At 34.7% G+C, this 288,358-nt stretch overlaps 1 pseudogene; it reads left to right on the top strand.

The window, feature by feature from the left end:
- Window positions 1-116,540: 116,540 nt before the first annotated feature.
- LOC122107815 lies at window positions 116,541-116,656 on the top strand (annotated as a pseudogene).
- Window positions 116,657-288,358: the final 171,702 nt, after the last annotated feature.

Here is a 288,358-nt window from a genome sequence, read left to right as displayed (position 1 = left end):
TCATGAGGGTTTTGTTTCTTAAGTCTTTAAAGTGTTTATAAGATATAATTAATTTACTTAAAAAGATGCAATGTTTAAATTACATATTACTGAGTACTTGGCTCAAGGGATAGGGCATTTGCCTGTCAATCTCCAATACTGCTAATATGTAAACAAATGAAGTAAAGGCCACACATACTTGCAACACTCTTTTTTTTAAAACTAATGGTGATATCTCTACACATTCTTTTGATTTTTTTATTGTAAAAATAGTGTACAGAGGGGTTACAATTACATGAATAAGGTAATGAGTACATTTCCTATGGAGCATTCCTCTGTTTTTCCTCTACCATCCCTTCCCTCCTCAACTTCCCTACAACTCCCTCCCCCCTTCCAGTTGTAAAGTTCATTTTCAACATTGTGTCTTGTACATCTCATTGTTACAATGGGTCAGCCTGTATCCTTATAACAGCATTTTGTTTTATCCCTTCCCCTCCCCAAATTAGAAAAATGTATATACAAGATGCAGGGAACCAACATCAAATACAGTGAAAACAGGGGTTATACTGGGGGAAGAACATGCAAGAGAAGCAAAAAAAATCAGGTAGTACATTTTAGATACATTAAAAACTATAGTAAGAAAGAAAAAACAAAGGAGGAGGTAGCAATGCTTAATGGGAAATGTACTCATTTTCCTCACTCATGTAACTGTAACTCCTCTGTACATTATTTTTATAATAAAAAACATAAAAAATTAGTTCTTTCTGATTTTACACTTGGCTCTTATTTGCAAAATTTGGAGGTAATTTGAGATAAAGGTAGGGAAGGAATTTGAGCTAGATGAAACTGAGTCATTAATTGATAACATGGAACTAATGAAGCCAAACAGAATCCTTATTCATTAATATTAATAATAAAATTTCCTGCCTTAACAACTCATTGCCTACCTAGACACACCTATGCAGTATAAAGGGTATAGTCTTTAGCGTGATTAGAAAATCAAAAGAGGTAAATTGTATTTAATAATAAATGCATCAATATACAAAAATAGCCAATTTCATGATTATGGGTAGATAGGAGAGTAAAGTATAAAAATTATAACATATTGTAGAAGAGAAAAATAAGAAAAAGAGGAAAACCTTAATAAATGGGTGATGAGTTATACAGCTATGCAAAAAAACAGAATTCCTTGTGAAAGGGGAAGTAGCATTTAAGTAGGATAAAATATTCATTAGAATAAAACATGTCTCCCCTCTGCCACGATGTTTTATGACAAGTGCAGAGGTTGGGAAGTTAGTTTTACTTTATGTGTCTCCAAAGAACAGAATCGATGACTGGAGTTACAGTGGAGTAGGTTTAGCTCATTTGGATGGAGTGCTGCATAAGTCAATACTGTCAAAAGGAACTGAATGGATACACACAACAGAGTGTTTTCTGATGCTGGAAGAGTTTTGCCTGCTCAAAGAAGAATTCTCCACTGGAAACACACTGGAACTAAAGATCTTTCCATCTTTTGTTTCTCCATTTCTTAATCTACTCTACAAATAATTTTCTTATTAAATATTTCTTTGTCCTCAATGTTTTATATCAAATCTCTGATCTTAGGCTAGCTATCTTTCTGTAAAACCTTTATAGAGAATCATAAAACAAAGTGCTGCATATCATTAACCTAGGAACATTAACAATATCTTTGGTGAATAATAAAACAGGCTTGATTACCCATTTCAGCACAGATTGTATGATTTCACACTTTAGTGGTCAAATAGTGAATTAAAACAAAGCTATAAGCAAAAGAGAAGCTCTTACAAAAGAAAGATTTTAAGTGTTTATAACAGAAAGCAATTTAGCTACAAGACATAGTCTTCTAAGCCAGTTGATAAGAATTTCTTAGTTTTAAAGTGCTTCTGATCTATTTTCTATTATGCTTTTAAACAGGTTGGGTTTTCTCATTAATACCTTATGGGCTATTCAGTAAACTTCTTGTCACCTAGTATTTATATACCATTCAGGAGTACTTTCTTTTCCTTTTTATTTTTTTAAAATTGCTTTTATTGCAGACTATGGGCTGGCCTGGAACTTTCCATACAGTCCAGGTTGGTCTCAGACTCAAAATCTTCCACTTTTAAACCCTTTGGAGTTTATATTACTGGTACAGTACTACCAAATCCAGGTAAGGAGTACTTTTATTTCAATTTTCATGTAAAAAACACTAAACACATGTTTAATCATAAGAAAAAGATAAAAAATCATGATATACAATTATTATTAACCAGTACTATATTTATAGCCATTTAGTTAGAAAAACATTTATCCTATAAGATTCAAGTAATGAGTCCTACAATATATAAAATAAGTTGAGTTAAATAAACCATTTAGTCTAGCCCTTTGCTCCTAGACATGAGTGGGCAATTTGTTAGTGATGAGTCCCACACATTTCAAGAGAAAATGTTTAAATCGTTGTGTTTGGCTAAGCCACAATAGTTATTGCAGTGTTCCCGTTTGGGTTCATAATGAAGAAAAGGTATGTATTTTTTCTTATTGACTTCTAAAGAATTTCTTATGGAATTCAGGATTTGTGGACAATTACATTATTATAAACATCACCTGAGATGCTTTTCATTTATTTAAAGAGATGTGTTTATTTTTCTTACATTCAGGACATTTTACAGGTTTCAGAAATGTCAAGTTATTACTATCTTTGAATTTTTTAATCAAGTGTCACACTGTGCCCTGAAAAATTAGGTCAAGTCGCTTTTTTGATACAACTCACCCTGACATCTGACTCAATGGGAATTCCCTTCCTTGTTAGTCACAAAATTTCCAAGAGGTGAAAATCAAGTGGTTGATGCAAATTGCCAGTAGAAGCAAGGCAAGTTTCCTCAATGCACATAAAGAATTTTCTTCATTTACTCACGGTGTTCACCCAGAGCCAGAAGCAAAGTTATTTATCTGATCAGACTACCTCCTGCCCAGGCTTACAAATCCCTAAGGAAGAGCTAAGGTACAAACTGTATTGCTGGAGTTCAAAATCACAGAGGGACCTCTACACATCCCTCAATATTATGGTCAGATATGTGTTTATATTTCCATGACTGTTTTGGAATATTAGAAATACTAGCCACATGATACCGTAGGCCTATTTAGCCAGACAAGACAATCAAGAGGTAGGTTTTCAGATTATCTAACAAATTCATATTTTAGTTTCCTTTCCCAAGTAACTTACTACATAGTTGTTATTATCACACTCATGTTAATTGATCGTATTTTCATATTTATATAGCTGTTAGATCCCATTGAATGTCTAAGGCAAGATAGTTTTCTTTTTGTTTTTCTTTTCATAATACCAGTACCCATCAAGGTGTCCAGCACATAAATATTATTGATTTAACTTTTTTGCTAGATAAAGCACAAAAGAAGGCATTTATCTTCATCTTGATTATTGTAAGATTTTCATTATATTTTAATGTATAGTATTTTACTACTGTATACTTCTGTCTTGAAATGACCAATAAATGAAATGTTTTATGTGTAATATTACTGATAAGCCATCTTGTTATCATAACTCTTTGCTCTCATATTTTCAAATAACTTGTAAATCCAATTTTTCTTAATTGTTCACAGCTTTTATTTTTCCTTTACTATTCATATACTATATTGCCCTATTCTCTGTGTATAGTCTCAATAACATTTCCAGAAAATCTTCTTTGACTTATTCAAAGAAGTTACTTAAGGTGGAGTCTCCAATTCTTTTATTGTTTTTTTTTCTCTTTTTAGTCTAAACTTAAATACCAAGATTTAGATATTATGCTTCATATCTCCCATCAGTATTTAAATTCCGCTGTCTGAAATAACTGAGTGATCTTTACTTCTGTTTATATTTTCTCACTCTTCCACATTTAATATCCTATGACCTTTTTCCTCTTATACCAAAATGCAAGCAGTTGTTTCTCCCTTGTAGTCTACAAAGTCTCATAATCCGGCTATTAGAAGATAAGAACCTTTGTGATAAATAGTTACATTATGATTTAAATAATCACTTTGTATGTTCACAGGGCCATCTTGGGAAACAGGTGGCTTGTCTTTGTGGTGTGTGCCAAGGATAACTGGCTTTTTACAAGGCTACTCAGGGCTTCAGTGGAAAGATGCCAGGAAACAACATGGAGACTACCTTGCCTTTCATAACTAACCTTTGAAATTCAGAAACTTTTCTTCAGCTCTCTCTTGCTTATAACTAAGTAACAAGGCTACCCAGATTGAAGACAGCAGGACATTGATCCACTTCTTCATAGAGAACCTGAGAGGTACAATTATAGAAAAACATGTGACATGACAAATCTATTTTGGCCATCAATAAAAAGGCAATCTCCCATAGTCTTTTCACTGGCAACAATTCTCTTCTTTTCCTTAAGACCAGTAAAGTGACAACATATTAAAATATAAGCCAAAAGACTGTCTAATGTTCAGATAATCATGACCTACACCTTTTACATGCAGGAGAGCCTCCTCTGATCAAGTTTTTCTTGTCATTTAGAAAGAAAAGATGCCAAGAAAATTGAACAACAGCAATGGAAAACAATCTTACATAACCCATTTTACTTAACTGGGAATTCCGTAGCAGCCTAGCACAGCCCTGATGGCTTTCCTGTGAAAACTGAGTTTTGATATTTAATGATTCCAGAGGCCAGAAAACTAAGATGAAGTTGCTGTTGGTGTTGGTTTCTGACAGGTGCCTTCTTCCTGACAGTCACTGCCCTCTATGACATTTTTCTTGTGGGCACTCACTTCCTGGTGTATTTTCCCCTCCTTGTAAGGTCCTCAATCCTACTTGATTAACAATTTCTACTTCTATTTAAACTTAATTACTTGCAGAAGGTCTTTGTCTTCATACAGTCACACTGAGGTTAGGATGTCAATATTTAAAATGAGGGAGGGACACAAGTCAAGCATAACACATTGCTATTCAAAATGAGAATTGGAAACAAAAACCATGTGTTGGCCTATAGAGATTCTGATAACCAATCAAGATTTTGTTCCAAATTCTATTATTTGCTCCATGTTTCCATGCTGTCTGGGGGCTTTCAGTTCCATATATGTTTAGCACAAAATTCATAATTTTCTGGCTTCATTATTACACCTAGTTCTATTAATGCTCTCATGAAAGTGGACTAACTGTCCTTTTTAACTTCAGTTTGAGTAATTTTATATCTCTTACATAATATCCAAATAATGTCAAGGGGGAGGAAATTCCCAACTAGGCAGTAGATTCAGAGGATTGCCAAAACTCACTCAACAGAGATGGTTTAAATGGGTACTTTAAAAATAGTTTAAGGAGACTTAATAATGTATTAGACTGAGTAGAATTCCAAATACAAATGATTTTTAAAGTCAGTATATGGACAAGCAAAAACTTTTTAAAATATAGAATTTTTATTATCTTTCTTATTGTAAGAATAAAGTAGCCATAAAAATAATTTTATAAGGAAAGCATCTCAGAAAATGAAAAGAGGAACAAAATGTTAAAAAAAGTAAAATACTGTCTTTTATGCATTTTTATTACTTTTTGAAGCCAGTTTGCTGATAATTTTTATTATGATTCCTTCTCATTTTGGTTTACATTTACTGAACAAATGTCACATTTTATTAAAATATAAAAACTTGAAACTTTGTAAAAATTGTGATAAAATATTACATTATATGCATGCACAGAAAGTTAATTTAGACTTTTTAGAGTTGCTTCAATGTTCCCTGAAATGCCAGACCTATTAATTCAGTTGAAACCTACAAGCAGATATTAAATGCTTTGTCACTTTTACTTGAGTTAATGAACATAAAGATCATTTTTCTCTCATAACAAGAATCAGCTACCTTATACTATAAATAAAGATGTTAAGAATAATTTAATTGGAAAACCAACAAATCATTTCTCCAAGCCACCAAAACCAATAAATCTTAAGTATCATTGAAACAAAAACTAATTATATTCAAACTTAATATGTGTGTCAGTGTATCGGGTTTGCTGGTTTTCCAAGTCTAGGTATTTTCTTTTGACCAAAAATTTTATATGACAACATACCACCCAGTTTATATAGAACTAATAAAAAATATTTTAGAGAGAAACAAAAATAGATAGCACTCCAAATGTGAAATAACACATTTTCCAAACACTTTATGAAATGTGTCCCATAAAATAAATGTTTAATAAACCTGAGTCACTAAATTTCCACGAAATACACATATTCAAAAGTATACTTCTGATCTAGTCAGCTCAATGAACTTTGCATGTTGAGAATTAGGTTTTAACTAGCTTTTCACTACTATTTGTAAGTAAGGCTAACATTGAGTGCTAAATGTTCTTCAGACCAATTCTACTTCTCTGGTTTGATCATTATCACTGTCCTTGCAGTAGTTCTGAAAAATATTCTCATTCTTTAAAAAAAACAGCCTATAACCTCATAATAATTGATATGAATATTCTTAGGTGCTTTTTTATTATAAGTTTGAATTAACTTCTTTCTAATTTGCCATAAAAATCCTAGTATATAGAAGGATATGTGTGAGAGAGAGGGAGAGTATGTGCATTACACATTAGGTGCTAGATGACATATATATATATATAGAGAGAGAGAGAGTGAGTGATTGATATACTACAGACAAAATAGATGATAAAGAGAAAGATAGACTCTAGTCATCAGTGGATCTCCTGTTACAGAACGAATTCCAGGAGTTTTAGTTATACTTTACATACACATACATACACACGTATGTACATGTATATATCATACACCATATAGTTTTTTTGCCATTCATTGTTAAACTTTACTGAATTATCCAAATAAGGCAGAAAATGTCATCCTGAGTCTTTTTGTAAATATTTTTTACAGTAAAGATATTGTACAGAGGGGTTACAGTTACATGAGTAAGGTAATGAGTATGTTTCCTATTGAGCATTGTTACCCCTTACAATCCCTTCCCTCCAGACCTCCCCAACTCCCGCCACCCAAGTTGTATAGTTGGTTTTCAACATTGTGTCTTGTAGGTCTCAATGGATCAACCTGTATCCTTGTTTCAGCATTTTGTTATTTCTCTCCCCCCCCCCCAAAATTAGAAAAATGTATATACAAGATGAAGGGTACCTGAATCAACAGGGGTTATACCACGGGGGGAAGAACATACAAAGAAAAAAAAATCACATAGTACATTAAAAACAACAGCAACAAAGAAAAACCTCTTGTGTTCATACCACGTGAGACACAATACCACTTCTGGTTTTACTGCTTATGTGGTACTGAGGAATCAAACCCAGGGTCTCATACATGCAAGGCAAGCACTCTACCACTGAGCCACCTTCCCAGCCTGTAGAACTCTGAAGAATTTGTAAGACAAAATACCCCCAGAGCTAGTTACAAACCTATGTGTCTAAGAGGCTCAGCTCTGAACACTGGTTGTTTGAGTCCAGCCTATAAAAAAAAAATCTATGAGATTCCATCTCAAAAATAATTAGTAAAAACCATGACTGGAGGCATGGCTTAAATGATAGAGTACAGATAAGCTAACTGAGTGAAAGACCCTGAGTAAAGGCCTAGGTACCACCAATAAAATAAATAAATAAATAGGGCTGGAAAGGTTACTCAGTGGTAGAGTGCTTGCCTTACATGCATGAGGCTCTGGGATCCATTCCTCAGCACCACATAAGCAGAAAAAGTTGGAAGTGGTGCTATGTCTCAACTGGTAGAGCGCTAGCCTTGAGCTGAAGAGCTGAGGGACAGCGCCCAGACCCCGAGTTCAGGCCCCATGACTGACAAAAATAAATAATTAGTGAACTAATTAATTAAAATTGTATTAAAAACATGAAAATTAGATAAAATATGATTAATAATGTATAGAAAATTTCTCAGATAGATAAATGCTTCTTTGCTATAAATTTACTCAGTGATTCTATGAACCATAGATACATGTCAGAAGCTTTTCTACACCAAGTAAAAATAAATGCAGTATGCATTTTCCAGGTTGTACTGACATTTCAATGTAAATTGAGAATATTTTGTTCTGAGTATGGCTTAAAGTAATTTTTATCCTACAGAAGTACAAGTCTGCCCCAAAGAGAAAGGGATTGTAGTTTAAGATAACATGAGTAAATTGATGCATTATGGGAATTCTGCACATCATTTATACATGTCCAAATGTAATAGCACAAAATGCATCACCATAAATCATTTCTCTCTCTTATTTAAAGTATAGTAAGGTCACCTCCAAAGTTAAGATAATATTAGCTATTTTATTTATTACAAGACAGAAAATAAAACCGGCAATCTCTTACAAGACTACAAGTACATTTTTCCTTTGGATTTTGTTTCTTCTCTCTCTTTTATGATATTTTGATGTTGGTTTTACCAGAGAAGCAAAACACATGATAATGTGAATCATAAATTTTCTGAGCTAAATGGAGTCCATTAAGTGAAACACTGAATGCAATACTGTTAGATAAGAAATGGCAGGTTGCCATAAATTAAGCAAGAGCCATTCTGGAGAGTTTAGAGTTTTAAGATTCTCAGTAGCTCATTTATCAACAGCTACAAAAATATCTTGTTTACAAAGTAGCATCTTAAACAAAGAATGTGAAAAATCTTTACTATTTGGCAATGTATCAGACCATATTCTAATCAGATAACTATCCTAGGATGGCTGACACTTTGATTACCCAATGGTCAGGAAATATGAATTCTCTTATTTATTTCACATTACTTTAATCTATTTAGAAGTCATTCCGAACAGTTTGGATTATTGTAAGAAGCTCAAAGAAAGTTGTGGTTGTTTCCTTTTGTTTTGTTGAGCCAGCTTTGGAAATGAGCACCCATTTTTCACATTTAGAATGATAACAAGGCATGCAAAGAGATAATAGTTACAGAGACAGAACACTGGCCTTGACTTTCATGCACCACACATGAAATTTCCATCATGGAAGTGTGTGCATCAAGAATGAGAGTGACTATGTACACTTAAAAATCTCACTTTCATGAATCATGGTCTGAGACAGGCAAGATAATTAGAGCAAAAGGAAAAAGAAAATAAATTACAGGTTTGTGTATTAGCTAAATAAAGACACGTGCAACTTTTCTTCCCATTACATGAAATATATTTCTGCCATATCACTCTGTTTTTAAAACTAATGAAGTTTTACATAACAATGCCTCTTATTTCCATTATATGACAATTATCATTGACTCAGAACACTGCAGGTTTCTATTGTAGGGTACCTACCAGCTACAGGGGTCTATATTGTAGGGTACCTATTGCACAAGTTTTGGTATTAGATACCATTCATGAGTATAAGCTCTCATGAGTAACATGTATTTCAAGTTACATTATAAGACACAGCAGACCATAGAATCAGGAGATAATCTTACTAACAAGGAATATCTTGTAGGAATTGTTTTGTTAACCCATCAATAGGTCTTTGGCCAAATAGCAGATAACTTGAACTCGAGTTAATATTCTCAAAACATTTATCACAATTTATTTCTACTAAAATAGAAAGTGTCAGGCGATGTGTCATGTCTGTGATTCTAGCTACTAGGGAGAAGGGTTGACATAGGAAGATGAAGTTCAAGATCACCTAAGGAAAAGTTAGTGAGACCTATAATCTCATCAAAACAACTGTAACCCCAGCTGCGAGAGAGGAACAAATAGGAGAATTATGGTCTGAGTTTAGCCTAGTCAAAAAGGATGAGATCCTATTAAAAAATATGACTAAAGAAGAAGGACCAGAGTTATCGTTCAATACATAGGGAGATTGGATTTGCCTAAATAGCATGAAGCCGTGATATTAAAATTCAGTAGTGTAGAAGTAAAAACACAGGGCAAGTAATGGCAAGGAAGGGAAGGGAAAAAATCGTGTCAGTCACACTGAGACTAAAGGAGGATACTCTTAAGACAGGAACAGAAATGCACAATTTCTCTGTACATCTGATCATACAAAGTATTTATCAAAATTAACTCCAGAGAATGGAAACAAGAGTTTTTTTTGTTTCTTTTCTGCTTTTTATTTTCTTTTCATTTTGTCTTGTTTTTCTATATGTCTTTGGGAGTGTAAGAGAAGACAATGGAAATGGAGGGACAAAGGGTAAACAAAAGCAGCAGTGGTACTCACTAGACAGTATTTTGAAAATGAACTATACATATTGTGGGTGGGATGTGAGGGAAAAACTGGGAGAGAGCAAGGGAAGGGGTGACAGTGTCCACAAAGGAAAGTTATCTTTTGCTTGACTTATGTCACTCTGACCCCTTCTGTTTGAGGCATTTTCAAATAAAAATAATAACAACAAAAGAAAAAATAGTGCCAACAGCTGTATGTATCTCCATCATAAGATTGTAAAAGAATCATCAATATTCTGCCCTATCATAATTGATCTGCTTCAACAAACAGATGTAGGGAATTAGCACGAGTTGACTCAGGAGTTCTGAAGACATTAGAAAGAGGCATCGGGCCCCAGTCAGGAAGGAGATAATGTTGCCAAATATTGTGGTAATTGACTGAAGCTTAAATTGTTGAAGAAAAACTTAAAAGTGTTATATAATATATGTTTCATAATGTATCGTTGGGAATAATGCAGTATAAATAATTAACTGAATATTTCATAAGTAAACTAAAGTCTTTTCATGGACGCTATTTTAGAAGTACTAGTTGAAGAGATATGTGAGCGTTCTATACTCCGTGTGTGTGTGTGTGTGTGTGTGTGTGTGTGTGTGTGTGTGTGTGTGTGTGTGTGTCCTAGGGCTTAAACTCAGGTCCTGGGTACTATCACAATATACCACTTGAGCCACAACTTCACTTCCAGCTTTTTGGCAGTTTGTTGGAGAGTTTCACAGACTTTCCACCTCAAGCTAGCTTTGATCAATGATTCTCAGATCTCGGCCTACTGACATCTAGATGGAATTACAGGCATGAGCCACCAGCACCTGGCAGAGAGTTCTGTACTATATTTACAACTTTTTAGAGTTTTAAAAATGAGTTAAAAATTAAAACAATATTTTTCCCTTCCCCTCCACAAATTATACCAACATCAAATACGGTGACAACAGGGGTTATACCGTGGAGGAGGGACATACAAAGCAACAAAGAAATCATCTTATAAATATGTTAGAAACAATCACAAGAAAGAAAAAGCATTTGAGTCCTTATCTTGGGGTTCATTTCACCTAACATTAACTTAGCTGACTGTTTCTGCTTGTCTCAGACATATACTAGTTATTGCAAATAAAGGATACCAGTGGACCCATTGCAACAATGAGATGTACAAGACGTTATGTCCAAAAACGAACTTACAACTTTGGAGACAGGAGGTGGTGGTGGTTGGGGGGAGATGGGAAGGGATAGGAAGGGGAAACAAAAGAGGAGGCAACAATGCTTGATAAGAAATGTACTCATTACCCTCCCATGTAATTGTAACCCTTCTTTACAGTATTTTCACAATAAATAAATAAGTAAAATAATGTAACAAGGACATAGGTTCAAAAGCATGATCAAACACAAAAATATAATGTGAATATTACCTAATTATCAATATTAATTCTATATTTTTAGCATCATATAAATGTGTCATTGTTTAACTCTCACATCACCTTAATACTAAAACTTGACAGACTCAGAGAATAACAGCTCCTTGGGACATTAGTATGGAAAAAAGAAACCCAAAATATGTTATGCAGCATGTGTTAGGATTCGTTTCTATGGAGAAATTGTAAGTAAACTTAGACACTCTGTTTGGCAGTTCTCCCAAACTAAGCGCATAAAATAAAATAATAACCAATCCTGATAAACCAAAGAGCAGATGGACTGTTTACTTGTTTTCCTGATGACTGAAAAGCAGATGTGATTATTACATGACAGCAGTGTCATACCTGCGGGAGAAGGAAGAAAAACTTCAGTGTCACTCATTAGCAAGTAGAAGTGAATCCCTTGTTCAGAAGAAATGACAAAATCATACCTATACAGATCACTCAAGGAAGAAAAAATTTCCTCTGCAGAGGCTCTTTGTCCTTTATTCCTACTGCTGCCTCTGCAGGAGACTCTGCCCAGTTTCTATCCGTTTTCGTACAAAAGACTAAAAATGTAGTTTTCACTTATACATTTCTGAATTATCCTCATTTTCATTGTGTTTTCCTTCCTCCATGAGAATGGCAGATACTTAAATAACAAATACTTATAATAACAAAATAAAATAAATGAAAATGCAAATTTCAATACTAGAAATACAGAAATAAAGCATGATCTTTTGGTATGCTCTATAAATTATTTTTTTCTTGTGCAATACTCTGGGATGAAGACATGTAAAACAAACAGGTGGTGGACATAGAATTTTGTGGTGATGAATTCTAATTTATATTTGGCTTAATTACTTAAGGGCTCACATGTTTACATGGGAATTTGTATACCATTTAAAACATATTAAAATTTAAAAATAGCAAGTAAAATTTGGTAAAAAGAAAATCTTTGTTTATTCAATATAACTTTTTGCCAATGTGTTTACAAACTTCATGATTAAGCCTTTGCAAGGTATAAATCACTCCTTGACTTCTGATCTTATTTTTTTTTCCTGTCACAATGAATTTTCTAAATAAGGTGTAATGTTTATAGTACTAGAATATATGAGTCAATAAATAGCTCCAGAAAGTGATGGAGTGCCAAAACAAAAGAGAGATGTTTGATAACCACGAAATCATGTGTTTGTGGTACATGTCAATTTAACGGACATGACTCTCCTTAGGGAAAACTTTCACACAATAAAGAAACCAACAAAATAGTGTAATCAATTTCAAAGCCCTATTACTATTTTTAATTGCTTTGATATTTCTTGGCAAGTAGGTAAATCATATTATAACTCAACATAACATAATACATTACAACTCATACACTAGAGAATTGATTTGTGTACCATGTAACCTTATAAAAACTTAATTTAAACAAATGTACAGTGACATTATTTTATAAAACTCTATCGGCATTCTTTTCCACTGCTATTTTCACATTTTGAAATTTTAACTATGAGAAATTTTTAATAGAAGATTCCTTACTTGAATTTTTCAAAAAAATCAATTATGTGATATCTTTACACACTCCTTTGTACAACTAATATTATTTTAATTTAAAAATAAAATAAAAATAAATCATACATAAATAAATCTATGTATATATTTGTATATGTTTGGCTTTATTTTGTAATAATGCATATTTTCATTCTTTTTGCACACATTAATTACTGGGTATCATAAGTAGGTTACACCTTCTCTGCAGTAAAGTTAAATAGGGCTAAACTTACTTTTTTCAGGAATATCATGTTTTAGGTAAAATGTAGATGCTTCTTGTATCAGCCTTAAAAACAAGCTGGAAAAAGAAAGCAATACTTATATCTCTTCACTTTATTGCTAAGTATCCAATGTAAAGTATAAAATGTAAATAAACACAACTTTTATCAGAAAGCCATTTTTTTCCTTGCTAGGAATGTGATGCATTATTCCCATGTAAAATGCAAACAGAAATGTTCAATACAAAAACAATAACATCAAAATCAACAACAAAATCACAATACCTCAAAGCAATATTGTGAGCCGAAGTTCTATTTCGAATATTTGGTGTTGCTCAATCTATAAAAGAAAACTATTGTATCTTGAAGTTCCTGGTGAGAACACTAAGATATACATTTAGTTCCTTTTCCAGCAGAAAGAGTGCAATCTCTACCCAATCAAAACTTATATTACAATGTCTAAACTGTTATACTGTATTTTTTTTTAAATTTTATTTTATTTTATTTGTGAACATACTGTACAGAGGGGTTACAATTACATGGGCAGGATAATGCGTACATTTCTTACCAAGCACTGTAGCCTCCTCCTTTATTTACCCTTCACATCCCTTCCCATCCTCCCCCCTCCCCCCCATCCCAATCCTTTTCTTCCCCCCCCCCCCCCCCCCCCCCCGCACATGGACATGACAACTTGTACTTCTCATTGTTGCAACAGGTCCACCACCTGTATCCTTAAACAACTTGTTTTTCCCCATCTCCTCCACAAGTTATACTGACATCAAATATAGTGAAGGCAGGGGTTATACTGTGGGGGAGGGACATACAAAGCAACAAAGAAATAATCTTATAAATGCGTTAGAAACACATGCATGAAAGAAAAAAACATTAAAATATATGTATCTAAGGGTTCCTTTTCCTAACATCACATTATCTGACCTTTTCCGCTTGACTCATACATATACTAGATATTGCAAATAAGGGAAATCATGGGACCTATGTTTCTTTGGGCCTGGCTTACTTCACTTAATATAATTTTTTCCAAGTTTTTCCATTTCCTAACAAATGGGGCAATGTCATTCTTTCTTATGGAGGCATAGAATTCCATTGTGTATATATACCACATTTTCTTGATCCATTCATCTACTGAGGGGCATCTGGGTTGGTTCCATATCTTAGCTATGGTAAATGATGCTGCAATAAACATAGTTGTGCTGGTAGCTTTAGTGTGGTCTTGTTTGTAAACATTTGGGTAAATGCCCAAAAGTGGGATTGCTGGGTCATAGGGGAGCTCTATGTGAAGTCTTTTGAGGAACCTCCATACTGCTTTCCAAAGTGGTTGAACAAGTTTACATTCCCACCAACAATGAAGTAAGGTTCCTTTCTGTCCACATCCCCTCCAGCATCTGTTGTTGTTAGAGTTCTTGATTTTTGCCATTCTAACTGGAGTGAGGTGGTATCTCAATGTTGTTTTGATTTGCATTTCTTTTATGGCTGGAGAGGTGGAGCATTTCTTCATGTGTCTATTGGCCATCCTTCTTTCTTCTTCAGAGAAGTTTCTCTTTAAGTCTTTCGCCCACTTATTTATTGGGCAGTTGTTTCTTTGAGGATTTATTGTTGGAGGATTTAATTTTTTGAGTTCCAAGTATATTTTAGATATGAGACCCTTGTCCGTTGTATGGCTAGTAAAGATCTTCTCCCAATCCGTGGGCTTTCTATTGATCTTGCTAGCTATGTCCTTTGCCATGCAGAAGCTCTGCAACTTTATGCAATCCCATTTGTCCAACCTTTTTTTGATTTGTTGTGTTTCCAGGTCTCTATTCAGAAAATTTCGGCCTGAGCCAAGGAGACCTAGGTTTTTTCCTATTCCATCCTGTAATGTTTTCAGAGTGTCTGCTTTGACTTCGAGGTCTTTGATCCATTTGGAGTTGATTCTGGTGCAGGGTGTTATACTGTATTGACAATAAGTTTGCCTTTGTTTGCCTGTGTTTAGATTTCCTGTTTTTAGAAACCTGACTTAATCTAATTCGAAAGTGAAGGGAAATATCTGCATTGGGGTGGCACTATCTCATCCTATCCTCATTCTAGTCTAGCTCATTCTCCCACTACCACATCATCTCAGTGCTTGGAAGGAGAAAAATCTTAATTAAACTATTTGATGATCCCTGCATACCAAAGTTAAAATTTCAAATATTATAAGCTGTCAAATATCAATAGAATATGATCACATACCCTTTTTGGAAAAAAATAACTATAAATATTAATTCACCTAAGAAGTCACATGTTGATGTCATTTCAATGTGAATTCAAATTCCGTGTAATTTATTATCATTACTAATATTATGTAGTTTCATAAGTCAGGATATAAGTACAATGCTTCTTGGTTAAAAATCTCTTTGTCCTTCATCCTTATAGTGTCCTGTTTTTACTACCTCTGTTTCTGTCTCTCAACATATTCAAAATTATAATTGAATATATATATATATAATGATGATGATGATGATGATGATGATGATGTATATGTTTGTGTGTATGTGCCAGTCCTAGAGCTTGAATTGGAGGCCTAAGTGCCTTTCTTGTTTTTTATTGTTTGTTTTTTTTTTTTTTTTTACAAATTGTTTAAATAGGGATACAGGTGAACTCATTGCAACAATGAGATGTACAAGACATTATGTCAAAAAACAAACTTTACAACTTTGGCACGGATGGGAGGTGAGGTGGAGGCGGGGGGAGATGGGAAGGGATGGGAAGGGGAAATAAAGGAGGAGGCAACAATGCTTGATCAAGGCTTGTGCTTTACCACTTGAGCCATAGCCTCACTTCTGGCTTTGTCCTGGTTAAGTGGAGATAATAATCTCACAGACTTTCCTGCCTGGGTGGGCTCTGATTTGTAATCCTCAAATCTCAGCCTCCTCAGTACCTGTATGAGCCACTGGCACCTGGCTTGAATCATATTATTAGAAAAATATTTTCTTTTCCTTCTTTCACAGAATTCCACATAGTTCAATATGAAACTTTCATTTTTGTCTTCTAATGAAAAGTGTCATCTTCCTTTTTATTCTACTTTCCTTTTTTTCTCAAGTCACTACTCGCTCTGATAGCAAATGACAGAGAGACAAAGTAGAAAGACTGAAATAGCTCTATCTCTTGAGTTTTTGACCTTTATTGACCAGTCGTCTGTGAGTAGGTAGATTGTTAAGCTCATATTTTTAAAATATATCCTCCAGTCTAGAAGAAGACTACAGTGTGATGTATTGTATAAAAGGTAAACCAGAAAGCCAATATGACTTAGTGGTAGTGCTTGCCTAACATGGGTTCAATTCCTAATACCACATAAACAGAAAAAGTCAGAAGTGGTGCTGTGACTCAGTAGTAGAGCAAAAAGTAGCTCAGGGACAGTGCCCAGACCCTGAGTTCAAGCCTCAGGACTGGCCAAAACAAAAAGATAAACCAATGGAAAATGTATTCACTATTCATACTCAAAGAGAATCTTCTTCAGTCAGAATTTCAGTAGCTCAGGGACAATGCCCAGACCCTGAGTTCAAGCCTCAGGACTGGCCAAAACAAAAAGATAAACCAATGGAAAATGTATTCACTATTCATACTCAAAGAAAATCTTCTTCAATCAGAATTTCATACTAAGTATAGATAACCAGTTTGTATTTTTCAGAGACATAAACTTACATTTCAGAAATAACAATATACCACAAATATTTAAACTTTCCTTTTGCAGAAATGTCTTTTTCTTTTCTTAACATTTTGCTTAAGTCTAAAAGGAACTTTTTTGGGTAGTTTTTTAATAGGTGAATTCAATCAAGCAATATTATCTAAGCATGTTCTGAGCTCTTTTTATACTACTTCTTAGGTTTATGGGTCACCAGAAACTGTGCAATTCATTAGATTTGTCCAAACAAAGTTGTCTATTAACAAAAATGGAAATGAAACAAAATAACTTTAGAATATAACTTGTATTTGGACAGCTTTACTTAAAGGAGCTTCCTCTACAACCTGTGAAAAAACATTCATGTCCCAATACAGGCTCTGTACTATGACCCTTATTACAACAGCCATTACCAAGGATCTCCATTAAACCACAAGCACATTGAAGCTCCAGGGAGTCATAATAAAAAGCTACCCAGTAGATAAGTAAAAGAGTGACACAGCTGGGAAGATGGCTCAGTGGTAGAGCGCTTGCCTTGCATGCATGAGGCCCTGGGTTCAATTCCTCAGTACCACATAAGCAAAAAGAAAAAAAGCCGGAAGTGACGCTGTGGCTCAAGTGGTAGAGCGCTCGCCTTGAGCTGAAGAGCTGAGGGGCAGTGCCCAAGCCCAGAGTTCAGGCCCCACGACTGGACCCCAAAGAAAAACTAAAAGAGTAACACTTCAGCAAGTTTCCCTGACACCTATGATTTTTTAATTCCTGACATAATATTTAAAAGAAGCAGCACAATTCCACATTTGATTCCAATGAAAATAGTTACATAAATGGTAGATAGGTAGTTAGACACATAAATAGTAAACCTACAATGTTTCTCATAGATTAGCCACATTATAAGTAATGTTTTGATAAACTCAGTTGCCAGAGTTGACTCTTTGGAGGCTATGTAAGGAGAGATAGATCCCAAGAAATAAAGACAATAACCAATGACTTCTCTTGCTATGAGTTTTACTAAAGCAGGAAAGCAGACTGTGAATGAGAAATAAAGAACACCATTAAAAAACAAACCTTAATGCAATATATTGGAGCCTATTTATTCCAATGCAAGGAAAAGATTGTGAGCTTCTCAGAAGATAGGATTTTAGAATGAAATAAAACCAGATTGAAGGGCTGGGAAGGTGGCTAAGTGGTAGAGTGCTTGCCTTGCATGCATGAGGCCCTGGGTTTGATTTCTCAGCACCACATAAGCAGAAAAGGCCAGAAGTGGCGCTATGGCTCAAGTGGTAGAGTGCTACCCTTGAGCTGAATTGCTCAGGGACAGTGCCCAGGCTCATAGTTCAGGCCCCACAACCCGCAAACAACCAACAAACAAAACAGATCGATGACTTAGACTTCAAAGAACCAAATTTTCATCCATTAAAATGAGGTATTCATTTATGCTCTCAAGTTTATAAGAATTTATAATCACGTAGTCATGTCCCTTGGGGTGAAACTGTTTTTATCATCTATTGTAATATAGGTGATGGGAGAAAACCATATATAGAGATTTCAGAGTTCAGTGAACATTCGTCATCACCACAAAAAAAAATAAAAAAAAATACTGAAGGCTCTCACAGATGATGGAATTGCCAAGCAGTGTGGAACTAGCAGCTGATACGGGAAACCATGAATTTCAGATAACCTTAGCATTTTCACAGTGTGATTTTTCTTCAGTAGGACTCAGAAGTGTGAATAGGAGAATGATTGGGGCAGTGGTTGTGGGGTTATTACTGCATGGTTGCAAAGTGACCAAGGCAGTGAGCAGGAACAGATCAGAACTCACTGAGGATTACTGGTGAAGGAAAAAGAGAAAGAAAAGACCTAGTTTGAAGAGTTAATAAAATAATAATCAAATTATAACAATAGGAATAGTGTGTTTAGCACGGACTAGGTTAAAAATTAAGAAGAGATCACTGCATACCACAAAATACAGGAAGTACTATCTCTGCTAAATCCTTGTATCAAGCTTACCTGCTAAATTCACACTGATGCACTTTTTAGTCCATTTTATACAGTTAACTGAAAGAAGAGAACTAAGAAAACAACCAAAGATCATTTAAATAACAAGTAGTCAAAATCAGCAAAAGAAGTTGGAAAGTAAAATACCTCTAAAATCTATAGTAAACTAAGAATTAATGAACAAGAGGATGAAAACATAGGTTAATCGTCAGGTTTTATATCAGACTCTAAAACTTCAAACTCAGAGCAATTCATTTTGATTTATAAGATGAATGCACATACTAATGGGTATATAGGTAAAACAGAAAACCTTAATAGATTAGGATGTAATAATTACTGCTTAAATCCTAAAATTAAAGGATATATATATATATACATATATATACTGAAATATATGTATATAGAGAGAGAGAGAGAGAGAAAAGAGAATTGTTCTTTTAAAGTATGTCTCCTTTTCGTTCTCCTTTAAGAATATGGTTTTCTTTTTTTAAAAAAAAATTATTGTAAAGGTTATGTACAGAGGGTTTACAATTACATGAGTCAATTAATGAGTATATTTCCTTTTGAACAGTCCCATCCTCTCCCTCATTCTCTTCCAGGTTTTCCCCTTCTGAATTCCCTACCCCCAAAGTTGTATAGTTCATTTCCAATTCACTGCTGAATTGGATCACCCTTTGTCCCACCATTTCTGTTTACCTTTCCTCTCCCCAAATCAGATTAACTTTATACAAGACAAACTGCAGAAATCAAAAACAGCCACAGAAGGGAATACACCAAAAAAAGGAAAGAAGAAAAGGAAAGGAAAGGGAAACACAAACATTGTATTTTTTTAAAAAAACTCTTGCATCCATTTCTTGGAGTTCATTCCAATAAATATCATTTTATATGATCTTATGCACATGATCCCTTGTGATCCTCTCCAAAGAATATCCTTCTTTGTTCTCACTGTGTGAATGTTTAGGTTGCTGTTTAATTAATCATGTCTAGGTATAATGATAAAATTAACCCACAAAATCAGTAGCTTTTCCGTATGTTAGTAATTGGAAGAGTGATGCTGAAATCAGGAAAGTAACTCCTTTTGTAATAGCCTCAAAAACAAATTAAAATACCCATGAATTAACCAAAGATAGAAAGGACTTCTATGATGAAAAGTTTATAAACCTGGAAAAGGAAATTAAAGCAGACTTAAGAAAGTGGAAAAATCTTCCATGTTTCTAGATTGGAAGAATTAACATCATGAAAAATGGCAATACTGCCTAAAGCGATCTAAAAATTTAAAGCAATACTCACCAAAATCTTAACAACATTCTTCAAAGATAAAGAAGAACCAATCCAAAAATTTATATGGAATAGTAGAAGGTCACGAATAGTGAAAACAATCTTAGCAGGAAGAACAGTGCTCCAGGAGTATCAATACCAAACTCCAAGCTTCAAATCTATTATAAAACTGAAGTAATAAAAGCTGCTTGACGCTGGCTCAAGAATAGGCCTGAGGACTAATGGAATAGAAAGAATAGAAGACCCAGAAATTAACCCAGAGACATATAGCCACCTAATAGTTAATTAGGGAGTCGAAAACACAGGCTGGAAGAAAGACAGCCTCTTCAATAAATTGTCCTGGCAGAATTGGCTATACATGTACAGAAAACTGGTTAGGTCCTTATATATCAGCCTGCACCAGAACCAACACCAAAATGGATCAAAGACCTCAGTGTAGGACCAGATACCCTAAAAATATTACAGGAAGGGATTAACTTCATAAGTAAAGGTCCAGAATCACAACAAATCAAAGAAAGACCAAAATGGGATTGCATCAAGCTGAATATATCTTGATTTAACTCAATCTAGATATCTCAGGAGCTTGCATAATTTCTTTTTTCGAAAGAGTCTCACTATGTAGCTTTACTAGCTTCAAACTTCTAATCCTCCAGATTCTACTTTTTGATTATTACAGGCATACACCTCCATGCCAGACAATTTTTTCCTAAAAAGATACCAAAATGATAAATTATACTAGCAATAATCTGTGGATAAATCCATAACAGAATCTAGTTTGAACTTTTCCTTATAGTTCTCTGAATAATAAATTTAATACTATGAATACCATCTATATTTATCTTCATAATAAGAAGTACATGTGCAACATTCTAATTCAGGTGTTAATAACATAATGAAGTTAATACTGGAAATATCAAGAAGTTGTATGTCAGAATGGGAGAAAGCTTATTGGATCTTTAAGTTCTTTGGACAATAGCTGGAATTTACATGTATGGAGAAGATGAGTCATGTTAAAGGTCTTTAAATTCAAGAGATTGTAAAGAGGTGAGTTCTAGGAATCAGGAAATGCAGTGATTGGTAAATAATACAGACAAGCTTGTGACCAATAGGAGTAATTTCAGAGCAATTTACATTCAAGCTTTTACATGATGTTAGCACATTGAGTAACCCCACAGAAGCAAAAGGAGCCAAAATGTTGGTAAGGCAAGATTAGTAAAATTACTACTTCTTCAAAGGAGTAAAAAATAATGAGGCAATATTTTTAAATGATTAGTGAAAGTAGCGTTATGAAATGATATGAAGATGATCTGAAATGTTTAATTGTCATGTGAGACAGAGAAAGTCCTAGTAATTTGTACATAGCTTGTCCCCAAGAATGTTGGTTGTCCAATCAAAGAGAAAAGAGGATGAACAGAATAAAGGAATTTATGTTTCGAAGAAGTCAAGTATGATAGAAATAAAAAATGCTCATAATTATCTGTCCAATGATTTTAGTTTTACAAAAAATGATACATTTGTGTGTTTTTTCTCATCAGAATCAAAATTGGCTCTGAATGTTGCTGGATGATATATTTTCCAAGTATTCTGATCCTTTGGGAAATGAAGTCAGAATTCTAGATCTGTCACATGGAGATTTGAAAGACTCTCAACACTGGCACAAAGGACAAATAACTTAAGCTCTCTGACATTTTTCCATTCAATCTTAAAAATTCAATGTAGTCTGTGATTAAACACGACACTAACGATCAAATCTGTACTATATAATTGTGCAGATACTTTATCTAAACTCAATGAACAATACAAATTTGGAGGCTGCAATCTGTGTCAATTTATAACAAAAGACATTTGTTAAACACAAACCAACAATAGCTTCATTACTACTAGATGCTACACACTTGAATTATCATTTCATTAATAAGTTATTATGTCATTGATATTTCCAAGAATCACAGTAAAGGATTATATTTAATCATATAATCTATGCCTCATTGAACACAGAGATCTTCAGACAATAAAAGACGGGTATAATTATTGGATACAGATTTATCCCCAAGTCAATATATATATATATATACATATATATATATATATGATTTATCATCTAGGTCACTGTTGGGCCCCAGATTTACCTATATTATGTGGATAATTTTACTATATATTTCCTATTTAGTATTAAAATATAAGGGTAAATGCAACCTCTATAATAGTATTTAGTACATAGTAGATATAGCATTACTAATATTATTTTAATACTTATGAGCATGGTTAGATGAGCATCAGTGAAATAGTCACATGAAGCCCTCCTCAAGAACTAGATTTACATTTTCATTTACATATTTACATGTTCATGAGTGCTTCAGCAAAAACTTTATCATTGAAAAAATTAATCAGAACTCAGACTACTGTGAACAGTGTTCAGAATGCACTAAAAGAAAATTCTAGTAGTGTTCCATTTTGGCCTCATCCCTGCCAGTATCTGTTATTTGTTTTCTTGATAATGGCCATTCTAACTGGGGTGAGGTGAAATCTCAATGTGGTTTTGATTTGCATTTTTTTTGGGGGGGGGGGGTCCGGTTGTGGTGTCTGAACTCTGGGTCTGGGCGCTGTCCCTCAGCTCTTCAGCTCAAGGCTAGCACTCTACCACTTGAGCCACAGCGCCACTTCCAGCTTTTTTCTTTTTGCTTATGTGGTGCTGAGGAATCGAACCCAGGGCCTCATGTATGCAAGGCAAGCGCTCTACCACTGAGCTACCACCCTCCCAGCCCATTGATTTGCATTTTTTTTATGGCCAGCAACACTGAGCATTTCTTCATGTGTCTATTGGCCATTCTTATTTCCTCTCCAGAGCAGTCTCTTTTTAATTGTTTAGCCTACTTATTAATGGGGTGGCTGTTTCTCTGGGGATTTGTTATTGGGGGGTTAATTTTTTGAGCTCTAAGTATATTTTTGATATGAGACCCTTGTCTGTTGTATAGCTAGTGAAGATCTTCTCCCAATCTGTGGGCTTTCGATTTATTTTGCTAGCTATGTCCTTTGCCATGCAGAAGCTCTGCAGTTTAATGTGATCCCATTTATTCAGACTTTCTTGTGTTTCTGGATCTTTATTTAGGAAGTTTCCACCTGTGGCGAGGAGCCCTAGTGTAGCCCCTATCCCTTCCTATAATATTTTCAGGGCCTCGGCTTTTACCTGGAGGTCTTTGATCCATTTGGAGTTGATTTTGGTTCAGGTTTATATATATAAGGATAACTTCAATTTTCTACATGTGTGCAACCAATTCTGACAACATCATTTGTTGAAGAGGTTGCCTGTCTTCCATCTGATAATTTTGGCTCCTTTATCGAAGATTAGGTGCCCATAGACCTGTGGGATCATGTCCAGGGCTTTAATTCTATTCCATTGGTCCTCTTGCCTGTTCATGGTGCCAGTACCAAGCGGTTTTTATAATTACAGCTTTATAATAGTGCTTGAAGTTTATTATTGATATTCCTCCAGCACTGTTCTTCCTGCTAAGGATTGTTTTTGCTATTCGGGGCCTTCTATTGTTCCATATGAATTTTTGGATTGCTTCTTCTATATCACTAAAGAATGTTGTTAGGTATTTAAAAGATAATTTCTAGCCGGGCACTGGTGGCTCACGCCTGTAATCCTAGCTACTCAGGAGGCTGAGATCTGAGGATCCCCGTTCAAAGCCAGCCCGGGCAGGAGAGACCGTGAGACTCCTATCTCCAATAAACCACCAGAAAACCGGAAGTGGCGCTGTAGCTCAAGTGGTAGGTAGAGCGCTCGCCTTGAGCTGAAGAGCTGAGGGACAGCGCCCAGGCCCAGAGTTCAAGCCCCACGACCGACAAAAAAAAAAAAAGTATCAATAAAAAGATAATTTCTTTTCAAGTCCCACGATCTACCAAAAAAAAAAAAAAGTTGATTTCTTTGTTGCTTTGTATGTCCCTCCCCAGTGGCATAACCTGTTTTCATTGTATTTAATGTCGGTATAATTTGTGGAGGATAAGGGAAAAACAAATTGTTTAAATAGGGTTACAGGTGGACCCACTGCAACAATGAGATATACAAGACGTCATGTCGAAAAACAAACTTTACAACTTCGGCGGGGTGGGGGGCAGTGGGGAATTGGGGGGGGAGATGGGAGGGCAGGGATGGTAAGGGTAAACAAAGGAGGAGGCAACAATGATTGATAAGAAATGTACTCATTATCTTGCTCATGTAATTGTAACCCCTCTGCACGGTATCGTCACAATAAAAAAATTAATAAAACAATGTTGTTGGGATATTGATAGGTATTGCATTGAATTTGTAGATAGCTTTGGGCAGTATTGACATTTTCATGTTAACTCTCCCAAACCAGGAGCATGGAAAGGTTTTTTCACTTCTTTAAATCTGCTTTAATTTCTTTTTTAAGTGTTTAAAGTTTCCATCATAGAGGTCCTTGACTTCTTTGGTTGAGTTTCTTCCTAGGTATTTTAATTTTTTAGAGGCTATTACAAAAGGAGTTGCTTTTTTATTTCAGCCTCGCTCTCCTTACTTTTGGCATACAGAAAAGCTACTGATTTTTGTGGGTAAATTTTAAAACTTTTGGATCAGCTCAAGTAATATGGGGGAGGAGTCACTGGGGTTCTTTAAATACAGGATCATGTCATCTGCAAGGAGGGAAAGTTTTACTTCTTTCCCTATTTGGATCCCTTTTATGTTTGCCTCTTGCTTTATTGCTTTGGCTAGGAATTCCAATACAGTATTGAAGAGGAGTGGAGAGAGTGGACATCCTCGTCTCATTCCTGATTTTATAGGTAATGATTTTAACCTTTCATCTGGCTATAGGTTTGTCATATATTACCTTTATCATATTGAGGAATGTTCCATGGATTCCTAGTTTCTCCGGAGCTTTCATCCTAAAAGGGTATTGGATCTTGTCAAATGCTTTTTCTGCATCTATTGAGATGATCATGCAGTTTACCTGCTCCTATTGATGTATTGAATTACATTAATTGACTTGCGTATATCGAGCCAGCTTTGCATCCTTGGAAAAGACTCTTGTTTGGTCAGAGTGTATGACTTTTTTGATTAGATGTTGTAGTAGATTGGCCATAATTTTATTGAGGAGTTTTGCATCAATATTCATTAAAGAAATGGGTCTATAGTTCTCTTTCTTTGATGGGGCCCTATGAGGTTTTGGGATGAGAGGTATGCTGGCCTCATAGAATGAATTTGGTAGTGATCTTTTGCTTTCAATTTCATTGAAGAGTTTGAGGAGTATTGGAGTGAGTTCTCCTTTGAAAGCTTTATTGAATTCAGCTGAGAATCTATCTGGTCCTGGGATTTTCTTGGGTGGTAGGTCTTTTATTGCCATTTCTATTGCAATACTTGATATGGGTCTGTTTAGTTGGTTTAGATGTTCTTGGTTTAGTTTGGATATATCAATCTTTGCTAGAAATTCATCCATTTCTTCTGTATTGTCAAATATGCTAGCATAAGGTTTAGAAAAATATTCTGTTATAATGTTCTGAATTTTGCTTGTTTGGGTTGTGATGTTCCCATTCTCATCTCTGATTTTATTTGAGTGTGCTCTCTTATATATTTGTTTTTTTTTTAATGTCAGATTTGCTAGGGGCCTGTCAATTTTGGTAATTTTTTTTCAAGAACCAACTCCTTGTTTGTTGATCCTTGCAATAATTTTTTGTCTCTCGTTCATTTAATTCTGATTTAATTTTGATTATTTATTTCTATCTACTGGATTGGGATTTGATTTGTTGCTCTCTTTCAAGGAGCTCCAGATGCAGCATTAGATTGTTCATTTCAGATTTCTCTAATTTGTTGATGTAGGACCTGAGAGCTATAAATTTTCCTCTGAAAACTGCAGTTGCTGTGTCCCAGAGGAGCTAGAAATTTGTATGTTCATTTTTATTTGATATCATGAATATTTGAATTTCCTTTCTAATCTCTTCCATGACCCACTGGTGAGTCAACAATGTGTTGTTCAGTCTCCATGTGTTACAGAATTTTCTTTGATGGCTTCTGGCACTGAGCTCTAATCTTATTCCATTGCAGTCTGAAAGGATCCAGGGAATAATTTCAATATTTCTTAGTTTGTATAGATTTACTTTGCGACATAAAATGTGGTAAGAATGTAAGCTGGTTCAACCAAGACAGTATGGAGGTTCCTCAAAAGACTAAACATAGAACTCCCCTATGATCCAGCAATCTCACTCCTGGGCATTTATCCAAATGATCTCAAACTCTAGGCTTCACTGAAGCTACCAGCACAACTATGTTCGTTTGAGCATTATTTACCATAGCTAAGATATGGAACCAACACAAATGCCCCTCAGTAGATGAATGGATCAAGAAAATGCAATATATATATGCAATATATATAATATAATATGTAATGGAATTATATACCTTCCTCAGAAAGAATGATATTGCCCCAGTCATAAGGAAATGGAAAGACCTGGAAAAAAATCATATAAAGTAAGCCAGACTCAAAGAAACATAGACTCTATGGTTTCCTTCATTTGTAATAATTAATATAAGCCTAAATTAGTCCTGACAAAGAATTATAATAGCTCAAGAGCTATGAACATATGACCACACAAAATGATGATAATTGAAATGAACTCCAAGACATGGAAACAACAGGTCTTTTTTTTTTTTTTTTTTTTTAGTTGTCGACCCTGGTGTTGCCAATGTACCGTATCTAGTTTCTTTCTTCTTATTTTATTTCATTTTTCTTTTTCCATTGGTTTATCTCTGGCAGTCTCTGTCTTTGATTCTGGTGCCCTCCATCATGTATACGCATTTATCTGATTTGGGGAAGGGAAGGGAAATAACAAAATGCTGAAAGAAGTACAAAAGATGACCTATTGCAGTAATAATATTCACAGACACTATGTTGGAAATGTACAACTTTGGGGTGCAGGGAGGAGTGAGGGGAGTGAAGGGATAGTGGAAGAACAACAATGGAGTGTTGTAACAATGTAACAATGTTCAATTAAAAAGTGAACCTTCCCCGTGTAAATGTAACCCCTCTCTACAGCATCTTTACAATGAAATAAAATTAAGTAAAAAAGAACAAGAAAGAAGGATCAAGATACTCTACACACATAAATTGTAACTCCTTGTACAACCATTTGCAAATAAAAATAAGTTTTAATTCTTTTAAGAAAAAAAATTAGGTGTTGTTAAATTTGATAATACCAAAGCATCTTTTTCTCTGCTACTAATGTTGCACATGTCTTTAGACTTTGTCACCTAAAAAGAGTATAAGAGCATTATTGCAACAATGAGATGTACAAATCACTATGTTGCAAAACAAACTTTACAACTTTGGCAGGGTGGGGACGAGGGCGTGGTAGAGGGGGAGGGGGGAAGGGATGGGAAGGGGAAACAAAGGAGGAGGCAACAATGCTTGATAAGAAATGGACCCATTGCAACAATGAGAAGTACAAGTCGTTATGTCGAAAACGAACTTTACAACTTTGATGTGGGGGCGGAGGGAGGATGGGAAGGGATGGGAAGGGGAAACAAAAGAGGAGGCTACAGTGCTTGATAAGAAATGTACTCATTATCTTGCCCATGTAATTGTAACCCCTCTGTACAGTATTTGCACAATAAAAAAATAAGAAAAAAAAATTATTGTTATTAAGAGATATAATTTTAAAAATTGATATGGGCATTTCCCCTTATATTGCAGTAAATTTTTGTAATAAATGATTAAAACTCAATAAAGGAAAATTAGAGCTAGACAAAAGATTTTTTCAGTGTAGGTGATAGAATCATCATTATAGAGGGGCATAAAGTCAAATAACATGATATGTGTTTAAAAGCAGCTGCTTGATTAATAATTCAACACAAACCATGTAATTGCCACCTCAGGCAATTTCATAAAAGGTGAAAATTTAAAAACTGAATTATACTTGTACTATATACTACTAGAATATTGGAAATTCTTGATAAAAATATTAATGTCTGCCTCTAATCCTAGCTACTCAGGAGGCTAAGATCTGAGGATAGGAGTTCAAAGCCAGCCCTGACAGGAAAATCTATGAGATTCTTATCTCCAATTAACCACCAGAAAATGGGAAGTAGTGCTGTGGCTTAAGTAGTAGAGCACTTACCTTGATCTGAAGAGCTGAGGGACAAAGCCCAAGCCAAGAGTTCAAGCCCCATGACTGAAAAAAAAAAAATAATAAAAATTAATGTCTTAGAATAATGAGAGGGATGTTAGTGTATTTGCATAACTGTTATGAGCCCAGTGGTTCCTTGATATTCTTAGAAGTAATAAAAAGACTACCTGTGCTCAAGGAGGAGAAGATGCTCCTGAGATTACAACAAGGTTATATCCCAATAAATCCACTGTAAATTGAAAATATCCCAGTTGCAAATGCATTTAACTCATTTAACCTTCTGAAATCATAGCTTAGCAACACAAAGCATTGGGGAATATCAGTTGTTTGCTTTTATGAACACATGTCTGCCTTGGATCAGTGGCTTATTTCTTGTACCTAGCATTGCTAGCTAAATAATATAAAAAGTCACCATTTGAGCTACAGTTCCTACTGAATATATATATATATGTATATATATAATCAGTTTTGCACCATGGTAAAGTCAAAATACACTGTCAAACTATCATATGTCAGACTCTAGTTGTATTTATTTTTATTTTATTATTTTCTCACATATTTTTCCTCCATATCTCTTTTGGGATATAACACACAAGAACTATTGAATATATTATCAAATACATATGTAATTTAATACCAACTAAGAGCAAAAGATTTTTCTGAGAGAAATTTTTCTGAAAAAGTTAAAGTATTAGAAAAATACTGACTACTCATTTTCAGGCAATTTTCTTACCTTAATATTTTGAATAATATGTTAAAATATATATACCAAATATATATTTATTTATTTATAGTTATATATATACACACATGCCAAAATCTTTTCAAATTGGTGATATAGCAGTGAATCAAAATTTTCATAATGACTTCTATTATGAAAAAAATCTAAAGTGAATTAATATCATTATTAGAGGATAATTTTAGCATTTTAAAGTTCTCTCTTCTATATGGGGATACAGACAGATATATGACAGGTGGACAGTTACAACCTCCACTTAAATATAGAGCATTCATAGTATAATATAAAATCTACCATATAAGCAACATCTTAGACTGCATGATCATTTGATAATTTATGATTAGTCATGCACTTTGCATCCTAACGTCCATCAAGCCAAGAGACATTTCTAAAAGAAAAATAGTAATTTATCATGAAGAGATTATATTGTATTCTAAGACCTGAAAATTCTTCCAGTGCTTCTATAATCATATGTGCAATAGGAGCCTTAAGACAACATGACCTAAAATACAGACCATATGAATAATCTGAATGATACTTGGTTAAAGGATGAAAGTTATCAATTCTTACAAAGTAGTCAAGAGCAAGGGAAAGTTAATCAAGGATTCTACCTGAAGCAATCAAGATAGGTTAGTACAAAGGTCCCAGAATTATAAATACCAAGGCATATTATATTTTGCATTCAAAAATCTATGAAAAACAGAGCAAACATTATGTCACTCTGTGGCACATCTTACCTTGTTTTTTATCAATACATTTAAGGTAATTGAGTTTTTTCTCTGCAAGTTCTGTTAGCATTCTTTCCTGATTCTACAACTGAGTCATCTGTCATTCTAATCACCTTCAAGAAGTAATTACAGTTAAATAAGGGCAAATGATTAGCTCTCAATGCAATCTGACTGTAGAAAGGAAGGGAGAAATGTAGAAGCAGAGAGACATGAAGGGTGTGTGCAGAGTAAAAACAACATGTGAGGGCATGGCAAGAAAGCAGCCATATGCAAGTCTTAAAGTATACAGAGGGATACTTCTATCCATGCCTGGATATTGCACTTTTAGCCTTTCAAAATGTGAAGAAATTAAATTAGTATTGTTTGAGTCTCTCTGCTGAAACATTTCCTTATGACACCCTAGGAAATCAACACTGATTTTGTTACTGGCAAGTATGATGTTACTGTAGTAAATAACAAGGTGTGGCAGGTTTGTAGAACTGGGAAATGGGTAAAGGTTGGGAAAGTTTTGAGATGGATACTGAATAAAAGGCTTAGATTTGCTTAAAGCAAATATATATATATATATATATATATATATATATATATATATATATATATCTCAATATGGATCTCAAAGATGAGATCTGCTCTGGAGAGAAATAATGTACTTTCAGAAATTGATGAAAAGTGACCCTCTAAGAAAGTTGCAATGAATGTGGATGAAATATGTTCTCTTGTGTAGTGGAAAGTAGTTTTACATAGTAGTTATACATAGTTGAAACTAGCTCTAGTTTATAAATATGTAAGTAAAGGTTTTGAGTGGCATGAAAAGATTTTGAGTGTACACTAATATATTAATATATGTGTATTAGTGATAAATAAAAGCTTTGAGTGAACACTGATATATTAACTGAAATACTGGAGACTCAGGATGAACTCAAACAGTGTAATTTCTTACAAAGCCTAAATCAAAGATCGACAAAATAAACAGCAGAATGAATGTCGAAAGGCCTGAGTAGGATTTCCAATAGAGGGAAAGATAAATGAAGAGAGAAAGTGGGGAGATAATGCATTCTAAAATGTAGAGCACATTTTACAAAATTAAGCAAACTGACGGAAAGATTGGGTTGGTAGGAATGGCTGAGAATAGTGGAAGGCATGCTATTGGTCAAGACACAGTGTATTCATAAATGGCTTTGTTGAATGGCAACTCTTTTCACAACTACTTAACGATAAGAAAACTATTCAAAAAATAAAACAGTCATTTCAATAGGATCTTAGGAAAGGAAATGGGTTTACACTGCTAGATGCATTGTCAACTTGGATGAAAGTGGACAGATATAAGACAAAATGAAGCAAGACTATCAAAATTGTGGAATTCTTTATGGTGGAACAATATAGGTAGTCACTTATGACTATGCATACTAACTCAAGAAAATGGAAGAATGACCTTAATATTGACATGGATCTGATCAAGGCTGTCAATTTTATCTGGAAATCAGAGGATATCTGCTCTTGGGCTGAAGTATTATGCTCACGTTCAGTTGAATATGGTTGTCCCTGACCAGTTCTACAAAATTTCTCAGAGGCCTAAGGAAAAACAAAGCAAAGACAATTACTCTATCCTCAAAATGTTCTATATTTTGTCCTGAGAGATATTGGATTTACCTTGGGCATACTCCTTTCTTTTTGCTTTCTTTTTTTTTTTTATTTTGTCTTTCGTGGGGCTTGAACTCTAGGCCTGGGTGGGGTCCCTGAGCTCTTCAGCTCAAGGCAAGTGCTCTACCACTTGAGCCATAGCACCACTTCCAGTTTTCTGGTGGTTAAATGGACATAAGGGTCTCACGGACTTTCCTGCCTGGGCTGGCTTTGTACCATGATCCTCAGATCTCAGTGTCTTGAGTAACTAGGATTTCAGGTGTGAGCCACTCCTTTCTCTTTTCTGAATTTTCCCTTTGGAAACAGATGACTTGTCTTCCCACACAGAATTTTTCCTTGAATCGCAACCACATTTGATTTAGATTAGATTTGGGACCCAGAATGGATATGAGAATCAGTTAAGACTTTTGAACTATTAGGGTGGTATGAATTTAATTTGTATGCCAGAAGGAGTGGGGTTGGGATGGGGAGACAGGTTGCGAAGTCATGTGTTAAGGGATCAATTCTGCCCTCTCCCTGAATTAATATATAGTAGCCCTGAGTCCTAGTTTTTCCACAATCTAACTGTACACTGGGATACAGCATTCAAATAACTTCTGATCTTAAATTAACCCTGTTTGACTGATGCCCTTATAGTAGGAAATTCACAACCATAAAGAGACATCAGGGATGTATGCACACAGCAGAAACATCATGTGGACATTTGTATGTCAAGAAGAGGGAGTTTCACAAGAAATCATCTACCAGTACTTTCATTTGGGACTTACTCTACAGAATTATGAGAAAATAATTTCATTCATTAAGGAACTCAGTATTTTGTCATTGAATTCCCATCAAACTAATATAGGTAGAAATTTATTAAAAGTATATCATTTATGAAAATTTATTTTACTTTCCTCCACAGATTTTATTACATTGGTTTTCAAAACCACAACTCTGGTTAAATCTGATGTCTATCCATTCTACACTTGTAGCACATGTCTAAGAAGCTCTACAAGGAACATAAATCATACAAAACCACATTGACTCAACTAGCTTTAAAACTAAAACCACAGATGTCAAGTGGGTCCTTCACTGCATTGCAAATTATACAAACTTCCCTAATACTTTGATTCTTTCACTTTATTAAGAAGTCAGCTCATGTATTCTCTTCTTATGTCTGGAGTTCCAACACTTAAATATCCTTACTCAGAGAATGAAGCATTCTTTATTCGCATAAAATGCTTTAAATAATAAAAATCAATTTCCACTATTTTCCATTTATTGCATTTACTTCTTATTGATTAGGTGGTAAATTCTTGGGGAAAATGGGAGTACAGTGTTAAATAAATATTATCTCACTTCGTGTATTTCTATATTTGACTCAGATTGCTGAATACACACCAATACACATAAAGAAAATTACTTGTGAAATGTTCGCTACATGTCCCATAAGTTTATTAATTTTAGAGATTTTTCAATATATGCACTCAATTATCAATACCAAATATTACATAGGCAAAAAATATCTTATTTTTAATATATTTGATATGTAAGATTATCTTGTCTTAAACACATTATTTAGGTTCCAGGAAAACTGAAGAACAACCATTTCGAGACAACACATTGCAAAATGCACATTTCTAAGATTCAGCCCAAACTTGAAGCATTAAAATGTCAAATTAAAACACAATATAACCATGAAAATTCTTGAAACTAAAAGGTATTCAAATAATGCACAATAATATAGTTGAAATGTGTGTCAAATACGTATTCATTTCCTTATTGTCAAATGATGATTGCTTTGTTCTTGAGAGTGTCATAGCATCATTTAGGATGATTGTTAGTAGGTATAGGACATACTTACCACCATTCTTGGTACTAGTTGAGAATATTGCAGAAGTGTGACTTATCTATAGTCTGATCACCTTGATGGTGAGCTTTACTTACCAGATAACTTCAGATTTGTGATACTCTAAGATGTATTAATATGAATTTAATCAATAGAAATGAATTAAAGGGTCATAATAGTTAAACTGAAGTATGTTGATGGAAAATCATCAATATTTATTTTCAGTATTCTTTTCGATCCTGTAAGCATATAAAAACAAACAAAATCTATAACTTCAAACACATACATCAGCTGGGAATATAAAATGCATAAACATTATGGACAGAGATAGTTAAGGCTAATACCAGAGCCTTCATTTTACACACCTATTTTAATCAGCATAGCAAAATCCCAATAGCAGATTCATTTACACAACTTTTGCTATAGTTTATAGATGATATTTTAGATATTAATTATCTGAATTACTATTATGGTAGATATAATATGCCAAAATTCTTAAGGGCAATAAAAAAGCAACCAAAAATGTAAAACTAGCTGGGCGCCGTTGGCTCACGCTTGTAATCCTAGCTACTCAGGAGGCTAAGGTCCTGCCCAGGCAGGAAAGTCCGTGAAACTCTTATCTCCAATAAACACTCAGAAAACCGGAAGTGGCGCTGTAGTTCAAGTGGTAGAGCACTTGCCATGAGCTGAAGAGCTGAGGAAGAGTGCTCAGGCCCAGAGTTCAAGCCTCATAACCATAAAAAAAAATTTTAAGTAAAGATTAGTGATATTTTTCTGATGATGTAAAGTTAGGAAAAAGGATTTGAGATAGTCATGCAAGTATAAGTAGAGTTTCAAACTTTAACACATGTTCAATCCAAACTAAGAAGAGCAATTCAACCATTATGATTTGTGCTAAAATGATCTCAAATGATAAGGCAGAAATAAAACTTAAGAGATTTAAGATAAGTATAGATATGAGCCAGCTAGATGTTGTAAAGAAACAAGAGAATAAAATACATGAAATATATTTGATGTGATGTATACCTGATCTCATTAAATACTGTTTCCATTTTTTCTTTTCTAATATCGTAAATCTAAGTAGGTAATATAGAGCTTTATATCGGATCCCAAAGTGTTTCCTTTAAACAAAACAAACAAAATTAGTTCTTCAACTTAAAAAAAAGCAAGCTATCTATTTTAGTACTACAGGAATCCTGCCATTTTAATAGGACAAGAGACAAGTGGATTTATTCTCAATCCGTTAAGCTTCTACTTCAGGAGACGAAAATGTGCTAAAAAAGGTTCTGATCCAATTTTAGAAAATATTTCAAATCCACCAAGATTCTTCATTCTACACATCTCTGGAACATGATTAGTCTGAGAATATCTGTACTTTCACAGAGCTGCCTGCTTCGATGTTCAGACATGAATGCATAAGAGAAAGGAGGAAACAATTGAAAAGGAAAACCAAGCAACAAAATAATTTCTAGTGTTAGTTACATAGTTGAAAATTCAACATTTGTCAGTGAATTTTCATTTGCTTATGATGTAATGTGTTTGTAAAAATGGATTCAGAATTCTTATCCAGATTTTTATTATTATTTGTCAAAAATGGTTGCTTTACACTTTGGAAAGCACTACGGAAGTTCCTCTAAAGACACCACATAGAGCTCCCCTATGACCAAGCAATCCCACTTTTGGGCATTTATCCAAATCATCACAAACAGAACCATACTAAAGCTACCAGCATAACTATGTTTATTGCAGCATTATTCACTATAGCTAAGATATGGAACCAACCCAGATGCCCCTCAGTAGATGAATGGATCAAGAAAATGTGGTATATATACACAATGGAATTCTATGCCTCCATCAGAAAGAATAACATTGCCCCATTTGTTAGGAAATGGAAAGACTTGGAAAAAATTCTATTAAGTGAAGTAAGCCAGGCCCAAAGTAATATAGATTCCATGGCTTCCCTTATTGCAATAACTAGTATATGTCTGGGACAAGCAGAAAAGCTCAAAAGCTATGTACATATGACCAGATAAGATGATGTTAAGAAGAATGAAACCCAAGATAGGGACACAAGTGGTTTTTTTTTTTCTTGCTATTGTTTCTAAGGTATTTATAATGTACCATGTGATTTTTTGTTTCTTTGTATGTTCCTACCCCACGGTATAACCCCTGTTCTCACTATACTTGATGTCAGTACCCTGAATCTTTTTTTTTTGGTCCGGTCGTGGGGCCTGAACTCTGGGCCAGGGCGCTGCCCCTCAGCTCTTCAGCTCAAGGCTAGCACTCTACCACTTGAGCCATAGCGCCACTCCGGCTTTTTTCTTTTTGCTTATGTGGTGTGAGGAATCGAACCCAGGGCCTCAGGCATGCAAGGCAATCGCTCTACCACTGAGCCATCTTCCCAGCCCAGTGCCCTGAATCTTGTATATACACTTCTCTAATTTGGGGAGGGGAAGGGAAAAACCAAAATGCTTAAATAGGGATACAGGTTGACCCATTGTAACAATGAGATGCACAGGACACTATTTTGAAAAATGAATTTAACAATTTAGGCGGGGCGGGGGAAGGGGTGGTGAGGGGTGAGTGGAGTTGTGGAGTTGGGAGGGAAGGGATGGTAGGAGAAAAACAAAGGAGGCAGTAACAATGCTTGATAGGAAATGTACTCATTACCTTGCTCATGTAACTGTAACTCTTCCGTACAGTATTTTTACAATAAAAAACGTATTTTAAAAAATATAAAAGAACTATTTTTAACGCAAAGTGTATTATTGATTTCTATTGTAAGTCCCCTTGTTGCAAACATTTCCTATAATAGAAGATATTAGAAAGAGCATAAAATACTAACTCCATTCTTCTCAAATAAATATATATATATTTTGTTTCAAATAAATATATTTTTACATAAGGCATAAGTTTATAACCTGAAGACCAATATAAAAATTCTACAATGAGCTTTTCTAAGTCATCTATAAGGACATTTTATAAAACAGGCATATTGTTTACAAAAGAAATGTATAATTCAAATAATAATTCTATTTCTTAAAAATTTGAAAATTTTCTTTTGAATTTTTTCTATTCTTTGTATTATATAAGTTCAATAAGAGACAATTAGTTTTGAAGTATTTAACTTTATTCTTGCTATATAGAGACTTCTTAGATTTGAGATTGTATGGTCTCTGTGAAATAATACTTGGGATCCATATAGCAAACCCAACAAGAATGAAAACTTGGTTATAAAAAAGAAGAAAAGCAAAGTTAATGTACTTGAGAAAATCGCAGGTACTACCACATCTTTCTACATTGTACTTCTTTGTGGGAAGGCTCAGGCTAGTTCTGAATCATTCTGGAATCGGATCTCATTCTGAGATTATTAAAAGCTTCCATTATTGAAAACTGAATTTTTTACCCTTAAATTTCAAAAGTGAAGAAGTAATCCATAATTGCCAGCATATTTGGAGATACAATTACATGGGAGGTAAAAGGATGTAAGGAGAAAGCCTTAATCATGGTCTGTAGAGAAGTATCAATGTTTGTCCATTTTATCTACAGTTATAAACCAGATATTCCTCTTCAAGTTCTTTTACTGTATACCACAAAATTGACACTTACAAGAATGTTGAACAGTGTCTGTTCTGGCTTATACATTTAAATTTGTTATGTGTGTGCATCTGTATGTGTGCATCTGTATGATGCATATAAACATTCCTAATAATTTATATTACCATATTATTTCTATAACCTCTCAATGGCAATTAGCTAGTGACTCTCTCCTAAAGTTTCCAATGATAGGCTGTGGGCCACTTTTCAATCACAGTTCATATAGAATTTCCTAGAGGTGGAATCTCTTTATCATTCTCAAATAATTTTTCCTTCTTTTTTTTCAAACACTGCACTTAAAATCCGTATCACAAACTAAAGAATCCTCCATTCTAACCTATACATCACTGTTTCTGTGCTTACTTTTAATGGTCCCTGCTTCCAATACTGTTTGTTTCCTCTGTGATTTCACTATAAGCAAACATGAACAACCCTTAAACCTTTCTGTTTCAAGATGTTGCCTTTTATATTATCTCAACTACTCTATTCTACATTCATGACCAAGAATGTTATTATTTAATAACTTTATTTATATTTCAGTTTCATGTATTTCACATTGCCAAGTGCCAGATTATGCCCTCTTCAGTGCACAATCCTATGTTAAAGCCCTAACTCCCAGTCTGATTGTAATTTGAGATTGGACTTTTAGAGGAAATTAAGGACAAATAAAGTCATATGTGTAGACTCTATTCTGCTGTAACTATCATATTTTTGAGGTGAGATTAAGATACAAGAGCGTACACAAAAGAAAAACCCTGTAAAGACAGAGGGAGAAGAGGGGTATCTGTGAACTAAAGTAAGAGTTTTTTGGAATGAAACCAACACTGCTAACAATTTGACTTTGAACTTTTCATCAGCTGAATTATAAGTGGTTTAACCATTCATCCTTTAGGTCTTCATTTTGCAAACCTCAAAAACTAAATACACATGTCTTCATCCATTTCAACCATGTATATGTTAGATGTATTGATCATATAGTCTCTTACTTCCTGGCTTCTCCTTAACATCTTAACTTCCATGTTTCATCATTTTAAATTTTCAGTGAAAGATCACACACACCTTGGAATATGTCTACCTTACACGCACATTTGATATATTACCACAGAAATGATCTTATGTTAAACCTGAAAAGTATTAAGACGATATCTTTTGTCTTTTTCTTACTTCATTTCACTTACTGGCATAGCCAATAATCTTGTTAAATCAATTCTCTACATCTAGATAACGGTTTCAGAGAGAAAAATTATAAACAGGGAGCCCCTTCACATATGAATTCAAAGAAACATAGATCCCTTGGTTTCCCTTATTTGCAATAACTAGTATATGTCTGAGACAAGCAGAAAAGGTCAGCTAAATTAATGTTAGGTGAAATAAACCCCAAGATAAGTATAAAAATATTTTTCTTTCTTGTGATTATTTCTAACGTATTTATAAGATGATTTCTTTGTTGCTTTGTATGTCCCTCCCCCACGGTTTAACCCCTGCTTTCACTGTATTTGATGTTGGTATAATTTGTGGAGGGGAAGGGAAAAAACAAATCGTTTAAATAGGGATACAGGTGGACTCATAGCAACAATGAGATGTACAAGTCCTTATGTCGAAAAATGAACTTTATAATTTTGGCGGGGGCGGGGGTGGGTGTGGGGGGGTGGAGAATGGGAAGGGATGGGAAGGGGAAACAAAGGAGGAGGCAACAATGCTTGATAAGAAATGCACTCATTATCTTGCCCATGTAATTGTAACCCCTCTGTATGGTATTTTCACAATAAAAGGAAAAAAGAAAAAAATTACTGATGTTGATTGCTATGATCTATTTTATTCAACTTTCTAGACCGTGAAATCAGCAAATATTTTTCATCAGAGACGAAACTGTGTGCATTTTAATACTGTGGACCATTTGATCTCAGTCACAAGTGGTTCGTTCAGCCCTAGACAAACGTGGAAAAACGAACTTTACAACTTTGGCAGAGGCGGGGGCGGGAGCTGGCGGGGAGTGGGGGGGGGGGGGAGACAGGAGGGATAGGAAGGGATGGGAAGGAGAAACAAAGGAGGCAACAATGCTTGATAAGAAATGTGCTCATTACCTTGCTCAGGTAAGTACTTGTAATCCCTCTGTAGGGTATTTTTAGGATTAAAAAAAAAAAAAAGAATGAGTGAGCAAGGCTATGTGCCAATAGAACTTCATTTGCAAAAATAAGAACAATCTGCAATTTACTCATAGATTACAGTTTGCAGATTGTTAACGAGATAATCTTGCAAAATCTTTCCTCAAGCAAAACCTTCTAGCCTATTCTGATTCTTAGATGATGATCCTAATTCTTAATCAAATTAGAAAATTTAAAGGACTTTGGAAAAGAATTTCAATTATCTATCTCCTCAGTATTCAGATGTTGGGCATTATCTTGTGCTAGCTCCCTCCTGCTGCTCTAAATTATTTTTCCAAGTTCCTATCAGAGATCTAAAATCAATACTTTCACTGTTCAGTGGGCCTCAGATTCATTTAAATTATTGAACAACATGGCTCAAGTAATCTTTATTTTTCCAAACTTACTGATTTTTTTTCTTATTCTACTGAATCAGTCTTATCAACAGCAAAACACATGAAACAACATACATTAAAAATTAAAATACACTTTTATTAAAGCCCACAATACCAATGAGGTAAACCCATATACTTCTGGCTCTGTTTTCTATACCGTGTCAAAGCTCCACTTCTGGCTTTTTGTGAGTTAATGGGAAAGGCAACTCTTACAGACTTCCTTCCATGGCTGGCTTCAGGTTGTAATATTCATGTCTCAGCCTCCTAGGTAGCTAGAATGACAGCCTTGAGCCACAGGCACCTGGCTTTTTTCCTCTCTTACTCTTATTACTTATTACTCTCTATCACTCTTTCAGCTGGTCATAATATCTGCTCCATCTATATCTTTTCTCATTTCAGCTAATGATAATTCCTTTTGTCAGTTTGGTCAAACCAAACCTTTTTTACATTACTCTTACTTCCTCACTTTTTTCTCTCATACTACAAATAATCTTTTTCAAAGTTCTGTTGATTCTACCTTTATAATATACACAGAATTTAGTTATTTCCGTTGAATAACCCTGCTGCAAACCAACAGAGAGTCTCTCTTGGTTTAATTGTAAAAGCTTTCTCACCAGTCTGATTTTGACCCTTGACCCTCCACAGCCTATGCTTAACTTTTGAGCCCAAGTAATTATTTTAAAATATTATTCACATTTTACAGTTACCATTCCATCAAGGGCTCCAATTTCTACAAGACCAGAACTCCAGGAACTTAAGAGTCTGCAATGCCCCGTTTACCAGCTCTTATTCTCCTTGCTAACAATACCTTCAACTTCATTTCTATTCTCTGAAAGAGCACTTGTTACACAGGCTTTCTTCAGTTCCTAGATAGTAATCATGTGTCAGTGTCAGGGTCTTTGCACTGGCTTTCTGATCTCCATGGAAATAATTTCCTCAGTGTATGTGTCTCTCTTGTCTCTTAACCTCTTTCAAGCTTTAGTCTTTTGACCTCTTTTTCTTCTTGCAACCTACTCCAATTCCTTAGTTAACATTTCCATGCTTTCCTTCTCACTAAACCATGACTCTTCCCTTTGTGCTGTATTTTAGGTTTTCTTTTATCAGCGTTCATCACCTTTTAACTTACCACATAACTGAAATACTTATTCTATAGTCAGTGGCTCTCCAACTATAAATGTGAAAGGAGTACATGGAAAACAATCTTTTTTTGGTTTACGTTAAAGATTCAATGAAATAGCTATGTAAAAATAGAGCAATAAATAAAGGAATAACAAACAGAATGCCTGTCCATATAAGAACCTGACACTTTAAATCCTCTCAAAACATTAATGAAACGGGTTTGAAGAAGAATTTTACAACATCACAATACGGTAACTTGATCATAATCAACAGTATTACTGCAACACATTGTTATTACTTAAACAGACCTTAGAAGCTTTAAAAACATTTTGATTTCTTCACCATATGCCATGGGGCTAATACAACAATTTTGACGTTATAAGGAGATTCTCTTTCATAAAGTTTCACATAAATAAAATTATTCTAGTTACTTATTGTATAGACAGTATTTTCATCTACCTAGAAGTTTAATAAAACATCAATTACATGTATTTATCTAATAATCTATTCCTCCTGTCACTATGGTTTCTCAGTCTGCAACTGCATCACCCACTCCTTCACAATAAAGTTTCCAAACCTTACATATGCTTTAATTACATATATACCTACCTTTGTAGACATACATTAAATCAAATGATTACAGAGGCAGAAAAATTTGCTGCATTGACCTAAAAAGAATTCTACAGACCATCACACACAAAGGAAACTACTTAATTACCTTTATAAATCATCATTCATTGTTTTAGGAAGCATTGGGAGAGAGGAAAGAATAGTGTCTGCTCTTTCAAGTATGAAGAGGCACAGACTGCTGCTCACTTGTTATACAATATCAGATATGTTTATTATTAGTATAATTAATAAATGCATTTTTATGTAGTAGGTGATTTCAGTCCACTAGTGTACAGGAAGCAAACACAAAGCTTAAGGAATGCATACAAGATGATGTAACTAGGAAATAGTGAATGTACAATTCAAGTCACAACTGTATAATCTCAGAAATGCATTGTTAACCTTTGAATTATGATATTAAATATTCACATCAGTAAGCTATGCCAATATTTAAATATAAAAAGCAGCAGTGTGTTTTTAAATCCTTTTTCAGTAGATCTAGATAATATCTAACCTCATTAAGTTCATTCCCTTTGGAGGTGTTCTTCAGCTGTTGAAGGAAGTCTTGCTTTTACCTTTATTTTCTTAGCTATATTGATTTTGGCATTCAGGTCATGTTACTGCTCAGGATATAAATTGTATGCCTGTAAAAATTTCCATTTTGTTAATGTCTTTTATGTGGCAAATTTCTCTTGTTTCTTATTATGGTCTATGACTGTAATGATTGGGTAATGATATCCAATATTCTGAATCATTTTATGTACATACACCATATGCATGCAAATTCAATTTGCCTAATACTTTGCTCTTTAATTTGCATTTTCATAGAACCAGTTGAGTATTATGAGGTAAAATTATATTGACTGGTTCCAATATCTTAGAAAGTTAAATTATCATTATATGAGAAATGATTGAAGGCATTAATTATAAATGAATCGTGAAAAATATTCTCAAGGCACACATCTTGAGTTATAATGTGATAATAGCTACATGTCCTAAAGATTTATTTTACAATTGTGGTACATACCCAATGCTTTGATTACAAAATTAAGCTGAGTGATTTCAAGAGGAAAACATTCTTTCTGTTTTACTGTAAATACCAGTCAGAATATTTATGTAATTCTAAGCTATTACTAATTAAATGAAATGACAGAATTATAAAATAACATAAAAATTCAGATATACCAAACACAGGGTGACCTAAGTACATCAAAATATCTTATTCAAAAATATTTGTATATTTACTTTTATGAATGTTTTCAATGAAAAAAGACATATAGGATTCTAAACTGGGTTGTTAAAATATATGCATGTCCAATGATGAAACCTTCTGCACTGTAGTTTTTGAAACTAAAGGGCTAGTATCAAGAGATATGGCCAAAGTATTCTTGAGTAATATAAATACATTGGTGCTAAAATAAAGTCCAACTAAATTCCAACTGGAGCTTGAGTTCAGGAATTCAGCATCTTTAAAAATTCTTCTAATATTCTCTACTTTGTCACCTTTCTCCTATGTCTCTTCCTTTGTTTGATTTATCTCTCTTTTCCAAGTATGGGGATCCAATGTATATTTCATGTGGTTAACTTATGTGTATGTGGTAGCTTGTATATACATGTATTTGGATAATTCATATGAGAAAATATCCAGTGGAATTTTGGTTTACTCAATTTAAAGTATCTTGATTGTGCCTGCAACCTAAAAAATACGCAGTATTTATACATATATATACATGTATGTATATATGTATTTATTTTTATTAAATTGACATCTTCCTAACCTTTACAAGGGGGCTTGGATCCATATTGTTCAAAAGTCCATGTATGTTTCTAGTTATGGGACATTTCAGGAGATATAGGAATTAGTTATTCACCTATTTACCTCATCTATTTCTATAAAAATAGTTACTCACAAGATTAACTTTAAAATTATCCTTTAAAACTGTGACATCTTGTAACACAATGATTGTTTATTAGAAATGAATCACTGTACCCTGAAAAATATGTTGATATATTCCACCTGCTTAATATATAATTCCCCCCAAATGTTGTACACTTTCTTATGTGTAACTACCTTTCCTTACAATGCTGCCTGCTCAGCTCCAGCATCCCAATTTTGAAAACCCTTTTCCATTGCTCTCTCTTTCTGTATCCTTCTCTGTGCAGATTTCACACGGCTCGTCCTTCACTCTTTACATATCTGTTTAAATGTCAGTTCATCAGGAACACTGTATGTAAGTGCTTAGGCTTGATAGAACAACCACTTCATTGACTTCTTGAAACTTCTCACAACCTGAAATTGAATTAATTTAGTTATTTGTATCACCTACTAGAATGTAAGTCCTGTAAAGTCAATGGTCCTTATAAAATCAAGTATCTCCAATCTTCAGAATGCCAACTTTTCTGTAGGAGTAGGCACATGGGAAACCATTAAGGCAAATTATTTGGTTGCCAGTGCATATACTAAAGTTACATTACCAGAAAATAAACCACATACTATTAAGGTTTTATTTACGTATTAAATAAAAGAGTATTAAAAGAGTGGAGTTCTGAAACTCTATTTGATAAATAAAAATTACAGAATGGGCTAGATTGTTTGAAGTTCCAGTTGAACTTCATATATGTTGTTATTTAGATATAAATAAAAAGAAAATTCAGAGGTGTAAAATAATACAAAAATTCTTTTAACTTGCACTTGAAACAATATAGTTAAAACAGCTTCTGAAGGATGCCTGTACATTATTGGCCTCTGATTTTGTAATAGCATCCGAATATAATTTAAAAATTAAATTGTAATGTTGAAGTTCTGTTGCTTCATTTCGACACAGTGTTTGAATTGTTTTTCTTCCCTACTCAAACTGAATCATTATGAGTACATTTCATTTATACTGTCGATTCAGTCACTGATATTTATCTTTTGTTTTTAAAGGTTACACTATTTCCCTCTGAATGATGTCTATAATTCACCAAATATCACAAAACAAGTAAAATATAGAATTCTTGTTTCATTGGCTACTTTTGAAGTCAAGGAAAAATAATTTTAAGATAAGAATCCATCATTTAAAATTGGTATCTTAAATAGAAGTCAGTACCATCCTTATTCTTGGCTAATATTGGATAAATTATTATTGGGATTTCAAACAACTGGGGGTATATTTACTCAAAAGATAAATTTATATCTAGCACCTACAGTCCACTTGTCATTAGTGAATCAATCATCAAGATGGTTGCTTCTACCTTTTTAAAGGTGAATCAGATAAAATGATACATACAAATGGACACAATGTTGAGATTACTTGAATTTTTTACCAACAAATTATTTCAATTGCCCTCAGGTTCCTGAATGTTTTGGCAGATTACATCAGTAATAAAGGAAGAAAGGCAATGGTAAAAGAATGGTGTGATACACCTTTGAATTGCAGAGACAAGAGAATAATATTGGTTCAAGGCCAGCCTGGACAAAAATCAGTGAAATCCCTGTCTCATAAACAAGTAGGTGTTGTGATACAAGTCTATCAATCCAGCTCTTTGGTAAGAGAAGTAGGAAGATTTGAGGCCAGCTAAGACCTTATTTGTAAAACTGAAGCAAAAGAACTGTGGGCATGGCTCAAATGGTAGAGTTCTAGTAAGCAAGATGGTATGAGTTCAATCCCCAACACCACAGAGAAACAAGTGTTTATCTTAATATGTCATTTTCTTTTTTCAGATCTGGAAGTAATTCTTTCAGTTTATTATTTTCTCTTATTCCTACACTATTTTTTTTGCTACACCATTCTGTTGCTACTGGCTATATCCTTGATATTTTGAAGGTCATAAGTCTATTTGGTTATTGTTGTTTGGAATTTTCTTATTTTTTTCTCTCATTAGTAGCTATCTTTGTTTTTATGTAAGTAAAAGGATGCAAAATTACTGTATTGTCACCACTAATGCTACTTCACAGAATCCAGGAACTGCATTTTAAGTAGTCAATATTCAACCAATTTTATATAGACAAAAATGTCTTTAAGGTATGGAAATATTATACATTAAATTTCCTTTTCTTCATAGTGCTTCTGATGTGATTATAAGTATTTCTGATATGTTTAGATTAGTTTCTCCCTTGTAGTTTCCATAATTCTTTCCTTTTATTCCGTTCCTTTTATTTCCTTTCATTTTAACTACACATGGTGTAGTCTATTCTGTTCATGTCTATTTTAAGTTCTAAATGCCTCCTGTTTGTGGCTGTACATAGCTTTCCCTAGATGTTGGACACTTTCTTTGAATAGGTTTTCTATACTTTTAGTTTTCATCTTCATCTTCCACCCCATGGATGCTTAGGTTTGTTCTCTTGATCATGTTCCAGAATTCCTGAGGTTTGTGATCATCCTTGTTTATTTTTTCTTCTCTGCTCACTGAGTGTAATATTTCCTTGATGTTATCTTCAATGCCTTCGAATCTTTCTTTTCAATCTGTATACTGATACTGCTTCTGCCATGTTTTTTGATTATGGAGCATGAACACTGTTTCTAGCTTTTAGTTCAGAAGCTTAATTTACTTTTAGTGCTTCTTGTTCATGTTGCTGATTTTCTTTTCCAAATCTTAGATTGATTTATATCCCTCATTCATCTGTTGGAACTTTCTTCTGACATTTCATCTACTGAATTTTCCTTGGACTCAGATAATGAGGTGCTCTGAGCTTTCACATTGCTTTTTTATATTCTATTTATCTTTCTATGTCATAATTTTTGTATCTGCTAGTTTAATATCTTTGTCCCAAAACTATCTGAATAGTGAAACTAGACATCCATAACAGAATCAACATTTTAAAAAACTAAACCTAGTAAATTAAATGTAGTAAGTAACAACTATGAACAGCAACTATTTCCAACACCAGTGCTAGAAACTAAACACAAACCAAGAATATATGGGATATCTAGAAGTGAAGCATTCTGTAGGTACTAATAATTCAGTAACCAAAGAAGAGAAATGTAAGAGAAAAGTAGATATACATTAATGTAAAAGTGTATGTCATGAAGACATCTGAAGTTATTTGGAGAGAGTATATAGTAAAATTTTCACAGAGAAAAATTATGTAGTTAGGAATGGAGACAAATATATACCAATAAAAATGGCTCCTCCTGGCTTGATAGCTCATGCCTGAATCCTAGACAATTAAGACAGAGGAAAGAAGAATCACAGTTCAAAACTATTATGAGTAGAAAGTTAGTGGCAACCACATCTCAAACAAAATAAGCCAGTCAATGGAGGGTTGCTTTGTGACGTCAGCTACCTAAAAGCTATAGGCTAAAAAAAATAGCAGTTATGGGTTAGTTCAAGGCCAAAAAATGCAAAGCCTTGAATGAAAGTAAATAAAAACTAAACGGGCCAGGGAAAAAGTTCAAGTGGTAGAGCACCTTCAGCCTAATGGAAGACCTTGAGTTAAAATTCCAACACTATATACAAACAAAACAAATATCTGTCAAAAAGAAAAGCAGGAAAAAGAAGAGGAAGAGGAGGAGGAGGGGGAGAAGGAGGGAGCAAGAAAAAATTCTTCCCATCTCCTATTGTGAATAGAATTTTACAAAAGAAGAAAATATCAAATGTATTTTTGTTTTTAGGTGCTTTTCTCTTGATTCTAAATGTGGTCAACTAAGATAAAAACACTTATGAGAAATGAATTTTTATTCAAATAAGCTATCATTTTGCTACTGTAAGATTAACCTCCTCTGTGACAGGTATTTTGTTCTTATGGGATATGAATATATTTTCTGTAAATGTATGAATTTAGTAACTCAATCAATCATTGATCATATGTAATAATTGAGTGCTTTGGTATACACATTCTTGCGGGCTTCTGCAGTTAATAATTATCTCTGGGAATGTAAAAATAACCTTTCTCAGATAAACTATTTAAAAGTGGTGAATAGTTCTGTCCAATTTTGCCCAGGTGACCCCAAATATGATGGGGAAAAAAATAATTGCTATTCTCTTTGCTAATGGATATAACAAAGCTAAGAAATAAAGTGAAATGATTACCTCATCACTTTTTTCTAAACAAAAATCATCCTGTTAAACAAGTTCAACTGTTTTTCTCTTAATTTACAAACTAGGTCTAGTTCTGTAAGGGGTAGGTACCTAGGATGCAGTATTATGAATTTCTATATGATTAGGTTTTGGCTATTCTATAGCAGCTTGTTGCTATCCAAAGTATCTTTGTTCAAATAAATCATTTCATTCTGACTTCAGAACCTTTGTTGTTCATCTTCAAGGATGTGTTTTCATGATCATATATTGACAATAAAATTTCAATTCAAGAACAGTCTCAAAGAATTCTGTCTAAAATCGTTAAGCCATCCTTTGTAGTTGAGTACCAGCAATCAGGTTTTGCTTCTTATTGCTGTGTATTCCCAACACAATGAAAGTTCTATGAAGTTCAACATCAATTCTTTTTAACAACTGTGATTGGTACCAGAATGACAGTTGTCTCATTGAGTTAAGTGTATATTTTCCTGTATGATTAAACAACATTGAGGGGGGAAGACACAATACATCAAGCAAATATTTTCATATGCTATTTTCATATTAATTTATATGCAATTTTTAATTAAGAGGATTGCATCTCCCTCTCCAAATGCCTATGGGTTGCCTAATCCTTAGGATTGTATTTTATTCTATTCTATTAGTTTTCTAAGCCCTGATCTCATTGTTATCTCCTCAAAGTTCTAAATAATTAATTTTTAGTATACAAGATTTATATTGCTAGGATTTTTATGTTGAACCCATTACAGAATGTTGACATCTGTTATTGAAATTATGTATAAAACATATCAGTGAGATTGAAACAAGATTTTTTTTGTAATGTATGTCATAGTAAGCATAGTCAACAGATGATATTTTTAATATATTGCAAGTGGGAAAATAATGTGTTCTTACATATTTTTAATAGAATCAGCACAACGCATGTTTTTGAGAACATCAAAGCAGATGGTTACACCCTTTGAGGCTTTGTAAGTTCAGGAGTAGATACAGTTGGTCAATAGCTATGAGTCCTGACCCTCCTCAACTCCTCAACCATACTCTCATACAACATCAAATTTCATTTTTTTAACTGAAGTAATATCAACATAGAACTTCTTCATGTATGATATTTAGATGGCATTATATATATATATATATATATACACATATATATATACACACACACACAGATATGTGATACACACACATATATCCATAGATAGGTCTAAATATTGCTCTCTATATCTCTATATCTCTGTGTGTATATGTATGCGTGTGTATATATATATATATATGTAAATATATATATATATATATATATATATATATATATAGGGGGTGGTGTGTGTGTGTATGAACACTGAAGTGTTGTTGATAATCCTCTTCCCCTTCATCACATCAAATGAATAGTATTCTTAATTGTCAGTATAGTTCCAATTGTGTATTTTAATTTCCAGTGTCTTCCAATTTAATTTAGGACAAAATTCGCATTCTGAAACTTACAGAGATTCCAAATTGAAGGAAACTAAAGCATGCAAACAAATAAAATGATAACTTCCTTAAGACTCCAAATCATGTCTAAAGAACTGGTATTGGATGTCTTTAAGAACACTGAAGATACAAAGCAAAAAAAAACTGAGTTCAAAAATAATTTCAGCATTTTGTTATTTCCCTTCCCCTCAGGTTGACCCATTTTAACAATGAGATGTTGACAAACTTTACAACTTCGGGATGGGATGGGGGCGGAGGAGGGGGGATGATAGGAGAAAAGCAAAGGAGAAGGTAACAATGCTAGACAGGAAATTGTGTTCATTACCATACTCATGTAACCTCTCTGCACAGTATTTTTACAATAATAAAACATACAAAAATTATTTCAAACTCTTACTAGGGATGATTTAAAAACAGTGGTGTATTGGCATAATCACTGGGATAGGACACAGGGGCAGTTTTACTCCTTGGGAGGACTCTAATTTATTATTCTTTTGATATTAGACAAGTTGGGTTATTTTCTACACCACAATTTTTCAAGTGAAAAAAATGAGAGCTTTTCTCTGGGAAATTTCTAGCTTCTCTTTCTCATGATGCAGCAGCAACAATGCATTATCCTAGAGATCAATCTTTAGAATTAAGGTATTGATGGGACAATCACCTTAATGAATCTATGAGCTAATGACCTTTAGGCCACTACTAAAATCCAGTATCCCTGTCAGATGGGAAACCTGGCCACGTATGGCAAGCATAATGTGAAAAAAAAAGATAATAACACATTGTAGGTATGAGCAAACACAATGAGGTAAACAAAAGCAAATTTCCATACTTTCCTTGAGAAATTCTAATATTGTTGTTAATAGAAATTTCTGACCTTTATGAAAATCACAGGATGAATTTTTTCTTGTTTTTATATGTGCATGTGTGTGCTAGTATGGCATTGGTTTTTATATCCAACACATATTTGATGAAATTAAAAGATGTAAAGAATTCCATGCAAATATGCATAGACAAGAACATGTTGATGAAGCTATACTCTTTAAAACATGTAAACCAGGCACAAAAGACACTTCTTCTTCTCTGCATTGCTTGAAAAACCTTTGTTTTAATATCAAGGATTGCTTGCAGCTGCTTATTTTCTTTCATAATTTTGAGACTTTCCAAGATCAGCAATAACTTTCCTAACCTTGATCAATGACCATAATTGTGATTCTATATACCGAGAGGATTCTCAATAAGTAGTTGATTATAATGATAAATTTTAGAGTTTAGATTATAACTTAGATTTATTTTCTTTCTCTTTATGTAAGTTGCTAAACATAAATTCAATATCTCAAGTTGCATACATACCAATGATTCATTCTATATTCAGTATTTTTGCCACGTGTCTCACTCTTATATTAGATCTTCTTTTCAAACTCTTTTATTTCAATTCCCTTCCACTTTTCACTCTTTCACTGTCTTGCTTAAAAATAATGAATCCTTTCAGTTCATTTGATATAAGTAGAGTCATTCAATTTTACTTATGTATAAATAATAAAGTATAGAATTAGGGTTCTAGTTGTTCGGTCTGGGGAAATCATATGTGTGTATTTGCATATTCTGGAGTAGATTTAACTCTATTTTCTACGTTGGATGTTGGTTGACATATTAAATGATGAGTAAAGGCAAAGTCAAGACCTTACTGTTTCAGAAAATCAAAGAATAGAAATAGCTTGAAAATACTCATACTTCTGTTAGCATTAGCAAACAGGAAGCAAACATGGAGTCCATTATCAATTTTAGGAATTTTAATTTCAAGAATTATTGGGTAAAGTGGTGGGCCAGTGGCTCACACCTGTAATCCTAGCTACTCAGGAGGCTGAGATCTGAGGATCAAGGTTCAAAGCCAGCCAAGGCAGGAAAAGTCTGTGAGACTCTTATCTCCAAAAAACAACTCAGAAACCGGAAGTGGCGCTGTGGCTCAAGTGGTAGAGCGCTAGCCTTGAGCTGAAGAACTGAGTGACAGCACCCAGGCCCAGAGTTCAACCCCATGACTGACAAAAAAAAAACATAATAATAATAATGGGGTAAACTAAGAATATTTTAAGTCAAGCAAGGGGTGGGTTGAGAGGGAGAGGGATGGGTGAATAGATCAGCATGTATTATATTCATAATCATTTTGTTGAATGGCAACTCCTTTGTATGACTACTTAAAGACAATGAAGTATTTTTCAATTTAAAAGGTTTAGAAAGGTTCTGTGGAGAGAATATTGCACTTCCAGTCATTCAATATCTTTGCCAAATACTGCTGCTGTTGAACAGACTGACACTTCTTAAATTGTCATATGTAAATCCTTTGCTGAATGACTCAAAATGTATTAAACTTACAATTTTAATACATTTATATGACAAGTGGTACACCTGGGATGAACTGTGACCTTTTGGTAAGAAGCTGACATCTCTTTGTAATACATTCTTATACCCACATGGCTTAAGACATGTCATTGTAAAAGGGATTTAACAGTTCTGAAAATGCTGCTAACATATTCATAAAATAATGTGTGAACCATTATTTCACTTACCCTCCCTCCAAAAAATGGTTATTTGATTTTCATTTGATATTGGGATGATATTCAATGATGTGCAACTTGTATATATGACAAACTATAAGAATGTATGTGTATGTGTTGTATGCCTTTTGTAATCCTGCTCTTTAAACCTATTGAGTTTATGTGAAAACTTATACTAGAATTGATACAATTTTGTTCCTTCTTTTCCCTTTTGTTTTAGTTTCACAGAAACATAGCTTTATTCAATCAAGATAAAAGAATACTGGCAGCTGGTGAAGTAAATTTTCTCTCAGTTCTCATCAGTAAGCAAGGGAACATTGGTGGCAGGCCCTACACTTAAAATACTTTAAAAAAATAATTAAAAATCAATTAGTTCATAGTACAAATTTATAAATTTGTATACATATATATACAAATATGCATTTATATTATTTTGCTTTCAGAAATGTTAAACTATTTTACTATAATAAAAGAAAAATTCATCCCCAACCGAGAAACAAAAGAAACAATAAACAGAGTGTGTATTTTTACCCACAATCACTGTTAAAATCATGGTTCTTTTCAAATTTTGCATGTAAATTATCCTACAGAATTCTTTTTTTACTTTCATTTAAAATAGGTATATTTGAGATCTTGTAAGTCCTAGATGATGAATTTCCACAATATAATTTGAAATGTTTTCATTGTTTAATTCTTTAAGTTTTCTGACAAAATTTAAAATTAAGGGAAAGAGTACATGAATAATATAGAATGCATCTTTACCCATATTTATAATTGCTTAAATCTAACTCTGTTTTTTTCTCTCTCTATCTCCCACATCCTTCCCTCCCTCCCTCCCTTCCCATCCCAATCTACTCTGAAATTTCTTTAAAATGCAGCTTCAACGTGAAACAAAGAGCCTAATTGACACAGGCATGAAATATTTGATATATTCTGTTTACAATTAAAACACATCATGGGAAGTAAGGTTCAGATGCTGTAGAAATCCTTAACCTGTCACCAGATTGACCATGGGAGTCTCAATACCCCATACAGCTCAGTCATCCTACCTCCAGCTTTCATCCATTATTGGAGGCACCCAGGGGTGGAGCAGGATTGCTGGTCTATTCGTTGAGTTCTGCCCTTTAATTACTGTTTTTCCTCAGCATGGCTTTCTAGAGACTCATTACTAAATGAATCCGTTGCTATCCATGACCCATTAGAACTAAAAATACTCTAATTTTTTACTTAGTTCACAGGAAGATGCAGAAAGGTATGAAGGAGATAGGTAGTAGATGGCTAAGGTGATACTAATTGATTAGAATTTTAATTTTTACTGTTGTTTAGACAATTTGAGTTAAGAAGATTAAATTAGGAATAATTTTGAAGAAGACTACATGTTCTTTTAGTGAATGAGAAAAAAATTGAATATAAATGTTCTCATACCTGTAATCCTAACTACTCAGAAAGCTGAAATATGGAGATTCCAGTTCAAAACTAGTCCAGGCAACTCTATGAGACTTTTATCTCTAGTTAAGTACCTAATGCCAGCAATGGATCTGTCACTCAAAGTAGCAGAGCACTAGCCTTGACCACAAAGCTCAGGGATAGCACCCAGGCTCTGAGTTCAAGCCACAGGACTTGGGGGGGAAAAAGCCAATAGTTTTGTATTTATGGATCTTATTGTTTTTTGAGGAGAAATGTGAGAATATTAACATATTAAAATATTTACATTATGATTCTATAAGTCTTGCAAAATAGTGGCATGAGATGGTGAGCCTATTTGTAACAGATACTGTCCCTACTCATTGCATAGAGAGATTATTTTAAGAAAGAGTAACTATAGCCAGAATTTGAAGTATAAACAGAATCTAACAGTAAGGAAGGAACATTTTAAAATTGTCACCTGTGCAAAAGACATTGTTATAGAGAGATGCTTACTGTCTTTAAAATGTATTGAAAAGAAGGTCCTGCTGCTGGAGCTAGATGTGTTTTAAGATCTAAGAAAAAGCCCGAAGTGGTGCTGTGCTCAAGTGGTAGAGCGCTAGCCTTGAACACAAATTGGTTCAGGGACAACCCCCAGATTCAGTTTAAACTTCAGGACTGACAAGAAAAAAATATAAGGAATGAGGAAATCAGTTAAGATTATTGTCATTCATCAGTCATTCATGATCCATTCATTTACCTATTACTTATTCAAAGAATGTAAAATGAACACTAAGTAGGTATTAGTTAACCTTTAGAGTGCTAGACAGAAGCTGAGAATAAAACAAAACTTCTTTGAGTAAAAGAGACTCAAGCAGTGCTGAGTACTTGGCAAAAATTTGAAACCATATCTGACCTTTCTGCTTGACTCAGACATATACTAGATATTACAAATAAGGGAAACCATGGGAACTATGTTTCTTTGGGCCTGGCTTACTTCACTTAATATAATTTTTTCCAAGTCTTTCCATTTCCTAACAAATGGGGCAATGTCATTCTTTCTGCTGGAGGCATAGAATTCCATTGTGTATATGTCCCACATTTTGTTGATCAAGCAGAAAAGGTCAGATAAGGTGATGTTAGAGAAATAAAGCCTAAGATATGTATTCAAATGTTTTTTTTAATTTCGTACTATTGTTTCTAAACATTTCTAAGATTATTTCTTTGTTGCTTTGTATGTCCCTCCCCCACAGTATAGCCCCTGCTTTCACTGTATTTGATGTCGGTATAATTTGTGGAGGGGAAGGGGAAAAACACATTATTTAAATAGGGATACAGGTGGACCCATTGCAACAATGAGATGTACAAGTCGTTATGTCAAAAACGAACTTCACAACTTTGGGTGGGGGCGAGGGAGGATGGGAAGGGATGGGAAGGGTAAACAAAGGAGGAGGCTACAATGCTTGATAAGAAATGTACTCATTATCTTGCTTATGTAATTGTAACCCCTCTGTAAAAAATTGAAACCAGTCGAAATGATGGGTAAAGCAGATTTTATGGCTGAAACTCAATGGTAAAGAAACCATTTGGGGGGATGGTATGATACTTAAGTGAGGGGAAAAAAATATGCATGATGTTAATGAGGAGAACATTCCACAGAGAACAGGCTAAGTAACTTCAGGAAAGCAATATGTTTATGATACAAAGAACGAAAGTAAAGACGAAGGTGGCTGGACTGTAATGGACAACAGACATGGATTTGACATAACACTGCGGACAGAGTGTGAGCCTCTCACATAGAGAATGACACACCAACATCAAGAACGTCACTGTGTTCTCAGAATGACATTCAGCCCTTGAATAGTGTGTGCTGATGATACACACGGGTGGTGACAAACATTTCAGTGTTTATCACATCTTGATCACTGTCACCCCTCTCATTCTCTCCCATTTCGCACAACCCCACACTTCCCCTCAATGTTCCTAGTTCCATTTTCACATTCATACCCACCTTCAATATTATGACTCCATTTTCCCATCCTTGTACTCTGTCCTTAAAGAATTAGCTTGGTTTGGGGATACAGAATGAATTCTGTGGGTACAAATCAAACGAAAGGGGGATGGTTATAAAAACACAAAATCAGTTGAAGAGGAAATAATGATTATTTTGGCGATAGCTGAAATCAATACGAGGAGATGGCAGGTGCCTGGAAAGCCTGCTGACGCATCAACTTGAAGCTAAGGAGAAGCCACGTGTGGTCCCAAACATTTGTCTAATACTAAGGTATAGGCGGCAGCACGCTTGACTGAAAGGAAGATTGACAACTGTGGGAGGGCAGTAATGATACTGAGTTCGTTTTGTATTATAAAGTTTTAACTGCCCTCTAGATACCCAGGAGAAGTTGTCAAGAGAACAATTTGGTGAGCAGATATGAAATCCCAGGACTGAGAATGTGAACGTTTTCAGGTCCTGGATCACTCTTGCCTGAATTTAGGCTTAGTACAATATTAAAACGCCTTTAAGACTTTAAACTGATCCACTTATGGTCCACTAGGACACTGTTCTTGTAGTATTCCTCAGACCAGTTGTCTTCCATATGGAGTGGAAGAGTTTAGACACTATAATTCTTACTCTTTAATGACCAATCGGAGACCACAGTGAACCTGATTCTTCTACAGACACTAATCTAAATAAGGCTCAAAATATCTCAACTCTCAGCACCTTTCATACTTTTGGCCTGTCTCTTCCTTTGTTGTATTTATCCTATAAATTTGGAGTCTACTCAATATATATTCCTATCTTACCTACATATTTAGTAGATGCAACATGAATATGAGTGCTACTTGACTGATTCATTGTAAATTCCTTACCATAGATAATGTTTACTAGTAACTTCATCCCACTCCCCTACCTGCATTTACTTCTTCATCCCAGACATCTGTTTCATAGTTCTAATATCTCCTCAGCATTCATTATCATCTGTTGGTCTTCATTCTAATGTCTGTGACCTTGGCTTCTATTTCATGAAAAAGAAATCGAGGGGCTGGGAAGGTGGCTCAGTGGTAGAGTGCTTGCCTTGCATGCCTGAGGCCCTGGGTTCGATTCTTCAGCACCACATAAGCAAAAAAAAAAAAAGCCGGAAGTGGCGCTGTGGCTCAAGTGGTAGAGCGCTAGCCTTGAGCTGAAGAGCTGAGAGACAGAGCCCAGAGCACAGAGTTCAGGCCCCACGACCAGACCTCCTCCCCCCCCCCCCAAAAAAAAAGAAATCGAGGTCATCTAAGAATTTTACCTGATTTTCAGTGTTCCTATTGTCCTATGTATGAAAACAACACTGAGCTCTGTCAGATTACTCTATAAAGCCAAGTTTACTGCAGGTGCCAACATTTTATTAGCATATATTAATTCCACAAAATAATAGGTTCTATTATTTTCGTCCATGAGCACAATGTAATTACACTTTGTTCCTCCCTCTTTGCTCTCCTGAATTCATGCCCTTCCTTTTTTTTTTCAATGTTAATTTTATTGTCAAGGTGATGTACAGAGGAATAAGAGATACATAAGTAAGGTAGTGAGTACATTTATTCTCTAACTTGTTACCCTTCCCTCATTTTTCTCTCTCTTTCTCTCCCCCCTCAATCACGTTGTACAGATCTTGTCTTGTGAGTGTTGCTGTTGCATAGGTTCCCCCTTGGTCCTTTGTTTCCCCATTTTATTGTTCTGTTTCCTTTCCCTAGTTCTGATAAAGGTATGTATAATACCCAGTATACCAAAATCAAATACTGTGACAACAGGGAATAAACCATAGGAGGGAAAAAATACAAAGGAAAAAGAAATCATGTAGTACATTAAGAACAACAACAACAAAGAAAAAAACCTCTTGTGTTCAAGTTTAGAGTTCATTTCAATTAGCATCACCTTTTATGGTCATATGTACGTAGATATTGAGCTATTGCCCTCATCTGCTAAGATTATCCTAGATGTATACCAATTATTATAAATAAAAGAAACCAAGAGACTTATATTTCTTTGGCTTATTTCACTTAATATGATTTTTTTTCCAAGTCCTTCCATTTCCTTACAAATAGGGCAGTGCCATTCTTTCATAAACATAGTTGTGCTGGTAGCTTTAGTATGGTCTTGTTTGTGATCATTTGAGTAAATGCCCAAAAGTGGGATTGGGGGTCATAGGGGAGCTCTATGTGGAGTTTTCTGAGGAACCCCCATACTACTTTCTAAAGTGGTTGAACAAGTTTACACTCCCACCAACAATGCTGTAGGGTTCGCTTCTGGCCACATCCCCTCCAGCATCTGTTGTTATTCGATTTCTTGATTATAGCCATTCTAACTGGAATGAGGTGGAAACTCAATGTTGCTTTGATTTGCATTTTTTATGGACAGACATATTGAGCATTACTTTATGTTTCTACTGGCCATTCTTATTTCCTCTTCAGAGAAGTCTCTATTTAAGTCTTTAGCCCAGTTATTGATGGGGCAGTTGTTCTTTGAAGATTTGTTTTTAGGGGATCCTAAGAATATTTTAGATATGAGACCCTTGTCCATTGTATGGCTAGTGAAGATCTTCTCCCAATCTGTGAGCTTTCTACTGATCTTGCTAGCTATGTCCTTTGCCATGCAGAAATTTTGTAGTTTAATACAATCCCATTTGTGGAAACTTTCTTTGATTTGTTGTGTTTCTGGGTCTTTATTAAGAAAATTTGTCCTGTGCCAAGAAGCCCTAGAATTTCTCCTATTCCTTCTTGTAATGTTTTCAGAGTATCTGCTTTTACCTCAAAGCCTTTGATCCATTTGGAATTGATTATGGTTCAGGATGATACATAAAGATCTACCTATAGTTTTCTACAGGTGTTTAACCAATTTTGCCAGTACCATTAACTGAAAAGGCTGTCTTTCTTCCATCCTACTTTTTGGCTCCCTTATTGAAGATCAGATGACCATAAGTCTGTGGGTTCATTTCTGGGTACTCAGTTTATTATTATTACTATTATTATTATATTTTATTATTGTGAAAATACCATATAGAGGGGTTACAATTACATGGGCAAAATAGTGAGTACATTTCTTATCAAGCGTTGTTGCCTCCTCCTTTGTTTCCTCATACCATCCCTTCCCCTCTCCACCCCCCCACCTGCACACTCCCCCCACCCCCTCACCCCCATCCCGCCAAAGTTGTGAAGTTCATTTTTCAACATAAGGTCTTGTATATCTCATTGTTGTAATGGGTCCACCTGTATCACTATTTAAACAGTTTGTTTTTTCCCTTTCCCTCCACAAATTATACCAACATCATTGATCCTCAGTCTGTTCTTGTGCCAGTACCAAGCTGTTTTGATTACTACAGCTTTGTAATAAAATTTGAAGTTTGATAATGATATTCCTCCAGAACAGCTCTTTCTGGCTTGTTTTTGAAATTCGGGATCTTTTATTGTTCTATATGAATTTTTGGACTGCTTCCTCTATTTTATTAAAGAATGAGGTTGGGTTATTGATGGGTCTTGCATTGAATTTGTAAATAGCCATTGACAATACTGCCATTTTCACGATGTTAATCCTCCCACTCCAGGAGCATGATGCTCATCCTTCTTTCCCCCTATTGTACCCCAGATCCCCCCCTGTATTTTCATGTAGTTCTCATTTTAAAATCAACACATAAGAGAAAACTTGTGATAACTGTATTTCTAAGCCAGGCTTATTTAACTTAATGTGATGATTCCTACTTCATTCACTTTTCCAAAAATGCATAGCCTCATTCTTCTTTATGACTGAATAAAACTCCGTTGTGTCTATAATCCATATTTCCATTATTCATTCATCTATGGTTGGGTACTAGGCTGATAATAAATTTCATTTTACCTGAAACTATGTCATGAACTATGAATCATAGATTCTTTGTGGTGCAGATGTTATATTAATTCCTTCTTTTTCAAAATGTACATATACCTTACTGTGTAAACCATTAACAAAGCAAGCTCTCTTTCTGGTTTAATTCTTTCTAAAATATTACTTATACAAAGACTGTGATGATTAATTTAAAAATTGCCTTATAACTTTCTACCTTTGTTCCTATTACTTGAATTGGGTGAAAATTTACTGTTACAGAACCTAGGGAAAACAGTGAAATTGGTGGTATCTTCAAGATTTTTCTCATGTTTTATGAATACATTTTTGAAAGGTATCAAAATTAATTTACAGCACAGGGGATGTATATACAGAAGCTGCACTTTTTCATTTCTAATGATAATTTAGCCAAAGGAGGTGTCAGGACAATTATTGGGAAATGAATAGAAGAAGGTAAAATGTGAAAGAATGTTTTCAGGATTCAGATGAAGAAAGTTTATAATTTCTGTTAAATATTGAAGCAGAGTACTATCACAAGGTCTCTGGCTTTTTTTAAATTGTGATAATACCATACAGAGGAGTTACAATTACATAGGCAAGATAACGAGTACATTTCTTATCAAGCATTGTTGCCTACTCTTTGTTTCCCCTTCCCATACTCCTCCCCTCCCCCCACCGGATCCTCCCCTCACCCTCCACCAAAGTTGTTAAGTTCGTTTTTCGACATAACGACTTGTACATCTCATTGTTGCAATAGGTCCACCTGTATCCCTAGTTAAATGATTTGTTTTTTTCCCTTCCCATCCACAAATTATACCAACATCATAAACGGTGAAAGTATGGGTTATACTGTGGAGGAAGGACATACAAAGCAACAGAGAAATCATCTGATAAATATGATAGAAACTATTGCATGAAAGGAAAAAAAAAACATTTGAATACTTATCTTGGGGTTCATTCCCCTAACATCAACTTATCTGACCTTTTCTGCTTGACTCAGACATGCACTAGTTATTGCAAATAAGGGAAACCATGGGACCTATGTTTCTTTAGGCCTGGCTTACTTCATTTAATATAATTTTTTCCAAGTCTTTCCATTTCCTAACAAATGGGACAATGTCATTCTTTCTGATGGAGACATAGAATTCCATTGTGTATATATACCACATTTTCTTGATCCATTCATCTACTGAGGGGCATCTGCGTTGGTTCCATATCTTAGCTATGGTAAATAATGCTGTAATAAACATAGTCGTGCTGATAGCTTTAGTATTGTCTTGTTTGTGATCATTAGGGCAAATACCCAAAAGTGGGATTGCTGGGTCATAGGGGAGCTCTATGTGTAGTCTTTTGAGGAACCTCCATACTACTTTCCAAAGTGGTTGAACAAGAACCTTCCGCATTGTTGGTGGAAGTGTAAACTTGTTCAACCACTTTGGAAGGTCTCTGACTTTCATAAGCTAACACATTGAGAACATTGAGCTCTAGGGTTTATTACTCAGAATATATGCCTTTAAATGAATGTTTTTTTCCAGCAATATCATGGCAAATATGAAAACACTATTGATGTGCAATGACAAAACACTCATCAGACAAAAGAACAAAATTGTCCAAGTGAAATTGTCCAAGCAGCAAAGGAAAGAGGAACAGAAAAAGTTTCTTTACAGAGGGTGTACAAGTGCATTATAAAACCCAGTTCTATCCATGACAAACACACCATGACAAACTCCCCATAGGATTCTTATACTGTAATACTGTGAAGACCTACAACCATGTTTTGGTCAAAAGAAAGAAATACTCCTATAAATTATTGAGTGAAAAAGGGGAATTTTAGGAAACAATGTGTGCCACAGTATATTTTAATTATAACATTGCTATGACACTTCTACTTTTGGTATTTGAGGAGCATCTTTAGTTTTCTTAAGAAGGAAATGTTTTATAACCTAATTAATATTCCTACCAATAAATTTTAAGATACCAATTTCTTAATGTATCTGCCCCTAATTAGTTTATTCTATTGTGGGGTTTGTGGGTATTTTTTCTTTTCTTTTCTTTTCTTTTTTTCCAAGTCCCAGGGCTTGAACTCAGGACCTGGTCACTGTCCCTGAGCCTCTTTGTGCACAAGGCTAGCACTCTACCAGTTGAGTCATAGTACCACTTCCAGCTTTTTCTGAGTACTTTGTTGGAGATAAGGGTCTCATGGACTTTCTGGCTCTGGCTGGCTTCAAACTGAAATCCTCAGATGTCAGCCTGCTGAGATTGCAGGCATGAGCTACCATCACCTGGCTGGCATTTCTTTTTTGGTGGGTGATGTTGAGCAGTTTCTACATCTTCTTATGAAAAATATTTATTTTTTCCTTTGGTTCTTTCAGATTATTTGTATTTATTGAGTTCTTAGAATTTCTTACGTATTTTGCATATCTGACATCTCTTATTAGTGGCCCATTCTACAAGTTACTTATTTGCTCTGTTTTTCCAGGAATCACCATTATTTGGTGTTTATCAAAGGAAATTAACTCTTACATATAAATACATAATGGAATATTATTCAGGCATAAAAATGAAGTCCTGTGATTTGTGATCTCTCTCTTATGACTGTTACCTATATACAGATACACAAATAGATGCACACATGCACACAAAATATTGGAAAATTACATTTCAAAAAATTCTCAGTCACTCATTTTGATTATTTTTGCAAATTTCACTTTAGTGTGATATTTATTAATATTCTTTATATTTTTATTAAAGCTATGTATATGTATCTATGTACATATATGTATATATACATGTGTACATATATTTATATAGACATACATAATTTCAACCTTAAATAAGAAGAGTTATACCCTCTCAGTTGAAGCAATTTGGATGAAATTGGAGATACTGATGTCAACTGAAATAATCCAGGCATAAAAAGGCAATTATTATATGGTACTCAATCCTATGTGGAATGTAAAAACATTGTCCTTTTAAAAGTTCAGAGCACAATAGGGGCTATGAAAGGCCAGGAGGATGGAGAAGTGTATGCATGGTAGGGTGACCAGTGGATAGATACGAAGGCACAGGTATATAGAATGAAGAGGTTTCATGTGCTGTTGTGATACAGATGACTAGAGATAACAATGAGTTACTACTGCACATTGAAAAGATTTAGAAGAAAAGGCTCTCAAAAGTGTAAATAAGTAAAGGATAAATTAGGTATCCAATCTGTATTATTTGATTTCAGTATTACACAGTGTAAAGCATGCATTCACATATTGCATTGGACTCCACTTATGTGCACAGTTTATATCTTTTATTTATCAATTACAAAAAAAAATAGGCTGGGCACAGGTGGCTCAAGACTATAATACTAGCTACTCAGGAGGTTGGGATTTGAGGATTAACATCTAGCCCATGTAGGAAAGTCTATGAGACTCTGATCTCCAATAAATTACCTAAAGGCCAGAAGTGACACTGTGGCTCAACTGGTAAAGAACTAGCCTTCAACACAAAGAGTCCTGAGTCCAAACCCCAGTGGAATTACGTTTATAAACTTGTCCTTGATCAAGTTTCCTCTGGTTAGTGGCCTTTAAATGGGAAGTGACGAGGGATAAACCAACCTGACATTAAAGTGACTGTGTCTGTAATTGCCAGTTCCTGATTTAATGTCATCAGACACAAGGTGATTTGAAACTTACCTAGGAGTGATGGCAACTCGCTAAAAGCAGAGGTATACATATTTTTCATGTCTTTTTCGTCCCTTAAGTCCTGGTCTTTGGTTAAAGCAATGCTGTGGAGACAATCAGTGTGTTAATATCAAGAGCAGATAAACCACCTGGTTTAGGCAGAAAAGTTTATTGCGGGGGTGGGGGGGGGCAGGTGGAGAGATGGGAGAAGGGGAGGAAGTAATCAGCCGGCCCCCAAGCTGTGGGGTGCATACAGATGATAAAGTAGAACAGGGCTTAATGGAGGGAGAGGGAGTCAGAGTGGCTCAGAGTCTGGGAACCTCCCAGGGTACCCAGGATGTGACCTCATCGAAAAGGTGGGGGTCACCTAGGTGACACAAGGGCTGGGCTAGGGGTCTGACCTGCAAGGTCCTGCATGGAAAAGGAAGTGGGAGGGGGAGGTCTATGTGCAGACTCCCATAGATAAAGCAGCCCTATTCCAGGGCAGACCTAGTAGACAGTTAAGTATTCTGAAATAATCCATGGGCAAAAAATTTAGGTTGTAGCAGAAAAATAAAGTACAATAGAGCTGGAACTTGGTTAGCAAGCACAAGGTCTCAAATTCAAACCCCAGGGCAAAAAAAAAAGACTAAAATAATAGAAATCCAAAAATCAAAATAAGATTCCGATTTATAAATTCTAATTCTAAACTTTATTTTATAATATACCAAACCCATAATATTGAGAAACCTAGAAATCATTATCATATTAAATTATGTTACCTTAGATCATGTGTTTCATTGTAAGTCAATGTAATAAAGAGCCTTCATTATATAATGGTGATGATTTTTTTCAATTATTACAATTAAATCTTGAAGCTTTATAATTTTATGTCTCCCATGACTGCCAGCTGACCCATACTTCAATTGCATACCAACTTTGTACAAGAAAACCTTTTGTTTTGAACTCTGGATGAGAAGCCAGGCCAGGCACAGCTCCCGCAGGACCTGGAGGAGTTCTGGACAGCACAGGGAGACATAGAAAGCCATGTTGCTCCTTTCTGGCCAGGTCTCACAACTTACTCTTCTATTCTTTACCTGATATCCTAACTGCTTAAAGCCAGCAAAAGTCTGCTTTTGGACTTTCCCAGCCTCTTGAGCGCATTTGCCTTTTAAATTCTTTATCTTATTGCTTTCCAGCAGCTGGACCTGTCAACCTGTCAGAGATTCAAATTTGGACAGAATTCTTCCTTCAGCTACAATTATTTGAGCTCCATTGAACAACCTCCAACAGCCTTAAAGTATCTGTCTTCCAAGGGGAGGGAAGTGCCTTCAGCTATACTAAGCAGACTCTTATGAGTCTTATGTCTCAAATCTTATGATATTTTATTATTTTCAAGTAATTATTACCAAATATTGTTTTCCATACTCTGACACTTCAAAATCTGTTACTGTTCTACTTTTAATATTCAACCCTCACATCAGTCAAAATTGATATGGTCTAAATTATCCCTCACATCTACATTTTCATACTTGTCTTAATATTCTTATACAACAGGGTTTTTATCTTGAAAATGCTGAAATAATTGTATTGTCAAAGCTCATAGAATTCAGAAAATTTATAGACCATGATAATGACAATTTGTCTTGTAAAGGTTAAAATGTGTTTGTGACTTTAACTAAGTATCACTATTACACAATACTGTGAAATATATGAAATTTATGCAATTAATCTCAATTTTAAAAAAGAAAATGCATGAAGACATTTATTCTATATCTTTTATTAATTATCTCTAAATAATTCTGACTAATTCACTCAGTTCACTCAGATTATGAGACGTGATTTATGATTTATTTATCTAGGTCTACAAAGGCTTTTAAGCCTAAAACTTTGTTTTGTAAAATTTTCCTATCTTTAGCTCTCTGATGTATGTTCAATCACTATATACCACATGCTATCCAATTTTTATCATAATTATCAAGTAGGACCTCAAACTTTGCTACACATTACAGCCACACTGTAAATACACCCACTTTTGTGTACATGTGCGTGTGTGTGTGTGTGTGTGTGTGTGTGCGTGCACTACTTCCAGAGATTTTAATTCAACTAGTTTGGGTGAGGAAATGCATAGGAAATTAAACATTCCTGGATCCATATAATTCTAGTGTTGAATCCAGGAGAAAGAACATTGTGTTTGATCATGTCAGAAATCGATAAAATTTGATACTATAACTTAAAATAATGCTGTGAATGGAGTTGAATTAAGTTTAATCATCAGTGCAGAAGGTACTAAAATGAGAAGAATAGCCCACACAAAGATGCTGAACTGTACTTAATATTAACAAATATCAGTAAACCTAGAGATTAAAATATGTGTGAAAATTACAATGAAACAGAATGATGACAGAGTTACTGTAGTCTGTCTTTCTGCACCAGCTCTTCATTCCTCCTGAAAGATAATTCATGGGTTAGAAAACTCAGAACTTGTGTCTGATCCACCACTTAACAATATCTATGAAATATTCAACTATGTTTAACAAAAAGGATATATATTTATGAACATAGGAAACTAGAAATACCTTTATCTATACAGCAAAAATGGTAAACACTAGACTTATTAGAATATTTGGTGGTCCAGAATAGAATAAGTACAGCATTTTTTTCAACACAGTGAATAGATGCTGAGACCCTAGTAAGATCTTATTATGGCTCTGGTTTGGAAGCCCTGAAGTATGCAATGTGAAAGGCAGCATTCTGTATGTATAAAGGGGCTGGGAAGGTAGCTCAGTGGCAGAGTGCTTGCCTTGCATGCATGAGGCCCTGGGTTTGATTCTTCAGCACCACATAAGCAGAAAAAAAAACTGGAAGTGGTGCTATGGCTTAAGTGGTAGAGCGCTAGCCTTGAGCTGAAGAGCTAATGGACAGGGCCCAGACCCAGAGTTCAGGCCTCACAACCGACAAAAAAAAAAAAAGACAAGTCATCAAGAAAATTACTACAATAGGCAGAAAGCCTCCAGGGCATGAGAATTTGTGAAAGCAAATAACTAAGCATCCTATTCATAGAAAGCATCCTATTTCCCCAATAAAGTCAGCTCTCAGAAACAAGTATGGGACTAGATGTGTATCTTACGTATTGGAGTGCTATCTGTGAGTGAAAAAGTCAAGAGAAAGCACAGGCCTTGAGTAAAAGCAAAAGAAGGGAAGGAAGGAAGGAAGGAAGGAAGGAAGGAAGGAAGGAAGGAAGGAAGGAAGGAAGGAAGGAAGGAAGGAAGGAAGGAAGGAAAGAAAGAAAGAAAGAAAGAAAGAAGGAAAGAAAGAAAGAAAGAGAAAGAGAAAGAGAAAGAGAAAGAGAGAAAAAAGAGAAAGAAAAAGAAAGAAAGAGGGAAAGAAGGAAAAAAGAGAGAGAAAGAGAGAAAGAGAAGGAGAGAGGAGAGAAAAAGAAAGAAAGAGAAAGAAAGAAAGAACAAATGAATGAAAGAAAGAAAAAGGGAAAGAGAGAGGAAGAGAGAAAGAAAGAGAGAGAGAAAGGAAAGAGAGAAAGAAAGAAGGAAGGAAAGAAGGGAGGGAGGGAGAGAATATGGTAATGAAAGGAAAGGAAAAGGTAAGAAAGCTATTTCAGCACTCAAGAAAGATGCACTTCAAGATTCCAGTCCAAACTCTGCTCCTTACAAACAGTGACTTTAACAGTTAACATTTTAAAACTAAAAGTTGCACTTGGCTCTCATATATAAATTAGAATAGCTATAAAAATATTTGGGATATAATGTGTGGAATAAGAAAAAGAGTAAAACAATTGTCTTCATTTGTTAGAACATATAACTGCAGTCAAAAGAAGCATGAAGTCATAGAACAAGCAAGAGGGTTTCACAGATATTTCAATGATGTATGCCTTAGTTCCAGAATGGATTAAAAAGTCAGATATAATATGTAGAAATGCATGGTATCTCAAATACAAATATCAGAAAGCTAAAGAAAAATACTTGAATTAGGATTGCTTAATCGAAATGGAAAAAAAAACTACACTTCAGATTTAAATTCTTGGATTACAACTATTGATTTTCCAGGACATTAGCCACAATTCAGTTCCATATCATTCTAAATAATTTTGTACTTGTTTTTGGCATTTCCTTTTTTTCAACATGTTTGTAGGAATCACCATGTTTTTATGAACCACTGATTTACATATAGCAACTACATAATTTCATGTCTTTGCTTATCACTTATTAATGCTTGAGATAGGACAAAAAATTAAATTCAATAAATCTTATCAATTTTATCTATTTTTACGTTTAAGTGCATTATCAAAGTATTTATGATAAATCCTTAAGAGAACATCTAAAAAGAGAAAGCAATAGAATGTAGGTAATACATTCTATTATTATGCCAATATTTACTTCCTGATCCTCCAATCACAGAACAGCGATGATCATGGTTTTGTACTGAAAAATAATGATAAATGAAAAATGTCAGGTTATAATAAACTTGTGAAGTCTGACTTTCTTAGTTGCACTACTAATGATCCTGAGAAGGTTCCAGAAAATCCACAGAGTGAAAAGTTTTTTAAAAAATATATAAAGTGGAGTGTCCGGGAAGATGGCGGAGGAGAAGCTGGAATCTGAACAAGCTCTTGCATAGAAAACAGTTTCAGAGTTCCAGTGAACAGTCCCAAGCCAGAGAATCACACCAAGTGTGCCATCACAGGACAGAGAGTTAGTCAAGAGAGGGGAAGCCAAGCACACACATCTGAGCAGCTGCCGCTGCGGCGGCAGGGTCGCAGCGGCGACCACCGCCGCGGAGGCTTACCTGAGGCGCAGTCCGGGACAAAGGAGCCAGACGCAGCGGACGAGCGGATTCTACTCAACACCAGCAAGAACCGACAAGGAGCGGACAACTTCATCCTGCACTTTGCAGACCAGAGACGACCCGGGATCCAAGACTCCGCGTGAGTAGAAGCCCCGCTTCCTCACTCCTCCTCTGGGAGCAGAGGAGGGAAGGCCACCCCTCCCCCCCCCAGCACCGGTGATCTCCATCTTGGATACCGACAAAGCTCGGAGGAGCGGCTAGCTCCAGCTCAGGCCTTGGAATAGAGCTAGTCATTTGGCAGTTCACGGGAACTTGGCGGCGAGGTGACCTCACAGACTCAGTTCCATCCAGGGAGGAGTCGCCCAGCTCAGGCACCAGCCATTGGAGTGGCTCTCCTCGCTGGGTGGCCAGAGCCAGAGGCTGCCCCTCCCTCTAGCAGCCACCACAATCAATTGAAAAACAGAAACCCTGAGAATGGCTCCAGGCTGGGTGCTGTGAGCTTTTTTTCACAAAATAGCCCCAGGGAAAAGCTACTGTTCCTTGAAAGACCTCAACTCTACCCAGAACCTAGCCTCATCACTGCATCCCCCTCTTTTGTGATTCTCAAAGCAGATCACCCTCCCAGTAAACTAACCTGGGAGGGGGATCTCAAAATCTTGGGTAAAGCAGAGCATTTTTCTGCCTGTTCCAACAAACTGACTTAAGAAACCAATCAAGCCACAGGACCTCAAGCTGACCAGAGACTCCAACCAGACTCTGGTTACAGACAAAAGGGAGATACAGGACTCTTCCCACCCCTCCCAAAAAAAAAAAAAAAAAAAAAATCAAAGAACTTTTTTTTTTCTTCTTCTTCTTCTTTTCTTTTTTTCTTTTTCTTGTTTTGTTTTTTTTTTCGTTTTTTGTTACCTTATATATATATAAAAAAAATTTTTTTTTTTTTGCTTTTCTAAAACTTTTATTAATCTTTAATTTTTGCCTCTTCTGAAAAAATAATTGTTTTCCATTAATTTTTTTTTCTCCTCTTATAATTTTTATTTTAGGAATACGTGAATGTGTGTTTTCTTTTCTTTTCTTGTCTTCTTTCTCTTTTTCATTCATTCTTAATTATCTTTTTGCTTTTGTTTTTTTTTTCCAGCTCTACTGAACTTCTGATCTTTTCTTCTCACTTTCCTATCCTTTCCAACTTTTCCTCTTTGTTCACCTTTATGTGACTTAACTCTTGTCCTGCACATCCTCAGATAAACCCGTAGTTAACCAGTAGACCCTATCCCCCATTGTGTACACACTTAATCCACAAACTTATTACTCAATTCAAAACCTCTGAGACTTAAATTCATTAATAACAGTACTACCTCTTTATACCTATATAATATTTTAAGCATTTTTTAAAAGTTTTTCTCATCTCCTCTATGTCCCCCCCTTTCTCTCAACATATTCATATCCCTCTATAAATAGATGGTCTTTTAATCTCTAAAATAACATTAATTTTTACGTCTCTATTTTTTTTCTGGTCTCTTTTCATTCCCCTTTCCCTTTCTTCCCTTTTCTCTCTCTCTCTACTTACATCCTACCCAACCTATTTCCTGCATTGTGATTAGGACATAGTTAACTCTCCCTGTGCCTTCCCACACCAATCTATTCCTATTTTTTACCCACATCTCTCCCTAACCCTAATAATTTCTGGTTTTCCAAATTCTTCTCTGCGGTTCAAAGTCCTTTAACATATAGTTGTTTGATGTCGAATAGATGTATCTGTTGAACTAGATTGTATCTGTAGACTATTGACTGTACAAATGCAAACTTTGGTTGATGGTTGCCTTAAGATAGTGTTCTAGCACAAAACTGGTGCTATCTTCATCTCAAATGGGCAGAGTAAGCCGGAAAAACACAAGAAAAATGGCAAATTCGGGTATCTCAATTCCCAATCCTGATAATCAGGGGTTAGAACAGATAATGAATAATCCAGAGGAGAGTTCCCAAACAGCTCTACAAACACTGCTGGCAAACATGATAAATGAAAAGTTTGACAACGTACAAAGGACTCTGTATGAGCGTGATAGGGAGAGAGAGGAGGCATCCCAGAAGTTTATACAGGAATATCATAAGCGTGAGGAAGCTACTCAAAAACTGATACAGGATTTGCGTGAACAACTTGAGAATACTCAAAGAGAAAGGGAGGAATGGCGTGAGCAGGCTGAGAACACTCAAAGAGATCTGCAGGAATCCCGCGAACGGGAGGAAGCTAATCAAAGAGTAATACAGGAATTGAGAGACCAGGTAGAGAACACACAAAGATCACTAAAGGCATTCATGGAATCCATTAACAAAGAGATGAAGGAAGTCAGGGAGACCACAAAGGGAATGCTGAATGGAACCCAACAGAAGGAATGGGAGCCCAAAGAAACCATAACCAATCAACTAAGTGATTTGAGGACAAACACTGAACACCAAATTAAGGAAGTAAAGAAATTCATACAAGACCTAAAACAGAGCTTCAACAAAGAACTTGAAGCCATCAAAGCTGACCAACTAGAAGGAAAAGAGATAAAAAAACAAAGTAGAGAGTCTTGACAGCAGGTTAGAACATGCAGAAGATCGAATCTCAGGGATTGAAGACAGCCTAGATATTATAGAGAAAGAACATACAACCATCCAAGACAAGTCCAAGAAATATGATAGATCTATCCAACACCTGGAAGACACCATCAGAAGGCCTAATCTAAGGATAATGGGTGTAGAGGAGCACCTAGAAACAGAAGTTAATGGTCTAGGAAATCTGTTTAACAGGATCCTAGCAGAGAACTTCCCAAACATGCAAAAAGATAGGCCTGTCCAGATACAAGAAGCCTTTAGAACCCCAAATAGACCAGACCAGAATAGGACATCCCACCGTCACATAATAATCCACACAGGATCAACTCAGAACAAGGAAAAGATCCTTAAAGCTGTCAGAGAGAAAAGGGTAATCACTTATAAAGGGAAACCAATTAGAATCACCTCAGATTTCTCAGCAGAGACAATCAAAGCAAGAAGAGCCTGGAATGATGTATGCCATGCCCTAAAAACAAACAACTATCAACCAAGAATACTGTACCCAGCTAAACTCTCCTTCATAACTGAAGGCCAAATAAAAACCTTCCATAGCAAAGAAAAATTGAAACAATACATCTCCACCAAACCAGCCCTACAAAAGATTCTTAAAGATGTCCTACACATAGAAAACCAACAAGACCGCAATAAAGGCCAAGAAACTGCACCCAAACTGAGAATCCAAGAACCATAGGAAGAACCCAGTTTTCGGAGCCCCCAAGAAGGTAGATAACATGGCAGGAACTCCCAAATACCTCTCAGTCCTATCTCTTAATGTTAACGGACTGAACTCTCCAATTAAGCGACATAGACTGTCTAGTTGGATTAAAAAACAAGACCCTTCTATCTGCTGCCTGCAGGAGTCACATCTTGCCCGTAAAAACAAACACATTTTCAATGTTAAAGGCTGGAACAAAATCTACCAAGCAAACGGACCGCATAAACAGGCGGGAGTTGCAATCCTAATATCAGATAAAATAGACTTCAAATTAAAATTCGTGAAAAGAGATAAAGAAGGTCGCTACATACTAATTAAAGGATCTCTCCTTCAGGAGGATATTACAATTCTAAATATCTATTCGCCAAACAATGGAGCACCCAAATTTATCAAAGAAACACTACTTTCCCTCAAATCCCATATAGATCCAAAGACATTAATCGTTGGGGATTTTAACACACCACTCTCCCCACTAGATAGATCAACTCGGCAAAAACTCAACAGAGAAACCGCAGATCTAAACAGCTGCATAGATCAACTAGACTTAACAGACATTTACCGAACATTTCACCCAGCAGCATCAGATTACACGTTTTTCTCAGCAGCACATGGAACGTTTTCTAAAATAGACCACATTTTAGGCCACAAAGCAAACTTGTCTAAATTCAGAAACATTGAAGTTATACCTTGCATTCTCTCTGACCACAAGGGAATAAAGTTAGAACTCAACACCAAAAGCCACCAAAGAAAGTCCGGTATCACATGGAGGCTGAACAACACACTGCTGAATCATGAGTGGGTCATGGAAGAGATTAGAAAGGAAATTCAAATGTTCATGCTATTCAACAAAAATGACCACACAAAATACCAGCTCCTCTGGGACACAGCAAAGGCAGTACTCAGAGGCAAGTTTATAGCTCTGAGCTCCTACATCAACAAATTGGAAAGATCTGAAACTAACAATTTAATGACACATCTAAACCTCCTTGAAAAAGAGCAGCAAGATAAACCCCAATCCAGTAGACGGAAAGAAATAATCAAAATTAAATCAGAATTAAATGAATTAGAATCCAAAAAAACTATAGAAAGAATCAACAAAACAAAGAGTTGGTTCTTCGAAAAACTCAACAAAATTGACAGACCCTTAGCAAATCTTATCAGAAAAAGAAGAGAACACACCCAAATTAATAAACTCAGAGATGAGAAAGGAAACATCACCACGGAAACAAGCAAGATTCAGAACATTATAAGGGAATACTTCTCAAAACTTTATGCTAATAAGTTTGAGAACTTGACAGAAATGGACCTCTTCCTAGCAAATATTGACATGCCAAAACTAAACCAAGATGAGGTAAACTATCTTAACAGGCCCATATCAAGCATTGAAATAGAAACAGCAATAAGAGACCTCCCAGCTAAGAAAAGTCCAGGACCAGATGGTTTTACAGCGGAATTTTACAAGGCCTTCAAAGCAGAGCTCACACCAATTCTCCTCCAACTCTTCAATGAAATTGAAAGAGAAAGCTCACTACCGAACACATTCTATGAAGCCATCATAACCCTCATCCCAAAACCAGGCAGGGACTCATCAAAGAAAGAGAACTATAGACCCATTTCTTTGATGAACATTGATGCAAAACTTCTCAACAAAATTTTGGCCAACCGACTTCAACAATTCATCCAAAAAATCATACACCACGATCAAACAGGATTCATTTCAGGGATGCAAAGCTGGTTCAATATACGCAAATCAATTAATATTATTCATCACATCAACAGGAGCAAGAATAAGAACCACATGGTTATCTCAATAGACGCAGAAAAAGCATTCGACAAGATCCAACACCCCTTTATGATGAAGGTTTTGGAAAAATTAGGAATCCATGGAACATTCCTCAATACAATAAAGGCTGTATATGACAAACCTACAGCCAGCATTATACTCAATGGTGAAAAACTAAAGCCATTTCCTCTTAACTCAGGAACAAGACAAGGATGCCCACTCTCTCCACTTCTCTTCAATCTAGTATTAGAATGCCTAGCTACAGCAATAAGACAAGATGCAGACATAAAGGGGATCCAAATAGGGAAAGAAGAAATAAAACTCTCCCTCTTTGCAGATGACATGATCTTGTATTTAAAGAATCCCATAGACTCCACTCCCAAATTACTCAAGCTGATTCAAAACTTTGGCAAAGTAGCAGGTTATAAAATTAACCCCCAAAAATCAATGGCTTTTCTGTATGCCAACAATGAGAAAAGTGTGGCTGAAATTAGGAAAGCAACTCCATTTGTAATAGCCCCACAAAAAATAAAATACCTAGGAATTAACTTAACTAAAGAAGTGAAGGACCTCTATGATGAAAACTTTAAAATCTTGAAAAAGGAAATCAACACAGAACTTAAAAAATGGCAAAACCTCCCATGCTCCTGGATTGGAAAGATTAACATCGTGAAAATGGCAATACTCCCCAAGGCTATCTACAAATTCAACGCAATACCTATCAAAATTCCACCCTCATTCTTCAAGGAAATAGAAGAGGCAATCCAAAAATTCATATGGAACAATAAAAGACCCCGAATAGCAAAAACGCTCCTCAACGGAAAGAACACTGCTGGAGGAATATCAGTACCAAATTTCAAACTCTACTATAAAGCCATAGTAATCAAAACAGCTTGGTATTGGCATAAGAACAGACCTCAGGACCAATGGAATAGAATTGAAAACCCAGAAATGAACCTACAGACCTATAGCCATCTAATCTTCGATAAGGGAGCTAAAACAATAGAATGGAAGACAGACAGCCTCTTCAGTAAATGGTGCTGGCAAAACTGGTTAACTACATGTAGAAAACTAAAGCTAGATCCTTATATATCACCCTGCACCAGAATCAACTCCAAATGGATCAAAGACCTTGAACTCAAAGCAGACACTCTGAAAACATTACAGGATGGAATAGGAGAAACCCTGGGTCTCCTTGGCACAGGCCGAAATTTTCTGAATAAAGACCCGGAAACACAACAAATCAAAGAAAGGCTGGACAAATGGGATTGTATAAGGTTGCAGAGCTTCTGCAGGGCAAATGACATAGCTAGCAAGATCAATAGAAAGCCCACGGACTGGGAGAAGATCTTTACTAGCCATACAACGGACAAGGGTCTCATATCTAAAATATACTTGGAACTCAAAAAATTAAACCACCCAACGACAAATCCTCAAAGAAACAACTGCCCAATAAGTAAGTGGGCGAAAGACTTAAAGAGAAGCTTCTCTGAAGAAGAAAGAAGGATGGCCAATAGACACATGAAGAAATGTTCAACATCCCTAGCCATAAAAGAAATGCAAATCAAAACAACATTGAGATATCACCTCACTCCAGTTAGAACAGCAAAAATCAAGAACTCTAACAACAACAGATGCTGGAGGGGATGTGGACAGAAAGGAACCTTACTTCATTGTTGGTGGGAATGTAAACTTGTTCAACCACTTTGGAAAGCAGTATGGAGGTTCCTCAAAAGACTCCACATAGAGCTCCCCAATGACCCAGCAATCCCACTTTTGGGCATTTACCCAAATGATCACAAACAAGGCCACACTAAAGCTACCAGCACAACTATGTTTATTGCAGCATTATTTACCATAGCTAAGACATGGAACCAACCCAGATGCCCCTCAGTAGATGAATGGATCAAGAAGATGTGGTATATATACACAATGGAATTCTATGCCTCCATCAGAAAGAATGACATTTCCGCATTTGTTAGGAAATGGAAAGGCTTGGAAAAAATTATATTAAGTGAAGTAAGCCAGGCCCAAAGAAACATAGGTCCCATGGTTTCCCTTATTTGCAATATCTAGTATAGGTATGAGTCAAGCGGAAAAAGTCAAATAATGTGATGTTAGGAAAACGAAACCTCAAATATGTATTTTAATGTTTTTGTTTCTTTCATGCATGTGTTTCTAACGCATTTATAATATTATCTCTTTGTTGCTTTGTATGTCCCTCCCCCACAGTGTAACCCCCGCTTTCACTATATTTGATGTCAGTATAACATGTGGAGGAGATGGGGACAAACAAGTCGTTTAAGGATTCAGGTGGACCTGTTGCAACAATGAGAAGTACAAAATGTCATGTCAAAACCAGCTTTACAATGTCGGGGTGGGGGAGGGGGGGGTATGATTGGGTGGGAGGGAGGGGGGAGGCTGGGAAGGGAGGTGAAGGGTAAACAAAGGAGGAGGCTGCAATGCTTGGTAAGAAATGTATGCATTATCCTGCCCATGTAATTGTAACCCCTCTGTACAGTATGTTCTCAAATAAAATTAAATTAAATTAAAAAAAAAAAAAAAAAATATATATATATAAAGTAAGCCGGGCGCTGGTGGCTCACGCCTGTAATCCTAGCTACTCAGGAGGCTGAGATCTGAGGATCGCGGTTCAAAGCCAGCCCGGGCAGGAGAGACCATGAGACTCCTATCTCCAATAAACCACCAGAAAACCGGAAGTGGCGCTGTAGCTCAAGTGGTAGAGCGCTCGCCTTGAGCTGAAGAGCTGAGGGACCGCGCCCAGGCCCAGAGTTCAAGCCCCACGACCGACAAAAAAAAAAAAAAAAAAATATATATATATATATATATATATATATATATATATATAAAGTAGATCCTGCCCAATATTTTGATAGAGTTTGTCTTCAGGATCCCAAACACAACATGATCACTAATAAGATACCATTTCAAACTAATAACTACCTAGTAACTGCCAGCCAAAACAATAAAAGTTTCTGAAGTTACAAGAATACTAGCTATAGAAATATAAGTGGTATCATTAATCCTATTCATAAACAGACAGAAAGCAAAACACACAAGGATCAAATATTTGATATAACAAGTATAATGTACTTCAGACATATAAAAAGGAAACAAAATAAATAAATGATAAACTAATACAGGAAATTACTAAGTCAAAGCCTTCTCTTTATAAAACTTTTCTATCTCTCCCTATGCAACATATTCTCTTACATTAGTGGGATATTTTGACATATATTCAAGCCAGGAAATATTCCAAAGTGGCTAAGAGTCACAAGTTGTGTCCCAAGAATATATGGTATAAAAGTTTTTCATCAGTTAAGCCAGTCTTACCAATGTATTGCCAAGCTAGAATATCACATGCATGTTAATAATTGTTAATAGAAGTATGTTAAGTCATCTGAAGATGTAAATAATCAACATATGTCAAATATTATACCCTATTGAAAAATCCTATTGGGGAATAGTCTGTCATACTCCATTGACTTAGATAGTGTCCTTAGAATTTTAACCAACCATATGATATGAAAATGAAACTTTAGGGCCTTTATTTAGTGGGATGTTGCTTATTTTATATGTTTACTAATTCCACAAAGAGTAGGTCATTGATCATATTATGAACACTAAAACGAAATAATAAATTTGAAATGAAGTATAATTAATTATATTCTAGCTCATTTTATGAGACACAACTAAGGCTCATAAATATGCTGATTTTCCTTCCTGGAACATAGCACCACCTCTTGTATCTGAATCCTAACCGTTTTGTGTTTTTTTTCAAATAGTAATCTAAATATCAATGGCCCTATGATATTCATCACTGTAAATACCACAGATTCTTATTATAGAGTTTGATAACACCCTCTATGTTTCTTTATGTACCATTCATTATCATCACAGTGTAATTATTTAGTAATTTGAGTTCATGTGTCTAATGCCTGTTCTCTCCAGGTAACACTGGTTCCAAGGATGCAGAAATTTGATCTTTCATGTTCACTGGTATTTTCTCAGAGAAAATAGGCTTCGCACAAAATACACACTCAGTCATGTTTACTGAAACATTTAACAATTCACAATATTGTCAAAGCACATATATTTCTTATAAGGCGATACTACAGATATGAAAAGAATCTGAGAGCTAGATCAAGATAGCAACTGCACTCTCATGAAAGATTGTGTTAAAAGTTAAGGTTCAGTTAAAAGTTTCATTAAAAATTCACGTGCAGAATGTCCACATTAGATTTTTTTAATTGTAATAAAAGTTGACCATGGTTTCTAAAAGTACATTAGTTGTAACTGCATGTGAAAAGCTGACCTTTATCCCTGTAAGTAATAATAATGAAGGGGATTTGTGATCATGTCCAACACCTCTTCAACTTTTCATTTGGCAGCTTTATTTAATTATTAGGTTTTATGAACTCTAACAAAATGAAGTAATTAATCTTTATAACATCTGCTGCAGATAGTTAGATAGCTTCATATGATAAAGGAAACATGAACATATATTAGTTAAATGAAATTGTAGTATCAGCACCTTAACATTTCTGATAACCTATTAAACCCACAAAGCTAATTATATTTAGTTTTCAGTTTTGTTCAAATAAGTGAATAATTTACATATTTAACTTTGATTTATTGTTATTATCTTAGTAGTTTTCTGATAGATTTAAAATCTATGTTAAATATATCTATTATTTATTTATCTTAAAATAACAAGCATATTTGACATCATTAATTAACTTTTCATTGATTTTTTAAATATTTTTAAAGTCTTATTCCTACATAAAATGCAAAAATGTATGAAAACATATATACTCAATATATCTTACAAAAAATTATTTTTATCACACATTAAGAGAACCTATGTGTGAGTCTTAATTTTATTTTATATATGCCAATATCCAAATTGTTATGCTTGGGTCAAGATTAATGGAAAATCACCTGCAGTGTTACAATTCTTAGTCTGTACTTTGATTCTTGATTTCCTTTTTAAAGAATAAAAGCATTTATTAAATTTCTCCTTGTACATGTCTGCCCTTTTTAAAAATTCTTTAAAACTTTGATTTCATTCTTTCATCCAATTCAGTTCTCTGAGCTTTGAACTATTAATGTTTATTCACAAATCCATTTGTTGCTATAAATTGTTTAAAAAATTCAACTGACAGGACAGATACATCACAATTTCCAAATAACACCATTAGTCACCTCTCTCCAGATAATCAGGGCAAAGGCACAATGTCAGCCGTTATGAATATATAGAAAGAAAAACTAAATTATCATGCATAAGCTTGTCTCTAAGAATATTGTGTAGGCTTTTGGTAAATGGCATGACAAAATGTGAATATAAATTGCAATCCTCCTCTCATCTTGAGAGTAGTTACTTCATCAGAAAAGCACATGTCTTAAACTATCTTGAGTGTCTGTTGGGTTTAACCACCACATCTCACCCCTGATTGTATTCAAGGATACTTGCTTGACACCCATCTATTCAAAGATTTTTTTACCTTTGGGTTTCAAATAATTCACATTATACATACACCTCGAGAGTATCTACTTTTCTCAGTATTAGGAAGATAAAGATAACAGGAATACCAAATCTATTAGGCTAACTAGGTGTTCCCTGCAAAATCCTTGAATTGAAATGCTATCTCCCACTTGTGAGGGTACTTACTATTCTGTAAGGCTTTGGAGAAGATACTAATATTACTGAGGTAGAATTAGTGACTTTATGAGAACTGTCTTGCCACCTATTCAGTCATGTGAGGATTCAATTCCAAAGTGGCAAGCTGCAACCCAGAAGAGAGCCACCAGAATCCAGACAGCCACATTGTCATCTTACCTGAGATGTCTCCACCTTCAAACTGCTGGACATAAATTTCTGCTATTTGTGTGCCACTCTCAGTTAATTTTGATAGCAGTCTCAACAAAGACATGTGCATTTTTCTTCCCAAGCCTTAGAAATATTTCATAGTAACTTTCCAATATCTTTCATATAGATAGATAGATAGATAGATAGATAGATAGATAGATAGATAGATAGATAGATAGATAGATATAGACATATATCTTCAGCTCAAGTTAAGCTCTCTACCTGTTCTCTACCTCCACCAGTTTTCTAGTGGTTAATTGGAGATAAGAGTCTCATGGACTTTCCTACCCTGGCTGCATTTAAACTGCAATCTTCCAATCTCAACCTCCTGAGTAACTAGGATTACAGGCATGAGCCACCCATGAACACATTAATAATTATATTTCCTAAAAAAGAACATTTTGGTACTTTAGTTTGCAGAATACTTAGGTAATTTACATATTAAAAAAATCACTTTCCCATGACTCCAACTGTATGTTTAAGCAAGGACTTCACCCATAGTTTCTTTTCTGAGAAGTTTCTTCTCAGGCAATGTTAGGTGCTTCAGATTGTGTAGTTGCTTCAATTTCTGTAAGTCTTAGCTGGGATCATTGATGTCTTTCAGATAGGCTTTTGGCCATCAACCCCAAAGACTCACTTCCAGGTTTTCTTTTTTTTGTAGGTTATGGGGTTTGAACTCTGGGCCTGGGCACTGTCCCTCAGCTCTTTAGCTCAAGGTCAGCCCTCTACTTGAGCCACAGCACCACTTCCCATTTTTCTGGTGGTTTATTGGAGATGAGTCTCACAGAGTTTCCTGGGCTGGCTTTGAACCGTGATCCTCAGATCTCAGCCTCCTAGTACCTAGGATTACAGGCATGTGCCACCGATACCTGGCTAGGTTTGCATTTTAAAGTTAATTTATTAGGATCAAAATTAAGCTTTCTATGTAAAAATATGTTGTGATATGGTAAAAAGATATAGTAAATAATGGTATAGTGTAATAAACAATGGGTTTTATTTAATAATCTACTTAATCATTTAACATGTACCTACTTACTCACTTTATTAATTAATATAGGCTCCTTTATCCACAGTCATCCTTTGCTAATTGCATGTAGGTTACAAAAATGATTTGCAATATAGAGTATTTTTTTCTTTCATAGACTTTCTTCAAGTTTTAGTTCATTGGTGGAAAATAATTTTGTAGCTAATATTAGTTTAAGATATTTACTTTCTGAGTCATTGAAAATAACTCCTTTAAGCAAAAACTATTTTTGAAAATAAAGCAGGTTACAAGATTGAATAACAATGCCATACTTGAACAAATTTAACATTAACAAGATGAGTACATATTTAACTCTACTTAGGCATTAGAAAACACCAAAAATATTTAAAACATACTGAACTCCCTATTTTCAAATGTTTATTTATATAACAATTATAATTATCTTCCTTAAAAAGTTATTACTCAATTTTTTATAGTAAAGATATTGTACAGAGGGGCTACATTTACATAAGTAAAGTAATGAGTACATTTCCTATTGAGCATTGTTATTCCTCCTTTGTTTTTCCCCTACTATCCCTTCCCTCCCCACCTCCCCAACTCCTTCCTCCCTCCCAAGTTGTAAAGTTCATTTTCAACATAATGTCTTGTACATCTTATTGTTACAATGGGCCAACCTGTATCCTTGTTTCAGCATTTTATTTCCCTTCCTCACCCCAAATTAGAAAATTGTGTATACAAGGTACAGAGCACCATAATCAAATACAGTGACAACAGGGGTTATACCATAGGGGGAAGAACATACAAAAGAAACAAAACACACACACACACACACACACACACACACACACACACACACACACACACACACATAGTACATTAAAAACAACAATGAAGAAAAAATTTCACTTTGCTGTTGGTTCTTAAAATATCATAACATTGTTTGAGATATTATAGTATTATTAAAATTATGTAAATTCATTTCTACTCTTTCACTAAAATTTAATAAATATAGGTTTGACTTAACCAAGTATTTTTGCCTTCATGTGTTCGCTGCTATTTAGTTCATCTTTCTTTGACCTCTTTTCTTTATTTGACTTTCTGTATGGCACTATCTAGTCTCAGTTTTTATTTCCTCCTACTGATATTGCTGAATTTTCTCCCTATTATTGACTCATAATGTATAATGTTAATATCTGACCAATCAGGAAAATGTTTTTTGATTATTTCAGATACTATCCAAATGTTGCACAGACTGTAGAGAATGACAAGTTGTCACCACATTTATTGTGGGCTAGACCTTCCAGACTGTGGATAAAGACCCTGCAATGGCCTGATTTTAGCATTCTCATCCCTTAAGGCCCTGGACTGTAAGAAAACTCTTCTAATAGAAGATATCTGGTGGCGTTCTTATTATCCAAGACAGACATAACAACCTTCATACCTAAAATTTATTCAACAAAAGAGAATAAACTAGTTAACAGAGTAATTTGGGAGAAAGTGAGAAGAAATACCAGTAATTTTTTTTAATGCTATTATGAATACTACTCAGGCTAGAAAATGGTTTCTTTTTAATAAATCACTTCTCCTTTTCTATTTAAAGTATGACACTAAGTGGTTTAAGGTAGTGAGTGAGTCATAGGTCTTCAAAAAACATTCACAAGAAGTTCATGTTGATGCCTGTGGATGGTTTTTGTCTCAAATTTTCAGTTATCAGGAGTTATGAGGACATTTAAAGCCTCAATGTCAAACAATTTAATTACCCATCAGCCAGAGAAAACATAAAATCAATGAGCAAATATAGCATGTAGTCAATGTCAGCATTAATTGATACCAGGAATTCATTGATAAAAACATACAAACAAAGCAGTCTGACCCAGACAACCATCATACCATGTCAAATGACCCAGGACTTAGTACTAGAGCTTATAATACTAGTTAGATTGAAAGGAGAAAATGACCCTTAGAGGGCAAAAGCACTCCCATACAAAGACGGCATCTGGGCTTTCAAAGCCTTTGTTATCCTATAGAAAATCTTTCTTGGCTCTGTTGACATATTTCTTATATCAAAATCTAGCACACATACCACACACACACACACACACACACACACACACACACACACACACACAAACTAAAACATAAAGTCACTTAAACAGGAAACTGAAGACAGCTGTGATTATATTGCAAAAGTAACATTATTAAGAATTTAAATCTGAATACTCAGCTTGCTTGTTAAGCAGATTTCTAGATATTAAAGGTATTGAGCACTCTTGACTTTTAAGAGTAAGGTAAGAAAGGATTAAAGATGGGGATGGCACCTGGTTTTCTTAGTCATGTTTTAAACTTTTTTGATTTCAACTCGAGAATCAAGTGCATGAGGTTTAGGGTTATCATTGAATCTAAAGAGTGATTTCCAGGAACTCCTGTCATATTCAGTGTGACAATGTTGCCCTGGTGTCATCCTTAGAAATGCAGAGTAGAGCAAAGTTTGGCTCCTCCTATACAGGATTCTAGAAGACAGAGAAACAGCACCAAGTAAAATGGTGCCCATGCATAGAATAGACAATGATAAGACATTGGTCCATGACTGAATTTTTCCAGACTAACTGACCTTGAGTGAAGATAATTTCCACCTTGTTAACAAGTGGAAAATTTAGCTATAAAACTATAAAAAAAAGACAATAGAGATTGAAACAAGTGTAAACTGACATAGATGAACATGCTCAATAACTACCCTCTTCTAATTCCACTTTTCTGCAGCACAATAAATGTACTTTTTCTCTAATTTTCTATATTTGTTTCTGTTAACACAAGTCTTATACATAATCTGTTTCTATAGAATTTCTACTTTGCATAAGAGCTCTTCATTCTCTCCAAGTAATATACTAATTAATATAATATAGACAGAATAGTTTTACTCATTTAAAAAGTTTCAGATAAAATATTACTTTTATTAAAATCAATATATTTTGTCCTATAAACATGGTTCTCTGTTTTTTTAAACAGATACTGTTTGTATAGTGATATATTTTGTCTTCTTCAAGAATTGAAGATTTAAATAGTGTGCAAAGTAGTTATTCTGAAAAATAGTTATCAATTAAACCAAATTAGATTAAATGCAAAATTTCAAACGATTATTTCTATGATTCTTTCTCTGCAAACATTTACTCTTTTTTGAGAGTTTCCGCAGTTCCCACTCTACGATACCCAGATAAAGCACATCTATTTCCTGGGTATAGCCACCGGTGTTTTAAATATATTTGTAGGTAGAATCTATGTCCCCAGGCTCTGTGCTCAGCCTTTCTGACTTTCTTGCTTATCTCCCAGGGAACATTTGTGGGTTCTGGCTGAGTCTACAGACAGAAAGAGGACATGGCTTTCTTTTTCAAATAATGCTTGAGATGAACTTTACCATTCTTGTATCAGTATGTAATCCATTTAAACATTGTTTTAAAATCAAGATACACAATGTTATCTAGGATCATACTGTTTAAGACCCGTGTACAATGGCCTAATCATTCTCTCCCTCTGGAAAGTCTCTTTGGGAGATGAGTACATCAAGCTTTATTTTAGCAAAGCTGACACCTTGTTCTGGAGAAAGTCAGTTACTGAACCTCAAAGCAAAATGAATGCATCTTCTGGAAGAGCTCTATGAAACTTCCATTTGTGTGGCAACAAATTAAGGATAAATCACTAATATCTCAAGGTTACTTTGATGTCTGTTTCCTGGAGTTCATAGCCTCTCAGAATGCTTGCAAGGAGTCTCTTATATTTCAAGGTCAGACAAAGGAAGCCTGGTTGCAACTCACCATCCTCTAATAGCAACATTGTGGCATCGAATTCATTGGCAAGAAATTTAAGGGTTCTTCTCTGTCTTCTGAAAATTCTCAGGCAAACAAGGGTAATTATAAACTTTCAAGGGTTCTTCTCTGTCTTCTGAAAACTCTCAGGCAAACTAGAACGTAATTATAAACTTTCAATAAAAGAGGATTGGTTAATTTTATCTTCAAGCTGTAATCCAAAGGAAATTTCTACTCTTTGTAACAGCTAAAAGGACTTTTGAAAAGATGTAAAGTCTTCTATATTACTTAGTTTGTCTGAATTTAGGGTTTGTTTTCTGTCTTCCAAATCCAAAATTCACCAAAGGATAATCAGGAATAGAATTTACAATATTTTCAAGGTTTATTATTGTCCATTACAAGCTAAGATAAAATTGAAATATATACATAATATATTCTATATACTTAATCTGTATACATATTTAGAATATACAAAGTAAATTTAGTATGTGCTACTGGAATTTTAGCATCACTGGGAAGTGTGGTGGTTTTTCTGCTTTATGTGTGAAAGTGAATTTAGAACTTCCATTAATACAGCATCTAAAGAATACAATTTTCCTAGCATCCTTTTTTCTCAGTACTAGCTCTGAATTTCAGCCCAGTGTCAACTCAGTCAGTCTATGGCAAAGTCAATATAAATGATATAACTACAAAAGTAATTATCTCCCATAAGATACTCCAGAGATTAAAAAAAAATTAGTGCAAGTGTTTTCAGCTTCCAGTTCTGAGGATACAAGGCTTTCAGTTTGATTTAACTTAGTATATTTTAATTAACAGCTATAAATAAAAGTGAGCTATTAGCAAAGTTTAAAACAGGTAACACAGAAAACCAGATTTGTGACTTCAGTTATTCTTAAATCTTGTACAACATTTGAATACCCACAGAAAGCAAAAAGGTGTTTCAGTTTTAGTACTGAGCCTCACACTGAACTAAGATAGTATTCTAACAATGCGTGTTTACCAGTAAGTTTATGAAGCCGCAATAATTTCTATTGAGGATAATTGTTCAAGAACTACCATTCAATATATGCACAGTAATTAAAGTCACATTACCTTATTTCCATAGTTCTTCTGGGTCTTATTTAATATGGAAAAAGAAAATTGTTGTGATTCCACTCAAGCAAACACTGAAATCCTTACACCCAAAGCGACAGTAGTAGCAGTTGGAAGTGAAGGATGCAAGGACAGCATCCTCATGAACAGGATCAGGCTTCTTACAAAGCAAGCTCTAAAGCCAGGCGCCAGTGGAGTCATGGCTGCCTTTAACCTTGGTTGTCAGATCTCAGCCTCCTGAGTAGCTAGGATTACAGGTATGAGCCATCAGTACCTAGTTAGAAATGATCTTTTATTCTTTATCATCTATCCTCTCCACAGTATTTTTGGAGAGCAGCCAAAATAAAGACATATTATTTTGCATAGAAATTGGTTCTTATTACTGGAAATAAACAGAAACAGGCTTGTTATCTGAGGGTCTGGGATGAGAAGTATGGTAAAGAATGATGGAAGATGCATTATAATCATAAACTTATTGTTGAGTGATAACTGCTTTGTAAAACTACATAATAATAAAAGTAAAAATATAATTGGAAAAATGTACATATAAGTTGCTTGTTTCATTTAGTGGATCTGTTAAGTTGGCAGTACTTTTGCATAAATCAATTATCTAAAACTTCTACAATAGTTATTGTTAGAAAATGAATGCTCTAAGATTTAGAGTGTTGAAAGATTACTTTAATGAGCTTTTACCAGCCAAATATCACTAAATGAAAACTTTAAAATAATTAGTTTAAAGAATCCAAACACATTTCAAAGCAGTAAGATATTCCAAATCTCTGAAGTAGACAGTAGAGATATTATTGATCAGTGACCGTAAGTACAGAGATACACATCACTTCATTGGGTTCAAATTGAAGTTACACACTCTGGGGTCATATACATTAACAAAGACAAAGGCAGGAGGGTGAGGAATGACTGAAAGGATGTAGTGCTACTAATATGAGGAGATTAATGTTGAAAAGATCATTAGCAGTTTCTGCCTCTGTGGTAAATGGTGGAGATGGGATGCCACTCAAAAAGCAGAGGAAAAACCAGACAAATTACATTTCATAAAGAGGGAGAAGAGAAGAAAAAAATAGGCAGATCATCCCATAGAAATGTAATCATACCTGAGGCAAAAGCATGACCCCTTAAATAGCAAAAACAAGTATAGTCTTACTTTTGCCATTGGCTATTACAAAAACATACATACATAACACACACAATGTATTTATGAAATGCTAAAACACTTTATTTTTCTCTCTGTAATCTCAGTTTAGACAATTTTTACAAAAGTAAAAAGCATAGGAACAAACAAAGTAAACAAGAAAGACTACTCTTGAGAATTAAGCTATTGTTGTCTCATTTTCCCTGACCTCTAATGAGGGAACTTTTCAGGTTGTCCTACATACTGGAATTGTACAAAGCTCCATTGATAACTGAAAGTTATTGTCCCAATATCACATGACCTTTTGCTCCTGAGAAGTGTTTGTGCCTCGGTTGTTTATTTGTGTGCCTTCTGTTCATTGTAAGGATGGCCTGAGTAAACTAAGGTGTATATACTTAAGGTGTATGTACTTCAGTATGTACTGCCAAGCATTTCACAAGGAATTTTTAACATGCCTATCAATCAGTTCAGGAAATTCATTTTTTTTATATTTTTATTTGTTATTTATTTTTTGCAGGTCCTGGGGCTTAAACTCGGGGTCTGGGTGGTATCCCTGAGTTTTTGGCTCACGGCTAAGGCTCTACCACATGAATGATAGCTCTATTTTCAGCTTTTTGGAAGTGAATGGGCAGTAAGAGTCTCACAGACTTTACCTCTGGGCTTCGAACGGCTATGCTCAGATCTCAGCCTCCTAAGTAGCTAGGATAAGGAAGTATGAGCCACCAGTAGCTTGCATGTTTGTTTTACTTTTAAGAGTTTATGTTTCTAGGTGAAAAGTTCAGACAACAATGAAAGTAATAGCACATTTTAGTCACAATATCAGGGAAATTTCTCTTTCTTACTCTGTGGCATTTTAATTTTCGAGCTCTATAGAGGTGCTATTAAAATAGAATTATAATTCTTGGATCTGGTGACAACAGTTATAAATTGTCGGGTCATTATTAACAAAGGCAGTCTGAATGGATCATGTCAGAAGCAATAGACTAATGTGGAGAAGACCATAAAAATTCTGTTTACTGGTCTTTTATCCAAGCACATTTAAATAGTGATGAACATGTTTAGTAGGGCAATTATATTTTGAATTCATTATGTACTATCCTAACAAGGCAGATTATAAAAACAAAATGAGCTTGGGGCTGGTAGCTCATACCTATAATCCTTATTCCTCAGGAGGCTGAGATCTGAGGATGATGGTTCAAAGACAACCCTGGCAGAATCATCCAGGAGTTTCTCATCATCTATTAATTACCAACAAAACCAAAAGTGGAGCTGTCGCTCACCTGGTAGAGTGCTGCCCTTGAGCAGAACAGCTTAGGGACAGTGGCTAGAGTCTGAGTTCAAACTCAGGATCAGCCCCAAAACAAAAACACAAACAAAAACCAGAATTGATATAAACATGACAATGCATAATGTTCTTTTAAAAATCATTAAAAAAGAAAAGTTATATAGAAAGAATTCCAGATGAGAACCTGACACAATTATGCGTACATCTGTAATTAACTAAGAAATAATTTTAAAAATTATTCTCGAAAGGATTAATAGGGTTCTCAAACAAAAAATAATCAAACAAAAATAATAGGGATGGTGAGTGTTTAGAAAAAATATATCTCAGTTGTATTTAATTATTTCATTTAATGAAGTGGTCATGATTTTTTATAAGAAGATATAGTATACCAAAATTATTTTAAAATAAAGTAAAAGCATTATTTACATATTCTTAAAATAAAAAATATATGTCAAAGAAATGCCTAAACAGAATATTTGTCAGTTTAATTGAGGTTACTAGAGCAATAAAATTGTTAAATACCATAGGATTTGGATGTTTGATAACTTAAGTTCTGAAGTTATTTTTGGATTAGAGGAACTTTTTAAATTGTGGATAGTATTACAGTAATTACTATTCTTTATAAGCATTCTCAGATTATGATATTGACACAAGTTGATCCAAAGCTAAAATTGAACTTCAGCTTGGTCAACAATGCCATCATAATACTTTGCTTCCTGTACACTATAAAGGTCACTTTGGGAGATTTTTTTGCTCTGCCACTTCAGATTCTTCTAAATACAACTGTTATTCTACATACAACTTTTTCCTGAAGATTTCTTTATAGAAATTAAGTAATTACACAAATTTTATATAAGGTGTAAATATGACTTTTTAATATGAAAAAATATGACAAGATAAACATTGATTTTAAAAAAATCTAAGGTTTTGCTAATTCATTTGTTCACTCAACAAATAAATTTTGAAAACCATTAAATACCAAGTAGAATGTTCAGTCCTAAGGATATAAGTATTAACAAGGTAGAAATAGTTATGACAATTTGTTGGGCTAATGATAATATGTGTAGTTCAAAGGATGGAATAATAGAAACTCAGAGGGGAAATATGATGAGTATATGAATGAACCTCCCATAGGAAAAAAAATAAAACTTCTTCTAGGACCTACAGGACCTTAAATGAATGGAATATAATATATTTTTTAAACATAACTATTTCTATGAGAATTATGAATATACATGATATATGTGTATATAATATATGATATGCATATATATGCATGAAAGAGAATATCAATGATTTGTGTTATTAGGAACCAGTGGATAACAGTTAATTATGTGTTAAATTTATATTGGGTTAACAAGAAATCATTTCCTCATTAATAGAGCTGAGGAGAGATAAATGATAACAGACTGTGGACTTTGGAATAACAAAGCAGAAAATCTACATGTCCGCGAGTGCTATATTCTTTAAAAAAAGAAAAACCCTGGATTTTTATCTGGATTTTTAAAGGAGGTTTAAGCCAGTCATCTTACCCATTCTCAACTTTCCATCTATTCCTTTTGAAATATCTGTTTGATTGAGAATGTGGAAATAATTCATGAAACCATATGTTTGTTCTCTTTTCTACCTTACTTTTCACAATGTTTCTCCTATTCTTTCAAGAAAATGGTATTATTTTAACACCCTGAGGACTTAGATCCATGCACATAGAATCATTCATATTATTTGATTTTTTTTGTGTTTCCAAAAGTATAACATCTTAAAAATCTTCCTGGGTAGAGAAAGACTGCCTTCTAGAAGTAACCTATTAATGATAGAGAGCTAAGAACTCCGCTAATTCCTTCATACTTCCTGCAATATTTCCCTGCATTCATTCTCCCAGTGACAGGTAACAAACAGCTAGGAATTAGTCTCATAGCCCAGGACCTACCAAAATTATTCAAAGTATTTTCTCATTACCCTATTCTGCTTTACCTTCTCACAAAAGCCCCTATGAAGTCTATGAGCTAACTCCCTATCTGCCCCCTGACTGTTGCTAGTGTTTTCCCACACACAACTCTGGAGGAAGCAGAACCTTCTAAGTTCTTTTTGAATTTGTGAACATATAAACTTCTTTCTCCTAAGTCTCCATATGAACATGGTGAAATCAGGCATCTTGTGACCACAGGAATACCTTCTGAGATCTGCATTATTAAGCACTTTCATCATGATGTGAAGATCACAAATGTAAGTGGTATAACCTCACCACACCAAGTGGTCTCTCATTACAGTAGATAGTAGATAAGGAAAGCTGATGAAAGTCTATCTTGACATAGTAGTTTACAGTAAATATTTGCTGTTCAGAAAGTATTGATTGTAAAATAATGATAAAAACATGTATACTTTAAATATGCAAAATAATGGCATAGTGATAAAATCAATATTAAGTATTATGTGTTGTACACAATTGTATGTATTATACTTTTATTCCTCTGGAAACAAAATGGGGTTTTGCAAAACATTAGCACTATAAATAGATGACTAGTACATTGCCCTATGAAGTGTTGACAGCTGTGACATCACTAAGTGATAGGAATTTGTGAACTTCATCATAATATTATGAAATGCTGCTATAAGTGTGAGCCATCAGTGATTAGAACATCATTTAGCACACATGAATGTATATGTTAAGATTGTGAAATTCCATTTGCATATACTTTATATTAAAACATTTCCATTCATATACTAAAATGAAGTCTGATTCTAGTTTTCTTTAGTTAGTAATATTTTCATTTTAAGATATCTAAAACTACTGCATTTTGTACTGAATAATTCACTACATGTCTGAAATATGCAATTTATCTGTCATCATAATTTTTATGCCTTATTTTGATCTGCATTATTGAGATATCATTTTGATTAAATGAGAGCCAACTTTTTTAGATATAGAATTCAATGTTATTTGATGTATGTTATAATTCAATATAATTCAATGTTGTTTGGTGTATTTCATCATAGTCATAACAACATTCCTGATGAGGCAATTTTTGATAGTCTACAAGTTTGGCGGGGACATTTTCCCCTTCCTAAGAAAATTTGGTCTCTGTCAATCACTGACCTGCTTAGTCACCAGAGCCTTGCCTTTTTCTCACATTATGCTTATTTTTAGTTTTTCAGTTACATAGAGGTTACTGTATGAGTAACCTCATCATACACACAAGAAGATGATCAATTTGATTTCTGAAAACAAAATGCATGTGGCAAATAAGTTCTTGAAAAGGTGTTTACTATTGTCAGTCATTTGAGAACAAAAACAAACTGAAATCAATGGCAAATAAAACATGTCCTTCTTTTCTTTTCCTTGGAGTTCATTTCACAGAATATTATTCCATATGGTCATCTGCACATAGCTATTGAGCCTTTGTCTACCACTCCTCTATATACCTGCTTGATACATGAATGACTAGAGTCATATATAATTTTTCATGTCCCAGTTTGTGCGCATATATATATATATATTTATGTATTTATTTTAGTCATTCAGTGTTTTTAATTGTAGACTCATAAGCATATTCTAGTTACCACAAATGAAGGAAACTATGCAACCTATGTTTCTTTGTCTCTGGCTTACTTCTCTTTTTTTTCTTAATATAAGTTTTTCTAAGTCTTTTCATTTCCTTATGAATAGAACAATATCTTTCTTTTTGGTGGAAAAGTAAAATTCCATTGTGTATATATACGTCCTTTTCTTGGTCCATTTGTCCATCAAAGGATATCTAGGTTGATTCCATATCTTGGCTATGGTAAGCAATGCTTACCATGGTTGTGCTGCTAGCTTTAGTGTGGCCTAGTTTGTGGTCCATTAGATAAATGCTCTGACGTGTGATGCTGGGTCAAGGGGAAGCTCAATATTTAATAGTTTTTCTTTTCCTTTGTCTTGTTTGTTAGTATGTTCATATTTGGGAAAGTGAGTGAGGACCCATAAGGAGGGAACAAGGATGAACAAATATAAGAGTTATACTCACTAGACACCATGTGGAAAATGAACTTGATATCTTGTGGGTGGGGGTGGGAGAGAAAAACTGGGAGAGAGCATCAGAGCATCATGGTTCAAAAAGAATTGTACTCATTACAAATTATCTGATTTATGCAGTTATGACCTGTGTATAGACACTACAATAATAATAAACATCTGAAATCACAAAGTGTTACATAATAAACATTAGAACAGGAAAAAAAATTAAAGACTAAAGCATATTGTGCTGGAGAGGATTTTGTATTTGTTTCAGGAATGTAAAAGCTCACAGACTTTTTGCAAAACACTTTAGTGTTTTTTTAGTAAGTCAAACATACAACTACACTATGACCCAGAAACCTCTGTCTTAGTTTTTTACTCAGGAGAAATGAAATTATCTGCCTACAGATGTCATAGAAACTTAATTCACAGCAGCCAATACAGGACGATGGATGAATTGTTCAACAACTAGTACTGTGTTAAAATAAATGGAGATATACTCAAGTTTTACAGTTGTTTAATTTATATTTCACAGTTTCATTTAATTTTACTCATGATGAGGGATAAGTTACAGAAGATAGAACCTTTGTTCTATCTTCCAGAGAGACAGAAAAAGAGGGAGAGTCAAATAAAATGAAAGCAAATGGATAAAAGCATTTTTCCAAGAAACAAAAACCAAGACAAACAACAACAAAAAAGCCATGTTTATGAGGAAGATTAACTTTCAAAGTTACTGAAGGGTAAGTTTTAAACACAAATTGATTTCAAATGAATCTAGATAGGAAAGCAGAAGCTGAACAATAACAGGATGTAAACATCATGATTCAGCTGATGGATTTTTCAGTAGTTTTCATCAAGAATATTATTAAGTTAATACCTTCTTTATCTGCATCCTTATTCAAAATCCAAATGAAATTTGCAGTTCAGGATCATTCCATTCGTAGAGAATTTTATATCACAATGCATGTTAATTATAGAATATACAACTTTGTATTTTACTTACCTATTAAATGCTTATAGGTGTTAATTTATTGCTTTCTTTAATTAGAATCTTCTGCATCCAGCATGAAACTTCCTTCTAAAATAATTATACTTTCAAACCAGCAAGGTTTATACCATTTGCATTCTATTATATAAACTGTAGTGAACAATTATGGATATTTCTATAATTAATACATGACTCGGATTTCTAAATTTTAAATAAAGACCTAGTATTCTCATTTTCATATTCTTCTTACTTAGCATATATAATGTATAGATTGTTTATACCTATAAGTATACATATATGTGTGCATGTATTTTCTATAAATGTGGTTACTTCATAAAATTATAGAAACAAGAGATTTTACCTCAAGAAGAAAGCAACATATTCAAATGCCGAATATGCTCTCTTTACTTTTCTTTGCTTTTATTTATTTTTTTTTAGTTTATCTATTTTTATCATTAAGGAGATGCACAGAGGAGTTACTGTTACATACATCAAGTAATGAGTACATTTATTTTTTAACAAAGTCATCATTTTTCTCATTTTCTCCCAGTTTTTCCCCTCCTGACTCTCTCCTCCAAAAGTTGTATAGGTCATTTTCAACATAGTGGCTCATGAGTATCACTGCTGAATTAATTCACCTTTTGTTGCACCATTTCTCTGCTTCCCCTTCACCTCCTCAAAACAGATAAACTTACATTTAAGACAAAAGCTACAGAAACCACAAACAGCAACAAAAGAGGAAAAAACAACAAACAAAAACAAAAATAAGAAAAAGTACAAAAAAAATGAAAAAATTCTTGATCTTGGAATTAATTTCAATAAACATCATTTTTTAATGTTTTCATTATAAACATGCTCTACAGAGGGGTTACAATTACATGAGCAAGGTAATGAGTACTTTTCCTATTGAGCATTGTTACCTCCTCCTTTGGTTTTCCCCTCCCTTCCCCCCTACCTCCCCAACCTGGCCCATCTCCCGCAAGTTGTAAAGTTCGTTTTCTACATGTCTTGTACTTCTCATTGTTACAATGGGTCAACATGTATCCTTGTTTCAGCATTTTGTTATTTCCCTTCCCCTCCCCAAATTAGAAAAATGTATATACAAGATGCTGGGACCCACGTCAAATACAGTAAAAACAGGGGTTATACCATGGGAGAAGAACATACAAGAGAAACAACAACAAAAAAAAAACACATGGTATATTTTAGATACATTAAAAACAATAGCAAGAAAGAAAAAACAAGTCGTCCCTTGGGTTTCATTTCACTTATGATCATATGCACATAGCTATTGAGCCTTTGTGATCCTCTCCTATGAATACCCTTTGGTCTCACTGTTTGAATGTTTAGATTTTTGTTTAATTCATTGTGTCAAAGTGTGAATTTTTTTTTGTCTTTTACTACCCATTAGGTTTATTGTAGATTTATAGGTACATTCTACATTACTACAAGTGAGGTGACACCAAGGAACCTATGCTTCTTTGGGTCTGGTCCCTTTACTTTTTTTAAATTTTATTTTATTGTAAAGATGCTGTACAGAGGGGTTACAGCTATTTAAGTAAGGCAATGAGTACATTACTTGTCGATCATTGTTACCCCTTCCCTGGTTAATGTCCCACTATCCCTTCTTTCCCCCACCTCTTCCACTCCTCCTGTGCAACACCCCCTTCCTACCCAAGTTGTAAAGTTCGATTCCAATATATTGTCCTGTGGGTATCATTGTTGCAATGGGTCATCCTGTGTCCTTGTTTCGCCATTTTGTTATTCCTTCCGCTCCCCAGATTAGATAAATGTATATACAAGTTGCAGGGTACCAAAATCAAAAGTGACAAAAGGGGATTTACTTTTTTTTTATTATCTTTAAGTAGTTGTACAAAGTAGTTCCCATTCTACAAAACAGTATATGAGTACAAAGTGTCTGACAACATTGTCACCCATCTCTCTTAACCCATCCCTTCTCTCACTTTTTTTCTTTGAAATTAAGTGATTACATAAATTTCACATATTTCACAGTTGTGGAATAGTGATAGTTAGAGTCACAAACACACTTTAACTTTCACAAGGGAAATTGTCATTATCATGGTCTATACAGTTTGTGAATTCTATGAGCTTTGGCATTACAAGTTATTTTTTTCCACATCAGGTGATGTTTACATTTCTTTCCTTTTGCTTAGTGTGGGCTGTTCCCACTTATTCTGTTCCTCCTCCTGGCTTCCCTCTGTTGCGTGCATATATCTACCATATGTATGGTCCAGAACATGGAATTGTTTAGCAATGATATGACAAAAATAGTGGCTGTCTTTTGTTTCTTGAGTCCTGTTTACTATAACTTCTTGTATTTTGGCTTTAGCATCCACATTTCAGGGAGACCATGTACCATTTGTCTCTTTGTTCTTGGCTTAATTCACACCAAATAATCTGCTCTAGTTCCATCCATTTCCTGGCAAATGCCATTATTTTGTCCTTTCTAATGGCTGAATAATAGTCCATTGTATATAGGTACCACAATTTTTGGATCCACTCATCAGTAGTGTGACATCTGGGTTGTTTCCAAATCTTGGTTATTGTGAACAGTGCTACAATAAACATGGAGGTGCATGTGTCTTTGTATACTGGTTCTTATTGCTCAGTGTAGATGCCTAAGAGTTGTATAGCTAGGTCATAGGGGAGGTCTATATTTAGCTTTCTGAGATATCTCCAGGCTGTTTTCCAAAGTGGTTGTATTAGTATACATTCCCACAAGCAATGCAGTATGGTTTTTCTTTCTCTGCATCCCCTCTAACGTTTGTCGTTGGCTGACTTTAGTATATGGACCATTCTGACTGGGATAAGTTAGTATCTCGGTATTGTCTTTATTTGTACTTCCTTTACAACCAGGGATGGTAAACATTTAGTCGTGTGTTTCTTTGCCATTTTTATCTCTTCTTCTGAGAAGTCTCTCTTTAGTTCCATTGCCCATTTTGTGACTGGTTTGTTAGATTTGTGGGGGGTTAGTTTCTTGAATTCCCTGGATGGATATTAGACCCTTGTCTGATATTTTGCTGGTAATTTTTTTTCCCAATTAGTTGACTGTCTTTCTAGTTTGCTTGCTATTTCTTTGTCTGTGCAGAAACTTTTTATTTTAAGGTAGTCCCATTCGTCCAGTCTCTCTCCAATTTGTTGTGACCCTTGGACTCTGTTCAGGAACTTCCTGCCTATGCCTATAAGTTCAAGTGTCTCTCCTACTCTGTTCTGTAGTAGTTTCAGAGTTTCAAGTTTGATGCTGTCTGTAATCCATTTTGAGTTGATGTTAGTGCATGGTGATAGGCTAGGGTCTGATATTTTGCTGGTAAATATTTTTTTTTTCCTAATTAGTTGGCTGTCTTTCTAGTTTGCTTGCTATTTCTTTGTCTATGCAGAAACTTTTTATTTTAAGGTAGTCCCATTTGCCCAGTCTCTCTCCAATTTGTTGTGACCCTGGGACTCTGTTCAGGAAGTTCCTGCCTGCGCTTATAAGTTTAAGTGTCTCTCTTACTCTGTTCTGTAGTAGTTTCAGAGTTTCAAGTTTGATGCTGTCTTTAATCCATTTTGAGTTGATGTTAGTGCATGGTGATAGGCTAGGGTCCACTTTCATTTTTCTGCATGTGGCCACCCAGTTTTCCCAGCACCAGTAGTTGAAGAGGTTATGATTCTTCCACTGTATGTCTTTGGCTCCTTTGTCAAATATCAACCGACTGTACGTATGCCACTTTATATCTGGGTCCTCTAATCTGTTCCATTGGTCTTCAGGTATCATTTTGTACCAGTGCCAAGCTGTCTTTTTATTATGGCTCTATAATAGAGCTTGAAATTAGGTATCGCGATCCCTCCTGCATTGTTTCTTTTGCCTAGAATTGTTTTGGCTATTCTAGGTGTTTTGTTGTTCCATATGAACTTTTGGACTGTTTTCTCTATTTCAGTAAAATACGTCATTAAGATTTTAATGGGAATTGCATTGAACGTGTATATCAATTTTGGCAGTATAGCCATTTTCACTATGTTAATTCTGCCCATAGAGGAATATGAGAGGTCTTTCATTTCCTGGTGTCCTCTATGATTCTTTTTTTTAGGCTTTTATAGATTTCATGAAATAGATCTTTTACATCTTTTGTAAGGTTAATTCCTAGATACTTTATTTTTTTGAGGTTATTATGAATGGGGTTATTTCCTTGATTTCCCTTTCTGCTTGTACATTGCTGCTGTACAGAAAGTTGACTGACTTTTGTGGGTTAATTTTGTGTCCTGCTACATTGCAAAGTTGTTTATAAGCGCTAAGATTTGGGGGATGAGGCCTTTGGGATCGTTAAGTTATAAAATCATGTCCTCTGCAAAAAGAGATAGTTTAACTTCTTCCTCCCCTATGTGGATCCCTTTAATGTCTTTTTCCTGCCTTATTGCTCTGGCTACGGATTCCAGAACTATGTTGAATAGGAGTGGAGAGAGTGAGCATCCTTGCCTTGTTCCTGTTTTTAGAGGAATTGGTTGTAGTTTTTCCCCATTAAGTATGATATTGGCTGTTGGCTGTCATATAAAGCTTTTATTGTTTTAAAGAATGCTCCTTCTACTCCAATTTTTTCCAGAGCTTTTAACATGAAAGAATGTTGTATTTTATCAAAAGCCTTTTCTGCATCAATGGAGATAATCATGTGGTTCTTGACCTTGGATCTGTTGATGTGGTGGATTACATTCATTGATTTACATATGTCAAACCATCCCTGCATTTCTGGGATGAAGCATACTTAGTCATAATGTATGATTTTTTTATATATATTTCTGGATTCTGTTGGCTAGAATTTTATTGAGGAGCTCTGCATCTGTGTTCATCAAAGAGATTGGTCTGTAATTCTCTTTTTTGTTGGATCTTTGACTGATTTGGGGATCAGTTTGATATTGGCCTCATAGAATGAGTTTGGGATTACTCCCTCTGCTTCAATCTCTCTGAAGAGCTTGAGGAGTATAGGTATTGGTTCCTCTTTAAAGGTCTTATTGAATAAGTGAAACTATGGGAACTATGTTTCTTTGGGTTCATTTAATATGGTATATATATCACATTTTCTTGATTCATTCACCTACTGAGGGACATCTAGGTTGATTCCATATCTAAACTATGGTAAATAATGCTGTGATGAACATAATTGTGCTGGTAGCTTTAGTGTGGCCTTGTTTGTCGTCATTTGGGTAAATTTTGGCCTTGTTTTTTTATGTACTTGTGATATACACCGCAATTTGGGTTACAGAAGTTTTACATCATTGTTCTTTGAGCATATGGGGGTTATATTTTTATTAGTTTGAAAGCTGTTTCATTTACATATTTCTATCTTATTTTTTATTTTTAATATATATTTTTATTGTAAAGATACTGTCAAGAGGGGTTATAGTTACATGAGTAAGGTAATGAATACATTTCCTATCAAGAATTGTTACCCCTCCTTTTTGCCCTTATCATCCCTTCCTGCCCTACCTCCCCAACTCCTCCCTACCCCCCTCCCAATGTTGTAAAATTCATTTTCAACAGTGTCTTATACATCTCATTGTTACAATGAGTCAACTTGTATCCTTATTTCAGCTTTTTGTTATTTCACTTCCCCTCCTCAAATTAGAATAATGTATATACAAGATGCAGAGCACTGGAATCAAATACAGTGAAAACAGGGGCTATACCATGGGGACAGAACATACATGAGAAAAGTATATCTATTACAAAAGCTATTGAAAGCCAGGTGCTGAGCTTACACTTATAATCCTAGCTACTTGGGAAGCTGAAATTGTTGGGATCATGGTTCCAGGCAGGAAAGTTTGCCTGACACTATCTCAATGAAGAGCTGATGCAATGTCAAATGCACATGTCTTATACTGAATACCTGGAAGTCTAACCTAAATGAATCACACCCGGTAGGGCAGGAAAATAGACCTTATCTCAAAATTCACTGAAACTAAATAAAGGAAGGCATAGCTCAGTAGAGAGCCTGCCTAAATGGGAGTTTTAAGCATTTCAGTCCCAGTACCATGAAAATACACACACACACACACACACACACACACACACACACACACACACACACACACACTTTATTCTTAAATTTTAAGTGATAGAAACTTGTATCCAAATTCTTAAAAAAGAAGATAAAATATAAACTTAAGAGGAAATTAATTTATTGTTTTATATGTACCCTCATGTTGAAGCATCTTTGGAAAAGGAAGATGTAGAGCATAGGGATCACATCCTATAAAAGAGTGATTTGTACCAGACAGCCTTTTGTAATTCACAATTTTGCTAGATCCAGCATTGAACAAGGAAACATATAATGAGTTGCTAATTTTATGGTTCAGACAAAAGTAACAAAAGGATCTTAAGCAGAAGAAAATCAATGTGAATCAAGCTATTAGGAGAAAATTAGCTTTTTTACATAAACACCATTCAGCATTGTCTTAAAAGTTAAGAGAAAGGTCAGGATGAACAAACTTGTTTGATTTCTTATGAAAAGGAAAATTCTACAGAAAATATATGTATCATCAAACTATGGAAAGAATAATTACATTTTCCATATATATTCTATAATGGTTTATATCTTTCTTATTGTTTTAAAATGAATGAAAATCATAGGTTAAGAATATATTTCCAAGATTACAGGAACATTTTCTAGACATTTTTTATTATTTTAATTAGTAAGCTAAAGAAAAATATTCAATCTGCAAATCACTGTGTTTTCTAGAGAAAAAAATTAGCTGATGGAATCTGTAGAAAAAGATTAATTTATGATGCAATTATAAAATATTTTATAGGTTATTCAGTAATGATACAATTAATTTTGTGTGTGTGTGCCAGTCCTGGGTCTTGAATTCAGGACTGAAGTGCTGTCCCTGCGTTCTTTTTGATCAAGGCTAATGCTCTACCACTTAAGCCACAGTTCCACTTCTGGCTTTTTAGGGAATTTAGTGGAGATAAGAGTTTCACAATTGTTTATTGCCTTGACTGGCTTCAAACCAAGATCCTCAGATACAGCCTCCTGAGTAGCTAGGAAAACAGGCAAGAGCCTCAGGAAATGCTATTAATTTTTAACTTGGATTGAATTCATCTCTGAAGTATATTTAAACAATGAAATAATAAAAAATAATTAGTACATTATAATATACATGTAAACAATATAAAATATAACATACAAAAGTTTATATAAAATAATTATATTCAGCTATTATTACTTACAATGTCACACAGTCATTCAAACAATGTAATAAAAAATCTGCCGGGAGCTGGTGGCTCACACCTGTAATCCTACCTACTCCAGAGGCTGAGATCTGAGGTTCGCGGTTCAAAGCCAGCCTGGGCAGGAAAGTCCATGAGACTCTTATCTCCAATAAACCACTAGAAAACCGGAAATGGTGCTGTGGCTCAAGCAGTAGAGTGCTCGCCTTGAGCTGAAGAGACCAGGAACAGCGACCAAGCCCAGAGTTCAAGCCCCACGACTGACTGAAAAAGAAAAAAATCTGAAATCTATATTGGTTTGTAATTTTTTAATATTTTATGGAAAAATGTATGACAAGATCACTTGACTTGTCATATTTTCACTTCCCTACATTCAATTTTCCTTTCTATAAAGAGATTACTATTGAGCATTTTCTACATTTGCATTTTAAAAAGTGACTTTATAATTTCATACCCTATGATCTATCAAATACCCTATTAAATTTATTCTAATTAAAACTCTTTCAAAGGGTTTTTATTCATTCATTTTAATAGTATGAATCTTAAGTTTAATAATTATAGGACTAAATTAATATTTTATAAATTAAAATGCTTATATATTTAAAAACTAAGCAGAGTCACTGAAATTTAATGTTAAATGAAAATAAAAGAAATTTATTTAATTATTGACTGTTAGAAAATGAAATGTATTAATTTTTCACAAATATATCCCAAGTATATTGCTCTGAGTATATGATAACTCTATGAGTCGAAGACCTTCAGAATTTACATTCTGTCTGGAAAGGAAAACAGAAAAGATAGAAGTAATTAAGATGGATCTTTTTCTACAATGTCCCAGTCTTTTCAAATTTTAGAAAGAAAGATTAGGAGTATATGAAGCTACTAAACATTTTAAACTCAAGTAATATTAATGCAGTATGCAATGAGATAACATTAAAGCAAATCCTTCATGGGAACAGGCTTGTGATTTTCTAGGCATAGCATTTATGATAGACACAGTAAATACAGTAACACTACTTGACAGGTCTCTTTGAGAAACTACAACATCAGTATAAACAGAGTAGAAGGTGAAAGAAATCAGTTGAATGAGATGAGTTCTAGACACAACAGAAGAACAAATCTTAAGTTTTGGGGGGGAGGGTAAGATGGGTTTTATTCCAAGTAAAACAGAAAATGAATGTGAAAGTTGGATGGAGCTCAAAGAGGGAGTATGATCCTCTGGAAGCATCACCTGGCTGCTCTTGTAGACAAGAAAGCACAACATAATCAGAGACATTTATGATGTAACACCAATAATCCAGGTAAAACATGACGAAGGTCTTAACTAGAAAGCTAGCTTAGAGATGAGAGGCTGCCCTACTCCTAACATAACTTTGGTTACAGTATCAAGATTTCCTAAGTTCTTTGATGAAGGCAGAAGACAAATAGGTATGACTTTTTCAACAGCTGGAAAAAAATCATCCTCAGTCAAGTTGGAAAATGTATACAATAATTTGGAGGAGAATAAACTTTATTTTTAGGCATTTGGAATTTGAGATATGAATTAAGTATTGAAGTAGAGATGTTACATAGATCAAGAGCGATATGAACACTAGAGATAAAGATAGAGTTATTGCCATGTTTGTTTTATTCAAAAAAATCAATAACTAGTATACCTCTAGGATAATCTTACTAGACAAGCAGAAAAGGTCAAAAACTATGTACATATGACCATATAAGATGATGCTAAATGAAATGAAACCCAAGATAGGGACACAAGAGGTTTTATGTGTTGCTGTTGTTTTTAATTTACTATGTGATTTTTTTGTTTCTTTTGTATGCTCTTCCCCCATGGTATAACCCCTGTTTTCACCATGTTTGATTCCGGTGCCTTACATCTTATATATATGTTTTACTAATTTGAGGAGGAGAAGGGAAATAACAAAATGCTGAAACAAATAACAAAATGCTGAAACAAATAACAAAATGCTGTTTTCAAAGACAAGTAACCAATATGAGGGTTATTAGTGATCTTAATAAAAGCTATCTTGAAATTTTATACAGCTTCTAAAATCACAAATGGTATGTTTATTGCAATTTTTAGTTTGAAAGGTATGTGGAGTTTTTTCTTCCCTACATCATCAGAATTGGTTGCATATGAAACCACTCAAAGTGTCGTGAAGAAAAGTGATATGCAGGTTTAGTTCATGTTTCTGTAAACAGGAGCTTCACTTCTAATTCTGCAGTCAGCTCCAGTGACAGCTGGGGTTGGCTAACTAGAAGAGGTGTTGGCTTATGGTTGGCCTCTTTTCATCACATATTCTCTGATCGTACAGAAGAATGCCATGTCCCAAGAAAACAGGAGAAAGTTCCATGAGGCCTAAGTTCAGTATTCATATATACCAGGATGAAGATTAGATCCAGCCACCACCATGTCTTACTTTTTATTTTTGTTTTTCCATTCAAGCATATAAACAGCCATAAGAAAAACTCTTCTTTCTAAACACCCAAAGATAATATTAATGTAACTGCATTAGTTATCCTGTTAATCTTTATTGAGTTTTGCACTGAAATTTCATTTCTAAAAATGAGGGTAGGTTGGATATTTTACACTATATATTTCAAAAGGTATACATGTCCACTTGGGAGAGTGGACATGGGGCTTTTGGCAGATGGTACAAAATGTGGAAAAGACTAGAGATGAGAGTTTAAGGCACTGGAGTGAGGTAACAAGAAACTACTAGGAGATGAAATGAACTACTAGTTTATTAGACTGACAAGCCCTTCAAATTATATGGAGAATCGTTGGATGCCTTTAAGATTTATAATTGGGAACTTTGTTGTAATCAACAGTTACTTTACTCTCATTATCTGTAGCCTGACTGCTTGGGAAATTCTTGAGAAATTTAGAAACACCCTTGCAAAGGCCGATTTCCTGGAAAACTAGTTTAAATGTTTTATGGTGGGATGTATTTGTCAGTTGTTTTTGTTTCAAGACCGTGTAGATAATCTTAAAATGTAATCCTAGTTGAGTACCAATGTCCACAGACAGATGAAATAATATTATTATTTCCTGTTTAAAAATAAGTAAATACTAATAAGTTACAAAAAGTATTTATGTAAATTTTTCCTGTTAATTTACTTATAATATGATTTAATCCCCCTATAAACAATGTTTTAAAACTCTTGAGCAAATATAAGCAAATAAAACTAATTCAAGGGATGCTTTGGTAGATTAATGTATCAAAGGAAAGAAACAAAACTCATCCTGTTCTAAAGCCCCTTCTACAAAACATAAATGTTCAACAACATTGGCTGAGGGTGCTGATAAATGCATATTAAGCCGGATGCTGCTGGCTCACGCCTGTAATCCCAGCTACTTAGGAGGCTGAGATCTGAGAATTGTAGTTCAAAGCCAGCCCAGGCAAGAAAATCCATGAGACTCTTATTTTCAATAAACCACCAGAAAACTGTAAGTGGTGCTGTGGCTCAAGTGGTAGAGTGCTAGCCTTGAGCTAAAGAGCTCAAGGACAGTGCCCAGGCCCAGAGTTCCAGCCCCATGACAGCCAAAAGTAAAAAAAGAAGTGTATATTAATTTACATTCTAGGTTTTTAATAAGGAGAACATTTAAATGGCTACCATCACTTCAAAGTTTTACACATAACTAGAATACAAGTCTTCCAGCACTTTACTTTCAGAAACTGGATATCAAATATAAAGACCACTCATGTGCTAAGAGACCCTTTTTTTTTCTGGTAATGGGTTTGAACTCAGGCCTCAAACTTTCTCAGATTGTACTCTCCCACTTGAGCTATAACTTTTTCTTTCTTTCCTTCTTTTTTTAAAAATCTTTTTGCTGATTATTTTTCCAGATGGGGTCTCATTTACCTTTCTGCCCTGGCTGGCCTTGAACAGACATTCTCTGCATAGATTATAGGTCTAAATTAAGGGTGATTTGGATGGTAATGATCCTTTTTTAACCAAGAATGGTAAGCAACCTGTTGGGATTTTCTCTTCAGAAACCCTTCCATATGGAACACCTTCATGAAAGAAAGATGTATTGCCAAGAAAGTTTCCATATTTTTTATTTTTATGATAAAACTTTTAAATAGTTGTTCAATAGTTGTTTCAATTCAACAACTTGGTTTATGAGAACCACGCATTTTGATCAAGGGAATCTATTCAAAGATCCACCATGTACCTAAATCAGACTAAGTTCTAAACAAACTTCCCTGCCACAGATAATTGTATAAAAATCATCTGATCTCTTCTGCCAGCATATGCTATAACATTTTCAAAGAATCAAACAATAGCACAGCAATCCTGAACTTGATTACAGTTTAGGTATAATTTTTTAGGCTTCTCAAGTACTTTGTGTCTTTGGTTACATCACTGAAATAGAATATAAGATCCTTGTGGTCAGGGACTGCACTTCATTTCAACATTTCCCTTAAGGATTTGGCTGTATAAATGTTCCATACCTACTTATTTAATTAGAAAGTGTGTATAATTATATTGTTTGTTGGAATCCTCTACATTAATAATAAAAAGGATGATTTAACACTTTTAAAAGGTAATATTTGCAATTATTTTAAATTAACATGCAAATATATAAATACAAAGAGTTGACTTGCTCCAATAGAACATAATGACAAATGACAACAATCATGCTGGAATTCAACATCAACAACAAATAATTAAACATTGAATGAACCTGACAGAAGACCTTTAAAATGTTGCCAAACTCTATTTGGATAAACTGAATGTTTACAACAAACCTAATGATTTCATCAGTCTTAATTATAATTGTGGTTCAGTAAAAGACTCACATCCACTAAAAGTAATGAAGAATGTGTCAAATGTTTGAAGAGAAACAATTAACCACTGCCCAAATGGTTATTGTTTTGCAAATAATCAGAAGCTAGGGAAAATGATGGTAATTGCAAGAGAAAGTCTATTGTCTCTGAAATGACACAGTGATTCCCTTAAACAGCAGCCCAGCATGAAGAACTACGATTTATTCATTTTTGTCTCTTTGATAAAATTTTATGTAATGGCTATTTTTAATTTTCTTCTGCCTTCTGATTTTATAAAATTTTGAAATGTGATATATGAAAATAATAAGTAGTACAAAAATAAGCACACTATTTAGAAGAATTTGGAGATTTTGCTCCCAACACTTTTATATTGAAATTAATAGAAAAGGGTATCAAACATTATGAAATTTTCCTCTTCAATACTGACCATAGATTTTTTACCTGTCTTCAATGTGGAGTGAAAGTATAATTGTATAATTACTATAATTGTATAATTACTAGATTGTAATATTTATGTAAACTTGAAGTCATTGTGTGCATCCTTTTTTGCATCTGACATTAATAGCATTTCCTATAAATATTTCCATCATTTGATATAAGGTAAACATTGCATAGAAATGCCAATATTTTTTCACTTTTACTTCAATTCTGACTGCTTTGTAGTAGCAATGAGACCATAAAAATTTGTATACATTACTTTAAATTTTTTCTTCAAGTATAATTTTCTGGGAAAATATTCCTAAAGGAGAACAAATGTAGCTTTAAAGTATATGAATAGTTTTGTTGGCTGTCTCCTTTATTACCCAATTCAACTCTAGAAAGAAAGGCATGCTAAATTTAAAGTGTCAGAAGGGACATATAACTTACATCTACCTAAACAAGCAATCTGCTACTCTTACATTTTAACAATTTATTTCATTTTGTAGCATAACAGGAATAGAGTTGCTGTCCAAAATTACTTTCAATTACATCTTGTCAATTTACATTGAGACAGTACTTTCTTCTATTGAATAGCATGTGTTATTATTTATGTGATAAATAATAAAAATTATGGATAATAATTAGATTTAGATTGCTACAAAAATTTTTACTAAAGTTATATCATTTTATATGTATTTGTGTAGCTACTCAGGAGGTCTGAGAAAACCTAAGGGAGTTTTCTTACTGTCTACTGTGGGCTAGCCTACTTGGTGACATTGAGCTCACTAAGATGTAGAAAATCCTAAAGTAGTTGTCAAACTGAAGCCCACATTGCTACTACTCTTGCTCTATTGATTGCATTGACAACAGCAGTCTCTGTGTCAGATTGACTCATTCCATATTCTCCGCTGTCATACTAACACAAAAGTTCATCCACTACTCCTGGTAGAGAGAGATGTGTTGGACATGAAGTTTCCTGCTCTACAACCCTTTAGAGATAGAGTAACCAACTCTATCATTTTCCTACATAATTCCACATTACCCACAAGAGTCAAGTGAGTGAGTCCACAAAGGCGTAGTCAAGCTTGAGCAAGTCCTGTCCTATCAGAGATGACTTCTTGCCCACCAAAAGCTACTGGTGAGTTGTTCGTGGTGATGGCTGGCTAGTTGTTCATCCTCTTCCCAAAGGTCTCTCAGTCCAGTAGCATTGCTCCTTCTACTGCTTCTGGACTTCCTTGAACAATTGAATATTCACAACTGTTTGATTTAGAGCACCTCGAAGAGGAACATGAGTTTGCTCATCCCATTAACACAGAGCTTTCTGTGAAACAAGACACCTGAAAGGTACAGCTGATTTTGCCCCCACGTAAATGCCAACATCAATAAAAGAATCTGAAGTTTCCAATGCATGAAGGCCGAACAATATCCAACTGCATTCAACTCAACCAGATCAGCAGGAACTATCAGAATAATGATCTGGTGGAAGGAAAGAGGTGCTCATCTCTAAGCATAGAATTTTTAATTTCCATTTCTACTGTTCTACAGAACTCTACTGCATAAAAATAACCTCAATGTTGTATCTTTTTCTGTATACTTTTCTGTATTTTTGTCTGCATTGCTGTTTTTCAGCAACATAATCTTAGTAAATATGTAATGTATCTTGGTATGGCTTTCTTTATATTCATTGTTTTTTGAGTGTCACTAAGTTTCATGGATTGGTGGCTTAAAGTTTACCTTAAATTTAGAAATATTTTATCTTCAAATACATTTCCTCAATTTAACATCTATTCTAGTCATTTCATGTATTACAAAAGGTGCCTGAGTTGTTTCTTTTCTAATCTTTATTCTCTCTGTCTCCATATTTGTTTGTATAATTTACATTAAATACTTTCCTGATCTTTACTTATACTGTCTTTCATTTTCTATTAAACTCATGTAATGTGCTTTTTATTTCATGTTGGTTTCTAACTATCCTTCCCATACAAATTTCTTTATATTTTCCATTTTCATTCTTATGCTTCATTTTCCTTTCATCATCAAACACATTTTGAATAACTATTTTGTTTTTTGAATTAAATTAATAAAAATTTTCATTGAATTTTTTTCTTAGGAATCACATTTTTGTGCATGTCTATATGTCTAGTACTTTTAGATTTGTTTCTGAACATCAAATGTATTGCATTTTTGACACTCTACATTTTGTTGTCTTCCTGTAATCATTATAGGCAATGTTTTGTCAGGAATTGAAATAATTACTTATTATATTTATTTAATAAAGACACTCTTATTAAAATTTCATAGATCACGCAGAGAGCATTCATTAATCTAGGACTACTAACTAAGGTTTAAGAGCAAATTTGAAGTGTCTCCAGAAAGAAGAAATTGTTTGATAACTTCACTCTACTCTGCTAAATAGAAACCCACAAATGTCTCAGCTTGATGGGAGTTCCAGAGGTATTTTAGCTTACAGCTTCTCAGTAATTGCCTTTTTCTCTACTATGTTTTTGCTTGTTTTTTTGCACTTTCAATTCACATATTTTCAGAGTATTGTTTACTCAAAGACTCAATTTAACAATATGCTTATTTACACAGTTCTTTATTTGCATAATTCCCTCTTCTCAGCCATTCTCCAGGATTCCAGTGGTTTTCACCACACACTTTTCCAATCTTAAATTCCTATAATGAGTTTTAATTTTCTGCTTCTATTACTCTTCCTGGACCAATCTGGAAATTTTCTGGCAGAAAAAAACAGGAAGATTAAACTTGCAGTTTTGAGCTCACTGGTGCCTCTGGTGGGCCACTAGGGGCAGCACACCCGGCGGCTGTGGTAGGCATAGCTGTGTAATGACCCTCTAGGGTTGGTGAACATTGGAAGGGGAAGAGAGACGTTCTGAGGTCCTAGGAGTCTTCCTCTGTGATGGAGTTCGTCTGGCCTCTGGAAGTGGGTTTTGTGTGCTCGAGGACACAGCTCTGATGGTCTTCAGATTCTCTAGGCATCAGAGGGGACAGAACCTCAGGAGTGACAGCTCTCCTATTCTCCTGTCACAGGCCAGCCAATGTTGCTTGAAAAAGTGAAGAGGGTTCTCAGTTGGGCAGCAACTCTTAGGGGTCTTTGTGAGGAGGATCCAGTAGGAATGTAGTCCACAGGCCTGAGGGAAGTAGGAGACTATTGTGGCCAGCTTTTCCAACAACTTGCTGGGCAAATCACTTATCTTTCCCAAATCTCTGTCGCCTTACCTGTGAGATGTGTAAAATAACGTTTGCCTATTCTGGGGTTGCTAGGAAAAACTCAATAAGGCTCTGTGTATATAAGAGGAAAGGGCACCCCAGGACGAAGAGAGTTGGATGTTGTCATTTTGTGTTCTATTTTATGTCCTTTTATGTTCTCTTAGGTGAGGTAAAATCCTGGGGAAGGGTAGGGAGGATTGCAGTATTGAATTCCTTTAGTCTTTTCCTGTTGGATATCTGCAAACATTTTACATTAGTTTTGCAGTTACCACCTAATATTGGAAGCAGACTTTTCTCCACTGTGTATTTTCTTTCATTTTTTCTTTAAATTCCTTCTGTACATATTTTCAAAGTTTACTTTCAGTTACACAATTTTATTTTTTCAGTGCCATTCCCAGAGCTTGAACTCAAGGCATGGTCACTGTCCCTGAGCCTTTTTACTCAAAACTAGCACTCTACTTCTTAAGCTTTCTCTGCCTAGTTCACTAGGATAAAAGTGTCAATCGACTTTGCTGCTGGGGATGGTTTGAACAGCATTCCTCAGACTTCATTCTCCTGAGTAGCTAGGATTACAGACTTGAGCCAAAAGCACCCTGTGTATACAAATGCTTTAATCCCTGATGGACAATAAATTTTGTAGAGAATTCAAGAGAAAACAGTATGCATGGGTAAATTGTCTGTATCACTTATGCTATTTGCATATTTATGACACCTTAACATCTTTGCTCCACTGCTAACTGGTCCATATTATACTTCGAGTATGATTATTGAGTAATTCTATTATCTACAGAACAGCTACAGTTCTCCATGTATGATGATATCCTTCACAAATGGAACATAGGGGAATTATTTTCCAGATACACCCTAAGTTAAAATCAAGTTTGGGGATTTATTGATCAAAATATGGGAATTATGTGTAATTTGTTGGAAGGCCAACTCAAGAGGACGACTTCTCTAAGGAATTCAATAGCTTCTGCATAATTCAACACAAAGGAACCTTCTTTGTTCAGGCTTCAATGTATATAGGGAATTCTGATTTACTTTTGGAATACCACTTACCACAAATTTCATGTACTTTGTGAGCTTAATATGCCGAGAGATCTTGTGAGAATATACATAAATTCTCAAAATTTTGTTATTGTCCAGCTTGCAGTTCTTTCCATTCTATTGTTTGTGTTAGGTTCTTGTTTTCACTGATGTTTCTTACCTATAGCAGGCTAACAAAGTATTCAGAGTCTTTTAGAATATTTTAAAAATACATTTTACCCACTGCCTTAGTGATTTTTAAAGAAAATCTCACAGCATTAATAATTCTAGCCAATTAAAACATAGAAGAACTACCTCATTCCTTACAAACATATTTAGAAAGTGTAACTTAAAAGGGGGCTGAAAAATCAGATTTCAACCCCTTAGGAAATAGGGTAGATTCTTCTTTATGGTATAGACAGACAAAAATATATTAGAAATTTTTATCTAAGTTACCAGTAAAATTTAGAGTGTGTCATCAATTAGGAAACATGAACAATTTAAACTGTGGAATGATCACAGGAAGAAAAATCCAATTATTATGCTCAAAAAATTAATGAAGATATTTAAGAGAAAAGAGCTGCATAAAACAAAAATCTTTTGATGAAAACCATATTTAGATAATGAGAGAAAAAAGAAAAAAATGAGACAAAGAGAAAATATTCAAATATTCAGTTAAGGACAAAAATAAGGTCTTAAAGAGAAAGCATATTGATGAAGAAAACCCAAAGTAATTTTTATATATTATGGGTATTTTGACCTTGAAAAAATATATTTATTAGAAATCTTTCAAAATTAAATTATAACTATAAATAATCTGAAGGGATTGTTTTCAAGTATAAAAACCCAAACATATGGGAAAAATTAAACTTATTAATAATAAAGGCAAAAATCTAGTTGTTCACAAATGACTCTAAACTTACAGATAATACTAGTAAACAGCAGAAAGTTTTAGAATGTCAAGAAATGTTAAAATATGAAGTTATAAAATTTGCACAAAATTTCTATATATAAAATATATTACAAATATGTGTGTACATATGCATGTATTCAAATTCTATATATTTGAAATATATTTTGTTTTTATAATTTTGAACATATATTCTTTCTATTTACATATGTATAATTTTGAACATATATTCTTTCTATTTACATATGTATAATTTTGAACATATATTCTTTCTATTTACATGTGCACATACATATACAAAGTATTCAAAGTCTTTTAGAATATTTTTAAAAATACATTTTACTCACTGCCTTAGTGATTTTTAAAGAAAATATACATTACATATATGTGTAATTATTTTATATGATGTATATCTATATTATATATAAAGTATTTACACTTTGAAACCATATAACCATATTAAAATCAATACAGCAAAATACATAATTATCTTTTTTGTTAAATTCCCTGAAAGCCAAATCATTGACTTAAAAAATAATCCAAGCTTTTCACATAATTAAAATCTAAAGTATTTTGGAATGAAATCTCAAAATGTCAAAAAAAATAATAATATAGAACAGGTAGAACTTATTACCAGGTGCTCGTACCTCTAATCCTTGCTGAGACTGAGAATCATGGTGTGAAGGCAGCCTGGGCAGGAAAGTACATGAGTCTCTTATCTCTAATAAAAAAAAAAAAAACTCAGATAAACCTGGAAGTAGTGCTGTGGCTCAAGTGGTAGAATGCTAGCCTTGAGCACAAAGAGGCTCAGGAGCTGTACCCAGGCCCTGAGTTCAAGTTCCAGGATTGGCAAAAAAGGGGGGGGGGGATAGAACTGATAAATACTACATTTAGAATCTCAGTTTAGATTAAAAAATATTTGATGTCTGTAATTCAAAATGAAAGAACGTCACATTTATTTGTAAAAATATATTTAAAGAAAAAAGAAATAACTCACATTATGGGAGTTTTTTTAGTGTATTTTAAGATTAACTTTGTAGAATCTATAAAAATAGAAATAGCTAACAGAAAATGTAATTTCATAGTCTATGGCAAAACTTACCAGGATTAGTCTCTAAATATTACTGCTATTTGTCTTTCTTTTTTCTTACAATTCTAACAATAGATTATATAACAAAATACTTAAAGAAATTCCCACATAAGTATAAACTGCAAATATGCTTTAAAGTAATAGAAAATTGTAGCTACAATAAACAACATTAAATGTGTATATGCTAGAGGGAAACAAATTTTCCTTTGGAAGGCTGCTTTACTTCATACTGTAAAATAACTACAAAATTAAAAATAATCCAAATAGAAACTATTTGAAAGGAAGGCTTCAAGTAAGATGACAAGCAAAGCAATGCTGAAAAGAAAACTGATGTGGTAAAACTAGTATCTCACATAATAAAGGATAAAAGAATGTGAATGTACTGGTGTGGGAAAAAATGATTATTGATGGAAAGATGCAAATCCATGAATGCCTGCAATGAGCATGAACCTTTTGCAGACAAATTGCACTTCATGAAAAATGTATAAAGTAAAATCCATTAGAAGTAAAAAGAGAAATTGATAAAAAACGCAATTGTCATCAGAGTTTAGCATACCATTACAGATCCACAGCACTTTACCTAATTCTAATGCGTGAGCATATAATTTTAGAACAATATAATAAACAATGTTCAAATAATTTAAGATGTTTTATTCTCCACAAAATCCTGCTGAGGGAAGTGTGTTTTGCACCTGCCACACTGACCATGGAGAAAGCACAAAGTAGAAGTTTGCATTGCGACTCCTACAGCCCCATCTCATTACTACCTATAGCCCTCACAAAGTCCCTTCTCCACACCATGACCTGCCATCTACTGCTTTCATACTGAAACTTTATTCTTGAATATTTGTTCCACTTGCTCTTAATGATAAGATATGAAAAGCCATGTTCATATTCTTCTACATGCTAGTAGCCTTAAGTGCTCAGTGAAATCAGTCAATATTCTTCAGATCACCCCTCATTTGTGAACCTACATAGACAGTGCTGTGCCCTGACTATCAGCATAGGCACTAAAATCAAATTCTTTATAAGAGCATGAATGCATGATAAACACACACACATACACATACACACATACACATACACACATACCCCTACTCATTAAGAGTGATTCCCTGAGAATATTGTGAAAATTACTCATTATGTTAATTTTCTCATGTTTAGAATTATGAAATTAAGTATAAATTAATTTTATACTTCTATAAGTTATCTCATACTTAGTGTGATTTAAGAAATATGCATCACACCATAAATGTGTGTGCATAATATTATGTTTGTTAGTGAATACATTTTAATAAAATGAGATTTGAAGGTCTATTTTGTATCAGTTACACTACCCTTGTTTCTTTTCCCATGAATATAAAGGAACTAAACCTTATCAAGGTTATTTAAATATTTAACAAAATGTATTCCTTATTTAATTAAATAGGTATTTTCCAGTAATTATCCTTTTCTTTGATGAAAATATACATGGTTTTTCTATGTCTAAATTTTTGCTACCCTCCAGTCTCCTTATACTTTCTTATATTTTTGCTTTCTATTTATGCTATCTTTAAATAGTTGAACAAAGAAGTTGCCATTTAACAAAGCAGTTTATAAAAACTATGTGTGTGTGTATATATATATATGCTAGAACATGATAAAATATATAGCACTCTAGACATTCCCCCACTGAGTCCAAAGGAAAATGTGCATGAGTGGTTGACAAAGCCTCAATAGCTATGTATATATGAGCATATAAAATAATATATTAAGAAATCAACTCAAAGAAAAGGAAACAAGGGATATTTTTTAGTTTCAAGTGTTGCTAACTTTGTTTCCTTTCCTTTTTGTCTTGTTTGTTAGTTTGTATTTGGGAGGATAAGGGGGGCACAGAAAAGGTGGAACAAGTGGTGAACGAATACAATGGTGTTATTCACTAGATACTATGTGGCAAATAAACTGTTTAACTTATAGGTGGAGACCATAGAGAGAAACAGAGAGAAAGGGAAGCAGTTCTTTTTTTTTTTGGGGGGGGGGGGTCCGGTCATGGGGTCTGAACTCTGGGCCTGGGCACTGTCCCTCAGCTCTTCAGCTCAAGGCTAGCACTCTACCACTTGAGCCACAGCACCACTTCCGGCTTTTTTCTTTTTGCTTATGTGGTGCTGAGGAATCGAACCCAGGGCCTCACGCATGCAAGGCAAGCGCTCTACCACTGAGCCACCTTCCCAGCCCACTGAGCCACCTTCCCAGCCCAGGGAGGCAATTCTTGACTGCATTTTTCCTGGTGTCTCTTCATTCCTATACCCTTTTCCCCTTCATCCCACCCCAACCCTTTCAAGTATCTGCTTTCTGGCATTCATTTTGTTGAATTTCAACTTTATCTTTCTAAGGAATTACACTACTTAGTTCTCCCTTGGATCTACCATATTTAAGTTAATATACTTGTATAAATTTGCATACCACCCAACATATTTACTATGGGTTTATAAGCTAATCCTAGCTTTCATATACATTTTTTTGTCTCTCTGAGCTTGACTTCACTTAACATAATTTTTCCAGATCTTTCCATTTATTTACAAATGATACAATGTCATTCTTTCTAATGAACAAAAACTTATAGTATGTGTGTGTATGTATAACCGTTTTGTAAAATCCATTTGTCCATTGAGATGCCTCTGTGCTGATTCCATAGCTTGGTTTTTGTGAATAATGCTGCAATAAACATGATTGTGCTGGTGGCTTTCTTCTATCCTGATATGCCTGTAGTGACCTAGTTGTATCAAAACCATTTGCTAAAGGGACTACATGACTCAACACCCAGTTGAAAATTAACTATAAATATTTTGAGCTTACTTCTAATCACTCCATTTTATAACATTGTTCACACTATGTGTTGAGCTATGTACTGGTCTCATACCATTTGAATTACTGTGATTTGTGCTGTTTTGAACTCAAAAACATGAGTCCTTTGAGTTTATATCATTAGTAAACCATTAGTGACAAGTTTTCATGGATTTTGTTTAAAAAGTTTTTATTTGACCTCAAGATAATATATTGATATATATTGTTTATGTATAGGGACTATATTGATATATATTGTTTGTGTACAAGGTCTGTTTAAGTGGATGATCTTTTAAAATTCAGGATGATATGAAATTTCTGAAGTTCTGAAAATCCAAAAGCAAATCAAACCTGAAGAATATATTTAGTTAGAGAGTTGGTTTTGCTTAAAGAGATTTGAAAATCACATATAATTTTAATTGAATAAGGATTTAAGAAAGTAAATTACTACAGATTGCTTTCTAGTAATTCCATTAGTATTACTGAAGATTGTTTGTTCATTTGTTTTTGTCAGTAATGGAGCTTGAACTCAGGGCCTGGGTGCTGCCTCTGAGTTTTTTCACTCAAGGTTAATGCTCTTTCACTTTGAGCCACAGTGCTACTTCTGGTTTTCTAGTAATAAATTGGAAATAAGGGTCTCATGGCTTTTCCTGCCCAGTCTGCCTTTGAACTTATATCCTCAGATCTCAATGTCCTGATTACAGGATTACAGTCATGAGCTACCAGCACCTGGCTAGAAGGAATAATTTTATAGTGAAAAAGCACAGTGTCTGACAACCAACTCTTCTACAAGAGAATTCATCTAGATTTCTCCATCAGAGCAGTACTAGAAGTCAGCCCCATTGCCCTGAGCACATGGGAAAATGTGTGACTACTGAGCCACAGAGAAACATGTATCTCATAAAGTGGAGTCAAAGAGTAACCACAGAATGTTCAGTCTTGAAAACAGCTATGCAGTAATTTCTGAGATTCAGAAAAAAGATGATTCTAAAGAAAGATATTATACTCAGCCAAATGGTCACTTAATTGACTATGCATGCATGCATTAGGTAGAGTATAAATTTAATTATGGTAATTTATCTTTAAGGGCCATTACTTTGGATTTTTAAACCCATTAATAAGATAGATAACCTTCGTAAAAATCAAAGAAAAGATTGATAAAGATTCATAAAATGTAAGTAAATATAATGTTAAAAAATAATCTTATATTAAAATATGCCTATAGATTTGGAGAAGTGGAAAAACTGTGTCAAAATCTAAAACAAAATTAAAAAAATAAAACCTTAATCCAAACCTGCATAGAATAGTTATAATTGACTAATATCCATAAAATAAATTTAAGACATGTTTAAAGCTCTATCCAACCAAAAGTTCATGATATTAAATTATGAGTATACTAGATTTAGAAAGTTAATTCTTTATCTCCTTTTTTTCTAAGAAATGATTTTTAGGAAATATTATTGACTGGATTAAATTTGCCTGAAAGAGTGAAATTTTCTCTCTGAACAAGTTTATCTGTCAAAGTATACTCTAAGAATATACACATGTTAAAAGAGAAAAGAAACTTGGTTCTACAATGTACCAGTTCCAATAAAGATATAAAATCCAAATAAATGAGTGAAAATGAAAGGCATATATTAAATGAATGGCTTTATAAGTAATATACCTACCAGGAAAAGAATGTTTATATTAAGTTGAACTTCAGAAAAATGTAATTTTTAAATTTAATATGCAATATTTGAAGTTAAATATTAAATATGTAAAATAATATTTCACACATAAAATTAGATAAACTAATTGTGCTCATGAATATATTTGCAGCCAGATACCACTGGCTGACATTTATAATCCCAGCCACTTAGGAGGCTAAGATCTGAGGATATCAGTTGGAAGCCAGCCAAGGCAGGTAAGACATTTATCTCCAATTAACTACCAAAAGGCCAGAAATGAAGTTCTGACTCCAAATCGTAGGGTGCTAATCTTGAGCTAAAAAGCACAGGAACAGCACCCAAGCCTTGAGTTCAAGTCCTAGGATTGGCAGAAACACACACACACACACACACACACACACACACACACACAGAAACTCACAAAAAGAAACAATAGAATGGTGACTCTAGGAGGAAGAAAAACAGGAATTGCACAGTTGGTATAAATTTTAGTTTTATAATACAAAAGCTTCTATGAATGTACCACATAGCATAGAACTTACAGCTAATATTATATTGTGTACTTACAAATTTATTGGGAGGGTAAATCTTATGTTATCCTACAACAAAACACAGAGTGAAATTTATAATGGGATACAATAAAAATTTTGGAGATAATGAATATATCCACTGCCATGACTGAAGTGATAGTTTCATGTATGTATTCATATCCTAAACTCATCAATGTGTACACATTAAATATATATTTGTTGACACAGAGTCTCACTAACATTTTGACAGGGCTGATCTTACATTAAGACACTGTGATCCTGGAATATAGGCCTAAGCCATTTCACTAGACTCTTGAGTTTTGTGTTCTTTCACTTCCAGAAAGCTGGTTCTATAAATGTAGTATGCATTGATTCAATTTGACTTGATTTCTTTTGAGGCAATTTGTATCTCTTCTTCTAAAATTTTATATCAAAATATTAAATTGTATATATGGATTTAATAAAGATGAACTGTAAAAATAGGTTCAATTACTCTTACTAATTATTAAGTGATTGTAGAAATAGCTACAAATTTGTTCAAAAATGTAATTTTCCAAAGTCTTAGTATTTAAAAGCTAAAAAGATGTTATGGTCAGCAGACACTAAATGTTATTAAATGTATATCTTGATACTGGGAGAAAGGGAAGGAAGAGATGAGTTTGTCCAAAAAGAATTGTGCTCCTTACCTGACTTATGAAATGGTGACCCTCAGTACAACATCTTAATAATAATAAAATTATATCTAAAGATAAGTAAATAAAATAAAGTGCACACATTGAGAGTCAACAAACTTGAGTTAAAATATGTCTGTTTACCAATATGAATGGGAAAATTATTTATACCAAAGATCTGGGACACACACAATATACTAAATTATTGTTAGCATAACACTTTTATAAAAATAAAAATGTTTCTAAGACCAAAGAGTAGTAAATAAAGAAGTCATTAGCTAGAAATTTAATAATAATGAAATATGTATATTGTCCCTATTTCTACAAACCGAAGTCTATCAGTGGGACAGTGATTAATAATTGACACCTACTGTTGTACAATTAGTAAAGTTATGCATATGAAAAAGGTCTAAAATCATGAAATTAGACATTCTGGGATAAACTTCTCCTGTGAAATTTACCAATGAACTGTAGGAATCTACAAGAAGCTAGATGTTACCATAATCACAGTGCTGGAAATATAATGTTTACTGATGAAATATTTTCTGTGAATAAATCCATCAGTTAAAGAAATATTGTGCAGACCCTAATCTCATTTGTGTAAAGACACAGATGTTCATATGGGTGTATCTCATGGAATTGGCCCAGAAGCTGACCAAGGGCTGGGTGGGGACTCATGGATCAAAATCCCAAGAAAGATGGTTTTCATAGTAAGGCAACTTCAGGAACTCATTGTCTAATGAACGTAACATACAAGTGCTGATAAAATATGACATTCATAAGCTGCATGAAAAGACATAAATATGCATGCAACTATTGTACCAATGTAATAGTACTAGATAAAATAAATAACTTGTAAGTAATATGTTATCTGATTTTTAAAGAGTAATTACACTGAAATCTAAGAATTATTGTACTTACAGGGTTAGACAATGGATACCAGGATATTAAATGAAGTACATCAAGATTAGATATAAGTAGCACTTCTGTGTGTGTATTATTTGTAACAAAGCCTTCCAGAGAGGTGAAAGTAGTAAATCCTCTTTTGCAACACATTGTCGAGTATGGGTTTTGATACAAGTAAGAAGGAATATGATTCCTACAATAGTTTGAATGATGGTAATACTGTTAACGCATACAGGTTGGCTCTGAAAATGAAGTTGATAAAAAAGCCAGAAAAGATTAGATATTAAAAAAGATTAGATATAAAAATGAAATAAAAGAAAATATGATTATCTAAAAATCTTAAATGATAATTTTTCAATGCATGAACTGTTCAAAAAACAAAGAAATCAAAAACCTAAACAAACCTGAATAGAGTAGCCTCTTATATATTCCACTTAGCCACAAGAATAAGATGATGTAAACTGGAAAAATCAAACCTAATTTTTAAACAACAAAATATGATAAATTCCAAAATTCAAATTGAGTAATCATGAGAGTTTACAAAGTCATGTAAATAAAAGGTTTCCATGTTTTCATTTTGAAATGTAGAGGCTGTGTTATATAATATACTAATATTTTTTAAAGGTGAAAGACCAAATCAGTATTAACCCACCTGCATCTTCCCTTTCCAATTAACTTATAATATTATGTTAATATCAACTTCACTGTTGATTTCAAAGTCATAAATACAATTCCTATATCTGGCCTTCTCATTAATACACAGACCTGGCAAAGAATCTCATACTGAAATGTTTTTTTAAGATAAATTTAATCTCAAATTTTAAATTGTCATATAATCATATTACATGATTTTCACCTCTCTAGCATGATGTCATAGTTTCTTTGCAGTCTCAGTAGACTTTAAAACCAAATTAGTCTTTTAGATGTTAAAAACAAATTCTTCCTCACAGTGTTGTTTTTTGAGAACAAAAATGCTCATGCAATACTCACCTGTAGATCTCTACATCAGTTCTTTCTGTTTGGTAAATAAAGGTAAATGTTTGATCCTAATGTTAGTTCACCTATTGATCAAATGGCAATGCCTTATGATTTTTGTTTTCATAATTTGTTTGAGAATAATGAAGACATATAAAATAATTATCTTATCAAAGTTCTTATGGCATATGGCTTTTCATGCTAAAATTAATTTTTTTTTGGGTCCAGTTGTGGGGCCTGAACTTTGGGCCTGGGCACTGTTCCTCAGCTCTTCAGCTCAAGGCTAGTGCTCTACCACTTGAGCCACAGCGCCACTTCCTGCTTTTTTTTTCTTTTTGCTTATGTGGTGCTGAGGAATCGAACCCAGGGCCTCATGCATTGCAAGGCAAGCACTCTACCACTGAGTCACCTTCCCAGCCCTAAAATTAATTTTTATATAAATTGAATCTGTAAAAAGAATATTTGGCTTCATCTGTCATTTTCTTATTATTTCTTTGGCATTTATTCCATAGAAAATTTATTTGAACAAGTACTCTTAGAACACACATGCATACTAGTGTATAATGTTTGTGTCTCCACTGACATGAATATTCACATGTTGTCAAGGGTATGTATATTCCAAAACCAAAGGGAATTTTTCACTGTATTAAAATATATATTTCTATATTGCCTACTAATTACTTCAAAGAAGTCTATAGAGGTTCCAGTGGGATTTTTATCTTCCTGGTTTGAATTATTTTAGAAATGATAGACTGAGCATAGATTTACATGATCAAATGATAAATAATGCACATTTTTATTTTCAGAATTTTAGTGTGCCTCCATCTTCTCTCATCTTCTGTGGGCTCAAAATCAGAAGAATATGTACAGGTGTCTATTGCATCAGCCAACACTCTGCTTAGGAATCAAAGAAGTAGACTGTAATGAGGGAAGTCAAAGTCTTTCTTCTGCTAATGAGATAGGAACTAGTCTCTGGAATTTTCCATTATTTCCTTACATAGAAATTGAGGAACCAGGATTTGTGTCCCTGTCAGATTTTTTCTTTTATTTCAGTCGTGGGGCTTGGACTCTGGGCTTGTGTGCTATCCCTGCGCTCTTCAGCGCAAGGCAAGCGCTTTGCCACTTGAGCCACAGCTCCACTTCCGGTTTTCTGGTGGTTTATTGGAGATAAGTGTGTCACGGACTTTTCTGCCCCGGCTGGCTTTGAACCATGATCCTCAGCTCTCAGCCTCCTAAGCAGCTAGGATTACAGGCGTGAGCCACCAGCGCCCGGCTTCTGTCAGGGATTATTACAAAAATAAAGGAATTAAATATTTAAGGAAAATCTATAAACTTCAAAGTTCTGCAGAATGAACAGATCCAATATTCACTAGTAATGAATAAGAAAAATAGTTAATGTATTGCCAGGTTGGACCACTATGATAATACTCAACATAGGCTGAGATCTTTGTGTAAGTGAATCCAAATTTTATTCTATCTTCCTCCCTTTTAAATCAATTCAGCAGCCTATGCTATTTTACAAACTATATTCTTCACACTACTGAACTTTTTAAAAATTCCACACATAAAAATACACAAGCTTTCCAAATCTCACATAGAAATTAAATTTATACTGCAAATCTGAGACCTATTACTCAGTATTTATTGAGATAGGCATGTGATTTAAAACTAAGATGAGAAAGAAAATGCAATCATTACCCTTCTATTTGGCATGTCTGTGAAAAGCTATTTTGACCTATTTCATTAGACCTTTTCATTATGCTATTTACTATGCTAATTGAAACCCTGTAAAGTTGAAGGTATAGAAAACATTCGTAAGTAGATAACCTATTCCAGAATAAATCCATTAGGGCAGTGCATTTTAGAACTTCTATTTATGATAAAGTACAGAATTACTCATGAAAACTCAGAAAGCAAGGACAAATGATAACAACTTAAAGAAAAGCAAACAGGAGTGAAAGTATGTCTTCTTTATCCATTCAATTAGTTTGATAACAAATAAGTGATCAAGTCAAGATCTCTCTTCAGAAAGCCCTTATCAGCCATCTTTCATGCCTGGATACTGCAGCCTCGTCCTGGATGTCAGAAAAATGGAGCCAAAGACAAAGCTTTTCATTTCAGTACTTAAATTGTGACTCAAACACACATACTTCTTTTAGAAACTAATTTGAAAGTAAATATTATTGAATTTTTATCAATAAGTCAAAATTTTAAGAATTAAACCATACTATTACTGTTACTAACTTATACCATTGGTCTAAGACAGCAGCTTACTAAAGTGAAGATTTTATGTGTACAAGTTATGCTGACAAGTCTATTTCTCTTTCAAAAGTTACATTTCATGGTAATGGGTTTTTAAATAGGAGAGTAATGTTTTTGACAAGCATGAAATTTCTGGAAATGTTCTCCCCTTCATTGGAACAAAATGATTTAATATAAGTCTCTAGGTCATGATATATGTAAGTCTTCAGAAAAAAAAAAAAAAAGGAGAAAGTTTTGTAACTGATCTTTAGATGAGGTAAGTGTTTAGGTGAACTTAATGGGAGTTTGTTTGTATGTCTCTATCTGCCCTGGAACTTGAACTCAGGGCCTGGGCTAAGTCCCTGAGTTTTTTGTTTGTTTTTTTTTGTTTTGTTTTGTTTAATGTGTGTGTGTGTGCATGTGTGTGTGATTTTGGCTCAGGGCTACCATTCTACTACTTGAACCACAACTCTACTAACAGCTTCTATTTTTTGGTAGTAAATTGGAGATGAGACTCACATGGGCTATGCTGCCTTGGGTTGATTTCAGATTTTAGCCTCCTGAGTAACTAAGGATACAGACATGAGCCACCTGCACCTGAGTTATCAAGAGGACTTTTGTGTATTCACTAGGAGTAAAATTTTTGTAATTTTATCTCTTAACTTTAGTGTGTTTTAATATTTGTACCAAGCAGTACTGATTTCAAAAATCTTACATACACTCTAATAATATGTGCATAAAATATCATATATATACTCATTCTTTCATAAGCAGCACCACATGATAACAAAATATGAAATCATATAGATATTTTTGCCTTTGGAAAGTGACCAAATAAGTAATTTACATGGAATAGTTGCCAGAAGAATTTAAGGACACTACATCACTAACATTTCATACTGAGAGTAGATAAATACTGGTTGGAAATATTATTGCTGTTGGTGTTTTAATAAACAGTAGACAACAGATTTTAAGGCTTATTTTGAATTACAGGAATATCATACTTATATAAATGTATCAATATTTTAAATATATGGTTTTGCATCTTGCCACCCCATCAGAGTGAATTAAAAGTAATTATTCACAGCTAATCTTCTGCCAAATAGAAAAAAAATCAGCACACATACACACACACACATTTCAGCAGCTGCCTCTGATACTAAAAAGCAACATTCTAAATTTTGGATCTAAGACAATGCCAAACATTTCTATTTCTCTGAATTTTTCTTAAATACTATGCATCTTATCAAATTTAATGTTCAAGTAGACTTCTAAATCCAAGAGTAGATAACAAGACTTGTGATCTTGTTATCTTCAGTAATTTATTTTCATTGCTTAATACTCATGAATTTTAAGTACTTTACATTGGAATTAGTCCATATAACAAATGTATATTTTATTTTTTTCCAAGTAATCATCTGAATGAATCCTGTTTTGTGACTTTCCTGCCATTCTGTTAAAAATGGACAACTGTGAGACTCAACTAATGAGACAAAGGGACTGACTGGAATTGCAGACACAGCTATAGGTAGAAATTTGGCATAGTAGTGCTCCTCAAAAACGAAGCCCTAGGTTTCCTCTTTGGGAATAAATTGAACGGTATATTTAGCCTTGTGCAGTCTCCTGCTGTCTTCCTATTGTGCTGACATTCCTTCTAAATTTTTTACCCGTTCCCCATGCAAGTATGAAAGCAGAATGGAAATAAATGTATTCTTACCAAGTCTCCAAAGAAAAATTACCTTGCACACCTAAACTTTCTTTTCTTTATCACTAGATACTGGATTTAAGTTAGCCAATATGATAGCTCCTTTTAATATTCATGCTTTTTTTTGAAAAAAAAAATGGATGATGCATTTTCCTCCATTGAATACTAGCATTCATCCCAATATTTCCCATTTTTTGTTCTGAGCACATGAAAGGCTTCTCTTTATTAAAAGCTCATGATCTTTTTGACATCACATCAGTAATTACAAGTTCTCCTTTCTCTTCTCCTTTTATGTCTGCCGTGTTCACTGCCTTGGTCTTCTTTCTCTTCCCCACAGCTAACTTCAAGAGCATTCTGATGGACTCCCAGTTCTTCTATACAGGGCTGTCTGGGCATTGCATATATTTTGTGTGTGTGTGTGGCGGGGGTGATACTGTTATTCATTTTTTCAATTTTGAGGTTAGAAAACCAAAATCTAGAAATTGAATTAATTTGCCCTTGAGATACTTGTGGCACTAAGGACTTGAAATTATATTATTGTGAAGGCAAGGTCGAAATCCTCACTACATTAATATAACACATAGTTCTTTGAACACTTAGTTCTTTGCTGTAAACTCCATTGTCTCCCATAATCTATACTCTGTTCCTAATTTTCCCAGTAGTGAGTTCAGCATTAGGTCTCACCATTATTTTCTTCATCAAGTCAAAAATTAGTAGGAAGCCACCACTTCTGTTTTGATCAAATGTCCTAACCAAAAAAGGATTTCATTTTCTAGTTATTCCATCTCATTTTTGTATTATGAATTATTGAAAGTCTCCCCTTGGCCAATATCAACTTTTTTCTCAAGATCTTTTTATATTGAATGGCAAATTTTATGACATATCTGAACCTTTGAGGCGTGCAACTGTCAACAGTATTAAAAATGCCCTCACATCCAGTTCAACATACAATATTGCAAAATCTAAACTATGCACAAACACATCCAAAACAGGAATTCATATTATTGCATAGTTCTTTGAGCATGAATTAAGTCAAACATTTTCTTTGGAAAAGCATTAGCAACCAAAGAGCTCCACTTTGGACAATGACATCTAGGACACTCAGCAGCATTTAAAATTAATAGATGGCATAAATTAAGAACTCGGCAGGATCTTTCTAATCCAAGTAATAATTTAGTTACTTCCTTTTTAGAATAGTATACAGAAAAGTTCTAATTTTATAATTTTTGATGTTCATAAAATCTAATTACTAACATATGTCACGGATACAGCATGAAGCTGAAGTAAAAGATAAATTTGCTGGAAGTCAATAGAATATGAAAACAAAAAGCAGAAGCCAAAAAAGATTTTCATTTATTTGAACACTTCACAGAATCAACACATATTTTAATTACCCAGAATCTCTGGAAAATAGCAGATCTTTCAAATATAAGGAAATTTCTTCAAAGACAATTCATATACATCTCTGCCACATATTTATATGCTTAAAAATGTAGATACAAACTTAATCTTCATTGAAAGTTTTACTTAAAGAAATTCTATCACTTTTCTGGTGTCTCAATGAGAAGAAGCAAGAGCAGAAATTGTGCAGGGCTGACTGTCTAAGGAAAGCTACCCTAAATTGATATGTCAGTGATGAATGCTTTCACAAATGATCACAGACTGGAGGTTGACTCACAATTTCCTTTAGCATCCTCAGTCACTTTAATATAGTTTCCTTATCGGGCTTGCAAGTCAAATATGCAGATTTCCAAAAGAAATCTTCCAGAAATATAAATCTATAATCACAATGACAACTGAAGTTGAGTACTCATTGTGTATTGGATATGGCCATGATGGGTACTGTGGAAGGATTCCTGAAAACCAAAATTCATCTGCTTTCCATGTCTACAAAATTGCAGTCTGTAGCCATAGGTAGTCCTTCTTAGCACTCTTCATTATTAAAATTTTATTTTAGTCTAACAGATCAAACTGAAACCAAGAAAAAACAAAGAAAACCAACATTTTTCATGTATGAATGAGCATATTTAATTGTTTTCATCATTTTATTCAATGAGATTTCATTCAATGACAATATTGTCATTAAGAACTTCTACAAAGATTAATCTTAGATATTAACTCCTTAGAATAAATTTTTAGTGAAAGTATTTGAAAATATCACAAATGTTCCTTTTTAATTTGTAGGCCTGTAACCATAGTAGTAGTTACATCATATATTATGGAAAGTAGCAAATACATAACATCAGTGATGAGCATGCTTTCACTGAACAGTGTTCATGCCATATACACAGGGAGGTTTTAGTGGTGGGCATTCAGGCTAGAAATGGAGACTGCTTCTGTGGACAGTCTGAAAACTAATCATGTGGCTCTACTTTATCCAAAAGACTCTTCAGTGACATTGCATTGTTGAAAACAAATGGCATTGCTAAAGCATTGCTTTTTATTATCTTAACAGGTTAAAATTCTTTACTCAGACAAACACACATGGAATACAACAAAAATTTAGCCATCATTCCAATGTAAAATTTGACTTCACTTGTGCATTCTTTATTCTTGCATAGCACAAAAGTCTAGAAAGAGGTAAGTCTCTGGCTGATTCAATCAGATGTCTATCACTGCTGGGATGTAAAGCAACTCTGCACTGTTTCTGGTTTCTCCTGTTTGTAAGATGGATCTCAGAATTCCTGGCACAGCCTCTTCAAGCTAAGAAGAGTAGGGGATTCCTTTCAACCTTTCTCAGATCAATTCCAGCCATAATTCCCTAGTGTGTCATTAGCAAGAATTGGATAGATGTCCAATTCTAGATTAATTGCTAATGAAGAAGAAAAAGATGTGCACCATTGATTTACAGGCAAAAAAAGTTTGTGTAAGATTCACTTTCTTTTAGAAGATGCTCAACTTTGTTAAAAAAAAAATCAGGTTATATTAGCAAGAAGACAGGATGATATCTGTCATAAAAGCACACTAGAGCTAGCTAGTTTGTCCTATTAAAAGTTCATGCTGTTTAAAATAGTTTTCTTTCAAATTTCTTTAGTATCTTGTCTACTTTTATATGAACTTTGCATCTTTTTGTGACTATTTTTAAGAGATTCATTTATTTTCATTTTTATAAAATTATAATGACTATATTACTTAGAGTTATACTCTCTGAATTTCAAAGTGCTGAGACATTCAGGGAAAAGTTTACCCAATATGGCAAGCTGGTATGTATGTATAGAAGAAAAGCCCACAGCTAAATCAGGAGTCAGAAGGAAAACGTAATTGAGATCCTACTCAGTGATGAATAGTTTCAAGCTCATTATAGTACATTACTAACTCTCATAAACAGATTAGAAAACCCCGAGAACTTAAACAAAATTCCAATCTCTTATCAGAAAGTGACTTTAGCAGGTCAGTGAAGGGTCACCCTTGTACTGAAAGTCATTGGGTGACTCTTAAGATCTTCCAGCAGAAGATGTCTATAGCTCCAGGTAGGAGCTGCTCCTGGCTACTGACACTGACCAAGGTTTCTCCCTGGCTTAACATATAAAATAATACCCAGCATAGAAGGATGAAGGATGATGCTTTGAGAAACATGGCGTACAAATACAGATTAACCTTGGATCTAGGATAGAGGCTTCCAAATGGATTGGGAAGGGCAGAGTCTCATAAATGCTCTCTTGAAAGGCCTCATGAAAAAAAAAGTAGTTGTACCTAAATCATATTAAAACAATTCAGTTTCCACAAAACAAGAGGGCAGATGAACTGCTTCTTTGGGAAGCTGATAGTGTGCTGATAGTTAACTGAGAGCATATACAAATAGATTAATGTATATTAATTATATTCACCAAAGTTCTTTTAAAATGAAATAATAAGGCAAGTTACAAATTTAGGCTTTTGAACATTGCTTTTTGTAAGTTTCAGCTCAATAAGTTTACCATAACAGTAAAAAAGAAGACACTACCCTCAAGTGCCAATCTAACTTTAAGCTTGAGAAAATCTTTAATAATATAATGAATCAACTTCCGGTAGACAATGCCATTTTCCCCCAGGTCATAGGAGCACTGACTAATCTGGTGCTCTATCTCTCTATTTTAAGTGGAAAGTAAAGTTATACTATTGGTAAGGTTTTGTGCTCTATATTTAAAATAATAAATGTATCATTACAAGTTTCTCAGTTTATAAAAAAGAGAAGGTAAAGCAAAAAAAGAAAATAATGGATTCATCACAAGGTTTCATAGTTGGTTCAAAATTGAGTTGAGATCCAAAAACTCATGTGGATATTCTTAGAAAAAGTATGAAGGATAGAAAATATACACAAAATTTTTGTTAATGTGGAATAAATAATACTGTGTGACCAAAATACTGTTTCATAAATTGTTTCATTAATGGTTGATAGTTCATATGTAAACCTTAATATTTCATTTTTCTTATTGTTCATTAAACTGTAGGGGGAAAAATCACATTGTCCTTGCATCAAAGAATCCATAGTGCACACTGGTGGTTTACACATGTAACCCTAGATACTCAGGAGGCCGAGATCTGAGTATCTGAATGTTTCCATTCAAAAACTAACCTGGCTTGTAGAGCTGTTGTGCCCACTGGCTGTGGGCACAAAAGCTCAGGGAAAGCACCCAGGCCCTGGGTTCAAGCCCAGGACCAGCAAAAATAAAAGTAAATAAAACATACATGAATCCAATTCGTTTTTATAGATTCATGCACATGATATTTAATTCAAAAGATAATTTCTATTAGAAAATTCCATTACTTAGATTATCAATGAGGTGTTAATTGTCTAGGTCTATGGTACATTGCAATTTTTCACACCTACGGAAATATGTCAGCTTTTGAAAATCTCACTTTTATAAGTTTTTTGTGTTTAACCAAACAATTCTTTGAATCAAAAGTATTAATAGGTTTCTCAAGACTCCACTTAGAGCTCCTCTATGATCCAGAAATCCCACTTTTGGGCATTTATGATCACAAACAAGACCATACTAAAGCTACCAGCACAACTGTGTTTATTGCAGCATTATTTACCATAGCTAAGATATGGAACCAACCCAGATGCCCCTCGGTACATGAATAGATCAAGAAAATGTTGTATACATACACAATGGAATTTATGCCGCCATCAGAAAGAATGACATTGCCCCATTGTTAGAAAATGGAAAGACTTGGAAAAAAATTATATTAAGTGAAGTAAGACAGGCCCAAAGAAACATTGGTCCCATGGTTTCCCTTATTTGCAATAACCAGTGTATGTCTGAGTCAACAGAAAAGGTCAGATAAGTTGATGTTAGGGAAATGAACTCCAAGATATGTACTCAAATTTTTTTTGTTTCATGCAATTGTTTCTAACACATTTATAAGATGATTTCTTTGTTGCTTTGTATGTCCCTCCCCCACGGTATAACCTCTATTTCCACTGTATTTGATGTTGGTATAATTTGTGGAGGGGAAGGAAAAAAAATTGTTTAAATAGGGATACAGGTGGACCCATTGCAACAATGAGATGTACAAGACGTTATGTCGAAAAACGAACTTTACAACTTTGGTGGAGGGGAGTAGGGGGGGACAGTGGGGCGGGAAGTGGGGGTGGGAAAGGATGGGAAGGGGAAACAAAGGAGGAGGCAACAATGTTCGATAAGAAATGTATTTATTACCTTGCCCATGTAATTGTAACCCCTCTGTACAATATTTTCACAATTAAAAAAGAAGTATTAATAATATATTTGAGTGAAACAAGCTTTTGCTAGAATGTTTTCTTACTATCTATCTTCTCAACTTTTTCATTAACTTATAATCATGCTTAAGAGATTTTCAGATTGACTTACATTATAGAATAAATGACATGTACAAAAAAATGATAAGGAGATACACATATTTTTAGTTCACAGTGATGTTTATGAAAATAATACTCATGTATAAGGTGAAGAAGTAATTTATAGGAGCTCTATGTCTCAGTGAAAAAGAATAGCCATTCCTATTGGAGGAATTCATAGGGTAGAGTAACAATTCAGAGGAGGTCACAAAGGGTGATCCTATGTGCATGCATTGGAATACCACACTGTACCCTATTAATTTGAACAATTGATCATGTGATTCAAACATAAAATAGAATGCAAAAATACATAAACTTAGACTTCAAGAAAAAAACTGAGAGATGAACCTATAATGAATAGAGCTTCTGAGTGAGAATGGATTACATTTATCTGCTTTATGCTAATGCGTCCTTCAATGCAAGAGAAAAAACTAGTAGTGGTACCTTTCATATTTATGACATTTTTCCTGGTAAGTTTGAGGAAAGATACTTTCTTAATTAATATTATAAAATTCACCAATTCTACAAGTATATTCACATGCAAAAGAGAATTCAAACAAGAGAAATTTTGTTTGAAAGAATGTTTGTTGACTTGGAAAACAAGAATATGTGTGGCTATGAAAATGGAAATAGGGATTTTTTTAATATTATGATACTGTCTTGTTCTTAAAATTATCATTTTCTAGAATGAGTGTATGTTATGAAATTACATATGTCTAGTATGTTGATATGATTGCTGCTATAGAATAAGATATATTTGTTCAACTGTGAAAATGGACTCTTCTGATAAAGGTGTGAACAAACTGAAAAGGTAATCAAGAGGTTGATATTAATTATATGTTTATTGCTACTTGGTATCATGTTAGCCCCTGAAAGACTATGAGAAAAAATAAGAGAATACACAGGAAATTTGATTGTATATACCTTGACCCAAGGGAAAGATACACGCATATGGAAACTTGAACAATTAAATATTATAGCATTTAAATAGGTAAGCTATATGGTTTACTATAGGATAACTGTTTCTGAAAGTTTATTCTCAAGTATTCTCACAGAATAATCAATATTTCACAAGACACTGAAACGAACTGTTCTGACGTTATATATAGCAGTGAAATTTCTCATCTCACACTTTACACTGAAAGCTCATAATTCACATTAACAAGCTACATTCCTTAGTCTCAAAATTCTCATTTACAAAGTCTTACTAACTTTTAAACCTTCCTTTGACTTTAATAATTAACAAATCCTCAATTTGTCACACTGACCTTGTCCACATCACATTTGATTCTTGGTGTTTACCTGTCCTCCTTACTGTCATGTCTTTCAGCACTTACTTGCCTGATGGGTACAGTGGGGAAATCCAAAATCTAGACTTCAGAGTGATAGTAGTCTGTTGAGTATGATTATGCATTTTAGACTAGTTCTTAATCTTAGGACTTTTAACCTTTGGTCACAGTGAATGAAATGAAGGGCTTTTTGACCAGATGTTAAAAAAGTAACTTAGAAAAAAGGATAGTTCTTAAAGTGGTATAGAAAGAGGGAAACCTAAAATAGATATAATCCATAGTAGCCAATCTGTTTGTTGTACAAAAAAAAAGTGACATGATAGTGTAGACTTGTCCCCTAGAGCAAAGACAATTGGAAGACAGTTATCAAGGTGTGTCTGAAGTATTCCTCTAAATCTCTATAAAAGAAGTACAGAGCTTGTACGTTTGATTATTTCTGGAGTACATTAAGTGTTCTCTACAAAGAGGATGGCCTTTTAGTTTCAAAATGAGGTTATATGATTTTGGGAGGGGAATCTGAAATTTTAGGAGATTTAATTTAATAATGGCTTTAAAGTCAGGTTATAGTAGTTTAAGGTTTACACTTTTTGTCAAGATTTCTTTAGGCAGTCTATTTTGCCTAAATTTCTTCCAGAAAAAAAATGTTTTTAAAAGAATTGTTTTTAAAATTGGTTTAAAAATTGCTCAGAAATTACCAAAGTGACAAATAACAGGACCTCACTTGAATGATAAAAGACATGGTTAGCTGAATCTCACTTGGCTTACAATTTCAATTTGCAGAATTGTGGATGCTCTGTTGTTCAATCAGCCACTGAGAAAGATATATTGGATATTCTTCAGACTGTCTGTAAATAATGAAGGGAATTGTGTCTTAAGAAAATAATCTAGGCTGTTAGTTTATATTTTTAGAAGTTTTAAATATACTTATTTACATTTCTTGTGCCATTTTTTCTGTAATAAACTATGATATCTATGAAAGTGTAAGTTCTTTTAATTTGAGGGTCAGGAGTAGATCATGTTTCACTTAAAAATTGTACGCATAACAACTTCAAGCAAAGAGTTTACTGGAACTGTCCAGAATTGGCTATAAATAAAATGTTCTGTGAAATCTATGCTTATACTTTATTAAGGACAACAGCATGTAGGTATATATTGTGGTCACAACACTATGACTGGCAACCTACTTGCATTCTGTAATACCTAAGACTTCGGCTTTGAAGTTTTAACATTTTCAGTGAGTCATACGTACCATTATAAACAAACTATGTTTGGATAAAGTGCAAAGGTTAGTAGAAATTTGGTGCAAGAAATGCTTATAACCTAGACAAATAATCCTATAGATTGCCATATCAAAATTAAGAACAAAGACAACACATATCCCTTTCTATATCCTTTTCAGACTATTAAGAGTATTTGTATAACCTTTAAGTTTTATGGAAGTTCTACTTCGTTAGGCTTTAAACTGACCTTCAGAACGAGAGACTTGAAGATTTTGTTCTGCCTTATTTCATATTCACTCCAACAAATACGTTATCACTAGAATTTTCTAACATCAATCAACAGTAAATTGTTTATGTGCTTTTGCTTTATAACTAAATAAATTTGCATTTGCAATTTATCTGTATTTCATCACAACTCATTTTCCTGACCAAAGAATATACTATGATAATACCAATTTCAGAAATAAACATCTATCTTCATATTAAACTTCTAGTCATGCCTGAACCCTCTAAGATTTTCTTTCCTTTAGTTTGGAAGAGTCTACAAGCTTGAGAAATGATACCAGTTTGCAATAAATTTAGTCTATCTCTTAAGAAGCTTACACCATTCAGCTTCTCTGTCATTAGGATGGACAAATAGATACTTAGAAAAACCCAGAAACCTGGCACTGATTTTATTCAGTACATATTCAAAATTAGTATTTTTAAACATAAAGATTTGTCAACTGACTTTCTTCTCAGATAGTAGCTCTAAATCATAGACAATTTATTTCTTAGGTCTCTATTCCCTTATCTATAAAGTTAACATTATTTTTTCTGTGTCTTCTAAGGAAAAGTCCTAGAAATCTATTTCAGAAAACTTTTGAGTGTTTCCAAGGCTACTCTTCTGAATTTGCTACATAACTGGGTGCTGTAATCTATTGTCCAAGCTGAGTCCTGCATCATTACGATGTGCTTATGTTACGAGTGGATTGATTACATGTTGAATATTAAATAAATTCTTTCTAAAAGTTGTGTGAAGGAAAACTCTAACATCCCAAACAGCAGATAATTTAAGCTCTTTGTTCAAAGATTAACTACAAAACAAAATATTCTTCTAGAATTTTCTATTTTTGCACTCTTGTGATTGAGCCATGCTTCCAGCTCCAGATTTTGCTTATATTTGAGATTCTAGTCTCACTTCTGCCTTGATTTATCTGCACAAGACTTGCCCTGGTTAGGCTTCCAGATCATCATAACAGTCTCTTACCTCCAAGCACAGCTTGGAGGGCTTTCCCAAACATTTTTCTTCTCCTAGCTTGTCTCTAGTCCTGATTCCAACTATCTCAGGCTTCAAAGTAGCTTCTACTTTAAGAGTGGGTCACTGGTGCCAAGCAATACTATTTGCCACCAAAAGGTACCTAAGTGCCATGGAGAGGTTATTAAATGTTCAAGGGAGTCTTTCAGAATGTAGGTTCTGAAATCACACATTTCACATTCAAATTCTTCTATCTTGATGAAATTCACATACCCACACTTGGATCTTTACTTCTGTACTTAATTTAGAAAACTATCCATCTACTTCTTTTCTTAATATATTTTGTTATTGTAGAGATGATATACAGAGGGGTTAGAGTTATATGAGTCATGTCATGAGTACAATTCCTTTTGAACTATGTCTCTCCTTCCCATGGTCTCTCCCTGGTTTTCTTTCCCATCCCAACCCACAAGATGTATAATTCACTTTCCATATGGTGTTCTAGTGAGTACATATTTCTTAAAAGTAATAAATGAATATTTTTCTAAGCATATTAAATAAAAGCTTCTTAGAATGGCATCAATCACAAACAGGCCAATAAATATTATTATTAGCAGGAAAGTCCATTTTCCAGGACCCAGATAATAGGATCATTCATTGGTAACTATTATTGATGAATAGGTGCATATTCTTTAGTGTCATCTCGGATATGATATTGGAACCAACAGAGCACTGTGTATTATGAAAAACCCAAAGAATGTTTACATCAAGCCTAGATTTATGCAAACTCAAGCTGAGGGGTCGGAACATTAAAGGGTATTGTAGCTTCTCCAATTATAATTCCAGAAGGTGGGTACAAATTACTCACACCTGTTAGCCTAGCTACTCAGTGGGCTGAAATCTGAGGATTTTCATTCAGAGCCAGCCAGGGCAGCAAAGTCTGTGAGACTCTTATCTCCAGTTAACCTGGAAATTGTGCTGTGGCTCAAAGTGATAGAGCCCTAGCCTAGAGTGAAAAAAGCTCAGGAATAGCACCTAGGCCTAAGTTCAAGCTCATGACGGACAAAGAAAATGAGTAAAATATGATTAAGTGACAGACTGACAGAGTCTGTCTGGTTCATTGTTAGTACTCAATGAACAAGGACTATTAATTACCATTTTATGTTCTTGTAGAAGATTAAAAAATTACACAGAAAAAGGAAATTGAGTATATATAAGAGATCATAGATACTGTAATTTAATATCATATTTTGATGTGATCTGTAATTTTGGTAGAATTTCAGACTCTACTTTTAAGATCATTAGACAAAATCTTATTAGATATATATTTTCAAAAAAGATCACCTATTTTCACAAAGGTAATTGAAGGTCTTAGTACAATTTCAAAGAATGGATTTATGCTGCTGCCTTGCACACGTAAATGAGTGCCCTTGTGAGTTGAAAGATATTCAAGCATGTGCATTATAGTCAGACTCTGCAACTGCATACTGATCATGGCCCCTCACTCATTAACACAGAGGACTCCTTCCTGAGCTTTCATTTGCATGCTTCTCTCCAACCTCTTTCATTTGCATGCTTCTCTCGAACCTCTTTTTTTCTTCTTTGTTCAAACAGCCAATGACCTTTATAATCAACAAGAAAATTAGAAGCAGGTGGAAGCTTATTTTTAATGATGCCGAGACCAAATTGTTTAACTTAAATCTGAACTTTTTTTTCTTCCAATCCTTTATAATGCCTGACAAATATTAATTATGCGAAGGTAACCAGAGACTCTGACTTTCTCATTGTCTCTGATCAAGCTCTGTAGCGAACCCTTTCTTTTATGTTTAATTAGTATGATGAAAACATCTCTTTTATCACTCGTTTTTCTTTTTCCTGGAGCCTTCAGTACAAACATGGTATCACTGGGATTTAGCTAATGTACTGGCAACCTTTACAAATTTGCCTAGATGATTGTAAGTGAAACTGATTAAGGACATTTCCTTCAGGATTGTAATTATTTATTTTAATGGCTACATATTAGTGGATCCAAAATAAAGTTTGAACGTTAGAAATGGCAAGTATTGGCACAGTGTTCTGTCTCCTTTATTGAATCCTATTTCTAAAGAGAAGCAATAATTTTGGTTGCAGGTTTATATTTCAAGTTAAGCATGAGTCAAATAATAAAAACTACCAACTGCAGTAATATCTGATTATCTACAAGTATGTGTATTGTGAACACTCTACAACTGGAATCTCTCACCAAGTTTCAGCACCGTTAAGCATGCTCACCTCTGTCATCTTCAAACACTCATTGAAAGTTTTCTCAAGCCAGGTGCTAATAGTTCATGCCTGTAATCTCACTCAGAAAGCTCAGATCTGAGAATTGTGGATCTAAGTCAGCTCTGGAAGGAAACTGAGACTCTTATCTCCAACTAACTATCAAAAAGCCTGAAGTAGAGATGTGACTCAAGTGATAGAGCACTAGCCTTAAGTGAAAAAGCTAAAAGACAATTACCAGGCCCTGAGTTTATGCTCCAGTACTAGCAATAAATAAATAAATTCATATATACATGAATATATTCAGATAAATGAATATATATAAATTCACATATATGTATATGTAACTATATATATGCTTATAACCTTAAAATTATTTTAAAATGCATCATACAATTGACTTTATCAGTTTCTACTTGTCACATTAATCTGACATCAATGTTCTAAATAATTTTGAGCAATGTAATGTTCATTATACTTCATACTTCAATATTTCCAGTTTCCTATAATATGATTGCTATTGGATTAATTTTATTAATAATGATAATGTAATTTTCTCTTGAAAATATATTTATTTCATCTAAAATTTAAAACAGAATATAAGGTTTTTGTGAGAAACCCTACTAAAGTAATATGTATAAATTGCCCACAATGCCCTGCTACTAATTCTCAGGCTGTCTTGGCTTTTAATATTTTGTTTAAAGGATTCATTTTTGTATATTTTTATATATTTGAGTACAAAGGACCCAGAACTGTTTAAAATATGTATTCTCACACAAATAAGTATTAAAATTACATACAACCCAGATTTTTTTTAATTTTTTATTTTTTTTTTATTTTTGTATTTGGTAATGTTGTATTTAGGAACTTTTCATCAAATAAATCAACAAATCTTGTTTATTTATGTTTTTGTTGTGTTTGACTATTGGCAAATTAACAGTTCAGATAGTTTTAAACAAAAGATAACAATGTTTGATTTTGATTAAGGTCACAGGAAAAAATTTCAAGAAAATCACCTCCCAGATGAGTTCCAAATGTTGCTATGAATCTAATGATACCCAGAAGAAAAATGAATGGGAAGCAATCAACTCTTATATTGAAAATAAACCTAAGCAAAATTTGAAGTTAGTGTCCATATTTATGATAAATAACATCTAGCAACTGTAATATTAACCTGAAGATTCAGTTTAAAGTTTAACCATGTATTTTGAATTCAAAGTTTTCTAAGTCAATAAAGCTTTTATAAATGTCACAGCATGCTAATATCATACATTTCAACATATAGCTGCTTTGGAAAAGTCAAAGATCAAAATAAAGAAAATTAAAATAAATCTAAAAGAAGTAAAAGAAAATATTTAACTACTGTTTCTATGGCCATTCCTACATTTTTATAGCCTCAGGGATGTTTGAAGTTTTGACAACCAATTAATTTTTCTTGTAATATTAACTGACATACTAATATTAACTGAAATAGTCCATACATAGACCCAATACTGAATCTGAGATCAATGAGAATTCAGCCAACTACTATATAGAAAGCTAAGCTCTTATGCCGTACTTTTTGCATTATTGATTGATTGATAATTGAACAAGAGTAGTCAGTGAGGAATGGGGATTAATCACATACCCTTAAGAGCATTGTGCATCAGCTGTATCTAAAAAGACAAGGGATTCTAAAGTTAATGTCCTGTACTCATTATCTTGCCCATGTAATTGTAACTCCTCTGTACAGCATTTTCACAATTAAAAAATGTCCTTTTTGATCAGTACCCATTCACCTTCATTTACTAAACATATTCTTAATACAGATATTGGACTCATAAAACATCTGTTGTTTTAGGCCCTAGAACTTTTCTTAAATACAATAAATGTGATATTCTTGAACTTGCAGCACCCTATGAGTTGATAGCAAATAAATATAATTTGGGGATTTTTAAAGAAAATGTTTGACAAGAAATGTACTCACTACCTTACATATGCAACTGTAACCCCTCTGTACATCACCTTGACAATAAAATTAAATTTTACAAAAAGTAAATCTGGAGAAAAATAAAGTAAAAAAGAATTCTTGCTATAGATTGGAAGGGTAACAAGAAGAAACAATTTTTACATATGGATTGTGAAGAGAGAATTTACCTAGATCTTTTCACAACCTTGTGAAACTCAAAGATTAGCAAGGTGTTTAAATTTAGAGAGAAAAAATATTCTAGAAGAAGTAGAAGCATGAAAATCCTGAAGCAGGTATGTGCATTGGCATGTTTAGTATTTAAAATACACCAAGGCAGCCAAGGTGGTCAGTGTTGCAATAATCCAGCAGAAGGAAGAAGTCAGGGAGATAATTGGGGTGGGAGGAGGGCAGAAAGAGCAGATTTAATGGGGCTTTGTACCCACATTTCTACAGACTTCCGATTTTTCTTATGTAAAGTTGGATTGCAATAGTAGGTTTCAAGCAAGATAGACAGAAGTTTAATATTGTTTTGTTTTCCTCACTAGAATCATACTTTTGTTTTAATGAATCCAATAATAGGTGCACTGTGAGAGTACGAAGGCTAGCCCAGAAATCCAGGAACTAGTGGAAGGTGGCGTGGCTACAGAGTAAAGGATGTCCAAAAGTGATAAAGCTACTGGCATCTGGTGGTGAATTCACATGTAATACTTGGTGGAGGGAAATCAAGGCTCACGACAGTGGCCTCCAGTTACAATCAGGTTGTTAAAGCAAAATTATTCACTAAGCACTTGTTGAAAATGACAGACATATTTTATTCAAACTACTGAACGCAGAGAGCGTTTTATGCACTGAGTTGAAACAAAAGGCAGGAGGGTTTTTCTATTTGATTGTTATTTTCCTTTTGGGGTGAGGGGCACAAGGAGAACTGACCTTAAGGCCCCATGCTTGCTAAGAAGGAACTTTACCAATTGAGGCACTCTATTAACGCTTTTGTTTTGCATTGGTTTCTTTTCAGGTAGGATCTCACATTGTGACATGAATGACCTGGGCTTCCATCTTTCTACCCTTTGCTTCCCTGTGTGACTGGGGATGACAGGTGTACACTACTGTGCCCAGTCATCATGTTTGCCCTGTAGCGAAGATAAATGTACTCCACTGTGGCAGCGAATGGTTGAGATAGTCTGGTGACCTTTCATCCCTGGGCAGGTCTTGGTCTGTAAGTGATACCTCATCTTGATCTCCAAAGTAATTAGAATTTTAGGCTTGAGTCACCTGCCTGCTTAGGCAGGAGGAATCTTAAATACTAGGGCACAAAAAAGGTAAAGTAGAAGAACTACAGAAGGGGTTGAAAAGCTGATCATTCGTATTTGCTAACAAGTGATAAGTTTCAACTCTCCCAAGGACTGTGGGAGCCTTCAAAGGACTGGTTCTCCAGTGCTTGAGAAAGACATTTCTGGGTTGTAGAAGATATGTCTAATGAGGCTGGGAAGGTGGCTCAGTGGTAGAGCGCTTGCCCTGCATGTATGAGGCCCTGGGTTCGATTCCTCAGCATCACATAAGAAAAAAGCGGGAAGTGGAGCTGTGGCTCAAGTGGTAGAGCTCTAGCCTTGAGCTGAAGAGCTGAGGGACAGCGCCCAGGCCCAGAGTTCAGGCCCCATGACCGGACCCGCCCCCCCCAAAAAAAACGATATGTCTAAAAGGGACAAATAAAAGGTTTACATCTGTACATTTTCTGAAATAACATTTCCAAGAATCAGTAGGTCATGGCAATCAGGTTTTGGCTAAAGCAAACAGGAACTTCTTTTGACAGCAATAAAGTTTATTGTGCAGGCATTTTAAGGGTTGGAGTAGTTCTAGGACATGGTTTTGGTATCACAGAGACTTTGTGAAGGTGTATTTCCGACTTTATTTAGTGGGAGTGATAGGGTTGTACTGAGAGTTTGGAGCCTTTATAGTTAAAAGTTGATGCAAAATTATGAAGAGGCTTCAGAGGAGACTGACTATAGAGTTTGGTCAAAGGAAGGCTTAGTTTTCATTCTCCATTTTTGTAAGTTGCCTTATTCTATGAATATAGCTTAAACATTGTTTATGGCAGAGAAAACTTCTACCCTGACAAGTTCTTTTCTTGATACTCTGAAAGGCTCTGATATTGCTAGCTTTATTTTACATCCATAGGGTGCAACTACATTGCTTAACAGAGAAAATAATAAATGATAAATTACAGGTAACATGATATCCTCAGTACATACAACTTTGGACAACTCATTCAAGAGCAAATTATCTGTACTTAATATTCATTGTATAAATAATTTTAATCAGGTTTATTTAACACATTAAAGCACTTTTAAAAACAAGTCACGGATGGTGCTCTACTTTTTATGTTACCTTAGAAAAAACAGAAATTTAAATTCCTTAATATTGAGCACTAAGAAATTCCGAATCAAGTACTACAAAAATTAATATAATATCTATTAGGAGCAAATTATCATAATATTAAAAGTGCATAATTTCAGAGGAAGTTGTGAGAAAGAAGTTTAGTCATAACACATGTTAAATGGAAGTTCCAACTATTTTCAAACTCCACTATTACTCTTAATTGAGGGGACTCTGGAAAGGAGATCAATATAGCGAACAGTTGTGACACATTCAACATTAAGCCTGTTAAACAAGAAGAAAGAAAACAACCAACATTTCCAAATTTCTTTTGTAAGCCATAATTGCATAGATCATACTGACAAATTAAAAAGTAAACAAATCTGTGCACATTCAAATAAAAGGTGTTGAGGTTCTAAATGTCAAACACTTTCATAAGAAACACCCAATTTGCCATGTCATATTTCTATTTACATATATTCAAAGTAAAATATAATTAAGCAAGTCAGGAAGTCTGTACTCCTATTTTCCCTGACAGAACTTTTTACAACTGTGATATGTGCTCAGGACATATATTTTTGTGTTTTCAAAAGTCTTAGTCAGTGTACAATGACAGAGTAAATTATAAACACAAGGAGAAATTGTTTGCAAGTTATATATCTTTTTCAATTATTTTATTTTATGTTCTTTAAGTAGTTGTACAAAGGATTTTTCTTTTAAGAAAACACTTTCATGAATACTGTATCTCGTGATCAATGTCATTCCTTTCAACATTCTCATCCAACCCTCCCAACCCTCCCCATCTGTCATTTTTCTTCACTTTGTATGATATTCATTGAATTCTTTATTCTTTCCCCTTCTCTTTATTCATCTATCTCTTTCCTTTTTACCCTACCCTTCCCCTTTTAAATACCAATTGCCCAGTGCTCATTTTGTTGAACTTTGACTTTGCCTTTTTTGAAAAATTACAATACTTAATATAACTTTTTCCAAGTCTTTCCACTTCCTAACAAATGGGGCAATGTCATTCTTTCTGATGGAGGCATAGTATTCCATTGTGTATATACACCACGTTTTCTTGATCCATTCATCTACTGAGGGGCATCTGGGTTGGTTTCATATCTTAGCTATGGTAAATAATGCTGCAATAAACACAGTTGTGCTGGTAGCTTTAGTATGGTCTTGTTTGTGATCATTTGGGTAAATGTTGCTTTGTATGTCCCTCCCCCACGGTATAACCCCTGCTTTCACTGTACTTCATGTCGGTATAATTTGTGAAGGGAAAGGGAAAAAACTAAGTTTAAATAGGGATACAGGGGGGCTGGGAAGGTGGCTCAGTGGTAGAGAGCTTGCCTTGCATTCTTGAGGCCCTGGGTTCAATTCCTCAGCACCACATAAGCAAAAAGAAAAAAAGCCGGAAGTGGCGCTGTGGCTCAAGTGGTAGAGCACTAGCCTTGAGCTGAAGAGCTGAGGGACAGCGTCCAGGCCCAGAGTTCAGGCCCACGACTGGACCAAAAAAAAAAAAAAAAGGGATACAGGTGGACCCATTGCAATAGTGAGATACAAGTCATTATGTCGAAAAACGAACTTTACAACTTTGGCGGCGGGGAGGGGGGGGGGGGCTAGAGGTGGGGGGGGGGGGGGGAGATGGGAACGATGGGAAGGGGAAACAAAGGAGGAAGCAACAATGCTTGATAAGAACTGTACTCATTATCTTGTCCAGGTAATTGTAACCCCTCTATACGGTATTTTCACAATAAAAATTACAATACTTAAGTTTTCTTCCCCCTCCCCGGCTAAAGTTGTAAAGTTCGTTTTTTGACATAACGACTTGTACATCTCATTGTTGCAATGAGTCCACCTGTATCCCTATTTAAACAATTTGTTTTTTTCCCTTCCCCTCCACAAATTATACCAACATCAAATACAGTGAAAACAGGGGTTACAAAGCAACAGAGAAATATCTTATAAATATGTTAGAAACAATCGCAAGAAATTTCAGTTTATATTTGCATAACACCCACTGTATTTACATATATGTTTATAAATTAATTCTAGCTTCCACATATGAGAGAAAACCTACAACCTTTGTTTTCTGGGCCTGAAATAAATAACTTGTATCTGTATTTTACCAAGAAATATTACAATTCAGAAATTAAGAGAATAACACCACAGTAAAATTGACAATTTTTGTATATTTACAGAACATACACAAGTGGCTAACAAAAGTATGTAGAAATACTCAAAATCTTTAGTCACTGAAATGATACATGACTTCATATCTAATAATATTACTACAAAAATTAGATGGAAAACAAATGTTGCAAAGTCTGTAGAACAGTAGAATTATGCACAACTTTTTAGTGACAATGTAATATACTGCTTTGGAAAACACTTTGGCCGTCTCTCTACATTTAACCATGAAACTACCATATATATTTGTGAAACTCCATTCCTGGAAATGTATTCAAGGTAAGTAAAACCATGTGCCTACACAATGACCTGCATTCAAATGATATTATAAGTAACATTCATGGCAGCATTATTCACAATAGACCAAACAGGAAATATCCCAGATATCCATTAAACAGTTAATGGATAAGCAAAGAATATACTTTATCAACAATAAAGGAACAGGCAACTGGCATGTGCTACACCCTGGATGAACCTCAAAAACATGATGCTCATGAATGAAGCTAGCCACTAGCCAAATATTCTATGACCTGATTTAATGAATTTGAAAGAAAAGCATATTTGCTTGTCCTAAATTGAGCAGAAAACTGTATAAACCAAAGAATATTTAAATAAAAAATCTAAATGTCTGAGTCTAATAAAAGACTTGTAGGGGTGAAAGTTAAGAGTATAAATGAAGCCTATATATACATATGTATGCAGATGTGGTACAAAGATTATATATATATGAATCACAGATTACACACACTTATCATAGATTAAATAAAATTTAATAATGTCTTAAGTTTAAAATCACTGATCTACCATTTTGAGCAGATAGGAACTGGTGGCTCATGCCTATAAACCTAGCTATTCAGAAGACTGATAAGCTAGTTCAAGAGTCAAATACAAGAGACACCAAATAGCCAGTACAAAGCTAGAGGTGGAGGCCTGGCTCAAATGCTGGAGTACCAGTCATGAGCAGAGAGAAAAATGCCTAGGAAGATCATGAGGACCTGAGCTCAAGCAATGCTATCACCCATAAAAAGAGTAAAAGGGAAGGGAAAAACAAATCGTTTCAATAGGGATACAGGTGGACCCATTGCAACAATGAGATGTGCAAGTCGTTATGTCGAAAATGAACTTTACGAGGGCTGGGAAGGTGGCTCAGTGGTAGAGCGCTTGCCTTACATGCCAGAGGCCCTGGGTTCGATTCCTCAGCACCACATAAGCAAAAAGAAAAAAAGCCGGAAGTGGTGCTGTGGCTCAAGTGGTAGAGCGCAAGCCTTGAGCTGAAGAGCTGAGGGACAGCGCCCAGGCCCAGAGTTCAGGCCACATGACCAGACCCCCCCCCCAAAAAAAAGAAAATGAACTTTACAACTTTGGTGGTGGGGGGAGGAGGGTTGGGTGCGGGGGTGAAGGGAGGATGGGATGAGAAGGGGAAACAAAGGAGGAGGCTACAATGCTTGATAAGAAATGTACTCATTATCTTGCCCATGTAATTGTAACCCCTCTGTACAGTATTTTCACAAAAAAACATATAAAAATAAAAAAGAGTAAAGTATACAATGAACTCTTAGTAGTACTTTTTGTTTTATGATAAAAACATATTTCTGAGCAGGAGTGACTCATGCCTATAATTCTAGTAACTCAGGAAGATGAGAACTGAAGATTAGAGTTCAAAGTTAACCAAAGCAGGAAAAGTTTGTGAGATTCTTCTCTCTAATTAGTTAATAGAGAGTATTAGCCTTGAGTTAAAAAGCTCAGGGACAGCAGGGCATGGTAACTCAAGCCTGTAATTCTACTCGTCATGTGGGAAGTTCAAAGCCAGCCTGGGCAGAAAAGTCCTTAAGACTCTTATCACCAATAAACTGCTAAAAAAAAATAAACAGCAGAAAGTAGCACTGTGGTTAAAATGGTAGGGTGCTAGCCTTAAGCACAAAGAGGTTCAGGAACAGCAGCCAGGCCCTGAGTTTAAGCCCCAGGACCGGCAAACAAAAGAGCTCAAGGGCAGTGCTCAGGCCTTGAGTTGAAGCCATATGAACAGAACAAGAAGTTTTCATATATATATATATATATATATATATATATATATATATATATATATATATATATATATATATATACACACACACATATACATATCCACATGGATATATATATACATGGATATATACATATATTCACATATGTATATAAGTAAATACATATATGCATGCATATATAACATAAAGAACATGATTTTCATCACTGCTTCATAATCATGAGAAGTGTTAAGTAAAATTATTTTTTAATTGTAACTTTAGATAAACCTATTAATTTTAGTCAACTCCGTTTCATAGCATCATTGTAACCATAAAATGAAACCCAAAGCATGTAGCATTTATTTCCTTATCTGCCTTATAATGCATTATCCAATTGGTTATTCATTTGTTAGTATTGATATTATTGAATATACAAGCAAATAACACTGATGTGAGATGAAATTTAAAATTGTTCATTAACATCTTCTTGTAGTTTTAAGTCAAAACTTAAAAGGAACCAAATTCAGGAGGTCAATTTTTAGGTTGGAGTGAAACCTTGTCATGTGTTCAGTAAAAGCAGTTATAAGGATTATATATTATGAGTTCCTTAATTAAAGTAGTGCTGAACTTTTTAAATATTTTATAGTAAATTTATTTAATTTCAATGAATTACGCTGCAAAGGGAAATTAGATTTATGCAATAATGTCAACTCTTTACAAAATGTTATTTTTGTTTTACATGATTTCCTTTAGTTAAACCAAATTAACTTGTGTAGTTATCTTTTATTTTAAAAATGATAAATGTTATTTACCTATATGATTGTTTAAAAGTATTAACATTAAATAAAGAGCAACTACAAAACATGTACATAACAGTGAAAGCAATATAATATAGTCTCAACTAATAGTAGTTCAGTTTTTGACTGGATGTAATTAGTAAAATTATTTCCCTGTCTTTTTTTTTTTTTTTTGTCAGTCATAGGGCTTGAACTCTGGGCCTGGGTGCTGTCCCTCAGATCTTCAGCTCAAGGTGAGTGGTCTGTCACTTGAGCCACTTCTGGTTTTCTGGTCATTTATTAGAGATAAGAGTCTCATGAACTTTCCTGCCTGGGCTGGCTTTGAACCAGGATCCTCAGATCTCAGCCTTCTACATACCTAGGATTGCAGGCATGAGCCACCAGCACTCAGCTGTTTCCCTGTCTTTAATGTCTTGTGGCTGTTGCTGGTGGTGGTGGTGGTGGTGGTGGTGGTGGTGGTGGTGTTTCTGCTGATGCTGTCATTGTCATACTTGCTGTTGTCCTGTACAAAACTTTGAACTCAAGACTTTATGATAGCTGAGTTTGATTACTCAGCTGATGCTCTACCCAGTTTTTCACTGGTTCATTGGAAATTCAATTCAGATATTTTTGCCTAGGCTAGCATCTAGCCATGGTCTATCTTCTTTCAAACCTGCTGTTTTTACATAGGAGGGAACTTTGTTCCTTACTTCCCAACATAGGGATATTACAAGAAAGAAGTCTTGATGCTACTTGCTTATATTTTAGATAATTCCTTTTTCAGAAGTTTATTATGAATACTTTAATTAAGTGTTAAGTTGGAACATTTCCCTTAAAATAACAGACCATAGGTGAGCAATATTGCATGGCTATAGAAAAAGAAACATATGTTTAAACTATAAAGTTATTATTTTAATTTTATTTTATTGTAAAGATGGTGTATAGAGGGGTTACATTTACATGAGTAAGGTAAATTTCTCATTGAACATTGTTACCCACTCCATTGTTGTTCTCCCATTGTCCTTTCCCACCCCCCTCTGCACCTCCAAAATTGTAAAGCTCATTTCCAACATAGTGTCCTATATCATTGTTACAATGAGTCATCTTTTGTACTTCTTTCAGCATTTTGTTATTTCCCTTTGCTTCCCCAAATCAGATAAATGCAAGATATACAAGATGGAGGGTACCAGAATCAAAGAGAGAGCTTGCCAGGGATAATCCAAGAAAGAAAAATGAAATAACATAGAAGAAAGAACTAGATACAGTACATTGGCCACATCACAGTTGACAACTGAAAAACAACAGACCTATTGTTTCCATGTTTCCAAGTTCATTTCAATCAGCATCATTTTGTATGGTCATATATACATAGCCCTGAGCTTTGATGATTATCAGGACTAACCTAGGCATATACTAATTATTACAAATGAGGGAAATCATAGAACCTATATTTCTTTGGATCTGGCTTACTTACTTAATATGATTTTTCCAAGTCTTTCCATTTCTTTACGAAAGGGGTGATGTCATTCTTTCTGATAAAAGCATAAAATTCCATTGTGTAAATATGCACTTTTTCTTGAACCATTCATCTATTTAGGGGTATCTGGGCTGTTTCCCTATCTTAGTTATGGTAAAAAAAAAATGTTGCAAAGAACATATCCAACAACATTATTTAATGAAATAGAAGAAGCAATCCAAAAATTCATATGGAACAATAGAAGACCCCATATAGCAAAAACAATCCTTAGCAAGAAGAACAATACTTGAGTAATACTAATACCAAACTTCAAACACTATTATAAAACTGTAGTTACAAAAACAGCTTGGTACTGGCACATGAACAGCCAAGAGGACCAATGGAATAGATTGAAGACCCAGAAATGATCCCACAGACCTGTGGCCACCTAATCTTCGATAAGGGAACCAAAATGACCAGATGGAAGAAAAACAGTTTCTTCAACAAATGGTTCTGGCAGAATTGGTTATACACATGTAGAAAATTGAAGTTAGATTCTTATATCACCTTGCACTAAAATCAACTCCAAATGGATCAAAGACCTCGAGGTAAAAGCAGAGTCTCTGAAAATACTACAGGAAGGGGTAGAGGCTACACTAGGTCTCCTCAGCACAGATCAAATCTTCCTAAATAAAGATCCAGAAACACAACAAATCAAAATGTCTGGATGAATGGGATCACATTGAACTGCAGAGTTTCTGCATGGTAAAGGACATAACTAGCAAGATAAATAGAAAGCACACAGATTGGGAGAAGATCTTCACTAGCTATACAATAGGCAAGGGTCTCATATTAAAAAATATACCTAAAAAATCCCCAGAGAAACAGACACCACATTAATAAGTGGGCTAAAGAATCAAAAAGAGACTTCTCCAAGAACTCTAACAACAACAGATGCTGGAGGGGATGTGGACAGAAAGGAACCTTACTTCATTGTTGGTGGGAATGTAAACTTGTTCAACCACTTTGGAAAGCAGTATGGAGGTTCCTCAAAAGATTTCACATAGAACTCCCCTATGACCCAGCAATCCCACTTTTGGGCATTTACCCTAATGTTTACAAACAAGACCACACTAAAGCTACCAGCACAACTATGTTTATTGCAGCATTATTTACCATAGCTAAGATATGGAACCAACCCAGATGCCCCTCAATAGATGAATGGATCAAGAAAATGTGGTATATATACACAATGGAATTCTATGCCTCCATCAGAAAGAATGACATTGCCCCATTTGTTAGGAAATGGAAAGGCTTGGAAAAAATTATATTAAGTGAAGTAAGCCAGGCCCAAAGAAACATAGGTCCCATGGTTTCCCTTATTTGCAATATCTAGTATAGGTATGAGTCAAGCAGAAAAAGTCAGAGAATGTGATGTTAGGAAAATGAACCCTCAAATATGTATTTTAATGTTTTTTTTCTTTCATGCATGTGTTTCTAACGCATTTATAAGATTATTTCTTGGTTGCTTTGTATGTCCCTCCCCCACAGTGTAACCCCTGCTTTCACTATATTTGATGTCAGTATAACATGTGGAGGAGATGGGGACAAACAAGTCGTTTAAGGATTCAGGTGGACCTGTTGCAACAATGAGAAGTACAAAATGTCATGTCAAAACCAGCTTTACAATGTTGGAGGGGGGGAGGGGGGGTATGATTGGGTGGGGGGGAGGGGGGAGGCTGGGAAGGGAGGTGAAGGGTAAACAAAGGAGGAGGCTGCAATGCTTGGTAAGAAATGTATGCATTATCCTGACCATGTAATTGTAACCCCTCTGTACAGTATGTTCTCAAATAAAATAAAATAAAATTTAAAAAAAAATAAAAAAAAATAAAATTAAAAAAAAAGAGACTTCTCTGGAGAGGAAATAAGAGTGGCCAATAGGCATATGAAGAAATGCTCAGTGTCACTGGCCATAAAAGAATTGCAATTCAAAATCACATTAAGATTCCACCTCATCCCTGTTAGAATGGTCATTATCAAGAAAACAAATAATAACAGTTCCTGGCAGGAATGTAGCCAAAATGGAACACTACTACACTGTTGGTGAGAATGTAAGCTGGTTCAACCACTCTGGAAGGCAGTATGGAGTTTCCTCAAAAGTCTAAATATAGAACTCCCCTATGCTCCAACAATCCCACTCCTGGGCATTTATTCAAATGATCTCAAAATAGGATGTACTAAAGCTACAAAATGTATTTTTAATATAGTTTCTTGAAAAGAAAAACCAAAGATATTCACAAGACACATGACAGAATTTCCCCTACTATATTCCATTGTTTATTGACATTTAATACAGTGATTAGTCACTGTTTAATTTACAGTTGCACTTCTAGTTATTTCCTGGGCTTTCTGAATCTTTATTTGCCACTATATGCTGGTAACATGCCTTTTGCCAAAAACAATGTGGCTGGCTTTTTGTATCTGAATAGGTAAATAAGATACTCACCCAAGTTATCTGAGCTGCACTATATAAATTGATCATTCACATATTTCTTCCCCCCCCACACACACACACACTCATACAAACATACACACTGTCCATGATGGACAGAGTAGCTAGAGTATAGTATTTATTCAAATTTTGTAACTTATCTTCTAAACTAGTACCACAGAAGTTTGTCATTCGGTGTCATTCTTGAGTATGTAACAATCAGGAAAGAACTATGACATTTACTCTCTGTCATTATTTTCAAGTGCTAACTGACACTGGAGGGAAGACTGTTTTTAAACTGGGGAGATACTATCATGCCGTAATAGAATTAGACAGGCTGAGAGACAAACATAGCTCTGCCCAAATCCTTCCTTACTCAATACTAGTTTTGTGAAGCTGAACAAATTCTCAGGTTAGAGTCCTTGTGATGGTCATGACAATAGAATATACTGTCATTGATTAGAGGAGATGGCATTGTAATAAAACTACTGCTACACAGTAGAAATAATTGTTTTCAATTAAATGGTTTCTTTAATGTGAGTGTGACTTTTGATGTTTTTATGTAAACAAAGTAGCATTGCAATAGAAAAAATGCATGCAAAGGCCAAAATTAGTGATTAAAAAATCAATTAGTCTCACTATAGTGATAGCTTGAAATTGATGATTAATGATTCATTCTTGACCAATGTCATGAACACAGTATGTATACATTATCAAGTCATCGAACAAAAATGTGTATCCAATAAAAAATGACAGTCAAACCAAGCACCCGTGGGTCATGCTTATAATCCTAGCTATTCAGGAGGCTGAAACTTAAGGATCATGGTTCGAAGCCATGTCCTCAGGAGAAGTTGTGAGACTCTGAACTCCAAAATACTACTCAGGAAAAGCCAGAAGTGGAGCTGTGGCTCAACTGGTAGAGTACTAGCCTTGAGCACAAAGAGGCTCAGGGACAGAGCCCATCTCCTGAGTTTACACCCTAGTACTGGCAAAAATAAATAAATGAATAAATAAATAAATAAATAAGAAAGACAGTCATTTATATGCTTGCTATATTCTACGAGTACGTCTAATATATTCCTAAGCAGAGTAGATATTTGGTAAACATAACTATTATCATCTTAAGTTTATTGGTAGTTATAACACGTTTGTAACAAGCTTATCAAGAACTACCATTGACATTCTTATAGTATATATAGGATTAAATAATGAAGCAAATGGAAACCCCTAAGAGTCATAAAGCTTAGTATGGTATTTAGAGAGAGAGATGGAATCATTCAATCACTTTACAAGAGCTTTTGGAGCATTTTTATAGAATATATGTGGCTCTAAGGATCACCTACAAAACTGTACGGACATCATATAAAAAGTGTTAAATGTATATTGTTAGGAGTTCGTTCCTAGTAAATATCTTAGCCACATGGGTGATAGATTATCAGTAATTGAATCAATCTTTTTAAATATTATCTTAACATGGAAAGCCAGTAAAAAGTTGTTTGAGAGGATTGCTAGGTTAAAATGCTAAAGAATAATCAGCATAACTTACCCTAATGTTCTGATTGTGAATTTAATAATAAAAAACATTTAAACAGGTGCTAAAGTCTGAAATGTCTTGAACAGCAATATATTTCTGTAGACACCACAGTATATTAATAAAAAATGTTCATGGCCTCTAGACACTTTGAAAACTGTATGTAATCTCTATCTTCCCTGCTGTTCATCCTAACCCTGGTATGTGTTGAATTTATTGGTCTGGGAAGATGCTATATGCGGTGATCAGGGATACTTCAAGAAGCTCTCTCTAATTAGATACTGTTTTATCTGTGACTACTATGGATTTTATTTGTCAGTGGTGTCACAGCTTGAAAAGCTGACCCAGGCAGAAAAATGTACATTGCACGGTGAAAGGTACGCAGAATAATTATGCAGAACAAGAGAAAAGTGGAGCATCCTGGTCATGTCTTTTTGTCTTTTTGTTTTGTTTTGTTTTGCATCATTTCTGTCAACAGGAATAACACAGTCTGCATCAGATTTTCGAGGGATATATTCACTTCTCCATCATCAGAAACACTGTCCTCGGCCTTGTTGATTCGCTCTGCACATCAGTAGGCCTCAGCAAAGATCTGAGAAAAGAACTCAAAAGGATGCAGGTGCAGAGAGAAGGGCAGGAGAACACAGCAGCACAGCTTCCTGGAAGCATGACGCCTGAGTTGACCTCTTCTCATTAAAAGATGAGTGAGGAGAGAAAAAATAGCATGGGGTCTTGAACAAATTCTAGAAAACAAAATGAAGAGATAATGTATTGAGAATAGAGGAGAACACATTTCAGTTAACAATTCAGTAGTGAAACATATTTTTTCAAGCTTTTTAAAAAAATCTAGTAGTAAGGCAGGGAAAGGAAAAATGTTTTTCTAACTACCCTAATCTCTCTAAAAATGGTCTAAGGAAAGATTGTAAACAGTAAAAACAACATAAAAAACTCTAAGTGGCAAGAAATATTGTGGCTTACTAATGATTAATTCTGGTGAAGCAAAAGGGATCAGAGATCAAGTTTCGGTCTAGTATTTTTCCTGTCCTGGCATCAAAATATCAGGATAGCTACAAAACAGTCTCCACAATAGACAAATATGTGTATTTGTACAGAAGATAAACATGATAATCTAGACAAAGACGTGAATCAGGAAAAGCAGTAATGGATAAAAATATCATGTAAAATGTTATCATTTTAAATATTTAAACTCCCTCTAATCCATTCTTCAATTTTAAGCTAAAATGGAGCTTGTGGAATGTGGGTATCATTTTTATAGTAATAAAAAAGAGACTTCATAGACCAAAAAGAATAATTATAAAAGTAAAATGTACTAATTTTTAGAATAAAAATTTTAAAGTCGTTTCAGGTCTTTGTCATGCTATGCTATGAATTTTTACTTTCTTCATTAATAGGGATACAGGTGGACCCATTGCAACAATGAGATATACAAGACGTGAAGTCAAAAAATGAACTTTACAACTTTGGTGTGGAGAGGGGTAGAGGGAAATGGGAAGAGATAGGAAAGGGAAAAAAGGGAGGAGGCAACAATGCTTGATAAGAAATGTACTCATTACCTTGCTCATGTAATTGTAACTGCTCTATATGATATTTTCACACACACACACACACAAAAGAATTCTGTTTTCAATATTAAATCCTTGCAATTGTTACATGAATGTAGTCCACTCTTATTGCCATGCTGCCGCATTCATGTATCAGAGATTTCTCTAAGATACAAGATTCTCAAAGACATAAGACATGAAGAAGCTTCATACTGCATTCTAACTTTCCAAAGTGGCTAAACCAGCTTACTATCCCACAAATAGTGTAATAAATTTCTCTATTGGCTGTATCCTTGCCAGCATTGTTTGTAGTCTGTTTTCTCGATAATGCCATTCTAACTAGGGTGAGTGAAATCTCAATGTTCTTTTGATTTGCATTTCCTTTATGTCCAGAGGTTTTTGAGCAGTTCCTTCTGTGTCTATTAGATATTTTTACTTCTTTATGTTCTGAGAAGTCTTTCTGCAATCTTACTCCTACGAATTTTATCCAGAACACAAACAAGGTTACAGTAAAGCTGCCAGTACACCCATGTTCATTGAAGCACTATTCACCATAAGCCAAGATATAGAATTATCCCAGATTCCCCTCAATGGATGAATGGATCAAAAACTGTGGTATAAAAACACAATTTTACTCATCTCTTACAAAAATCAATATTATACAAGTTTGTAAGGAAATGAAAACTTGGGAAATCTTATATTAAGTAAAGTAAACTAGATCCAGAGAAACAAAGTCTGCATGTTTTCCCTCATTTTTAGTAGATAGAATTTACTTATAAATCTAGCAGTGAAAGCATTGATATAGGCCATAAGGAAATGATTACAAATGAATTGGCTGAACTATAATAATCTCTATAGAAAGCTCAAATAGTATAATCTGTTAGATTTTTGTTGGCCAAAGCCCAACAAAATCAGCAGCAGGAAATGGGTTCATCCAAGAGGCAGGGAGAGGACAAGGGGACATAGATAGACAAATGCTGGGAGAAGCAGTGAGTAATTCATTATACATTTCACAGAATTAAGAAAAGTATAGGAAGGGGGGGGGTCAAACTAGAATGAGGATGTTGAAGAGAATGGCACTGATCAAGATACATTGCATTGACAGATTTATTTGTCATATATCATGTCCTTTGTACATCTTCTTAAAGACAATTTTGAAATGTTAAAAAAAAAGAAAGCAGAAAGAGAAAAGAGGCCTCTCTTCTCTGAAAACCCAACTTTGCAGGGGTTTCCTTATTTTAAGTCCTCTTCTTGACAGGTAGTCTGTGAAAAATGAGAGAGCAATAGAATCATAATTTACCTACTTCACTGACACTCATTTCTCCCAATAATTCTCATTATTTTACATAATTACACAATTATTTTGGAGAGTGGGATGGACCATGAAAGAAACAGGTATAAAATAACTGATTTCTCATGTGTGTGGAAGTTATAGACATGAGAAGCTTGGTTCAAGGCTTGCCTGAGCAAAACTCATGATACCTTAACTGAAAAATAAAAAACAAAAACAAAAATAGCTGTGACATGACTGAAGTGGAAGATCAACATATTTGTTAGTACAAAGTCCTGAGTTCAAAACCTAGTATCCCCTGATCCAACAAAAACTATATTAAACATAAATAATTCTATGACTGCAAAACTTTAATGCCACAATGTTATAATCCTGCTCTACCTTATGTGTTCAATTTGATCACAAAGTACAAAATAAAATTCAAAAGAAATATTTCACCTTGAGCCTTCCTGATGACTCATACTTGTTCTCTATTTTGAGAATATATTATTTGAATCAGAATATTTAATGGTTCATAAAGTCCTCATTATCAGATTAATTGCAGTGTTGTATTTAAAAATGTATCTCTTCTCCTAACCAAAACACAATAATGGAGCCTAGCTTTTCCCAATGTTTCTTGAAGGACAATGAAACAATGAGAAATAAGTCTCTTGGTTGAAGTCATGGGTCCTGGGGAATTAGAAAAATAAAAGAACATGAAAAGAACCAGGAGGAGTTTTAAGAGTGGAGGGAAATTCCAGACTGTGAGCTGGGCTGCCACAGATTGCTTGGTTAAATGTCCCTTAAAGGCAAGTCTATGCATTAACCCCAAGCCAAACTTAATCTCAGCACATACAGTCAGGGTGCTGGAAGGGATATTTAAATTCCTAAGCACATCAATTGTGAGAGAAATATGTAGACCTAAAATTATTCTGCCTTGAAGCTAAGGATAACAAATAAAGAAATAGAGACAGGGAAATTGCTGCTGTTTTTATATCTTCCCAATGCCCACTTTTCTCATTAAGTAATGTTCTTTCCCTTATTTAAGACTCTGATGTTAAGTCTTTCTCTTGATTTGTTCTGACAATAAATAAGGGAGTAGGAGCATTTGTCCAAAAGACATATTCATGAACACACAAGTCAAAAAGAATTGGAAAATATGTCTTAAAATAAAAACAATAACATTGTACTACCTCAAAGAAAAACATGTCACTCACCATTCTTTATGGAGTAGATCGACATTAGAGAGGCTGTACACTTACTTCACCATCTAAACAAATAAAAGAAAGATGAAAATAAAGCACATTACAAAGTTACACATACTAAATTTCTAATTGCTTTCCTGTTGCCCATTTGTTTATAATGTGCTGAGTACATTGACAGGATAATAACTGAAGAGCATGACAAATGTTTGAAATGCACACAAAGACTTTTCATCCACGGCCAGCATAAAATAATCACTTCATGAGTCAGCTAGTGTTTCCAGTTTTAATTGATGTAGTAGATTTGCAATTATAGGCTTTTCTTTTGAGTCTGGTTTTTATTGTTGTTAAGGAAGAAACACCCACCAAAATATATTTTTTTGCATTAAATGGGAATCATTTTCTATATCTGTCCTTCAATGTCATTCTGATAAAATTAAACTTCTCTGATATGTTTTCTCTCATGGAGAATATCTTTTGCTTATAGCATGAAACAGTGGCTAGATGGAATAGAGAGCCAACTGCTTAGGGCCAGAGCCAACCAGAAATGGATCTGGGAGCATGATGCTTGTCTGTATTTCTCTTATGTCACTTACTCAGGAGTCTGACTTTTCTTGAAGATCAGATGTACTAGTGGCCTTATGGTGGTTTGAGTTTTTCTGAAATCTGAAACAGAATTAATAGAGAGTTGTTCTCCCTTTAAAATCTCTACAGACAGTATTATTTTTTAGTATGAGATATGTGGATTATTTTGCCTTCTGAGATGGTTGGATGACATCATGTCTGCTCTTTATATTTTGTTGAATCAGAAGAGATGCTTGGGATACATTAGAAATATAATAAAAATCTTTCCAAGTCAATGTAGCCAACTGGATTATAATTTTACAAGTAATTGCAAAGCACTGAAGTGAACACAAAGAGTTATTTACTTAAAATAATTGGATTAAGTGAAGAATAAGTATAAGTTAAAAATTAAAGAAGAAAACAAAGGAAATCAATAATTACAGGTACAAAAATAATAAAATAATACTAATAATAATAAAATCATTTTCTAAAGCAAAATTGAAATGTACTCATTACCTTTCTCATGTAATTGTAGCTCCTTTGTACAGTATTTTCACAATAAAAAAGTTATGTAAAAAAATGAATAAGGTGTGAAACCTGAAAATCAGGAAGGGAAAATTATTAAATGTAGCAATTCTCTTTTATAAGATAATAAAAAGGAATTTATAAAAGCACTGAAAACAGGAAGGAAATAGCCCTAAATGTTAAAGTCTGTGCCTTACAAGTTCATACACATTCTTGAATAAAAAGATTTAAAAAAAATAGCTGTTAAGGGTATTCTACCCAACAATGACCCAATTCACATTCTCCTCAGCAGCCCATGGAATATTCTCCAAATTTATCATATCATAGGACACACAAATAACCTACCCAAATACAAGAGAATTGAGACTACTCCTTCCATTCTATCTGACCACAGTAGAATCAAACTAGTTCCCAACAACAAAACGTCTTGCAGAAAACACTCAAACACATGGTGGCTGCATAGCATACTACTGAATAACACATGGGTCACTGAAGAAATAAAGGAAAAAATGAGAAAGTTCTTACAATTCATGGAAAGTGAAAACACATCACAATGGAACCACTGGGATATAGCAAAAGCAGTGCTGAGAGGAAAGCTTATCACTCTAGGTGCACACATAAAGAAAACCAAAACAGCTCAAGTAAATAACCTCATGGTGCAACTTAAACTTAAAAACAAGAACAAACCAAATCCAAAACTACTGCATGGAGAGAAAGATAGCAAAGGTAAGGACAGAAATTAATAATATAAAGACTAAAAAAGCCTATACAAAACAAAGTCAATAAAAAAAAGTTAATGTAATTGAAAAGTTAATAAAATTGATGACCACGTTGAGATTGGTAAAGAAAAGAGATGAGATTGAAGTCAATAAAATTAGGGAGGCCACAGTAAACATTATAACATCCAAGAAATCCAAATGATTATAATGGAATACTTTTGAAACTTATACTCAACTAAGAAGGAAAACTTAGCAGAAATCAACAAATTTCTAGAGACATACAAACTGCCTAAGCTGACCAAGAAGATATAAACCAGATAAGCAGGCCCATAATATACAATGATGTTGCAGAAATAATCAGAAATCTTCCAAACCCTGAAATCCCAGGTCCTCATGGATTCACTTCCGAACTCTATAAGACTTTTAAAGATAAACTAACACCAATATAAACTAACACCAATACTCATAAAGCTTTTCCATAAAATAGAAGCAGAGGGAGTAATTCCAAACTCATTCTAGAAGCCAACATAGCACTCATCCCCAAACCAAGTAAGGCTTCAACAATAAAATAGAAAACTACAGACCAATTTCTCTGATGAACAAAGATGCAAAGCACCACAATAAAGTACTAGGTAACATAATTCATAAACTGATAAAAAAAAGTATATTATGACCAAGTAGGCTTTCTCCTACAGATGCAAGACTGGTTTAATATACATAAATCAATAAATGTAATTAACCATATCAACAAAGACAAGGACAAGAACCACATGATTATCTCAGTAGATGCAGAGAAAGATTTTGACAAAATACATCCATTATTGAATCTTAAAAATCTTTAAAAGATTTAAAGAACCTAGGAATACAGTGAAAATTCTTTAAAATAATAAGGGCTATATATGACAGACCAACAGCCACCATCATACTGAACAGTGTAAACCTAAATCTATTTCCCCTCAAATCAGGAACAAGGCAAGGATGCCCACCATCTCCACTCCACCTCAATATAGTTCTATAACTCCTAGCAAGAGAAATAAGGCAAAAAGGACATTAATGGGATTAATAGAAGGAAAGAAGAAGTCAAACTATCTATATTTGCAGATAACATGATTTTATACCTAACGGACCCAAAAGACTCATTCCCAAGCTCCTCAAGCTGATCAACCACTTTGGCAAAGTAGCAGGATACAAAATTAGCCCACAAAAATCACTAAACATTCTGTATGCCATCAATGAACAAGCAGAAAGGGAAATGATGAAAATAACTCCATTTGCAACAGCCACAAAAGAATACAATACCCAAGAATATACCTAACCTAAAATATAAAAGATGTTTATAGTGAAAACATAATGTCTGAAAAAGCAGACATTAGGAAATTGAAAGACCTCCCATGTTAATGGAGAGGAAGAATCAAAAATGGGAAAATGATCATACTGACAAAAATGATATGCAAATTCAATATAATCCTCATCACAATCCCAAAGATGTTCTTTACTGTTACAGACAAAACAATCTGAAAGTTCATATAGAATAACCAAAGACCTAGAATACCCAAAGCAATTCAAGGCACAGAAGTAATGCAGATGGCATCATAATATCAGATGTCAAACGGTAACACAGAGCCTTAATAAAAAAAAAAAAAACAGTTTGGTATGGGCACCAAAATAGACCTGAAAATCAATGGAACAGACTATAAAATGAAACCATACACTTACAGTTATCTGATATTTGATAAGGAAACCAAGAACATACAGTGTAGGAAAAATAGCCTCTTCAATAGCTGATGTTTGAAAATCAGGGCATCCATATACAGAAAATTAAGAATGGGTTCTTCAATGAAATAGAAGAAGCAACCCCAAAATTCATATGGAACAATAAAAGACACCGAATAGCAAAAACAATCCTTAGCAGAAAGAAAAGTGTGGAGGAGTATCAATATCATATTTCAAACTCTACTACAAAGCCATAGTGATCAAAACAGCTTGCTATTTACACAAAACAGACCTGAGGACCAATGGAATAGACCTGAAGACCCAGAAATGAACCCACAGACCTATAGCCTAATCTTCAATAAGGGAGCTAAAAAAAATAGAATGGAAGAAAGACAGCCTCTTCAGTAAACGGTACTGGCACAATTGGTTAAACACCTGTAGAAAACTAAAGCTAGAACCTTATATATCAACCTGCACCAGAATAAACTCCAAATGGATCAAAGACCTCGAAGTCATAGCAGACACCCTGAAAACATTTCAGGAAGGAATAGGTGAAATTATAGGGCTGTTGGCATAAGCTGAAATTTTCTTAATACACACCCAGAAACATAACAAATCAAAGAAAGGTTGGACAAATGGGATTGCATGAAACTGCAGAGCTTCTGTATGGCAAAAGACATAGCTAGCAAGATCAATGCAAAGCCCATGAATTGGGAGAAGATCTTCACTAGCCATAGACAAGGGTCTCATATCTAAAATATACATAGAACTCAAAAAAATAAATCTCCCAAAAACAAATCATCAAAGAAACAATTGTTCAATAAAGAAGTGAGCTGAAGACTTAAAGAGAGACTTCTCTGAAGAGGAAATAAGAATGAACAATAGACAAATGAAGAAATGATCAACAGAAATGCAAATCAAAACAACATTGAGATTCTATCTTACCTAAGTTAGAATGGCTATAATCCAGAAATCTAATAACAACAGATGCCGGAGGGGATGTGGTCAAAAAGGACCCCTACTGCATTGTTGGTGGGAGTGTAAACCTGTTCAACCACTTTGGAAAGCAGTATGGAGTTTCCTCAAAAAACTCCACATAGAGCTCCCCTATAACCCAGCAATGCCATTTTTTGGCATGTACCCAAATAATCACAAACAAGGCTCTACTAAAGCTACCAGCACAACTATGTTTATTACAGTATTATTTACCATAGTTAAAATATGGAACCAACCCAAATGTCCCTCAGTAGATGAATGGATCAAGAAAATGTGATACACACACACACACACACATACACAATGGAATTCTATGCCTCCATCAGAAAAAATGGCATTGCCCCATTTGTTAGGAAATGGAAAGACTTGGAAAAAATTATAATAAGTGAAGTAAACCAGGCCCAAAAAAACATAGGTTCCATGGTTTCCCTTATTTGCAATAACTAGTGTTTGTCTAGGATGAACAGAAAATAAAAGCTATGTACATATGACCATAGAAGATGATGTTAAGCAAAATGAACCCCAAGATAGGGACACAAGTGTTTCTTTTCTTGCTTGCTATCGTTTTTAACGTATTTATAATGTACTGTGTGACTTTTTTGTTTCTTTGGTATGTTCTTACCCCGTGGTATAACTACTGTTTTTACTGAATTTGATTTCAGTGCCCTATATCTTGTATATACATTTTTCTAATTTAGGAAGGGGAAGGGAAATAACAAAATGCTTAAGGATACAGGTTGGCTTATTGTAACAATGAGATCTACAAGACACTACAATGAAAACGAACGGAGGTATGAGGGAGTTTGGGAGGTGGGGAGGAAAGGGATGGTAGGTATAAAACAAAGGAGGAGGTAACAAGGCTCGATAGAAAATGTACTCATTTCCTTACTCATGTAACTGTAACCCCTCCGTACAGTAATTTTACAATAGAAAACGTGAAAAAAGAAAATTAAAAATGGATTCCTCTTTGTCACCATGCCCTAATATCAATTCAAAATGGATCAAAGACCTCAACATGAGACCTGAAACTTTGAAATCCCTGCAAGAGAGTAGGAGAAACACTAGAAATTATTATAGATAGAACATTTGTGAAATGAGTCCCAGGGGTACAACAGATCAGGGAGAGACATTATAATAGAGGGGCAAGTGGAGCTGCATCAAAATAAAACATTTCTACATCATTAGGGTCATCATTACTAAACTAGAAAGACAGCCAACAGACTGGGAGAAGCTCTTTACTACCAATACATAAATCAAAGGCCTAATATCCAGTATATACAAGGAACTCTAGAAACTAAACCCTCCCAAACCTAATAAGCCAATCACAAAATGGGCAAGGGAGCTAACAAGAGACTTTTCAGAAGAAGAGGTAAGAATGGCAAAGAAACACAAAAAGAATTGCTTACCATTCCTGGTCATAAAAGAAATGCAAAACAAAACAACTCTGAATTTCCATTTCACTGCAGTAAGATTGGCCAATACTGTGAACTCAAACAATAAATGTTGGCAGGAATGTGGGGGAAAAGGAACCGTATTGCACTGTTTGTGGGAATGTAAGCTAGTACAACTACTCTGGACAGCAATCAGGAGGTTCTTCAAATGACCAAACACAGATCTTCCCTACAACCCAACCATAACTCTCCTGGGCATCTACATTGAACATCATAAGCCAGTATTTGAAAAAGGCACTTACACATCCATCTTCATTGACATACTATTCTCAATAGCCAAGATATGGAAACAGCCTAGATGTCTTTCAGTAGATGAATGGATCCAAAAACTGTGGTACAGATATGCAATATATACTAATTGCCTATTATCTTATAGGTACGTGAAGACTTAATATTACATTGCTAATTAATGTTTCTACGAGAATATCTGGGTCATAGTTTTCAGACTGGCATCATATTTCCAAAACAAAAGAAACCAGGAAGATGCTTAGGTTGTCTTCATAGGCACAACTCTGCACTCAGATGCAGTAACCTGTAAACCTAGGGGACGTTTCTTACTTTTTGTGATAAAAAAGAAGTTTCAGAAGATGCTAATACCAATGGACACTCTATGTTTAATAGTAATAGTGTTGCTTATAAGAAGAATCGCCATCCAAAAAGTGGTGTGCTGTGTTTTTGGCTTCCTTCTTACGAACTGAAGTTGTGCGTCATTTCTGCAGTAAGAATAAAGGTTAGATCATTCATTGAATATTAGCTTTTTAGAGGAAGTTTTCTGAAAATATTATTCAAATACAGTAATAACATTGCTGGAAAAAAATACCAAGAGGGCTGAATTTCAGACTTTTTGATTCTGATCAAGAGTAGTACTGAAAGAGAATTGCAATTTATTGTGAAAGAACAGTCACATGTGATATACTGTCAAGTGTGATTCTCATTGAAATGAAGGACATACTCTATTGAAATAGATAACATTAAATCATATATGAATGAAAGGTACTCCAAATTTATGAAATTGAACTGGTAATGCAAAAAAGGCTGAAAATAATTTAAATATAAACAAGATAAGCACTACACAATTAAGGAAGGAAAACTATGAAGAAAAATAAAAACACTATAATTCCATGAATATAAAAATATCTGTGATGTGTTGGTTCAAATATCAAAGTAGCCTCCACAAATCTGACAAATGCTCTGAATATCACAATTATCTAGAACATTATTTGAGTCTGTCTACACTGGGGAGTTGAAGTGACTGTGAGTACATAAGTATAGAGGGTGAAGATGTCGGAAACATATTCATTCCCCTGTGTCTTGAATAACACAATAACATAAATTATCAGAAAAAAAATCAATTAATCAACTCATCACTAACCAGTGGGCAATATTATCTATGCACAGACAGAATTTTCTCAAACAGTCCACTCTGTATACATTTCTATTACATTGTTATTACCAAATAATTATTTTGCTTAATAAATCAATTTTTGAGATTTAGAAATTGCTAAATAAATGAGTTAGAAATATCAACCAATGTTTCAAATATATTAGACAATGATATGAAAGCTTGTATTTTCCTAAATTTGACCTAATTGCAATGACTAAAAGGAAAGCCATGAATTCTAATTCCTGATTAACTTTCAGTCATATCGTTTTTCTCTTTTAGAAGGTAATCTTTGTGGTGAGTCTTTATTTCATTTCATTAGAAATATTAATATGATGAATAGAATAAATTTACCTAACTTGGTAAATGTAGCTGAAATATCTAATTTCATATTTGTTTGTATTTATTATTTTGAGAGTAACATCATACCAGAAAACCAGGTTATTACACACATGATTTCAAGTCATCAAAAATAATTGTGCATATTTTTAGTTTTGTTATCCCATTTCAAAATAAAATGTTCTAAAATTTTGCTTCATATTTAAATTCTTTTCTTTTTCACTTATTCACTTAACAAAATTAACTGAATATAGGTCATTCAATGTTCCATCACTTTCTGTAAAATCAGGGGTTATGACATTACCTAAACCACTAGCAAAATTAAATGTGACATACAAAGCATTACATCATTTCTCTTTTACCCTTTTAAAAAGAACATGTTGGACAGAACTAATTTTAGATCTCAGATGAAATGTAATCAAATCATTTCACACTCACAGAGGGAAATAGAAACTTAAGTTTTATACATTGTTATTTCCTTAAAATTACAGAATAATTTCCCTCTTCCTCTCTCTTTCATTGGTGATATAATGGCATATTATCTCAGAAGATAATAGAGTAAAGGCAAGATGCACAGATGCTTTTAATTTCAGAGAATGACCTTCTGATAGCATTTCACCAGATTATGATGAATTCCTTATAAAATGTAGAAGAGTTACAAAAGCCAGACATCTTTTCACTTGAAGAAAATCAAAGTAAAACTTCTATCATTGGATAGCATAACAAATCTTTTTTTATATTTAACTTTAATTTTTATTTATAAAAAATATCTGCACATACTAAGTATATTTCAGTGACTGTTCTGGACTGTGAATTCAATAATAAAAAATCTCTGATTTCAAATTTTTTGAATTTTTGGATGACAGACGATTACTAGTTAACTAAAATTGAATATATGAAGTATGGCATTATTTATTTGGAAATATGGTCACAATGAAAGGACAACATTGTCAGTATTGAGAACCAATGGAAATCTCCCCCAAAGTAGTCATGTTCAAATATAACTCTGATCAGTTAATGGTTTGTTCTCTACCTTAAATACTAATATTATAAATTAGCTACGTGAAATTAAGGTAATATTTGATTGTATTTGAACTTTAAAAACTGCTTCAAGCTGAAGTATAGGCATTTACACATAGGCAAAGTAGTTTTAAAAAATATAAGTAATTTATGAGGTATTTATAAGTTCATTGATAGTTATTCACTCTTGGAGTGTTGTAAGATCAAATGTATTTCCAAGTTAGACTTTGATTCAGGGGAATAAAAATCCTAAGCTTATCAGAAGGATTCATATTATTTAGTGCATAAAAATTGTATAGATTTGTAAAGTACCATGAGATTATTTCAACATACATATGTCTTTCTATATATATTAATAGATCTATCTAGATTTAGATTTATCTATCTATCTATAGTATGTGATGTTCATATTAAACTTCTCTATTGCCTCAAAAATATATAATGGTTCTATGGCACAAACATTGAAAATAATTTCTCATAGCTTCCAAAAATATATGAGGTCCAAGATGATTACCCATATTACTGTACAGAAGTAGAGTAGTAGAGCTTTCCTTTATCTAACTTTAAAATAGCATCCATTAAACAACCTTTTATCATATCTCCTGTCCCCTTCACTTTCCCATACCATCTGCCCACTAAATGGAAACCACCATTCTTCTCTCAGCATTTTTTATGTTTTTTTATTGTAAAAATACTGTACAGAGGGGATACAGTTACATGAGTAAGGTAATGAGTACATTTCCTATTGAGCATTGTTACCTCCTCCTTTGTTTTTCCCCTACTATTCCTACCCTCTCCACCATCCCAAACCCTCCCCTACCCAAGTTGTAAAGTTCGTTTTCAACATAGTGCCTTGTACATCTCATTGTTACAATGAGTCACCCTGTATACTTGTTTCAGCATTTTGTTATTTCCCTTCCCCTCCCCCAAATAGAAAAATGTATACACAAGATGCAGGGCATTGACATCAAATACAGTGAAAACAGGGATTATACCATGGGGAAGAACATACAAGAGAAACAAAAAAAATCACATAGTACATTTTAGATATGTAAACACAATAGCAAGAAAAAAATATTTTGTGTCCTTATCTTGGGGTTCATTTCACTTAACTTCATCTTAAATGGTCATATGGTTTCTCTTATTTGCAATAACTAGTATAAGTCAAGGACAAGCAGAAAAGTTCAAAAGCTATGTACTTTCAACTTTTATGATATCAACTTTTAGTTTCCAAATATAATGAGTAGTCTGAAAATCACAAGTGATAAATGTGAGTAGGGATGTGGAGAAATAAGAACAACCCTGCATTATTGGTGGGAATGGGTTGCTGCCACTTTGGAAGTGTGGAGATACAATGATCCTAAATATCAACACAATAAATGGCAGAGTACCCAACTTGATCAAATAAAGAGTACTCACACTAAAAGCACACATATATCCAAATACATATCACTGATGACTTTAGTACACCACTATCACCTCTGGGTAGATCAACATGGCAAAATCACATCAGAGAAACTTCCCAACTAAACAATTGCATAGACCAACTAGACTTAAAAGACACATACAGAATATCCCATCCAGCAAGACCAGAATATACATTCTTCTTGACAGCACATGGATCATTCTCCAAAACAAATCACAGTTTAGTGCACAAAGCAAATATGTGCAAATTCAGAAATATTGAAATTATTCCCTGCATTCTCTCCTACCACAAAAATGGAATAAAATTAGAGCTCAACTGCAAAAGCCATCATAGAAAACCCTGTAGTGTATGGAGACTGAACAACACATTATTGAATCAATAGGCCATTGAAGAGATCAGAACAGAAATTCAAACATTTATGTTATTTAACAAAAAGTAACACACAAGCTGGGTGCAAGTGGCTGATGCCTGTAATCCTAGCTACTCAGGAGGCTGAGATCTGAGGATAGCAGTTGAAAGCCAACCCACGCAGGAGAGTCCTGATACTCTCATCTCCAATTACTCACCAGAAAACCAGAAGTGGCGTTGGTGCTCAAGTGGTAGAGAGCTAGCTTTGAGCTGAAGAGCTGAGGGACAGCTCCTAGGCCCAGAGTTCAAGCCCATGACAGACAAAGAAAAAAAAAATAACACACAAAACACCAGCTTCTCTGGAACGTAACAAAGGCAGTACTCAGGAAAACTTATAGCTCTGGGTGCCTACATCAACAAAATGGGGAAATCTCAAACCAAAATTTAATGACATCAAGTTCCTTGAAAAAGAGGAACAAAGCAAACCCCAATCTAGTAGATGGAAATTATTAAAATTTAATCAGAGTTAAATGAATTAGAGCCCCAAAAAAGCTGTAAAAAGAATCAACTACACAAAGAGTAGGTTCTTTGAAAAAGTTAGCGAAACTAACAGACCCTTAGCAAATCTTACCAAAAAAGAAGAGAACACACTCAAATAAACAAAATCAGAGGCAAGAACAGAAACATCATGACAGAAATGACCAAGATTCAGAACATTATAAGGGAATACTTTGCAAACCTTTACACTAACAAATTCATGAATCTGAGAGAAATGGAAGGCTTTCTAGCAAATATTGACGCACACAAATTAAACCAACAAGATTTAAGCAAATAAATAGACCCATATCAAGTTTTGAAATAAAAACTGCAATAAGAGACCTCCCATCCAAGAAAAGCCCAGGATGAGATGGGCTAACAGCTGAATTCTATAAGGCCTTCAAAGAAGAACTCAGTTCAACACTCCTCAAACTCTCCTATAAAATTGAAAGCAAAAGTTCACTACCAAACTCATTCTATGAATCCAGCATAACCCTCATCCCAGAATAAGATAGAGACTCATCAAAGAAAGAGAACTATAGACCTGTTTCTTTGATGAACACAGATGCAAAACTTCTCAATAAAATTCTGGCCAACCAACTTCAACAACTCATCAAAAAAATTATACACTATGATCAAACAGTATTCATTCCAGGGATGCAAAGATGCTTTAATATATACAAGTCAATTAATAACAATCAATTAATACAAGTCAATAAGAGGAAGGACAAGAACCACATGATGATCTCCATAGGTTCCGAAAAAGCATTTGACAAGATCCAACACCCCTTTATTATTAAAGTTCTGGAGAAACTAGGAGGCCATGGAATATTCCTCAATATAATAAAAGTGGTATATAACAAAACTACAGCCAGCATTATACTTAATGGTGAAAAGTTAAAGCCATTTTCTTTAAAAATCAGGAATGAGACACGTATGTCTGCTCTCTACTCCTCTTCAATATAGTATTATAATTTCCAGTTGGAGTAATAAGGCAGGAGGCAAACATAAAGGGAACCCAAACAGGGAAAGAAAAAGTAAAACTCTCCCTCTATGCAGATGACATGATCCTGTACTTAATGAACCCCACTGATTCCACTCCCAAGTTACCTGAGTTGATATAAAACTTTGGCAAAGAAGCAGAGTGTAACATTAAATCCACAAAAATCAATAGTTTTTCTGTATGCCAACCATGAAAAGGGTGAGGCTGAAATCAGGAAAGTAACTCCTTATGTAATAGCCTCCAAAAATCAAGCTAGGAATTAACTTAACCAAAGATGTGCAGGACCTTTATAATGAAAATTCCAAAAAAGAAAACTAAAGGAAGTACAAAAACTTCCATGCTCCTGCATTGGGAGAATTAACATCATCAAAATTGCAATTCTGCCAAAAGCTATCTACAAATACAATGCAATGCACATAAATATCCCAACATCATTCTTTAATGAAAAAAAAGAAGCAATCCAAAATTTCATATGGAATAATAAAAGACCCTGAATAGTAAAAACAATCCTTAGCAGAAAGAACAGTATTGGAGGAATATCAATACCAAACTTCAATTCTACTACAAAGCCATAGTAATACAAACAGATTGGTACTGGCACAAGAACAGGCCTGTGGGCCAATGGAATAGAACTGAAGACCTAGAAATGAAGCTGCATACTTATAGCCACCTAATCTTCGATAAGGCAGCCAAAAGTAAAAAACAGGATGGTCTCTTCTACAAGTGATGCTGGCCAAATTGACTAAGCAGGTGTAGAAAACTGAAGTTATATCCTTATGTATCACCCTGCAACAGAATCACTTACAAATGGATCAAAGACTTCAACGTAAAAGCAGATATCTTGAAAATATTATAGGAAGGAATAGGGTAAAAATAGGGCTCTTTGGCACAGGTTGAAACTTATTCAATAAAGACCCAAAAACACAACAAATCAAAATGAATCCATGGGATTGCATTGAACTGCAGAATTTCTGCATGGCAAAGAACATAGGTAGCAAGATCTATAGAAAGGTCACAGATTGGGAGATCTTCACTAGCCATACAACAGACAAGGGTCCCATATCTAAAATATACTTAGAGCTCAAAAAAGCTGCTTGTCTATGGTGACATGCATAAGTAATTCTAGTTATTGGGCAACATAGGTAAGATGGCCAAAATCCCACAGCAAAGACAAAAGTCTTTATCTTAAAAATAAGCAGGAATGTCCAGGGCCACAGCTGGAGTTGTTGAATGCCTGTCTAGCAAGCAGGAGGCTTTGAATGCAAATCACAGTAGTATCAAAAGGCAAGGAGGGTGGACTGAATAAATGAAAAAAAAAAGTCAATCATTATTTTTTCCATTCAAGTTCATGCATACAGTACTTAATAGGGAAAAAATTACTAGATTTTATTCATTCAGAGAAAGAAATATCCATTAGGCAGTAGAGTACCTGATGGTAAACCTATGCCCCAAAGCGGAAACAAAGTTCTGTTAATAATATGTATTATTTTTATCTATATAAATGTTTTTTTCTTTCTTGAGATTATTTCTAACATATTTATAAGATGATTTCTTTGTTGCTTTGTATGTCCCTCCCCCACAGTATAACCCCTGCTTTCACTGTACTTGATGTTGTTATAATTTGTGGAGGGAAAGGGAAAAAACAAACTGTTTAAATAGGCGGGGGAAGGCGGGGAGGGGGAGAGATGGGAAGGGATAGGAAGGGGAAACAAGGGAGGAGGCAACAATGCTTGATAACAAATGTACTCATTACTTTGTCCATGTAATTGTAACCCCTCTGCCCTCTGTACGGTATTTTCACAATTAAAAAAAGAAGAAGAAGAAAGCTAAGGGACTGTGCTCTGGTCCTAAGCTCAAGTCTTACTACTGGCAACAAAAATAAATAAATAATAAATAAATAAATAAATAAAAATCTAATTGTCAACCAGGAAAATAATAATAATAATAATTTCATTATAAAATGAATCACTGGAAAATAATGTGGTTTTTTTCTAGAATTATATTTGTCTAGACAGAATACTATGATTCTGATGGCCTTCTGTACTCATTGTGTGGCCTAAATGTATTTCACGTTTTCTATATAAAGAAAAACCTTATAATATGTCATTAACCTCTTTATCTTTTTTTTTTTTTGGTCGGTTGTGGGCTTGGGCGTTTTCCCTGACCTTTTCAGCTCAACATGAGGGCTCTACCACTTGAACCACAGCACCACTTCCAGTTTTCTAGTGGTTTATTGGAGAGTCTCACGGAGTTTCCTGTCAAGGCTGGCTTTGAATTTTAAACTTCAGATCTCAGCCTCTTGAATAGCTAGGATTACAGGCATGAGCCACTGGCACCCGGCTTATCTTGTGTTTATTTTATTTCCTGTTCTTTTAAAGATTTTTATTAGCATATGTTAGCTGTATAAAATTAAGTTACATGATAACCTACGAGCATACATACAATAAGTCTTGATCAAACTGGTGAAAAGTGACAACAACCTGGATCCAGAAGTATGTAATAGTGTAAATATAAAGAAGGTTCTGAGTGTAAATGTTAGGAAAATCAGCATGGCATATTTGATTCTATGTGGCACACTTGAAGAGATGACCACACAAGAAAAAAATATGAACAGGCCTCAGGACCAATGGAATATAATTGAAAACCCAGAAATGAACCCACAGACCTATAGCCATCTAATCTTCGATAAGGAAGCTAAAAAAATAAAATGGTAGAAAGACAGCCTCTTCAGTAAATGGTGCTGGCAAAATTGGTTAATCACTTGTAGAAAACTAAAGCTAGATCCTTATATACCACCCTGCACCAGAATCAACTCCAAATGGATCAAAGACCTCCAAGTCAAAGCAGACACCCTGTAAAGATTACAGGACAGAATAAGAGAAACCCTAGGTCTCCTTGGTACAGGCCGAAATTTTCTTAATAGAGACCCAGAAACACAACAAATCAGAGAAAGGTTGGGCAAATGGGATTGCATGAAATTGCAGAGCATGGCAAAGACATAGCTAACAAGATCAATAGAAAGCTCACCGATTGGGAGAAGATCTTCATAGCCATACAATGGACAAGGGCCTCGTATGTAAAATACACCTGGAACTCAAAAAATTAAATCCCCCAACAAAAATCCTCAAAGAAACAACTGCCCAATAAATCAGTGGGCCAAAGACTTACAGAGAAACTTCTCTGAAGAGGAAATAAGAATGCCCAATAGACACATGAAGAAATGCTCAACCTCCCTATCCATAAAAGAAATGCAAATCAAAACATCATTGAGATACCAACTCACCCCAGTTAGAATGGCTATAATCAAGAACTCTAATAACAACAGATGCTAGAAGGGATGTGGACAGAAGGGAATCCTACTGCATTGTTGGGAGTGTAAACTTGTTCAACCTCTATGGAAAATAGTATGGAGGTTCCTCAAAAAACTCCACAGAGAGCTTCTCTATGACCCAGCAATCCCACTTTTGGGCATTTACCCAAATGATCACAAACAAGGCCATACTAAAGCTACCAGTATAACTATGTTTATTGCAGCATTATTTACCATAGCTAAGATATGGAACCAACCCAGATGCCCCTCAGTAGATGAATAGATCAAGAAAATGTGGTATATATACACAATGGAATTCTATGTCTCCATCAGAATGACATTGCCCCATTTGTTAGGAAATGGAAAGACCTGGAAAAAATTATATTAAGTGAAGTAAGCCAGGCCCAAAGCAACATAGGTCCCATGGCTTCCCTTATTTGCAATAACTAGTATATGTCTGAGACACATACTTGTCTGAGACAAGCAGAAATGGTCAGATAATTTGATGTTAGGGAAATGAACCCCAAGATAAGGACTCTAAAGTTTTTTCTTTCTTGGTATTGTTTCTGACATATTTATAAGCTGATTTCTTTGTTGCTTTGTATGTCCCTCTCCCACGGTATAACCCCTGTTTTCACTGTATTTGATGTTGGTATAATTTGTGGAGGGGAAGGGAAAAAACAAATTGTTTAAATAGGGATACAGGTGGACCCATTGCAACAATGAGATGTACAAGACATTATGTCGAAAAAAGAACTTTATAACTTTGTCTAAGGGGAGAAGGGGGGAGGAGTTGGGGAGTCTGGGGGAGCTGGGGAGTCTGGAGGGGCACGGGGTGAGGATGGTATGGGAAGGGATGGGAAAGGGAAACAAAGAAAGAGGCAACAATGCTTGATAAGAAATGTAATCTATCTTGCTCATGTAATTGTAACCCCTCTGCGTGGTATTTTCACAACAAAAAAAGAAAGAAATATGAAGAGAAAAGGAATTAGCTGACTATCAGAATAGCAAAAATTACTATGACATAAGGAAGAGGCTCTAGTGTAGAGCAAAATGGAGTGTGAGTTAAAAAATAGAAAAAGAAAAAAAGAAATCAAGGGTCAACTGAGAAAAGTGGAGTAAATATAGAAATAAACATCACAGGTTAAAGGCTAATTAGACTCTTTCTCCCAACACTGAGCTCAATTTGCTTGTTCCTCCTATCTGTATGAGTTTAAATGTATGCACAGCAGAAATTTCCAAAATATCTGATTCCCAATTAGATCAAGCATTTATCTATAGACCGTGAATAATGAAAGTTGATTCTAGCAACTGTTACAGCCAAGGGTCTTTGAATCACAACTATTAATCCATGCAGAGAAGTTACTTGCTTCAAGAGAAGTTTTAATCTGTGATTCCCTCCCAATATTAAGATTGTGATTTCTTTGGTAGTATGGTTGCCAACAGGGTTGGCTAATCATGGCAAGAGTATTTCTTTTTACTGTTCACATGGTCATTAAATAAAGGGATTAAAGAGAGTTTTATGTATTTTTAAAAATATTTTACAAGTAAAATTTTGCAACAAAAGAAGCAAGAGTTAGTATGATTTTAAATGATAATAATTCTGAATAAGGATATAATTTCTGAGATACACTTTTAAAACACATTTTATAAGGAAAGTTACATACTGTGTAAATTCTGTTTGAGTAAACTTCATAGACAGTTCTTCTCTTTCCTACTTTCATTGGCCAAGTTTTAATTCTGGCAACTCTCCAGCTTTATATCCATAACAAAGCTAAAATAAAAAATGGTAGAAGACGTCTACATTTAGTCTTAATATATAAGCTGAACTATTTATGGAGTTTACTGGAACACAGACTTTACAAAGTATTTGTAATAAAAATAGAAAGAATGATTGATATTAGTAAAAGAACACGTTTATGTGTTAAACTTTTAATTATCTTACAACTGAGAAAATATGTAGTTCTATTTTTTAATATTAAAAAGTATAATTGTAAGTATATATAATCTGTGTATTACCACTAAATAAATAAACAAATAAACATAATTAAAATATTGGTTTTCTTTAAGTAGTTGTACAAATGGATTTCAATTCAACATCTTAGTTGTGAATGCAATGTACCTTGAGCAATGATACCTCTTCAAAATGGTAGTTCATATTGGAGTTTGAACATATACACATTTGTTTAATTTTTTTTGTATCAGTGATCAAGTTATCCATCCAGTAAACACAAATGTACATATTATAAAATACATACTGATTCCAGAGTTTAAACCTAGTGTTTCATATCGCCAGACAGATTCTCTTACCACTAAGCTATGCCTTCATCCCTTATAAAATAACTTCAACTATGATGGTTAACTGCAACTACAGTGAAGCTACTACCTGTATTATTTGAATGAATTCTGCAGAAATGATTGCTCTTCCTTGGTTTTCATTCTGTCAATGTGTGTCATTTGATTTTTTTTGATCACTCATAGGACTTGAACTCAGGGTCTGGGCACTGTCCCTGAACCTTTGCACGAAAGACAAGTGCTCTACCACTTTGAGCCACAGCACCACTTCTGGTTTTCTGGTGGTTAATTAGACATAAAAGTTCACAGGCTTTTGTGCCTGGGCTGGGCCTCAGATCTCAGCTTCTTGCGTAGCAAGGATTACAGGTGTGAGCCACTAGCACCCCTTTCATTTAATATTGTTTCATTCCAAAACAACATTGAGAAGGAAATTAAATTTTAAGTAAAAAACTTGTGATTCAATCTATTTCTTGTAGATGAGATAAATGTTTAAAACTTAGAAAATAATTTCTGTTAGTCAGAAAAAATGCATTCATTGTCCTTTCCAACACTTAGTAATTTATGAAATGGAATCTTGTCATTAATATTTGTAACTGATAAAAATTTCCATTTATAAATACCACTCTGAAGGATTAAATCCTACACTTAAAAATAAGTTTTCATAAAAAGATGTTCTTTTGTATTACTTAGAATTTGTATGCAATCATTTCATATGGTGACTGAAAACTGAATGTTTATAAAACCAGACTAGAGAGCATAGCAAAGACAAGAAGTATGAGAAGCATGCTTTCTTCTTTCTTTTCTTTTCTTCTTTCTTTCCTTTTCTTTCTTTCCTTCTTTCTTTCTCTCTTTTTAAAATTATTAAGTATTTGTACAAAGATGTTCAATTCCACAAATGAAGTTATAAACATAATGTATATTATATTTATATAATATATGCATAATATATATATATATATATGCCTCTTTGATCAATTTCACCCCTGCCACTATTTTTGCCCACCCATCCCTACACTTAAGTTATATAGCTCAATTTTTACATAATGTACACTGAATATAATGCTTGTGTTTGTTGACCCTTCCTCCCTCCACTGTGAAGCATCCTTTCTAAACACCACAAAATAGAGATGTACATGTATACAGACAATGATCTAGACAGAAAGACTTAGAGTGAAAATAAATAATAAATAAATTAGACTGAAAACAAGATAAAACAATTGTTCTAATATTCTCATTTCGCTATCATTATTCTATGTATTCCTAGAATCTCTTGTCTTTCAACTAAGCCATGCTGCCTAGCCTCTGCTTTAATGAAGATTTACAAACAAGGACATTTGACTGTCTAGTAGCACTTAGAATGGTGCTGAGTAACTCCCATACCAATAGAAAATCTCATCCTCTTTCTGACCTTCATCTCTACTTGAAATATAGTTAAAAACTCCAACAGTTCTGCATTCGAAATATTAAATTCAGCCATTCAGCTGTCTCTCCACTATGTGACTCATTTAGCTTTGCCTTAATACTGTTCTTTAAATTTCTGAGCCATCAGTCCTTATCCCTTCTGCTTTACCAATTGTTCGCCATCTCCTCTTTCTTACCTATGCAGTTTGAGTTGTATGATCTATCACTCCGACATGCTCCTTCCAAAAACCAACTCCAATACCTTTGTGCTTTTGTTTTAGGCAAGATCCATGGAAATATGGAGTCAATCTCTTGCCCTCAAATCAAATGACCATACAACAAATGCCACTGATTCATTGATTTTAGCCCGAACATCAGTCTGTCTCTTTCTTTCTGTGTGTCATATCTGTTTTGCTCTTGGAATTACGATTCAGACATTTTTCTGGGCTAAAACTTTGTCAGCATTTTGATTTCAATCTTTACTCCCCAGTAAAAAGAAGACAGATGTCCCCTCCACTCTTGACTCCTTCTTTGTATTTACACTTACCAACTTCCATTCTCCAATCAATCAGTCCATTTTCATTCAGTCTCTCCCTTTTTTATTGTTATTGCAAAAGTGATAGAACGGGTTACAGCTACATAACTCAGGTAATGAGTATATTTCTTTTTGAACAGTGCTACCTCTTCCCTTGTTTTCTCCCAGTATTTCCCTCCTGATCCCCCTCCCCAACACGTTGTATGGTTCATTTTCATCATAGTGTCTAGTGAATATCACTGCTGCACATGTTCACCCTTTGTCCCATCGTTTCTATGCTTACGCTTATCATCTTCAAAATAGATAGGTTCACCCCAGGAACTGCACTGAAACCCAATGAAGGCTATTCAATGAAAAGGAGAGGGTAAGACTTTCTTTGTCTTCATTTCCCCTCATGATCCTATTTTACTATTCTAAAGAATGACTTCTCTAAAAATAGATCAATCTTCACTGTCTCATGCATTTGCATTGTTCATCTAAATTACAAACATCAACCCATCTTGTACTATGTTCTATGTGAAATGTCTCCCAAGACAAAAATCCATTAGAAATTTTTAATTTTTTCTTGACCTCTTAGTAGCTGGTAGCACTTCAACTATTTTCTCTTTACCTTAACTGGTTTTCTAATTTCCAGGACATCACACTCTTTCTTTTTATTTCCTTCCTATTTTTTGTTACTCATTGGTAATTATTAGGCTTTTGTTACTCTATTCACTTTGGGTGTATTTTAAGCATTTGTTCCATGGCTAATGCTGAGATTATAATTATTTTCCTGTCATGATCTCATCAAGATTCACAGAACAACTAACTACATACTGATTCTTCCCAAACACAAATTCTGGGACCTATCCATATAAAATTGCTTAATTTCATATCCAACTTTATACCACAGAGCTTCTCTTGGCATTTCTCAAATATAGCAAATATAATGAGTCCAAAGCTGAACAACATTTTTATTTTTATTTCTCAAGTTTCTATTGAATAATTGTGTAATTTGAAACCTGGTCATAATTTTTGCTTTTTTCTTACATTCTAAGTCATATCACACTAATTAGTATTCTGTATATACCCTTGAATACTCTTGAAGACCATTGATATAATCATTTTATATGATTACACTCTACATCAGGCCAGAACTATTTCTCTAGGTTACTGGCAGATGACTATACTTTTAACTGATGCTGTAATTTATAACCTGAGCTGCATCCTAAACACAGTTTCAGAAATGAAAATCTAATTTAGTGACTTTCTTTCATAAAGCACTTAACTGTTTCTCCATTACAGTCTGGATAATGTCAGACTCTATGGCACTGCTCCATAGAAAGGCCTGCGTTAAATCACACTCCTCATTTCAGAAGTGTATGCCATCTTCCCTTCCACAATGCTGTGGCTCTACTCCACCTCAGCAAAAGTGAATTACTTTCTGCCCTTGGGTTACAGCACATTCCTTCCTCTTGATTCCAGGAAATGTTGAAGTAGAAAGTCTGATCTATCACCTAGTTGTTTCCTTCTCAACCTTTCATTTACTAGAATGCATCATTGAATATCCCCATGTTCACACAAGTCTATGTGAGAGCTTTAAGGTCCCTTTTATTGGATGTTGTATAAATTAAAAGATATAGACTGATGTACATCCACATATATCTAGCTAAAACCGAATGTTAGCATGAATCCTATAATTGAGTCACCATTTCTTTCACTTTCCAGGTTGCTATTTGTTTGTATATATGAGTCAGTGGATGATTTCTGGATCCTGAAAGGTAGAGACCATATCTGTCGGTTATATTTATATGCATATGCTAGAAAATTAGAACATATGCTAGACAATTGCTTATGGAAAAAGGCAATGAATGAATGAATTTATTCATTAAACACCCGGAATACATTCTGAATGTTTGGCAAGGTATAATTCAACAGATTGTTTATTAAGACTTCTGCCCAATTAATAGATGACTGATGTTGAACCAGTTATCCCATGTCTAAAGCAATGGGACCATGAGGCATAAGAAGACAAATTATGTCTAAACATTCATTAGACCAAAGTAATAGACTCAGATACCACTTCCATTTAAAAGGCTTTAGAAACTGACAATGCAATTGCCAGCTACCCCACTGAACCAATTGCATTATTAACTCAGGCCTCCACTTCGATGCTCACTCATTAAGAATCTTTTCCTGACCACCATCCCTAAAAATGTATAAGATGGTTGTTCTCATATTGTATGTATGTTTTAAATTTTTCTAAGTCATAAATAGTTACCAATGCCCTTAATTGTAATCTCACTGTCTCAAGCACTTTCTAGATAATAAAAGATGTTTAAATTATGCATGTTGAATGTTGGACAAACAAATAAACAATTAAGAGAATGTCATAAATGAAATCATATGAAAAGTTTAAGAAGCCTCAATAAATTCATTTTATATATTTAAAATAAATTTAAATATACATACATCTCCAAGAGAGATCTGTGTCAGCACCCTCGCATAGGGCAAAAAATGCCTGAAAAGCTGGGCACTGGTGACTCATGCCTGAAATCCTAGCTACTCAGGAGGCTGAGATCTGAGGATCATGGTTTAAAGCCAGCCTGGGCAGGAAAGTCCATGAAACTCTTATCTCCAATAAACCACTAGAAAACTGGAAGTGGAGTTGTGGCTGGCCTTAAGCCGAAGAGCTCAGGGACACACCCAAGCCTCAAGACCAACAACAACAACAAAAAGCCTGAAAATACATGGTATCCATATGCTCATAAAGAGAGAAGATATGTATTGGCTTTGGAGATTTGAATCCACGACAGGTTGGTCTTGCTGATTTGGGTGTGTGACAGTGCATAATGGTGAAAGCACCTGGCACAGCCAAGTCATTCACCTCATGGCTAGGAAGAGGTGTGTGTGTGTGTGTGTGTGTGTGTGTGTGTAAGACAGAAAAGAGAAAGAGAGAGAGAGAGAGAAATGAGCTAGAGCCCTACTATCCAGATCAATCAAGAACAAGCCACCATGGATTGGGAGATCTTGGTTCTACTGCTGACCTAGAAACTCAGACATTTTAACAAATAGACCATTAGGGACCTTTCAGATTCAAGCTATAGCAACTGGTGACAATTTATTTGTCCACTGACAATTTAGCTATTGAAACAAGTGAATCCTATAATTATTCATATTTTTGCAATTAGTTACGTGGATACAATGAGCAATTTGATTCTTAGCACAGTACTTTTTGCAGAAACAGTGCGCAATATGTTTATTGAGTCAAAATAATGGAATTTTGAACCGTAGTATATTTGACTTGGATTGTCATCGTCTCACAATCTATGGGGAGACTCCTAAATGCTATGGTTTGAATGCAGCCTAATGATATAATCTTCTCTATTGTGATTGATCCCCAGGGTGGTGCTACAGGTTGGTGGCTGAACTTTTGAGCACTGGGTTCTTGTGGAAATCTTGTAGTTTAGTAGGAAAAGATGCCTCAAAACAAGGCCTGGGGACCTGTTCTTTCTTGGACTTCCCATTTGGCTGTGTCAACCATCCCTGCCCTGCATATGCCCCTGCCATTGTGAAAATGAACAAGAGAGAACTTTTGCAAAATTAAGAAAGGTAGGTATCATGCACTGAGTAAACCTGCATGTTGTTTAATTTAGCTGCTTCAAGCACATACAAAGCTGACAAATACAGTAAGATCAAATCATAAAATATTGCTGTGTGCTTATCCTACAAATTTATTTGGGCCATAAATAATTAAGACAAAGCAACAACATTACACTTGTGCTGGCATCCAAATTGTACATACTTTTATTTACTTTTAATATGTAGGAATATTGCCTTGTAAAATTTTTTAATGAATTGGTTCCAAGTAGATCAAGCCACTATTATTATTGTAAAACTGAAAACCAAAAAAAGAACCAATAATTTTCTTCAGAAAGAATTTCAAATAACAATCATAATCTGTATTGAGGACAAACTGAAAGCATTCTTATTAATAAGAGAACCACTAAATGTAAAAGAATATAGCTTCCTAATTTAAGCATATCTGGTGACAGATGGGAAGAATTACATTTTTCTCAATTTAGAAGACCATAAAGTGTGTTACTGAACTCTATGTATAAGTTATTTCTTTTCTTTCACCCAAATAGCAGAAAGGTCCATGCAAAACAGATGTCTGTTGTTTCTGAACAAAACGAAAGACATTTCTGAAATCTTTTGAAATGTATATATATATATACACATACATACATATATGTATTATATACATTTGTATATATTACTTATATATTTATATATAATATATCATATATAATGTATATATGTATACATGTATACAAAAATTTTTCAAGGTATAATATTGGATATGATTGAGGGATTCTCCAACATCAACTTAAGTTGGAACAAGATATTCTCTCAAAGTAGCCTTAAATATGATCTATTTCTATCACATAAATCCTGTGAAATAAAAATGCCAAACAGCATGGTGTTCCCTTTGATCAATTTCTCTTTATAACTATCATGCTGTGTTTACCACCTGGAGAGCTTTTGAAAGTGCAAATGAAGGTAGAACTAAAAACCTTAACTCCGCTACTTGAAATATTACATCTTAATAAATAGTATATCATTGAATCTTAATGTTTTATTTATTTCAATCCCATCATTGTTCATCAGAATTATCTCTTTCTACCGTCCTCTATCCCTAACCCTCCCCTAATCCCTTCCTTGTTTTGTTGCTCTTTCACTCAGAGACTATTCAGGAATTGTATTTATCAACAGGGATTTGTAATGCCCTTCACTGTCCTCAGAACAAATCTGGTTATATATGGTCCCTGAAGTCCTGCCCAGGAAGCAGGTTCCCAACACAGAAGATAGGTCCCCTAGCACAACTCCGTTCTGAATGTCTCTTTGGTTATGTTCTGCATGGCCCCCACTTGACTAAAGAGAGTTCCTGCACGTTTTCCATGAACTTCCTGTGGTGGAGCCCATATCCTATTACATTTTAGATGGAATTTTTGCAAAAGCACTGCTCCTCACACTGCCATGATGTTCAACCTTTGCTTTCAAATTTCAGTCACATTTCCTCCTGGCTGACCTTCCTTTAGCTCTCAAACCCAATACACAGCTGGGTTTTATTCACCCCATTTCTGGGTTGCCATTTCTATCCTGGATTTTATCTATGCAGATAGATAGATAGATAGATAGATAGATAGATAGATAGATAGATAGATAGATAGATAGATAGATAGATAGATAGATAGACAGACAGACAGATAGATAGATAATTGTAAAGATACTGTACAGGGGACTATGCTTCTATTTTATTATCTGATTCATCATTACTTACACAACACCCTTTCATTCCCAACATGTCAGATGGGTAGAAATCCAATTTACTATTTTTTTTTTTTATTGTGAAGATACCGTACAGAGGGGTTACAATTACATGGTCAAGGTAATGAGTACATTTCTTATCAAGCATTGTTACCTCCTCCTTTGTTTCCCCTTCCAATCCCTTCCTATCTCCTCCCATCTACCACCTCCCCCCTCCCCCCCTCCGCGGCAACCACCTCCCTCCCCGCGTCAAAGTTGTAAAGTTCGTTTTTCGACATAACGTCTTGTACATCTCATTGTTGCAAAGGGTCCACCTATACCCCTATTTAAACAATTTGTTATTATACAAGTTTTCAGGATGACCTCAGGGCTATATGGATCGAGAATAAAGGGATTTGAATGAATGTCTTAATGTCTCCATAACTGTGGGCCATTGCTGTCTTTAATCATGTCGTTTGAGACACTAGAAGCTCAAAATTGAGAGTTCTGAGCTCTATCCTTGATTTTTATCTCCCTGGCCTTTTTTAAAAAAAAATGGGCCTTTTTGAGTGTCTATCGGTCTAAAGTTCCCAGGTGTCTAACCTAAGGCTCAAATGTGGCTGGATCTGGGTGGAAAAACTTCCCTGTGCACCACAGAGAAGCTGCCAAATGCATAAGCTTTTTAATGCTGTAAAATAGAGCTGAAATTAAATGCCACTTTCTCAGAAGTGAATTAATGGAGAGCGTGGAAGCTTTGTGATGTACAAAATCTTACAAATGGAACTATTCCATCCATAGGCAAAAATGTAACCAAAACCTGTCTAGATGGATTAGTATGTAATTTCTGCAAAGGTCTCTGTTTAGTAAATACATCATTGTATACCAGTCAGGAATCTTGCTCCAATAAAGGAACATAAAGATTTTTTTAAAAAAAATCTTCCCTTCCCTTCCACAAATTATACCAATATCAAATAAGGACTCAAATGTTTTTTTTTTTTCTTGCTTGCTATTGTTTCTAACATATTTATAAGATATTTCTTGGTTGCTTTGTGTGTCCCTCCCCCACAGTATAACCCAATTTACTGTTGAGAGGTAACATTTACTAGAAGCAAGTAAGAGTCATGTTTCAGGTTACTTTTCAATTTAAAGTAGGTTTAAAATTGTTTTGTTTCCTTGATCATCTTGAATGGAATTGATACTCCCAAGACAATATGTTGCAAATGAATTTCACTACTTGGTGGGGAGGGGACAGGTAGGGAGGGAAATTGGGAGAAAAATGAGGGAAGGGGTAACAATGTTGGACATGAAATGTACTCACTTCCCTTTGTATGTAAGTAACCCCTCTGTATATAACCTTTACAATAAAATTAAATTAAAAAAAGAAGATCTAAAAACAAAACAAATTGAATAGTTAAAATAAAGACCTTTGTTTCATTTATCTGGATAATGCATAGTATCTGTGTATTTATTTTCCCCTTGGGCAACAGTTTCCAATTCTGTCATATTCTCACTTTTCATTGCATATGCAGACAGAGCCCCTTGAAATGGTAGTTCAGTAGAAGCTTGACATTCAAAGGTGCTCTGTAATTTTTGTGAGTTAATATAGCATGTTTCCTGTTTCCAAGAGGATGTTGAATATGAGCTTTAAAAAGACTTAAAAGCCATATTTTATCTCTCTAAAGATGATAAACTCTGTAGTTGTGATCTTACTCAAGATCATAATTACCAATGGGAAATAGCTTTCCCCTACTCCAATGCCTACCTTATATTTACAGTGACACTCTTTCCACAAGAAACATTCAGTCTGGACCTCTCTGGCATTCTCCAAACAGCACTGTACAAAGGTTCATAAAAGATTTGCATTAATTCTTACAAGTATAGTTATTAATAATTACATTACAATGTATATATCTATATTGAGAATGTCACTGGGTTTGGAACTAATTTATCAATCATTCCAGCTTTTGAAAGCAAAAAATATTTTAAAGTCCTACTTTTTGATAGTAAAGAAGATATACAGATGCATTTGTATTCAACTCTCCCACATATTAATAAAACTTAAAATTTATTAATAAAGCTTAAACTTTATTATTATTTTTCTGAATCTGGGACTTAGCTTTTTAAAGATTTTTTTAACACAATATATTCTTTTTAGGAACATAAAAGATAAAAGAGAAAATAATAAATCCATTCTTAAATACTAAAAAGAACTCAGCCTTTTATTCACTGTGCTTCATTTTATTTGTCATTTGTCTACTTATTAGTTATTATTGTTAAATTATGGAGATTCACCTGAATTCCTCATTGCATAAAAATGCATGTGGAGAATTGGCTGTCTATAGATGAAGCAAAAGGTAAGAATTTGAGAAAATTAAAATGTATAATTAGGCCTCAGAGAATATACACGGATACAATGAAATGTTAAGATAAAGCAACAAAATTATACTTTGTTTTATTTGTGTTACAAAATAGGTCAAGTTCAAGTAAGATAATGTGATTCTAAGAAAAAGCCAAGAACATTTCAACCGTTATTGTCATTTTATGGAAATAAGGTTTTTAAAGTCCATATATGGAAAACTGGGCTATAAAAATCTTGACAAAGAAAAATAATGGCTGTGTATACAAAGAATGAAATACAAATAACCCTTCAGGATTTAAGTAGATTTTCAGGTTGAATAAAAAGAAATGCAGGTCAAGATTACATTGAAAGACAATGTTTTACCTTTTTATTAGTCAAGGCTTCAAAAATGTTTTAGTAGGGAAAATTAGTTGGACCAAAAAATTTGTTGCAGCATTTTCATATATGCATATCAAGTACTTTGCTCTTATTCACCCCTCCTTGATTTTTATTACTTTTTCTTTCTTTTTAAAAATATTTATTATAAGGGTGAAGAACAGGGCATTTACAGTTACATAAGTAATGATTGCATTTCATTTTGAACACTGTACCCTCTCCCTCATTTTCTCCCACTTTCCCCTCCCCAGTCATCTTCCCCCCAAGTTGTAAAGTTCATTTCCAGCATACTATTTAGTGAGGTCCATTGTTGCATTAGTTCATCCTTCATCTTGCTGTTTCCATGATTCTCTTTCCCTTCTATAGATCAGAAACACTTACCTACGAGACAAAGGGTATAGGAAACTAAAACTGCAAACAGAAATCCAGATTAGTTCCACCAGTGCAGAGTCTGTTCAGGCATCAAAAGTGAGAGCCTGGTCTAGCACCAGACACAGCCTTTAAATACCATGACCCGTCTCATCCTGACCACTGAAATTAAAGACAGGCAGAAACATCTTCTGAAGTATAACCCATAAGACTAGTTTTCCTTCATTAGTAGAGGAAGAAAAAAGATATTAGAAGATACTAAACTGATTGCAAAGGTTTTCTTTCCCTGCTATAGCTATTTCAACTTTTCCTTAATTTCACAAATAAGAACAAAATACTCTTAATTCTTATAGGCATCACTTACTAACTTTCTACCAATACTACATCTCAATTTTTTTCCTGATAATTTTATTTCATCTCAATGTCTTAACAAATATTATAGTCAACTTAATAACATCTAATAATGTACTGGCCTTCAGGACATATGTATGATTATTTATGAGGCCATTTGTTTTTATTACCTAAGTAGTATGTACCTCCATCACGTGCTGTTACCACAAAGTTCCTAACCTACAATTCACTTCCAGATATCTTGGCATAGCAATAAATTGTTGCTTATTTTTCCACTTATATTTATGTAATCTAAGATGCAGGATATGTGAAAGAATCTGAGTACTACTCTTTATAAACAAAGGACACTGGGTAATGACTTTTACAAATTTGAGATTAGGAATTAGAAACATGCCATCCAACCATGTGTACATTATCTTGAAGTAGGTAAACACTTGACATAGAATCTAGTCTATTTCTTTCGCTCATCTTTGTGTTCTGACCTCTGAATGCTGAATGGGGCTTATTTTGTGCTATCTTAAATGAGCTTACCTTGCACAACCTTTTTTTTTTTTTCCTGTCAGGTTCAGGATTTTGGTGGCAACTCTGAGGCTTTATCCTAATAACTGATGGATCAATTGTTTGGCCAAATTCTTGTCTAAATATGAATCTTTCACAGAGGGCAGAAAACAAATCTCAATGTAGCTGTAGCCAACTAAGGCTCAATTAAATGTAATAGATTTAGAACCTGGCACTAGTATCTCATGCCTATAATCCTAGCTACTCAGAAGGCTCAGATCTGATTATCTCAGTAGGAAGTCAGCCCAGACAGAAAAAGTCTGTGAGACTCTTAGATCAAATGAACTTCCAGAAAGTCACAAATGGAGCTATGGCTCAAGTGGTAGAGAGCTAGCCTTGAGCAAAAAACTCAGGGACAGTGCCTCAGTCCTGAGTTCAACCCTTGGACTGGAAGACACACAAAACCAGTTAATAGGTTTGAATTGAATACATGTATTAGCTAAGATTTTCTTGTGGTTTCTTTATTATCATAACTTCTATGCATGTTTATTTTGTGACTAGAAGTCTCATAGTCCTAATTATAATGACATCTATCTTCACTAATTTACTAGGAAGGCAGTATATTTCTTTCTTCTGGACTACAGCTGACTGATTCAATGAGATGTGCACACAAACAATGCACTGGCTGGCAGTAGCTTTAAACAAACAAAAGTAGAAATCCAAAATGAAATGGGAACCATAAAGTAAGAGGTCTTTGCAGACAAACAATTCATTCACAGCAGGATTCATATTGGTTATATAAAATTGGTCTATATCAAGCAGAGTTCCTAAAAACATTTTACACTCTAGCTATCTATTTCACATACCCGTAGCCAGAGTATTCTATAGAAGAGATAGGACAGGAGGGAGAAGACCATTCTTAGAACATAAACTTAGGGTACCTCTGGTTCTTCTAGAAGTTACCTTCATGACAAAATGATGTCTGTGATGTTCATTATTCTGTTTCCTCTATTGTCAGAAAAGGATACATAGTTATTCTCATCCGGAGACAAATCAAAAAGGGAGCGAAATATTTGCAAACAGGAATAGTTTACAAAAGATTTTTTTTGTTTTTACTAGTCATTTTGCTTATCTTGTGCCTATATCAAAGTTATCTGCATACCTCTGTGATTTTCCAACATGCAGCAGAAAAATGAATGGTCTATAAGTGGGAGTTTATTTGTTTTCAATTTCAGAAGCATAAAAATCAGGTTCTGAAGTATCAGAACCTGTTTTTGTTTGTATATTCTTAAAACAATGTCTACGGTAGAAATTACCTGAGGCAATTGTGATCCCAAGTGCATTTATCTTTCATCTCAGCAGGGCTCATTTATAAAATGCAAGCTTTCAAAAGGAATCAATTACGCCACAGGTCAAAACCAGCCCTCTCCAATACAAACATGACAGAATTTCTCACTAAACCTAAACACATACACACACACACACACACCACATACACACACAAAACTAATCATGCAACATGAATTCTAACTATGTAGAAAAATATGAAATGTTTCAGATGTCTCTTCAGCAAATAGTATAGTGGTACAATTAAACAGTTATTTATGAAAGATACATATGGAACCTGTTTGGTAAATACTTGATTAGCTACTGGTAGTGACTAAAAATTTCTCTACTATTTCCAACAGACAAATCTGTAGAACATAGAGAGAAATATTTTATATATTATTGCAGAAAAGAACATCCCATAGTACTAGTTCTAAACCTTTGACTTCATCTTAAAGTCACCAGATTTCATTGAGTCCCTGGCATTCCTACTAAGGAAGTGATAAGATGACTCCTGTACAAAATCAGTGCTTCAGTCTTAGCTGTGCACCTGTCATAATTTTTAAGGCCTGGGTTACACAGTCTAATGTTTCTGATCAACTGCATCTGGGTTACAAATATTTACATTTCCTGAAAATTATTATGTGATATTGATGACTTTGCTCTGGCAATAATTCTTCACAATCACACTTTTAACACTACCTCAAACTTTAATGTGGATCTTGTTAAAGCTCAGGTTTTGATCCAATAGTTGGAGTGTATGTCCCCAAGTTTTCATTTCTAATCAACTCAGAGTGATGTCAACTGACCATATTTTGAGTTGCAAACTTAGAGACTTTGGAAATTCAGATGTTAGATTGGAATTTGAATAACCTCACCATCAATATCTCAATATCTTCCAGATCACCAGTTCTATCTCTAGACCTAACTGCAGTTTCAACTACTGTATGAAGGCTTATATGAGCGTCAAAGTCAGAAATAAATTCTCTTAAATTGTGACCATTTCTGGATTTGCTTGGTGTCTTGTTCTTGATATTTGAATGCATTGCTTAATTCATGAACTGTCCTAACTACTTAGAGACATTTTGTGTAAAATTCAGAACAACATAAGATGAAGTTGTGTTAGTTTTAGTTTAAAAGAAGGAAAATGAAGTATTTCCTTGTTTAACTTTCTGGCAAGTATCAACTGCATCTCCATATAATAGGATATTTGTTGTCATATCTTTTAGAAGCCACACTCTCATTTGTAAATGTCTTGTCCTTAGATTTTTGGCTCAGGACTATTAGGCCATGCCTTTCTCATTCTGAGTCACATAGTTCCTACAGACATAAAATTAAAATTGGATGGGAAAGGCTATCAAATAGATTCTAGAAATCACTGGCAATAGGAAGCCTTTTTTTAGTTCTACATTTGAGCATAAGTCATATGCACTAAATTCATATTTAATATTTCATATTAAAACTATTATTTTATAAACTCAATGCTGTGGTGCAATTTGTAGATGAAGGAATCAAAATGTAACAATCTAGCAGAGGAGTTGGTTGTTAATCAAGTCAATGAATTAATTAATTTCCAATGAGTGCAGTGCCCCAAAAGAAGTCAACAGCATTATTTCAGAGCATATAAAAAGAATCCTAGGGTAGGAAGAAATAAAAGGGAGCTTTTGTGCCAAAGCATCTCAGGAGGGTAAGGACGACGTGCACAGAAGTAACCAGACAAGAGAATCACCCAATCGATAAATGTTATATTAATCCTATCATGGTGAAACATGTCTGCCATTTGCCAGAAACTTAAAATAGATATTTATCATAATTACTATTTATTTTATTCTTTATGTTTATGGTAAGGGTGCCATACAAAACACATGGCTAAAATTTTAATTTAAAGTAACTGAGAAGTTATTTTCTAGGGTATGGATACACCCTATATTATTGGCACATATTTATATAGTAACCCAAACATTGTTGCTTATCTGGAATTAACATTGAGCCAGGTATTCCATATATTTATTTGCTAATTCTGACAAATCTACATAGGACTCTTCCCAGATTTTCTCTTTGCTAATGCTCAGTTTTATAGCGTGTGACTTCCACTGATTGAACATATTTTAGAAATACTTCCATAATCTACCTCTGAATGGAACATAGACTATTTAAGAGCTATGAATATATTTTATTCATTATACATGTCTTAAATGTCAATAATATAGTGATGAATAAAACAAAAACATGTCTTCCCTTGAACATGCACAAGTAGGTGTTTTATATATTACCTACCAAATACCTATAAAACTTGACATGTGGGAAAAGCCAAGGAAGGTGCTGTGCATAGATCATTTCATTTAATTCTAATAGAATTAATGTTATTACACACATATATTACAAGAAGTAGGTCATATTAACCTCATTGTTATTTCTGAGAAATTGAGGCCTAAGGAGGTTAAATAAGGTTCCTGTTGTAACATAGCAATTATGTGTTTGAGTCAAAGGTCAGTTCAATTGTAGAACTCATAAACCAGAACATGCTTGTATGTCCTATTACACTTCATCTAAAACTGCAAACCTAGCACATTTCCTTTGTGATGGCATGAAAATTAGTTCTGTTGTTTTATTACAAAATTATTTTTTTTCTTTTGCTTTGCTATTAAATGAAATGTACAAAGAGAATATTTAAAAGCTCTCTTAAATGCAATTTTATCATTATTATTCACTTTTTATTTCAATGATTCAAAGTACCTTGAAAATGATATTTTCAATAACAAGACATTATATTGTCTCCAGCAATCACCCATAAGGCAACAGATGGATATATTATTCTGGATGAATGGCTTACCCTAGTCTCTCTCCTACTGAGTAAAAGTAGAAATTCTTTTTGAACTCTTTAATATTTATACATCTTCAGGTTGATATTTATTAGATGTTCTCATGAAGTTATGTTCTTCATAAATTCTAATATACAACCTGAAATTCCAGCACCTTATAATAAAAACAACAGAAATAGAGCTTACATAGTCTTTGTAATATTATTAATTTGCTATGATGATCTTTAATTCCTGAATTGTGGCTGTTCTATCAAAGTAAAGCTGTACACCTTTTGAGGTTATTTATTGTTAAATGATAGCTTATAATACAGCTAGTGTAACTTTAGCTGTACTAATGCTTTAGACTTAAATGCAGCACCATTTCTTTTACAGTTAATTTGATGTATGGTTTCTGATGTCAAAATATTAAGGCTCAGATGGTTTTGAGTGACTTTGAAAATTAAGAACTGCTAATCTAAACTTTCTGTGAAATATTAATTATGTATTTCAAGTGAAGGACTAAGCAAACAATAATTTAATCTGCGACACAAAATAAATCCCAAACTATACTCTGGCTAAAGGCATTTTTTTTAATAAACACAATTTTTTAAGACACAAAAGAACTGAAATTGAAACCTCTGGTTATTGCAATCTGAGCAGTTTATTAAAACATTTTCTCTTGGATATCTGATTAAAAGTAAATAAATCCTATCTGAAAAGGTAAGTTAGAATAGCAAAAACAACTCTAAGTTCATGAAGGAATGCAATGTCTTTTGAAATTATGACAGGTGAAGTTTCTTAATGGTCCATGACAGTGTAACAGGCAGAGTAGTACTGAGGTGAGGTAGGAACACATCCAAATGATGGCACAACTGTAACCTTTATTAACAACCTGCTAAGAATGTGGCATGCTGCCAGGGCCAGACACACACCAACACTTCACTGACAATTGAGTAACCCAACCAAAAAATAATATCCTCAGCATTTTGTATTAGGCAAAACACACAGGCACATTATCCATATTTTATTAATCTTGCTCATGGAGAAGACATGAAAGAAAACAGATTATCTCCACTGGAGGAATTAATACTTGAAAAGAGAAAAATGATTGTGTGTGTGTGTGTGTGTGTGTGTGTGTGTGTGTGTGTTTTAACACATCCCAGGCAAACAGCACATCCTGCATCCAAGAAGTAGTAGAAAATGCTTTTTATCAGGCTGCAACACAAAACTCTATACAAATATTGTACCATACCTATTAGAAAAAAACCTTACATTTTAAAAAATAAACTTCACATTTAAAAAATAAAATTAGAGATCACCAAGTTATGGCAAATGCTTCCTTGGAGATTTATATAGTAGGTCCATTGGACCTAGAAGAAAGCTTTCTTTTTTTGACTTTTTTTTTAAAGATTCAATACCAGCAACTTTGAGCTGTTCTGAAATTAAATTCTGAATTTGTGTTAGAGAATTGTGTATTTTAAGAAGCATTTGGAAATTTATGATCAAATTAGAACATCTTAAAGAGATGCAGTAAAGGAAAACCACTTCTAGCGTGATAGTATGAAATAGAGAAAAATAAGGAAAAAAAACAGAATTTCTTTCCCCAAATGATTTGTCACCTGTGACTGGCTCCCTTAACAGTAACACCAGTATCACCAGGAAATTTGTTAAATAGGCAAGTTTGGGATCCCTCTTAGACCTCCTGAACAGAATGACAGAGTGAATCTAGCTTTGGAGACTGAGTAATGAGTACCCATTTTATGCTTCCTGGTGATTTTTAAATTGAAATTTGTAATTAAAAATTAAATATAAATAAAAATAAAAATATTTCTAAATTTGACTTTATGAATATATATTCGGTACTCACTTATTAAAAAACATGCTTAAGATTTACCAAAATGGTAATTCTTTTTTTTTTTTTTTTTAGTACAAAAACGGGGAGAGGTAACTTACGGGCTCAGTCCCAAAGAACTTTTGAAAACCATGGCAGAATAAAGCCACATAAAGTAACATTAAAAGTAAAATTATCTTGATGGCACATTTTTATCTTATGAGGTGACTCACCAGAAGAGACCACATGGACACAAATACAGCTTATACATTTTTTTATTAATTGGCTGGTGAGTCCACTGCGCCTTTGGGACACCCAAGTGTAATGCTGAGCTGGTTTTTAGGACTCCTTTAATACTAAAAACTTAATTACTATTTTACTCAGAGTTGGAAAGTCCCTAACAGTTCCTTCCTACAGCTACAAGCCAAACAAAAACTTTCAAAAGCAAAACATAGCTTTAAAGAAGGACAACATGACCATTACTTAAACACAAATGCCAAAACATTGCTTTAAAAAAAACAATATAATTTTAAATCTCAAAACCACAAAAAACCCTCTTTCCACGGTTGAAAATATAGTCCTATTTTTATTTTTATTTTTTTAATATTTTAATAAGTTTTTTATTGTGAAAATACTGTATAGAGGGGTTACAGTTACTTGAACAAGTAATGAGTACATTTTCTTATCCAGCATTGTTGCCTCCTCTCTTGTTTTTCCCATACCATTCCTTCCCTCCCACCTCTTTAACTACACCCCCCCCACTCTTTTTTTTTTTAATTTTATTTTATTTTATTTGTGAACATACTGTACAGAGGAGTTATAGTTACATGGGCAGGATAATGCGTACATTTCTTACCAAGCATTGCAGCCTCCTCCTTTGTTTACCCTTCACATCCCTTCCCAGCCTCCCCCCTCCCCCCCTAATCCCAATCCTTCTCCTTCCCCTCCCCCCCCCTTCCCCCCCCACCAACGTTGTAAAGCTCGTTTTGGACATGACAATTTGTACTTCTCATTGTTGCAACAGGTCCACCTGTATCCTTAAACAACCGGTTTTTCCCCATCTCCACCACAAGTTATACTGACATCAAATATAGTGAAAGCAGAGGTTATACTGTGGGGGAGGGACATACAAAGCAACAAAGAGATAATCTTATAAATGTGTTAGAAACACATGCATGAAAGAAAAAAACATTAAAATACACATCTAAGGGTTCATTTTCCTGACATCACATTATCTGACCTTTTCCACTTGACTCATACATATACTAGATATTACAAATAAGGGAAACCATGGGACCTACGTTTCTTTGGGCCTGGCTTACTTCACTTAATATAATTTTTTCCAAGTTTTTCCATTTCCTAACAAATGGGGCAATGTCATTCTTTCTGATGGAGGCATAGAATTCCATTGTGTATATATACCACATTTTCTTGATCCATTCATCTACTGAGGGGCATCTGGGTTGGTTCCATATCTTAGCTATGGTAAATAATGCTGCAATAAACATAGTTGTGCTGGTAGCTTTAGTGTGGTCTTGTTTGTAAACATTAGGGTAAATGCCCAAAAGTGGGATTGCTGGGTCATAGGGGAGCTCTATGTGAAGTCTTTTGAGGAACCTCCATACTGCTTTCCAAAGTGGTTGAACAAGTTTACATTCCCATCAACAATGATGTAAGGTTCCTTTCTGTCCACATCCCCTCCAGCATCTGTTGTTGTTAGAGTTCTTGATTTTTGCTGTTCTAACTGGAGTGAGGTGATATCTCAATGTTGTTTTGATTTGCATTTCTTTTATGGCTAGGGATGTTGAACATTTCTTCATGTGTCTATTGGCCATCCTTCTTTCTTCTTCAGAGAAGTTTCTCTTTAAGTCTTTCGCCCACTTATTTATTGGGCAGTTGTTTCTTTGAGGATTTGTTGTTGGGGGGTTTAATTTTTTGAGTTCCAAGTATATTTTAGATATGAGACCCTTGTCCGTTGTATGGCTAGTAAAGATCTTCTCCCAATCCGTGGGCTTTCTATTGATCTTGCTAGCTATGTCATTTGCCCTGCAGAAGCTCTGCAACCTTATACAATCCCATTTGTCCAGCCTTTCTTTGATTTGTTGTGTTTCCGGGTCTCTATTCAGAAAATTTCGGCCTGAGCCGAGGAGACCCAGGGTTTCTCCTATTCCATCCTGTAATGATTTCAGAGTGTCTGCTTTGAGTTCAAGGTCTTTGATCCATTTGGAGTTGATTCTGGTGCAGGGTGATATATAAGGATCTAGCTTTAGTTTTCTACATGTAGTTAACCAGTTTTGACAGCACCATTTACTGAAGAGGCTGTCTGTCTTCCATTCTATTGTTTTAGCTCCCTTATCGAAGATTAGATGTCTATAGGTTTGTAGGTTCATTTCTGGGTTTTCAATTCTATTCCATTGGTCCTGAGGTCTATTCTTATGCCAATACCAAGCTGTTTTGATTACTATGGCTTTATAGTAGAGTTTGAAATTTGGTATTGATATTCCTCCAGCAGTGTTCTTTGCGTTGAGGAGCGTTTTTGCTATTCGGGGTCTTTTATTGTTCCATATGAATTTTTGGATTGCCTCTTCTATTTCCTTGAAGAATGAGGGTGGAATTTTGATAGGTATTGCGTTGAATTTGTAGATAGCCTTGGGAAGTATTGCCATTTTCACAATGTTAATCTTTCCAATCCAGGAGCATGGGAGGTTTTGCCATTTTTTAAGTTCTGTGTTGATTTCCTTTTTCAAGATTTTAAAGTTTTCATCATAGAGGTCCTTCACTTCTTTAGTTAAGTTAATTCCTAGGTATTTTATTTTTTGTGGGGCTATTACAAATGGAGTTGCTTTCCTAATTTCAGCCACACTTTTCTCATTGTTGGCATACAGAAAAGCCATTGATTTTGGGGGGTTAATTTTATAACCTGCTACTTTGCCAAAGTTTTGAATCAGCTTGAGTAATTTGGGAGTGGAGTGTATGGGATTCTTTAAATACAAGATCATGTCATCTGCAAAGAGGGAGAGTTTTATTTCTTCTTTCCCTATTTGGATCCCCTTTATGTCTGCATCTTGTCTTATTGCTGTAGCTAGGCATTCTAACACTAGATTGAAGAGAAGTGGAGAGAGTGGGCATCCTTGTCTTGTTCCTGAGTTAAGAGGAAATGGCTTTAGTTTTTCACCATTGAGTATAATGCTGGCTGTAGGTTTGTCATATACAGCCTTTATTGTATTGAGGAATGTTCCATGGATTCCTAATTTTTCCAAAACCTTCATCATAAAGGGGTGTTGGATCTTGTCAAATGCTTTTTCTGCATCTATTGAGATAACCATGTGGTTCTTATTCTTGCTCCTGTTGATGTGATGAATAATATTAATTGATTTGCGTATATTGAACCAGCTTTGCATCCCTGAAATGAATCCTGTTTGATCGTGGTGTATGATTTTTTGGATGAATTGTTGAAGACGATTGGCCAAAATTTTGTTGAGAAGTTTTGCATCAATGTTCATCAAAGAAATGGGTCTATAGTTCTCTTTCTTTGATGAGTCCCTGCCTGGTTTTGGGTTGAGGGTTATGATGGCTTCATAGAATGTGTTCGGTAGTGAGCTTTCTCTTTCAATTTCATCGAAGAGTTGGAGGAGAATTGGTGTGAGCTCTGCTTTGAAGGCCTTGTAAAATTCCGCTGTGAAACCATCTGGTCCTGGACTTTTCTTAGCTGGGAGGTCTCTTATTGCTGTTTCTATTTCAATGCTTGATATGGGCCTGTTAAGCTGGTTTAACTCATCTTGGTTTAGTTTTGGCATGTCAATATTTGCTAGGAAGAGGTCCATTTCTGTCAAGTTCTCAAACTTATTAGCATAAAGTTTTGAGAAGTATTCCCTTATACTGTTCTGAATCTTGGTTGTTTCCGTGGTGATGTTTCCATTCTCATCTCTGAGTTTATTAATTTGGGTGTGTTCTCTTCTTTTTCTGATAAGATTTGCTAAGAGTCTGTCAATTTTGTTAAGTTTTTCGAAGAACCAACTCTTTGTTTTGTTGATTCTTTCTATAGTTTTTTTGGATTCTAGTTCATTTAATTCTGATTTAATTTTGATTATTTCTTTCCGTCTACTGGATTGGGGTTTATCTTGCTGCTCTTTTTCAAGGAGGTTTAGATGTGTCATTAAATTGCTAGTTTCAGATCTCTCCAATTTGTTGATGTAGGAGCTCAGAGCTATAAACTTGCCTCTGAGTACTGCCTTTGCTGTGTCCCAGAGGAGCTGGTATTTTGTGTGTTCATTTTTGTTGAATAGCATGAACATTTGAATTTCCTTTCTAATCTCTTGCATGACCCACTCATGATTCAGCAGTGTGTTGTTCAGCCTCCATGTGTTACCGGACTTTCTTTGGTGGCTTTTGGTGTTGAGTTCTAATTTTATTCCCTTGTGGTCAGAGAGAATGCAAGGTATAACTTCAATGTTTCTGAATTTAGACAAGTTTGCTTTGTGGCCTCAAATGTGGTCTATTTTAGAAAACGTTCCATGTGCTGCTGAGAAAAATGTGTATTCTGATGCTGCTGGGTGAAATGTTCGGTAGATGTCTGTTAAGAGTAGTTGATCTATGCAGCTGTTTAGATCTGCGGTTTCTCTGTTGAGTTTTTGCCGAGTTCATCTATCTAGTGGGGAGAGTATTGTGTTAAAATCCCCAACAATTAATGTCTTTGTATCTATATGGGATTTGAGGGAAAGTAGTGTTTCTTTGATAAATTTGGGTGCTCCATTGTTTGGCGAATAGATATTTAGCATTGTAATATCCTCCTAAAGGAGAGATCCTTTAATTAGTATGTAGCGACTTTCTTTATCTCTTCTCATGAATTTTAATTTGAAGTCTATTTTATCTGATATTAAGATTGCAACTGCTGCCTGTTTATGGGGGCCGTTTGCTTGGTAGGTTTTGTTCCAGCCTTTAACATTGAAAATGTGTTTGTTTTTACGGGCAAGATGTGACTCCTGCAGGCAGCAGATAGAAGGGTCTTGTTTTTTAATCCAACTAGACAGTCTATGTCGCTTAATTGGAGAGTTCAGTCCGTTAACGTTAAGAGATAGGACTGAGAGGTATTTGGGAGTTCCTGCCATGTTATCCACCTTCTTGGAGGCTGCGAAAACTGGGTTCTTCCTATGGCTCGTGGATTCTCAGTTTGGGTGCAGTTTCTTGGCCTTTGTTGTAGTCTTGTTGGTTTTCTATGTGTAGGACATCTTTAAGAATCTTTTGTAGGGCTGGTTTGGTGGAGATGTATTGTTTCAATTTTTCTTTGCTATGGAAGGTTTTTATTTGGCCTTCAGTTATGAAGGAGAGTTTAGCTGGGTACAGTATTCTTGGTTGATAGTTGTTTGTTTTTAGGGCATGGCATACATCATTCCAGGCTCTTCTTGCTTTGATTGTCTCTGCTGAGAAATCTGAGGTGATTCTAATTGGTTTCCCTTTATAGGTGATTAATCTTTTCTCCTTGACAGCTTTAAGGATCTTTTCCTTGTTCTGAGTTGATCCTGTGTGGATTATAATGTGATGGTGGGATGTCCTATTCTGGTCTGGTCTATTTGGGGTTCTAAAAGCTTCTTGTATCTGAATAGGCCTATCTTTTTGTATGTTTTGGAAGTTCTCTGCTAGGATCCTGTTAAACAAATTTCCTAGACCATTAACTTCTGCTTCTAGGTGCTCCTCTACACCCATTATCCTTAGATTAGGCCTTCTGATGGTGTCTTCCAGGTGTTGGATAGATCTATCATACTTCTTGGACTTGTCTTGGATGGTTGTATGTTCTTTCTCTATAATATCTAGGCTGTCTTCAATCCCTGAGATTCGATCTTCTGCATGGTCTAACCTACTGTCAAGACTCTCTACTTTGTTTTTTATCTCTTTTCCTTCTAATTGGTCAGCTTTGATGGCTTCAAGTTCTTTGTTGAAGCTCTGTTTTAGGTCTTTTATGAATTTCTTTACTTCCTTAATTTGGTGGTCAGTGTTTGTTCTCAAATCACTTAGTTGATTGGTTATGGTTTCTTTGGACTCCCATTCCTTCTGTTGGGTTCCATTCAGCATTCCCTTTTTGGTCTCCCTGACTTCCTTCAGCTCTTTGTTAATGGATTCCATGAATGCCTTTAGTGATCTTTGTGTGTTCTCTACCTGGTCTCTCAATTCCTGAATTACTCTTTGATTAGCTTCCTCACGTTTGTGGGATTCCTGCAGTTCTCTTTCCTCCCGTTCGTTGGATTCCTGCAGTTCTCTTTGAGTGTTCTCAGCCTGCTCACGCCATTCCTCCCTTTCTCTTTGAGTATTCTCAAGTTGTTCACGCATATCCTGTATCAGTTTTTGAGTAGCTTCCTCACGCTTATGATATTCCTGTATAAACTTTTGGGATGCCTCCTCTCTCTCCCTATCACGCTCATACAGAGTCCTTTGTAAGTTGTCAAACTTCTCATTTATCATGTTTGCCACCAGTGTTTGTAGAGCTGTTTGGGAACTCTTTTCTGGATTGTTCATTATCTGATCTGACCCCTGATTATCGAGATTGGGAATTGAGATACCCGGATTTGCCATTTTTCTTGTGTTTTTCCGGCCTACTCTGCCCATTTGAGATGAAAATAGCACCAGTTTTGTGCTAGAACACTATCTTAAGGCAACCATCAACCAACGTTTGCGTATGTACAGTCAGTAGTCTACAGATACAATCTAGTTCAACAGATACATCTATTCAACATCAAACAACTAAATGTTAATGGGCTTCGAACCGCAGAGAAGAATTTGGAAAACCAGAAATTTTTAGGGTTAGGGAGAGATGTGGGTAAAAATTAGGAATAGATTGGTGTGGGGAGGCACAGGGAGAGTTAACTATGTCCTAATCTCAATGCAGGAAATAGGTTGGGTAGGATGCAAGTAGAGAGGGAGAGAAAAAGAAGAAAGGGAAAGGGAAATGAAAAGAGACCAGAAAAAAATTAGAAACGTAAAAATTAATATAGTTATGGAGATTGAAAGACCATCTATTTAGGGAGGAATGTGAATATAATGAGAAAACCGGAGGGAGATAGAGGAGATGTGAAAAACTTAAAAAATGCTTAAAATATTATATAGGTATAAAGAGGTAGTACTGCTATTAAGGAATTTAAGTCTCAGAGGTTTTGGATTGAGTAATAAATTTGTGGATTAAGTGTGTACACAATGGGGGATAGGGTCTACTAGTTAACTATGGCTTTATCTGAGGATGTGCAGGACAAGAGTTAAGTCACATACAGAAGAACAAAAGAAAGGAAAAGGTGAAAAGGATAAGAAAGGGAGAAAAAAAAAGATCAGGAGTTCAGTATAGCTAGACAAAAAACAAAAAGATAATTAAGAAAGAAAGAAAAAGAGAGAGAAGACAAGAAAAGAAAGGAAAACGTACATTCACGTATTCCTAAAATAAAAATTATAAGAGGGAAAAAACAGTTACTGGAAAACAATTATTTTTTCAAAAAAGGCAAAAATTAAAGATTAATAAAAGTTTTAGAAAAGGAAAAAAATTTTTTTTATATATATATAAGGTACCAAAAAAAAAAAAACAAAAAAAGAAAAAGAAAAGAAGAAAAAAGAAAAGAAGAAAAAAAAGTTCTTTGATTTTTTTTTTTGATTTTTTTGGGAGGGGTGGGAAGAATCCTGTATCTCCCTTTTGTCTGTAACCAGCCTCTTGTTGGAGTCTCTGGTCAGCTTGAGGTCCTGTGGCTTGATTGGTTTCTTAAGTCAGTTTGTTCGAACAGGCAGCAAAATGCTCTGCTTTACCCAAGATTTTGAGATCCCCCTCCCAGGTTAGTTTAATGGGAGGGTGATCTGCTTTGAGAATCACAAAAGAGGGGTGATGAGGCTAGGTTCTGGTAGAGTTGAGGCCTTTCAACAAACAGTAGCTTTTCCCTGGGGCTATTTTGTGAAAAATTCACAGAGCCCACCCTGGAGCCATTCTCAGGGTTTCTGTTTTTCAATTGATTGTGGAGGCTGCTAGAGGGAGGGGCAGCCTCTGGCTCTGGTTACCCAGTGAGGAAAGCCACTCCAATGGCTGGTGCCTGAGCTGGGTGACTTTTCCCTGGATGGAGCTGAGTCTGGCAGGTCACTTCGCCGTTAAGTTCTTGTGACCTGTTAAATGACTCGTTTTATTCCAAGGCCTGAGTTGGAGCTAGCAGCTCCTCTGAGCTTTGTCAGTATCCAAGATGGAGATCACCGGTGCGGGGGGGGGGGGGGGGGGGGGGGGGGGGGGGGGGGGTGGCCTTCCCTCCTCTGCTCCCTGAGAAGGAGTGAGGACGTCGGGCTTCTACTCATGCCGATTCTTGGATCCTGGGTCGTCTCTGGTCTGCAAACTGCAGGATGAAGATGTCCGCTCCTTGTCGGTTCTTGCTGGTGTTGAGTAGAATCCTCTCGCCTGCTGTGTCTGGCTCCTTCGTCCCGGACTCTCTGTGTGAGCGCTCAGGTATGGCCGCGGCTGCGGTCGCCGCTGCGACCCTGCCGCCGCCGCGGCGGCTGCTGACAGGCGCTCAGATGTGTCTCCTTGTCTTGGCTTCCCCTCTCTTGTCTAACTCTCTGTCCTGTGATGGCACACTTGCTGTGATTCTCTGGCTTAGGACTGTTCACTGGAACTCTAAAACTGCTTTCTATGCGAGAGCTTGTTCAGATTCCAGCTTCTCCTCCGCCATCTTCCCGGAACTCCTAGTCCTATTTTTAAAATGAAGTCTTTTTTAAAAAAATAAAATAAAATTACACTTGCCTAACTGGTGCAAGGATTCCTTATCACATTTTACCATTTACCATGTGGCCAAAATGGTGCTGGCTAGACCCAATCTCCCCACTTGAATCTAATGTATGCAAACATGCATATACACAGTCATCCTGATTCATATTTAGATAGAAAATATCTAGAAAGACAAATCTAATGCCACAATATTTAGTTAGTAAAGTTATTATTTATTTTAATTTTCCTGCTAACTGTTATATGTCTATAACTTCTAAGACCTTTGAATGAAAGTAATATTGTTTTGCAGAACATCCTCTAATATATAAGTGTGGGACAAAAACATCTATGTAGAAAAAGTGGCATGGAAATCTATTGTGAAATTTCTTAAGTAACAGAGTGGTTTCTAAATTTGTTTAATCTGGGAGATATTTTTTAATCTAATAGTTATATCCTAGCCTTAGAGATCATGATAGAAATATTCTTCCACTGAACATGGAATTTTTTAATGACCCCCTAGGTGATTCTGTCCTGCAGCCTAGTTTGAGAAACTACATTGTATTGAAATGGTGTTGCTTTCCATGTTGTCATTAGTAAATAAACGTAACCGTCTTCAGGCTGTGATGTCTAATGAGATTACGAGGCGAAATTTCAGATTGCGCACTCTTTTGATATTGCTAGCCAAATTCTAGGGTCTTTGTTTTGTGTAACAGTCTGACAATTTAATTGGTGTATCATCTTGTGATCTGCTCAAAATAGAGTCATCATTAGCACTAAGGCAGATAGGTGCAAGGCATACAGAACCTTAGTATGAAGAATCACAGTCCGGTATGATCTGACAGAACTGCTTTGTTTGCCTGAATTTGGATAAACCGTATCTCCTCACACATTTCAAATTCAACTTCCTTGTGGCCTGCTTGAGTCCAATATCCCAAGCCAAGTCTAAGACAAATATTGTGCTACTCTTCCTAACCTCAAAATTCTAGATTTCATTTTCCATTTACTGAGTATCAAGACCAGAATAATGTGGATTTGGAGTTGATCAATCTGAAGGAAGTATTCCTTAGTTAACACAGAGCAGACTTAGTTAGATTTACCTTTCCTATGGAGATTCCCAGAACTCTCAGAATCAAGTTTAAAAAATTATTACCAGTTTCAGATTAATAAAATAAAATAGATAACATCTACAATTATTAGATATTCATGAGGATGGTTTTGAAACAATTTATATCATTTCATGTTTCATATATTAATATAAACAATTTAAGTAAATGCAAAATGTGGTATTAAATTGTGCTTTTACTATTAAAATGCACTAGAAGACATTCTGACTTCCTGAGTTTATTTATTTGGGGGACTAGGTTTTACTGGTTGTTGAGCTCAAGACTACATACCCTTGCTAGGCTTTTTGCTCACAATGTGTACTCTACCACTTGCTCCATTCCTCCAGTCAAAATTTTTTCTGCTTAATAGATGATGAGAGAGTTTTAGACTAAATGCCTGGGCTGGTTTTCAGTTTTGATCTTCACATTTCAAGCTCCTGAGTAAATCAAATTACACTCATAAATCATGAGTGGCTGGCTTTATTTATCCACTTTTATGTTTCTTTTTTATTCATTCTAACTGACAGTTCATCCTGAAACTGAAAGCCCTGCACTAGATTGACAAATTAAGATTATTAGATGTTCCTATGATATGATTATACAAAGATGATTAAAAGGCTAGTGAATGACATTAAACTTTATAAAAATTAATAAATATTTTACTTGGATAGAAGCATGCTTAAGAGGAAGGAACTCTGCTACTTAGTTACGGATACACACTTTTATTTTCGATAAGAATAACCAGGCCTTTTCCTCATTATTTCTTGTTTCTTTTATTTTATGTTGTTGTTCTTGTTCTTCCTTGGGCCAGAGGAAAAATAAAAAATAAAGTCCATAAATGGAAATATTTTTGAGTCTAGAGTGAAATAATTGCAGTAGTTAAGATAGTGCAATAAAATTGGGTAAATAAAACATGGAAATCCAGTTATTTTATCAAAACCTAAGCCCACTCCACTGCCCTAAACATAATAGTCAAACAGGGGTATTCTTGACTGAACAACAAAAGACAGGTATAACAAAGGAAAGCACTTAGGAAACAAGTCATCCTCTCTTGTGTGGTACTTAGTCCTCAAATTTACCATGACCGTTTCTCTATTCTAGAAAGTCAGAAGGAAAAAAAAAACCCTCACATATGGACATATGAGATATGGGAAATATATGTAGCCCACTTTACAAGTGAGAAGCCCCCTCCAGGACAGGAAGTCAACTACAAGATATTAACTGCAAAATAGTTTGATAAATTCAGTTTAACTAAGTTTCCTGGAAGAAGAGATGGAATTGAAACAATGGCCAACCACCAATCTGTCAATATTCATTTGTCTTGCTTTATGTATAAAGGCAGAGCTTTGCTTCCATAATGTAAACTTCATACCTGAGCATTTGAGTTACAATTCATAAAAACATTATTCAGAATTTTAGATAGCATTTTTCAATACCATCCAATATTGTATAGCACAGACAATGACATAAATGGAGCCTGTTTTTAAGAGCATCAAAAGCTGTAAAAATTTTATACAATGCTGTTCTTTTAGATACTTAACAAATGCATAGAAAACCTCATACTACACAAAAAATATAAAACCATTTCGCCTCAATAATGAGAATGCACTATGATGAAGAATTATCATGATATATACCTTTTTTATTGTACCATTAAGCACTGGATTAATGATTTAGCAAGTATCATGATCTTGCAAAAATTTAATCATTCCATTTTTGAATACTAGCTTTTGTGTAGAAGATTCTTTACATTTTATATCCTTAGTAAGAAATAATAAATAAAATCTGCATATATCCAACGTAGACAATTGGAAGGATTTGGAGATACTTCTATAGTGGTGACATTATAACCACCACTATCACCATCCAATGTCTTTTGTATTAATTCCAAATATATGCTGACAAAACAAACTGCACTCAATAATGCTAAAGCTATATACTCCTTAAATGGAAGAAATGTTACCCGTTATAATTTGCAAACTAAAACTGATATCAATTATTGTTTGGATCTTTGTGTCACATGTACAAAGACATATATATCTTGCAATAAAATTATATATATATAAATAAATCTGAGTTTAAAATCAAAAGTTTTCATGATAGAAAATCCCTACAACCCTATATTTTGAAGGAATACTATATGTGCATCTTTGGCTGCTTAATCCCTGGCTTCTAAATCACAATATAAGTTCATAGATAACTTTATTTTCAACCACAAGAGTGCAGTTATATTCTTTAAAGTCAAAATCAGAGGACCTTTATTATTTTGTATATTGTAATGCAGATGCAAAATCTTTTTACAGAACATTCTAATTCATTGTCTGAGAGAGATGTGTATCCACAGATTTATGAGCTGATAGAGGCTACTGCCCTATTTTTGGAACACCTGGGGAACGATGAACAGTTTCAGACTTTTAACAAGATAAATTTAGGGGAGCTTGGCATATTTGGCAGTTAAAGTGAAATCTTTGAACACAATGAAATGGAAACTTCAAGGACCAAAAGCAATATCACTTTTTTGTTATACTGTACTTGATGAACTTAAAACTAAAATGCAGTTATGAGCAGCGTGAATTGGTACTAAAAATATCATTTTATTTCTGACTTTGAATGCACTCAAGGAAAATATTCATGAAATTGTCTTCTGGAAAATATTTAAAATCACATCTTGTTTTTAACCAGAAGATCAATTCACATGATACATTCCTGATTTGATAAATAATTGTCTCACTGAAGGTGTTCTGGGGAGAAACTTTACCTGTGGCATCCAATCTTCTCATTAAGATATAATAAAGAAATATTTGGAATTCAAAGGTGATAGGAATACTGATTATTAAAAATATCTTGGAAAATTAGGAATTTTGAAGAAGAAAGAAGTTTTTCCCAAGTAAATCACTATTCCTTTGCTATTTCATTACTCTTGTGAAGAATTTTTTTCAGCAAATGCACAAGTTATTCAAAGTAATCTATGTCCCCACCACACAAACACTTGTACATAAGTCAATTGTCAGTTTCTGATGTCAATAAATTAAGCTGATAACAATTACACTCATATCAAAAATGACAAGCTGTGGTCTGGGGAGACAATCTCATATTTAAATTGCTTTCTTTCAAAAAGTTCTAATACTGTTATTTATTTTAGCTTTATTTAACATATTTTGATTTGTATGTAGTGATAAAGGCAGCATCTGATAAATATTTATTTGGAAGTATGCTATCTCTTTACTGATGTTGATAGTATTTTGAAAGAAGACCAGATCCATCCAAAGGAATTTCCAATATTTAAGGATGGTTTCTGTTGTAGAATGGACAGGTTTCATCATCTTTTGCATTAGATTTTTGTTAATATTAAACTGATTTCCAACTAATGATTCGATTACAACTTTAAAAGTAAATTCTCGCTATTAGTCTTGTGTTTGTTCTAAACACCATAAAAACATATATCTAGAAATATAAATATAATAGTAGATTAATGATTTGGAAATAAAGATTTTGGCCAGTGGAAAGGGGTATCCACTTCCCATATAAAGTAAATAGGGAAGAAATTCTAGCTATTATGCTACACATTACGTTCTGGATAATTTGAGTTTGTACTTTGCATGATGTGTTTCATAAATTACTGATATCTTTCTGGAAGCACAAAACTTTCCTCTGATAATACCCAGTTATTCATTTACGACAAGCTCTGGGAAAATAAGGTTGTGGCCACACTCTTTTGGCACTGCAATGGGTCTCCAGCATTAGAATGTAGGGCTCTATCCCAACTCTTCTCCTAGCTGGCTGAACTCCCGGGGTGGTAGACGGAATAATTCCCCCTCCCAGTGTCGTATCCTAATCACCAGAATCTGTGAACGTGGAACCATACCTGCAAAGAGATTTTACAACTTTGATGATGTTAAGTCTGAGATGGGATGGGAAGCACATTTACATTAGTTGTTCAGGTAGATTGAACATCCTCAAAAGGGCCAGTGGACATCACAAGCAGTATCAGCAACATCTGATAAGGAAACTTAGGGCTTTGGTGCAGGGAGAAATATTCTGAAAATAAATTCAGAGGTTAGGTCTATGAAATTTAAAGATGGGGGAACTCTGCCAAGACCCTAACAATGCAGGTAGCCTCTGGATTCTGTTAATGGGACTATAGATTGGCCTAGACATTCACGTTAGCCAGCTAAGAATCACCTCATATTTCTGACACAGAGAGCTATGTGATAATAAATGTATTAAGTTATTGTTTATGGAAATTTCTTACAGCATTATTATGGAGCTAATGACTTGTTCTGTTTTTGTTTTTAAGAAAATGATTGACTGTTTTAGCCTGTTGTGTACACAAGCAATCTTTATTCCCTGGGAAGAGCCAAGTTCTTTTGAAGTCAGATTTCAAGCTATAGATGTTTGCTAATTAGCCCTTCCCTTGGTCTCAGCTCTGCTTGTACCTTTCACACCTTACCTCCAACTTTTCCAATAATTACTAAACTGCAGTTGTATGATGTAACTGTAGAATTGCCTCTGAATGGCAATTTGTACCTGAATATTAACCATAATCCCAAAATTTGCCAAGAAAGGTATATTGTGACCTATTGTGTGTCAATGTTTATTCCTTCTAAAGTTTCTCTTGTTTTTCAATTTGTAGCAATACTTTATCATTGAAAAGCATGACAATTCTGAATTTAGAGATTCTTCACATCAAGAGAATAAACAGAAAAATAAGTTTTATTTTTGCCTTTCTGCTTTCAGTTTACAGTTTCTCTTTCTAAAGGAGCTAAAGGCTAAGATCTTAATTTTTCAAACAAACGTATGTGTTCAACATCTAAAATAAAGCAAATTTTGGTATCAGTTTTCCTCTAATAATTGGCCAAAGTCAACAAATATTTGCAGCTTTTATATTGCATAGGAAAGGCTTTACTGGCTTGGTCTGCTCCATACTATACATTTCAGTGTTTGGGGGAATGGACATTGAACTGCTCTGAGAGATAGCTCTAGGCCGTGGAGTAAGATGCTAGGATGAGAGTGTCTTGTAAACCTGGGGCCTTGAAACCAATCAAAGAGATGCTGCTAATAACTAAGTTATGATGCAAGTTTGTTTGTCTACTTACAGCTCTGTATGTGAATTTGTCTTCTGAGATCATATCTTCAGATGAGTCACACAGGTTTCCTTTGCCCATATGATTGATCTCTCAAGGACTCTGAGAATTTCATGATAAAATAGCTTCTAACCCTCTCCTTAATCACTTCTTATGTACACATTGCACACACAGACACACCCATGCCACATATAACCATGAACAAGATGGTTATTCTGTGTTATTGTGTCTACACTTGATGAGTAATCTAATCAACCACACATACACTATTCTATGGTACCATTCTACAGAATCACTTTTCCCTATATTTTAGGTCCATTGGCCTATGTTGAAACTCTCCTTTTCAGATTGAGAACAAAATAATCCAACATACAAAAAAAAAAGTCTTAAATACTCATGAGATAATTTTCATTGAAGGTCTCTTCCTTTCTTTTTTTCTTCGTGTTAATGTTATGAGTTAGACCTCAGATTTCTTCCTAAAACACCCTCAGTGTCAGACTGAAAATCTTTATCAAAAATCTCATTCTTTTTTTAAATTTTAATTTAATTGTCAAGGTGCTGTACAGAGGGGTTACAGTTAAATAAGTAAGGTAATGTGTACATTTCTTGTCTAATTTGCTACCCTCTCTCTCATTTCCCCCCCCTTTCTCTCCTCCCCATTTCCCCAGGCTGTACCAACATTTCCAACATAGTATCTTGTGAGTATTGCTGTTGCATATGTACCCATTTTGTCCTTTGTCTCTCCATTTTGTTGTTTCCCTTCCCTTCCTTAATTCAGATAAACATATATGCAATACCCAGGATACAAAATTGGATACAGTGACAACAGGGGATAAACAATAGGTGGAAAAACACACACAAACAAAAAGTGATGATGTCATGCATTAAGAACAACAACAACAAAGAAAAACCTCTTGTATCCACGTCTTGGAGTTCATTTTGCTTAACATCATCTTATAAGGTCATATGTACATAGCTATTGAGTTATTCTGCTCATCTGCTAAAATTATCCTAGATGTAGACTAATTATTACAAATAAGGGAAACTATGGGACCTATGTTTCTTTGGGTCTGGCTTACTTCACTTATTATGATTTTTTTTCCAAGTCCTTCCATTTCCTTACAAATGGAGTGTTGTCATTCTTTCTGATGAAAGCATAGAATTCCATAATATATATCTATATCACATTTTCTTGATCCACTCATCTTCAATTTTGACTCTATTGGATGGATGGTACAGTGGTATCTCAGTTTGCTCTTGATATTTTAATAGGCAATGCAGAGCTGAGTAGACTTTCCTGTTCCTGATACAGTCCTAGCAGAACATTTGGGCTGCATTGCTACTGGAGCTGAGGTAGATGCTGCATGTGATCACCAAATTGAACAGTCATGTATTTTCATCACAGTGGGATAGAGGTGTTTGCTTTTCTCATGTGAAATGCTTATTTTAAAATCCATTCACCAGGCTCTTCTAGGGTCTTGTTTTCTTGCAAAATTTTAACAGTCTCCTCCATAATAAAGATACTGTTTTAAAGTAATAATGTGCTATAGGCTTTTCTTTAAACCACAAAGCCAAAGTCTCTTATCTGCTGAGGTAACATAGCCTCCTAAATGTAAGTTTTATGACAAAATATGTTCTTGTGGTGTCAATATCTTTGTGATCCCTGAAAACCATTCTCATTTATCCACCTGGCATCCACAACTATTTCTACATACTTCTGATTGGATTTCTTATAATTAAATAATGATAAATTAGGTCTATAAATTACATCTTGCTAAAAGTTCAAAATGTAGCAATTTACCAAGTGGGGCATTACCAAATGTATACATGTAATAGAGAAAACAAATGACTGAAATGACTTAAATAAATGAGCATATTTAATATTAATTTTGAAGCTTTTCATATGAATACATCCAATCATAAAAGCTTGACCAAATTGCTAAAGAACTGCATTTGTGACTTTAAGAAAACATTTATGAGGGGCTGGGAAGGTGGCTCAGTGGTAGAGCGCTTGCCTTGCATGCCTGAGGCCCTGGGTTCGATTCCTCAGCACCACATAAGCAAAAAAGAAAAAAGCCAGAAGTGGCGCTGTGGCTCAAGTGGTAGGGCGCTAGCCTTGAGCTGAAGAGCTGAGGGACAGCGCCCAGGCCCAGAGTTCAGTCCCCACAACCGGACCCCCCCCCAAAAAAAAAAAAGAAAAGAAAAGAAAACATTTATGAGATTCATGTTTATTTTACTTGAAGACTTAGTCCTTCAGTTGGGATTGTCATGAATTAATTTTTTTAAAAAGCATATGAATCCATCCAGTGTTATAAGTGATATCTTTCCTACTAGGAACAAAAACAATTGAGTGTATCAAATCTTGCAGCAAGGAAGAATTTCATTGTATTTGCCAGTTCATTCTAACCTCTTTTTTTATATGAAATATTCAACAATTTTATTGCTGGATAGCAATTTATAGGATACAGTGTGATGTTTGGGGAGTTATTTATATATTTATACTGATAGTACTTAGATCATCTATTATCTCAGACATTTCTGAAATTCTTTGTGATAGGAACATTCAAACATTAGCTCTACTAGCTGTTTTGGATTTTTTAAATTTTATTTTCTTGTAAAGATCTGTACAGAGGATTTACAGTTACATGAGTAAGATAATGAGTATATTTCTTTTGCCAATTTTCCAAAAGCAAGGCATATACAAACATAAGAATATTCCAAATACACACATTTAAATAGCTAGGAACTTTCTTATTCAGAAGATAATAAAAGCTGCTATATAAATTTTATTTGAAAACATTCTCAATTTACATAAAAATGGCTAATAAAAAAGGATAGTCAATATAGTTTCAAGTGAAACATAAACATCTCGAAAGGAGAATTAGTATTATATTTGTTAAGATGGTTATTTTAAAAAAGTAAAAGAAATACCAAATGTCAATGGGAATGTGAAGAAAAGTAAATCTTTCTGTACTGGGGAGGAAAATCCAACTATTATAAACATTATTAAATTAGCATAAAATAAAGTAATAAAAAATTAATATTATTTGATAATAAATAATATCAAAAATTACAAACGAAACTGTCATATGATATGCAGTACTAGTGTCAAGAGAGGGCTATCATACCACAGTCACGGCTATATTAGAAGAGTTACAGTATGGAAACACCCTAAATATTAATTGGTAGACAGAAAAATATTGTGGAATAAATGTATGTGTGTGTGTGTGTGTGTGTGTGTGTGTGTGTGTGTGTGTGTGTGTGTGTTTGTCTGTATGTGTGTGTGTACTTGGCCTCAAACAGGAGATCTTGACATTAAAGACTTTATAAATGAATGAGCCTGGAGAACATTATACTACATAAAATCAGCCAGACACAGAAGGAAAAGAACTTAATAATATCATTTATATATGGAATTTAAAATTATTGAGTACGTTTAAGCATAGGATAGAAGACCAATTATAAGTGGGTTTGGCCTGGAAACATGGGTGAGTTGTCAAATGTGCAAATTAGCAGTTATAAGTAGCTCTGAAGATCATGGTGCATCATGGTAACTATAGTTCAAAATACAAATCATACATACGAAACGTGTTAGGGTAGTCCATCTTAAATATCCTCACCACATGAAACAAGGAGCTTTTTGAGCTATCAGCCTGAGCCTGGTCATTTCACAGTGCATTCTTTTATCAACACATCACATTGTACAGTGTCAACTATGTCTCAATGATGCTGGAGAAAAGATCATTTTAATAACATGTTCATTGACATAAAACAAACTTCTTTTAATAAATACCTATAATAATTAGAAGTTACACCACGTGACTAAGCAGCAGCAATCGGTCTACCTCTAGCTGGCAGTTTGCCAGAAAGAACCATACAAATGTAGTTTCCTGAGCTGGACTGGCTCTTCTACTGACTGCCATCATGAAGCCAATCAGGTTACTTATCCACTTTAATACGGCCTGATCCACTATGTCTAGTAGATCTTAGCTATTAAATATAATAGTTAAAGAGTGCATGTTTTTAAAGCAGTTTGAACCTGATGTGCATAAAGACAACAGACTGGAACATAGAGGACTCGCATAGCAAAGGTGACTTAACAGTGCGCTGATTTCCTTGGTTCCCCCACTCCGTTCTCAAACTGGGGAAACTTCCAATCACACTTTAAGCAGTGCTTCAACAAACAGGCAAAATGGCAAAGGTAACACTGTGTCATGAGTTGGGGAGAGGGGGGCATGGGGACATGATTCAAATGATCCCATTAGTACTTCAAACATCTCAGGATAATGTTTGAGAAGTATGGTGAAGTTCATTGTCTTACTTTTAGATAGTTCTATTGACCCAAATGGTTTAAGAAAGCAAACAAATGGGTAACCAAATAACCACATACTCTATAAAATGTACATTTGGAAATCTGTATTTTTGTAATTGAGAAATGAGACTGAGTCGTTGGGAGTAGGAATCAAGAAATAATTTACTGTAAAATGTTAAATTTAAACAGACTGGACTTGATGATTGAGGTTTTTACTCGCATGTCACTAATTATTACTGTATTCATGCTTATTAATATGATAATTACTGTTATTATTAATTTCTTATATTCATCATGTGCTTTTAAAATAACTGTTTCATTGTGCACTCATGATTTTAATAGCTCATATTTCAAAAGAGAAGGCAATTCAAAGGAAAGAAGTATCCAAACAATAGTAGAAATTAAAGAAAGAAAAAATATTCCTACTATCATAGATTGTAAATTTTAAAATAGAATCTTGTAAAGAAAGGAGCAAGAAAAATATACCCCGAGAATGCCAATACATTTGGTTGATTTAGTTTGAAAACTAAAAATGTGTGTTCTCTAAAAGTACATTTTAGAATCCCTTATATTATTTTTGACTTTTAAAGATAATTGAAATGCTAAAGTTTTAAGCATGAAGCATAAATTTCATTTGACCTTTTAAGTGAAATTGTTCTTGTATATTCTTCAAGATGAATTTATACCCTCTACCAATCATGTTAGTTAGAAAGAGCCAGGTGGCAGATTACTTAATATCTTGCCTTTCACCTCTGGAGACTAGGGTTTAAATGTGGCTTAAAAGAAATACCCAGCAGTGATTTGTGTATATACTGAAGCCCTTACAATTGGCTTAAGTAGCAATCACTAGCAGCTGTGGAGTTGCTCTTTCACAAAAATGTCAGAAATGTCATAGGACAAGATCAAAGGATTTCAATAACAATATAAAGGCCACCCAGACAATCCATGTGGGACAAAGCTTATCAAAATAATGAACCTAAAGGTCTGGAACTTTCCTGGTCATTGAAAAATACCAAATAAGCTTGTTTGTCTTTTTCAAAAAAATAAAAGAGCAACAAAGAAAGAAAAATGAGTAGTCTCAAACACATCAGATTTAAGCAGTGATAAACATCCCTAAAGATATGCAAATTATATTGGTAAATGAAAAATAAATAAAACCCAAGTGTGTAGCCCATTAGTGCCCTCTAGTGTCCCATTTCTCTTGCTTTATGTGGGATGTGATGCTTTAAAAATGTTGAAAATAACATAAATAAATTCTAAAATAATCCAAAAAATCTTTTTAAAGTGAAATAAGAGCTATGCACTTTAAAATTCAAATATAAGAATGAGTCTGAAAAGCAAAAACAACATCAAATCTAATGTGATTTACTTCTGTCAATAATCTGACATCACTGAAAAATTAAAGACTGACAGACAGGAAAAATGACACTGCTTTCCCCTCCCTGTGCTTGGGCAGAACAGCCTTCTCTCTGAAAAATGTTTTGCTTCTCAGTCACTGTGTTTTGCATCCTAATTGTATCATGTGCCAACAAAACAGATTGTTTGCTAATTGATATAATAAAGCAAGACAGCCCAGTGAGGGATGATCATTCTGACTGCAGCAAGCAGCAGCTGATGTAGAACTTGATAGAAATTCTGTCACTTTCAACACAAACTGCCTACAATTCACATTTCACTGTAAATATAGAGCTGCGACAGAAGCCTGGTACACCCACCTTTATTATTTTTTTAATGAAGTAATTCTGCTACCATATTTTAGTTATCCCTTTCTAGTTTGGCTAGTAGCATTTTAAAGAAAAAAAGTAACTGTGGTAACATTGTTGAGTCTCTGAACGAACATCGTATCAGTAGTTAAGATAAAAAACTATTTTGTCCATAGTGAGATTCAAGCTTCTGAAATACATGTTTGGTTATGGATTTTTTAAGAGAATAAAAACAGCCATAAAATGAGCTATTTGTTTATTTAAATTTGAGGGAAATGTCAAGAAATTAAACTATAAATGGTATATTTAATCTTAAGTATTTGTAATTCCAATCACAGCAACATCCAATAGAGAAAATGTATCTTCCTAGTCCTCTACCTCTTTCAGAGTAAAAATACTAGCTTTCTCCATATTCATATTATACCTACATTTTTTAGTTGTACAAAAGGTTTTCAATTCAACATGTCACTTATGAGTACAATGTATCTTGATCAATGTCACAGATGAATGCTGGATTTCTTACTAGGACTTAGACTTCATAATAGAAAAACTGTAAGAAAGCATTTTGTGTATGTGAGGGGAAAAATCAACAATATGATTAGGCAGGACTAAGTATCTAGAGGTTCCATACAGTTTGAAACAACAAAGGCCCTGGGATGCAAATAACTCAATGACAGACAAAGGCATTGTGAGAGAGGTATTGGCAAGGATGGAATTTGAATAATTCTACTGTGGCTAGCAAGGAAGAAGATCTATGTACAACTGGAAAAGTACAACAAGGCACAATACACAATCATTTGCAAAAGATCAATTGTTTTTAGTTTTAAAACTCACTTATCAAACTTACCTTGTTAAATATCTTCTCACCTCAACCTTGACTCCTCATTTTTTTATGTAAACATGATGAACAAATTTTTTCAATGTGAAAGTCAACCTCAGTCTCCTGTTAGGAAGCAATTTAAAAAACTGAGGCACAGATATGTCAACTAAGATCTGCTTGGGGTCTCTTGACATTCACACACTAAGACCAAAGGAGGATATTCTTGGGAAAAGATCACAAAGGCTCAATAGGTATGTGCATATGATTATAGAAAATAATATATATTGAAATGAACCCCAAGAAATAGAAATAAGAGATTTTTTTCTTGTTATTATTCATTGCGGCTGTTTTCTGTACCTTTTGTCTTGTTTGTATGCTTATAAGCTTGGGGGAAAGTAAGGGGGTAGAGAAAGGATGGGACAAAAGGTGAAATAATACAGCAGTGGTCCTCATTAGATACTTTGTTAAAAATAAACTACCCAACTTGTGAGTAGGGCCAGGAGGGAAACACTGGAAGAAATGGAGGGAAGGGATGACACTGCTCTCAAAGAAATGTACTCATGACCTGACTTATGTAACTGTAACCCCTCTGTACATCACCATTACAATAACAATAAATACGTAAATACGAAATTTAAAAAGACATGTTTGAAGTCACACAGCCAGTTAGTAGGATAGAAGTAAAATAAATCTCAACTGTACTCTGAGTAATTTAAAAAATTATCTTTGTGGCAATAACAACTTTTGAAAAGTCTTAATTCTCTACTTCATTAGCTTAGGTTTCAACAATTTTGGACAAGCAAGCAAAGCCAAACCAAGGGAACCAACGGAGGAGTAAGCACTAGAATTTCATCACAGTGGATGGCAAATTGTTTTGCAATCTGAAATTGATCCTATTGTGCTACTTGATAGTCTTTTAATTAAGCAGGTGACATTTGCACCTTTATGAGTCTAACCATTTACACCCTATCACTCTAATGTGATTGACACAATTCAAGGATTTCATTAAGTGGTGAGTGACTCCACATCCTTATTTAGTCCTCTTATTTTTGAAGTTCTCTCCTTTTTGTCCTAATTTTGTAGAGGAAATGTATCAAGACAGTCACTTTCTTATTATCAGTACGGACTATAGTAAACATTATCCATCAAGTTGTTTCTCTTGCATGTTATTTTTTTAATGTTTTATTCAAAGGTGTGGCCTGATTTACAGACTCTCCCCTGTGAATATCTACCTGTTGTGTTTAGGCTCAGTTCCTAGATTTCTGAATTCGAAAGATGTCATTTTCGTTAACAATCTCTAGAACCAACAACATAGAAACTGGGAAGGAGTAGGGAGGGGAGGTTAAATACCAAGAAGCCCAGGGAGTGAGCAATCTGCCTCCACGTGGAGAATCCCAGCAGGGATGGAAACCATCCAGTACTAGCCTCCTACTTCTCCCTCCCACTCATCAATGTTGATGGAAGGAACTAAAGAAAGCAAGCAAGAAGGACAAGCTACACAGAAAGTAAACAAAAAGCCAACAGGGAGGAGCAATATGCATTCCAAGTGCTCCATGTCTAATTTCATTTCATTTCAAAGTTATAATCCATATGAATTTGCTTTCTCCCTCCAGTGAGCATTAGTGTCCCTGTGCCATATGCCACTCGGTGAGACCATGTCTCCCTTAGTTATCCCTTAATTGGCTTGACCTATGGGAAAGATGGCTTGCAACCAAGTTAATTACATAAATCCACTTCAGGCTCTGCAAATTTTACCATCAGCAGCTCTTTGGGGAGAACAAAAGAGGAGGAACGACTCATCTGAATTTTCAAACTTTTTCATATATTTTGTGTAATAAAGGCATACATTGTGCAGCATGATGAAAGGTAGCCATGTTTTGTTTTATTAGAGTTGAATCCTCCCCCTTCTCAATGTGGTTAAAGCATAACACAGATTTTTAATTACACTAAATTATGAAAAGCAAATTGTAAATTTAAAACTATTGTAGTTGGAAAACCAGTTTTAGATTATAATTTTTAATTCAAATGACTCTGATGGAAATTTTTACAAAGCAATGATGGAAAAAGAGAGTCTCTGATAGCATTGACAACATAAAAATGGGGAAAAAGTTGTTTCTGGTGAAAATTTATTGGATATTTTTTATGAGAATGCACCATTAGAGAGCAAAAAGAAGTATACAAATAGCCAAGAGATATGTGAAATTAGGGTCAACATTATTAATTATCAAAGAAAGATGACCCAAAACCACATGGAAATATCTCTTCACTCTAATAACAAGTTAAAATGTTTTTTTATCAAAAGGACAAAGATAATATTGGTGAAGAAGTTTAGGCAAGGGATTATGTGCATCAACAAGAAATAAAAATTTTTAAAAATTAAAATTATTACTGCCATTATGGAACTCAATATAGAGTTTGCTTTAAAAGTTAAAAATATGATCCATTAATCCTGCTACTATGTATACACTCACAGATAATGACATTATAGGTTAGAAGTACAGTTATGTACATTATTTGTCATTTTTATCATTCACATTTTGCCAAAATTGTAAAAGCTATAGCTACAAAGGATCTTATTCTTGTCCATGTTGCTAGTTTAACATCTAAGACATGGGAATAGTTATTTAGTTATAGAATTTTTGAGCCATCTGTCATCTTTACAGAGTAACACATTTTCTACCAAACGTGTATAAAGCAAAAATTTTCTTCCCCCACCTCTATAACCCTTGAACATACACAATCATTTTATTATGCTCCTTGTCAACAAAATAGGTTAGTATATCAGCTCTATAATGCAGAAATTCATGAAACTATCTTTAATTCCTGATGAGCAGCACTCATAATTTAATCTCAACTTAGGTTTTATCGAAGTCCATTAGGGACAGTCCTTTAGTGTTGATTAAGAAAAATAATTTTGAAGAAAAAGAAAATAGGTAACATCCTCAAGTCAAATTCCTGCATATCAAAAACAAAATAAAACAAAACAGTTGATTTCTCATCACAAACATGAATCTTCCTCTTTGTGAATAGATATGGGAACCAACTCATTACCCAGAAATCTGTGCTTTGAGTAAACATGGTTGCTCTAGCAAAGAACTTCCAAAGAGCTTCTCTCAAACTTGATACACTAGCTATGTACCTTGTAAGGAATGTGTATATAAGGGTGTATGTGTATGTATGTGTGTGTGGAAGTTGTTTCTGTGTATATGTGTGTATGTGTGTGAATGTATATGTATCTCTATCTATCTATCTATACTCATCCATTGAAGAAAGTAGGTATCTGATCTTAATTATAAAATTGAGACATAGGTTATATGCAGAAACTCAAGTGCCATGAATATGAAATAATTTGAGAGCATTTATGCAATTTTAACCCATCATTTTCTATATATCTACATTTTCATTTTGACTTAGTTCAGACCAAGTGGGAGAATGGAGAAAATAGAATATATTCAATAGTATTTTTCAAATAAATGTTTATGTCTTATTTTACATTATCCTGTTAAAATTTTTTATATTTAATAAGTTTTTATTGTGAAAATGCTGTACAGAGGGGTTACAGTTACATGAGCAAGGTAATGAGTACATTTCTTATCAAGCATTGTTGCCTCCTCCTTTGGTTTTCCCCTACCATCCCTTCCCTCCCACCTCCACAACTACACTTTCCCCTCCCCAGCCAGCAAAATTGCAAAGTTTATTTTTCAACATAGTGTTTTGTATATCTCATTATTACAATAGGTCAACCTGTATCCCTATTTAAACATTTTTTTAACCATAGCTCAGATATGGAACCAACCCAGATGCCCCTCAATAGATGAATAGATCAAGAAAAAGTGATATATATATATATGTATATATATTATATATTATATTATATATATATTATATATAATGGATTTCTATGCCTCCATCAGAGAGAATGACATTGCCCCATTTGTTAGGAAATGGAAAGATTTGGAAAAATTATATTAAATGAAGTAAGCCAGGCCCAAAGAAACATAGGTTCCATGGTTTCCCTTATTTGCAATAACTAGTATATGTCTAGGACAAGCAGAAAAGGTTAACAGCTATAGACATATGACCACATAAGATGAAGTTAAGAAAATAAACCCCAAGATAGGGACACAAGTGGTTTTTCCTTTCTTGCTATTGTTTCTAACGTATTTATAAGGCACCATGTGATTTTTTTTGTTGCTTTGGATGTTCCTCCCCCATGGTATAATCCCTGTTTTCACTGCATTTGATGTCGGTATAATTTATGGAAGGGGAGAGAAAAAACAAAATGTTTACATTATCCTTTAGCACATCCTCTGATTCTCTTAATATTTTATCTGGCTCAATATACTTTTATGGTATTTAAATTTTGTTAAACATTTTCAGCTCTATTCATTTTGTAGGTAAGATACTACAGGAGAGTTTGGTACAAAAATTACTTGTTTAATTGATGACAAAGCACTGATCCTACTACTAGAGAACATGAACACCTATATTTTTGGTTCTGTCACGGGGTGTTTGACCTTGGGTCTACCACATATTTCTCTCTATAGAAGCAGAATACAAAGATATACACCTCGTTGCTAAAATTATTGAATAGACTAGGGCAAAGTCTGTAGAACAGTACATGACACTTCATAAATCTCTGAGCTGCCTCAAATATAGAAATGCATGTATTTCCTTAAATAAAAGGTGGTCTATTTATTCTGCATGTGATATTATACATTGTTAACGATATGAATGTCTGTCACAAACCATGGTTTCTGGGTGAAATGTACCAGTTAGCACCTTACTACTGAAGATAACTTTCCATCATATACAACTTGGTGATAATAATCTCACATTGTGGGGCTGGGAAGGTGGCTCAGTGGTAGAGCGCTAGCTTTGCATGCCTGAGGCACTGGGTTCGATTCCTCAGCACCACATAAGCAAAAAGAAAAAAGCCAGAGGTGGCGCTGTGGTTCAAGTGGTAGAGCACTAGCCTTGAGCTGAAGAGCTGAGGGACAGCGCCCAGGCCCAGAGTTCAGGCCCCACAACCGGACCCAAAAAATAAATAAATAAGTAACCTCCCATTGTTAAATCAGGTATGAGTTCTTTGTGTTTACATATCAATCATCATCTGTCTCACTTTCCCCAGCAAATTTTATTCCTAATTTATCCTAAATTGTATCCTTTTACATTTTCCTACATAGTGCCTCATATACTCTTTCCTGGGTGCTGAATTGTTTCTAAAGCTCAGTCTGTAAAATTCTGAGCCCCAATCATCACTCATGTCACGTGTTCTGCCTGGTTCTTTAAATGATGTAAACAACCTTTAATTATTAACTCTGCTCATTCTTCCATACTACTACTTCTACTATTAAATATAATAAGTCAGATATTAATTGAGAATTGCTGATGTTTAGTCTGAATTTATCTGTTCCTCAAGCATAAAATTAGCTGGCACTATAATCAATTAATGCAGGACTACAACAATATTGACCAAATGCCAAAAGGCATTCCTTTAACTTAAACATTTCACTTAGTTGGCAATGTAAGTCTTTGAGTCTTTAATATAGTTAAACAGGCTCTATTAACACAGATCTATTCTTCTCTTTCTGTTACTGATAACATATTTTATTTTATTTATGGTTTTTAAAATTATCTCTAAGTAGTTCTACAAAGGAATGGCCATTTAACAAAGCAGTTTATGAACACAGTACATCTTGATATGTGTCACCCCTATCAGCATTCTCATCCATCCCTCCCCTACTTACTTCTTCCTTCACTCTTCTTAATCTTTTTAGCATATATATTGAACTCTTCTTTTTTTTTTTTTTTTTTAGTTCTTGATCTTAACATTTATTCTTTTAAAAAAAATTGTGAAAATACCGTACAGAGGGGTTACAATTACATGGGCAAGATAATGAGTACATTTCTTACCAAGCATTGTTGCCTCCTCCTTTGTTTCCCCTTCCCATCCCTTCCCACCTCCCCCTCCCCCTTCCCTCCCCCCCCCCCCCCCCCCCCCCCCCCGCGTCCTCCCTCATCCTCATCCCCTGTCCTCCCCCCTGTCCCAGGCGCCAGAGTTGAAAAGTTTGTTTTTCGACATAAGGACTTGTACATCTCATTGTTGCAATGGGTTCAACTGTATCCCTATTTAAACAATTTGTTTTTTCCCTTCCCCTCCACAAAATATACCAACATCAAATACAGTGGAAACAGGGGTTATACCGTGGGAGAGGGACATACAAAGCAACAAAGAAATATCTTATAAATATGTTAGAAACAATAGCAAGAAAGATAAACCACTTGATTCCTTATCTTGGGGTTCATTATATATTGAATTCTTTTTTTTCTTTTTTTTAATTATTATTTTTTTATTGTGAAAGTACCACATAGAGGGGTTACAATTACATAGGCAAGATAACGAATACATTTCTTATCAAACATTGTTGAATTCTTGACTGCATTTTGCTCTTCTCTTATCATTCATCCTTGACACCAATGTCCCTTTCAAGTACCCACTTCCTGTTTATTTTGTTGAACTTTGTCTTTCAAAGGAACTACACTATTTGAGTACTCCCTTGATATACTGTATTTCAGTTAATATTTTTGTATACACTTATATACCACCCAACATAATTACTTATGTGTTTATAATCTAAATTACCTTCCACATATAAGGAAAAACATGCATCTTTTGTCTCCTGGGTCGGACTTACTTAATTTAGCATAAAAATTTCCAGATCTTCCCATTTCTTTACAAATCGTACAGTATCATTCTTTCTAATGAATGTGTAAACTTCCATTGTGTAAATGTGTCACATTGTCTTGATCCATTTGTCCTTTCATGAGCTTCTGGGCTGATACCATGTGTTGAAGACCCAGTTAGGATGGCCTTAAGAGTAATTAATAATTATCCAGTGATGGTGATTGTGAAAGGCTTTGCATTATTTGGGAATTTTCATGTTATACGGCACCTCACGAACATGAACGAGTATGTAAAGCATGTTTTATTGTACTGTTAATAACAAATAAGTGGACATACTTATTTAATGTCTTCAGAATTTTTTTAATCAATCTTTTTTTTATTATTTTTTATTGTGAAAATACCATACAGAGGGGTTACAATTACATGAGCAAGGTAATGAGTACATTTCCTGTCAAGCATTTTTCAATTAATCCTTTTCCAAGCATGCAGAAAAATCATATTATTTCATACTCTTGGTATTCCGATTTTTATAGGATTTATATATATTGTATTTACAATATTCTAAATAAAATACTATTTAGCTCTGTGTGCTTCGTCTTATTTAAGCACTTATAAGTACTAAATATATTGTTAACTTGATATGTATGTATATATATATCACTATAATACATATATTTACATTTTTGGTCTTCCTTCCGTATTTGATATTTTGTTGTTTCTTACTTACTGTTGTAAAATTGGATAATCTTCTCCAAAATTCTTAGCACCAGAAATATTTCAAATTTCAACTTTTTTCTTTCCTTTACATTTTTGGGATATTGTCCTTTCTGATTTTGAAACCTTTCAGACTTGAATACTCAGGCGAGGAATGAATACTGTATGTAAAATGCTTTTTTCAAATCCAGATCTATTTTCCATTATATATTACATGCATAAGTTAATTTCTCTTATGTTTTGGCTCAATATGTTGTGCTTCAAGTACAGATAAACATTTTAATGAACTTTAGATATTATTTGCTTCCTTTCATTTGTGTTGTATAGACATAAATCTATGCCTAATTTGACATTATTAAAGTTATTCTCCAGTGTTTTTTATCAAAAATATTTAAAAATATTGCGTCACAAAATTAAATCTGCTTGAATGTATTTGTACCTGTTGTAGGAACCAATTCCCTTTGCACAGGGATAATACGATTTTCCTTATTAATTTAGGCTTACATTTGCATATGATAACATGTTTTATTATGTAATAAAATTGTCTAACACCATTTCATTTTTAATGCCAAGTTATTTGACTTTTTAACCTGCTGTCCTATTTTTTTCTAAGTAATCTTTAATATATTAGAAAATAAAACTAGTGGGATGTTATTTGCATTAGAATAAGTAGCAATTTAGTGAAAATAGAAAACTAACAATAAATCTGATAATTTCTTAATACTACCCTTACTCATAAAGGTAGGTTTATTGTGCCTTCATGTTTAGTTTAATTCCATTATGGTTTGATACAGTATAGGGGGAGCTAATTCAACTTTCTCAAATCTGAGACTTGATTTATGTTGCAAAATATGACTTCTAAAGAAAATTCTATGAGCTTCGAAGAAGAATGTGCACAGTGAAGCAGCTGCTGGGCGAAATGATATGTGCACACCTGTTGAGTCCATTTGGTCTGAGGTGTTAGTTCCAAGGATTTGTTTTTCTTTTTTTTTGGGGGGGGGGTCTGGTCGTGGGGCCTGAACTCTGTGCCTGGGTGATGTCCCTCAGCTCTTCAGCTCAAGGATAGTGCTCTACCACTTGAGCCACAGCGCACTTCCGGCTTTTTTCTTTTTGCTTATGTGGTGCTGAGGAATCGAACCCAGGGACTCATGCATGCAAGGCAAGCACTCTACCACTGAGCCACCTTCCCAGCCCAGATTTGTTTTTCTTACTTTCGGTTTTTCCTTGTTTGTTTTTGGTTTGGTTGACCTAACTTTTGGTAAAAATGTGGTCTTGAGGTCTCCTACTATTATTATGTTGGAGTATAGACGATGTTGGCTTAATGAACGTGGGTCTGCCAACAATTAGTGAACATATGTTGACAACTAATTTGCTCTTAGTAGATTGTTCCCTTTATTAATGTAGCTGAGATCTGAGGATACTGGCTCAAAGCCAGCCCAGGCAAGAATGTCCCTGAGACTCTTATCTCCAATTAACCACCCCAACACTAAAAGTGGAGCTGTGGCCCAAAGTAGTAGTGTGCTAAAGTTAATCCCAGAAAGCTCAGAAAACAGTACTCAGGTACTGACCAACACCTGGCAAAATAAAATAAAATAAAGTACCCCTCTGGTTGCTTCTCACTAATATTGTTTTCAAGTCTACTTTATCAGATAAAAGCATAACTATTCCTGCATGCTTTCAAAGTATTGGTTTGCAAAATCGTTTTCCATCCTTTCACCCTTAGCTATGTACCATGTAATCTTATTTTTTGTTTTCTCTTTTTAGAAAACACTTTTCCATTTTATCTTGTGATCACCTTGAGGTTTTCATTGAATGTATTTCCCCCTCTGGAGACCATTTGACTGTGCTTCAAGCAGACACTTGAGAATCAATTTAAAATAAATGTTCAGGTTTTGCATTTCAGAGCCAATTAGTGTTATTTCTAGTCCCTAACTCAGGAAAGATGGCTATAAATTCTCAAGAGAGTATTTTTGTTTGTTTCGTTTGTTTTATTCTCAAGCCACCCAGAGGCAAAGATTACTTAATATTTTTCAACTAAATGGTAGGCTTCTTTTCTCATTTTTATCTACAGAGTGTTTGGTGTTTACAGGGTTCTGGCTTAATTCACATTAAGCCTTGAGGTCATTCCCCATTTATGTATGATAGTAACCAGCTGTTTTCTAGATGTATATTGTATGAAGATTTTCATAGAACCCTGCTCTTAAAGATTAACCTGAATATTTTAGTTTGTTCTGAACCATGAGGACTTAGGAGTGTATCACACTAACTTTTGTGTTGTAAGTAGGATGTTTTCAATTCCAAATTGAAATATGTAGTCATTCTTAACTTGGGAGATGTGAATCTCAATCAAAGTGTGAGTGGCCCAGCTCTGACAACTAAGGTCACAGAGAGGATGTATTATTTTTGTATGCAGCGCTCAGTTATCTGTTTAGTGTTGTTCATGTGTTTCCTGGCTCTGTGGTTAAACTCAGTGCCTTTCTCTCCAGCCTTCTTTGCTTTAGTAAATTTTTACTAGAAACTGTTTTTGCCTGTGCTCACCTCAAAGTGAAATCCTCCTTCCTATACCTCCTGAATAGTTTTGCAGTGCATATTTGTAAGATTCTTTCGCAGAGTAGGTACCATGGTTTAGGCACTGGTATTGGGTAGCAGTGTTCTATTTATTTGTTCTTCCTACAAGTTATTAACAAGGTTATCTGGCACCTCCCACAGGTAACAGTGAAACAGTTTAGTGATCTATGTCTGTCAATAAAAGAATACCAACAAATAAAATTGGGAAGTCATGACAATCACACACTTAGAAGCATATTCATTTCAGGTTAAGTTAGCTAGTTAAACAATTAGATCTTTAGTAACATGTTCATAGAACTGTACTATGATTCTCAAAAATTGCTAATTCAGAAATGAAGTTTGATTACTAGCTAGTGCTTGCATACATATATGCACATCTATTCAGGAAAAGCAAAGACTCATATTTTAATAACCAGATTATGCATATTTATACAACTTGATTAGTTAGTGATGCTAAATCCCAAAAGTCACTCTAATATGTGCTGATTTTGGGATTAATATCAGCTAAAAAGCACAAGCTCATCTCTAATATGTAACTTGAAAAGCATTTGATAATCTAAATATATAGAGTTAGGCACATCTAAATATATTTCATCAGAAGGAAAAGGAGAACAAGGACTGTCCTTTCGAAGGAGCATATTTTTACCCTATCTCTTCCGGGTATAATCTTGAAAACTGGCCACCAGAAATTATCTTACAGAAGAAGCAAGATTCTAGGATACAGTTTTAAGGTACTTATATAAGGTATTTATAAGGTACCATGTGATTTTTGTTGTTGTTGTTGCTTTGTATGTCCCTCCCTCACAGTATAACCTCTGTTTTCACTGTATTTGATGTTGGTATAATTTGGGGAGGGGAAGGGAAAAGACAAATTGTTTACATAGAGATACAGATTGACCCATTGCAACAATGAGATGTACAAGATGCTATGTCGAAAAAAGAACATTATAATTTAGGCAGGGGCGGGGCTAAGTGAGAAGGTGTGAGGGAAAGGATGGTAGGGGAAAAACAAAGGAGGAGGCAACAATGCTGGATAAGAAATGTACTCATTACCTTGCTCCTGTAACTGTTACCTCTTTGTAAGTATTTTCACAATAAAAAAACTTAATCGAAAAAAAAAAAGAAAGAAATATCTTTGGATCCCACATGAAGTCACTTTCTCCAGAAGGAGTGAACTTCCCTTCCACAGAATATTCACCAAGTCCACTGGTTCTGTTCGTTTCTGAAATGCTGCGTGGGGGATCACCATGGGCCACAATTCTAGACTTGCACTAACCCTGCCTCCTTCCTGACCACCGCCCCTCTGAGATGTTTACAGGTTTGACTACCTCCTTTTCATTGACAGCGTTGCTGCCCTAAAAATGAATTAGTTTCGAACAAGCATTTTTAACAAAAAAAAATAGAGCTTTTAACCATTCAGACATGGCCTCCGGGATTCGGCAGATCAAGGAAGAGATGACAGGTGCAATTGGCTTGTAGAAATTTTCAGGTCTTGAGAGGAAGATCTCCTAGGAACCGTGGCTCCTCTGCTGATGCTTTTAAAGTGACAGAGCAATAGATCTTGGGCTGCCTCAGGTGTTGCCTGAAGAATCAATAAACTCTCTTTAAAGAGCCACTGATGTCTCATGAAAGGCATCCAAAAAACATTCTATTTAGAATATCCATCTTATTTTCTTCTGAACTATGTAACTCCCCTACGGCTGACAAATGGAGAAAAGCTTGATTTGTCTGTTTTAAAGGGTATCTGTTTTAATAGAGGACAATGAGAAGTAATTTGGAAATTCTCCTTTTGGAAAAGAATCTTCCAAGTATGTTTAAATATAAAAAAGTTTTATCAGGCAAAACCTTATTTAAGGAATATAATTTAAAGCTATATGATATTTAAAATTCTGTACTATCTTCTACAAGGTCTTAATAATTATTTTAATTGTTCTTATCATTTAATTTAGAAATCTAAAACTCAAGAGTGTTGTTTCTTTATTAGAAGACATTAAGGGCTGGCTACTGGCTAACATCTGTAATCCTGTCTAGTCAGAAGGCAGAGATCAGTTCCAGACCAACCTGGAATTGGAGACCAAAAACAAACAGTCCATGAGACTCTTATCAATAGGAATAGCTGAGCATGGTTATGTACTTCTGTCATAAATAAGATGTAACTCCAAATGCATGTAAGTATGTACACTATATGTTTATATGTATATATGTGTATATATACATATATAAAAAGCCTTGCAAATCTGTTACCTTTATGGGAATCATACATTTTCTAAGTTTTTAAAGTTTCCTTCCCTGGTTGATGTAGCATCAGAAGTTTTCCCAGGCTGGGCCTAGTATCTCAGGCCTGTTATTCCATCTACCTGGGAGGCAGAGATATAGAAGATTATGGTTGCAGGTCAGCTGGGGTATAATGTATCTGATCCCAGATACTTTGGAGGCATAAGGAGAAGTGTCAACTTTGAGAGGCTGGCCCCACACAAAATGTGAGAGCCTGCCTGAAAGCAAATATAAACCAGCAACAACAACAACAACAAAAATGCTGATTCTTATCATAGCAAAAGCTGCAGAGAACCTGGTGAGCAAGTCTTAAGTCCCAGTACTCACCCCAGTAACAATAAAGAAACAAAAGGTTTGCCTACCTTTTTTGTGATTGTTCTTAAAATTGTGTTAATTTGTTTTGTTTAATGAGCTCTTGTGAAGTTAGTTGAAACATACAGAAAATGATGCACCATATCTTAGTATGCTGCTTCTAATTTCTTGATCTTCTGCTTGTTCTGATTACGTTTTCTTAGGCACTTTTCAAGTAGAACTTGGGATATGTCCCCTATTATAGTATTTTTTCATTGTCTGGGTTTTGCAGTAGGACTATGTCAAATCATACAAATTATTCACAATGCTGAATGCCCGTAAAAGGGTGCATCATGAGCTCGCATTCATTGCTCATGGAAAGGAATAATGGTACAGTTTCTCTGGAAGATGGTTTGATAGATTCTAACAGCCTATGGTGACTAATGTCAATCATTATTCAAATGAATGGAGAGCATATGCCCACGTGAAATCCCATATGTGGCTGTTTATAGCAGATTATTTATAATTGCTCAAATTTAGATGACACCAAAATGCCCTTTAATAAATGAATGAATAAATAAAAGCATGGTACATCTAGAAAATACAATATAGTTCAGTACTAAATATAAATGAGCTCACTAACAAGCCATGAAAAGACATGAAAGAAATATTCAACCTCAACTAGTAAGTGAAAGAAATAAATTTATGGGCTGGGAAGGTGGCTCAGTGGTAGAGTGCTTGCCTTGCATGCCTGAGGCCCTGGGTTCGATTCCTCAGCACCACATAAGAAAAACAAAAAAGCTGGAAGTGGCGCTGTGGCTCAAGTGGTAGAGCACTAGCCTTGAGCTGAAGAGCTGAGGGACAGTGCCCAGGCCCAGAGTTCAGGCCCCACGACCAGACCAAAAAAAAAGAAATAAATTTTAAAATGCAAATAAAATGTGATTCAACTTATACAACATTCTAGAAAAGGCAAACCTTTGGAGAGACTAAAAAGTTTAGTGGTGTCAGGAACAGTATAAAAGGAAAAATCAATATACCATGCAGAAAGGACTTTTAAGGTGTTGAAATCACCCTCTACTACAATAGTAGATACATAATTTTATAGGGGTCAGTATACTCTTTAGGGATAAGTAATATTCCATTAAAAGTATGTATCATATTTTGAATTTTATTTTTACTTATTTTAACTAACACATAAGCATAAAAGTTGTAAATAGCAATGAACTATTATGTCATTCTCAATAAATTCTAATACATTTTCTTATCCATCATGGAATGGACACTTGCATTGATTCCATAACTTGACTGTTGTGATTAGTGCTGTAATAAATAAATGGGAGCAGACATTTTTTAACATAGTACTTTCATTTCCTTTGGATATATGCCCAAGAGTGATATTGCTGAAGCATATACATTTATTTACTTGTTTATTGTTTATGTATTTTGTGCCAGTACCCAGGCTTATACTCAGAGCCTGGGTACTGTCTCTGAGCTCACAGTTAGTGCTCTATCAATTGGACCACAGTTCAGTTCCAGCTTTTTAATAGTTAATTGGAGAGTCTCACCAACTTAACTGCCCAACCTAATTTTCTACTGGGATCCTCAGATCTCAGACTCTTGAGCTAGGATTGCAGCATGAGCCACAGGTGCCTGCTACATTTAATTTTGTTAGTACCTCCTACTGTTCCCATAATGGGTGGGCTGTTTAAAGTTCCCAGCAGTGTGCAGTAGTTTGCTTTTTCCACATGTTCACCAATACTTGTTTTATCTTGTTTTGCCAATAGCTGTTGATATGAAATTATGTTTTTTTAATAAAGAGTTGATATAAGCATGCTTATTTGTTAGCTATTTGCATGTCTTCGTTTGAGAAATTACTATTCAGAAACTTTGCTCACTTTTAATTGAGTTGTTTTCTTAATACTGTGTTATATGAAATTCTAATTTATTTTTAAAATTTTTACCTTTAAAGGAGATATAAGCTGCTTATCAGATGTGCCATTTTCAATATTTTCTCCTGATATCTATCTCTTCACTCTGTTGTTTTCCTCATAGTACAGGTTTTCACTTTTATAGAATCCCATTTGCCTCCTTTACTTTTTGTTTCCTACACTTCTGTATTATTTTTGTTTTCTTTTGTTTCTGTTTGTTTGTTTTATTTGCTGGTCCTAGGCTTGAACTCAACTAGGCTCTGTCCCTGAGCATTCTACCAAGCCGAGCATTCTACCAATTCTACCACTACAATCACAACTCCATTTCTCGGGTTTTTGTTTGCTTATTTGTTTGTTTTGTTTTGTTTTGTTTTTTGGTCATTAATTGGAAATGAGAGTCTCATAGGCTTTTCCTGCCCTGACTAGCTTTGAACCATGAGCCTTAGATCTCAGCCTCCTAAAAGACTGGGTTATAGGTGTAAGCCACCTGTTACCCAGCTTATTCGTGAACAACAACAAAAACAAATTATTATCCAAACTAATATCCTGTCTTATATGTTTACTTTGAATCTCTTTTTAGTTATTTTTTATATTTTGTTACATTTTATATATTTTTATATGTTGTTATATTTTATTTTATTCTGTTATATATTTTGTTATATTTAATTCAAGTTGATTTTTGTATATAATGTGAAGAGGGGTCTAACTTCAAAATTCACTAATGATTTAATAGTGTCATTTTTTAAAATGCAAACGTGCATGGACTGATATAAATAAAGAAAAATTTTTAAAGGGAAAGAAAAAAATGAGCAGTAACAGGGAAAAAAACTAGAAAATTCTATGAAAAAAGTTTAATTCTAGATGCATAAAAATGTACTTTAATCAACATAACTCATTTTGCACTTCTGATTTCCTTGTACAGCACAAGCATAACTTTGCTCACTAGCTATTGTACTGTGGATATCCAGAAGTATTGGATAACTAAACTGGTTAATAGAATTATAATCAGACCTAATTTTAATTTATTAAACTTAGTCTATTTTCAAAAATCACTACATTAATCATCATAAAACATACCCTGTTGATGATGTCAATAGGTTACCAATGAGAATACTTTAATAGTCATCTTGAAAGCCATGTTACTATTGAATATAATTAAAGCTTTTCCTTGAAGTGTAAAACCCCTCTAACTTCAAAGAACAGATTTATAGAAGATAAACTGAACAGTCAAAATTATAGATCCATTGGTATTGTATTGACCTACTCTATATCTCAGATAAATAAGCAGCTAAGAAGAGTTACTAGATACTCACTGGGGGACAATTAGAATTCCATTCACTTAGTTGTTGCTAAAGGAGAAACTTTCAAAGTATAGCAGTAAAATCATTTCTCCATGACATGACTTGATTTGTCCTAAGTGCAAGGACATCTTTTAATATTCAGCAAATTTTTCACTTTTGGGATATATCCAATTTTAGAGTATAAATATAGTGGAGAAATAGATTCTCTATGATTAATTCCACCCCTATGAAACTTTAAATGTGTCTACAGAAATTTAGCAATTGTTGTAATAAAATGGAACATTAAAAACACAGAATCTGCTATAGTTTCATTTGTCAACACAGGATTATTATTTTCATAATAAGGAAATCATTTGTTAAGTGATTTGGGCCAATAATACTTAGAAAATTAAATGGCAATAAATTTTCCAGAGAAATTATCCTAGTGTGATTTCATTTTCAGAGAAATAATAATTATACTGAACCCTATGCCCTAAAGTACAATTAGCAAACAAATAATTGGCCATTATGCATTTCCTTAATCTGACTTGACTTCTTTCAGTATGTTGGAGGAATAAAAATTCCAAATACTAATTACACCCTAAGAATAGAACAATCTGTTCAGATAAATGACATTTCTGAAAATATAAAACAACAACTGAAAATCAAATTTAATATCTGTATTTTTTAAAAATTTTGCTCTGCCGATGGATAAATGGCAGAAATACCCTCCTTGCCCTGGGCAACTATTCGTTGCTTTCCCTGATCTCTTCATTTATACAGAATGCATGATTTTTATTAATCCTCTTCTCTTCTTACCATTGTTGATACACCATAGAAGTACAGAATTTATTTAAGTCTGGCAAGGAAGAGCTATTTTTATTTTAATTTTAGAAACTAAGGGAAATAGCAAAATGCTTAAATAAGGGTACAGGTTGACCCATTGTAACAATGAGATGTACAAGACACTATGCTAAAAACGAACTCTACAACATTGGGGGGGGGGGCAGGGCAGAGGGTAAGAGTTGGGGAGATGGGGAGGGAAGGGATGGGAGGTGAAAAGCCTAGGAGGAGGTAACTATGCTCAATAGGAAATATACTCATTACCTTATTCATGTAACTGTAACCCCTCTGTACTGTGTTTTTACAATAAAAGCATATAAAAAAGGAACTAGAAGTACACACCAGTAATTCTGCTCCTTTCTAGTATCAGAAATTGCAAAATTTCTAATGAAGAGGTTTGTGATCAGCACATTCTCCAGTTGGCAGTGAATAGGTTTTGTAGACAACATACAGATAAGAAAAGATGGTTAGCTGAAGTGAAAAAGAGATTATCAAACATCAAAATTGTCGTGGAATTCCAGTTGTCTTGGATTTCCACATAATTTCGCCCTTCCTGTTATAAATGACATTATTTAGTACCTATCTCTTAGTTTCCTCATTTTGTGTAGAGTAGATAGCCTTGGATTTCTAGTGATTTCAACCAAGATTCCTAATTAACAGCTCTCATATCCTTGGTGATTCTTAATAATTATTATAACATTGCATTGTATATGTACAGGGTTTTAAGAGTGATTGCAATAAAACTGGTTAACATTTGAGTATTTCTTGCCTTCAGCTATTCCTGATCATTGTCATTTTACAATCAAGCCACATAGGATGGAAAATTATAATGATTTAGAATCAGGAGTGTAAAAGTGTACATAACTGAAGACATTTGACTGAATCTAATGACAGGCTAAGAGCAGAAAGTAAGGGAAGGTGTACAAAGTGGCTGAAGTCTGGAATATTGAAAAAAAAAAAACCTGGTGGTTTTACTAAAGAAGAAACTTTTAAGTTAGCTAGAGGTAATCAGAATTGAAGCTAAAGTAATTTTTTAAAAGAAGGAAGTATCATGGTAAGCACCAAGAGTGTCTTCAACATGGATGCTGTAACAACTTTTGAAGTGGGAAAATGATGTGAGTCAAATCCTTCAACTTATGAGATGGAGTGGCTTTCCTGAAAGCAGATGAAAACCAGAAAAAGAGTGTACAAGTTCTTCCTGTGCCATGACATTTGATGAAGACACACAGTTCACTTCCGCTTCGACTCAAAACACATAATTTACAATGAGTTTTAACAATCAGATGCAGTATTGAGCAGGAACTGCAACATGATATACTATACATGTAATGAATTGCCTTTCCTCAAACACGAAAGAGAGCTACTAATTTCTGGAAGTTTTGACAGCAAGATCAGGAGAGGAGCAATCTTATTTATAACTGAATGTGCTAAAAGGAATGAACAACCAAATGCAATACTGAAGATAGAAAGTAAGTTTGTAATTGTTCGGTGTTGCAAACCTCCATTTCTCCTTTCAGTCTTCTCACTTACACAGTCAAAGCAATGTTTATATAAACTGTGGGAAACAATGTAGCTGAAAATACAAGTGAGAATCTAAAGCTGAGAAGGAAGATTTTTAAGAGAAAAAAGACAATAAGAGGTGTGTGATAGGGTTACTTTGGAATGTCTATTTTGAGAACCTAGATTATGCTTCGTGTGGTCATTAGTGTACTTAATATTTTTCCAGTTTTTCTACTAATAAAATAGTATTCTGTACCAGGTTCCTTTGAAGATAATAATCTCACCTGGTGAGATTATCTTACCAGTAGTTAAAAGAGAATTAATAGTGTATACCATTGTCATTGATAATTCTTTTTTACACACTACACCAACCTTGTTCTAATATTTCATTGCACCTTTGAGTCCTTTCAGAAACATTTGTTTTTCTCTAGCATGGTTAGCACTGCTGGTAGTTAATTCTAAATAATGATCTGAGGGTCTTTGATAAGATAAATCACTCACTAGAAATGAACATGTGATTAAAAATTGACTTTGCCACTGAATTTCAGAGACTGTTTTTGCAGCATACACTAGTCTTGCCAAATGGATAACCAAACTTTCACATAGCCCTATGACAAAAAGACAGCTACTGCCAACAGCAGCAGATTTGATGGAGAAAAATGAGATTAAAGCTTTCTACCTTCTTATGCCAAGTCCTCACATATCCAGGCCCAAAGTCATCTCACATGTTAACAAGTAGAATTTCTACCAGAAAGTTGTACCTGGTATCTTAATAGATTTAGCTGAAATTCTTAATGTATTTATGGTACTCAGAACAAAACCCAAGACCTTATATATGATAGATAAATATTCTGCCATTGAGCTACATCCTTAGCCCTAAGTTGATAACTTCTAATCTAAAGACTGTAGTATAAAATGATTTAGAGTATTTAGATATTTCTATTTAATATTTTTATTTAAATTAATACTTTTTAATCTTATTGTAAAGATGCTGTACAGAGGGGTTACAGTTACATGAGTAAGTCAACGAGGACATTTCTTCTTATTAGTCCACTATCCTTCTCTTCCCCACCTTTCTCACTCCTCCCCCTAAATTAATAATTTTTAAAAAATCAAATGGGTCAGTCTTTGCTGATTCATTTATAATAGTGAAATTTATATTCCATTAAAATAACCATTTTCTTTTATAGCACTCAATGGTCCAGTACATTCACAATGTCACCCCCAAAGAAAATACAGCTTTTTCTCTCTCTAATCCTGAGCAATCTCTTACCTTCTTTCTTATTCCATGGATTTACCTATTCTAGACACTATATGTATAAATCATTCATTACATTTTGAATCTGGCTTGCTTGATTGATATTATTTTTTGAGATTCATCCATCTTGTAGTATTCATTAGTATTTATTCATTTTTATAAATGAATATATTCCAGTTTATAGATAGATAACATTTAATTTACCCTACTAATGGACATTTAGGTTGCCTTTAACTTCTAACTTTCTGTCAATCTTATCTCATTAATGGCCCTAATAAAATATTTTCCAAAAATTCTGTCATTTAAAATGTACATAGGGAAGGGAGGCAGAGGGGGGGTGAGATGGGAAGGGGAAACAAAGGAGGAGGCAATAATGCTTGATAAGAAATGCACTCATTACCTTGCCCATGTAATTGTAACCCCTCTGTATGGTATTTTCACAATAAAAAATAAATTAAAATTAAAATTAAATGTATATAAAATATTTTCCAGAGATTATGTCATTTATAGTGTATATACCTATATATTTGATATGCAGAAAAATAAAATTGCCTTCAACCATGTTTCATTCATTTTTGAAACTGAAATCTGACCACATTACATATCTGGATCACTAGAAATGTTTAAGACAATGCAGCAAAACAATCAAAGGAAAACATGATATATGCTAATACAGCAACCATTTAATCTGTTATTTCTTATTTTTTCTTTTATTTTTTTAATTTAATTTTATTTTTTTTTTGTGAACATACTGTACAGAGGGGATACAATTACATGGGCAGGATAATGCACACATTTCTTATCAAGCATTGCAGCCTCCTCCTTTGTTTACCCTTCACATCCCTTCCCTACCTCCCCCCTACCGCCCCACCACCCAATCCTCCCCCCTTCCCCTCCTTCCCCCCCCCCCCCACCAACATTGTAAAGCTCATTTTCGACATGACCTTGTACTTCTCATTGTTACAACAGGTCCACCTGTATCCTTAAACGACTTGTTTTTCCCCATCTCCTCCACAAGTTATACCGACATCAAATATAATGAAAGCAGGGGTTAAACTGTGGGGGAGGGACATACAAAGCAACAAAGAGATAATCTTATAAATGCGTTAGAAACAAATGCATGAAATAAAAAAAGCATTAAAATACATATCTAAGGGTTCATTTTCCTAACATCACATTATCTGACCTTTTCAGCTTGACTCATACATATACTAGATATTGCAAATAAGGGAAACCATGGGACCTATGTTTCTTTGGGCCTGGCTTACTTCACTTAATATAATTTTTTCCAAGTTTTTCCATTTCCTAACAAATGGGGCAGTGTCATTCTTTCTGATGGAGGCATAGCACATTTTCTTGATCCATTCATCTACTGAGGGGCATCTGGGTTGGTTCCATATCTTAGCTATGGTAAATAATGCTGCAATAAACATAGTTGTGCTGGTAGCTTTAGTGTGTTTGTAAACATTTGGGTAAATGCCCAAAAGTGGGATTGCTGGGTTAACCTGTTATTTCTATACATACATGGAACACTTCCAAGGAGGTCACCCAAAATTTGTTACTGCTGGGAATTGAAAGGAATGCTATCACTGAGGTATGATGGAAAGCTTTCTGGAAAGTCACTGCAACTAAATACCCACAAGGAATGGCCATATCACATGTAGAACCAGAGGAGAGCTCTAGGCAGTAGTGTCCCAAGGAACTATCTACTAGCCTCCTATCTCTTCACTGTACGATGGGGTGAGAACATCCACCACCATGGTGATTGCATTTGGCAGTCAACCTTAATTAGCTTCTTTAACAGTTACAGACAAGGGCATGGGGTCATATAATGCAAGAAATGGGCAGTCATCTGGTATGTGTGTACTGAAAAAAATACAGAAGTGCTAACCAATTCTTGAACTACAGAGAGATTCATTGAGAGGAAGAAATAAAATCTGGCTGTATACAAAATCAGTTCAAGGAAACAAGTATAAGAAGCACAACTTTCAACCATTCCTGTGATTTCATTCAAGTGATGATAAGCTGCTGAGATTGAGGAAATTGAATGGTAAGATCACAGCTCTATTTTGCAGATGTGTACATTCACTATTGTGATGAATTATGAAATAAATTTGAATTTTTCACTCATCTCAAATTATCTCACTTGCCTCTTTAAAATACTCTTTTGTAGTGAAAACTACATTGTTTCTTTGTGGATATATTGCATCTTTCTTATATAAAATTCCCATCCATTTGAATAATCAGAGAATAAAATATTAAAAATGTAGAGAATACAACTTACTTTAAAGAAATACGTTCAAATATCTAATATGTCTTTAGCATCACACTATATGCATTTTAAACTCATTTGGATGCCCTGAAAAAGCATTTGGAACACCCTAAACCCATTATAATATAAGTAATCTCAATGTTTGTTTGAAAATATAAAATTTCGAATAAACTCTTCATTTTTCAGCACAGGTTTTAGGAATATATTTCTATTTTACCAAAGAGTCCATGAATATAAAGTGCTACCTATCATATTTTTGCAGCTATGTAATGTTATTATCCATTACATGTGATTGGCACCATCATGTACTATAATAAAATGTGTCAGTATGACAATTTTTATTTGACAGATTTCTAAAAAAAAATCTTGTTCTGGAAACCAATTAAAACTTGATTTTTTTCTTTCTTCTAGTTTATCTCTTTGTAGTGCTTTCATTAACTGAACACTCCCTGTTAATTTTTTTTCTAGCAAAAATAAATTGACAGCACAAAGTAATTAGGTAACCTAGAAGTCATTGTTTCTATCAACCACTCCTTACCTTCTATTAGCTGATGCCTGTGCTAATGTGACAGACATGCCATTTTAGCAATGGCATTTTATGTCCACTGAGTCAGCATTACACTTAGTTATGGATCACTTCTTTAAAGGATTTATTATGGGAAAGAAATCTGTTCTACTTAAAATGGCATATGAGCCAGTGTCATGGTGCTTGATGAGAAAGATCTAAAACTAGGTATTATGTATAGACCTATGTTTAGAAATTGAGAAACTTCAGTTCAAGACAGGAAAGAGGTATTTGAGAAGAAACAGCAAAAAGAGATTATCTAGGCAGACTAATATAAAAGTTATTAAATTTAAATCTCTCCAGAATCAATCTGATTTAAATTACTCTCTTTAGAATACTTGATTATTTTGTTCTTTGATATTGGAACCCATTGAAAAAATATGCTAAAAATAAAGCCTTGCTTTAGTTTGGTAGATAACAATTGTAATATTAGCTTTATTTTGGTAGATAACAATTGTAGTATCAGCTACTTGGGAGACTAAGAATAGTGGGATCCTATTTCAAGGATATCCTGGAAAGATAAAAAGTATACAGATCCATTCTAGACACAGTAGCTAGACACATTAGTTCTATTATTCTGTGGAGAAGCCTGTAAGTGGATAATTCTTGCACTGGAAACAAGACTCTATCTTAAAAATAGCAAGCAAATATCAGGCCTGGAAGCATAGCTCAGCAGCAAGTGTGTGTGCTCAAAATAACCTATTTTCAGTGAGACTTAAATTATTCCAATGGTCAGATAAAATTTCATAACATATGAATTTAATTTAAAAATATCAAAATGTCTAGAAGTGCATATATTTTTTGGTTTTGTTATATTTTGCTTGATTTTATTTTCTTCCATTTAAACTAATCTCACTTTACATGTGATTTCTCAGCTTTAATTGGGTTCAGCTATCTGGTTATAAATCAAGTTATGCTAGCTCTCAGACAGAGTCAAATCCAATTCTAACAAATCATTAAGGCAAATAACTTTTTAAAAAATTGAAGATTTAATTTCTAGCTCAAAGATGCTATATTTTATTTGTCATTTTTTTGTCAGTTGTGGGCTTGAACTTGGGGCCTGGGTGCTGTTCCTGAGCTCTTTTGCTCAAAACTTAACACTCTATCACTTTGAGTCATACCTCCACTTCCAAGATGCTATTCTAGAATGCCAATTAGAATGAGCCTCTGAGGAAGTCCCATATCGTCTACTTCTTAAAAAAAATTAAACCAGTATATAGTTTTACTATACAGTCAATACCCTTTTGTGAAGGTAAAATATACTATAGTACCCACAAATTGATTTAACCTTATTTAGAAGCATAAACTTCAAGAAAATCTAGTTTCTCTTTTATGCTACTTGTGCTGATGGGGTTGTTTGTATATATTGTCCAAAGGTCAAAAGTAAAGTCAAAGCATGAAATGATGTTAGGAGCAACTAAGCTTAGTATTTGTACAAACATACATAACTAAGAAAACTGCAGTAAGTATTTATAATAAATAAGCTTTTATCATACTAAGAACAGAATATCCCCTTCCTGATTTCAGGTTAACTGTTGGATTACATGCAAACATTTATTACATTGACTACAAGTACATTCTCACTTAACATGTTGTCCTTTCTTGTTTGTTTCTTTGTGCAAATCGTGGGGCATAAACTCAGGGCCTGGGTGCTGTACCTAAGTTTTGGGGCTTCTTATATGTTTGTTTGTTTGTTTTGCTTTTCTGAAGGATAAGGTTCTACACCATAAGCCACAACTCCACTTCTGACTTTTTGGTGCTTGGTTGGACATGAGTATCTCAAGAATTTCCATGTCTCTGCTGGTGTTGAACTGCAATCCTCAAATCTCAGCCTCCTGAATAGCTAAGATTACAGGATAAGCTCCAATACCCAGATTGTCTTGTCTCAAATTAATGATGAATGTGCACTATGACACTGATGGTCTTCACTCTTATTGTAAAAGTTTCACTCTGTATAGGAGGATGGATAGGAATCAAAACCCTTTAAGTAATAGATCAACAGCTTACACCTGTCTACAAATTAAAGTATGTAGAGCATGAGTTCAAGGTGCTATTTGGTGAAAAGCTTTAATGAACATTCTTTTCTAAGAAATTTGATACAAAAAAAACGAGTGAAATAAGAGATCAACCCATTAAATAATTTAAAAGGACAGGGATAGAAGTTCAACATACAAAACCCACTTTTAAGTAAAACCGTTTTGTGTGTGCCAGTTCTGAGACTTGAACCAAAGGCCTAGGTACTGTCTCTGAGATTTTATGCTCTAGGCTGGAGCTCTGCAACTTGAGCCCCTCCTCGTTTCTAGACTTTTATTTTTCTAATTGGAGATAACAGTCTCACACTTTCCTCCCAGGCTAGCTTCCAATTGGATCCTCAGATCTCAGACATCTGAACCAATAGGATTACAGGCCTGAGCCACCAGAGCCTAGCTGCAAATTTTTTAAAATTGTAATGAACTTTTAAATTATACTTAATCGAGAAGAAGGCATAGAACATAAACTGTGAAAAGATTTCTTTAGAAAAGACACCTCAGGGGCTGGGAAGGTAGCTCAGTGGTAGAGTGCTTGCCTCGAATGCATGAAGTCCTCGATTCGATTCCTCAGCACCACATAAGCAGAAAAAGCTGGAAGTGGTGCTGTGGCTCAACTGGTAGAGCAGTAGCCTTGAGCTGAAGAGCTGAGGGACAGTGCCCAGGCTCAGAGTTCAGGTTCCACGATGGACAAAAAATAAATAAAATAAAATAATAAAAATATTATATAAATACCAAATATGAATGTAGTTTTTTCCAATTTTTAGTAGCATTTATTATTTTATTGTACAAACTTCCATTGGCTAACCTATTGGTAGTATAAGTTATATGTTCTATATCAAAAAACACTGAGTTGAAGTGGCATTGTGGCTCAAAGTGGTAGCATGTTAGCCTTGACCATAAAGAGCTTAGGGACTACACTCAGGACCCGAGTTCAAACCCCATAACTGACAACAGCAATAGAAAATTGGATTGAACAATAGAACACTTGAGTGAATGGGTTTTGCATCTCCCCAGATATTTAAAGGTTTAAAATCTCAATACTTATAAAGAATGTGACTATTGTAACTTAAAATTAACTGTCATGAGCCAGGCGCTGGTGGTTCATGGCTGTAATCCAAGCTACTCAAGAGGCTGAGATCTGAGGATCAGGGTTCAAAGCCAGCCTTGGCAGGAAAGTTTGTGAGACTCTTACCTGCAATAAACCACCAGAAAACCGGAAGTGTTGCTTTGGCTCAAGGGATAGAGTGCTCGCCTCGAGCTGAAGAACTGAGGGATAGCGCCCAGGCTGAGTTCCAGCCCTACTAATGACAATAAAGAAAAAAAAAGTGAAAAGAAAAAAGAAATGGGTGGGAAATCTGTCTGCTGTATAATTTGACCGTATTTTAAGGACAGACCTAGTATGAAGAGACAAAGTAGCTGAAGCTAAAGAAGATGTTCTGGAAATGAATTTGGCCATGACACCTGAAATCTTAGAGCTTCAGATGCTGAAGATCAGGAGTTCAAGACTAGCCGGTGCTATAGAGAGAGAGACTTCATCTTTAAAAAACAAAAGCAAATGAGTCAAAATGGGGAATGTAAGTAAACATACAAATGCTGTAGGTGAATGTATATAATGTCTCCCAATGGTCCATTTGCTAGTCTTGGTCCTAGGATTGAATTTTAGGAGATGCTATGAACTTTTAGATGGTGAAAGCTAGTGGAATTTCCTATGTTATTGGAAGCTTGACCTCAAAGTGCATCATAAAATCTTGGCAGGGACTTTTCTTCTCTGTTTCCTGGTTAATGATGGAGACTTGCTCTGCCACCAACTTTTCATTATGCCATTTAGTTCCCTCACTCAGAGACTCATCATGAACCTGACATCTTATTTCAGACAGAACCCTTCAAAATCAAAAACCAAATAAATCTTATCTCTTTAAAAAGTGCCTAAGGTATTTTATTACAGCTACAAAATACTAACAAATGTAATTGAAGATAAATACAATATCTATATTTAGGCCTAATACATAGAAACCAGTTACTGAAATCTGGCTACAGGTAAATTTTCTGGTTACAAATTTTAAAATGTTATTTGAAAATAATAATAATACATAAATAGACACATATATTTACAAGCTTCTAAACTATTGTAAATACATATTCATTATAATCAAGCCAACACTCTATCATGACCGGCAACTAATTTAACACATATATTATAAATGAGCCAGTTCATTCCTCTTCATCTATACTTTAGTTTTCCCAACTGAAAAATCAGAGCTATCTATTTACTCCAAAGTATTTATAGGGGCTGGGAAGTTGGCTCAGTGGTAGAGTGCTTGCCATGCATGCATGAGGCCCTGAGTTTGATTCCTTAGCACCACATAAGCAGAAAAAGCCAGAAGTGGCACTGTGGCTCAAGTGGTAGGGCATTAGCTTTGAGCTGAAGAGCTGAGGGATAGTGCTCAGGCCCAGAATTCAGCCCCCATGACTGACACACCCCCCAAAAATATATTTATACTGGTATTAAACAATTCCACACAAATCTCTGGTCCTAACTCACAAGTATGCCCATAACACAAGTGTTACCATAAAAATAATACAAATGATGATCATTAAATATTCCCTCATTTATTTCCCCCTTTTAAAATTGTTCTTATTAAGAAAAAATAATTATACATTGTGTTATTCCTCATACAATATTATTCCTTTTAAAGCATTTCTGAAAAAATAGAATATTAATTTTTTCCAAGAAATGCTTTGATTTGATTTTTGGGAGTGTATTACTATGAAAGATGAAAAAGGAAAATGTATTATTAAGAAAAATGAAAAAAAAAAACCCTGTGACAGTTTTACTGAACAGTTCTCCATATTGGGAAGTGACCAATTTCAGTACACCCACAGACATTATGGATTGGCATTTCAAAGAGATACTGTAATAAATTTTTTCCTCTTGGTACTACACAGAAAAAAAATAATAATAATTGTAGAAACAATTATACAATAATAAATGTAGAAATTATTTTGGGGAAATTTATATATATATGTATATATATTCACATATATACCTTTATATGTGTATATAATCCATTTTAAATACACACACATATATAATTTATATAATTCTACTCTGAAGTATTATTTTTACCATTATTTGTAAAAGGCAAAACCAAACCTAATATAATAGCTTGTTCAGTCTGCCCAGAAAGAAAGAAAATCAAAAGCTAGCCAGGAGTTGATGAGTTATACACTTAATCCAATAATCTGGAGGAAGAGATCCAAAGGATTGGATTTAGAAACAAGCTCTGAGAAAACACCTCAACAAATAAAAACTGATCATAATGATACACAGCTGTCATCCTTGCTGCAACAGAGATGACAGGAGGATCTGAGGATAGCGGTCCAGTCTGACCCAGGATTAAAGGCAAGGCCAAAATCACCAGAGTATAAAGGACTGAATGTCTAGCTCAAGCAGTAGAACATCCTGACTTTAAACCCTAGTAATACAAAAAAAAAAAAAAGAAAATCAAAACAACAAGAGTTTAAAGTAAATTAAAATATTTACCATTAGTAAGTACCAGCTAGGTTCCAAACAACATCTCCAGTAGTAGACATAAAGCTCATAAGACAACATTCAGTTCATTCCATTCGCTTCACTGAAGAGTTTAAAATCCATCAGGACAAAGCTTAGAGAGAAAAATAGCGCATGTTTTCTCTATATGCAGAAGCTAGATCTAAAGTACATGATAAATTATTAAGGATTCTAGGAATTCACGCACAAGACCAAAGAAGAGCACTCTTAGGGGAGGAATACAAAGGAGCCTCTGATCGGATAAGATAATATATATCTAAATGAACTCCAGGAAATAGAAACAAGAGGATTATTTTTCTCTTTTTCTTTTCTTTTTGTTTTTTTTGTTTATTCGTATTCTGTTGTTTGGGGGAGGTTAGGAGGGATCCAAACAATGGAAGGATATAGAGTGAATACATGCAGCAATGGTACTCAGTAGTTGTTGAAATGGACTATGTAACTTGTGGGTGGGAATGAGATAGAAAAACTGTGACATTGTCCAAAAATAAATGTGCTCATCACCTGTCTTATGAAATGGTAACCCCTCTGTATATCACCTTTATAATAGCGATTAAACATTTTAAGAATGCAGTAGGACACAGGTATATGAGGAAACAATTATAATTCACCTTGGTCACTTGCAGATGAATGAATGGAAAGATGGATGCATGGATAGATGGATAGATGAATGGAAGGATACAAATGCACAAAGAGAGAAGAGGAAGATAATCCCACATGCTTTTCTCCCAAGGAAAGACATTGAAAGCCAACAGTTGAGAATGCACAGAGCTTTGTATGTAAGGAATAGCAGGAGGCTTCCCAAAGAGAAATACTATCATGTGCAAGTATCTACGAAGGAAAATGGTATATTAAGAGAAGTAGAAATAGTTCAGTATCTTTAAGATTTACCCTCAAGTAGAGAAGTTGTGAGCAATGACAAACAACATCAAAATACAAAACCCTTTAAAAGTTATAAATCCCACACCTGACACTCTGAAAGCAGAAAATAATGAGCTCATAGTCAATATAAGAACTATAATCAGCATGTCCTTTTATTCAACTCGGTTAATCAAGTGACAGATGAAGGCAGAAAGTGCAAGATTCCAATTAGAATCTGTTAATGAACAAACTGTGGAAAAGATAAAAAACTTACAACACTAATGAGGTGTATAAAGAAGTCTCTGAAGCAGGCTAGCAATGGCAATATGAATTCCTGAAATTTTTTTTTAATTTAGAGATGCTATAAAGATAAACCGCAAATGAAGGGGATATTTTAAAATCATATATGTATTTAACAAAGAGTTTCTACACAGAGTTTAAGTTGGCTCAGATTCCAAAAGCACATTGTCTACAGAGCTGGGTATGTGGCAAAATGACTGGATGGAGTTAGTCTATGAAACTTATATTTAATCTACATCAATTCTTGTACATTATTCACCAGATCAAAAAAAAAGCACTAATTTATCACCTAGCATCTTTCAAAATGTTTTTGAAATATCCTCATTATCCAGACACTACAGGAAACATACAGAATCTAGATGGTGATAAAACATATGAATAGCAAAAATAAAACATCATAGAATATATTGAAATTACAGGCTAATCCGTGCTATAAAAATCTGCCAGAAGATGCAAAGTTCTTTGTAATTTAAATAGGCAAAGGGGTCACTAGATTACTAGAAATTACTGGGGATTGTAATGTTTGATTAAGTCAAGATGGTCCAGTGTTTATAAATGGCTGTTTCTAGTGAAGACCTAATCAAAACAAAGGTGTAGAAGCACCAACTAAAGAACTGACTTAATGGCTGAAAGTTAGATAAATATGCCATTTAAAATTAACATATTTCCATTTTAATGTAATTTAATCCATTTTAATGGATTTTACTTATCCTATTTTTGGCCTTTATTCTTCAGAAAGCAGATGTTGACCGTCTTTTGTATTTATTTTCCAGTATTTCCTTATGTAGTAACTTCTTCCTCTCCTGTCATCCGTGTCTGTTACTGCCTTTCTTGTCTTTTGTGTTCTTTGTAATTCAGTCTTCATTGATCACATTATTGTGTCTGCTTCTTCTATTTACTTCCTTGGTTCTATATATCTTTATTTAGCACCTTTTGGCTCAGAACTACTGTCTTAGAATTTTCTGTAGGTCCTTACTAATCTTTCATCCTCAGAAAACATTGATTCAAACCATGTAACTTGTGGACGGCTATGGGAGGGGGAAACTGGAGGAAAGCAGAGAAAGGGGAAACTGTCCAAAAAGAAATTACCTGACTCATTACCTGACTTATGTTGGACTACCTTTATTTGTGGCAACTTGTTCCTGAAAAATTTTGCTAATCTGTAAAAATGCAGAGTCATTCAGCTATTTTTTTCTTGCATTCTACATTTTGTATGAATTTTACCTGTTTTATTTTGCTGCTCTTATTTGAAAGGCTATATTTCCATACAAAAGTTTAATTTAAAAAAAAATATTGTAAGCATTTATTTTTCTGTAAGAGAGTAGCTTTTCAGCACTCTTCCTCTGAATTTCCTGTGTGCTACTCTGTGGTATATATCTGGTATATATCAACCTGGTTCTTGTGAGCTTTTAATATCAGCTCTGAATTTCAAGCTTCCCCACAGCTGTTCAGTGGCATGGACACTTTAGAGATAATTACAAAAGTTAATTGTTCATATTTTCTAATTATCCATATTTCAATCACTTATATACTTTCAATGTTGCCATTTTGTTTGCATAAATGAAATTTAAATTTTATCTGTTTACAGACTTGTGCACTAGCTTTGGGAATGTAATGAAAAGCCTACAACATTTTGTACCATGTACTTATATTTTCTTTGATTACTCTTGTCTATCCTGTGAGAATTCTCCTTGGAAGGGTTACATAATGAGTGATTCCTGAGGTATTTTGAGATAGTTTTCAATTGTGCTCCTGTATCTAGATAGTTCCTCTGGACACATTCATATGAACTGAAGATATATACTTAAGATATATTTCTTGTTTTTTTATGCATGCTTTGTTTGCTACTCTAGTTACATACTTGAAATGCTTTGAAAGCTTGTGTTTCCCTGCTTACTATTGAATGTGCCTGTGTTTCTCCTATGCTATACCTTATGCTACTCTTGTGAACAGTCCCTATGGTTTTTTGTTTTTTGAATTTTTTTTATTGTGAAAATACTGTACAGAGGGGTTACAATTACATGGTCAAGATAGTGAGTACATTTCTTATTAACCATTGTAGCCACCTCCTTTGTTTCCCCTTCCCATCCCATTCTCACCCCACCCCGTACCCCCAGCCAACCCTCCTTCCCCCCCACCCCACCAAAGTTGTAAAGTTCGTTTTCAACATAACGACTTGTACATCTCATTGTTGCAATGGGTCCACCTGTATCCCTATGTAAACGATTTGTTTTTGCCCTTCCCCTTCACAAATTCTAACATCATCAAATGCAGTGAAAGCAGGGGTTATACCGTGGGGGAAGGACATACAAAGCAACAAAGAAATAATCTTATAAATGTATTAGAAACAATCGCATGAAAGAAAAAAAACATATGAATACATATCTTAGGGTTAATTTCCCTAACATCCACTTAACTGAACTTTTCTGCTTGACTCAGACATATACTAGATATTGCAAATAAGGGAAACCATGAGTCCCTATGTTTTGATGAAAACTAATAATTCCCCCTTCATATAAACTTGCAAATGTTGATTTGCTTTATACAAGATGCCATACTCCTGTGTCCATTTGTAAAACTTTATAAATATTAAATTACAGACTTCCTCATGAAACCTTTCTTAATTTTATTCACTCAAATGCAAGCTGTTTTCCCAACTCTCACAACAATTAGCTCTTTGTTTTTTCATAGCTTATTACTCCTAACCTAAATACTGTTTGTTTGTATGTAAACATATATTTGTAGGTGGGTTGTATGCTTTTATCTTGTCTTCTTTATTTAATATATATTCTTTGAGAGTAGTTATTAACTTATTTTATTACTATTTATGTTATCTGGAAACCATTAGCTATAGATTTCTAAATTGATGAAGAAAAAAACAATAAATGCTCAAAATGTCTGCTATTCATTCAGTTGTACATAAGAAAACAAAATATAAACAAAAAACAAGGTAAATCCTGATGATTTTATAGTATATTTGCAAAAATAAATTGTAGCCCAGAAAATTGCTGTGACTATAAACGGTGTTATGGTTTAGAAAAAGTAGGCATTTCATGACTTTTTTGAAATATGTGAATATTGTTTTCAGCAAATATGTGAAAATTTCTATGCCTATTTTTAAGAACAATGCATTAAGCATTATAATAGTTATACTGGATAAAATATAACAATGAAATCTGAAAATCTTTTTTAACTTCCTTTGTATATTTGAGTTTCCTTTTAAAACATGAACTAATAGAGTGAATACACAATGATATAGCATATAAAGATCATTACTATATGGTCATAGGATAAGATCAGATGGGTGGAAAGAATAAATAACACATTTTTACAACATGGTTCATATTTGGAGTGTTTGTAGACATTCTTGAAGCCTGCTTTTAAGAGAATGGCAGAGCAATTAATGCCCTTAATGCAATCCACCCGAATGTTTGATAAGAAAATGTCATGAAAGAGTCAAGCTTTAGTGTATCTCAAAGCTAAAATATCATTCTGAAGAGAAATCCGTGTGTCAGGTGATTGGTTAATTGGCTGTCTGCTCTCTTCACCAGATTCTTTTATGATGGAAAAGAAAGACTGCCAGTGAGTCAAGTCCAGTCTCAATAGCTCAGTAAAGTAAAATGAACCATTTAAATTCTCAAATATATTTAATATTGAAACAACATTAAATGACAAGGCCTTCTTATCATGAAGGAGTATATTAATTGTTCAATTAGAGATGCCAGAAATCTGTGATTATTATTGTCATCCTTAAAGTTCATGCTCTTATTCAGTTGAAAGTGAACTAACTCATAGGTAGCGGTCATGGCTCTAGATCTCCTTTTACTTCACTGTTTCACTCTTGTTTAATTCATGAAACTTTCAAAGGACAGGATTAAATGACTTAGTGGCATGTTACATTATGTTCTTTTGCATTTTCTTTCCCCTTACAGCCTGCGCTAAAACACACTCTTAAATTCCATTTTCAAGAACTGCTATCACCAGCTGGTTTACCAAACATGATTGATAAAGCAAACTTTCTGAAATGTGTTGAATTTCCCTTGATGAGTCTTCTGATGACAGTTAAAAACATACTTGTTTCTCAAAATAATCTAGAAGCAATAAACACATATGTTCTGGATTTTCAAAGCACAAAATTTCATGGTCCAAAGGTGTCTATTTTTCTCTCCATTACTGTTCTTTCCTTTCTTGGAAATAGAAAGTCTATTTTAACTATGAGCTTCTTATTAATTGGTTAACAGAATGATTTAAGTGTTAGAGTGCTTGTTTAGCAAGCATAAAGCCCTAGTAAAAATTCCACTACTGACAAAATAAACAGTAAAGTAAGTGATCAAACTATGGTTAGGTAAAGTTGTGCACCAGTGACTCAAACCTATAATCCTAGCTATGCCATAGGCTGAGATTTGAGGATTGTGGTTCTAAGCCAGCCTGGGCAGAAAAGTCCCAGTGAAATTGCTATCTCCAATGAACCACTCAAAAACCAGAAGTGACACTGTGGCTCAAGCGGTAGAGCACTAGCCTTGAGCACAAAGATGCTCAGGGACAGGACCCAGGCCCTGAGTTCAAATCCCATGATCAACAACAACAACAACAAAAAAGGTAAGATGAAAAGAATATGGAAAGAACATGGAAAGACAATTTCTCTGTTGCTACTATGTTATTCTGGGCCTTAAAAGGAACATTAGAACAGTCTACAATTTACAGACAACATCCCTTTCACTGAGTTTCTATATTTTTTTAAAAATGGGTTAATTGAAATCAATTAAATAAAATATAAATTTTAAAAAGATTCTTTGTTTCTTTAGTATGTTCTTCCCCCTATGGCATATCCCCTGTTGTCACTGTATTTGACTTTGGTACCCTAGCATTGTATATATGTTTATTTGAATTTGGCACCAGAGGGGAACTACAGAATGGTGAGACAAAGAACAAGAGGAGAACCAATGCAACAGCAACATACACAAGACAATATGTTGGAATGATCTGTACAACTTGTAGGGGGGTAATTGGGGAGAAATAGGAGAAAAATGAGAGAAGGGGTAACAATTTTGACAAGAAATGTATGTATTACCTTTCTTATGTAACTGTAACCCCTCTATACATCACCTTGACAATAAAAAGTAAATATTGGGCATAAAACAAATCATTGATAATGTTAGCCAGGCACTAGAGGCTCCCGCCTGTAATCCTAGCTACTCAGGAAGCTGAGATCTGAGGATCGCGGTTCAAAACCAGCCCAGGCAGGAAAGTCTGTGATAATCTTATCTCCTATAAACCACCAGAAATCTGGAAGTGGCACTGTGGCTTAAGTGGTAGAACATTCTCCTTGAGCTGAAGAGCTGAGGGCCAGTGCCAAGGCACAGAGTTCAAGCCCCATAACCAACCAAAAAATAAATAAATAAATTGATAATGTACAATTTGGTACAGCACAGATTACATACAGTTTTATTTTTTGAATGAAAGAGTATGGTTTTACCAATTGGCAAACTGGTATGAAAATGAACAGCCACACAGGGTTAAAAAGTTAGGACAAAGTTTGACTCAAATTCACAGAGGAACAAGTTCATATAACCAAAACACATAAAATAATTCTTAAACCAATAATAGGACAGAAAAGCAGCCAGTTATTTTTCCTCAAAAAATCATTAAAATTTTTAGATGATGCAAAGATATATTTATGTGCATGTAGAGAATATAATATCTGTCAGTATCTTAGAAACCAAAGCTACATTTATATTTCAAATCATTACCCTTCAAACCATCATACAAAAATAAAAGTAGGGTTACTGCACATGATTTGCAGTTACTGCACGTGATTTGCATTCTGGTTCAATCCCCAACACAATAAATAAACAAGTAAATAAATGAAAAAAAACAAAGGAAATATCTACCTATTTCTACTTTGACATGTTCAAGCAAAAGTTCTTGTAGTGTGAACTTCTATTTCCAAAAACCAACCCTTAAAAATTCATAGCACATGGGATATAATATTCAGAAAGATACTGCAATAAACAGTTTTGTTGTGCTGGTAGCTTTAGTATGCTCTTGTTTGTCATTATTAGGGTAAATGCCCAAAAGTGGGATTGCTGGGTCATAGGGGAGCTCTATGTGGAGTCTTTTGAGGAACCTCCATACCACTGTCCAAAGTGATTGAACAAGTTTACACTCCCAACAATGCAGTAGGGTTCTTTTCTGTCCACATACCCTCCAGCATCTGTTGTTATCAGAGTTCTTGATTATAGCCATTCTAACTGGGGTGAGGTGGTATCTCAATGTTGTTTTGATTTGCATTTCTTTTATGGCTAGGGAGGTTGAGCATTTCTTCACATGTCTATTGGCCATCCTTCTTTCCTCTTCAGAGTAGTTTATCTGTAAGTCTTTAGCCCACTGATTTATTGGGCAGTAGTTTCTTTGAGGATTTGTTGTTAGGGGATTTAATTTTTTGAGTTCCAGGTATATTTTAGATATGAGACCCTTGTCCGTTGTATGGCTAGTGAAGATCTTCTCCCAATCCGTGGGCTTTCTATTGATCCTGCTTTTCTGATGAATCTTAAAATCAAGGCACAGAGAAATTTAAAAATCAAGTATATTTTAAAGTTACAGAACTTCAGGAATATTTAGAAGAATACAAAAATACCCAGCACACAATAAAATAGAACCACATTTTGTGTAATTTGATAAAAAACTGTTAGGTATATGCGCACCAATGTTTATAGCAGCACCAATGATAATAGCCAAGTTTGCACATAAGTGCTTATCAGCTGAATGGATGATGTGGAAGATAAACAATGGAGTACTATTTACTCATAAAAAAGAATAAAAGTATGTTCTTTACAGAAAAACAGAACCAGAGATCATTGTGTCAAGTGAAATAAGACAGATTGAGAAAGTCAAAAATCACATGTTGTCTTTCAAAGATCCTTAAAATTGAGTCACGCGAGGTAAAATATGGTCTGTTTGAGAGTAGCTGGTAGCAGGAGAGGTGAAAGGGAAGGGAAAGGCAAATATGGTTGAAGAAATGTATTCACATGGATGAAAACAGGACAATAAAACTGGTTCAAGTGGAAGATAGAAAATGAGGAGTGAAAAAAGAGTTAATTTGATTGGGGTTCACCTGCACATATCGAAATATCACAATGAAATCTCTTTGTGCAACTATGATATGCTAATGAGAATGTTAAAAAAAAAATACAGCCGGGTGCAGGTGACTCAGACCTGTAATCTTAGCTACTCTGGAGGCTGAGATCTGAGGATCTCAATTCAAAGCCTGCCCAGGCAGGAAAGTCTGTGAGACTCTTATCTCCAATAAACAACTAGAAAAACGGAAGTGGTGCTGTGGCACAAGCGGTAGAGTGCTCGCCATGAGCTGAAGAGCTGAGGGACAGCGCCCAGGCCCAGAGTTCGGGCCCCACAACCAACAAAAAAAATACTAAATATACAAGAAGCCAGAGACATTAGGTAGATCAGTCAACCAAAAGGAGAAAAGTATTGTAAGACAAGGACAGTGATTGTAATTGTGCACCGTATGTGCCAAGATTAAGCATTGAAGACACACATGCGTGCACACACACACACAGCACACACACATAAACCAAAAGAAACTTACAATGTCTAATGAGAAAATGTGCATAGTACAAGAAACAGGAAAATATGACACCAAGGTACAGCAGAACCAATAATAGCAATTCACAAAAACATATGGAGAAAATAATTTCTTCTGGGCAAAAACCCAGAATGATGACAATAAAGGCTTAGAAGCAATGTAGAAGATAGAGTATGAACTTTAAATTCTTGAAAAAAAAATTACTGTCAAACTGGAATTCTCCAAGTAGTGAAAATACCTTGTAAAAGAAGAAGCTGAAGTTGAAACTTTTTCCAACATACAAGATTTGAAAGATTTCATAAGCAGTAGCAAATAGAAACTAAAAAATACTAAAGGGAATTTGCCTCAGTCAAAAGGAAATATATATGGACATAATTGAATTTGCAAAGAATTTTGAATCACTAAATAAATGCTATACACATGGGCAAACACATCAGGTTTTTCATATTATGTAAATTTTTTTAATTTCTTTATTCAAATTTCTATTTTTCCAATACCTGGCCTTGAACTCAGTCTCATTCTTGCTCAGCTGCCACTCTACCACATGTAACAAGCCTCTTTCCCAGGTTTATGCTGGTTATCTCTCAGGCTTTTTTAGATTTTGGATTCTCCAAATCTCAACCTCTTGGGTAATTAGGATTACAGATATGAACCACGTGACTTCTGCTGAGATGTATTTTACAATATCCTCCAAAATTTCCTTGCTTTCCTTAATAGTACCACTAATATTCTGGTATGCTATGGATATTATTTCTTTCTGACCACAATTTCCATTCTCTTCTCTGAAAGTCACTTCCTAACTAAAAAGTGGAAGAATTCTGTGGCATAATTGTTTAGCTATTTTACTAGTTGTTATTAAAAAGCTCCAATCCAGGAGCATGGGAGGTTTTGCCATTTTTTAAGTTCTGTGTTGATTTCCTTTTTCAAGATTTTAAAGTTTTCATCATAGAGGTCCTTCACTTCTTTAGTTAAGTTAATTCCTAGGTATTTTATTTTTTTGTGGGGCTATTACAAATGGAGTTGCTTTCCTAATTTCGCCACACTTTTCTCATTGTTGGCATACAGAAAAGCCATTGATTTTTGGGGGTTAATTTTATAACCTGCTACTTTGCCAAAGTTTTGAATCAGCTTGAGTAATTTGGGAGTGGAGTCTATGGGATTCTTTAAATACAAGATCATGTCATCTGCAAAGAGGGAGAGTTTTATTTCTTCTTTCCCTATTTGGATCCCCTTTATGTCTGCATCTTGTCTTATTGCTGTAGCTAGGCATTCTAATACTAGATTGAAGAGAAGTGGAGAGAGTGGGCATCCTTGTCTTGTTCCTGAGTTAAGAGGAAATGGCTTTAGTTTTTCACCATTGAGTATAATGCTGGCTGCAGGTTTGTCATATACAGCCTTTATTGTATTGAGGAATGTTCCATGGATTCCTAATTTTTCCAAAACCTTCATCATAAAGTGGTGTTGGATCTTGTCGAATGCTTTTTCTGCATCTATTGAGATAACCATGTGGTTCTTATTCTTGCTCCTGTTGATGTGATGAATAATATTAATTGATTTGCGTATATTGAACCAGCTTTGCATCCCTGAAATGAATCCTGTTTGATCGTGGTGTATGATTTTTTGGATGAATTGTTGAAGTCGATTGGCCAAAATTTTGTTGAGAAGTTTTGCATCAATGTTCATCAAAGAAATGGGTCTATAGTTCTCTTTCTTTGATGAGTCCCTGCCTGGTTTTGGGATGAGGGTTATGATGGCTTCATAGAATGTGTTCGGTAGTGAGCTTTCTCTTTCAATTTCATCGAAGAGTTGGAGGAGAATTGGTGTGAGCTCTGCTTTGAAGGCCTTGTAAAATTCCGCTGTAAAACCATCTGGTCCTGGACTTTTCTTAGCTGGGAGGTCTCTTATTGCTGTTTCTATTTCAATGCTTGATATGGGCCTGTTAAGATAGTTTAACTCATCTTGGTTTAGTTTTGGCATGTCAATATTTGCTAGGAAGAGGTCCATTTCTGTCAAGTTCTCAAACTTATTAGCATAAAGTTTTGAGAAGTATTCCCTTATACTGTTCTGAATCTTGGTTGTTTCCGTGGTGATGTTTCCATTTTCATCTCTGAGTTTATTAATTTGGGTGTGTTTTCTTTTTCTGATAAGATTTGCTAAGGGTCTGTCAATTTTGTTAACTTTTTCGAAGAACCAACTCTTTGTTTTTTTGATTCTTTCTATAGTTTTTTTGGATTCTAATTCAGAGGGTTAATTTTATACCCTGTTACTTTGCCAAAGTTTTGAATCAGCTTGAGTAATTTGGGAGTGGAGTCTGTGGGATTCTTTAAATACAAGATCATGTCATCTGCAAAGTGGGAGTTTTACTTCATCTTTCCCTATTTGGATCCCCTTTATGTTTGCATCTTGTCTTATTGCTGTAGCTAGGCATTCTAATACTAGGTTGAAGAGAAGTGGAGAGAGTGGACATCCTTGTCTGGTTCCTGAGTTAAGAGGAAATGGTTTTAGTTATGCTGGCTGTAGGTTTGTCATATACAGCCTTTATTGTATTGAGGAATGTTCCACTCAGTTAGAATGGCTATAATCAAAACTCTAATAACAACAGATGCTGGAAGGGATGTGGACAGAAGGGAACCTTACTACATTGTTGGTGGGAGTGTAAACTTGTTCAACCACTTTGGAAAGTAGTATGGAGGTTCCTCAAAAGAATCCACTTAGAGCTCCCCTATGACCCAGCAATCCCACTTTTGAACATTTACATCACAAACAAGACCATACTAAAGCTACCAGCGCAACTATGTTTATTGCAGCGTTATTTACCATAGCTAAGATATGGAACCAACCCAGATGCCCCTTAGTAGATGAATGGATTAAGAAAATGTGGTATATATACACAATGGAATCCTATGCCGCCATCAGAAAGGAAATGGAAAGACTTGGAAAAAAATATATTAAGTGAAGTAAGCCAAGCCCAAAGAAACATAGGCCCCATGGTTTCCCTTATTTGCAATAACTAGCATATGTCTGAGACAAGCAGAAAAGGTCAGATAAGTTGATGTTAGGTGAAATGAACCCCAAGATAAGTATTCAAATGTTTTTACTTACATGCAATTGTTTCTAACAGATTTATAAGATAATTTCTTTGTTGCTTTGTATGTCCCTCCTCCATGGTATAACCCCTGCTTTCACTGTATTTGATGTTGTTATAATTTGTGGAGGGGAAGGGAAAAAAACAAATCATTTAAATAGGGATACAGGTGGACCCATTGCAAAATGTGAAGTACAGGTTGTTATAATGAAAAACGGACTTTACAACTTTGGCAGGTGGGGAGGGGTAGGAGGGGTGGTTGTGGGTTGGGGGGAGATGCGAAAGGATAGGAAGGGGGGGAAAAAGGAGGAAAAAAGAAGAATAATTTTAAAGCTGGGCTCACGCCTGTAATCTGGACTACTCAAGAAGCTGAGATCGGGTCTTGCCTTAAAAGATAGCTACAGGGGATTTCCGGGAAGATGGCGGAGGAGAAGCTGGAATCTGAACAAGCTCTCGCATAGAAAGCAGGTTTAGAGTTCCCTTATTTGTAATATCTAGTATATGTATGAGTCAAGCGGAAAAGGTCAGATAATGTGATGTCAGGAAAATGAACCCTTAGATGTGTTTTTTAATGTTTTTTTTTCTTTCATGCATGTGTTTCTAACACATTTATAAGATTATCTCTTTGTTGCTTTGTATGTCCCTCCTCCACAGTATAACCCTTGCTTTCACTATATTTGATGTCAGTATAACTTGTGGAGGAGATGGGGAAAAACCAGTTGTTTAAGGATACAGGTGGACCTGTTGCAACAATGAGAAGTACAAGTTGTCATGTCCAAAACGAGCTTTACAACGTTGGTGCGGGGGGGGTGGGGGGGGGTGGGGGAGGGGAGGAGAAGGATTGGGATTGGGGGGGAGGGGGGAGGCTGGGAAGGGATGTGAAGGATAAACAAAGGAGGAGGCTGCAATGCTTGGTAAGAAATGTACGCATTGAAGGAGAGGTTCAGGAAAGATGGCGGAGGAGAAGCTGGAATCTGAACAAGCTCTTGCATAGAAAACAGTTTCAGAGTTCCAGTGAACAGTCCCAAGCCAGAAAATCACACCAAGTGTGCCATCACAGGACAGAGAGTTAGTCAAGAGAGGGGAAGCAAAACAGACACATCTGAGCGCCTGCCAGCAGCTGCTGCTGCGGCGGCAGGGTCACGGCAGCGACCACCGCCGACGCGGGGGCACACCTGAGACACAGTCCGGGACGAAGGAGCCAGACGCAGCGGACAAGCGGATTCTACTCAACACCAGCAAGAACCGACAAGGAGCGGACAACTTCATCCTGCACTTTGCAGACCAGAGACGACCCAGGATCCAAGAATCGGCGTGAGTAGAAGCCCGACTTCCTCACTCCTTCTCTGGGAGCAGAGGAGGGAAGGCCACCCCTCCCCCCCCAGCACTGGTGATCTCCATCTTGGATACCTACAAAGCTCGGAGGAGCGGCTAGCTCCAGCTCAGGCCTTGGAATAAAACGAGTCATTTAGCAGGTCACAAGAACTTAACGGCGAAGTGACCTCACAGACTCAGTTCCATCCAGGGAAAAGTCACCCAGCTCAGGCGTCAGCCATTGGAGTGGCTCTCCTCACCGGGTAACCAGAGCCAGAGGCTGCCCCTCCCTCTAGCAGCCACCACAATCAATTGAAAAACAGAAACCCTGAGAATGGCTCCAGGCTGGGTGCTGTGAGTTTTTTTTCACAAAATAGCCCCAGGGAAAAGCTACTGTTTGTAGAAAGGCCTCACTCTACCCAGAACCTAGCCTCATCACTGCATCCCCCTCTTTTGTGATTCTCAAAGCAGATCACCCTCCCAGTAAACTAACCTGGGAGGGGGATCTCAAAATCTTGGGTAAAGCAGAGCATTTTTCTGCCTGTTCCAACAAACTGACTTAAGAAACCAATCAAGCCACAGGACCTCAAGCTGACCAGAGACTCCAACCAGACTCTGGTTACAGACAAAAGGGAGATACAGGACTCTTCCCACCCCTCTCCCAAAAAAAAAAAAAAATAAAAGAACTTTTTTTTTCTTCTTCTTCTTTTCTTTTTTCTTTTTTTGTTTTGTTTTTTTTTGTCTTTTGTTACCTTATATATATAAAAAAATTTTTTTTTTGCTTTTCTAAAACTTTTATTAATCTTTAATTTTTGCCTCTTCTGAAAAAATAATTGTTTTCCATTAACTTTTTTTTTTCTTTCTCCTCATAATTTTTATTTTAGGAATATGTGAATGTGTGATTTCCTTTCTTTTCTTGTCTTCTTTCTCTTTTTCTTTTATTCTTAATTATCTTTTTGTTTTTTGTCTAGCTCTACTGAATTTCTGATCTTTTCTTCTCACTCTCCTATCCTTTCCATCTTTTCCTCTTTGTTCTTCTTTATATTACTTAACTCTTGTCCTGCACATCCTCAGATAAACCCGTAGTTAACCAGTAGACCCTATTGTGTACACACTTAATCCACAAACTTATTACTCAATTCAAAACCTCTGAGACTTAAATTCATTAATAGCAGTACTACCTCTTTATACCTATATAATATTTTAAGTATTTTTTTAAAGTTTTTCACATCTCCTCTATGTCCCTCCCTTTCTCTCAACATATTCATATTCCTCTATAAATAGATGGCCCTTTAATCTCTAAAATAACATTAATTTTTACGTTTCTTTTTTTTTCTGGTCTCTTTTGATTCCCCTTTCCCTTTCTTCTTTTTCTCTCTCTCTCTACTTGCATCCTACCCAACCTATTTCCTGCATTGTGATTAGGACATAGTTAACTCTCCCTGTGCCTCCCCACACCAATCTATTCCTATTTTTTACCCACATCTCTTCCTAACCCTAATAATTTCTGGTTTTCCAAATTCTTCTCTGCGGTTCCAAGCCCTTTAACATATAGTTGTTTGATGTCGAATAGATGTATCTGTTGAACTAGATTGTATCTGTAGACTATTGACTGTACAAATGCAAACTTTGGTTGATGGTTGCCTTAAGATAGTGTTCTAGCACAAAACTGGTGCTATCTTCATCTCAAATGGGCAGAGTAAGCTGGAAAAACACAAGAAAAAAGGCAAATTCGGGTATCTCAATTCCCAATCTTGATAATCAGGGGTCAGAACAGATAATGAATAATCCAGAGGAGAGTTCCCAAACAGCTCTACAAACACTGGTGGCAAACATGATAAATGAAAAGTTTGACAACTTACAAAGGACTCTGTATGAGCGTGATAGGGAGAGAGAAGAGGCATCCCAGAAGTTTATACAGGAATATCATAAGCGTGAGGAAGCTACTCAAAAACTGATACAGGATTTGCGTGAACAACTTGAGAATACTCAAAGAGAAAGGGAGGAATGGCATGAGCAGGCTGAGAACACTCAAAGAGATCTGCAGGAATCCCAGGAACGGGAGGAAGCTAATCAAAGAGTAATACAGGAATTGAGAGACCAGGAAGAGAACACACAAAGATCACTAAAGGCATTCATGGAATCCATTAACAAAGAGCTGAAGGAAGTCAGGGAGACCACAAAGGGAATGCTGAATGGAACCCAACAGAAGGAATGGGAGCCCAAAGAAACCATAACCAATCAACTAAGTGATTTGAGGACAAACACTGAATACCAAATTAAGGAAGTAAAGAAATTCATACAAGACCTAAAACAGAGCTTCAACAAAGAACTTGAAGCCATCAAAGCTGACCAATTAGAAGGAAAAGAGATAAAAAACAAAGTAGAGAGTCTTGACAGCAGGTTAGACCATGCAGAAGATCGAATCTCAGGGATTGAAGACAGCCTAGATATTATAGAGAAAGAACATACAACCATCCAAGACAAGTCCAAGAAATATGATAGATCTATCCAACACCTGGAAGACACCATCAGAAGGCCTAATCTAAGGATAATGGGTGTAGAGGAGCACCTAGAAACAGAAGTTAATGGTCTAGGAAATTTGTTTAACAGGATCCTAGCAGAGAATTTCCCAAACATGCAAAAAGATAGGCCTGTCCAGATACAAGAAGCCTTTAAACCCCAAATAGACCAGACCAGAATAGGACATCCCACCGCCACATTATAATCCACACAGGATCAACTCAGAACAAGGAAAAGATCCTTAAAGCTGTCAGAGAGAAAAGGGTAATCACTTATAAAGGGAAACCAATTAGAATCACCTCAGATTTCTCAGCAGAGACAATCAAAGCAAGAAGAGCCTGGAATGATGTATGCCATGCCCTAAAAACAAACAACTATCAACCAAGAATACTGTACCCAGCTAAACTCTCCTTCATAACTGAAGGCCAAATAAAAACCTTCCATAGCAAAGAAAAATTGAAACAATTCATCTCCACCAAACCAGCCCTACAAAAGATTCTTAAAGATGTCCTACACATAGAAAACCAACAAGACTACAACAAAGGCCAAGAAACTGCACCCAAACTGAGAATCCAAGAACCATAGGAAGAACCCAGTTTTCGGAGCCCCCAAGAAGGTAGATAACATGGCAGGAACTCCCAAATACCTCTCAGTCCTATCTCTTAATGTTAACGGACTGAACTCTCCAATTAAGCGACATAGACTGTCTAGTTGGATTAAAAAACAAGACCCTTCTATCTGCTGCCTGCAGGAGTCACATCTTGCCCGTAAAAACAAACACATTTTCATTGTTAAAGGCTGGAACAAAATCTACCAAGCAAACGGCCCCCATAAACAGGCGGGAGTTGCAATCCTAACATCAGATAAAATAGACTTCAAATTAAAATTCGTGAAAAGAGATAAAGAAGGTTGCTACATACTAATTAAAGGATCTCTCCTTCAGGAGGATATTACAATTCTAAATATCTATTCGCCAAACAATGGCGCACCCAAATTTATCGAAGAAACACTACTTTCCCTCAAATCCCATATAGATCCAAAGACATTAATTGTTGGGGATTTTAACACACCACTCTCCCCACTAGATAGATCAACTCGGCAAAAACTCAACAGAGAAACCGCAGATCTAAACAGCTGCATAGATCAAATAGACTTAACAGACATTTACCGAACATTTCACCCAGCAGCATCAGAATACACGTTTTTCTCAGCAGCACATGGAACGTTTCCTAAAATAGACCACATTTTAGGCCACAAAGCAAACTTGTCCAAATTCAGAAACATTGAAGTTATACCTTGCATTCTTTCCGACCACAAGGGAATAAAATTAGAACTCAACACCAAAAGCCACCAAAGAAAGTCCGGTATCACATGGAGGCTGAACAACACACTGCTGAATCATGAGTGGGTCATGGAAGAGATTAGAAAGGAAATTCAAATGTTCATGCTATTCAACAAAAATGAACACACAAAATACCAGCTCCTCTGGGACACAGCAAAGGCAGTACTCAGAGGCAAGTTTATAGCTCTGAGCTCCTACATCAACAAATTGGAGAGATCTGAAACTAACAATTTAATGACACATCTAAACCTCCTTGAAAAAGAGCAGCAAGATAAACCCCAATCCAGTAGACAGAAAGAAATAATCAAAATTAAATCAGAATTAAATGAATTAGAATCCAAAAAAACTATAGAAAGAATCAACAAAACAAAGAGTTGGTTCTTCGAAAAACTTAACAAAATTGACAGACCCTTAGCAAATCTTATCAGAAAAAGAAGAGAACACACCCAAATTAATAAACTCAGAGATGAGAATGGAAACATCACCACGGAAACAACCAAGATTCAGAACAGTATAAGGGAATACTTCTCAAAACTTTATGCTAATAAGTTTGAGAACTTGACAGAAATGGACCTCTTCCTAGCAAATATTGACATGCCAAAACTAAACCAAGATGAGTTAAACTATCTTAACAGGCCCATATCAAGCATTGAAATAGAAACAGCAATAAGAGACCTCCCAGCTAAGAAAAGTCCAGGACCAGATGGTTTTACAGCGGAATTTTACAAGGCCTTCAAAGCAGAGCTCACACCAATTCTCCTCCAACTCTTCGATGAAATTGAAAGAGAAAGCTCACTACCGAACACATTCTATGAAGCCATCATAACCCTCATCCCAAAACCAGGCAGGGACTCATCAAAGAAAGAGAACTATAGACCCATTACTTTGATGAACATTGATGCAAAACTTCTCAACAAAATTTTGGCCAATCGACTTCAACAATTCATCCAAAAAATCATACACCACGATCAAACAGGATTCATTTCAGGGATGCAAAGCTGGTTCAATATACGCAAATCAATTAATATTATTCATCACATCAACAGGAGCAAGAATAAGAACCACATGGTTATCTCAATAGACGCAGAAAAAGCATTCGACAAGATCCAACACCCCTTTATGATGAAGGTTTTGGAAAAATTAGGAATCCATGGAACATTCCTCAATACAATAAAGGCTGTATATGACAAACCTACAGCCAGCATTATACTCAATGGTGAAAAACTAAAGCCATTTCCTCTTAACTCAGGAACAAGACAAGGATGCCCACTCTCTCCACTTCTCTTCAATCTAGTATTAGAATGCCTAGCTACAGCAATAAGACAAGATGCAGACATAAAGGGGATCCAAATAGGGAAAGAATAAATAAAACTCTCCCTCTTTGCAGATGACATGATCTTGTATTTAAAGAATCCCATAGACTCCACTCCCAAATTACTCAAGCTGATTCAAAACTTTGGCAAAGTAGCAGGTTATAAAATTAACCCCCAAAAATCAATGGCTTTTCTGTATGCCAACAATGAGAAAAGTGTGGCTGAAATTAGGAAAGCAACTCCATTTGTAATAGCCCCACAAAAAATAAAATACCTAGGAATTAACTTAACTAAAGAAGTGAAGGACCTCTATGATGAAAACTTTAAAATCTTGAAAAAGGAAATCAACACAGAACTTAAAAAATGGCAAAACCTCCCATGCTCCTGGTTGGAAAGATTAACATTGTGAAAATGGCAATACTTCCCAAGGCTATCTACAAATTCAACGCAATACCTATCCAAATTCCACCCTCATTCTTCAAGGAAATAGAAGAGGCAATCCAAAAATTCATATGGAACAATAAAAGACCCCGAATAGCAAAAACGCTCCTCAACGGAAAGAACACTGCTGGAGGAATATCAATACCAAATTTCAAACTCTACTATAAAGCCATAGTAATCAAAACAGCTTGGTATTGGCATAAGAACAGACCTCAGGACCAATGGAATAGAATTGAAAACCCAGAAATGAACCTACAGACCTATAGCCATCTAATCTTCGATAAGGGAGCTAAAACAATAGAATGGAAGACAGACAGCCTCTTCAGTAAATGGTGCTGGCAAAACTGGTTAACTACATGTAGAAAACTAAAGCTAGATCCTTATATATCACCCTGCATCAGAATCAACTCCAAATGGATCAAAGACCTTGAAGTCAAAGCAGACACTCTGAAAACATTACAGGATGGAATAGGAGAAACCCTGGGTCTCCTTGGCTCAGGCCGAAATTTTCTGAATAGAGACCCGGAAACACAACAAATCAAAGAAAGGTTGGACAAATGGGATTGTATAAGGTTGCAGAGCTTCTGCAGGGCAAATGACATAGCTAGCAAGATCAATAGAAAGCCCACGGACTGGGAGAAGATCTTTACTAGCCATACAACGGACAAGGGTCTCATATCTAAAATATACTTGGAACTCAAAAAATTAAACCACTCAACAACAAATCCTCAAAGAAACAACTGCCCAATAAGTAAGTGGGCGAAAGACTTAAAGAGAAGCTTCTCTGAAGAAGAAAGAAGGATGGCCAATAGACACATGAAGAAATGTTCAACATCCCTAGCCATAAAAGAAATGCAAATCAAAACAACATTGAGATATCACCTCACTCCAGTTAGAACAGCAAAAATCAAGAACTCTAACAACAACAGATGCTGGAGGGGATGTGGACAGAAAGGAACCTTACTTCATTGTTGGTGGGAATGTAAACTTGTTCAACCACTTTGGAAAGCAGTATGGAGGTTCCTCAAAAGACTTCACATAGAACTCCCCTATGACCCAGCAATCCCACTTTTGGGCATTTACCCTAATGTTTACAAAAAAGACCACACTAAAGCTACCAGCACAACTATGTTTATTGCAGCATTATTTACCATAGCTAAGATATGGAACCAACCCAGATGCCCCTCAATAGATGAATGGATCAAGAAAATGTGGTATATATACACAATGGAATTCTATGCCTCCATCAGAAAGAATGACATTGCCCCATTTGTTAGGAAATGGAAAGGCTTGGAAAAAATTATATGAAGTGAAGTAAGCCAGGCCCAAAGAAACATAGGTCCCATGGTTTCCCTTATTTGCAATATCTAGTATAGGTATGAGTCAAGCGGAAAAAGTCAGAGAATCTGATGTTAGGAAAACGAACCCTCAAATATGTATTTTAATGTTTTTGTTTCTTTCATGCATGTGTTTCTAACGCATTTATAAGATTATTTCTTGGTTGCTTTGTATGTCCCTCCCCCACAGTGTAACCCCTGCTTTCACTATATTTGATGTCAGTATAACATGTGGAGGAGATGGGGACAAACAAGTCGTTTAAGGATTCAGGTGGACCTGTTGCAACAATGAGAAGTACAAAATGTCATGTCAAAACCAGGTTTACAATGTCGGAGGGGGGGGGAAGGGGGGTATGATTGGGTGGGGGGGAGGGGGGAGGCTGGGAAGGGAGGTGAAGGGTAAACAAAGGAGGAGGCTGCAATGCTTGGTAAGAAATGTATGCATTATCCTGACCATGTAATTGTAACCCCTCTGTACAGTATGTTCTCAAATAAAATAAAATTAAATTAAAAAAAAAAAAAAGAAATGTACGCATTATCCTGCCCATGTAACTGTAACTCCTCTGTACAGTATGTTCACAAATAAAATTAAATTAAATTTAAAAAAAAAAAAAAAAGAAGCTGAGATCGGAGAATCACAGTTCAAAGCCACCCTAGGCAGGAAAGTCTGTGAAACTCCTATTTCCAATTAACCACCAGAAAACCAGAAGTGGCACTGTGGCTCAAATGGTAGAGCACTGGCCTTGAGCTGAAGAGCTTAAGGACAGTTCTCAGGCCCTGAGTTCAAGCCTCATGACACCCCCAAAGAGAACACTTTTAAGCTAGATGTCAATACTTGTAATCTTAGGTAATCAAGAGGCTGAGACCTGGAGGGTGGCAGCTCAAAGCCAACATGGTAGAAAATTTTGTGGGTCTTTATCCTTATAAAAACTAGCCAAATTAGTCTATAGGCTTGGCTCAATTGGTAGGATGCCAGTGACATGTACACCAACCCAGTGAGAGAATTACGCCTATTTTCAAGCCCTGGAACCAATACAAATATTAACATATAACAACAACAATAATAATAGCAGAAGGAAGAATTTTATGAATTCTCAGAGTTTAAGAAAAATTGATCTAAATGATAAAATTTCACAGTGGAGAAAAATTTATATATGTATGTTATTAATGGACAAACAAGTTTTTAAATCATAAGCTTCAGTGAGCAAACTAGCTAAAATTAATGAAATTTTGTATCCTTACACACCAGTGTTATGAAAGTAGTTAAAACAAGACAAATTCAAAATGCATTTTGTGCCTATTCTAATTATTAATATTTACAATGAACTTTAGCTTAACACTTTTCAAACCTCAAAGAATTATCACAGGAAAATTGAAGAGATTAAATGATGTGTTTTGTCAAAAATGTAAGTTATCTGAAGGAGGAATCTTGACATATAATTACTTGACTTTTACAGCTCTTAAAATGTTAATTATCACTAAGTTTTTTTTCTTTTTTTGTTTGTAGGCCCTAAATTCTGTAATTTATATCAACGGTGAGATTCTCTTTCTCAAGCAAATGCATGTAGTACATAGACTCAATGTTAAGTCTGTGGCACAATTTTGATGTTTTTCATTCTCTAATCACACTCACGGTTTGAAAATAGTTATTGATTTTTAAAATAAACAGATAGGCAGGGCAATTGAGCTAGGAGAATATTTTAATAGAACATAATAATATCCCATTCCCTCACACCACACAAAAGAATACACTATGAAGATAAAGCTGATAATAGCAGCAATGGGAAATGGCAGCAGAGTAATTATCTGAGCTAGAGAAAGAGAAAAGCCATGTGCTTTGCATAGAAATTGAAACTGCATAAATATGGTAATTGATGGTAATTGATTTTATATTTTGACCTCCCATCCATTGACATTCTATCTATTCCAGTTCTAGAACAACAACAACAAAAAACCCAGAAATGACCACAGTATTTTAAACAAGAATGTAGATCTGATATTATGTTTTATTTCCCCCTTTTGTGTAATCATCATGTGAAATTTTATTAAAAAAATAAATAATAAATAAATAAATTATGATTAAAAAAGCTACAGCTAAGAGAATTTGTTTTCAGATGTACAGAGCAAAATTCTCAAAAACCCTATGCATTTTTGTTAAAGTAAATCAAGGACATTAGTCTTTTGTTTTCTTAAGTTCCAGGAAGGTCCCAGTACCAAACACTGTATGCAATGTTCTATCAATGTTCTATCATTAACTGGATTTCAGCCTAACCATTTTGATTTTATTTTTATTTCTTCTCTATGTGCATGCGTTCTCTCTTTTACTCACAAGTGTTGAGATTCCAAGTTAATTTTTCTATTGTAAAATCATACCTTATATGTGGGTTATTTAATTCAGAGTAAAGGTTACTCATAATCTGACATACTTGTGTAAATTTATTGTAATAGTTCAAAGGCAATATTCTCTAATATTGTCTAAGAAAATGACAATCTTTTTACCTAAATACTTATCATTTTCCTCATTCTTTTTAAAATTTAATCTTATTTTTTTGTAAGGATGATGTCAGAGGGCTTACAGTTACATAAGTAAGATAATGAGTACATTTCTTGCCAAACATTGTTACCCACATCCTTGTTTTCTCCACTTCCTTTTCCCCCACAACTACCCTCTCAACCAACTTGTAAAGTTCATTTCCAACATAGCATCTTGTGAGTATCACTATTGCATTGGTTCACGCTTTGTTCTGTATCTCACCATTTGGTTATTCTCTGTCTCTTCCACAAATGAGATACACATGCCAAGAGATAGCCCTGCATGGATTGTGTTTGATATTGTGCTATTCTTTGACGCTGAAGGTTTGAATGTGTAGCATGATATTATTTGTAATAAGTGTTAATTGTAAGACTATCATTTGGATTTAAAATTAATAAACTTCATTGTTTAGAGCAGCTTAAGGTACAGAGTTTTAATAGAGCCCATGCTTCTACATAACTACAGCTTTTTCTAATTTCAGCATCCTGCACCAGAGAGTTACATTTGCTAAAATCAATGGAATTACATTGATATCACTGGAACATTTTGTTTTAATATTTACTCAAAAGGGACACACAGAATTTATTTCTACAGCACCACCTCCAAAAGTAAATATCATTCCTAGAAGCAGAAGATTGGTTTGACATAGCGCATCATTAAATGTGTGTGTGTGTGTGTGTGTGTGTGTGTGTGTGTGTGTGCGTGTGTGTTTGCCATCAAATGTTTTTACCAGGTCTCAAAATATCTCTACATATTGTAAATTAACTATACTCTTGCTACGTTTACTCCTTTTTTATCCTCACCATGATATTTTCCTTTAAATTCTCTATTATTAAATAGTTCACATTTTATATATTGTATTAAGGATCCAAGAATCATAAAAACAAATGAAGTGTATATGTTAACAAAGCATAATATTATTTGAAATTAGTTTGCAATTCTTTAATTAGCATTTTCATTTTGTGTACAGATAAAATCCCATCAAGTGATACATTTTATGTGATAGCAAATTTCAGAGTAAAAATCCACACAAACAGAAAATATGAAAGTTGAAATGATCATTATAAAAGAAATAGATTTGCACTAATGAAAATAATCAAGAAACAATATTAAAAGATACTTACTGGACAGTACATGGATATAATTCCTAAATTATACACAGTATGTTTATTCAGTGAAGCTTTGTATAATAAGTACATGTGAGCACAGTGATTATATGTTGACCTGTATAATTAAGAAAGTGATTTGCTTAACAAGTAATTTGTACCAAAATGCCTAACCAGTAATCATAAGAACAAGCCATATGTTTTTAAATATGACCCAAACATTTGCATAGTGTTTATGTACAATAAATTAAAGCAAAATGAAAAATCTGCTGACAAGAAATAAGTAGCAATAAGGGTACTGCAATGTATTAAATCCTTCATTCTGGATCATTTAGGTAATGTTCCATTCATTTTAGATTCATGAGTAGAAGCCTTTACAGATTGGGCATGCATACCATAAATCTGGAGTTATCCATTATTAGGTGGCATTTTGCTGTTTGCAGTTGTACATGTTTACTTTGTGCATAATTAACTGCATAATAGCTGTCTGTGTTTTGCACAGAATTTACACTCAGGCTCTCATCAAAACAAATGACTCCAGAAAGTAGGGCACTTCCATTAAGTTCTCTGCAATCAGCAATTTCTAATCCAGGTTTATAGGAATGGCTTTGATTGTGACTGTTAGTACATTAATGTGTTCAACAGCTAATGTGTATGTTGGAGTTAATTTATTGAACTCCTAAAATGCATAAAGTGTACAGATAGGTGGAGACAGAAGGAAATAGAGCATACCTAAGAATAGCCAAGCAAGAAATTTCCATGAAAATAAGTGCAGAACCAAGTTGGACAGGCAATTGATCATTGTGCAATAGAGTACAATAGATCAGACATGGATCCCTGCAGTTCGTTTTGCTCTACAATTGTGACAGCCCAATCAACACCATAGAGAAAGCAGTATCTCTGGAAACAGGCTGTCAAAGAACCAGGATTTACACTAGCCATTTCTTTTTTATTTATACCTGTATAAAGTTAGAAAGAAAAAGAATACTAAATTAAGGTAACAAAAGAGAAATCTGGGAGGAAAACACCAAAGAATAAGGGAATGAAAGAGATTAAAAGATAATAGAGGTCAACATTGATGTGTTCTCCCTACCAGCCCAGGTCAGTGTTGATTTAAAAATCATAATAAGGGAATATATGTTCGTAATAAACAATTAGCCATTGACTTCAAAAAATCTTTTGTATAAAAAATGATCATTTAAGGAAAGTTGAAAGTTTAAGAAGATTCCAATCAATTCTTGAAGCTGAAATATAGCATGTAATTGTTCGAATTAAAGATAACTTTATGATAAGAAGGGATGCAATATCTTTTCACTGGGATTTAAAACAAAACTGAGTCAAATACTAGATAATTTTATTCCTCTCAGAATCCAGAACTTTTAGTAAAAGAAATGTAAACAGTTTTTTGTTTCCATATTGTATTATATATTGTATGTTTACATAATGTTTACATATTATATGCTGATGCATAAAATGCAAGCCCCCCCAGATATATCATTGTCAAAAATATAAATACATAATGTCCAATTCAAATATTATCTTAGTATTTTAAAACATACTCTTTGTATTTTCTGATTGGCATTTTCTTATTTTCTTAACTATTCATGTCTATTCTAAAGATGCATTACATAGCAGTCATATCTTAAGATAATTAATCTGCTCATATGTATCCAAATTATTGTTTTTAAAACATCCAATGGTATTTTTAATGTAATAGTTAATTTTAAAGAAGAAGTTCAGATAATAAAAATTAAAACAATGCACTGGGTTTCTGGATGAGATTATAGATTTTCAAATAAACTTTCCATAACTATTTTTCATCACCATTTCCTTTGGAGCACATACAGTTTGTGTTTGAAATAATCAATGACCAATGGTACTCATTAGTCAATACCAACAATTCTTAAGAGTAGTAAATCTGTGAACAATATCAATCTAGTAGATAGGAAATTTAATGCAGAATAAACAAACTTGGGTAAAGAAATATAAAAAAGTATTAGAAAATTTTTGAGATACTTTCAGATTTTGTGAAAGTTACTCATATCAAGATATGAGTGTCTTGGGATACCCAGGAAAATATTAAAGGCAGAAATTTCTGGAGGATAGAAAGCAGGCCTGACTGTTTGAGATAAATCTGTTTCAAGGCTTCTAAAAGCTTAATAAGAAATAAATACTTATGCTACATGTTCCCCATGCTTTTCATGTTGTCTGTATGCACATATTTCTAACAAAAGCCATCATTAATATTCTTAGCAGATGAAAATGCCTCCTGTGGCCATGAATTGGCAGAATTAATATTTTTATAAAATTTGTTATAATGCCAAAAGCATGTAGTTTAATTGCAAGTCCCATGAAATTGCAGTGAAATATTTCATAGAAGTAGAAAAACCTAAAATTCCATTGTATATACACCACATTTTCTTGATCCATTCATCCACTGAGAGGTATCTGGGTTGATTCTATGTCTTGGCGATGGCAAATAAGGCTGAAGTGATCATAGTTGTATTGGTAGCTTTAGTGTGGCTTTGTTGGTGGTCGTTTGGTTAAATGCCCAGGAATGGAATTGCTGGATCATAAGGCAGCTCTATGTTTAGCCTTTTGAGGAACCTCCATATTGCTTTCCAGAGTATTTGAAGAAGTTTACAGTTCCACCAACAGTGTGTAGTGTTCTCATTTGACCACATCCCCACAAGCATCTGTTATTATTAGTTTTCTTGATAATGACTATTCTAAATGAGGATGAGGTGGAACCTCAATGTTATTGTAATTTTCATTTTTTAATGGGCAGAGATGTTGAACATTTCTTCATGTGTCTATTGGCCATTCTTATTTCCTCTTGATAGAAATCTCTCTTTTAGGTCTTTAGTCCACTTATCAGTGGGGTTTCTTTGAGGATTTGTTTTGGGTGGGTTTAATTTTTTGAGCTCTAAGTATATTTTAAATATGAGGCCCTTGTCTGTTGTATAGCTAGTGAAGATCTCCCAATCTGTGAGCTTTTTATTTATCTTGGTAGTTATATCCTTTGACAGGCAGAAGCTCTGCAGCCTAATGCAATCCCATTGATCCAACCTTTCTTTGATTTGTTGTGTTCCTGTGTCTTTATTGAGAAAGTTTCAACTTGTGCCAAGGAACCCTTAGTGTTTCTCCTATTCCTCACTGTAATATTTTCAGGCCCTCTGCTTTTACCTCTAGGTCTTTGATCCATTTGGGATTGATTCTGGTGCATAGTGATACATATTGCTCCAACTTCAATTTTCTACACTTATATAACCAATTCTGCCAGCACCATTTGTTGAAGAGCCTGTCTTTCTTCCATCCTGTTCTTTTGGCTCTCTCATCAAAGAGTAGGTGGCCATAAGTTTGCGTGATCATGTGTGGGTCTTCAATTCTATTCCATTGGTCCTCAGGCCTATTCATGTGCCAGTACCAAGCTGTTTGTATAAGAATGGCTTTACAATCGAGTTTGAAGTTTGGTATTTTTATTCCTCCAGAACTGTTCTTCCTGCTAAGAATTGTTTTTGGTTTGTTTGTTTGTTTTTGTTTTTTGCTATTCAGGATCTTGTATTATACCATATGAATTTTTGGATTGCTTCTTCTATTTTATTAAAGAATATTGTTGGGATATGGATGGGTATTGTATTGTATTGAATTTGTAGATAGCTTTGGCAGTATTGCCATTTTCACAATGTTTATCTTCCAAATCTAGGAGTATGGGAGGTTTTTCCAGTTCATGCTTCCATCAGAAAGAATGACATTGCCCCATTTGTAAGGAAATAGAAAGATTTGGAAAAAAAAGCATATTAAGTGAAGTAAGCCAGACCCAACAAAAGCAACAAAAGATACCTATTTTCCCTCATTTGTATTAATTAGTGTATGTCTAGGATAGTTCTAGCGAGGATCACAATAGCTCAATAGCTATGTTGATATGATCTTATAAAATGAAGGCAATCCAAATGAACTACAAGATATAGAAACAACATTTTTGTTTGTTTTTCTTAGTGTACTGTATACAGTTATTTCATTTTTTCTTTTGCTTTCTCCACTTTGGTTTATCCCCTGTTGTCACTATTTTTTATTTTGGTACCTTTTATATTGTATATAGGTTTATCTGATTTGGGGATGGGAAGGGGAATCACAGAAATGATGAGACAAAGGAAAAAGGGTGAACCAATGTAACCGGGATACTCACAAGATACTATCTTGGAAATGAACTTTCCAACATGGGTAGAAGGAAATCAGGGAAGAGGGAAAATGGGAGAAAACAAGGAAGGGAGTAACACTTTCAAAAATAAATGTACCCATTACCTTACTTATGTAACTGTAACCCCTCTGCACATCATCTTTACAATAAAAAGGAAAAATTAAACCTAAAATTTATATGGAAATTCAAAATACTCTAAATACAAAAAATAGTATTATAGATCAGAAAAATGAGTTCTAGAGGTATCACAATACTTGAGTTTAAATTATACCATAGATTCATAGTAACAAAAACATCCTAATACTTGCATTAAAAAAAACCAGACATATAGGGCTGGGAAGGTGGCTCAGTGGTAGAGCGCTTGCCTTGCATGCATGGGTTCGATTCCAGAACCACATAAGCAAAAAGAAAAAAGCCAGAAGTGGCGCTGTGGCTCAAGTGGTAGAGCGCTAGTTTTGAGCTGAAGAGCTGAGGGACAGCACCCAGGCCCGGAATTCATGCCCCACAATCGGACCCACTCCCCCCCACCAAAAAAAATTGACGTATAGACTGAGGAAATATAAGACCCATACAGCGACAGAAATCTTTTGTTTTGATGAAGGAGTCAATAATATACATTGCAAAAAAAAAAAAAACAAAGACAGCCCCCATTAACAAATGGTACTAGGAAAACTGTATATCCACATATGACAATGATAAAGGAACCTTTATTTCTTGACCTGCTTAACCTCAATTCAAATGTGTCTAAGGTCAAAATACAATATCTGGAACTTTGAAAATACTTTGGTAAAACACTTGATGACATAGCACAAGCAACTATTTTCTGAATAGGACTTTAATTATGCAGGAAATAAGAGCAAAAATTGACAAATGGGATTTAGTCTACATAAAAACCTATTGTACATCAAATATAACAATTACCAGTGTAAAAAGAGAACCAAAAGAATGGGAGAACATCATTGAAAGGTATTCATCAGATAAAGGATTAATTTTCAGACTATACAAGGAGCTTAAAAATTAACACCAAAACCCCAAAAGAAGAAATACTCTAATAAATGAGAAAATTAGTTAAACAGACAGTTCTCAAAAGAAGTACAAATGGCTAATGAATACGTGAAGAACGGCTCAATGTATGTTGCCATAAAGGAAATGCAAATCAAACTCAGACTGAGATTTCATCTAACTAGTCAGAATGATTATCAGTAGTAATACAAGCAAAAATACTTCTCAATTAGACCTTTCCAGAGACTTGTCAATTTTCCCCTATGTTTGTTCTGTTCTTTATCATTTTTCCTTCTCACCAAAATTCCTCAGAGTCAAAAAAAGTAGATTTTATTCCCTTCTTATGGGGCCGGATTTCTACAAGATTCTGCCTTGGAATCAAAGACTTGATAAAACAGATACTAGAAAAGATAGGAATATTAGAGTGTAATACAAATAATGGTCACATAAAATTTTTTGTGTTGGGCTGGCTCAGTGGTAGAGTGCTTGCCTTGCATGGCTGAGGCCCTGGGTTCGATTCCTCAGCACCACATAAGCAAAAAGAAAAAAGCCGGAAGTGGCGCTGTGGCTCAAGTGGTAAAGCGCTAGCCTTGAGCTGAAGAGCTGAGGGACAGCACCCAGGCCTAGAGTTCAGGCCCCAAGACCGGACCCAAAAAAAAAAAAAAATTGTGTTATAATCTACAGACATCTGAAATTGCACTCTCAAAAAGCTATCAAAAAACTACTACATTGATGAGATCTTTTAATATATGTAATCATACATTTTGAGAAAATGTTCTAAAGTAGTTAAGATGACTGGTCTTAATTTGTATATAACATATGGAAAAATATTAATTATTCAGGACAAGGAAAATTTCAGTCTTCAATATACAACAATCATGAAATATGTATTCTAGGAGGAAAAAGAGGGCTAATGGATGTATCAAAGTATAATATTCAGATTTCCTAGTTAACTCTAGCTGGAATAAGTTGGAAGTTATTAGCACATGAATAAGCTTATGAAATTTATAGGAGGAACAAAGGTGAAGAATTAAAATATGACATATTGAGTATTTAACATAAAATCATTTTAAGTACAACATATGAAAAAAAACTCACTAGGGACTCTGTGCAGAAGATGAAACTCTCAAGAAAGACAATCTCCCTGAGTATGTCCTCCCAATGAAGTTAGGTCTAAACCTTAAAACTTAGATAATTCTGCATAGATCTTATTAAAATAACTCTATTCGGCCCTCATTCACTATGTACCACTTTGTGTGTGTGTGTGTGTGTGTGTGTGTGTGTGTGTGTGTGTGTGCGCACGCACACGTGCATGCTGGTCCTGGGTCTTGAACCCACTTGAGCCATAACTCCACTTCCAGTTTTTTGCTGATTAATTGGTGATAAGAGTCCTGCCTGAGCTGAGCTGGCTTCAAACCACTATCCTCACATCACAGACTTCTGGGGCCAGCTGTTTACCAACTTTTTGTTCTATTCAATGTACATTGATCACTGACTCTACTTCTTTGGATCTTCATTTCATTTTGCATTGTGTTGTGCTTTTCTTGCTAGGCAATTTTACATCAATTTAATATTAAAGGTCCATCTGGGACCCTAAGATATTGGAGCTGGAGTTTTCCAGGACCTCTACCTCTGTTTACTAAGAAACAGTTAAGCAAGGATGACGTTCACATACAGCAAGAGACTATTTTAATAGAAATAACGTTTGTATTCCCAATTACCTCTCATCCAGACAGTCAGGAATCTGAGAAAACAGAATAAGAAAACAAACCTGAACACATGATTATTTGAAAAATAGTTGCAAAGACTTCTACTGGAATATTTGTAAATACAATTGCTTTATCTTAATACAGAGTAACTAAAAAGAAATTGAGGTATTGGTAAGGAAACCGAGCTTTAATATTTGTCAGAGTAAACAATCCAGAGATAATACAAATGTTTAAAAATACATAAATTAAATAAATAAATAAATAATACATAAATTATATTTGAAAATAAATCAAACAGTGCTTATGATGAACAAAAAGCATAATCTTTCTTTATAAAATATTGAAAAGTATGATACTGAGTATCTGATATAATAGAAGAAAATATTTCCATATACAATATTTGAAAATTTAAATTAAGTAAGATATTTTTGTAAGGACATAAGTCATTTGGGTTAACACATTGATTAATAGTAACTTTTCCTTTTCTTAAACAGTTTTTATTTTAAGGAAAAAAATAAAAACATTAATGAAGGAGCTGTTAAAACATTTCTGGTTGTTATAAGAATTCTTTTGAACTAAAGGCCCTTCATAAATACCAACAAAAAAGCAAGTCGAAGATCACTATGACCTTCCTCCTGTTTATTAAAAAGCAGATGCAATAATCACTCCAAAGAGAAGCCCCCAAAAGAAGAGAGCATATTTCTTATCACCAAAGACAGGAAGCTGAGGCCTGGGGAAAACTGCACAAACAACTCTTATCTTCCCAGGCACTTCTCTGCCCAATTAATCACAGTAGCCCTAGTCTCTTTGCCTTGTAACATTTTCACAATTAACTACACTCTGTGCAATTCAGTACATAAGTATTTAACTGTTTTTCTAAGTCTTCATTTCCTTATGAAGACTCCTATGCCAAGTAAAAGGTGCAGCAAAGAACTGTGTATGCTTTTATACCTATTGCTCCTTTTAGTGATTAAATTTACAGGTATAGCACACACCTTATCCCACACAAACAAACCAGCCAACCAAACCAAAAATTCTGCGGATAGACATCAAGATTTACTTTTATGATGTAAGGATTTTTCTGATATACTTCTTGTTCCCAATTCTATAGTTTTATCACATTAAATAGCTAACCCTATGATCTAGTAATTCCACTCCTAGGCATTTATCCAAAAAATTACAAACCATGATTCAGTAAAACCACCAGCACAAAAAAGTTCAATGTAGGACTCTTCACCATAGCCAAGGTATGGAATCAGCCCAGATCTTGCTCCAGGGATGAATGGGTCAAGAAAATGTGGTATACATATACAGTGGAATTTTACTCATCGAGTAGAAAGAATAATATTGTACCATTTGTAAAAAGAAAGTGGAAAGACGTAGAAAAATCATGTTAAATAAAATAAGTCAGGCAAAGAGAGACAAAGATTGCATGGTTTCCCTCGTATGTGAAAGCTGTAATTGGCTTATAAACATATAAGTAAATATGTTGGGTGGTATGCAAGTGTATTAACTACAATACAGTAGATTCAAGGAAGAACTCAAATTGTGCAATTCCTTAGAAATGTGAAATCAAATTCAAAAACTAAACACGAGGAAGCAGATACTTGAAAGAATGGGGTGGTATCAAGGACAGAGGAGATGGAGGGCAGAGAATGCAGTCAAAAATTCAATGTATATCCTACAAAATTCAGGAAAACAGGGGAGGGGGTGGGTTAGAAAGGGATGGGTTAGAATGTTGAAAGGGTTGATATTGATATTCCGAACCCGCTTTTTTAAATGGCAACTCCTTGGAACAACTACTTACAGATAATTTTAAAAAAAGATTAAATAAATAAATTTGAATCAGTTGCAGATTAAGAATACACAGAATGGCACAGACAGGCATCTTAAGCTTATCATAACATGAAATATAAATCTGTCTTTATAAAACTTTGTATTCACCCAGGTGTTGTAGCATATGACTATAACCACAGTTTTTTGCAAGATGGAATCAGGAGACTTACAAGATTCAGGCCACCTCAGCAGTCAATCATTAAGACCCTATCACAGAATAAAACTCCATTTATTATATCCTTAGAGATATTTATATTTATATGAACTTAGACAATACACAAAAGGACAGTAAGGCTTATCTGATATTCCTAATGATCCAGATTTTTTTCTTTCTACTAGTAATTATTTTTCTAACATGCCCAATGTAAGTATAGTAATTTTTTTTAGGGAAACAAAGGCAAAGAGGAATAATGCCGGTACCATTCTCTATTATTTATTGTATTTTTATATCTTCCTCTCCACTAATACTTTTCCTCTAAGTAAATGGCCAGCTAAATTTAAATTTCAAATAAACAATGATTAAAAGTTTACTATGAGTGCATTTCAAATATTACAAGATGTTTGCAATTTGAGAAAGAGGGAAAACCTCACTTCTAGAAGCCCCCCCCACGCACTCTCTCTCTCTCTCTCTCTCTCTCTCTCTCTCTCTCTCTATATATATATATATATATATATATCTTCTGAGAGCTATGTAAAAAGGGACATCTTTCAATTTGATGATAAGGTAAAGCTTTCATGTATATAAAGGCTAGTATTCATATGTCATTTCACCTACTTGGTTCTGGATTTTCTTAGCAACACAAAGAGCTGCTGAGTTCTCATCAACGCAGACAGCAAGGCTCAGAAAGTCAATGATCCTGTCTTTGCAATGCAGCAGAACTGAAAGCTAAATCCAGGGCTTTAACCCTGACTCTGTGATATCAAACTGGAGTTCTTCAGAGAGCTCCCTTCCACTATTATTTTTGCCATTGAAAAAAAATACAGGAGAAAATTCCAGCCAACTAGGCTATAGATATAAAAATAACCTGTAATAAATCGAAAGTTCTGTCTCCCTATGAGAATCAGGTTTGCTGCCATGATATCCCAACTGAAAGCAAGGCAGAGTCTACTTGTAATCTCAAGAACTCAATTACTCAATCGCCTGTCATGTGACTGTAACTGTCACCCACCCTGGCCAGCCCAAACTTCCCCTGGGTCAACCCAGGGAAAAGAATAAGCTTGGAAGATCTTGAGAAGCTGAAATGTTCCTAACTAATAGGGGCCTTCGCTAAAATTTCCTTGAAATTCTTTCAGCCTGGCTCTTTCTGAGAACTAATATTCTCTGTCCTAACCCTTCTCTCTTGCTCCCCTTCCACAGGCCTCCATTCTGTACCATGGACCTGTTCCTTTATCACTCTTGAGAATCTATTCCAAATATATCTCCAGGAGGTCCTCATCCCTTTGGCATGTCACTTTGGAAGATCTGAATTGATTGATACATTCACCAAGCCTTGCAGGGTGATAGATGACTTCTTTTTCTTGGGTCTTTTCCTCTCTTAGGTGCCAACAAATGCCATTAACCATTGAAAGGAATGGTAATAAAAATAGTCTATCTATTTGACTTCATCACTATCACAATACTGCAAAGCTACTATCTGTTACTGTTCTGATATGAAGAAGTATTTCCATTTCAACATCTAGGCCCCATACATTGCCTGACAGTGTCTAATTAAAACACTACCGAAAATAGGAAGATGCTGCAAACTCATAACCTGTAGTTTCACCATTTAATTTAGTTTCTATTATCAATGGTGCTAGTAACTGAAGGAAATTTAGCCAGTTATATGAATCAATAAATCTCCAAAGATGAATTCCAAAATGTTTAAATTCATATTTTTAACAGACTTTTTCTAATATGACATTGATTCATGTGTAAGAGAAAAGTACTGTTGAAATGGAGATTGGGGAGTTCATTGACTACATCTATACATATAAGGAAAGGGCTGAGGTTGCCAGATGGGTTTACCTCAAGCATGGGTTTAAAACAGCAAGGTTTAATTTTTACAGCTCTTTCCTTTCCATACTAAGGGTAACTGAGCATGGAAGGATATAAAAAGAACACTGACAATGAGAAGACAATTTTAAAGGGAACTAAGTTCTAGATTTTTTTACACAAAGAATATTAGGGAAAAATACATTATGCCATGATAAAAATCTAACTTACAGTTTAACAAAACAAATAACAAGAAGTCAAAAGGGGAGGCAGAAATGGATAGAAGGTTGGGCCAATGCAGTCATAATATCCAATGTACATATGTGAAAATAGAGACAGGTAAATTGAGGAGATGGGTGGGGGTGAGAGGGGTGTTGAAAAGGATGTAAAGGACGGCATTGATCAAAGTGAGTATACTCATAAACCGAAAAGCTGCATTGAAACTCCTTTTGTACAACTACTTAAAGATAATATTTTTAAGTCTGTCACTATACATTACATGTATTTTCTTGTTCAACTGATATTTATATAAACCAGAAAATAATAATTAGTAGTCTTTGTAGGATTACCATGATATAAAAACTTGATAAGTGCTTTGTGGGTAGTATTCCACTTGGGAAAGGGGATGTAGGATCTTGATATCAGGAATATCTATTTTTTTCAAATTTACAGATAAGGAAATTAATTATTTGAAAGAAAACTATTTTCCCCAAACATCCTGACATTCATTGGTATAACATGGACTTAAATCTGGCTGCAAATGCATAGTCCAAGCATGTAGCTAGAGCATGGTATTAACTTGCAACCCAATGTTCTAGTTACCTCTTTTGGAAACCTCAGGAAAAAAAAACAAGTCTCATTTTCATTTCTCACTTTGGAAAGTACATTGTTGAGATAACTATTCATTAACAGCATATTTAGGTATATACCGTAAGCTACAATGAATGCTACAAATTGAGCATTGAACAATAAAATATGGTTATTCTTGATCAGTAGAAGAGCTCTTGCCTATCAAATTCAAGGCCACGTGTTTGGTTCCTAGGACTAGAAAAAAAAGAGAGAAAGAAAGAAAGAAAAAGAGAAGGAGGGAAGGAAGGAAGGAAGGAAGGAAAGAAGGAAGGAAGGGAAGGAGGGAGGGAGGAAGGAAGAAAAGAAGGAAGGAAGGAGAAATATAGAGGAAGGAAGAAAAGATTGAAAAGAAAAAGAAAAAAATTAATTTTTTTCTTAAAAATAAATTAGTTGAAACAAAACTGGTGATACTTATTATGTTATTGGTCTATTTTATATTTAGTCTGTTAAATAATTAAAATCAACACAAATTTTCAAAAATAAATACTTCAAAAATAATCATGTTTGATTTATAGGCTTATGCATGATCTAAGTTCTTAAAATAATTGTATAAAATTAAAAGCCTACAGTTGCTAATTCTACAATTATGTTTAGGATCTTTTACTAATGTTTCCTTTCCCCTTATCTATAGATAATACAATAGCACTTATTGATATAAACTTCAAATTAATGCTTTTCTTTTTTAAAATCCTTTTGAAGATTTTAAAAAACCTTAGGACAAAGTTTTCTGTTTTCAATTTTTTATTAACAAAAATTAGTTATAAAATATGGTTTCACTGTGATATTCACGATACATCTGCCCAAATATACTTAGATCCAATTCATCCAATGTATCTTACTCTTGCTAAATCCTTTGTCTGCAACCCCCTTTTATTTTCTTTTCTCAATAGTTTTTGGTGGGTTTCATTTTAGTATTCAGTATGTCTTTCTCAAAAAAATGATGTTTTCTGCAGAGCCAAATGTTCTAACGTCTAAAAAATATTTATATCCTTATATAATTTATTGTGATGCTATTTACCAGTTTATAAATAGGCTTAAGTAACCTGAAGTGAGTTAAATGAATTTTTCTTTATATATTTAAACTGTGACATCAGTCAATATTGTATATGCCTTACATTAAAACATTTCCAGGGCTTCACACTTTTGACTTCTATATGTTAAAGGCAAGTATAATTTTATTCAGTTCTTATTGTTCCAGATTTATTTTTGCTTTGTGTCCCTGTAAGTTGTTCAGTAGCCTAATTAGATATTCATTTTGACATTCTGGTCCCAGGAGAAATAACATTAACTCCATACTTATCCATCTGCTTATCGGTTATAGCTCATGAATTGCTGCTTGTGATTTTGCAGGGATATGTGGGCGCCCTTCCAGTTAGGCTATTAAAATCTCTTACACTCTAACAACATGCTAATTAATATCCTCTCATGTTTGTGGATGCACAACAAAAACACTGCCATGGAGAGGAAACTTCAAATCTTCAATGCTGAAATACAGAAATTTTAGTTCGAAAGTTAAGCCAGTAGTTTTTTTTTATATAACTACATCTCCAAAGATCCAAAACCTTTTATCTTCAATTTTATGAACATTTTTAATTCACACATCATCTTAAATTTAATATCCATCATTCTAAAAAAGAAACTACACTGAGAAGAAACTATCTTTTCATCCACATTGAGAGAGGGTGTTTCCTAGCAACCCCATACAATCAGAACCAATCCTTGGCTGAATTGTAACTCCAAGGGCTGCTGGAAGAATCATTTGCATGAAAAAGCGACCACTGTCTGTTCTGATTAAGAACAACAGCTATTTGCTAATATTGGTCAGCAGTGGTCCAAAATCAAACAGCTGTTTAGAGATGTCTTTCTATGTTGGAAATTTTGCCTGAGGAAAGCAAGCAGCACATCCCATAGAAAGAACACACAGGCCACTAAAACTACAGAAATTAATCCAGATGAATATCACCAGAGATTCACTGCCTGCTGCACTAAAATGTGTTACTTCTTTGAATTCTCAATGTCTTGATTCAATTTTCTAACCTATCATTTTGTAAACTTCCATTGTTTTTTTTCTTTTTTTCTTTTCTTTTATTGTAAAGATGCTGTACAGAGCTGTTACAGATACATGAGCAAGACAATGAGTACATTATTTGTCAATCATTGTTACCCTTTCCCTTGTAAACTTCCCTTTTTTAAAAATGAGGACTATATAATACGCAATGATCTTGTAGTAATTGTTACTTCAAGTCTGGAGGCTTTAGCTATGCATGTATTTATATATGAACTTACCTTTGTTAAATGACAGCTTTTGTCCCTGCACATAGATTTCAGAATATTGTTTCAAAGAAATTTAATATTAAATGACCTTTTCTCATTTGTTGTTTGTTCAGAATAAGAAAAGAAATAAAAAGAGTCAATTAACTTGCCACTTCTTGTTTTCTGCTATGGAAGATTGCTACTGTTAATGTTTGTTTTATTGCCATTGTCCTGTTAGATCCATATCCATAAGGAGAAAGAACATCTGCTTTCAAATGGGTCACAAGAAGTACATTTGGGAAATATAAAATCATAAAAGCTATCAGAATCAAATGCATTATGATTAGTGCTACCATTGAAATCTCGAAGGCCACTGATGAATGTCATATCTTGAATTTAGAAACCATATCTGACCTTGGATCTAAATTGTAGCAATTACTGCAAAGACATGTTTAGTCTAAACGTATGCCAAAATTAATGCTATAAATGAGGAAAGTAATCAGACAATGAATACCAAAATAGTAGATTATTCCAAACATATTTTTCAGAATTTATGAGACAATGAATTTCCCAGTGTAACAAATGAAGGATTAGTAGTACTAGTGGGAATGTTTGTGTTTCGGTTGTTTAATAAGTATAAACATAGATCATCTTTCAGAAAGCATGGTAACAGAATAATGCTAAAAATCCATTTCATTACATTAAAATCATTTTAATTTAAATGATTTATTGCCTGGCCCAAGTGGCTTGTGATTGTAATCCTACCTATTCAGGAGGCTAAAATCTGAGGATCGCAATTGGAAGCCAGCCTAGGACTGAAAGTCCATAAGTATCTTATCTCCAATTAACCACCAAACAGCTGGAAGTGGAGCTGCGGGTGAAGTAGTAGAGCACTTTCCATAGGCAAGAAAGCTCACAGCTCTGAACTTAGCTCCCAAGACTACCACAAAGTAACAAACAAATCAATGATTTACTAAACAAAACCATAAAAAAAAGTTTGAGCAAATTTACAGATTGTTTTGTTCTCAAAATTCCTTATACTGACTTTTCCTATTTATTTTCTTAATATATGCCTAATAATAATTGATACTTAACTATGTTTTAAAGTCTTCGAATTATAGTGATCTATTTCATAAACTGGTGGGGAAATATAATTAAAAGTGAAATTTACTCCCAACTTGGAAACCTTTTCACAAAGACAGAGAAGAAAACAATTTTATTATTTAATAAGAATAAAACCAAAATGTGAGATTCATCACAGGCAATCTGCTAAAGGATTGCAAAGACTCTAAAAGTCTCAGGTTTTTATACAGCCAATTAGGCACAATCTATAATAAATATGTTTTCATGTTAAGCAGCATTTGCCATACACAGCTCACCTTAAATGCACTAGGCTCTTGTGGTGACCATCAGTATTGACTAGCTTTACTCACAAGGCAACTATGTTTCTCATATGTTTATGACAGAATATAAGTTGCAACTTTGACTCATACACTCACAGGAACTAATGTACTCTCCACAGAATCAGGAAACTACTTTGGTGAGTATCTTTTAGAGATGGAATGTTCCCAGGTCCCAAGGAAGTCACTGCTGTGTTGCAAAGCTTGTGGGTTATATTTAACTTGTCAATATCATTATAAAGAAATCAGACATATTTTGAAGAGAAAAGGAAAAATTAAGAAGAGGCTGGGACAATGCCATCTTGCTTTTCAATGGAAAGAAAAAAAGCTTTTGTTAGAAATTTGTTTACTTACCCTTATAACATCTGTGATTTCATGAGGAAAGCCTTGAAAATGACTTTAAATTCTCATCTATACAGATTTCCTCTACTGTATAAGGAACAACTTTTAATATTTATTTTTTCAATATTTTCTAATTTTACTCTCAGATTATGTCACATAGACTTTGGATAAATTGAGAGAATAAGATACATGAGTGAAAATGAGCAAAAAGTAGAAGTAAGAATTCAAAACTTGTCTAATGACTTACAGATTAATTCTTACTAGATACCATGACATGTCACGAAACTCATACCCAATTTACATAATAGTGAAGTTGCTTTTGCTGATTGCCTTCACTTTTACAACAAAAATAGCTTCTTTATTATTATGAATAATACAAATACCATGAAAAAGATATGTAATAAATACGAGAAAGAATATCATCTGATATTTCTTTTAGGCTTAAATCTCATTATAATTCAGGACTCACCTTTCATAGCCTCCAGTTAAATCAATGTTTTGGGAGCTTCTGATTTTAAGAAACAACACTGAAGTATGATGAATTCATGGATAATGGATATTTAATATTTAAACCTTCAAAATGATTCAGTTTGGTGATTTGGATGGTGACTTGAGCAATAGGCAAGCTTGTAAACCAGTTGAGCAAATACAAGAACCTCAGTTCAAACTCCAATACCAGCAAAAGGATTCCCTTTGCATTTATATAGAAAATGATTTATTTATGAGTAGGAGTGGGCAGTATTTGTTGATAAGTAGTCAAAGGAAATTTACTACAAGAATATTCCAGGGAGAGGGATCATGGGATAAAGATTGAAATCATAGAAAACTGGGGCTATCCAGCTGGAGGCTAAGCAGAGAGTAAGAGTTTCACAAAAACATAGAGGAAGTAGAAGTCATTAAAGTCTCCCGTCATTAAAGTTTAACAAGAAAATCTAGAAAGAAGGAGAACTTAAAACCAGTCATTTGTAGACGTGCATCAATTGCTTGATATTCAAATACCTAGTAGAGAGTGTAGAGAGTGAAATGCTGTCTAGCCTAGAAAGTCTCCACCTAGTGAGGAAAAAAATTTTGGTCTACTAGGAAACAAAGTCCAATTAGGGAGGAATAAAGGTTCTTATATGACTAAAGAAACGTTTTCCTGAAATTACCTTGCTCAGTAAATATATTTCCATAATATATATGGAGATGGGTAATTAATATATATGAAAATTTATAAGAAATATCTCATTTAATGATTTTAATAACAGTGTTTTAACATAAATGATATTACAAAAGTTCTTTATTAGGTAACAAAACTCCACCTGCATCTAACATACATACATTAACAAAACTTAATTTTACCACATCTCCAAAAGTAGCTCAAAAAGCTTCTCAAATCTTGTCTACATCTCATTGTTGCAATGGGTCCACTTGTATCCTTATTAAACAATTTGTTTTTCCCTTCCTCTCCACAAAGTATACCAGCATCAAATACAGTGAAAACAGGGGTTATACCATGGGGGAGGGACGTACAAAGCAACAAAGAAATCATCTTATAAATATGTTAGAAACAATTGCAAGAAATAAAAAACATTTGAATCCTTATCTTGGGGTTCATTTCCCCAAACATCACCTTACCTGACCATTTCTGCTTGTCTCAGACATATACTAGTTATTGTAAATAAGGGAAACCATGAGATCTATGTTTCTTTGGGCTTGGCTTACTTTGAACTTTACAACTTTGGCGGTAAAGGGGGGTGGATGGGGAGAGATGAGAAGGGGAAACAAAGAAAGAGGCAACAATGCTTGATAAGAAATGTACTCATTCCCTTGCTCATGTAATTGTAACCCCTCTGTACGGTATTTTCACAATAAAAAAAGTGAAAAGAAAAAAATTCTTGGCTACATTTACTTTGTTTTCTTAGGCACTTAGTGTTCTTTCTTACTCTACCACAAACTAACTGCTCCTTCACTCTTCCCTTAATTTTAAATTTTGTAGGGTTGTTTTTTTTTTTTTTGTCTTTCATTTGGAACTTTTTGGTCAGCAACTTTTGTTGCATACCTTACTGATTGTTTTCCAAGTTTCAGTCCCTGTATTTGTCCTAGACATGAAAGAACCTAAATAAAACAGCAATATTTGTATTGTGAGGTAACAAAATGTATGGCAGTGGCCTGCAAACATAGACCCTACCTTTTTGTGTGATGAGGTGGGAGGACTGGATGAGGTATTGTTTTGTTTTTGTTTTTGTTTTATTTACTCAAGGCTAGCACTCTACCACTTGAGACACAGCTCCATTTCTCCATTTCCAGCTTTCTGGTGGTTAACTGGAAAGAAATTTCTTGTGGACTTTCCTGCTGGGTCTGGCATAATCCTCAGATCTCAGTTTCTTGAATTGTTAGAACTACAGGCATGAGCCACCATACCTGGAAGACCCTATATTTTTAAAGAAAGTCACAATTTTAGAGTTTAACTCACCCCCCAAATTATTACTCAGATTATATCTGTATTACCTGAAGTTTTTATCCCCGAAATTTTATGAAATCTCTGCTACCTTAAGAATGCCTATTCCTCAATCAAATGTTAAATATATTTCTCTCTCTGAAATAAAAACATGAAAAATGCACTTTATCTTTGTTCTAAACATATCTAATTTTCTCCAAAGCATTTTCTACCCCTGAGCATTCAAGTACAGATTATGCTAATGCATAACAAATTCTTACATACAAAAAGCACACCAAATTCCCAAAACATTTCTTCTATTTTATGATTCGCCAAATCTGACATAGTAAATAAACATTCTTCCTTTTTGGCTTGATTCCTCTTGATGGATATTCTTAGTCTGTAAAGGAATTACAAAATGCTATCAAATGTTTCTCTTCTCTGATATAAATTGTGAAAGATACTGTCTATATTAAAGTTGGCCTCAGATTATATAATAATAAAGAACCTTAGCCCATGTGGAAGAACCTTTAAAGTAAGGATACTTGCACCTTTTATTGAGGAAAGATAATGGAATAGAAGTTTAATTTTGTCCTGCTAACTATGAGGAGAAGAAATTTGGAAACTAGTCTTAGACAGAGTTGTTGTGTCTATTAAATCTCACTTAGGCTTAAACTATCAAGGATAAACACATACTTTCAAAAGTCTATTAGGAATAGAGATAAGAATCAAACATATGGAGATCAAACTAGCTGCTTTATTATTTATAAAGCTGAGATGGAGAACACTGTTTGTAACTGTGCCCAAACGGACTTACTAACATGCTGTCTATAAACTAGACCTTAGGACATGCTATCCAAGAGAGTTCAAAAGAGACACATCAGACAAATTTGCAAAGTTATTCACTGCTTTGTCCCCAGGAGCCCTGATGCTGCAACCTTGCTACTCAGTAATGCCTATCATTCAGCAGCACGAACGTCAACCAGAAGCATACTACCAATGTAGAATATCTGGCCCCCCACAAAGTCCTACTGATTCCAAGCACGCACAAAGACCTAGAGATCTGGGGGATGGTGAGTGCATGTAAGGTTTGATGAGTGCATTTCCTGACTGAAAGCTGGGCTTCCAGGATTTCCAAATGTTCACAGGAACCTGCCTTGGGGTCTGTACTATGTATACATTTACAAATCACTCTAGAAAAAAAATAGTATTTTGTATTGTCAAGGTGATGTATAGAGGGGTTATAGTTACATAAGTAAGGTAATAAGTATATTTCTTGTCGAAATTGTTATCCCTTCCCTCATTTTTCTCCTGCTTTCCCTCCCTCCCACCCCCCCACCAATTGTAGAGATCATTTTCAACAAATTGTGTGAATGTTGCTGTTGCATTGGTTCCCCCCTTGTCCTTTGTCTCACCATTCTGTTCTTCCCCTTCCCTAATTCAGATAAACATGTATACAATACCAGGGTACCAAAATCAAACACAGTGACAACAGGAGATAAAACACAGGGGGAATGACACACAAAAGAAACAAAAAAAATTACATAGTACATTAAAAACCACCAAGAAAAATCTCTTGTCTTGGAGTTCATTTTGCTTACCGTCATCTTATATTGTCATAGGTGCATAGCTATTGAGCTATTCTATTTATCTGCTAAGATTATCCTAGAAGCATACTAATTATTGCAAACCATGGGACCTATGTTTCTTTGGGCCTGGCTTACTTCACTTAATATGATTTTTTCAAGTCTTTCCATTTCCTTACACATGGAATGGTGTCATTCTTTCTGATGGAAGCAAAATTCCATGTGTGTGTGTGTGTGTGTGTATGCACATGTGTGTTGTTTCTTTGAGGAGTTGTTTTTGGAGGATTTAATTTTTTTGAGCTCTAAGTATATTTTAGATATGAGGACCTTGTCTGATGTATGGCTAGTGAAAAATCTTCTCCCAATCTGTGGGCTTTCTATTGATCTTGCTAGCTATGCCTTTTGCGATGCAGAAGCTCTGAAAATTAATGTAATCTCATTTCTGGGTCTTTATTAAGAAAATTTTGGCCAAGGAACCCTAGAGTTTCTCTTATTCCTTCCTTTAATGTTTTCAGGGTGTCTGTTTTAAGACCCCAAATTTTAGTATTTTTTACATGTTACTACTTTGAAATGTTATTGGCATATGAGCCACTTAAAGATATTGGTTAAAAGTAGGTTCTAATGCAACACGTTTAGGTTGAATACCCAGATTCCAACTTCTGATAAAGAACAAACACCTTATTTGGCAGTTTTATTTCTGATTTTAGCATCACACAATCCTTAAAAGGGGGATCGGTCCAAAGATATAGTTTGTCATGTGGTCAGAAAGGATTCACGGAACTGAAAAATGCAATACTGGAAGTGGAAGTACAGAAGAAAATGGCCACTCACAGCATGGTATTTGCAGCATGCTGTGAACAGCTTTGTAAATTGCTGAAGGTGATCAACTGCAGTAAGTGAGACCCAGCCATTTGTTACGCATGTTAGTTGGAGTTCATTATGAAAGCATCTTGAATTGTTCTTTCTCTCTAGAGACAGGAACCTATAAAATCTTCTACAGACCATAGAAAAGCACATCTCAAGGAAGGCGGTCACAAGGTCAAAATGCCATCATTATTGGGCTGGAAGGTGGCTCAGTGGTAGAGTGCTTGCCTTGCAAGCATGAGGCCCTAGGTTTGATTCCTCAGCACCACATAAGCAGAAAAAGCCGGAAGTGGGCTGTAGCTCAAGTGGTAGAGGGCTAGTGTTGAGCAGAAGATCTGAGAGGGACAGTACCCAGGCCCAGAGGTCAGGCCCCACGACCAGCAAAAAAAAAGTCATAATTATGATTTTGTCATTGCTTTGTCATTCTTTGTGTATACACATTAGTGAAGTGCTTGTGGAAGAGGCATAGACATTAACCTCCTGGTTCTATCACCACACAGAGAATGGAACAGCCACAGGTGGGAAAGATGAGGTGTAAAGAATATGATTCTATCAGTTTAGAATATTGTTTTTTTTTTCCTCAGGAGCCTGGGACAGCCCTGATGCCATTATAAGTTGTCACTCTTGCTCACTACTGCTCTTGAAAGTACACTGGGATTTTGGTGGGTACAGAATGTCTTTTACCACAATATAATTTTAGCATGTACTAGGACAATATTAATCCAATCTATTTTTCATTTTAAATAATAATCATTGAGTTTTCAAACACAAATTATCCAAAACAAAGTATGCACTCCCCACACCCCTATAAAAGAAACAGCAACAGTATCCATAAAATAATAATGTGATTATATCTCAAATTAAAACTACCAGTGCTTTAAGTTTCAGGGAAAAACTGAAACCACTTTTCCTTTACAAAAATGATTGAGTCAGATTATTTCCCCTAATTCTTAAATCCATTCTAGTCCCACTACATTATAACCTCTGAGAAGTAGACTTGAAAAGTTGTACTTAATATGTTCCTTAATGATATTAATGCCATAGCTTAAGACCCACACTCTAACTAAACTGAGAGCATCTGTTGTTGTTGGAACAGAAGCTGAACCTTTATTGAAGCGAGACTGCCTGAACTGAGATCTGATTCATTTCTTGATGTGCAGCATAGGTCAAATTCTACAGCAAAGACTTGTTCCTGGCACGCCAGCCTGTGCCAGGTGAAAAATAAACCCATCACCGGTGAAAAATAGTCTCCATTTCTGTGCCTAGAAAAATTCAACTAAATCTAATACATTAAGCTTGCTAGATTATTTCTTGAATGCATGTTTAGTACTATTTCAAAAGGTTATTTAGCTCATGTACCTTGTTCGGGGAATATAGATGTTAATATATCCGACCTTTATTCAGATATGATTTAGGATCAGGTAGAAAAAAATGTTTCTAATATGCTGCCATGGCAAAGTTGGAATAGAAAATGTAGAACCTGGACTTAGAGTGAGAAAGGAATTTCTAACATAGACACACTTATTATCAAAACACCAGAGGAAGAATATTCCTCAGATCTGTGGAGTATCACATCAAGGAGGAAAGACAATCACTCATTATTCTGACTGCATACCTTCCCCGCCTCCCTCAACCAGACCTCTAAACTCACTGAATAGAGCCAATAAAGCTAGAAACAGGAACTTAGATAAAAAAGAATGCAGTGTCTTCCAGTCAATCAAGTGTGATAGTTACTCTGTTAAAGAAGAGGTAAGATACCCTTCTTAATGTTTCCTCAATTCTGAGAGAGACTGGTGAAAATATCTTCATGGAAATGGGAGCAAAGAGTAAAAGAATTCTAACATTCAAGGGGCAGAGGAAGTTAGAAAAATATGAATATTTTAAAACACAAATAGCTTTCGGATTGGTTTCACTAAATCTTAGTTAACTACTTATTTTAACACACACACACACACAAATAAACACCTAGGGAAGTGGTAGAGTGCTCGCCTTGGGCTGAAGAGCTCAGGGACAGCGACTAAACCCAGAGTTCAAGCCCCACGACAGACAAACAACAAAAAACAAGAACAAATAAAAACAAAAAACCCAGTCAGGAGATTTATTTTTATCATAACCCTAATGAAACAGACTATTGACCATATTACCAAAAATCTGTTTACAACCATTTTTGTACATATTTATTTTATTGTAAAGATACTGTACAGAGGGCTTACAGTTATATGAGTAAGGTAATGAGCACATACATTTCTTATCAAGCATTGTTACCTCCTCCTTTTTTGTTTTTTTTTTTTTTTTGGTCCGGGCCTGAACTCTGGGCCTGGGCACTGTCCCTCAGCTCTTCAGCTCAAGGCTAACACTCTACCACTTGAGCCACAGCGCCAATTCTGGCTTTTTTCTTTTTGCTTATGTGGTGCTGAGGAATTGAACCCAGGGCCTCTGGTATGCAAGGCATGCACTCTACCACTGAGCCACCTTCCCAGCCCCCTTCCTCCTCCTTTTTTTTTTAACCACCTTATAATCCCGCTTTTCACATGGCAGAGTGAAAGTGGTCATTGCGGAAACAAAGATAACTGGGTTTTTCCTCCTTCATATACTTGGCTCAAGATTTGGCATCTTAAATGGTCATATGTACATAGCTTTTGACCTTTTCTGCTTGTCCTAGACTTATGCTAGTTATTGCAAATAAGGAAAACCAAGGGACCTATGTTTCTTTGGGCCTGGCTTACTTCACTTAATATAACTTTTTCCAAGTCTTTCCATTTCCTAACAAATAGGGCAATGTCATTCTTTCTGATGGAGGCATAGAATTCCATTGTGTTTATATACCACATTTTTTCTATCTTGCTATTGTTTTTAACATATTTAAAATGTACTAAGAGATTGTTTTTTCTCTTGTATGTTCTTCCCCCAAGTATAACCCATTTTCACAGTATTTGATGTTGGTGCCCTGCAACTTGTATATGCATTTTTCCAATTTGGAGAGGGGAAGGGAAATAACAAAATGCTGAAATAAGGATACAAGTTGACCCGTTGTAACAATGAGATTTACAAGACACTATGTTGAACACAAACTTTACAACTTGGGTGGGGGGAGGGAGAAGTTGAGAAGGTAAGGAGGGAAGGGATGGTAGGGGGAAAACAAAGGAGGTAGTAACAAGACATGATAGGAAATGTACTCATTACCTTACTCTTGTAACTGTAACCCCTCTGTACAGTGTTTTTACAATGAAAACTTAAAAAAAAAGATTTGGCATCTTACTCAAGGTCTAAGTTTCTTACACCATGACATTTTGAAATTGAAACTTGATTGTAGCCTTCCTACAGTTATTATCTGCAGTAGGAGGTGTTAGCCATCATATTACAACAGGACATTTATTGAACTGTAACAAGAAAGAAGCAGACAACACTAGGCAGAAAGAATTAGATGAAAAAGCCATTCTGGGACTTTCCCAGTTATTATTTTTTTAACATGATTTATGCACATCCTTGCTCTTGGTTTACCCCAAACAAGCAGTTTTCTCTTACTTAAAGTAGCAGTCATAACGTATAGGTCTCCTTCCAAGTTCTTCTATCTTACCTGTTTGAGAAGTCTCCCTGGGTTCAGGCAAATGAGCCATTTAGAATCTCTGTGGGATTGGGACAGCTCTCTGGTACTGTACCTTTATTCTTCTTGCTCTATGGCCTCTTTCATCTTACAATACTATAGAAGCTTTAATAGTATTTGTATTTTTATAGGGTTTATTTTTTCTTATTGTAATCCTTTATGATAATGAGTAATGGAGAAAAATATGTTAGTTGAAAATACAGTTTTATTCTGTTTGATTTAGCCAGCTCTTAATGATTACACTACATAAGAAATAGGCTCTGTGCTAGAGAATGAAAAGACAAAAGGAAATTCATAACGTTCATGATCTAAAGGTAATTGTAAGATGACATTGAGGACCAATAGATACAAATAAACAAACTAACAAGCATATTGTAACAGAATGGATATTATATTATAAATCACCCAAACAAGGTACTAACACAAAACAAAAGATGAAAAACTAAATTGCTACTTGCAGCTTAAGGAAGATATCATGTTGGAGGGTAGATTTGTACTGGGTCTCAATGTATGAGATAATGATATGAATACAATGGCAAATCAAGAGAAATGCATAGTCATTAAGAAAATGCTATCTATACTTAAGTATAAAGAGTTGGACTGGGACCCACTTAGTAAGGTCTTCAGTAGGGCAACTGACTAGCATCCTAAGGTAAAGTAAAGATTTTTTTTTTTTGGCCTGTATGGGGCTTGAACTCTGGGCTTGGGCGCTGTACCTGCGCTCTTCAGCTCAAGGCGAGTGCTCTACATTTGAGCCACAGCACCACTTCCAGTTTTCTAGTGGTTTTTATTGGACATAAGAGTCTCACAGACTTTCCTGCCCAGGCTGGCTTTGAACCGTGATCCTCATATCTCCGTCTCCTGAGTACCTAGGATTACAGGTGTGAGCCACTGGTGCCCAGCAAAGTAAAGATTTTAAAGGTTTTAAATGAGAAGAAGAATATCATAGGTATGATCATAGGCATGTTTGGGAAAAAAGAAGAATATTAATATATTGATGTGCTACTGATTGTAGGAAATTTAACAGGCTATGGCTGTAATCTTGGTAAGAAATAAGTCTTATTAAGCTTAGTTAGAAGAATGTAGAAGATTGAACCAAAAATTACTTTGAAGCTTCAAGTGAGGTGAGAATTTAGTTATAAGACTCACCTTGGTGCTCATAGTTTACATCAGCAATCCCAGGAGGTAGAGATCAGAGGATCAAAATTCAAAGCCATGAAACTCTTAGCTCCAATTGACCAGCAAAAAGTGTAGGTATAGCTCAAGGCATAACACATTAATCTTGAGTGAAAATCCCAAAGAGAGCATGAAGCCTTAAGTACTTGCACCAAAAAGAAAGAATGAAAGAAAGGGAAAAAGACAGAGAGAAAGAGGAGGGAGAGAGGAAGGAAGGAAAAGGACGGAAAAGGAAGGGAGAAAGTGAGGGAGAGAGGGAGGGAGGGAGGGAGGGAGGAAGGCAAGGAAATTATAAGATTTACGTTGGATTTCAGAGATAGGGATAGCTTAAGGAATACAGAGTGCTGAGTATGATCAAAGTACATTATTTGTGTGTATGAAAACACCATCATGAAACCCATCATCTTTTATATGTAAAAGTTTTATATTTTAAAAGTGATTGTAGTATTATAGAATGGTAGCAGCAGAACAAATTACACCCTTATAGGAAGACATGACAACAAATAATTCTACTCTGAGTAGGATGAGTAGATAACAATGTGCATAGAAATGATAGGCAAATAGATGTTCAGATAAATGCAAACAGAAAATGTTAATAAAATAGTTGCTAATGATCAACCCTTGATAAAACTCTCAAATTTTCTGAAGTGAAGCCAACATTTTTCACTAATACTTGAAACTCCTTTCATTGTAGTCTATTCCACTTAAGAGAGCCAGTTGTAATAGATTAAAGATATAGTCCCAATTTTAATAATCATTAATGTTCCCAGTTTTTTAAGAGAGGTATAATGTTTTATTTTCAGAATTACATGGGAATGACAACACCAATATAATACATACGTATACAATATATAATGTATTTCCTAAAAGATATCACTCATTATTCAAAAGGCGTCATGTTTTAGAAAAATAATAAAACTACCAATTTAAACTTTCTCACAAGAATTGTGGATTAGAAAATATTTTTGAAGAAGACAGATGCCGCACATTCTTGTGTTTCCTACATTCATGTCATCATTTTATTTTAAAAGCTTCTCCTCGCACAAAAACTAAAAAAGGGGACAAACTCACAGGTTAATAAAGTGTCTTTCAGAGAATTACAGATAATCAAAGAATAGAAGATTCAGGAAATACAAGCAATAGAAAAAAGAAGAGATTTATTCAACTTAGAATTTGAGATCCTTTAAAAACCTCTGTGAGCACAGTAACATAGATAATAGGACAATTTCTCCTTGGATCAACCAAAATATGTCTTAGACTGCTGTACAGGAGACTGACATTTAGAATCTAAAGAAAATTGCCCCAATTATTTTTTTCTCTTTCCAAAAGGAAAGAAAGTTCCAAAAAGTAAATACCAATAACTAAATTGAATAAAATGGTACCATAACAGACCAGAAAAGCAAACATCCACAGTCATAAGATTAAAGAAAATAATTACAATAAACACTAAGAATACAACATGTTGGCAAAAAAAATGAGAATTTTTTTCTAGCAAAGGGCAAAGAACAATTATTTTAATCCAGAATAATAATAATACTAGTGATAACTTCATCTTGTAAATATTAGCTTACACACTATAGATATTAAAAAGTCATCTTATTTTTTCCAAGGATTCAAATGATATAGGTCTCTGAGTTATATGCTCATATGTTTTTGTTGTGTAGTTTATACCATAAAACAAAAATAGTACTCTAGAAAGAAATATACATCTGATCCACAGATATTTTGAATAATCCCTGTAATGGGTACTGTTCTATAAACTATGAGGGAGGGTAGAGAATGTGATTAAATTTAACATTGACACACTTTAAATGCTAAGCCAGAAAAATAATCAATATATCCGTGTGTTATTCTCACAGGAATGCCCATAGTAGATATAATTAATAACTAAATTGTTCCTAGCCAAGAAGGATGCTAAATGAGGCAGACTCACAAAAACCAAAACAGGGCAAAATCACAATGGCTACTCCCAGCATAAATCTTAGTTAACTATATTTTATTACATATTAACTGCTCTGCCAATCAGAAGGAATTAAATTCATTGGAAAATTGCTAACCTTAATTCCCTTCTGTTCAGAAAGCCATGGCTGTTTTCTGTATAATTGCAGAAGCATCATTGATCTTGATACTTTCTTCTGCTCTCTACAAGACATATCAAAGAATTGAGCTACCGATGAGGAAGCATCCTGGCTTTCTCTGAGAAGTGTGGTCACACAAGGAAAGACAGTGCTCAGTAGCTATGTACACATGATCATATAAAAATAATTCCCTGCGTGCTGGGAAGGTGGCTCAGTGGTAGAGTGCTTGCTTGCATGCATGAAGCCCTGGGTTCGATTCCTCAGCACCACATAAGCAGAAAAAGCCAGAACTGGTGCTGTGGCTCAAGTGCTAGAGCACTAGTCTTAAGCTGAAGAGCTGAGGGACAATGCCCAGGCCCAGAGTTCAGGCCCCACGACCGACAAAAAAAGAAAAAAATATTCACCTATGAAATGATCTCCAAGAAAAAGAAACTGGAGACATTTTTTTTAATTGTGAAAATACCGTACATACGGTTTACAATTACATGGACAAGATAACGAGTACATGTCTTATCACGCATTGTTGCCTCTTCCTTTGTTTCCCCTTCCCACATTCCCCCTACACACTCCCCCCCACTCCCCTCCCCAAAGTTGTAAAGTTCATTTTCGACATAACATCTTGTACATCTCATTGATGCAATAGGTCCACCTGTATCCCTATTTAAAAAATTGTTTTTTTCCCTTCTCCTCCCCAAATTATACCAACATCAAATACAGTGAAAGCAGGTGTTCTACCGTGGGGGAGGGACATACAAAACAACCAAAAATATCTTACAAATATGTTAGACACAATAGCAAGCAAGCAAAAACATTGAGTCCTTAACTTAGGGTTCATTTCGCTTAACATCAGCTTATCTGACCATTTCTGCTTGTCTCAAACATATACTAGTTATTGCAAATAAAGATAACCATGGGACCTATGTTTCTTTGGGCCTGGCTTACTTCACTTAATATAATTTTTTCCAAGTCTTTCCATTTCCTAACAAATGGGGCAATGTCATTCTTTCTGATGGAGGCATAGAATTCCAT

This window comes from Dipodomys spectabilis, unplaced genomic scaffold, assembly GCF_019054845.1.
Source record: "Dipodomys spectabilis isolate Male_0828 unplaced genomic scaffold, ASM1905484v1 ptg000053l, whole genome shotgun sequence".
Classification (NCBI taxonomy): domain Eukaryota; kingdom Metazoa; phylum Chordata; class Mammalia; order Rodentia; family Heteromyidae; genus Dipodomys; species Dipodomys spectabilis.
Note: the sequence above shows the minus strand (reverse complement) of the source record. Positions and strands in the feature narration are given on the sequence as shown.